Source organism: Nycticebus coucang, chromosome 7 (assembly GCF_027406575.1).
Source record: "Nycticebus coucang isolate mNycCou1 chromosome 7, mNycCou1.pri, whole genome shotgun sequence".
Classification (NCBI taxonomy): Eukaryota; Metazoa; Chordata; class Mammalia; order Primates; family Lorisidae; genus Nycticebus; species Nycticebus coucang.
This window is the reverse complement of record NC_069786.1, coordinates 127,363,539-127,599,682: the sequence shown is the minus strand read 5'-3', so window position 1 is coordinate 127,599,682 and position 236,144 is coordinate 127,363,539. Positions and strand designations below refer to the sequence as shown.

The 236,144-nt window shown below is 41.6% G+C and overlaps 2 protein-coding genes, 1 long non-coding RNA gene, 1 other non-coding gene and 3 pseudogenes across 4 annotated transcripts; 2 read left to right on the top strand and 5 right to left on the bottom strand.

The window, feature by feature from the left end:
* The first annotated feature begins 28,637 nt into the window (after nt 1-28,637).
* On the top strand, nt 28,638-33,553 carry LOC128590591 (uncharacterized). The gene is made up of 3 exons (XR_008381298.1): nt 28,638-28,949; nt 29,112-29,247; nt 33,421-33,553. It is a non-coding gene; the product is annotated as an uncharacterized LOC128590591 (long non-coding RNA).
* Nucleotides 33,554-40,325: 6,772 nt separating this feature from the next.
* Nucleotides 40,326-40,432, bottom strand: LOC128590965 (U6 spliceosomal RNA). The gene has a single exon (XR_008381423.1). It is a non-coding gene; the product is annotated as a U6 spliceosomal RNA (small nuclear RNA).
* A 44,745-nt stretch (nt 40,433-85,177) lies between these two features.
* LOC128590352 (nuclear body protein SP140-like protein) lies at nt 85,178-219,659 on the bottom strand. Its single transcript, XM_053597691.1, has 26 exons — nt 219,405-219,659; nt 184,783-184,945; nt 183,005-183,173; nt 180,691-180,774; nt 178,508-178,570; nt 177,948-178,097; nt 171,769-171,915; nt 170,858-170,926; nt 169,139-169,222; nt 150,338-150,442; nt 149,721-149,863; nt 148,481-148,519; nt 139,277-139,381; nt 136,694-136,732; nt 135,014-135,121; nt 132,019-132,057; nt 128,949-129,056; nt 125,916-125,954; nt 122,845-122,952; nt 119,830-119,868; nt 116,765-116,866; nt 93,856-93,971; nt 92,513-92,633; nt 92,145-92,216; nt 88,761-88,904; nt 85,178-85,922 (listed from the first exon to the last, which is right to left on the bottom strand). The coding sequence occupies exons 1-26, from the start codon at nt 219,434-219,436 to the stop codon at nt 85,821-85,823; spliced, it is 2,490 nt and encodes an 829-aa protein (XP_053453666.1). The 5' UTR covers nt 219,437-219,659; the 3' UTR covers nt 85,178-85,820.
* Nucleotides 119,377-119,495, bottom strand: LOC128591102 (uncharacterized; annotated as a pseudogene).
* On the bottom strand, nt 125,463-125,581 carry LOC128591000 (uncharacterized; annotated as a pseudogene).
* On the bottom strand, nt 131,566-131,684 carry LOC128590891 (uncharacterized; annotated as a pseudogene).
* On the top strand, nt 206,110-206,854 carry LOC128590353 (60S ribosomal protein L7-like). Its single transcript, XM_053597693.1, has one exon. The coding sequence runs from the start codon at nt 206,123-206,125 to the stop codon at nt 206,837-206,839; it is 717 nt and encodes a 238-aa protein (XP_053453668.1). The 5' UTR covers nt 206,110-206,122; the 3' UTR covers nt 206,840-206,854.
* Nucleotides 219,660-236,144: the final 16,485 nt, after the last annotated feature.

Below are 236,144 nucleotides of genomic sequence, written 5' to 3'. Positions count from 1 at the left end.
CCTGATGGGAGTGGTGTCTAGAAAGAATGAAGCCTAGAAAAATCTCTAGAAACAATGGAGCTCTAGAGAGAAAGATCGTTAGTGCAGACAACATTTTCATTGAAGTTTTGTTTCTAACCAAGTAGCAGAGAAATGATATGGTAGCTGGGAGAGAATATGGGGGTCCAAGCACATTTTTTGTTTCATTTCATTTTGTTTGTAGGATGGGAGCATTTGCAGCAGCTGTTTAAAGCTTACGGGAATGATTCAGGAGGAAAAAATTGATTGGGGAGGAGTGTTTTCTGGAGAGCAGTCCTTGAGTAAACAAGATGGGAAGGATGTATCCAAGTGCGGGGTCTGGCCTTGGATAGAGACAAGGAGATGTATTCACATGGTACCAAGAGGGAAGGTAGGTAGATGAGGTACCAGGAACTTTCGGGTGGTCCCTTCTGAGGACTCCTGTTTTCTCAGGAAAACAGGAAGAGTTGTCATTCATTTGCTTAGAGAACAGAGGTGAGGAGGCATTGGGAGTTTGAGGGGAAAGTAGAAAGAAGGTATAAAGGGCCACTTGCAGGGGTATTCTGTGGTTTTCAGCAGCTCCATTTTGCTGGGAAGCTCCATTTTCCAGGGTTATTTTTGCTAGATAATTCCATGGAAAGAGAGATGGAGAAAAGGAAGGTGAAGGTATTTATAAGGAAGTCGTGTTAAGGATGGAATGTTGAATCCAACAAGAGAGAGTGAGGAAGGGGTGGAGCAGAGGAAGGACAAAGAAGTTATAGGAAAGTGGGAAATTAGATTCTACCAGGGTTATGTTTGCTAGATAATTTCATGGAGCCAATCAGGGAGCTCGGCCATTTTGAGATTTTTAAATTTGCTGTAGCTCCGCCAGCTGAATCAAGCTTTTTTCCTCTTAAATACAATGTTTGGGTGTTAGTTCTCTCCATTGGGCCTCGTCTTCCAATAACAGTGCCAGTTGGACAGCCAGGTTGATTGACACTGAGGTTGTGGAAAGAATGGTTTTCAGGACTGATAAGGCCTGGGGCAGCTTCTTAAAGTGTCTGATGCATGTGCATTTCCCAGGGATCTTGTTGAAATGGAGGTATTGGTTCCAGGAGACTGTAGTAGGGCCCACCATAATTCTGCTAGGGGTCGGGGAGGGGGCTACCTACCCTATAGAGAGAGACATAGTCTCTCTCCCTCTCTTTTTTTGTATTTTGGAGACTGTGTTGCTATGTTGCCCAGGCTGAGGTGCAGTGCAATCATAGCTCACGGTAGCTTGGAACTCTTGGGCTCAAGCAGTCCTCTTGCCTCAGCCTCCTGAGTAGCTGGGACTGTAAGCCACAATGCCCTACATTATTCTTACTATTGGCATGATACCAAAACCCCAATAAATGCTACACAAAAAAGGAAGACGGCTCATGAGTATAGCTATATAAACAGAAGATATAACTAAAAAATATGAACTATAAGAAAAATATCGGGCGGCGCCTGTGGCTCAGTGAGCAGGGCGCCGGCCCCATATGCCGAGGGTGGCGGGTTCAAACCCAGCCCCGGCCAAACTGCAACAAAAAAATAGCCGGGCATTGTAGCGGGCGCCTGTAGTCCCAGCTGCTTGGGAGGCTGAGGCAAGAGAATCGCGTAAGCCCAAGAGTTAGAGGTTGCTGTGAGCCGTGTGACACCACGGCACTCTACCCGAGGACGGTACAGTGAGACTCTGTCTCTACCAAAAAAAAAAAAAAAAGAAAAATATCAGCATATTAGCTGGGTATGGTGGCTCATGCCTGTAATTCTAGCACTCTGAGAGGCCGAGGTGGATGGATTGCCTGAGCTCACAGGTTTGAGACCGGCCTGAGCAAGTGGGAGACTCTGTCTCTAAAAATAGCTGGGCGCCTGTGGTCCCAGCTACTTGTGAGGCTGAGGCAAGAGAATTGCTTAAGCCCAAGAGTTTGAGGTTGCTGTGAGGCCATGGCACTCTACCAAGGGAGGAAAAAAAAAATCATGTTAACAGTCAAGTTGATACCAACTGGGCACAATTTATCTCCAGTGTCTAGAAAGCTATTAGAAAAACCAGTCAGTCTCACTGAGGCATATTAGGCCTTGTGGGGCTCCTAGGCTTGGAGAGAAGTCAGCTAACAAACAGTCCTGCACAGCCCTGGACTGCATTTGGGGTGGTGCAGGTTTGCCCCTGTTCCTCCGTTCCTCTGGTCCTCCCTGCTTACTAGGAAAGGCAGAAGGGTGGTGCCCAGCCCTCACAAGTGAGACCCATGAGGGACTGAAAGCTTTATCTCATTTTGAAAATTTATTCATTGGGCGGCGCCTGTGGCTCAGCGGGTACGGGCGCCGGTCCCATATACCGGAGGTGGCGGGTTCAAACCCAGCCCCGGCCAAATTAAAAAAGAAAAAAAAAAGAAAATTTATTCATTAAGAACTTTACCCATGCAGCTGTTTTGTTTTGTTTTGTTTTGAATGAGAGTTCTTTTCAACTATATTCCCAAAGAGAAGGTTTTACTGTGCAGACATTCTGCAAAAACAAGTCCAGGCCCAATTTCCCACAGAATAAAAGAATGTATAGGGGTGGATTATCCCACATGCAGGGCCTCAGATTCTTTGCTTTAAGGGTCAAAGTAGGATTCCCGATTAATCTTTTAACTGGGATAAACCTACTAGAGCTGACAATTGTAACAGCAAGGCAATAGAAATTTCTGGAGCAGGGGTTTGTAACACATTTTGAAACCAAACTGGGAGGAACCCTGTCATCTGACCACTTGAATTTACACTGGGAGACACCTTCTAAACCCTTCTTTTGAGCTCTCTGGAAAGCCCTTTTTATTAAAATATTTCTTTGTAGGTACTACCACTTTGTGGAGAATTCCCCCACCTCTTCATCTTGAAACCCTCTCAAAACAGAGGCCCTTCATCCCCCCATGCTGTGCCCACAGATCTCAGGTCCCTAGGCAGGGTTCATCTTTCTCCGTACATCAGTGGTGGTCCTCTGAAAGTCTCCCATCACTCTCATTTCCTTTCTGCTCACCCTTTGAGGCTAGACCACAAGATCAAGGCACCTTCGTGCCTTAATCAGACCATCTATGAAAGGACTTTGGAACCTGACTCATGGCTTCTATCCCCACCCAACGCCGACTTCTCCTGGGCAATATGAGTGCTGCTCATCTGTTCTATTGGATCACAGTTCCCTTGTATTCTTTGTACCAATGACCTTCACTTCCACCTTCCTTCAACAGCCACTGGTGCGGCCCCTCCCTGGACACTGCTATCACCAGAACTACTTACTCTGCTTGAGCTCTAAGGCTTTCCTGCTCCTCCCATCAACCCACCCTCCCTACACCCTCAGACTCACCAAACCTGTTCTCCAGTTCATTGAAACTTTGTTTATTCAACAAATGCTAATTGACAGCAAATAATTACTGAGTACAAAAGGTGGGAATGAGACCTTGAACAATACATGGTTCCTTGCTCTCAGGGAGCTTTTAGTCCAGGAAAGATTGCACAAGCAGGCAGTTACAGAAGAGTGAGGCCTGAAGCATAAATAAGGTTGTTGAAAATGTGGGTAAAAGTTCAAGGAAAATCATGCAAATAGCACCCAAAGCATGGTGAATTTGCATGTGAGTAGTTCATTGTATAGGGCTTAGACTTTGAGAGGGGAACTGGCATCAGATAAGGTTGGAGAGAGAAGAAAAGGTCCAATCTTGAAGAGGCACGTCATCCATGGTAAGGAGACTGAGTTCCAACCTGAGAGGGCAGCGAGGGGGGTGGGGGTAGGGGTGAGGGGGGTGGGGGGTAGGTAGGTGAGCACTAAAACTTTGAGTTATTGAGTGGTACTCTCAGCTGTGTACTTTGGACTAGAAACACCACTCTGATCCTGGTGTGTGCTATGGATGAGACGGTCAGATTAGAGACAGTAAGACTAGTAGGTGGCTTTTCTTATTCTTGGTGGGAAGGGAGAATGGAGGCTTGAGCTACGGTTGTACATTGGACATAGGGAGAAGTGAATCAGTTAGGAAAAAAATATATATTTAAAAGACCGTACTTGGTGATTTGATGGATGTAGCCCATAAGGGACAATGAAGCCAGGCTTTTTTTTTTTTTTTTTTTTTTTTTTTTTTTTTTTTTTTTTGTAGAGACAGAGTCTCACTTTATGGCCCTCGGTAGAGTGCCGTGGCCTCACACAGCTCACAGCAACCTCCAGCTCCTGGGCTTAAGCGATTCTCTTGCCTCAGCCTCCCGAGTAGCTGGGACTACAGGCGCCCGCCACAACGCCCAGCTATTTTTTGGTTGCAGTTTGGCCGGGGCCGGGTTTGAACCCGCCACCCTCGGTATATGGGGCCGGCGCCTTACCGACTGAGCCACAGGCGCCGCCCGAAGCCAGGCTTTTGACGTGGGCCACTGGTTGGGTGGTAGGACTATTCATATAGATGAACACCATTGAGAGCATTGGGTCCCAGAGGCAAATTTCAAGAGAAAGAATAATCAGCCCAATGCTGCAGCAGGGTTACCTGAGCAAGCAGCAACAGGAGGCCTTTGTGACAGTGGAGAGAGCTGTATCTGTGGCGGGATGGGTGATGAGCAGCCAGGGGCAGGGTGGGCAGCAAGTCTAAGGTGTGAATGGTCGGTATGGAAATGGAAATAATGGGGGTGGATAGCACTCGCAAGGCTGGAAAGTAGCCGGGGTGGGGGTGGGGGTGGGGGTGGGGTTCTAGTCAGGGACCTTCCTACCTATATCTTCCAGTGTAAAGCTGAAGGGAAGGAACTATTAAAGGAGTTGGAGATACAGGAAGGAAAAGGGATCACAGATCCCTAGAGGTGCTTAAGGAGGGAGGGGGTGGCTGAGTGAAACAGGAGAACTTCCTGGGAGTTGAAGTTCAGGATGTGTTTTGCTAAGGGAACAAACAGGGTCGTTTTGTCCTAAGGTAAAAGGACTAGTTATTCTAGAATGAGGAGGGAGGTGGAGGCACATCCTGAATGGACATAGAAAACCACAGAAAGTTCTAGAAAAGGGTGTTTTGTCATCGTCGGATCTGGCTAAGGCTCGATGGATTTATTTATATGATTTTTAGAAAGAGCTTTAGTGTATTGAATATGTGATGCAAAGCTAGAATTTGGTTTTCTCTCTGTTAAAGTGAGAAGGTTATGGGTCTGTCCTTATTGAACAGATTGTGGTAGACTGAACAATACCCCTCCTTCATCCTCAGATGTCCACATCCTCATGTCTGGGACCTGTGAATATATTACCTTACACAGGGAAGCTGTATGTTGAAAATCTTAAAGTGAGATTGTCCTCAATCAGCTGATGGACTCAGTTTAATCATAAAGGTGCTTATAAGAGGGAGGCAGGAGAGTGGGAATGAGAAAAAGGTGATATGAAGACGGAAGAGAGGGAAAGAGACTAGAGACGCTTTGCTGCTGGTTTCGAGATGGAGCAGGGACCATGAACCAGGAAAGAAAGGGACCTTAGAAGCTAAAAAGCCAGATGAGCTAATATAATATAATTAGCTAATATAATGTGTGTGTGTGTGGGGGGGTGAGTAGGGGAATGAGCAAGTGGGGAAAGGGACGGAGGGGTTGGGGGTCACAGTGTATGGCACACCTATCATAAGAGGGACTTCATCTAACAAATGCAATCAGTGCAATCTCATTCTTTGTACCCTCAATGAATCCCCAACAATTAAAAAAAAAATTAAAAAACAAAGAAGCTAAAAAGGCAAGGAAATGGATTGCCTCCTAAAGCCTCTAAATTTTAGAGTTTAGAAAGAACTAGTTTTGCTGACATGTTATCTTTAGTCCAGCGAAACTGATTTTGGATTTCTGATCTCCAGAACTGTAAAGTAATAAATGTACGTTATTGTAACCACTTAAATCAGCGGTTCTCAACCTATGGTTGTGACCCCTTTCAGGATGGAACCACCCTTTCCCCTTTCACAGGGGTCGCCTAAGACCATCGGAAAACACATTATTTCCGATGGGCTTAGGAACCAAGACACCACTCCTCATGTGTGGGGGGGTCACCCCAACATGAGGAACTGTATTGAAGGGCCGCGGCATTAGGAAGGTTGAGATCCACTGCCTTAAATGTATAGTTACTTCTTGGAGCAGCGAGAGAAAATGAATACAAGACTGGGAGGGGGTATTCTTTACCTTCTGTGTAGGTTGCCTACGGAGCAATGATTCTCTTTTTCACCAGAATAATCTTCTCTGGTTTAGGCTGACTTTATGATGTCTTTTTTTTTTTTTTTGAGACAATAGTTTTGCTCTGTTACCTGGCTAAGTGCAGTGGTGTTATCATAGCTCACTGCAACTTCAAACTCCTGGGCTCAAGTAGTCATCCTACCTCAGCCTCCAGAGTAGCTGGGGTTTACAGGGACCCACCACCATGCCCAGCTATTTTTTTCTAATTTTTAGTAGAGAAAGGGTCTTGCTCATGCTCAAACTGGTCTTGAATTCCTGGCTTCATATGATCCTCCTGCCTTGAGCTTCCAGAGTGCTAGGATTACAGGTGTGAGCCTCTGTACCTCATCTGATGTCCTTGATTATTTAAGAGAACAAGTTTTCTCACTTAGGCAGATATAGATGAGCTGAGTCAGGGCAGGCGTGGATGAGGGTGGAAGAGAGCAGGGATCTCTATGGTAACCATAGAATTTTGATTGTTCCAAGTATTATAAGAGTTTGTCACTTGACTGTAGATACTTTGCCAAATCAACCGCAAGTATTTTGAATATATGGGTGGGGGGGTGTGCTGGCCCACAGGAATCATAAAGACAAGGCCTGGGAAATAACCTCAGGTTGGGACACCAATCAAGCATGACTTTATCCCAGCTCAGGAGCATCATACCTGAGCTGTCAGAACACACATAGATGACACAGGCCTCAGAGTATCCTCAGATTCCTGACTGGTCAAAGCATGTTCATAAGGCTTTCTTTGCTGACCCACATGCCCACCCTGGTGCTGTTTGCCCCTAGGAAGTTGACCTTTATTAATGAATGGCTCCTCTGAGTTGGCTCCATGGGTTCAAAATGATCAGAAGTGAGTGATCATGGTCTCTTGTGATGAGATCTAGGCCCTACTGAGAAAATATGGGGGCAGAGGGTTAGTGGCTTAAAGTATTCACAGGAGGATTGAATAAATATGCAACCTAGGCAGATCTTTACAAAGGACTTCTATTGTTCTGGGGCCCCTAACCTGACTCTGGGCAGTCCTATTTTAGCTGTAGTTCCCAGTGTTCCTTTACAAAGACATGTGTCCCAGGTGGATGTGATCAACCATAAGCAAACTCCTCAATGGTAGGTTTCTTACAGGTTGTCCTGGAAGACCTGAACTTCAAACTAGCTGATGCTTTTGGTATTATCTGGAGAGAGGACACTTGCCTTGAATAGTGTTGGTTGCAAGAAGTTAGATGAAGTTAGATGAAACTCCATGTGCAAGTGTCTAAGTGAGGGTGAAATCAAGGGCTTCCAGTTGGGTGGGCTGAGAGCAGTGGAGTGTCCAAAAGGGGTTATTGGTGGGTATGCTTTTGGCAGCAGTAGGGTACCCCACAAACAGGGACTCATCTGTGCTGTCTGTTCATAGTGGTGTGGCCCAGAGTTCAGAAGTCTCCCTGACATCCTGTAATCTGTTGTGACAAAAATCATAGTTACCTGCATCTCCACAGGTAGCCAGACCCTTCTGCCCTGGGTCTTAGGGCAGAGGGTTGTGTTTTGATTCCTGGACATCATTCTTTGAGGTTGAGAGAAGATAGTAAGCAGAGCAATGTGCCATGGTCGCCAAGGGTGATTTGCCCATTTGTCTGGTGAGGGTATGTGTGTGTGTGGTACATCGAGGTGAATCAGTGTGCGTGAGACTGAGCAGGATGGGTAGACATGTAACGGAGGCACAGTGAGAGGTGGTCCAGACAATTTACATAGAAAGCCCTTTGGCCACCCCAGCAGTGCCCACTGGGCTGGTAAGGAAGTCAAGAAGAGGTAGAACTCTGTTAACCTGGCATCTTCTGCCCAGTTGTTTCCCTACAAATAAATAAATAAATAAATGAGTTGAGTCTGCCAGGTGGGACAAGCCCCCTGAAGGGTGACCCCCGCCAGCAGGAACACTGGCTTGCCTTCTAGAAGCAGCAGCATCCAGGGGTCCCAGCCAGGCAGGGCATGGGAGGAAGGCACCACCAGGCCTACACAGTCAAGCAGCAACTGTGGCTGGAATCCAGCCTTCTCAAGCTTCTGTTACAGTGAGAGAGAGCCTGGAAAGCTGCCAGCCAGTGTGGTTTTGGTTCCATTGCTTCCGGGAGGGATTGTTCAGACTCTCCTGGAATGGTGTGGAAGGTGGGCTCTTTTTAGTCCAGGCATGGTCTGGGTGACACATGCCCAGACTAGGGCGGCTAGGACTGATGGGCTTGCCAGCTGGCCTCCACCTGCCAGCAGGGCCCCCAAGAAGGATCTGCAATATCTTCAGCTGTTTTAGGACTGATGCAGAAAGAAATTTTATTGCTGCAGTGTCTGAGGAACAGTACATAACAGCACATAAGGTACATAAAGTGTGGCAGAGATGGCTCAGATCAAATCGATCAAACTGAAACTTGATTTCTTCCAGGCTGAGGATTGACGTGTACGGTCACAGTCTCACTGTAGCTTCTGCAAACCCCAGCACGTCTGGCCATTCTAATTCCACATCCACAGCACATTCTACTGGCTAGCCACAGGATCATTAAAATAAATTTCCAGCCATTTCTGGAACAAGCCCAACGATAGGGACTATGTAATTACAGATTTAAAAAGATAAAAAAACACTTTCACAATGTATAAATTACCAACAATGTAACATCTTTTTTTTTTTTTTTTTTTTTTTTGTTTTTTGTAGAGACAGAGTCTCACCCTATGGCCCTCGGTAGAGTGCCGTGGCCTCACACAGCTCACAGCAACCTCCAGCTTCTGGGCTTAAGCGATTCTCTTGCCTCAGCCTCCCGAGTAGAACAATGTAACATCTTATTAAATGTGTCTGATTTGAGTTGATCACTGAAATTCAGTGGCTCAAGCCTATTTTATGGTGATTATACCACAAACCACCCCAGATCACAAGTCTAGGTTATGGGTAGATGAGATACACCAAAAAACCAGAAAGTCCCGTGAATCCACCAATAATCATAGCATGCCCCCTGGTTAAAATTATGAAACAAATTAATCTTAACACCATGGAATGTTTTTAATTAAATTATACTAAGCACAATTTCTTTTTTTTTTAATTTTCTCTATACATATATATATGTTCATTTGGTTTACACTTTTTGCCTTCACAAAATTAAAAAGGCTTAAAATTTACATTTTTTTTATTGATGGAGAGTCATTGAGGGTACAAGAAACCAGGTTACACTGATTGCATTTGTTTTTTTTTTTTTTTTTTTGTAGAGACAGAGTCTCACTTTATGGCCCTTGGTAGAGTGCCATGGCCTCACACAGCTCACAGCAATCTCCAACTCCTGGGCTTAAGCGATTATCTTGCCTCAGCCTCCCGAGTAGCTGGGACTACAGGCACCCGCCACAACGCCCGGCCATTTTTTGGTTGCAGTTTAGCCGGGGCCGGGTTTGAACCCGCCACCCTCGGTATATGGGGCCGGCGCCCTACCGACTGAGCCACAGGCGCTGCCCCTGATTGCATTTGTTAAGTAAAGTTCCTCTTACAATCGTGTCTTCCCCCCAAAAGGTGTGGCACACACCCTAAGACCCCACTCCTCTCCTCCCCTCTCTCTGCTCTTCCTTTCCCCCCAGAAGGCTTAACATTTAATAACAATGTTTAAGATAAGGACTAGAAACAAAAGCCCCGTAAAGAACAACGAAGATAAACACATTCAGAAAAATGAGAGGATCACTGCAACAAAATATTGAGCAATAATAATAATAATGCAAAAAAAGTAACATTCACATTGTCAGACAAGAGTACATCTATCGGGCAGCGCCTGTGGCTCAGTGAGTAGGGTGCCGGCCCCGTATGCCGAGGGTGGCGGGTTCAAACCCAGCCCCGGCCAAACTGCAACAACAAAAAAAAATAGCCGGGCGTTGTGGCGGGCGCCTGTAGTCCCAGCTGCTCGGGAGGCTGAGGCAAGAGAATCGCATAAGCCCAAGAGTAGAGGTTGCTGTGAGCCGTGTGACGCCACGGCACTCTACTGAGGGCCATAAAGTGAGACTCTGTCTCTACAAAAAAAAAAAAAAAAGTGTATGTCTATCATAGAATGCTTTGACTCGGAGGTTCAGTATGGAGTCATCAGTTAACTTCTTATTTTTTTCCAAAGTCTCAAAAAATAGACAACTAATATTTATAAATCTAAGCACAATTTCTTTTCTTTGTAAAAAAATTTTTATTTACCTTTTTTTTTTTTTTTTTGTAGAGAGAGAGTCTCACTTTATGGCCCTTGGTAGAGTGCTGTGGCCTCACACAGCTCACAGCAACCTCCAACTCCTGGGCTTAGGCGATTCTCTTGCCTCAGCCTACCTTTTTTTTTTTTTTTAAAGCTAGTCAAGTGAAGCTGTGGGAGAAGGAACAAAGGGATCTGTAACTGATTGTGATTGATTAGTTACAAACACCACTGCACTCTGACCAGCCCAGGACAGGACAATTTGTAACTCAGCATTTCAAGCTCAGTTCCATCATAGACTACTTTAACAAAAATTATCTAAAGACATCTTGATTAAAGGACAAATTATGCCATAGAAAATATTTATGAACATGCGACTATTTGCTAATCTATCTTAGGATCAAAAAATTAGATTTGTATTTTTGTGTTATCTTTTTTTCTGAATATAAATCTGTCATATGACTTTATACTTTGATTTAGAATTGGCTAAACTTATACTATCCTATGCTGAATTATATATAAAATTGAGCATTTTCACATTTGATCTTTTCTGTCATAAATATAACATAAACTTGGCAATTCTACTCCTAAAGCAATTCATTAATACTTTCCTTCCCCTAAAATTATGAATGCCCCGAGTCGCTACTTAAACAATTTCTGTGTAAGCTTATTTATCTTGACAGTTTTGATGCTTTTCCTGATTCTCGTAATTTGGACCTGCATAACCTGAAACGTGATATCCTGCAGAAGTTCTCCAGATCAATACAGATCAGACCTTGATTTTACTTTAAATATTACCCCCACTCCATTAAGTAATGAAATGCTTACATAAAAAGCATTTCAAAAAGCAAATCAGATCTTCAAATATTAAACTCCAGTACACATACCCAGATATTCACACACAAACAAAATTTTAAGAAAATTGGTGCAATTCAAATTGAATAAATCTCTGCTGGTGTTGGTGGTGGTAGCAGTAAGCTGGAAGGGGCTGAGTTCTAAGCCCCAAGATAAATTCAGGCATCCTTTCCAGATCGCCCACATAGTCACAGGAGTAGTCCTTCCTTTCTTTAAAAATCAGTAGGGAGTTTGGCGCAGAACAACAGTCTCTTGTCTTTTTAATTAAAAAGAAAAGTTTTACATTAACAACTTCCAACTTTAGAATAATGAACATCAGGGTTCATGATGTATCAGTTATTTCAGATCTCTGGTTCTCTGAGGCTAAGGAATATTTCTTCTCCTGGATGTTCTTCCTTGCCCTTGGCTGAGTCATCCATGAGGCTGGATCACTTCATTTGAGCTCCTTTGCCCTTTCCATGGGCTTGGAACCAGCATCACTCACATTTCAGTGACTGCTATGAAAGCTCCAACAAGGTGATAAATTAATATTTTACTTTTAATTTGTCCTTCTGCTAATCTCTCTAGTTTCTCTCTCCTCTCCAGACCCCTGTCTCTTTCTCTCCTCAGTCTTTTATCTCAGTCTTACCTCCCAAGTCAGTGTACTTTGCCCCGGTCTTTTTTTTTGTTTTGTTTTGTGGAGACTGAGTCTCACTTTATTGCCCTCGGTAGAGTGCCGTGGCCTCACACAGCTCACAGCAACCTCCAACTCCTGGGCTTAAGCGATTCTCTTGCCTCAGCCTCCCGAGTAGCTGGGACTACAGGCGCCCGCCACAACGCCCGGCTATTTTTTGGTTGCAGTTCAGCCGGGGCCGGGTTTGAACCCGCCACCCTCGGTATATGGGGCCAGCACCCTACCGACTGAGCCACAGGCGCCGCCCACTTTGCCCCAGTCTTAAAAGGGCACCTCCTGTGCCTGTAATGGCAATTCGACAGAGTCTGAGGGTAGAAACCAAAGAACTCACAAATATGTTTTTTTTAAAAAACTTTATTGTGTGTATTTGAGATTTACAAAACACAATGTTACAGGAGACATAGTATAAAGTGGTTACTGTAGTGAAACAGGTAAACATAGTGATCCTTTCACATAGTTCTCGTTTGTGGTGACAAGAGCAGCTAAAATCTACTGGTTTAACAAAAATCTCTAATATAACTTTATCAGTTTTAGTCCTCATGTTGTATATAAAGGCTGAAAACTTGTTCAACTTACCTATCCTACTAAGACGTGGAGATTGTTTTTTATAGCTTGTTTTTTTTTTTTAGTCATAGGGTTAAAATAGTGATTTTTGGGGTGGTGCCTGTGGCTCAAAGGAGTAGGGCACCGGCTCCATATGCTGGAGGTTGTGGGTTCAAACCCAGCTCCAGCCAAAAACTGCAAAAAAAAAAAAAATAGTGATTTTTTTTTTTTTTTTTTTGAGAATCTACAATGTACAGATTCTGTGTTAGGCACTTCACCTATATTATTTCTGAAGATTCACTACCATTTTATGTTGCATTAAAGAAAAAAGCCCTACCATCTATATTGTCACATGCCATTGATTGCTAATTGCATCCTAATTTCAGTGAGTTTAAAATATAGTGGAGAAGAAAGTCCATCTTAGCGTTGATGATGAGAAATTTTACAGAGGAGGAGCAGAAGCTCAGAGAAGCTGGGTAACGTGGCCAGAACCATGGAGCTGAGAAGAGGCAGAGCGGTGTAGCTTGGCCCGCTGCCCGCTGCCTCTCTGCAGGTTTGGAGGCCTTTTTTTCCCCGCAGAGGGGTTTCTTCTTCCTTTCTTGTCCTCAGGAACCAGTGTCAAGCCATCTGCACTGGGAAACTTGGTCCTCCCTATCGAGCACCCAGATGGCTACCAGAGCTGAAATAACAGCTCTTTTGAGACCGGTTCACCTAATTATAGAGACTGCCCATTCTGCTGCTGCTATATTACTTTTGGCTGTGAGGGGTCACAGGGGAAGCAGTGGGTGTTGGTGATGGCTGTGAAACTTCCCTCTTCTCCTCGATAGTAGTTCAAGTCTCTGCTGCTTGCCCCTGAGCACCCCAGGTGGGTGGGTGGGAACAGAACTGGCAAGTGGTTTAATAAAAGCTGATTTAGGGCACTGGGAAAATCTCCCTGCGGTCTTCCCTTATAGATCTCCCTGCTCTTCTCTGCTCCTCTGATCCCCAGTTCAGTTTTCTCCCCTTAGACTTTCTTTTTTTTTGTAGAGACAGAGTCTCACTGTACCGCCCTCGGGTAGAGTGCCGTGGCCTCACACGGCTCACAGCAACCTCCAACTCCTGGGCTTAAGCGATTCTCTTGCCTCAGCCTCCCAAGTAGCTGGGACTACAGGCGCCTGCCACAACGCCCAGCTATTTTTTGGTTGTAGTTTGGCCGGGCCGGGTTTGAACCCGCCACCCTCGGTATATGGGGCCAGCGCCCTACCGACTGAACCACAGGCGCCACCCCTCTCCCCTTAGACTTTCAAGTTCTGTTCCTCTCAGAAATCATGGTCTTTGTCCCCTGAAATGAACTCCTAACAGTTTATCTAGTTCATTCATTCATTTGGTGATTTAATCAACACTTCCAGTCCCCCTAGGACAACAGGTAGACTGCTAGGCCCTGGGGGGTGGGGGAGAGCCGTGGGTCCAGGACCCATTCCTGTCCTCATGGAGTTCACAGCCCAGTGAGAGAGACAGATATCATCATTTCACATTCATAAATGCATGTCAAATGACAGCCATAAGAGGCTATAAGGAAAAGCAGTGGCAGAGACAGGCAGCGCACCCTAAATATTTTGTGTACCCCCTATATTTCCCAGCCCTCTTTCCAGTTTAGCCATGTGATAAACTCTGGCTAAGGACCTGGAGTGGGCAGGATTTGTGTCATGTTCAGGAAAGGCTTTAGGAACTGCTGTGCCTCCGTCAACCTTCTCCTGCTGCATGGATGACCTTGGGCTCTGTGTGTTCCAGGTTGGGTGGCCATAGGATGAGGAAGGCTGCCCCGCCCACAGGGACCTGTAACGTAAGGAATAAGCCTGGCAGGCCTGCCCACTGGGATCTCAGCTTTGACTCAGTAACTGGTGGTAATTACCTTCACTCCCACAGAGTCACATGTTCCTAGGAGAGAAAATAGGGAAAGAACTAATGAGGCAGAGAGCCAAGAAGCAATCTTTACAAAGATTGTAAAGAAACATTACAGGGGAGCAATGTTTAAGCTGAGGCCCAAAGGACAAAAGGGGGTCAACTTGGAGAGTGGCGTGGAGGGGCACGGCAGGCAGCGGGAGCATGGGCAAGGCCCCCTGTCTGAGGATGCAGGGCCCACCCAAGGGGATAGGTGAAGGGCAGAGAGACAAGATGCAGCATGAGGAGCTCATCTTCCCCCTGGCTGATCTGAGCAAAGCCTGAAGTCCAGGCCACACACTGGGATGTCACTGCTGCTGGGTGGGTCACCAGGCATGGCATGGGAGTCAGCCTTGCCCTCCTCCTCCTCAGCCCCTCACAACCAGCCACCAGCCACCAGGGCCCTGTCTAGCCCCTTGTCTGCCCCCCTGTCGCCCTGTCTGGTTCTGTTCTTAGGACCAGAGTGCCCTGAGGGTGGGGGAGGGGTGAGTCCTGGAACATTCTTGCCCAGTACTGCTGGGGATGGAATCAGAGGAGAAGACAGAGCCAGAGGACAACTGGGTAGGAGGACTGGCATGAAAGAAGGACCATTGTAAGGGCCACAGGGCACAAGAAAGGGACCTGGGATAGCTGTGGAGGGCCAGTCTGACCTGAATCCCCTTAGCATGGGTGCCACAGGGCCATGCCTTGCTCTTGTAGTCTGGATTGTTCGGTTCATATTTATGGGGTATCTAGAGGCCTAAAAGGGATGCCAGAGGCTTAGAGAGGGTGCTGTCTCCCAAAGTGCTGCTGTGCTCCTCATCTGCACCTTTAGTCTGGCCCAGGCTGCCTCTCCCGTCCCCCACTGACAGCTCTGCCTGTCTCCCAGGCCTGTGGAGAGGCTGGGTGTGGTGGCTCACACCTGTGATCCTAGCAGTCTGAGAGTTGAGGTGAGTGGATTGCTTGGGCCCAGGAGTTAGAGACCAGACTGAGCAAGAGGGGGACCCTGTCTCTACTAAGAATAGAAACATTAGCTAGGCATGGTAATAGACATTCTAGTTCCAGCTACTTGAGAGGCTGAGACAGGGGATTGCTTGAGCCCAGGAGTTTGAGGTTGCTGTGAGGTAGGCTGACTACCCACGGTGACAGAGTGAGATTCTGTCACAGGGATTTAAAAAAAAAAGACACCGTGGAGAGCTCCCTGCTGAGCACAGGGGGTTGTGTCCAGGCTAGTGGTCGCTTGGGGCTGGCGTCCAAGGACTCCTCAGCTCTGTCCTCTGACTACTTTTCATTTGTCCTCTTCCTAGTCCTATTCTCAGTTGGACCCAGCAACTACTCCACTCCTCACCGGCCTGAGTCTCAGTCCTCTGGGGCAGGACAGGATTTCATTCACCACCTGGAGGACACATAGCAGCAGATCTCATGATCTGTTTGCCTAACCAATGTCCAGTCTCCACTTCTGTCTTCATGCTAGGACCCTGATTTAGTTCCCTGAAGCAGTGTGCCCAGTCGCCGGTGCCACTTAATACTGCAATACTGTTTCCTAGTCTACCAGTTCTCTTGCAGCCAAGGAAAGGCAAATGACTCAATTGTGTCAAGGAGACCCAGTGGGAATCTGCTAGGAGAGGGGGAGTGCTTTTGCTTTCCTGATAACAGGGACATAAACACAGCTAGTAGCACCTTTCCTCTTTCTTTCTTCCGTGACTGCAGATGTGATGGTTGGAGCAGAGGAAACCGTCTTTCAACCATGAGGAGACGGATAACAGAGGCCACCCTGTCATCAAAAGGCTATTGAACCATCACCCAACATCTACTTCTGATCTTCCTGTTATGTATATAGGTTACTCATTTAAGCCTCTGTAGCCATGCTTCTGTAGCTAAATGCATTCTCATCTGATACACATACAGAAACTAGCCTCACATTTCTCCTCAATCCCAGTGACCCTTACCTCTGCTCTATTTCAGCACCATACCACATCCAAGTCCTGAACCTTGTTATTCTGACCCAAACTCTGATCTTTCTTTATTCCTAGAGTGACTGGGATAAGAGTGCTATCCACTGGGAATGGGGAAGGTAGTCTGGACTCCCGTTGAAAAGGTTCAGGATTTGCAGAAAGCGCTTATTAATGTTTCTTTTTTTTTTTTTTGTAGAGACAGAGTCTCACTGTATTGCCCTCGGGTAGAGTGCCGTGGCGTCACACGGCTCACAGCAACCTCTTAACTCTTGGGCTTACGCGATTCTCTTGCCTCAGCCTCCCGAGCAGCTGGGACTACAGGCGCCCGCCACAACGCCCGGCTATTTTTTGGTTGCAGTTTGGCCGGGGCTGGGTTTGAACCCGCCACCCTCGGCATATGGGGCTGGCGCCCTACTCACTGAGCCACAGGCGCCGCCCTTATTAATGTTTCTTTACAATCTTTGTCCTGGATTGAACACTGATACAGCTCCTGCCATCCTGCTTTTCCTGTGTGAAACATATACCTGCCCACCTGCCTTGTCTCTGAGAATGGGGGGCGTCCTTATAGTCAAGGCCACCCCTGCACACGTGCACTCGGTTTCGTCCTCTGGCACCTCCACCCCGCTCCATCCCCTCCTCCCTCCCTCTGACATCTTCAGCCTCCCACCCCTTAACCTCTACTACAAACATGCCCTGCTTCCCCTACACACCTTCCTTTGATTCTGAACTCCCCCCCCCACCACTTCTCTCCTTTCCCTTTCCCCTGAGCTTATTAAAAGAATTTGGGTGATACTTTCTGTCCCCGCTGCTGCATCCTGGGTCTGTGCTTACCACTCCACGACAGCTACTGACCGAAGTCTCCAGCGACTATTCTCAAGCCCACTGGTTAGATTTCGGTCCTTATCTTTCTGGACCTCTTTGTTGCATTTAGTATGATGATCAGGCTCTCTTTCTCAACGGTTCCTGCTTCCTTGGCTTCTAAGACAGCCTCCTGCCTGGTACTCTTCCTCCTCGTCAACCTCCTCCTCACTTGGTAGAGTCTCAGGATCTTGAAACCTGAGTCTTGCCCTGGGCTTTTGTGTTCAGCTTGGTGCCCCTCTCTTTTTTGCACTCTGCCTGCCATATCTCAGAATTCCTATTACTTCATTGCTGCCAACTCTAATGTATGTATCAAGAATCTTTTTTTGTGTGTGAGACAGTCTCACTATGTTGCCCTCTGTGGAGTGCTGTGGCGTCACAGCTCATAGCAACCCCTCAACTCTTGGGCTTAAGCGATTCTCTTGCCTCAGCCTCCCGAGTAGCTGGGACTACAGGTGCCCGCCACAACACCCGGCTATTTTTTTGTTGCAGTTGCCATTGGTGTTTAGCTGGCCCAGGCCAGGTTTGAACCCACCAGCCTCCGTGTACGTGGCCGACGCTGTGACCACTGTGCACGGGCGCCGAGCCTGTATTAAGAGTCTTAATCTAAGGCTTTTATCTAGGGCTCAAAAAATTATCCTGCAACCTGTAGATTATGTCTCGTGATGCCCCATCTGCCATGTGACAGACCTATAAGTCTGAGTTCCTCAGGAAGACATATGTGCCCTCGGGTCTTGGCTCTGCTCCTTCTTCAGTCTCAGTCCTGGTCCAGTCATTCTGGACTCATAGGACTTCCCATTACATGCCATGATGCCTCATCCCTCTGAGTTTGATACGTGCCGCCTGAAACTCCCTTCCGTTCCTTTCTTCTCTGCTCCATTCTTACTCATGCTGAGTGCCCGCCTTGGGCATTACCTCTGCCAGGAAGCTTTACCTGCCAGCTGTTCTCAGGCTGAGCCATGTGCTCCTCTTCTGGGTGCGCCTCCATCACAGCATGTTTTCTCAAAGACATCTGTTCATGTTTCTCTTGCCTCCGAGACTGTCCTTGAGCACAGGGACCATGTTTGGGTATCTCAAACTCCTAGTGTAGTGTCTGGGGCACAGGAGACATGAGCTACCCTGCTCTGACTCCCCATTACGATGATACCAGGTAGCTCCTCCTTTAGCCAGGTATGTTGCATTTTCTCTTGCTTACAACCAAATGGATTCTAACCAATGCATTTAATAAATGTGTTTGGACAAAACTGAGCTCCTCATAATGTTAAGCTATTTGAAGACAGCTTCCTGCCCTTCTGCGTTTATATTCCTCCTGTTGACATTCACATCCATCCCCACTTTCAATGTGTTTTCAGGGACTGCTGAGGACCTTCTGCTGCAGGATCATCTGGGTGCTATTGCAAGTGCAGATTCCCAAGCCTATCCCAGAATCACTGGGTCAGAATTTATAGGAGCCAGGCCCAGTACTCTGCATTTTTCAAAGAATCCCAGGAGATTCTACTGAACACATGAGTTTGAGAACCATCTGTGGAAGTATGAAAGGAGGAGCTCTGGGGCCAATGTTAACTTCAGTTTTCTGGTCCTCATCTCCCAAATGATGAAAACACCAGAAAATTTCACCCATGAGGTTCACGTGGGATAACACGAAGGCACTCGACAAAGTACACACAGATCTCCACGCATCATCTATTGTTATTGCATTAATGTTTCCTCTGCTTATTTTGGCCCACTTTTGTCCCCTGATGTACTTTTTTTTTTTTAAATTAAATCATAGCTGTGTACATTAATGCAATCATGGGGCACCATACACTGGTTTTATAGACCATTTGACATATTTTCATCACACTGGTTAATGTAGCCTGCCTGGCATTTTCTTAGTTATTGTGTTAAGACATTTATATTCTACATTTAGTAAGTTTCACATGTACCCTTATAAGATGCACCATAGGTGTGGTCCCACCAATTGCCCTCCCTCTGCCCATCCTGTCCCCTTCCCCCAACCCCCTTTTCCCTTTCCCCATATTCTTAGCCCTGATGTACTTCTAAGAGCCCACAGCAGTTCCTAGGACATAGTAGGTTGACAAATAACAATAAATATTTGTTCAATGAATTCATTCCTCATGGTGTATTCCCAGCACTTAGAATAGCGCCAGGTACCTTATAGATGCTTAAAAATATGTGTTGAATGCAAACTCTTGAGGCCAACATATCTGGTTATAATTGCCTTCACACTTTAAATTGACGGCTGATACTTTGCCAAGCACAGCATGGACTGAACTCTTCCTCTTGCAGTTTAAGTTTCAGGTTAAGTAGAGGTTGTGTCTGTATAAGAAATGGTAGCCTTTAGTGTGTGTAATGTGAAGAAATCTGTTTCCTCCCCAGCTCCCCCTCCCGCCTGCCTCCCTCTTCTTTATGCACCAGCCCCTTTTGTCTCTCCCACTGTCTCTATCTACTCTTGGTGTGTGTTTCTTTCTTTTCAGGCTGTCCTGGGATTTTTTGCTGTTGGAATTACAGGGAAATAGCAAGGGACATACCAACATAAACTTCAAGCATCTTCCTGGAAACGTTGGCAAGGCTAGTCTCTCATCTTCATTGGGCCTTTCCTAAATGTCTTTCCAAGGTGACCTTGTGGTTTCTTAGTTCAGGGATGTGGGAGGCAGCTTCTGACATGGCCCCTAATGATCTTCACTTCTTGGCATTCCTGTCCTTATGAAATCCTCTCCCCTTGTGTGTGAACTAGCCCTAGTGAATTGCTTTTAATTAACAGAATACAGCAAAGGTGATGGGATAGCAATTCCAAAATTAAGCTCTTCTCATACACTTGCTTTGATGAAGTGAGCAGTAGAGACCCACATGATAAGGAACAAAGGGCAGTCTCTGGTTAATAGCTACCAAGGAACTTAGGGCAGCTCTCAGCCCAACAGCCCTGATAACTAACCACATGACTGAGCCTGGGGGTGGCTCCTTTCCCAACTGAGCCTTCAGATGAGACCACAACCACAGCTGACTCCATACTTCCAGCCTCATGAGATATCTTGAAGGAAAGGACCAGCAAAACCATGTGTGGTCTTCTGACCTACGTAAACTATAAGATTAAAAAAAATGTGTGTTCAGTTGCTAAGTTTGGGGGTGATTTGCTATGTAGCGAGAGATTACCAACTCTCTCAGATACTAACAATTTGCAAAGATAGGAGTCTCAGAGTGATTTTTTTACTGAGTGGCCCCTCTGACAGAAATGCTTCAAGCAGTATCTTTTAAAGCACAGAAAGCTATTTTTTGCATCCATTTGGAACATAGTGGCCTTTATTTTTTGGTTACAGGAAAAAGAAAGAGGAAGTGTCTGTGCACCACTGAGGGAATGTGAAAGGAAAGATGAGAGGGCCTGGATTTTGAGCCTCCCTAGGGAGAGGATTCTTGGGTGTAAGCTGAATAAAGGGGCTATTTTCTTGAGAGATTTTGTGGGGATGAAGATTACTTGGCAACATCATGGGGGATTTTGCAACTCTGGTATGTGCTAGGAGGCAGCACTGTTCTAGGCAAGGCTCTGTGTGCAAAGAAAAGAAATCTACAAAATGAGCTCAAGTTACAAGGAGGGAGGGTTACTGTAAGGAACGGGAACCTTTGAGACGGCCACAAACAAGACACTAACTGGCCCATCCCGGCCTTTCTTTCTGTTTCCTGTCTATCTTCAGTCTTTCTCTGTCCCGTGCTCTGTCTCTTGCTCACCCTGTAGCACTGCAGCTTCTCCCTAACTGCACTTGCTCTGCTCATCTCTTGGTAGCTGGGGAGCTTTGACCTGCATGTTGTCCTGACTACTTCATACCACCTTCCAGTGCCTTTGAGCCAGCTTCCAATCAGCAGTGCCTCTGGGACTCTGGAACTCACTTCCACATGCCTAGAAATAAGTGACTGGGGCGGCACCTGTGGCTCAGTCGGTAAGGCGCCGGCCCCATATACCGAGGGTGGCGGGTTTAAACCCGGCCCCAGCCAAACTGCAACAAAAAAATAGCTGGGCGTTGTGGCTTGCACCTAAGTCCCAGCTACTTGGGAGGCTGAGGCAAGAGAATCGCTTAAGCCCAGGAGTTGGAGGTTGCTGTGAGCTGTGTGATGCCACGGCACTCTACCGAGGGCCATAAAGTGAGACTCTGTCTCGACAAAAAAAAAAAAAAAGAAAGAAATAAGTGACTGGCCCATCTTAGGTCAGGGATGTCCAAGGGGCAGATAAGGGGTGGGCAAAGGAGAGAGATCTCCTTGTACCCCAGGCTGCATGTCTGAGCTGAGCAAGGAAGGACATGATACCCAGCTCCACTAAAACTGATTTAAAAATAAACCAGGATGGATTGCTTGACCTCTGAAGTTCGAGGCCAGCCTGGGCAAAAGCAAGACCCCATCTTTACTAAAAATAGAAAAACTAGTCTGTGTTGTGGTGGGCACCTGTTGTCCTAGCTTGGGAGGCTGAGACAAGGGGATCACTGGAGGCTGTGAGCTAGGATGCCATGGTACTTTACTCAGGGCACAGAGTAAGACTCTATCTCAGAAACACAAACAAACAAACAACAATCCCAGGAAATTAAACTTCTAGAAAGGAGCACTAAAGCTGACCCCCCTTCCCCATGCCCAGAGCCAGCCTCTCTGAGTGGTTTATGGTTCCTCTGAAACTATCATGGGAAGGTTGTCTTCTGATGCATCTGTCATTAACACCACCTTCCAAGTCATACATTTGCTGAAAATCAGAATGTTGCATTGGTTGATTATCATCTGAAGTGCTCCCCTTAAGGCTCGTGGCTCTGCACATGGTACTGGTTGACCCCAGAATTAGTTTCAAGAAGGCTGGAGCTGGTAAGGGTTGCTGACTCAGTCCTGGGAGCCAGTCCAAGCTCTGCCTTGACTTTCTTGGACCTTCACTTCTTGGTCACTGGCTGAGAGGAATGGGTGCAGACACCTAAGCGGACCTCTGAGCTCTAAAGGGAAAGTTATCCTGCACGTGGCGGCATCAGTGAAGAGGACTCCTCAGGAGGGCACTCAGCTTGGCCTGGGGTCCCAAAGAGAAATGCCATGCTTTCCTCAGGAGCACACAGACCTGTGAGAGAGACGCACACATAGACTGTCTCATCGCCATCCCACACTCCTCATCCAAAGGCTTTTCTGCTTTATTTGTCTTTATAGGACGTTGAATCGGATGTCCTGTTTAGTTTACTTACTAATTTTTTATCAGTCTCCCTCCCACACACTCTGTAATGTAAATTCCAGAAGGGTAGGGATCTTTTTTGTTTGTTTCTTTTGTTCACTGCAGCATCCCTAGTACCTAGGGCATGTGCATAGCAGGTACTTTATTTGTTGAATGAATGAATAAATGAAATACTAAGAGCAGGATCTGTTCTGTGCAGAGTGCTAGAGAAGCTTAACCCAAACAAGGGATTCAGAGACAGCTTTCGGCAGACAGGATGCCCAAGCTACGTCTCTGAGCCTCAGCCAGGTGATCCAGGCAGGCAGCACACACGAAGGACTGGAAGGAGGGGCCAGCCTGCTGGGTGTGTGTCTGGTCCTGGCTGGCTGCCCTCAGCACTAAAAGGCTTCATGATGTGGATGCAGCTGCAATTCATTGGGGCCAGGGGCCAGGTGGGTAGATGTTAACCGGGGGGAAGGTCCCCCCCTCCTTGTGTGGATAAGTTTGGGTGACACATGGGCCCTCACCCCTGTGTTGGGCATTAGCATGGGACCAGGAGGTGGGCCATGTGTGTGTTGCCCTCTTCCTGTAAAAGGACAGTTAAGCCCCTCTTTAGGCAGTCACACTGGACCACAGAACCCAAGTAGCATTTGGCATAGGACCTTGGTTAGCAGAGGGACAGTTCAGGCTAGGGCCTGGCAACAGGCACTTTGGATGGACCAGCATTCCAAATGCCAGGGAGACAGTGAATAGATGGAGACTTCAGTCCAACTCCTTGCTCTGGCTGCCTTTGCTCCTACCCTGGCCACATGGAAGGGTCTTTGCTGGAAAGAGTCTTGCGTGGAAGAAGGGTTTCTTGTTCTCTGTTGAAACGGTGCCCCGGCCACTCTGCTTTTAGCACACACAGTGAAGGAGCCCCTCCCTTAGTTTCCCAAGGTATGAAGCTCAGTTACGTTCTGTGTTCAGCTTTGGTCTTTGAGGGCCACTCCCTGGGGAAGCTGGGTCTGTCCACAGGCTGAGTTCCACATTCTAAGCCCTAGCGCTAGGCCCCAGCCCTCAGTCCTGTCTCACAGGGAGATTTCCCTGAGGCCTTTCCTACCAGCAGTCCTCAGCTAGAACAGTCTTAGTTCATCAGAGATGTGCTTATGATGCTGATAGTCAAAGGTCTGAGGCCAGGGTCTTGCTTGCTTTTGTTCTGGGAGGCTCCTTGGCCCCTATGCCAAAGTGCCACCTTTTCCTTAGGGCCAGGTCTTCAGAGGTGATGTTGAACTCCGTGGTATTTGCACCATTGGAGTCCATGTTGCATGCCTGAAAATGCTTCAGCAGGGTCACACCATGGCTCATCCCATCCCAGCTTCCACGGGGGCTGAAGACCCCACTGAGGTCTGCCTGGAGCCTGTACTTGGTTCCAATCTCAGCAGTTCACTTAAACCTCAACTCATAAGCTACAAAGTCCCCCCCAAGGAAGCTCCCCATCTAGACTTGCAGCTCCTTCAAAGTCTGGCTCATGCCATGAGGGTCTGAGGGTGGCTCCATGGAGCTCAGCTGTGGGCAGCCCCAGGGCTGACCAAGACACAAGTAGTTGCCCGCCAGGCAGGCACAGACAGCCTGTCCTACAGGCCTGAGTAGGAAGTGGGGCGGGAGCGGGGTGTGAGGAGAGAGCCGCCTCCACCCTCCTCCTTGCCTGTGTCCTGTCCAGCTCCCTGATGGGGACGTGCATGGCATTGCTTTGCTTTCCTGCACTCTCTTTGCCTCTGCTATTCACTTGCTATTTCCTGAACTGGAGGGTCCAGCTTTTCTCTTGCTCCCAAACAGAACGGGGAGAGAACATCTTGTGGAAAAACTAACTTGGGGGGGAGGGGCGGGGCGGGGAAGCTGTTGTAGATAAACTAATCTAGAATACCATCTTTTCAAGGTACTAGCCTAGCTCACAAGGCTATTTTTTTTTTTCCTCTATAGAAGCTGAATACCATCTAGATTTTTTTCCTTAATTTAACTTCTGCAACAAGTCCTAAAACCTTCCCAGGCAGATGAAGCACAGAGTAAGGTGAAGTGCAAGATTTCACTAATATTTTTCAAACCCATCACATATTTTCCTTCTCATCCATTCTTCATGAGTACAAAGTAAAAGTACAAATTTTTTGCTCAAAGAAACAAAACAAAATAAAAAAAGGTTTGCTTTGGCTGTTTGAAGAAAGGCACTGAGATCTCTTGTTTTCTTCTTCCTGATTCCCAGATAATGAATGTGTCAAACAGGGCAGGGATTTGTCACCGGTAGCCCCTTTGTTTCTTCTCTGTCTTCATGTCCACCATTGTCACCTCATTTCTGGCTTCCTCTGTCACCCATACAGCTGTCCTACGCATTATGGAAGAATGTGGGGTAGCTTCCTCTGGTCATCTGCTGTGGAAAAAATATTCCCCTGAAAGACCATGGCAGGATTTCAGCACAACCTGAGCAGGTGAAAGCACATTTTGTGCAGTTGTTCCTGGGTTGGCAGCAGAAAGGTCAATAGGACACGAATGGGTGGGTGGTGGTATTTCCCCTGGACTCTGCCATCTAGACCTTTGCTCAGGGCAGGGATAAAGGAGAAATAAATTACATTTCTTCATACCTGCCTGGATTCACTGACTATTTATGGAGCACCTGTTGTGTGAAATCCAAGAAGAAAGATAGAAGGGAAAATGGAATCCTTTGCTCTGTGGGACTCTCTAGGCAGATACAAAGCTTGAGCGTGAAGAGAATGCTGGCCGTGCCGACCGGTGGCTTCGTGCTTCCCTGCTCCCCACTCCCCCACCCAATCTGGGGAACCCACACAGACCCCTTTGACATATAGCCCACCCCCAGAACCCTAGTAGTGAAAGTCTGGGATTTGGCTTCTGAGTGATCAGTTCAGGTCACCACTGAACATCTCTGCCATTTATTAGTGTTTTGTTTTTTTTTAACTGAGACAGAGTTTCACTACGTTGCCCTTGGTAGAGTGCCGTGGCGTCACAGCTCACATCAACCTCAAACTCTTGGGCTCAAGCGATTCTCTTGCCTCAGCCTCCCAAGTAGCTGGGATTATAGGTGCTCGTCACAACGCCCGACTATATTTTTTGTTGCAGTTGTCAATGTTGTTTAGCAGGCCCGGGTTGGGTGTGAACTTGCCAGCCCTGGTGTATGTGGCTGGTGCTATAACCACTGTGCAATGGACACCAAGCCTGCCACTTACTAGTGTGAGACCTCTGTTAACCTCTCTGAACCTCACTTTCCTTGCCTATAAATTAGGGACTAAGCTAGTATTCACATCAAGGGGTTTTGTGAGGATTAAATGAGATTGTGTTTGGAAGGTCCTCAGCTCAGTAGCTAACTCACCTGCAATTGGCATTCTGTAGCAGTTTGGGTCCTGAGCAGGTTGGAGTTGACTGACAAACCCTGGCTGTGAACTCCATAGCACAGTGGAAAGAGGAGGACAGTCTTACACCAAAGCTGGGGAAATAACAACTAACCCATGGGGACAAATTTAGAGCTAAATTGCTATATTCGCCACAAACGAATTAGGGATTTATTTAAGAAGGAAAGTTGCGGCTCGGCACCTGTGGCTCAAGCGGCTAAGGCATCAGCCACATACACCTGAGCTGGTGGGTTCAAATCCAGCCTGGGCCTGCCAAACAACAATGACGGCTGCAACCAAGGAATAGCCCGGTGTTGTGGCGGGTGCCTGTGGTCCCAGCTACTTGGGAGGCAGAGGCAGGAGAATCCCTTGAGCCCAGGAGTTGGAGGTTGCTGTGAGCTGTGATGCCATGGCACTTTACCAGGGCAATAGTTTGAGGCTCTGTCTCAAAAAAAATAAAAACTGAAAAATAAATAAAAAGAAGGAAAGTTGGGGGCGGTGCCTTTGGCTCAGTGAGTAGGGTGCCGGCCCCATATGCCGAGGGTGGCGGGTTCAAACCCAGCCCCGGCCAAACTGCAACAAAAAAATAGCCGGGCACTGTGGCGGGCGCCTGTAGTCCCAGCTACTCGGGAGGCTGAGGCAAGAGAATCACGTAAGCCCAAGAGTTAGAGGTTGCTGTGAGCCGTGTGACGCCACGGCACTCTACCCGAGAGTGGTACAGTGAGACTGTCTCTACAAAAAAAAAAAAAAAAGAAGAAGGAAAGTTGGGATAACATGGGTGGCTGAGGAGGTCTTCTCAGAGCTGCTAGGGCTGGTGTCCGCTGGGACCAGAGGGGTCATCTTGTGGTTAGGTGACGGCAGAATCAGGCTGATTCAGGCTTAGCCAGCTCTGTGCAGGTCCAGATGGTGGGCTTTGAAGACTTTCTACTACCCCAAAGGCAAAGTTTGTGTTTGTGTTTATTAAGAATCTACTATGTAATAAGCATACATTTATAGAACAACTCCAATGTCACAGAACATCATTTTGGGAAGTATAAATATATGACTTGGAGACTTGCTGTTAAATATGCATCTAGAGGCTTCCTGGGTAGACGTTTGGCAGGCCTAAAAGCTCACTTGTTTTTTTGTGAGGAGAACCTAATTTAGAAGTTTTTCAGAACGAATCTAGACTTGGTTTCGTATAATTTTTCTCTGTAATCCCTGACCCTCCCTTATTTTTCTAGTCATGCAAAACTTCCTTATTTAGAAAAAAAATCACAAGTTTTTTACAAAACTGAAATGCTCATTGTTCACGTAGGGGCATGGACAATTTTGAGGAGATGCAGCTACATTTTTAAGAGTGATGTGTCGTGATTTCTAGGAGGCTCTCAGAGGTGTCTGACTTAGGTAGAGGCAGAACAAGGACAAATATTAGCAGTTGAATATAGCTGGAGGGGTCGTGAGTAGTTGTTGTTTTCTTTCCACATTTACTATATGGAAATTGTCAAATAAAAAGGCAGGGAAAATGCATTGAACTATAGGGGAAAACAGGGGGCAAGAGGAACAGGCTTCCCCTCCTGGCTGTACTTTCTAGGGTCTGGCATTGGGCACCTCTCTTTTTAAGCCTGGAGCTGGAGAGTTTCCTCCCTTTTTCTTGTTGTAGGCATACTTCAGGGTTCTTCCAAACCTGGGCATTCCAGCTATTCACCAAAGGCCTCCAATTTCTGCTCTTGGCCTGGGTGTTCCCTGACTCATCCTCAGCCTGCTGGACTTTTTGAGCGTCCAGCAGACCCTGTCCTGGCTGCCATGGTAAATGGGCTGCAGCCCCTGGAGAGGATGGAGAGCCTCTTACATTTTGCCTGAGCTTAGGAGTTGAGACCAGCCTGAGCAAGAGTGAGATCCCATCCTAAAAATAGCCGGGCGTTGTGGAGGTTGCCTGTAGTGCCAGCTACTTGGGAGGCTGAGGCGAGAGGATCATTTGAGCCCAAGAGTTTGAGGTTGCTGTGAGCTATGACATCATAGTACTCTATTGAAGGTGACAAAGTGACGCTCTGTCTCAAAAAGGAAAAAAAAAAAAGATTTCTCGATGTGGATTCTCTCTGAGGCTTGTTGCTTAAACCTTGAGAATTCCTGAGCAGACACCTGTCAGTCCCAAGTCTTCTACTGAGGGCAGGAGAGTTGGGTCAGAGAACCAATGGCCTCTCCCCAGACCCGGGGCGGGGGGAGGGGGCAGGGTCTTGTGGAGGAAATGTAGTCATACTGGGCTTATCAAGAGACTTAATGTTAATTCCAACACGCTGTCTTCCTGATGGAGTTTCCAGGGTGATTTAAACTCTGAGCGTTTTGACCTCATTTACTAACTTTAGCCCTAACCTCTGCACAGCATGCACTGTCATGGGTAATAAAGTGCCCATTCTTTCATTCATTCCACCCATACTTACTGAGTGCTTATTTTGGACCAGCACTGTGCCAGGGCTGGAGACACAGGACTGCACTGTGGCTTCCAACCACAGTTGCCCCAGGCACTGGGGAAGGGAGAGCTCTCTTTGTAAGGTGGTGGTCAGGGCAGGTTTCCTGGGATGGGCAGAACTGGGGCAGGTAAAAGAGAGATTGAAATTGGACAGAGGGAGGTGTTTTCTTGGGGTTTGGGGTAGGGGCATCACGAATGAAGGCATCCTCTGATCCCTGTGCATTCTCTGGGATAATGGAGATTAGTGGGCCTCAGTCAGGCTGGGAAAAACCTAAAATTAGCCTGACCAGCTGGGCCTGGGCTGTGCAGGACTTCCTTTGACCCCCCTTGCCTCCTCATGTTTCAGAAAGCACGAGTGTGTGCAGGAACAGTGTGCTCTGCCCAGGTCAGGGCAGTCAGACTAGGGCATCCCGGGCCAGGCTGAGCAGGGTTGCAGCTCCCAGCAGAGGCAAGGTCTCGCATATGGGAAGCTCCCCAGTTCCGCAGGGTCTGGCAAGAGGGAAGTGGGAGCTCTGCTCTCCCCCTGTCCTTCTTAACACTACTTCCTCTCCAGCTTGCTTCTTCCCCTTCAGATCTGGAGGGCACTAAGTTTGGCTGTGCCCAGGCTAGCAAACCAGAGATAGCAGTGGGGCACGCCCAGCCGTGGGGCAGAGGCCTAGATGGGCAACTTCCTGGGGCACTGGGGGGGGAGCAACCAGAAAACCTCACCTTTACTCACTTCACCCTGTGCCAGCCTCCTCTCTGACCTTGTTTGAAATTCTCTCCATTAGTCACCACTGACAAAACCACGCAGTGGGTGTTGTTATCATGCCTTAGAAGTTGGAACCGGTCTGAGTGGATGAGGAGCAGTGCGGGTATGCCTGGTGGTGCTGGCAGTGGTTGGGGCTGGGCAGCGGGGCGGACTTGCCCATGCAGTGCGTGTCCTATCGCTACATCAGACACCCGTGACTTGGTTCTTCTCCCCGGAACGCCTCTTTGCCTTCTTACCTTCCACCGTCTAAGGTCTTTTCTCCTAGGTCACCAACTTCAAGACAATTCGCAAATGCCACATCTAGTTATGAAGTCTCCTTATGTGCAATACTGCTGGAAGTTTCTGGAGCATGAAGCATTGATGAGCGTTGGCAGCAGGGGCCTAGGAAGTCTTCCTAAGAGGTAGGACTAATGCAGGACCCTGTAACAAACTGTTCAGCTTGAGCTCAGGCCACAGTCAGTGTTATCTGCTGTGTCCCATGACTTACCATCTGTCCTGCACCAGCCATGCTGGGCATCACATGAGCCTGGCAGCCTTATCACTGGAAAGCTAGTTTGGGTTTCCTCTCCCAACATGACTTACCCCATTCCCAGTGCAACACCACATTTTGTCCACCCTGGCCCTGGGAATGGGGTGGAGCCTGGAATGGCCTAGATTGGGTGAATCTTTAGTGAAGAACAAACTGGCTGCTTGTGGACTAGGCACATTTAGGGGCCCACACAGGATTTTAAAATTCATTGCCCATTTAACAACTGGGAAATGTCGCATAAAATCAGGATTGTGACCTCTTTCAAAACATTAGAAGATGGGGCTCCCACTTGGGGTGACCAGCCATCCCAGTTTCCTGGGGTTCTTCCTATTTAGGCACTGAAAGTTCCTTGTCCCAGGAAGCTCTGGACAGGCTCCCAGAGTTCTGGAGGACAGCAGTGGGCTGGAGCAGATGGGGCTGCCCTCATGACAGTTCACTCTCACTCTCCAGGGCTCATCGGCCCTGTTAAGAGCAGGATTGTGCACCCTCTAAATTTGTGTGCTGAAGTCCTAGCCCCCAGTTCCTCAGAATATGACCTTATTTGGAAATGGGGTCATTGCAGGTGTAATTAGTTGAGGTCACACTGGAGTAGGCGGGGCTCCCAAACCAACTTCCATTCTTGAAAAGGGGGAAACGTAGACACAGACATACACAGGGAGTGTTCCATGTGGAGGTGAAGGCAGAGACGGGGTGATGTTTCTACAAGCCAAGGAACACCGAAGATTGCCAGCAAAGCACCAGAGCCAGTGGAGAGGCCTGGAATAGATCCTCCCCTGTGCCCTTGGTGGGAGTGTGGCCCTGCCAGCTGCTTGATTTCAGACTTCTGGCCTCCAGACCCATGACACATACATTTCTGTTGTTCCAGGCCACCCAATCTGTGTGCACTTTGTTATGGCAGCCCTAAAATACCTAGCGTGCGTTTCCACTGTTCCCTGTGGTTAGGTAGTCATGAGTTCACCCAGCTCGCCTGGCCCCAGAGGCATTGTGTTCTCACCTGCAGTATATCCCTGATGAGTTAAGCCAGGTATTGATGAGGTCCTTCCAGGTGTCCTGTGAGAGGAGGGGAGAGATTGGTGTGGAGAGCTTAGACCCCAGCTGTCAGGGAAGAGAACATTGGCATCCCCAGTAGCAAGGCCTCCAGTATCCCACAGCACCTAAGAGGTAACCACAGACCCCTGAAGCTGGGGGTGTCAGGTGCCTTGGCAGAGATCTCCTAAATTGTGGGGGCATCAGGGAGTCACACCCAGTGAGCCTGGGCAGCCAAGAAGCTGGGGTGACCTTGACCAGGGGCCATCTGCACGTTCAAGGTGTCAATGCCTCCTGGGTTCTGATGGGAGGAGGGGGAGATACCAAAGTTGATGGAAACGGAAACTAGGTCAGCCCTTTCACATTGGCTAATTCAAGAGCAATCAAGAAAGTGAGTTATTTGTTCCCATTATGTAGATAAGGAACCTAAAGCACTAGGAAGCGCCAGAGTCAAAGCTCCTACACCTTTAGGTCCCTGGAACTGCTAGTTTCAACAAGATCACCTACCCGGTCCCCAGCAGCATCTCCCCATGGGCCTCATGGGGTCTCCCTGCCAGCACCCATGCCTCTGGGTACTGCTTCTGTTCCACTCTCTCCATGTTTCCCTGGGTGGTTTTCAGAAGGTATGTCTGAGGGACATGCCAAGTCACTGCGGCCTCATTGGGGTCACATAATGCCTCACGGTGGAGCCAGCAGGAGGGTAGCTTGTCAGAGAAGGGAGAAAATAATCCACCACAGGACTTTCTGCACCAGGCAGGCTCCCAGCACAGCTCTGCCCCTCTCAGTGCTGGTCTGCCCTCCCAGTCCTGGGGCTTCTGCTACTGATGAGAGTGGGCCTGATGCTCCAACCCTCCTCACTGCACTTGAGCTGGCTGCAAGCACCTGCTGGGCACTTACCCAAGGCCCAACTTTCCCCTCTTCCTTACTAACAGCACCCTGCTTTGGGGGGTGGCACTGCACCCAGCTAGAACACTTCCTGGTATCCTTTGTAGCCAGTGGTGTCTGTCGTGTTGACCCAGTTCTGCCCAATGGAATGAGAGGAGAGTCAGTGTGTAGACATTTAAAAAGAATCTCACTCAACTGGTGTGCTCAGCAGCCCTTTGCCTGTGACTCCAGCTTCTCTCTTGCACTTCTACCTTCCTGGAAGATAGTCTGGATGCCTGGAGGTACTGAGCCATATTCAACCATGAGGTGAAACCCAGCCGTGGTGGAGGAGGAACCAAGACTCCAGATCCTTGCTCACACCTCTAAGCAGTGGCACCAGCTCTAACAACTCTGAACTTACCTTTCTGCACTAGACAAACAAAACAAAACAAAAAAACCAAAACCAAACCAAAATACCTTTATTTATTTAAGTCCCTGTTACTGTAGTTTTCAGTTACTTGCAGCTGAACACAGTCTTAACTGAAGAACAGCTCATCCCATGAAAAATCTGGTAGCTTCTTGTGGGATCCCAGAACCCACCCCAGCTACCTGGGGGCAGCTCAGCTCACAGATGGCCATCTTTGGGCCATGCCTCTAGCTGACCGCACCTCACAGTGGCAATGGCCCAGAGTGCAGGGTGCAGGGTGTAGGCTCAAAGAGGTAAAGTTAATTGCCCAGCACAAGATGGCTAATAAAGAGCAGGGTCAAATGTTAAAGTCAGACCTTGTGTCTCAGGGAGGACAGTATTTTCCCTGATAACAGAGTGAGTGGGGCAGAGAGGTGGGGGTTCAAGCCCAGATTCTGCTGTGATTCTCTAGGAATGATAATAGACAGCAGAGGCCCTCCTTGAAGGCTTTGTCAAATGTTGCCTCACAATGTTTTACTACCCTACCAAAATTTTGACCACTGGGCCAGCATGGTGGCTCATACCTGTAATCCTAGCAATCTGGGCAGTGGGGGTGAGCGGATCTCCTCAGCTCAGGAATTTGAGACCAGTCTGAGCAAGAGTGGGACCTTGTTTCTACTAAAAATACAAAAAAACCAGGTTGTGGTGGGCACCTGTAGTCCCAGCTACTTGGGAGGCTGAGGCAGGAGGATCATTTCAGCCCAAGAGTTTGAGGCTGCTATGAGCTATGATGATGCCAGGTCATTCTGCCCAGGGTGACAGATTGAGACTCTGTCTAAAATAAAATAAAATAAATTAAATTAAAAACAAAAATTTGACTCCATCTCCCAATCCCCTTTACTGTGCTGTATTTTTCCCTGTAGAACAGATCACCTTCTAACACATGATATAATTTACTTTTTAGCATGTCTGTCATAGGGTGCCTGGCACCCCTCTCCTGCTTCTAGAACGTAAACTTCACAAGGACAAGAATTTGGGTTGCTGTGGTCATATGATTCAAGGGCTTAGATCAGGCGTCCTCAAACTTTTTAAACAGGGGGGGCAATTCACTGTCCCTCAGACCGTTGGAGGGCTGGACTGTAGTTTAAAAAAAAGAAACAACTATGAACAAACTCCTATGCACACTGCACATATCTTATTTTGAAGTAAAAAAACAAAACAGGAACAAATACAATCATACCGCCTCATGTGGCCCGCGGGCTGCAGTTTGAGGACCCCTGGCTTAGATGCACATTAGCAGGAAGAAGGTGGCTGTTGAACTGAATTAAACAGCAAAGTTTCCTAAACGCCAATGACTATGGGCTGAATTGTGTCCCCTGCAATTCCTGTGTTGAAGTCCTAACCCTCATTATCTCAGAATGTGGCTATATTTGGAGATAGGTCTGGCAGTATTTTTCAGCTTTTTTTTATCTCATGGCACACAGTTACCTATAGTTAAACTTCCGTGTAACACTTAAATTATGTTGATCAAAAGGACAATATACTTACTGTGCATTGAACATCTTTCGAAAGTAATTTAATTAATGTTCTTTAAAAATTTTCACAGCATACCTAAGACCCTCTTATGACATGGCACACTGGTTAAAAATGACTGGTCTTTGAGAGATAATTAAGTTAAAAGGAGGACTGGGGAGAGATAATTAAGTTAAAAGGAGGACTGATCCAATATGACTGGTGTTCTCATAAGAGACAAGGACACAGACACACAGAGGGCAGACCCCGTGAAACACAGGGAGAAGACAGCTGTCTCCAAGCCGAGGCCCTCCTGGATCTCAGACTTCAGCCTCCAGAATCATGAAAATAAGTTTCTGTTGTTTAAGGCTCCAAGTCTGTGTTACTGGGCATGGCAGCTGGAGCACACTAATACTCAACCTACGTGTGGCTCTGTTCAAAGGGCTTGGCATGGGTTGTCTCATGTGAGCTGAACCACAACCTGAGAGAGAGGGATTGTGCTTACCTCTCGGGTGCAGGACCTGAGCCCAAGGAAGTGAGAGGCCTGGGGTTGTGAGAGGTCTGAGGAAAGGCTGGATCTAGGCGTGCTGGGCCTTATGGGACCAGGGAAAGGAGCTCTGGTTGCCTGACCTGCCAGGGTCCCCTTTCTATCTGGAGCTTCGTGGCTAATCAAGCCTGTCCCTCTACCTACACCCTTCATAATTCCACCCCTCAGCCAGCCTGCACTGGACCCCTGCAAACCCCAGGTCCCGGGCAGGGCACCCGCGTCTCCGTGCACAGCCATGGTGGGAAGCATTTCCTATGTCCCTCAAAGCATTCAGTCCTCATGTGCTGACTTGCAGGCCACCTGGAGAGGCGTGCTCTCCAAGGTGAGGGTGCATGGAGCCTGTTGGTTCTTCTGCCACCATTCCCAGTCAAGATGACTGCGGTGGCTGAGGCCCTGCTCTGTGGCAAGTCTTGTCCGTCTTAAGTACATTCTATAGTTTCTCATTTAATCTTCTTAGCAGCCCTGGAAGATGGTCACTAAAGCTATCACCATTTTACAGATGAGGAAACTGATGCTCAGATAGTGCAAATGTGGGGCTGTACCTCTGCTGTAGGGCTCCATTGCTGGTTGTCTTAGCTGTTAACTGACACCAGCTGTATACCCCGCCTGTGCCGCCTCAGGCCATAACTCGTTCCCCAAACCCCTCGCGCTGGACAGAATCAGGAAGGAAGCTGAGGGGTAAGAGGATGGAAACTGCCAAACAGTGTGACAGAGATCTCAACTCTGTACACATGGTCTGTAACCTCCTGTCCACTTTCCTTCCACTACACGTTGTCTGCCCAGGCGCTGAGATCATCCCTCTCTGTTAGAGTTTCCGCCTTTGCTGGCCTCCCAGTGTTCACTGTACCCAGTTTCACAGGGATGCTGAGACTAGGGCACGGAAGGTGCTACTGCCACAGTTCCTTGTCACTGGTAGCTGGCTGTGAAATGCTCTGGCTGCTCTGCACCAGAGGAGCAAGGGGAATTCCCCTAGGGCTAGAATTACCCAGGCCTTCCTGGAAGAAAAAGGACAGCCAGAGACAGACCTGAAGCCAGGGCCTGTGGGGCAGGGTTGGGCAAGGCCTGCCTCAGAATCCTTTTGAGGAGAAGGCTGGTACAGGGTCTTGTCCTTTCCTCCTCAGGGACAGTGGGAGGCCACCTAAGCTCTGCTTCCAGTCTATCTGGAAGCCCCTCCTTCCCTGCTGATTCCCATTCCTGAAGACCTTGCCGGTCAGATTCTGGGTGAGGTGAGCCCTCGGGGTGGCGCAGGCCCTTATCCACACCCTCCGCGGCTAAGTAAGGGGACTGGTGGGAGTCTGGCTGAGTCTGGCAGGGGCGCTGTCCTCTGCATTCGCTGTGCCCTCTGCATGTGCAGGCTGGGGATACTTGTGCCCAGGAGTACAAGCCATGTCTGTTAGGAGCCTGGTCCTGTCACTGGTCCCTGTAAGCAGACTGGAAGGTACTTGGCACACAGGACAGCAGTGGTGTCAGCAGGCTGGGACGCAGAGACAGGTGGACTGGGTGGCCTTGGTGGGAAGCCAGAGGGCATGACCAGGGCACAAGGCCACACCTCTTGGCCTGGGTCTGAGGATGCTACAAGGCCCCACATCCCCGTGCCTGTCAGCCACCACAGCCTGGCTGAGGCCTCTGGCTGTGCCCCCAGGGCCTATCATGCTCTTGGCACAGACAGGTGGAGGCCACAGAGTGGAGGCCTTCCTGTGCACCCTGCAGGTTTCTTACCTCCTAACCACAGCTCATCCTACTCAGGGGCTGGTTTCTGGGCTCCTTAGAAAAATTAGCATAACTGCTGCCTTCCTTTCCACTCACCCCCATAACCCACAATCCTCCAAGCCTTTATCTTCTCTTATCAGACACCCTACACCCTGTTTCTCATTTTCTGGATGACTCCACAGTTCTAGAAATTAGACCCTGCTGTGTTCTGAGAAGGTGCTTTCTGTTTCCCCAGTGCATACCTCGAGACTCCACTGAATCAGAGGCCCAGGCCTAAGCTAGACCCCCAGCCGGCTGGGCTAGGGAGAGAGCCCTTTCTTTGGGTCCTTGGTGAAAAGCTTCGCAGGCAGGTGACTGGGGTCTGGGTGGGGGCCTTGCTGTACTCCTGAGGGGGTGGAGCGGTGGCGGAAGAGGGACGGGAAACCAGGGAGCACGTGGGCAGAGCAGAGTCCAGGAGGGCAGTAGACGCTTAGCGGGACCTGGATCGTGAGGCAGGCTATCAAAGCAGGAACTGTTCAAGGGATGTGGTCACCAGGTGTGTGATCGAGGGTCCTGGGGCCTAGCTGAGACCACCCGGGCTCAGGCAGAATTGCTCCTTGTCGAGACTGTCCCATGGATCATGGGAGGCCTGGCAGGAAGCAGGTGGCTTGTGTACAGGTCAGGGTGGGACTGGAGACAGGAGCACTGGGCGTTTTTGTTTTGGCTGAAGAGGGCACTACTGATGTGGAGGCTTCCCGAGGCTGTGATGAATGCTGTAGCCGAAGCGGGCTGGGGACTGGAGGAGGAAGCATGCCCAGGAAAGGGTCTTTGAGGACACTAAGCCATCTGGTTGCCACATGGCTGTGTTGGAGACCTGTGGTCACTGAAGAGATCTTCGCCCCAGTTTAGGGAACAGAGGCTACTGCTCCTCCAGAGAGCAGGGGGCCCCAAAGGAGAGTCCCATGCAGCTGGGGGGCTGGATTTATCCCCTCCATGAAACAGTTCCTCCCTGATACATGCATTGCACCTCAGGAGAGAAAGACATTTCCTCGTGTTGTTCCAACACAGAGCAGAAAAATGCACACTCCCCAGAGAAGCAAGGACTCAGAATGGGGACACCCAGAGGAGGGGCCATCATGGCAGTCTGGGGACGCGGAGCTAGGCCTTGAACTAGGCTCACAGGGCCACAGACTTGGAGGTGGGTGTCATGGGAGGAGGGCAGGGGATGACCTGGGCAGAGCCATGGTAGAAATGACAAAGCTAACAGTAACTAGAGGTTGAGTAGTAATAGTAACTAGGGGGCTCCTTCACTATGAGCATAAAATGAGATGCCCAGAAATGCTGGCCCAAGGCCAGGCAAGAGCACCCTTCTGTGTCTGGTAGCAGTTCTCATCATGCTGAGGGGCCTCAGCACACTGACAGCGTGGAGTGGCAGCCTATTTTGGAGTCAACTGGTCCCCCATAGCCTGGTCCTTCAGCTGGAACCCTATGTGACAGTGTGACAGCCCTACTCTTTGGGTAGCTCTGTCCTCAATTCCACCAGACTGCACAGAGGTTCAAGAAGCCCTGCTCTTTCACCTGGCTGTTTCTACCAGGGGACCATTCCTGAGTTTATTATTTATTTATTTATTTTTGCAGTTTTTGGCTGGGGTGGGGGTTTGAACCTGCCACCTCCGGTATATGGGGCCGGCACCCTACTCCTTGAGACACAGGCGCTGCCCCATTCATGAGTTTAGAAGTGATACCAGGAGGGGGTCCGGGGACCACAGGCTCCCTCCTAAAATGGGGGCTCTGATGAGACCGTTGGAGAGAGGCTTTCACTGGCCAGGAGGGGAGACCTGTGTGCACCTGCGTGTTCTTTCAGTCACTTTGGGGCAGCCTCCAGGCACTTTGGAGAGTGCTCCACAAACACGATGAGGAAACTTCACCCCAACCTCAACCCAGGGAAGCCAGAGGCATGATTCAAACGACCTCTGTGCCTCCAAACCTGTTTCTTATCTGGCGACTGCCCCCTCACCTACTCAGTCATTAATTTTCTCCTCACCCCCACACACATCCCCTTCCTCCCTAGCCCTCACCTTCTCAATGGCAGGCTCCAGTCCCTAATGCCCCCTCTAGGGCATTCTCTGGGAGCTATAACAGCAAACCTCACTCTTCCCCTAAGCGGCCTGAGGTGATCTGTGAAAATGGTTAGCTATTCACTTGACCCAGAAAACCCCACAAAGTCATGCAAATCAAGAGGCTCAAATCTTCGTGTTCACTTTAAGAACACATGTGAAACTGCCCAGGCCATCAAGGGTATGCATACCAAGTATCTGAAGGATGTCACCTTAAAGAAACAATGTGTACCATTCCGACGCTACAATGGTGGAGTTGGTAGGTGTGCCCAGGCCAAACAGTGGGGCTGGACACAGGGTCAGTGGCCCAAAAAGAGTGCTGAATTTTTGCTGCATATGCTTAAAAATGCAGAGAGTAATGCTGAACTTAAGGATTTAGATGTAGATTCTCTGGTCATTGAGCATATCCAAGTGAACAAAGCACCCAAGATGCGTTGCCCAACTTACAGAGCTCATTAACCCATACATGAGCTCCCCCTGCCACACGGAGATGATCCTTACTGAAAAGGAACAGATTGTTCCCAAACCAGAAGACGAGGTAGCACAGAAGAAAAAGATACCCCAGAAGAAACTGAAGAAATAAAAACTTATGGCACGGGAATAGATGCAACATAAAATAAATGCAAATAACAGTAAAAAAAAAAGAAATGCAAACCTCCATGGGCAGATCTCTCCTAGATGACCTTCAGCATGAAACCCTACTTCTCCCACCTGGCCCTCTTCTCCTGTCAGATCTGGGCCCACCCCCACCTCCAAGTCTGCCCTGATGCCCCACCCCCAACCCTACCTTTAGGCCTGCTCTTGGGCATGGAGCACCTTCCCACCCCAGACCTTTTTTCTCCCTAACTATTATTCCTCCTGAATTTTATTTACAATGTTTATGCCACTCCCTTTTCTCTGATAGAGATATCTCCTGTATTTGCTGGCATATAGGAAGAATGCCTGACTGCAGCTCCAGCTTGGGACCACAGCCTCTGGATGCCTCCCTGGCTCCCTTGCTCTAGGTGCCCTCAGAGGGGCGCCGGGTGGCACAGATGTAATTGTCTGCACTGGGCTGTCTCCCACATGGGCCTTGCACTCCTCAGAGCACATTTTCCAAGATTTATCCTCAATACCCAGCACAGTTCCTGAGTTATTCTACTCCACCTCTCTCTCTATCTTAGCCCCATTTTTGAGTCATGATGGCACAATGGACTACCTTAGCCAATTCCAGGTCCTAAAATTTTTGTTTTCTTTTTACAATACTAACAATCTGTAAAATAAAAACTGTCCCCAAACATTTTTCTGTATGACAAATAAATAAATAAATAAAAATTTAAAAAATGTTGTGGGAGGCCACGTGCAGTGGCTCACACTTGTAATCCTAGCACCCTGGGTGGCCAAGGTGGGTGTACTGCTTGAGCTCAGGAGTTGGAGACCAGCCTGAGCAAGAGTGAGAACATATCTCTATTAAAAAATAGAAAAACTAACCAGGTGTTGTGGCAGGTGCCTGTAGTCCTAGTTACTTGGGAAACTGAGGCTAGAGGATCATGAGCCCAAGAGTTTGAGGTTGCTGTGAGCTATGATGCCACGGCAGTATACCGGAGTGACAAAGTGAGACTGTGTCAAAAAAACAAAAACACACGTGTCTTGCCCTCTGCATTTCCTGTTAACTGTGTCTGATCCGGCTCTGAAGCCTTGTGCAGCGCACGGCTCTTTCCTGATAACATCTCTCTGACTCTCCTCACTGTGGCCTCCCACCCAATCTCTACCATTCAGCCACCACTGCAGCATTTTCAGGAAGCCAAGACCACAGGAACTGCTGTTCCCTCCAAGGCCCTTGGCAACCTCTCCCCACCCCCAGCACAGGCAGCATGTCTGTCTCTCTGCTGATTATGAGCTAGCTCATGGCTGTTAGATCTGCTTGAATAAGTCCTCTTGTCCCAGAGAATTTTCCCATGTCAAACATTTAGTCTGCTGTGTTATGGGTCAGTGGGCAAGGAGATAAGTCTGAATTCTTAAACAACCTTGTAAACATGGGACATCTGCCTGAAAAGAAATCAAACAGCATGTATCACACTGTCCTCAAATTTCAAGACCCTTTTAAAAAATACAGGCCATTATTTTATGTTTTAAGTCCTAAAGAAATAGATTTTCTTTTTATTTTTATTTTTTTTTTATTTTTGGCCGCAGCTGGGCTTGAACCCGCCACCTCCGGCATATGGGACCGGCGCCCTACCCGTTGAGCCACAGGCGCCGCCCAAGATTTTCTTGTAATAATTCAAATATTTCAGAAACATATCCTTTGGAAGATGAAAGTCCGTCAGAAATCTCCCAATTGGATATCTGCTCCTAGTACTAATTAACTATTGGTAATCATTTGGTGTATGTTGCTTAGATTTTTTTTTTCTACACCAACTAACACAGATAGTATTGGTATCATAATCATCATTCTTATTATCATGTTACCATAGATACTGTTTTGCAACTTGACAATATATTCTGAACTTTTTTCAGTATTTAGATCTCTCTCTTTTTTTTTTTTTTTTTGCGACAGAGCCTCAAGCCATCGCCCTGGGTAGAGTGCTGTGGCTTCACAGCTCACAGCAACCTCCAACTCCTGGGCTCAAGGGATTCTCCTGCCTGGGGTCAAGTGATTCTCCTGCCTCAGCCTCCCAGGTAGCTGAGACAACAGGCGCTTGCTGCAACACCCGGCTATTTTTTGGTTGCAGCCGTCTTTGTTGTTTGGCAGGCCCGGGCTGGATTCGAACCTTCCAGCTCAGGTGTATGTGGCTGGCGCCGAGCCTAGTATTAAGATCTCAATCGTCACGAATTTGTGTGTCATCCTTGCGCAGGGGCCATGATAATCTTCTCTGTATCATTCCAATTTTAGTATATGTGCTGCCGAAGCAAGCACAAGATCTCATTCTTTTAGTGGTTATAATATGTGCCATTGTGTCCATGAATAAACATTTATTGAGTAAGTTCCCTATTGGTAGGTATTTGAAATAATATATCCCCTCTCCCTGTATTTCCTTTATGTAAGCAATACTGCCATGGATATCCTTGAATGTACATTTGTATACTTGCAAGAGTGTTTCTATGAGTATAGAATACATTTCTGGAAGCATAAATGTTGGGTTACAGGTATAAATATTTAGATTTCAGTAAGCATCACCAAACCAATAAGGCAAACATTGCTATGGTTCAGTTTGTGGATTCCTTGAAGATGGAAAATGCCACTGGGCACCTAGTGATGGTAGCCTGTACCAGCAATGAGAAGTCACGGTGGTTCATGTTGGCTACACCTGATGGTGTTTCCACAGCTGCCTGCAAGACTTGGCTTGTGAGGACCAACCCAGTAAAGGACAGAGACATGAACCAGAGGTCTTGGAAGGACAGAAGGCATCAGATGATCAAATTCTGGAATAGCGGGCCTGAACAGCATGGATATCTATAAGACTGTCTTGTATACATCTGTCTTTTGGAAACAGCACATCTTTTTCGAGAGACTATCTTTGGGAGACTTCTCCCATCCCCAACTCTAACCGTGGGGGCCTAGTGGGAGCTGCTTATTCTACTGCTCACCAGACTAGCTATGGCGCTGGAGAGGTCTTGTTCAGGCAAAGGGACTGGAAATACGTATGTCCAGAGTTTGCCAGAGGCCCTGAGTTCTGCACTGCAGAAAAAGACATTTAGAGAGACTGAAAGAGGTAAAGAAAGATCCAGAGCCCAGGTGGAAATTAAGTTCCTGATTCTTGTCATTTTCAAGGCCAAAGGCTTTCGTTCCTTGCCATAATTTTTACATGGGTAGAAAAACTAGTTTTGCCTGTTTTTGACTTTCATGTAATGGAATCATACACTTTGTGCTTATTTGTCCTTGCTTCTTTTACTCAGCAATAGGTGAATTAGGTTTATCCACATTGTTGCACATACTAGTAGGGTTTTCATTTTAATTGCTTCATAGTATTCCAATTATCTTGAGTATATGCATATGAGTAGAAGTTGTTGGGTCACATGGAAACTCTATGTGAACATTTTCAGGAACTGCCAAACTATTTTCCAAAGTAGTTGCAAGATTGTAAGGGTTTCAGTTCTTCCATTTTGATGCCAATCCTGGTTACTGTCTGCCTTTGAGTACTGTGCAGTCATCCTACTGGGTGTGGCTTTGATTTGCATTTCCCTAACGAGTAATGATGTGGAGCACCTCTCACATGCTTGTTGGCCATTTGTTTGTCTTCTTTGGAGTGGTGTCTACTCAAGTCCTTTGCTTATTTTAAAATTGAGCTATTGGTCTTTTTTTAAATTGATGAGCTGTAATAGTTCTTTAAATATTCTAAAACCTTATCACATGTTATTTGCAGATATTTTCTCCTGTTCTGAGGCTAACTTGGGTTTTTAAGAGGTCACTGTGGATACTGCTTTGCCAGTAGATTGTGTGGAAGGAGCAGAGCTGGAAGCTGGGGGAATAGAAAGGGGAGGATGCATCATTTGGACAAGAGACTATGGTGGTCTGAGCTGCCAAGGTGTAAGGCAGAGTCCTGGGTTCTGGCCCCAACACTGCCTTTGACCTTGGCTTCTCCATCCTTCTTGGCTCTGACCTGTTTTTCTACCTACAGTTTTGCTCATCCCTCCTGATTCCAGTCTATGTTCATGTCCCCATTTTCCCTTCAATTTCCTAATACAGGGTGGCCATAAAGTCCACGAATTTTATGGCCACTTTGTATATTAATTTCATCTTGCCAAATTATAGGCAGTTTTGTGAGTCACCTCACATGCCCTTAGAAATGAGCACCAAGCATGAGAAAATAAGGGTAGGCAGGGTGCCAGGGTGCCAGGGCTGGACTCATGGACATCCAAAGGTTGGGCTGCTCCACCTCTTGTGCTTGCCCTGCCCTGGGCTAGTCTGGCTCTTACTTAAAGTTTCATTTCCTAAATTGGCCAGGTATTAGCATTAGCCTTTGGTCTTAGCTACTCAGGAGACTAAGGTAGGAGGACTGCTTGAGCCTAGGAGTTCAAGGTTGCAATGAGCTATGATCATGCTACGGCACTCCAGCCTGGGTTATAGAGTGAGACCCTGTCTCAAAACAAACAAACAGACAAACAAACAAACAAAACCCAGTTCCCTTTCCTGGATTCCCAGTTGTCTGTGATGCACTGGGAGCCTGGTTGGTGACCCAGATGTGGAGGGATGCAATATAAGTTTCTGGAGAAAGCCCACAGATGCCTGAAAACCCAGACGCTCCATTCTTTTTCCATATGGGATGCCACTTTCCTGAGCCAAGCCAGGGATGTTCCGCTCTTTACTCTGGGAATTAAGAGTCAGGGCTACAAACCTTGCTGGATACAAAGTCTATATGTGAGAATCCACCGAATTTTTACACGCCAGAAAAAAAAAAAATAAAATGAAGTATCATGCAGAGCATCCAGGGACGAGGATGAGGCTAGAGACAAGGCATCTAGGTCACAAAATATGGGGAGGCATCCACTCGTCCGCTCTCCCCTCACCCTAGTCCTGGCCTTGAGAAAGCATCAGAAAATACCACATAGCCAGGAATAAATATAATGCAAGAAGATGGAGATTTCTGCAATGAAAACACTAAACAGTACTGACAGAATTTAAAGGAAACCAAAATAAGTGAAAGTTTATACATCTCTACCTTAACACGAGTGAAAGACTAAATGTTGATAAAAGTCAGTTTATCCTACATTAACCTATAGATTCAGGGCAATCCCAGTAAAAGTACTAGCTGGTTACTTCATGATAAATTGAGAAGATAATTCTGAAATTTATATGGAAATTCAAATGATTTAGAATAGCCAGGCCAGGTGCAGTGGCTCACTCCTGTAATCCTAGCACTTTTGGAGGCCAAGACAGAGGATTGCTTGAGGCCAGACTGAGCAAGAATGTGACCCCAGGCTCTACGAAAAATAGAAAAATTAGCTGGGCATGGTGGGGCATACCTGTAGTCCCAGCTAGTTGGGAGGCAGAGGCAGGAGGGTCACTTGAGCCCAGGAGTTGGAGATTGTTGATGATTTCACTGGACTCTAGCCCAGATGACAGACAGAGATCTTGTCTCAAAGAAAAAAAAAAAAAAAAAAGAATAGCCAGGCAATCTTGAATAAAAACAAACTGCAAGTCTTATATTACCTGGTTTCAGCACTTACTATAAAGCTATAGTAATTATGACAGTCTGGTAGCAGTGTGAAAATAGACAAATAGCTGGATGGAGCAAAAAGGATCATCAGGAAGCTGTTCTCACATATATGGTCACCTGGATTTATGGCAAAAGCTTCACGGTAAATTAGTGAAGAAAGGTTGTTTTTTTAAAATAAATGATGCTGGGTTAATTGAACATCCATATGAAAAAGTTAATCTTGAGTCATACCTCACACAATTTATAATAATTAATTTGAGATGGATCATAGTCCTACATGTGAAAGGTAAAGCCATAAAATCATGATGAAATTGTAGGAGAGAAAATATTTCTTTTCCTCACCCATTACAAGATTTATGGCTCCTATAAGACAGATTAACAAGAGAAAAGCATAATAAAGTTTGTTTAACTAAAGTTTTACTCGATGTGGGAAGCTTTAGGAATGAATACCGGAACACCAAGGGAAAATTGTATTTTTATGCTTACATTTGATGAAGAATGCAGTCATATAGATGTATGACTACTGGGGGATGTCCCAGTGGTAATAAACTGGGAGGAATTGAGCAAGGCCTCGTTGTGCAGATTCTTCTTGGCTTCAGGGTAAGAAACCTGTAACTTGAAAGTCTTATGACCTACTTTCAGGGGTAGGGATAGAGAATTTCCCTACGACCATGTTTTGGGAGAAAGGCAGGAGAAGGTGACCTTCTTGGTTCAGCAATTTTCTCAATTTCAAGACCAGCCTGAGCAAGAGTGAGGACCTCCCCCGCCCCCCATTTCTACTAAAAATAGAAAAAACTAGCCAGGGCAGAGCATGGCTCACACCTATAATCCTAGCACTCTGGGAGGCTGAGTTGGGTAGATTGCTCAAGCTCAGGAGTTGAAGACCAGCCTGAGTAAAATCAAGACTCTGTCTCTACTAAAAATAGAAAAACTAGCCAGGCGTTGTGGCAGGCACCTGTAGTTCCAGCTACTTGGGAAGCTGAGGCAAGAGGATCACTTGTGCCCAAGAGTTTGACATTGCTGTGAGCTGTGATTCACAGCACTCTACCCAGGGTGACAGAGTGAGACTGTCTCAAACACAAACAAACAAAAAACCCAACAAGAAAACCCAGTATGCTTCGGTGCCATATTTCGGGGCAGCCATTCCTGCACCGCATCAGAATTATATCTTAATCAGACCTCTATCAGCTGGTTAAAAGTTTGTCTACTTAGTGACAATTCATCCAGGTATATATTTATGTTTTATGCTCTCTATGAAACTAGCTACCCTGACACAGATCAGCCCCAGCTTCAGCCTTATGAACTTGCATCTTGCGTGCTCCAGCCCCTCATACGCAATTTGCCCCATTCTTAGGGCATCAGAGGAGGAAATGGAATGTTCTGAGAGGAAGGAAGAAGTCAGCAGAGTTGTGTGATGAGTGTCTGATTCTCTTTAGCTTCAAGCTTCAAGATGTGGTGAACATGGCTTGACGCCCATGGCTCAGTGAGTAGGGTGTCGGTCACATGCACCAAAGGTGGCGGGTTCAAGCCCCACTGGTGCATGCTAAACAACAACTGCAACAAAAAATAGCCAGGTGTTGTGGCAGGTGCCTGTAGTCCCAGGTTCTTGGGAGGCTGAGGCAAAAGAATTGCTTAAGCCCAAGAGTTTGAGGTTGCTGTGAGCTGTGACACCACGGCACCGAGGCGTAACATAGTGAGACTCTGTCTCAAAAAAAAAAAAAATGTGCTGAATATGCAGAAGGGGGTAGAAAAACCTGTTGTTTCCTGTCCTCAAGTTTGAGGCAAGAAACTTAAGAGTCAAACTAGACCTGTAGGGTGACCCTGAGACTTAAATTTGAGTGCAAATAGTGAGGAAGTGAGATAGGAAAGGGAATGAAGCAATGAAGAATGAATTATCAGGCCATAGATCACAGAGTTATCCCTATGCGGGGCCAGGAAGCTGTGATACTTATCCAACCACTTCTTGCCCCTCATTGATAGAGGACAGCTTCCAGGCACTGGAACTTTCCAGCACTTCCAGTTTGCCTGGCTTCAGGGTTGAGCACCCCTCTTCACCAGAAAAAAGCTCTTAGGCAGAGTCAAGGGTATTGGCAATAGGTGGCCTTCCTCCTTAGAGTGAGTGCCCAGGGATATGGGCATGACAGGGCCCACTGGACCTGATTAAAGGCCGGGAGGGCAGCAGTTTTCCTAGGCCCTTTTACTCATAGGAGAAGACTCCCATTAATAATTGAAAAAGCCTCAGATGTGCTAATATTTTATCTTATTAACACACTCTACCCTGCTGAGATCTGTCTTAGGCTGGGGAGTGGTCTGATTCTTTCTGACTCCACCTCTTGCCTCCTTCATCATTTGTTCTTTTTGAACTCTGCAGAACTGGAGTGGGCAGGGAAGAGAGAGAGGGGAAGGGAAGGCTTTGCTTTACCTGCTCCATTGTAATTTTTATTTATTTATTTATTTTTTGAGACAGAGTCTCACTAGTCTCACTGTGTTGCCTTTGGTAGAGGGCTGTGGTGTCATAGCTCATAGCAACTCTAACTCCTGGGCTCAAGTGATTTCTTGCCTCAACCTCCTGAGTAGCTGGGACTATCGGTGGTTATCACAATGCTCAGCTAGTTTTAAGAGGAGTCTTGCTCTTGCTCAAGCTGGTCTTGAACTCCTGACTTTCAGCAATCTACCCATCTCGGCTTCCTAGAGTGCTAGGATTACAGCAGTGAACCACTGTGCCCAGCCCTGCTCCACTGTAATTTGGCCCTTCACTGCCCTCATCGGCCCCACTGCAGTGTCTTTTCCTCAGGGAGCATTTCCCCAGGCTCTTCAGGGAGTCTAGTGTACCGTTGCTGGGTATCTTCCACTCAAGCAGTACTCTTGAAGTGGGAGATGCCTCTGCCTGCTAGCTAAGTTGATTACCAACACAAGGCTGCTCCTTTTGCTCTCTGGATCCTTTTCCTGCTGTACTTCACACCATTCTCTTGGGCAGAGAGAATCTTTCTAAGGTAGAACTGGCCCACTTCCTTTTTACAAGCCTACCCCTGGCCTCTGGGAGATGGACCTCCACCCATTCCCTTCACAGTCATGTCTCTTCCTGTAGCTGCCAGGCAGGGTGAGCTCTGGCCACAGTGTCCGGGCTTTAGATCTCCAAGTGTGGTTCCAGCCCTGTGTCCTTCATGTCTAGCTCTCCAAGGGGTTCTCTTTAAAGCCTCTCTTGTTTGACTTAAGATGGTGCATAATGCCTGGTGATGCCAGCTTTTCAGGCTAGCAAGCTTTGGGTTGCAAGGAATGCAAAATCCCAGTCAAACTGGCTTATCCCATAAAGCCTTTAACTGTAAGGCATTAAGTGCTTCAGGGAAAACTGGCCTAGTGGTTGAAGACATCTCCAAGGAGCCGGGATCTTTGAGTCTCCCTGTTCTATTGCACACCCTGTTGCCTGAAGATAGCCATTGCCAGGTGCAATGCAGGATTCATGCTTTCTGGTTCACATCCAGTGTGTCACATTCTCTGTTCACATCTAGTGTGTCACACCCCACTGTCTCACCACGCTGAGCGACAGTCCTGAGAGTCACTCCCATAGCCCAGTTCTAAGGCAAGCATCCCTGAACCAATGACTTATGGGTGAGGGAATTAAAGATGCTGATTAGCTAAGCTGGTCAGGATCCATCCTGGCATCATGCACAAGGGATAAATACATAAATGAAAATTTGGGTACTATTAAGAAGAGGAGATGGGTACTGAGTAGACAACCTTTTTAGTTTCCTAGGGCTGCCTTATATAGCAAAGTACAGTCATGTATTGCCTAATAGCAGGGATATATCGTGATAAGTGCATTTTAGGCAATTCCATCATTGTACAAACATCATAGAGTGTATTTACACCACCCTAGATGGCACAGCCTGCTACACAACTAAGCTATGTGGTCTAGCAGCCTATGCTCCTAGGCTACCAACCTGTACAGCATGTACGGTACTAATTACTGCAGGCAATTATAACACAATGGTAAATAGTTGTATATCTTAACACATCTAAACATAGAAAAGGGACAGTAAAAATATGGTATAAAAAATAAAAAACGTACACCTGTATAGGGCACTTATCTACCATAAATGGATCTTGGAGGACTGTAAGTTGCTCTGGGTGAGTCAGTGAGTGAGTGGTGAGTGAATGTTAAGTTGTAGGACATTACTATATATTTTACACTTCATAAACGCTGTATACTTAGGCCATATTACATTTATAAAACAATAAAGTAACTGCCCTACAATGTTACAATGGCTAGGTCACCAGGCAATAGGAATTGTTCAGCTCCATCCTAATCTTATGGGACCACCATTGTAAACGCAATCCATTGTTGACCTAAATGTCGTCATTTGGCACATGACTAAACCAAAGACTGAGTGGCTTAAAACAACAGAAATTCATCTGGAAGCTAGAAGTCTAGAATCAAGATGTCAGCAGAGTGGTTCAGAACAGAAAGATGTACAAGACGGCCAGAATAACCATGGGGAGGCAGAGCAGTCAAGAAGCAGTTGAGACCACTCCTCTGAGATTTTTTTTTTCTGATCTTTTTCTAGGTTCTTCTAAAAGGGGAGTAAGGTGAGTGACTATTTCCCAGCTCATCAGAAGATGCTCTCCCAGATGAATGAGTGCCCACAGACTGTCCTTGGGAGGCTTTGCCTATATTCTAGTGATGCTGCCAAGATAAAAATATTTTTGATGCTCTTCTCTGGAATTCCATTTCAGAGTAGATAATATGTACTTTTGACACACACTTTTTCTCCCTAGGGGAGACTCCTTGCTTGCTCTTCCGGCTCCTGGTGTTGTTGGCAGCCCTGGACATTTCCCGTCTTGCAGCCCCGGCTCTCTGGTTTCACCGGGTCTTCCCCATGTCTGTCGCTGCATTAGTTCCTCCCTGTGCACATGTGTGTAGGGACTCTCCCTACTTGAACATGACCTCATCTTAACTAATCTGCAATGACTCTGTTTCCAAATAAGGTTGTATTTTGAGGTGGTGGGGATTAGGGCTTTAACATATCTTTTTTGGGAGGGGCGCAATTTAACTCAAGACACCAGCAAACAAATACTACCTTGAAATTATTCTCACTGCTTATTTTGCACAATATTGTTTAATTTGGTCATGTAGCTTATTCATCATGCTTGAACCCAGAATTAAATCTATTTCTTTCTTTCTTTTTTTTTTTTTTTAAGAGACGGAATCTCACTTTGTTGCCCTCAGTAGAGTGCTGTGGTATCACAGCTCACAGCAACCTCCAGCTCTTGGGCTTAGGCGATTCTCTTGCCTCAGCCTCCCGAGTAGCTGGGACTACAGGCGCCTGCCACAACGCCCAGCTATTTTTATTGTTGTTGCAGCTTGGCTGGGGGTGGTTGGAACCCGCCACCCTTGGTATATGGGGCCGGCGCCCTACCCACTGAGCCACCAGGTGCCACCCTAAATCTGTCTATTCCTTATAAGCAGTTTCACTTAAAAGAAAAAAAAAAAAAAAGAAATATTAACCCTCTCTGAAGTGATTTAAAAGTGTATTTATTTATTCTGAAGAGAAATTTCAAAGAGGAGCATCAAAAACGATTTTATTTTGGCAGCATCATTAGAATATGGGCAAAGCCTCCCAAGGATAGTATGTGGGTACTCACTCATCTGGGTGAGCATCTTCTGATGAGTTGGGGATAGTCACTCATCTTACTCTGCTTTCGGAAGAACCTAGAAAAAGGTCAGAAAAAAATCTTAGCGGAGTGGTCTCAACTGCTTCTTGACCGCTTTTTCTGCCCATGGTTACTCTGCATGTCTTGTCTGTCTTACACTCCATCCCTATTAGTCTGTCTGTCTGTCTGTCTGTCTACCATCTACCTATCATCATTTGTCTATCGTCTGTTATCTATCAGCATTTATCTATCATCTGTCTATCATTAATCTATCATTATCATTATCTATCAATCATCATTTACCTATCAACCATATGTATTTCTTTTTTTTTTTTTTTTTTTTGTGCTTTTTGGCCGGGGCTGGGTTTGAACCTGCCACCTCCGGCGTATGGGACCGGTGCCCTACTCCTTGAGCCACAGGCGCCACCCAACCATATGTATTTCTATCCGATTTCTACACATTTAACTTTTTTGTTACATAATTAATTCATGTTTACTATACATCTGTGGTTGGACGAATGCAGTTTTGCACCCCAGAAGCAACCTTTGGCAATGTCTGGAAAGTTTGCTTGTTGCAGTTGAGGGGGTGCTACTGACATCTAGTGGGCAAAGGCCAGAGCTGCTGCTAAACACCGTGCAAAAACACAGGACAGCCCCACAGCAAAGAATTATCTGACCACAAACGTCAATCATGCTGAGGGCGGAAAACCCTGCTGTAGAACAATACAAAGGTAAAGGAAGCAAACAGAAAAATGAAATTACTGCTGGGGATTTCCACAATTAACAATATCACTAAACATTTCCAGTTTTCTATGTACAAAAATATATGGAAATCGTTACATATGTATAAAGGAATGTGATTATCATATACATGCTGTTTTGTAGCCTAACTTTTTCACTTCATATTATCATATTGTTCCATGTCAGTAATTTTATATTACGTCTTTTTTTTATCATTAAACCAAAAATGGCCTTTTCATTTTTGGTTTTTTTTTTTTTTTGTGATTTTTTTGGCTGGGGCTGGGTTTGAACCCGTCACCTCCGGCATATGGGACCGGCGCCCTACTCCTTGAATCACAGGCGCCGCCCCCTTTTCATGTTTTTTAATAATTCATGTGGTTAAAAAAGTAAGACTTGTAAAAGTGGGTAAAATAGGAAATGCTTCTTTATAAGTGGTTATGTGTATTTCAGTGCATGTGAATTCTTAATCCCCCAATTAGAGTAGGCTATACCATTGCTGCCTGTTTTGCTTTTATTATTTAAAGATGGATCTCTGGATACTCTCCTTAGCCACAATATAGATACATTTGCTTTAATTTTGCTATCACAGTGATTGTAGTCATTTCCACAAAAATCTGCAGACTTAGGTGAGTATAATTTAAAGAATTGGACTTGGTGAAGTAAAGAATATGTACTTACATTTTGGTAGCTGTTGCAAAATGACTCTCTAAAGAGGTTGCCTTGTTTACAACTCTCACTGCCTCATCAATCCAATACTTAAATTTTGCTAATCTGATTTAGTAATTGATTTTAGAAATTAGGTCTTGATATGTTGTCAAGGCTGGTCTGGAACTTCAGGCTCAAGTGATGCTCCTGCTGCAGCCTTCCCAGTAGCTGGGATGACAGGCACACTACTGTGTCCAGCTTTAATCTGATTTAGTAACAAATGGTATCTACTTGTTTTCATTTTAATATTTATTTTTCTTTCTTTTAAAAAATTGATACATGGGCGGCGCCTGTGGCTCAAGGGATAGGGCGCCGGTCCCATATGCCGGAGGTGGCGGGTTCAAACCCAGCCCCGGCCAAAAACCAAAAAAAAAAAAAAAAAAAAAAAAAAAAATTGATACATGATAATTGTACAGATTTATGGGGTATATATGATATTTCGATACATGCATACAACGTGTAACAATTAAATCAGGGTAATCAGCATATCCATCACCTCAAACTTTCATCATTTCTTGTATTGGGAACATTCCAAATCTTCTAGCTATTTTGAAATATGCAATAAATTATTATTAACTATAGTTGTCTGAATTTTAAAAATTATTAGTAAAGTTGTAAATTTGGTTATTTTAATATTTTCTTATAAACTGTTCATTTCCTTTTTTTCTTTCTTTTTTTTTTTTTTTGTAGAGACAGAGTCTCACTTTATGGCCCTCGGGTAGAGTGCCATTGCATCACACAGCTCACAGCAACTTCCAACTCCTGGGCTTAGGCGATTCTCTTGCCTCAGCCTCCCGAGTAGCTGGGACTACAGGCAACCACCAGAATGCCCAGCTATTTTTTGTTGCAGTTTGGGCGGGCCAGGTTTGAACCCGCCACCCTTGGTATATGGGGCTGGCGCCCTACTCACTGAGCCACAGGCACCGCCCTCCTATACCCATTATTTTTCTATTGAGTTTTATTTTATTTTATTTTTTGACAGAGTCTTACTATGTTGCCCTTGGTAGAGTGCAGTGGCGTCACAGCTCACAGCAACCTCAAACTCTTGGGCTCAAGCGATTCTCTTGCTTCAGCCTCTCAAGTAGCTGGGACTACAGGTGCCCGCCATAACTCCAGTTATTTTTTGGTTGCAGTTGTCGTTGTTTAGCAGGCCCTGGCTAGGCCCAAACTCACCAGCCTAGATATATGTGGCTGGCTACGGGCTCTGAGCCTTATTTTATTTTATTTTTTGAGACAGAATCTCACTCTGTTGCCCTGAGTAGAGTGCCATGACATTATCATAGCTCACTGCAACCTCAAACTCCTGAGGAGATCCTCCCGCTCAGTAGTTGGGACTACAGGCACTCGCAGCAATGCTCAGCTATTTTGATTAGAGACAGGGTCTTGCTCTTGTTCAGGTTGGTCTCAAACTCCTGAGCTCAAGTGAGATCCACCTACCTTTGCCTCCCAGAGTGCTAGGATTACAGGTGTGAGCCTCTGTGCTCAACCTTGGGTTATCTTTTATATTGTTGGCTATTAAGACTTTATTGGGTTTAAGGAAAATAGCCATATATCTATAAATACTTTCTCCTACTTTGTCTTTTTTTCTTGAAGAAGTTTAAAGTTTTTATTTTTGGGAAAAAATCTTTTTTCTTTTAAGATGTTTGTATATATTAATATTGTACTACCCAGGCCTTCCCTATGCCAAGAACACACATATAACTAAGTTTACATGCTTTATTTTTATAATTTAACTTTTGCATTACATTAAAAAATCTATTTTAACTTTATGGGGGGGGGTAAGGACAAAAGGTGGCTGGTGTCCCTGAGACCATTTTTTCCAAATTTTTTTTTTTTTTTTTTAGAGACAGAGTCTCACTTTGTTGCCCTTGGTAGAGTACTATGGCGTCACAACTCACAGCAACCTCTAGCTCCTGGGCTAAGGTGATTCTCTTGCCTCAGCCTCCCGAGTAGCTGGGACTACAGACACCCACCACAACGCCCAGCTGTTTTTTCTTGCAGTTTGGCCGGGCCGGGTTTGAACCCACCACCCTTGGTATATGGGGCTGGTGCCATGCTCACTGAACCACAGGCACTGCCCCCTCAGACCATTTTTGAATTATCTATCCCATATTACTAATCTGAAATGATATATGCACCATATTCCTCTTTTTTTGAGACAGAGTCTCACTTCGACACCCTTGGTAGAGTGCTGTAGCATCATAGCTCACAGCAACCTCAAATTATTGGGCTGAAGCAATCCTCTTTCCTCAGTTTTTCATTTTTAGTAGAGACGGGGGTCTCACTCTTGCTCAAGCTGGTCTTGAGCTTGCGAGCTCCAGGTATCCATCCTCCTCGGCCTCCCAGAGGGCTAGGATTACAGGCATGTGCCACCACGCCTGGCCTCACCATATTCTTTTTTTGCAGTTTTTGGCCTGGGTTAGATTTGAACCTGCCACCTCTGGCATATGGGGCCAGCGCCCTACTCCTGTGAGCCACAGGCACCACCCACCATATTCTTTTTTTTTTTTTTTTTTGAGACAGAGTCTCACTCTGTTGCCCTTGGTAGAGTGCTATGGCCTCACAGCTCACAGCAACCTCCAGCTCTTGGGCTTAGGCGATCCTCTTGCCTCAGCCTCCCAAGTAGCTGGGACTATAGGCGCCCACCACAGTGCCCGGCTAATATTCTTTATCCTCTATGCATTTGAGGGCTACTGTGGACTTTCTGTTCTGTTTCATGCTTTGGTCTATTCTTGCACTGAGGACAACATTTCAATTACTGATGCTTTGTAATGAGCTATATTATACACAGTCTAATTTCTGCATTACTCTTCCTTTTCAAAAATTTTCTGGATAATTTATATATTTTAAAAACAATGATGCAATAACTGAAATATATAAAAAGTATGAAGAAAAATATAATGAATACCCAGTGTAAAAAAAATACAAATTATTAGTTACTCAGCTTTCTGCTCCCTAAGCCAACAGTATTTGTCTTCAATGTGAAATTTAACTGTAAAAACTACTCGTAATGTCAAGAGATTACAGAAACATATTGTTAATAAAATGGACCTGGGTCTAAAAAAAATAAATAAATAAAAATTACGAATACAGTTGAAGCTCCCTAGACCACATCTCCTTTCCTCTCTTCCAATGGTAACAACAATTATGCATCTAGTGGTTAGCATTCCCATGAATTTTTATAATTTTAACCCCACTCTATATTTATCCCTAAAACTATGTATAGTTTTGTTGTATATGTTTTAAATGAGTGTGCATTATTTTTGATGAAAACACTCACATTCCTAAAAAAAAGCAACCCATGATCTATATATTTAGGTGTAATGGTTAATTTTATGTATCAGCTTGGGTGGGCCATGGCATCCAAATATTTGATCAAACATTATGCCAGATGTTTCTGTGTGGCTCTTCCTTGGTCTCTAGGCTGTCAGCCTACCCTGCAGATGTTGGACTTGCCAGGTTCCATAATTAAATGAGGAATTCCTTGAAATAAGTCTCAGTCTGCACATACACATCTTATTGGTTCTATGTCCCTGGAGATCCCTAACTACTACATGAGGCCTCTGGCATCACCAAGAGCTGGTGGAAAGTTTAAGTTGCATTTCCTCCCACATTATCATATTCTAAGAAAGGACCCTCTCCTCACCATGGAAGCAGAAATATATATTGGTCAAGCCTCCAAGAATAACTGGGGTGGGAAAGCATTTTCCTCTTGACCAAATAGTACTTTCACACAGGGACCCAGTCTAGAGTCAGCAAAGAAAGGCCTTTTCTGAAGGAACATTTCCACAGAGGTGTGGCTCTTCATACACTTTCAGTGAAACTTTTCATGATCACAGTCAGCTCGATAGGGTCACAGATTCACAAATATCTCTTCTTTATAGTTGTCTAATTAGAGAAACTCTTAGTCTATTGCTGCTGTGACAAATGACCACAATTTAGCAGGTTTGAACACCTATATGTTATCACACGGCTCTGTTGGTCAGAGGTTCTGGCTGGGCTCAGCTAGGTCCTTTGCTAAAGGGTTTCACAAGGCCAAAATCAAGGTGTTGGCCAGCTGGGTTCTTATTGAAAGGCTCTGAGATCTTGCTTCCCAGGATTCAGGGTGTTGGCAGAATCCAGTTCCTTGTGGTGTGAGACTGAGGTTCTTGTTTCCTCGTTGGCTATCAGCTGGAGGTGGTAAGAAGCTATGAAGCTTCCAGATGTTACCTATGATCCTTGACTTGTGGCCCTTCCATCTTCAAAGCCAATGATGATGTAGGCTTTTGAAGCAGGATGCCCTGCTTTTAAGGGCTCATGTGACTACATTGGGTGCACCCAGACAATTCAGGATAATCTCCCTATTTTAAGGTCCTCTGATTAGTACCCTTAACTACATCGTAAGGTACTTTTTGCCATGTAAGGTAACATAAATGCAGGCATGACTCCAGTGGGTGCAGATTTGCTTATTTTCTCTCCCTTCCCACTTTGAATGAGGCTCTGTGATTTTTATTTGTTTGTATTTTTTTGGCGCTACAACCCAGTGCCTGGGATGTGCCTGTCATTTTGCACAGAATAGAGGAAGCTTCTTTAATATTTGTTGCAATGATGAATAAACTGCCTTTTCTGTAAGGCATTGTTTTCATTTATTTATTACTTGTTTATTTTTTTGAGATAGAGTCTCACTTTGTCGCCCTTGGTAGAGTGCCCTGGTATCACAGCTCACAGCAACCTCAAACTCTTGGGCTTAAGTGATTCTCTTGCCTCAGCCTCCTGAGTAGCAGGGACTATAGGCACCCCCCACATCACCTGGCTATTTTTAGATATCAGGTCTCATTCTGGCTCAGGCTGGTCTCAAACATGATTTATGGTTCCACAAGACTACAAGGAGAGGAAGCAGAAACAGAGGGAATGAAAAAGCCTAGAATCAGACGAGGTTAGAGCTGTTACGTCTGCCATGTTGGCTAACTCATTCTCTCTCTCTCTCTCTCTCTCTCACACATGTACATACAGCCTCTGAGTACCCAAATGAAAGTGTTTCTGAGGGCAATTGTCAGCTTTACCTAACTTATTTGTTCAACACACATTTATTGAGCATCTAGTTTCACAGGCACAGTTGTAGGAGCTGAGCGTAAAGCTGGGGCAGAGCCAGCCAAACATGTACCAATTGGATGGGGATTTGAAGACCTCTGGGAAGGGGCTGGGGCAGGTATAGACCTACCACCAAGTCGTCACAGCAGGAGCTCACATAAGAAAAAAATAACTCGGACAAAGAGCTGGAAGTGGTGGTGACCTCAGGACAGCTGTACTGGAAGACCTTCAGGGAGGAGCTGCAGAGGGGCCTGACTTGAAGGCAGCAGGGGAAGGGAACAATATATAAGGAATATTGTTCTTAAAACTTTAAGTCATAACTCGAATGTTACCTCTTTAAAGAGGTTTTCCCAACCCTGACAGCCTATCAAGTCAGCTTTTCTTATTTCCTTCATATCCCTATTCACCATTTGAAAACAGCTCATTAATCATTGATCAATGATTCAATCAATCGATTCTTTAATCATCCCTTCTTAGAACATATGCTCCTCCAGCATTATGACCTATATGTTTTGCTCACTACTGTATTCCCAGTATTAGAAATAGCGGCTGGCCAGAGGTATAGTGGTAAACCAACTCCCAAAAGGAAAAAAACAAAACAAAACAAAAACATTTGCCAGTTACTGTCTTGTAAATACTCCTTCTGTGTCTGATTTCAAACCACCAATGTGACATCGCTGAACATGGACTTGGGAAGAGACACACACACTTGGCTTTCACGAATCGTATGTGCTGGCTGCACTGTACTTGCACATAGGTGACATTTAGCACAATTGGTTGAACGAAAGGATGAATGAACAAGCATCAGCCCTCAGATATTCTCAGAAGGTTTCTATTTTACCTGTTACTTTTTAATTTTCTGGGTCCCTTTTTCTCCCTGGGCATTCTATAGTCTCCCACACTGCCTTGTGGAAAACTGCCCCCCATGCTGCATGTACCAAACTTTTACTGAAGACTTGAGGCAGTGGAGGGGAGTTAGGTTAGACCCTGAACCTCGGAGCATCTTTCTAGTTGTCTTTCTCTCCAGAGCTCCAGTTTGCAGGATATGGCTGGGCTTTTCCCTTTTTTTCTCTACCCACTGCCTCTTTAGAGATGAAACGTGTTCCTCTAACTCATCTCTTTTCAGGCCCACCAAACAAGGCTTGCACACCTGTCCTTCCATAACCAAAATCTCTTCAGTGTGGCCCCTCTACTTCAAAGCACACCTCTCTACTCAATGTCTCCTAGCACATGGTGACTAGGAAAAGAAACCCCGTAATTTTTCTTTTTGTTTTGGGCAGAGCTTGTTGGCAAGGTTGCTCCCTTCATTCTCCTTTCCTTCTCCTTCCTGACAACGTCACACAGCTTAGAAGGCAAAAAAGTTTCAGGGACGTATTTTTTTTCTTCACTGTAAAAAAGTCTTATGAGTGTAAATGGGTTGAGAAAGATGACTGCAAAAACAGACCCTCGGTATCATATTGAGATTGTCAACTAAAAATAAGATCCTGAGCCCCCAACCAACTGAATAAACCTCCTCTTGGCCAAGGGGACCCTATGAAAAGCTTAAAACTGAGTTTCAGCCCATGACCGAAAGGGAAGTCAGAAATGCCTCATTATATCCCCTTCCTTTTGGAGTTTATTTATTTATTTTTTCCATTTTTTTTTTTATGGTTAAATCATAGCTGTGTACATTAGTGCAATCAAGGGATACAATGTGCTGGTTTCATATACATTCTGAAATAGTTTCGTCAAACTGTTCAATGTAGTGTTCATGGCATTTTCTTTTTTTTTTTCTTTTTTTTGTGGTTTTTGGCCGGGGCGAGGTTTGAACCTGCCACCTCCAGCATATGGGACCGGTGCCCTACTCCTTGAGCCACAGGCGCCGCCCATGGCATTTTCTTAGTTACTGTATGTAGACATTTGTATTCTGCCTTTAGTAAGTTTCTCCTGTACCCATTCTAAGGTGCACCGTAGGTATGACCCCACCCATTACCCTCCCTCCACCCTAACCTTCCCCATCCCTTCCCCTTCCTTGGCCCTTTCCTCATAGTCTTGTGCTATAGTTGGGTTATAGTCTTCATGTGAAAGCTATAATTTAGCTTCATAGTAGGGCTGAATACATTGGATACTTTTTCTTCCATTCCTGAGATACTTTGCTAAGAAGAATATGTTCCAGCTCCATCCATGTAAACATGAAAGAGGTAAAGTCTCCATATTTCTTTAAGGCTGCATAATATTCCATGGTATACATGTACCACAATTTGCTAGTCCATTCGTGGGTCGATGGGCACTTGGGCTTCTTCCATGACTTAGCAATTATGAATTGGGCTGCAATAAACATTCTGGTACAGATGTCTTTGTTATATTGTGATTTTTGGTCTTCTGGGTATAAACCTAGTAAAGGAATTATAGGATCGAATGGCAAGTCTATTTTTAGGTCTCTAAGTATTCTCTAAACATCCTTCCAGAAGGAACGTACTAGTGTGCATTCCCACCAGCAGTGTAGAAGTGTGCCCTTTTCTCCACATCCACGCCAACATCTCTGGTTTTGGGATTTTTGTTATGTGGGCTGCTCTTACTGGGGTTAGGTGATATCTCAAAGTAGTTTTGATTTGCATTTCTCTGATGTTTAAGGATGATGAGCTTTTTTTCATGTGTTTGTAGATTGTGCGTCTGTCTTCTTTAGAGAAGTTTCTCTTCAAGTCCCTTACCCACCCTGAGACGGGATCACATGTTCTTTTCTTGCTTATACGTTTGAGTTCTCTGTGGATTCTGGTTATTAGACCTTTATTGGAGGTATAACCTGCAAATATTTTCTCCCATTCTGAGGGCTGTCTGCTTGCTTTACTTACTATTGTTCTTGGCTGTGCAGAAGCTTTTTAGTTTAATCAGGTCCCAGTAATGTATTTTTGATACTGCTTCAATTGCTTGGGGAGTCTTCCTCATAAAATATTCACCCAGGCCGATTCCTTCAAGTTTTCTCTGCACTTTTTTCAAGTATTTTTATAGTTTCATGTCTTAAGTTTAAATCTTTTATCCAGTGAGAGTCTATCTTAGTTAATGGTGAAAGGTGTGGGTCCAGTTTCAATCTTCTACAGGTTGCCAGCCAGTTCACCCAGCACCATTTGTTAAATAGGGAGTCTTTTCCCCACTGAATGTTTTTAATTGGCTTGCCAAAGATCAAATAACGGTAAGTAGCTTGATTCATCTCTTGGTTCTCTATTCTGTTCCAGACATCTTCTCTGTTTTTGTGCCAATACCATGTTGTTTTGATCACTATCGATTTATAGTACAGTCTCAGGTCTGGTAGTGTGATTCCTCCTGCTGTGTTTTTATTGCTGAGTAATGTTTTGGCTATTCGAGGTTTTTTTTTTATCAGAAAAAAACCTCGTTTTCCATATAAACAATGTATTATTTTTTCAAGATCTTTAAAACATGGCAATGGAGCTTTAATAGGAATTGCATTAAAATTATATATTGCTTTGGGTAGTATAGACATTTTAACAATGTTGATTCTTCCCAGCCACAAGCATGGTATGTTTTTCCATTTTTTTTTTTTTTTGTAGAGACAGAGTCTCACTGTACTGCCCTCGGTAGAGTGCCGTGGCGTCACACAGCTCACAGCAACCGCCAGCTCTTGGGCTTACGTGATTCTCTTGCCTCAGCCTCCCAAGCAGCTGGGACTACAGGTGCCCGCCACAACGCCCCGCTATTTTTTTGTTGCAGTTTGGCCGGGGCTGGGCTTGAACCCACCACCCTCGGCATATGGGGCCGGCACCCTACTCACAGAGCCACAGGCGCCGCCTATTTTTCCATTTGTTAACATCTTCAGCTATTTCTCTTTCTAAAGTTTCATAGTTCTCTTTGTAGAGATCTTTCACGTCCTTTGTTAGGTATATTCCCAAATATTTCATCTTCTTTGGCACTACTGTGAAAGGAATAGAGTCCTTGACTGTTTTTCCAGGTTGGTTATTGTTGGTATATACAAAGGCTACAGATTTCTGGGTGTTGATTTTGTAGCCTGAGACATTACTATATTCCTTGATCACTTCTTTTTTTTTTTTTTTTTATTATTGGGGATTCATTGAGGGTACAATAAGCCAGGTTACACTGATTGCAATTGTTAGGTAAAGTCCCTCTTGCAATCATGTCTTGCCCCCACAAAGTGTGACACACACCAAGGCCCCACCCCCCTCCCTCCTTCCCTCTTTCTGTTCCCCCCCATAACCATAATTGTCATTAATTGTCCTCATATCAAAATTGAGTACATAGGATTCATGCTTCTCCATTCTTGTGATGCTTTACTAAGAATAATGTCTTCCACGTCTATCCAGGTTAATACGAAGGATGTAAAGTCTCCATTTTTTTTAATGGCTGAATAGTATTCCATGGTATACATATACCACAGCTTGTTAATCCATTCCTGGGTTGGTGGGCATTTAGGCTGTTTCCACATTTTGGCGATTGTAAATTGAGCTGCAATAAACAGTCTAGTACAAGTGTCCTTATGATAAAAGGATTTCTTTCCTTCTGGGTAGATGCCCAGTGATGGGATTGCAGGATCAAATGGGAGGTCTAGCTTGAGTGCTTTGAGGTTTCTCCATAGTTCCTTCCAGAAAGGTTGTACTAGTTTGCAGTCCCACCAGCAGTGTAAAAGTGTTCCCTTCTCTCCACATCCACGCCAGCATCTGCAGTTTTGAGATTTTGTGATGTGGGCCATTCTCACTGGGGTTAGATGATATCTCAGGGTTGTTTTGATTTGCATTTCTCTAATATATAGAGATGATGAACATTTTTTCATGTGTTTGTTAGCCATTTGTCTGTCGTCTTTAGAGAAAGTTCTATTCATGTCTCTTGCCCATTGATATATGGGATTGTTGGCTTTTTTCATGTGGATTAATTTGAGTTCTCCATAGATCCTAGTTATCAAGCTTTTGTCTGATTGAAAATATGCAAATATCCTTTCCCATTGTGTAGGTTGTCTCTTTGCTTTGGTTATTGTCTCCTTAGCTGTACAGAAACTTTTCAGTTTAATGAAGTCCCATTTGTTTATTTTTGTTGTTGTTGCAATTGCCATGGCAGTCTTCTTCATGAAGTGTTTCCCCAGGCCAATATCTTCCAGTGTTTTTCCTATGCTTTCTTGGAGGATTTTTATTGTTTCATGCCTTAAGTTTAAGTCCTTTATCCATCTTGAATCAATTTTTGTGAGTGGGGAAAGGTGTGGGTCCAGTTTCAGTCTTTTACATGTAGACATCCAGTTCTCCCAACACCATTTATTGAATAGGGAGTCTTTCCCCCAAGGTATGTTCTTGTTTGGTTTATCAAAGATTAGGTGGTTGTAAGATGTTAGTTTCACTTCTTGGTTTTCAATTCGGTTCCAAGTGTCTATGTCTCTGTTTTTGTGCCAGTACCATGCTGTCTTGAGCACTATGGCTTTGTAGTACAGACTAAAATCTGGTATGCTGATGCCCCCAGCTTTATTTTTGTTACAGAGAACTGCCTTAGCTATACAGGGTTATTTCCGGTTCCATACAAAATGCAGAATCATTTTTTCCAAATCTTGAAAGTACGATGTTGGTATTTTGATAGGAATGGCATTGAATAGGTAGATTGCTTTGGGAAGTATAGACATTTTAACAATGTTGATTCTTCCCATCCATGAGCATTGTATGTTCTTCCATTTGTTAATATCCTCTGCTATTTCCTTTCTGAGGATTTCATAGTTTTCTTTATAGAGGTCCTTCACCTCCTTCATTAGGTATATTCCTAGGTATTTCATTTTCTTTGAGACTATGGTGAAGGGAGTTGTGTCCTTAATTAGCTTCTCATCTTGACTGTTATTGGTGTACACAAAGGCTACTGACTTGTGGACATTGATTTTATATCCTGAAACATTACTGTATATTTTGATGACTTCTAGGAGTCTTGTGGTTGAGTCTTTGGGGTTCTCTAAGTATAAGATCATGTCGTCAGCAAAGAGGGAGAGTTTGACCTCCTCTGCTCCCATTTGGATTCCCTTTATTTCCTTGTCTTGCCTAATTGTATTGGCTAGAACTTCCAGCACTACGTTGAATAGTAAAGGTGACAGAGGACAACCTTGTCTGGTTCCAGTTCTAAGAGGAAAAGCTTTCAGTTTTACTCCATTCAGTAAAATATTGGCTGTGGGTTTGTCATAGATAGCTTCAATCAGTTTTAGAAATGTGCCACCTATGCCTATACTCTTCAGTGTTCTAATTAGAAAAGGATGCTGGATTTTATCAAATGCTTTTTCTGCATCTATTGAGAGGATCATGTGATCTTTATTTTTGCCTCTGTTAATATGGTGGATAACGTTTATAGACTTGCATATGTTAAACCAGCCTTGCATCCCTGGGATGAAGCCTACTTGGTCATGATGAATGACTTTTTTGATGATAAGCTGTAATCTATTGGTTAGGATTTTGTTGAGAATTTTTGCCTCTATGTTCATGAGTGAGATTGGTCTGAAATTCTCCTTTTTGTTTGGGTCTTTTCCTGGTTTTGGTATCAGGGTGATGTTTGCTTCATAGAATGTGTTGGGGAAGATTCCTTCTTCCTCAATTTTTTGGAATAATTTCTGCAGTACAGGAATAAGCTCTTCCTTGAAAGTTTGATAGAATTCTGGAGTGAAGCCATCTGGACCAGGGCATTTTTTGGTTGGAAGCTTTTTTATTGTTTCTTTGATCTCAGTGCTTGAAATTGGTCTGTTCAGGAGGTCTATTTCTTCCTGGCTGAGTCTAGGGAGAGGGTGTGATTCCAAATATTGATCCATTTCCTTCACATTGTCAAATTTCTGGGCATAGAGTTTCTGGTAGTATTCAGAGATGATCTCTTGTATCTCTGTGGGATCAGTTGTTATTTCCCCTTTATCATTTCTGATTGAGGTTACTGGAGATTTTACTTTTCTATTCCTCATTAGTCTGGCCAATGGTTTATCTATTTTATTTATTTTTTCAAAAAACCAACTCCTTGTTTCATTCATTTTCTGAATGATTCTTTTGTTTTCAATTTCATTGATCTCTGATTTGATTTTGGATATTTCTTTTCTTCTACTGAGTTTAGGCTTAGATTGTTCTTCTTTTTCCAATTCCATAAGATCTCTTGTGAGATTGTTGATGTGCTCTCTTTCTGTTTTTCGAATGTAGGCATCTAAAGCGATGAATTTTCCTCTCAAAACTGCTTTTGCAGTATCCCACAGGTTTTGGTAGCTTGTGTCTTCATTGTTGTTATGCTCAAGGAAGTTAATGATTTCCTGTTTTATTTCTTCCTTCACCCATCTGTTATTCAACAGAAGATTGTTTAGTTTCCATGCCTTTGGGTGGGGTTGAGCATTTTTGTTAGAGTTGAGTTCCACCTTTAGTGCCTTATGGTCTGAGAAGATACAAGGTAAAATTTCAATTGTTTTGATTCTGTTGATATTTGTTTTGTGTCCCAGGATATGATCAATTTTGGAGAATGTTCCATGGGGTGATGAGAAGAATGTATACTCTTTATCTTTGGGATGGAGTGTTCTATATGCGTCTATCAAGCACAGTTGTTCTAGGGTCTCATTTAAGTCTCTTATATCCTTGTTTAATTTCTGTTTACAGGATCTGTCCAGCTCTGTAAGAGGAGTGTTAAGGTCCCCTGTTATTATGGTATTATCAGATATCATATTGCTCAGACTGAGTAAGGTCTGTTTCAAGAATCTGGGAGCATTTAAATTGGGTGCATAGATATTTAGAATTGAAATGTCTTCTTGTTGTATTTTTCCCTTGACCAATATAAAGTGACCATCTTTGTCTTTTTTGACTTTAGTTGCTTTAAATCCACATGTATCTGAAAATAAGATTGCAACTCCTCTTTTCTTCTGAATTCCATTTGCCTGAAAAATTGTCTTCCAACCCTTGACTCAGAGCTTTAATTTGTCTTTTGAAGCCAGGTGTGTTTCTTGCAGATAGCAAATGGATGGCTTGTGTTTTTTAATCCAGTCAACCAATCTATGTCTCTTCAGTGGGGAATTCAAGCCATTAACATTTATTGAGATAATTGATAAGTTTGGTAGTATTCTATTTGTCTTATTTTGTGAGAGTCCATTGCTTAGTTTTATCTTTTGCATCGGTGTGGAGGTTAGGTTCTGTCCTTTAATTTCTGAGTTCTTACTTTGCTGCTGATCCATTGTGGTGGTCAGTGTGCAGAACAGGTTGAAGTATTTCCTGTAGAGCTGGTCTTGTTGTGGCGAATTTCCTCAATGTTTGTATATCCGTAAATGATTTGATTTCTCCGTCAATTTTGAAGCTTAGCTTAGCAGGGTACAGCATTCTGGGGTGGAAATTGTTCTGTTTAAGTAGATTAAAGGTAGATGACCATTGTCTTCTTGCTTGAAAAGTTTCATTAGAGAAGTCTGAGGTCAATCTGATCGATTTGCCCCTGTAGGTCAACTGGCGCTTACTCCTGGCAGCTTGCAGAATCTTTTCTTTTGTCTTGACTTTGGAGAAGTCACAATGTGTCTTGGAGAAGCTCGGTTAAAGTTGAGGCGACCTGAGGTCCGATAACCCTGTGAAAGCAGTGTGTCAGAATCTTTGGTGATATTTGGGAAATTTTCTTTTATAATATTCTCTAGTATGGCTTCCATTCCTCTGGGGCATTCTTCTTCCCCTTCTGGAATTCCTATAACTCGTATGTTGGAATGCTTCATAAAATCCCATAATTCTGACAGTGAACGTTCTGCTTTCTCTCTCTTCTTTTCTGCCTCTTTTACTATCTGAGTTATCTCAAAAACTTTGTCTTCTACCTCTGAAATTCTTTCTTCTGCATGGTCTAACCTGTTGCTGATACTTTCCTTTGCATCTTTAAGTTCCCTGATTGACTGTTTCATTTCCTTCAGCTCTGCTATATCCTTTTTATATTCTTCATATCGTTGATCTCTGATTTGATTCTGTTTTTGGGTTTCCTTTTGGTTATTTTCCACTTTATTTCTGATTGATGAAATTAGAGATTTTAATCTTTTTTTCCTGGTTAGGTTGGCCAAAGTTTTATCTATTTTATTGATTTTTTCAAAAAACCAACTTTTGGATTTATTGATCTGTTGTATAATTCTTTTGTTTTCAATTTCATTTAATTCTGCACTGATTTTGGTTATTTCTTTTCTTCTGCTGGGTTTGGGGTTGGCATGTTCTTCCTTCTCCAGTTGCTTGAGATGTCCTTCATTGTTTCCATCATTTCTTTCATTGTTTTCAACATGTGTATTCTAAATTCCCTTTCTGTCATTCCTAACATTTCTGTATAGGTGGAATCCTCTGCAGTAGCTACCTCATGGTCCCTTGGCGGGGTTGTTCTGGACTGGTTCTTCATGTTGCCTGGAGTTTTCTGCTGATTCTTCCTCATGGGTGATTTCTTTTATCTGTTTCCTTGCCCTAATTTTCCTTTCACTTCCTCTTGCTCTTTAAGTTCTCATGCCTGTGGAAGTTGCGGGCGGGTTTAGACGGATTGAACACACACGACCACTTGCCGGTTTTCCACTGTTTTAGTCCTCCTCTTGGGGTCCAGAAGTCTCTCGCTGACTCCCTGTATCCTCTCAGGGGTGATGATAGGCAGATCCCACCAGCCAGAGATGCCTGGAGTCCTATATCCCCAGGCTCACGGTGCCCAGATGCAAGGAAGCTGTTACTTGGCTGCCATCTTGCTCCGCCTCCTCCTCCTTGATCACTTCTAAAAGTTTTGTAGTAGAATCCCTAGTGTTTTCCAGATATACGATCATATCATCTGCAAAGAGTGAAAGTTTGATCTCTTCTGATCCTATGTGGATACCTTTGATTGCCTTTTCTTCCCTAATTGCAATGGCTAAAACTTCCATTACAATGTGAAAGAGCAATGGAGACAATGGGCAACCTTGCCTGGTTCCTGGTCTAAGTGGAAATTATTTCAATTTAACTCCATTCAATACGATATTGGCTGTGGGTTTATTGTAAATGGCCTCTACTAGTTTAAGAAATGTCTCTTCTATACCAATTTTCTTAAGTGTTATGATCATGAAGGGATGTTGGATATTATCAAAAGCTTTTTCTGCATCAATTGAAAAAATCATATGGTCCTTATTTTTTAGTTTGTTTATGTGCTGAATTACATTTATAGATTTACGTATATTGAATCAGCCTTGAGACCCTGGGATAAATCCCACTTGATCGTGGTGTATAGTTTTTTTGATGTGTTGTTGGATTCTGTTTGTTAGGATCTTATTGAGTATTTTAGCATCAATTTTCATTAGTGATATTGGTCTATAATTTTCTTTTCTTGTTGGGTCTTTCCCTGGTTTGGGGATCAAGGTGATGTTTGCTTCATAGAATGTGTTGGTTAATATTCCTTCTTTTTCTATATTTTGGAAGAGGTTTAGTAATATAGATACTAGTTCTTCTTTAAAGATTTGGTAGAATTCTGATGTAAAGCCATCTGGTCCTGGGCTTTTCTTTTTGGGGAGATTTTGTATAGTTGATGCTATTTCAGAACTTGATATAGGCCTGTTCAACATTTCCACTTCATTCTAGCTAAGACTTGGTAGATGGTGTACTTTCAGGTATTAGTTGATTTCTTTCAGATTTTCATATTTCTGAGAGTAGAGTTTCTTGTAGTATTTGTTAAGGATTTTTTTAGTTTCTGAGGGGTCTGTTGTTATTTCATCATTACCATTTTTGATTGATGAAATGAGAGATTTTAATCTTTTTTTCCTGGTTAGGTTGGCCAAAGTTTTATCTATTTTATTGATTTTTTCAAAAAACCAACTTTTGGATTTATTGATCTGTTGTATAATTCTTTTGTTTTCAATTTCATTTAATTCTGCACTGATTTTGGTTATTTCTTTTCTTCTGCTGGGTTTGGGGTTGGCATGTTCTTCCTTCTCCAGTTGCTTGAGATGTCCCATTAAGTTATTAACTTCCTCTCTTTCCGTTTTCTTGAGGAAGACTTGCAGTGCTATAAATTTTCCTCTTAGGACTGCCTTTGCAGTATCCCAGAGGTTCTGGTGATTCGTGTCTTGATTGTTGTTTTGTTCCAAAAATTTGGTGATTTCCTTCTTAATCTCATCTATAACCCATCTATCCTTCAGCATAAGGTTGTTTAGTTTCCATGTTTTTGTATGGGTATGCAGGTTCCTGTTGTTATTGAGTTCAACTTTTATTCCATGATGGTCTGAGGAGATGCAAGGAATAATTTCTATTTTTTAAAATTTACTGAGGTTAGATTTGTGGCCTAGGATGTGGTCGATTTTGCAGTATGTTCCATGGGCTGATGAGAAGAATGTGTATTCAGTTTTGTTGGGATGAAATGTCCTGTAGATGTCTGTTAAGTCCAGATGTTGAATGGTTAAGTTTAAATCTAAAATTTCTTTGCTTAGCTTTTGGAGGATCTATCCAGCAAATCTATCCAGATTTTTGTTAAAATCTCCAACTACTATGGAACTGGAGGAAATCAAGTTGCTCATGTCTGTTAGAGTTTCTCTTATAAATTGAGGTGCGTTCTGGTTGGGTGCATAAATATTAATAATTGAAATCTCATCATATTGTGTATTACCTTTAACAAATATGAAGTGTCCATCCTTATCCTTCGTTATTTTGGTTGGTTTAAAGCCTATTGTGTCTGCGAATAGGATTGCAATGCCTGCTTTTTTCTGCTTTCCATTTGCCTGGAGTATAGATGACCATCCCTTCACCTTGAGTCTATATTTGTTTTTTACTTTTTTTTTTTTTGTAGAGACAGAGTCTCACTTTATTGCCCTTGGTAGAGTGTCATGGCATCACAGCTCTCAGCAACCTCCAGCTCCTGGGCTTAGGTGATTCTCTTGCCTCAGCGTCCCCAGTAACTGGGACTACAGGCGCCTGCCACAATGCCCGGCTATATATTTGTTTTTTAATGTGAGATGCGATTCTTGTATGCAGTAGATATCTGGCTTGAGTTTTTGTATCCAGTCTGCCAACCTGTGCCTCTTTAGAGGATCATTTAAACCATTCACATTAATTGAGAATGTTGATAAGCCTTTCGAGAGTCCGGTGGACATTTTTAATCCTTTTGCAACTGTGGAAGTTGGAATTTGATCAAAATTTTCAGGGTGGGTTTACTTTTGTGGTGGAGGATTACTCTGGTCTTTATGGAGGATAGGTCTGAGAATATCTTGGAGAGCTGGTTTAGTTATCGCAAATTTCTTCAACATGTGAATGTCATTGAGGTATTTAATTTCTCCATCATAAATGAAGCTCAGTTTAGCTGGGTACAGGATCCTGGGTTGAAAGTTATTTTGTTTTAGGAGATTAAAAGTTGATGACCATCCTCTTCTAGCTTGAAAGGTTTAAGCAGAGAGATCTGCAGTTATTCTAATATTTTTGCCCTTGTAGGTGATGGTTTTCTTTCGTCTGGCTGCTTTCAGAATTTTCTCCTTCATATTAACTTTAGTGAAGTTGATTATGATGTGTTTGGGGGATGTCTTATTTGGGTTTGGGTTGAGTCATGCTGGGGTTCTGAAACTGTCTGCTATCTGCATTTCAGAATCTCTTGGCATGTCTGGACAGTTCTCCTTCATAATCTCCTTTAGAAGAGTCTCTGTGCCTTGTGAAGCCACTTCATCACTTTCGGGGATCCCTATAATACGAATATTGATTTTCTTCAAATTATCCCAGAGCTCTCTGAGAGAATGATCTGTTTTTGCCCTCCATTTCTCTTCCTCTTTGAGAGTTTGGGAGTGTTCAAATGCTTTGTCTTCAATGTCAGAAATCCTTTCTTCTGCTTGCTCCATTCCATTACTGAGGGATTCTACTGTGTTTCTCAGATCTTTGAGGGCTGCAACTTCTTGTCTCAATGTGTCAAAATCTTTTGTCATTTGGTCTTTGAATCTGTTGAATTCTTGAGATATCTTTTGGGTTACTGCTTGGAATTCTAATTCGATCTTATTTGCTATCCAGATTCTGAATTTGATTTTTGACATCTCAGCTATTTGTTTGTGCGTAGGATCTTGTGCTGTGTCTGCCCCATTCATCCTTGGGGGAGTTGATCTACTCTGATTATTCATATTGCCGGAGTTTTTCTGTTGATTTCACCTCATGATTGTTTTTCACCGTTGCCTCTGGCCATCCTCAGAGTTGGGGAGGTGTGTCTCCAAGATTAGACCCCAGCAGGATCACTCTATTGTTGCTGGATATTTGTAGGGAGGGGCCCTGTGAGGTTCCTCTGGGGCTGCCCCAGCCAGGGAGTTCTGGTTGTGGAAGCAGCTCCAGATCATGACACACCCGGATCCAGCAATAGGGCAGGAGGTGGTGCGCATGGTTCTGGGAGTGCCTGGCACCCAGTGTCTTTGGCACAGAGAGCTCAAGGCTCCAGCAGTCTCTGGGCAGGAGACAGGCTCTGTGCAGGGGCAGTGAGGGCTCTGGAGGGCACGCAGCTACCAGAGTCCCTGGGCAGATGAGTGGGCCGGTGTGGAGGCAGGGAGGGTACAGGAGGGAGGACACGGGGTTGTGCGGCTCCTGCAGTTCCTCGTCAGGGCATGAGGAGGCCCGGTGTGCGTGGGTCGTGGGTTGGGCATTGCGGCGCAGCTCTTATGGAGGTCTGGGTGGTGCCCAGCCTGGGAGTTTGAGGTTGCTATGAGCTGTGACACCATGGCACTCTACCCAGGGCAACAGCCCAAGGCTCCAGTGTGCCAAAACCGGTCTCACTCTGCCCCTGAGGGTTAAGGTTGTAAGGCAGCTCAGTCCCTGCCTTTAGGCTGCTCAGTCACTAGGTTACTAGTCCCCGCCCGATCCTTGCTCTGAAGCCCTGAGGACTGAGCTTGCTGGGGCAGTTCTCTCACAATGGCTTCCTGTGGCCCACAGCCGAACACTATTAGCTCCGCCCACTCAGCGGCTCAGTCTGGGGCCCTAGACAATGCCCAAAGTTCTTCACGCTCCTGCTCAAGCTCTCCCCAAAGGCAGTGCCAAGTCCAAAAACACTGAAGCAGTTCACAGGTAAGGCCTTTCCTGTTTGCAGTCTCACTGCTGCTTGTACTTATGGCTGCTGGCGGGATTAGGTCAATCAGACACAGGCAACCACTTGCCAGTTTTCCACTCTTTTTGTCCTCCTCTTGGGGTCCAGAAGTCCCTTGCTGATTCCCTGTATCCTCAAAGGGATGATTATAGGCAGATCCCACCAGCCAGAGATGCCTGGGGTCTTATCTCCCCAGACTCACCGTGCCCTGTTGCAGGGAGGCTGTTACTCGGCTGCCATCTTGGATTGTCTCTCCTTTTGGAGTTTAGACATAACAATTGATCATCATTAATGTTAAAATAGAGAACCTAAGACTGACAGAACAGTCTCTTTCTAGCAATAAGATGCCAACTTATAAACAAGACCTACAGCTATGTGCAAGACATAAGTCTTGGCTTACAATCCATAAAATCTAGTTGAATAGTTGTTTTTTTTTTTGCTGGCATGGTATCACATGACAGGTAACAGACTCACTGTCTTAAACATTTCTTCCTACTGAACCCAAGACAAGGCTTAACACTTGGTAATTAGAAATCCTTTTACCTATCTATGACTTATAGTGGCCCCTGCTTGAAGATGTCTCGCCTTTATGGGCCAAACCAATGTTTACCTTCCATATACTGATTAGTGATTTTATCTGCAATTCCCTATTCCTGTCTTCCTGAAATGTATAAAACTGAACTGTAATTAGAGTGCCTCAGGCCTACTTATTCAGGCTTTTTGGGTTTGTGATTCCCTGGGCCACGGTAACTTACATTCAACTCAGAATAAACCTCTTTAAATTAGTTTTTAGGGTATGTTTTTTTCTGTTAACAAAATGATTTCATAGATTTGGACTGCAAGTGTCCAGTGGTGTCTGCAGTCAATAGGGGCGTTTTAGCCATTACCTAGAAAGTTCTCTGACTCAAAACTTCAGAAAGATAACAAAATAATTAATTAATGAACTAATTAATAAGTGAATTAATTGAGGTGAATTTCAGATTCCTTTTCTTGAGTCAAAATTCACCTAAGCAGAGCTCTGGAATAGTCACTCTCTGGTTCCACCTGCATTTCTCTTTCATTCTGTTCCAGTTCAGCCTATTCTGCTCCTCATGTCCTTTGGAGATCTTACCCTGCCTTTTCTGCCCTGGGTGGCTGGAGACTCCGTGACTCAACGTTCAAGGCAGGAACATTCAGTCTCTGTATCTGCAGCTGCTCCAAGTGACATCAAACTGTTTTTCCGGTAGGGCCTAGACTAGGGCCCTGCTGTGGTGGGTGATGTGGACTCCCATGCCCGTTTTGAGTGGAGGGCGGCCCTGGTTGCCTGAGCCTGGGGTACTCCAGAAGCTGTAACTACTACCCCAACCTCCTACATCTGGGCTGGGGCAATCGAGGGCAGAAAATTCTGTCCTTGCATATCAGGAGCTGGAGTCGAAGTCAAAGAACTCAATGTTGTGTTCCCATATTTCTTTTTTAGTTTGAGCTTATTTCTTGACTTCATAGCCAAAATGTCAGAATCTTGGACTTTACTTAGAAGATATTTTTATTCCTCTGGAGGGTACAAGGAGCTATGTTTCCTGGTTACACACAGCTTATAATTAAAGGCCCTTTTCTCAAAACCTGACCATGTTCTAGATATACTTTCTTTGGGAACTTGATAGAAATGGAAATTTGTTGGCCCTAACCCAGATGTAGTGAATCTGTGTTTTATGCAGGCCCCCAAGCCCTCACGTGGCTCCTCCTGACCACTTACTCTCCTCTCCCAAGACTTCAGTGACTTCCAAATCTGATCTGCAGTCCAGACTGGTTCAGAGCTCTGGATTCAATATAAATGCCTATCCAAATGATATCTCTACTGGATATATCACAGGGACCTCAAACCCAGCATCTTTTTCTTCTTCTTTTTTTTTTTTTTTGAGACTCTCACTCTGTTGCCCTGTGAGACAACAGAGACATGACTCTGTGTCATCATTGCAGTTCACAGAAACCTCAAACTCTTGGGCTCAAGTGACTGTGGGTGCCTGCCACAATGCCCCAGCTAGTTTTTTTCTTTTTCCTCCTACTTTTAGTAGAGATTTTGTCTCAATCTTGCACAGGCTGATCTTGAACTCCTGAACTCAAGCAATTCACCTGCCTCAGCAGGTGGTCAACCACTGTGGCCAAAAAACCCAACATCTAAAGTAATTTCAGTTTAACTGGTGCTTTTTCTTTTTTTCTTTTTTTTTTTTTTGTGGTTTTTGGCCGGGGCTGGGTTTGAATCCGCCACCTCCGGCATATGGGACCGGCGCCCTACTCACTGAGCCACAGGCGCCGCCCAACTGGTGCTTTTTCATTTGCCTCATCTGCCATCTCTGCCATTACACTTTCTTAAAATTTCTTGTTTAAACTGTGTCTTCTCTGCCGTACCAGCCGTTTGGTGAGGGTGGGGATGTGGTCTGTTTAGGAATAACTCATGAAAGAACACAGTTAATATATGTTGAGTAAATAAATAAAAGCTGCTGCATTCTTTATATCAGGGGTTGACAAACTATGGCCTACGTGCCAAATCCACCCACTGCCTGTGTTGCATATAAAGTCTTATTGGAACACAGCCGCCATGCCCATTTGTTTATTTGTTGTCTAAGGTTGCTTTTGTGCTACAATGGCAGAGTCAAATAGTCGCTACAAAGATATTATGGCCTGCAAAGTATAAAATATTTACCATCTGGACCTTTTTATAGAAAAAGTTTGCTCCAGGGTCACCCTGAAGTGTGTCCAGAAAGGCCAGACCCAGGTGCCCTTCTGCGCTATGATTATGCTGAACTCTCTAGGATGCCAGCCTGGCTCACTGGCACAAATGCCCTCGGCAGAAACCAGTGTTATGTGGGAAAACAACCCGTGGGCTCAAAGCTTCTAAATGAGCTTTGGCATCTGTATGAACCACATTTCCAGACTGGAGAAGGCTGGAGATCATTATGCCCAAGGCTCCTAACACATCCAATTTACAAACTTTATTTTATACATTGTTAGGAAAAGTTAAGGGATTCCCTGGGATTCCTCCAGCACAGAGCTTGCTATGGAACTGTTATTAACTCTTTAGTGCCCCGCACACTGGGTCTATGTCTGTCATCCAGACATTTCACAGAGAGAGCTCCTGTTGGTAAGCAGGGCCCTGGTTGAGTCCCCTCTACTTTGAACCCACTTTGGCACATGTCACCTCTAGAGCAATGGTCAGATGCTGTGTAGTAATCCCATGCTGCAGGGATGAATCTCCTGGCCATGACAGCATCCATTTAGAAATTCCCACTTCTCCTCTGCCCTGGCAAGACAGCTGTCTGCTGTAGTTAAGCTCGCCTCATATGCCCAGTGTTTTCTTCTCTGCTTGAGCCACCGTGGAGACCCTACATGACATGCCCAGGTAAGTGGACAGGCTCTGTGCTCTGGTGGAGACTGTCCTGGTGGGTGTCCCAGTGCCACCTCACTTCTCTGCAACTTCAGTATTCCCCTCTCACTGCTGTGTGCCCTGGGGACCTGAGTCCCTCTGTGGGACTTTCCCGGCCTTCAGAGCATTTCAGCCCAGGGGGGGAGTTCAGAGTGGGCAGGGGTACATTATCCTTAAGATCCTGGGCCCAGTGCAGCCACCAGGGACCTAGGAAGCTGGAAATCTCATAAAGGGGCTGGGTAAGAGTCAGATACAGCGGCTTCCCTACAACTTGAGCTAAGATCTCTCTGCTCAGGCCATAAACTCATCTACGGGTGCATGAACGGGCAAATGTGAAAACCACCAATACCCCCCTTCTTTATGTTATTCCACCTTTATTTACGAGGACTAGTGGCACTTGTAACTTCGATTTTGTGATGTTTGGTTAGAAAGTAGACAACTAACTTCTATTTTTTTCCCCACGAGGGAGAACAGGATGAACCGTGAGATGGAAAATTACAGGCGGCTTCCCCGGGGGACTGTGCAACGGTAACATTTTTGCCACCAGAGGGCAGGGCAGACTTTCTGGAGAATCTTGGGTGAGCAAAATGATTCTGAAATTCTGGGCGAGGAGAAATGGCAGTAAAATGCGAATGAAGTTTTACTTGCTAACATGTGTATAAAAACCGAACCCTAGCACGAGGGTCCTGCCTTTCACCGTGCGCTGTGTGCCCCTGCTGATCATTCTACCCTCCGAGGGTTCGATAATTGAGTCTATGAAAGAAACCAACAGCAGGCAAGTTAACAGGAGGAAAGGTGTACTAATTTCTTACGTGCTCAGGGGGAAAGAAAAGTGAGTACCCCAAACCGGTGAGAGTCAGGAGCTCAGACACCCTCCTCATAGCGCAAAGGGACTGGGGGTGCAGGCACCGCAGGCGAGAGTAAAGTATTTTGGGGAAAGAGGAGTGGGCCCCCAGAAGATATGACAGTTTGTGACAAAGCCCGCCCGCCCGTGGTGCCTTCTAGCCTCCTCTCCTGGTCGATCAAACTCCCTGGACTGAGGGGTCTTCAGGCGGATGACCAGAAGGCTTTCCCAGAAAGCCTCTCCGCAGCTGCTGCTTTTCACGCGTCTTCCGCTCAAAGTCATCAGTACAGCAAAGCGGCCTGTTCTGGGGTGACATTTCCTGAACTCCTTCAAGGGACTCAAGGGCAGTGGCCATTTACCAACTGGGCCAAAAGCGTATTGATACTTCAGGGACGCGCAGCATCCTGGCGGACGTCTGTCTGTCTCCCCACCTTGCAGGGCTGGGGGCGTTGCGCGAAAGTGACCGGGCTCCCGGGGGCGGCAGCTGGGCGGGCAGCCGCCTTCCAGTAAGCGAGCTGTTGCCGCGGGAGCCGGCCCAGGGCCTCCGCCTGCTTCCCGCCGGGTCAGCTGCGGAGGCGCAGGGGCAGGCGGACCCTTGACCTTGGCCTGGCTTCTTGGCTATTCGGGGAAAGGCGCTGGGAATTCCTTTCTTTGGAGGACAAGGGAGGAGTCAGGGCCAGCGTCTCCTCCCCCTCCTCCGTAATTGCTTCACTTCTGTTTCGTTTTCTGTAAAACAGTTAAGTTTCGCAGCCACGCCTGGCCGGCACCCGGTGTGGCCGAATCTAGGGGGGTGGGGGACCCCGGAAGCCTCGCTCAGGCGACGGCCTGTGGTTCTGCTGCTGCCGCTTTGCAGACCCTGGAAGCAGCAGACGCCCAGCTGTGGCTCTTTGAAATTTTGTTCAAACGTTTGTCAGGACATTCGTTCTCTACAGAATCCCGCCTCCACTAAGCCGAGAACACTCCCCCATTTACTTCTCTGTCCCCAGTTCTCTCCGCGCTGTCGTGTGTCCTGGCTCTCCTGAAAGTGCCGCGTGATAGCCTGGTTGGAATAATTAACACAAAGCTCCAAATTCCAACAGCACGAGCCCTCTCTCATTATTATTGTTAGTACTAATCGTGGTAAATATACATAGCATAATAGTTATCATTTTGTCATTATCAATTTATCGTGTAACCATTGTAAACGTACAATTCCACGGCATTCAATGATTCACAATGTTGTGTCACCATCAGCACTATTTATTTCCAAAACTTCCCGTCCTTGCCAACATAAACTCTCTACCCATTGCAGAAACGACGCCCCATTTCTGCCTCCTCCCTCATCACCTCTGTTCTACCGCGCGGGTCTGTCAATTTGCCTGTTCCAGGTACTTCATGTAAGTGGAGTCAGACATTCGTCCTTCTATGTCTGGCTCATTTTACTTAGACTAATGTTTTCAAAGTCCACCCATGTTGTTGCATATATTACAGTTTTATTACCTTCTATGGCTGAATAACATGGCTTGTGTATGCCCACTGAATGCTATTAACATTCATGTACAAATACCTGTTTGAGACCTTGGTTTCAGTTTTTGTTTTTTTTTATATACTGTACATCTAGGAGTGGAATTGCTTGGTCATATGGTAGTTTTATGTTAGGTTTCTGAGGATCTGCCAATCTGTTTTTCATAGAAGCTGTACCATTTTACATCCTCACCAGTAACAGACCAGGGTTTACATTATTTCTATAACCACAGTAATATTTGTTAGTTTGTTTTTGCTTTTTTTTTTTGAGATAGAGTCTCATTTTGTTGCTCTTGGTAGAGTGCTGTGGCATCATAGCTCAGAGCAACCTCAAACTCTTAGGCTCAAGTGATTCTCTTGCCTCAGCCTACCAACAAGCTGGGACTACAGGCACCCACCACGATGCTCGGCTAGTTTTTAGAGATGGGGTCTTGTTCTTACTCAGGCTGATCTAGAACCCCTGAGCTCAGGCAATCCACCTGCTTCAGCCTCCTAGAGTGCTAGGATTACAGGCGTGAACCACCATGCTGAGCCTCACACCTGGCAATTTTTGGATTGGATTATTTATTTTCTTTTTTTTTTATTATTATTTTTTTTTTTATTGTTGGGGATTCATTGAGGGTACAATAAGCCAGTTACACTGATTGCAATTGTTAGGTAAAGTCCCTCTTGCAATCATGTCTTGCCCCCATAAAATGTGACACACACTAAGGCCTCACCCTCCTCCCTCCATCCCTCTTTCTGCTTCCCACCCCATAACCTTAATTGTCATTAATTGTCCTCATATCAAGATTGAGTACATAGGATTCATGCTTCTCCATTTTTGTGATGCTTTACTAAGAATAATGTCTTCCACTTCCATCCAGGTTAATACGAAGGATGTAAAGTCTCCATTTTTTTTAATGGCTGAATAGTATTCCATGGTATACATATACCACAGCTTGTTAATCCATTCCTGGGTTGGTGGGCATTTAGGCTGTTTCCACATTTTGGCAATGGTAAATTGAGCTGCAATAAACAGTCTAGTACAAGTGTCCTTATGATAAAAGGATTTTTTTCCTTCTGGGTAGATGCCCAGTAATGGGATTGCAGGATCAAATGGGAGGTCTAGGTTGAGTGCTTTGAGGTTTCTCCATAGTTCCTTCCAGAAAGGTTGTACTAGTTTGCAGTCCCACCAGCAGTGTAAAAGTGTTCCCTTCTCTCCACATCCACGCCAGCATCTGCAGTTTTGAGATTTTGTGATGTGGGCCATTCTCACTGGGGTTAGATGATATCTCAGGGTTGTTTTGATTTGCATTTCTCTAATATATAGAGATGATGAACATTTTTTCATGTGTTTGTTAGCCATTCGTCTGTCGTCTTTAGAGAAAGTTCTATTCATGTCTCTTGCCCATTGATATAAGGGATTGTTGGCTTTTTTCATGTGGATTAATTTGAGTTCTCTATAGATCCTGGTTATCAAGCTTTTGTCTGATTGAAAATATGCAAATATCCTTTCCCATTGTGTAGGTTGTCTCTTTGCTTTGGTTATTGTCTCCTTAGCTGTACAGAAGCTTTTCAGTTTAATGAAGTCCCATTTGTTTATTTTTGTTGTTGTTGCCATTGCCATGGCAGTCTTCTTCATGAAGTCTTCCCCCAGGCCAACATCTTCCAGTGTTTTTCCTATGCTTTCTTTGAGGATTTTTATTGTTTCATGCCTTAAATTTAAGTCCTTTATCCATCTTGAATCAATTTTTGTGAGTGGGGAAAGGTGTGGGTCCAGTTTCAGTCTTTTACATGTAGACATCCAGTTCTCCCAACACCATTTATTGAATAGGGAGTCTTTCCCCCAAGGTAAGTTCTTGTTTGGTTTATCAAAGATTAGGTGGTTGTAAGATGTTAGTTTCATTTCTTGGTGTTCAATTCGATTCCAAGTGTCTATGTCTCTGTTTTTGTGCCAGTACCATGCTGTCTTGAGCACTATGGCTTTGTAGTACAGACTAAAATCTGGTATGCTGATGCCCCCAGCTTTATTTTTGTTACTAAGAACTGCCTTAGCTATACGGGGTTTTTTCCGGTTCCATACAAAACGCAGAATCATTTTTTCCAAATCTTGAAAGTACGATGTAGGTACTTTGATAGGAATGGCATTGAATAGGTAGATTGCTTTGGGAAGTATAGACATTTTAACAATGTTGATTCTTCCCATCCATGAGCATGGTATGTTCTTCCATTTGTTAATATCCTCTGCTATTTCCTTTCTGAGGATTTCATAGTTTTCTTTATAGAGGTCCTTCACCTCCTTCGTTAGGTATATTCCTAGGTATTTCATTTTCTTTGAAACTATGGTGAAGGGAGTTGTGTCCTTAATTAGCTTCTCATCTTGACTGTTATTGGTGTATACAAAGGCTACTGACTTGTGGACATTGATTTTATATCCTGAAACATTACTGTATTTTTTGATGACTTCTAGGAGTCTTGTGGTTGACTCTTTGGGGTTCTCTAAGTATAAGATCATGTCGTCAGCAAAGAGGGAGAGTTTGACCTCCTCTGCTCCCATTTGGATTCCCTTTATTTCCTTGTCTTGCCTAATTGTATTGGCTAGAACTTCCAGCACTATGTTGAATAGTAAAGGTGACAGAGGACAACCTTGTCTGGTTCCAGTTCTAAGAGGAAAAGCTTTCAGTTTTACTCCATTCAGTAAAATATTGGCTGTGGGTTTGTCATAGATAGCTTCAATCAGTTTTAGAAATGTGTCACCTATGCCTATACTCTTCAGTGTTCTAATTAGAAAAGGATGTTGGATTTTATCAAATGCTTTTTCTGCATCTATTGAGAGGATCATGTGATCTTTATTTTTGCCTCTGTTAATATGGTGGATAACGTTTATGGACTTGCGTATGTTAAACCAGCCTTGCATCCCTGGGATGAAGCCTACTTGATCATGATGAATGACTTTTTTGATGATAAGCTGTAATCTATTGGCTAGGATTTTGTTGAGAATTTTTCCATCTATATTCATGAGTGAGATTGGTCTGAAATTCTCCTTTTTGCTTGGGTCTTTTCCTGGTTTTTGTATCAGGGTGATGTTTGCTTCATAGAATGTGTTGGGGAAGATTCCTTCTTCCTCAATTTTTTGGAATAATTTCTGCAGTACAGGAATAAGCTCTTCCTTGAAGGTTTGATAGAATTCTGGAGTGAAGCCATCTGGACCAGGGCATTTTTTAGTTGGAAGCTTTTTTATTGTTTCTTTGATCTCAGTGCTTGAAATTGGTCTGTTCAGGAGGTCTATTTCTTCCTGGCTAAGTCTAGGGAGAGGGTGTGATTCCAAATATTGATCCATTTCCTTCACATTGTCAAATTTCTGGGCATAGAGTTTCTGGTAGTATTCAGAGATGATCTCTTGTATCTCTGTGGGATCAGTTGTTATTTCCCCTTTATCGTTTCTGATTGAGGTTATTAGAGATTTTACTTTTCTATTTCTAGTTAGTCTGGCCAATGGTTTATCTATTTTATTTATTTTTTCAAAAAACCAACTCCTTGTTTCATTAATTTTCTGAATGATTCTTTTGTTTTCAATTTCATTGATCTCTGATTTGATTTTGGATATTTCTTTTCTTCTACTGGGTTTAGGCTTAGATTGTTCTTCTTTTTCCAATTCCATAAGATCTCTTGTGAGATTGTTGATGTGCTCTCTTTCTGTTTTTTGAATGTAGGCATCTAAAGCGATGAATTTTCCTCTCAAAACTGCTTTTGCAGTATCCCACAGGTTTTGGTAGCTTGTGTCTTCATTGTTGTTATGCTCAAGGAAGTTAATGATTTCCTGTTTTATTTCTTCCTTCACCCATCTGTTATTCAACAGAAGATTGTTTAATTTCCATGCCTTTGGGTGGGGTTGAGCATTTTTGTTAGAGTTGAGTTCCATCTTTAGTGCCTTATGGTCTGAAAAGATACAAGGTAAAATTTCAATTCTTTTGATTCTGTTGATATTTGTTTTGTGTCCCAGGATATGATCAATTTTGGAGAATGTTCCATGGGGTGATGAGAAGAATGTATATTCTTTATCTTTGGAGTGGAGTGTTCTATATACGTCTATCAAGCATAGTTGGTCTAGGGTCTCATTTAAATCTCTTACATCTTTGTTTAATTTCTGTTTAGAGGATCTGTCCAGCTCTGTAAGAGGTGTGTTAAAGTCCCCTGTTATGATGGTATTATCAGATATCATATTGCTCAGACTGAGTAAGGTCTGCTTCAAGAATCTGGGAGCATTTAAATTGGGTGCATAAATATTTAGAATGGAAATGTCTTCTTGTTGTATTTTTCCCTTGACCAATATAAAGTGACCATCTTTGTCTTTTTTGACTTTAGTTGCTTTAAATCCACATGTATCTGAAAATAAGATTGCAACTCCTCTTTTCTTCTGAATTCCATTTGCCTGAAAAATTGTCTTCCAACCCTTGACTCGGAGCTTTAATTTGTCTTTTGAAGCCAGGTGTGTTTCTTGCAGACAGCAAATGGATGGCTTGTGTTTTTTAATCCAGTCAGCCAATCTATGTCTCTTCAGTGGGGAATTCAAGCCATTAACATTTATTGAGATAATGGATAAGTGTGGTAGTATTCTATTCGTCTTATTTGGTGAGAGTCCATTGCTTAGTTTTATCTTTTGCATCAGTGTGGAGGTTAGGTTCTGTCCTTTGATTTCTGAGTTCTTACTTTGCTGCTGATCCATTGTGGTGGTCAGTGTGCAGAACAGGTTGAAGTATTTCCTGTAGAGCTGGTCTTGTTGTGGCGAATTTCCTCAATGTTTGTATATCCGTAAATGATTTGATTTCTCCGTCAATTTTGAAGCTTAGCTTAGCAGGGTACAGAATTCTGGGGTGGAAATTGTTCTGTTTAAGTAGATTAAAGGTAGATGACCATTGTCTTCTTGCTTGGAAAGTTTCATTAGAGAAGTCTGTGGTAACTCTGATGGATTTGCCCCTGTAGGTCAACTGGCGCTTACTCCTGGCAGCTTGCAGAATCTTTTCTTTTGTCTTGACTTTGGACAGGTTCATCACAATGTGTCTTGGAGAAGCTCGGTTAGAGTTGAGGCGACCCGGGGTCTGATATCCCTCTGAAAGCAGTGTGTCAGAATCTTTGGTGATGTTTGGGAAATTTTCTTTTATAATATTCTGTAGTATGGCTTCCATTCCTCTGGGGCATTCTTCTTCCCCTTCTGGAATTCCTATAACTCGTATGTTGGAATGCTTCATAAAGTCCCATAATTCTGACAGTGAACGTTCTGCTTTCTCTCTCTTCTTTTCTGCCTCTTTTACTGTCTGAGTTATCTCAAGAACTTTGTCTTCTACCTCTGAAATTCTTTCTTCTGCATGGTCTAACCTGTTGCTGATACTTTCCATTGCATCTTTAAGTTCCCTAATTGACTGTTTCAGTTCCTTCAGGTCTGCTATATCCTTTTTATATTCTTCATATCGTTCATCTCTTATTTGATTCTGTTTTTGGATTTCCTTTTGGTTATTTTCCACTTTATTAGCAATTTCCTTCATTGTTTCCATCATTTCTTTCATTGTTTTCAACATGTGTATTCTAAATTCCCTTTCTGTCATTCCTAACATTTCTATACTGGTGGAATCATCTGCAGTAGCTACCTCATGGTCCCTTGGTGGGGTTGTTCTAGACTGGTTCTTCATGTTGCCTGGAGTTTTCTGCTGATTCTTCCTCATGAGTGATTTCTTTTATCTGTTTGCTTGCCCTAATTTTCCTTTCACTTCCTCTTGCTCTTTAAGTTCTTGTGCCTGTGGACTAAAGGTTACAGGACCAGAAGGGTGAGAAGGTTGAAGAGCAAAAAAAAAAGGGGATGAAAGAAAGGAGGACCGAGTGATAAGAAAAAAAGAAAGATAGAGAAAGGAGAGGGGGTGGGTATAAGGAATATTGACAAAAAGAAGAGAGGCACAGAAAGAGGGAGACAGGGCAATATAGGTGTACAGTAGGGTACTTTGACACAACCTTAAAAAACCCCACCTTCTGGGGGTGCACAGTTGCGTGGTTCCCTTGAGGTCAGCAGCTCTTTGCTAACCTGATCAGACACAGTACCCCACCTCCACCAAGTAGAGAGGAAAGACAAAAATGCTATAAATCAAACCAAAAGAAGCAAACAGAAAACTTTACAGGGATAAAATTGGGTGAAAAACCAAATTATATCGGTAGAAACACTAGCAAAAATGAAGTTGAAGTTATTAAAAAAAGCAGCAATGGGAAATTATAATTAAACTAGGAAAATTGAGAAAGAAAAAGGGATCTGTGTGGAAAAGATTGAAATTAAAAAAACAAAAGAATATCAGCAACGTCAAAATAAACAAACAAAAAAAAACAACCAAGCAAAAAAAGAAAGAAAAAAATACACAACCAAAAACAAAGCAGTTTGTATATGTTATTGAATATTGTCTGGGCAACACGTGGTCTTCTGGGGTATGAGATGTTAGTCACAGTTCAGATACGACTGGAGGCTGCTGATTACTCAAACCCCAGCAGGTAGACACCCTGAATCTCTCTTCAGCCTACTTAAAAGGCACTTCGAACTTGTAAACTTGTTGAGCAGAAGCTTTCCCAGCTTTCTTGCTGGAATTGCTGCTGAAGTGGCTATCCACTTACTCAGTGTGCCAAAACCGGTCTCACTCTGCCCCTGAGGGTTAGGGCTGCAAGGCGGCTCAGACCCCACCCTTAGGCTACTTGGTTGCTGGGTTACCAGCTCCCACCCGTTTCTAGCTCTGCGACCCTGAGGGCGGAGCTTGCCGGGGTAGATCGCTGACAATGGATCCGTGTGACCCACCGCCAAACACTATTAGCTCCGTCTGGCTCAGTGGCTCAGACTGGGGCCCTAGACAACGGCCAAAGTTCTCGCACTCCCGCTCGGGCCTTCCCCAAGGCAGTTCAACTCAGTGCCAAGTCCAAGGACATCAAAACAGTTCACAGGTAAGGCCTTTCTGGTTTGCAGTCTCGCTGCTACTGAACTTACAGTTGTGGGCGGGTTTAGACGGATTGAACACACGCGACCACTTGCCGGTTTTCCACGGATTTAGTCCTCCTCTTGGGGTCCAGAAGTCTCTCGCTGACTCCCTGTATCCTCATAGGAGTGATGATAGGCAGTTCTCACCAGCCAGAGACGCCTGGAGTCCTAGCTCCCCAGACTCACGGTGCCCAGATGCAAGGAAGCTGTTACTCGGCTGCCATCTTGCTCCGCCTCCCTTCTGCAATATTTAAATTCCAGTCTGGCTGGGTCAGTGTGAACGCAGCCTGAATTAGTACTGGGTTCGTGGTAGGCTGTCTATTGTCGTCTAGGATGGACTTCCGTGCCTCTATCAAGATTCGGTCCCTCTCTTCGGTAGTGAAGAGGACCTGTAGCAACTGCTGGCAGTCGTCCCAAGTGGGCGGCCCTCCCGGTGGAGTCTCTCAGGGTCTTGGGGATACCCGGCCAATGCCTATTTATTTTCTTGTTGAATTGTAACAAGTTCTTTATATGTTCTAGATATTGATCCTTCATCAGATGCATAATTTGCAAATATTTTCTCCCATTTTGTAGTTTGTGTTTTTGCTTTCTCGATAGTATATTTTTAAAGAAATTTTTAAAAGTTATTTTATTTATTTAATTTTTAATTTTTTTTTTTGAGGTAGAGTCTCACTTTGTTGGCCTCTGTAGAGTGCCTTGGCATCTTAGCTCACAGCTAAGACGAACCTCAAACTCTTGGGTTCAAGCGATTCTCTTGCCTCAGCCTCCCGAGTAGCTGGGACTACAGGTGCCAGCCTATATGATATATATATATGATGCCCAGCTATTTTTAGAGATCAGGTCTCTCTCTGGTTCTGGCTGGTCTTGAACTCATAAGCTCAGGCAATACACCCACTTCCGCCTCCCAGAGTGCTAGGATTACATGTATGAGGCACTGTGCCCAGCCTTATTTATTTTTAGAGATAGGGTGTCATTCTGTCACCCCACCTGGAGTGCAGTGGCCCAATCATACCTCACTGTAACCACAAACTCCTATGCTTAAGGGACCCTCCTTCTTCAGCCTCTTGAGTTGCTAAGATTCTAAGTGTAAGCCTCTAAACCTAACCTTTCGATGCACAAAAATTCTTAATTTTGATGAAGTCTAATTATTTATTTCTTTTGTTTTTGGTGTCCTATCCATGAAATTGTTGATAAATCCAGTGTTATGAAGACTTTTCCCATTGAAGGGTACTATAAATACTGGTGTATCTGTGTGAGGCATTGATTTCACTGTTTTTGGATATATTATCTAGCCAGGAGTGACATTGCTAGTCATAATGGCAGCTCTGTGTTTAACTCTTTGAGGAGCTTTTGAGTTATTTGGTCCTTATTTTGGTCCTTAAGTTTAGGTCTTTGATCTATTTTGAGTTAATTTGTGTATAAGGTAATGGTCAACTTCATTTTCTTGCATACAAATATCCAGTTTTCTGACCATCATTTGTTGAAAAGACTGTTCCTTTCATAATGAATGGTTTTGGTATCCTTGTTGAAAACCAGTTAAATATATATATGAAAATTTATTTCTGGGCTCTTTATTATATTGCTTTGCTCCATGTTTAGTCCTCTGTCAGTACCATACTGTTACTATATCTTTTCAAAGTCAAGAAGTGTGAGTCTTCCAACTTTATTCTTCTTTTTCAAAATTGTTTTCACTATTCAGGAACCCTTGCAATTCTATATGAATTTTAGGATTGACTTTTCCATTTCTGTGCAAAAGGGTATTGGACTCTTGATAGGAATTGTGTTGAATCTGTAGATCGATCACTTTGGATAGTTCTGACATCTGAACAATGTTAATTAAGTCTTCCTATCCATGAACATGGGCTGTCTCTCCATTTATTTAAGCCATCTTGGATTTCTTTTAACAGTTTTTTTGCATAAGTCTTTCACCTCCTTGGTTAGATTTACTTTTTAGATGTTGTTGTAGATTAAATTGTTTTCATAATTTTCTTTTTTCTTCCCTACTTCCCTTCCTTGTTTTCTTCTTACCTTCCTCCCTCCCTCTCTGCCTTTCTCTCCTTCCCTTTTTCTTCTTTCATGTTTAAAGATGTTTTTGTGTTGAGATCAGCCTGGGAAGAAAGTTTGAGGTCTCTTAGGTCTTTTCTGAGACTGCATCTTTCCCTGGCCATGGTGGTGGCTTTCTTTTTGCTTTCTTTCTTTCATTAATTCTTTCTCCTCTTCCAACTTTATTGAGATGTAATTGACAAAAATTATATATATTTAAGGTATACAATGTGATGTTTTGATATATATATATATATTGTGAAACCACTTCTCCCTATATTCTTAAGTCTTTGGGCCCTCTGTCCCAGGAAGAGGAGGATGACACTGAATCACAAGAGACCGTCATCAATGGAGAAGACAGTTTAAATCTGTATCACAAGCCGTATACTTCTTTACCACACTTTCCTGGTCACCCTCTTAACTGGCCTTTGCACACCCTTTTTTTTCTTAGCCGGAGATGGTATTTTAAGTCTGAATTCTGAGTCCCCTTTGGGAGAGTTACTCATTTCCCTGACTATCTCCAAGTGGGCATGTGTGCATGTATGTGTGTGTATATATTAATAAACATCTCTTTGTTTTTATCTTGTTATTCTATCTTTGTTATAGGTGCTCCAGATAAGAAGATAACATACAAGTACATCAGGACGCTCTGGCAGAGCCATTCCCCACTAGAACCAAGAACTGTCAGAGGTATGCCAGGCAAGGAATACCTCCATCAGCTGCACCAATCACAGTTCCATGAATTTGAAGTTGTAGATGCTACACGCCCACCACAGGCTTCCTGATACCACAGGGTCAAAAGCCAAAAATAAAAAAAAATACTATCTGGTATTGGTTAAGTAATCAGTGACTAAAAATATACAAATAACAGTAGTCTTCTACAACAGGCAATAATCAGCAGTACAGTTTAATAGGAAAAGGATCATTTTCACAGTGATAACCACAAGTTTTGAAAAGTAAAAAAAACCCAAAAACACAGAAACAAGATCCTACGTGGGAAGGGGAAGAGTAAACATTACTGAAGAACCTAATACAAGGTTTGAATAAATGGAAGGATATAATATCATCCTTTACAGAAAGACTTTGTAACTTTCTCTCCAAACTATTCAAAAAGAGAATTTGCAGAGTGATAATGATGTTTGCAGAGGAATATGCAGGGATTAGTGGGACACATTATGTCCTTGGCTGCTGCAAGATCCAAAGGGAGGAAGTGAAAATAGGCTCAAATCAAGAATTATTCTTGCTTGTTTCCTGAATTGAGAAAGTGTTTTTGAAATTCCTCTCGAAGTTGTTCTCTATTTGAAATCCAAGTCTGATGAAATTATTTTTCTGAAAAAGTAAAGGCACAAACAATTATAATCATTGTTCAGTGAGCTTAGACTCTTAATGTCTCAGATAATCTGGGGCTTCATTTTAAGCTATCTCAAATGTAAAGTGAGAATTAATCCAGATAAGAGTGAAACCACCCTTACAAAGTGATGAAGGGGTACAAGGCCAGAACCAGGGTAAGGGTCCCAAAATCCTGAGATGGAGCAGGCTCAGTTAAAATAATGATAATAATCATTCACTGTCCCTTCCTTTACTTGATAATAGTCACTGTCCCCTTGTTTGCTTCTCTATAATTGTCACTCTAGAGGACACAGCTGGTAGCCATAAAGATTCTTAACTTTCTCCATATAGTGTATCACCTCTTTGGAACCTAAGGGTAGTTTTTGAGATATCTTTCAGGTTCTGCATTCCAGTAACTGACCCATCCAGACCAAGGAACTAATTCAACTGGTCTTGGACCCCTCTCATCCCATCCACCCAAAGAACTGTATTCCAGTGGATGGGCTGACACTCTTAGACAGTGGCTCACACCAAAGGACCTTGAAGCCAGATAATAGGCAGACCCTGATTGTCTAATGCTATGCCCACCAAACAGACTTAAAAAACCCTGTCTCCCCAATTCTTGGAGAGGCAGATTTCAGTCATTCCTCCCATCTCCCCACTTAGTGCTATGCATAACGAATTCTCTGCTGTAAACCCTGCTGCGTCTGGATATTGGCTTTCTCTTGAGCAGTGGGCAGATGAATCTGGCTGGGTGCCAACAAAAGGAGCATATATTCCTGATACTTTGGTTATTTCTCTTTATCTGGAGGATGGAGAAGCAAAAGCAGCACATATTGCAATTTATTTATTTTATCTTTTTATTTATTATTATTATTATTATTTTGCTGTTTGTGGCCAGGGCCGGGTTTGAACCTGCCACCTCTGGTATATGGGGCTGGCGCTCTACTCCTTGAGCCACAGGCGCCACCAATATATTGAAATTTAATTCCTAATCAGAAACTTATTGATTGATTTAATTTTTAAAAATTTTAGTTATGTGATTTTTTTTTTTTTTTTTGAGATAGAATCTCACTATGGTACCCTTGGTAGAGTGCCGTGGCATCACAGCTCACAGCAATCTCAAACTCTTGGGCTTAAGCGATTCTCTTGCCTCAGCCTCTCAAGTAGCTAGGACTATAGGCTCCTGCCACAACGCCCAACTATTTTTTATGTTATAGTTGTCATTGTTTAGCTGGCCTGGGATGGGTGCATGTGGCTGGCGCTGTAACCACTGTTCTACTGGCACTGCCCAGTTATGTGATTTTTTTTTTTTTTACCAGTTTTTAAAATACGTGTATTTAAATTTTTTTTTTTATTGTTGGGGATTCATTGAGGGTACAATAAGCCAGGTTACATTGATTGCAATTGTTAGGCAAAGTCCCTCTTGCAATCATGTCTTGCCCCCATAAAGTGTGACACACACCAAGGCCCCACCCCCCAAGTTATGTGATTTTTAAATGTAGCACTTTTTTGTGACAGTAAGACAGTTTGGAAATGTTGAGGGCAAATTAATGGTATCTTCCTTCTTCCTTCAGTCTCACCCCTTGAGGTAATACTGTCAACTTTTGACATAGCACTAGGAAATTCAGATGTAAAGAAATCCAAGATCTTCTCTTCTATTAGAGAAGAGAAATATTAGTTGAAAAAGTGCCTTTATTTTCTGTGGAAATGAGTAAGTCTGCAGCCTACTGTTCTCCATGGGCAGAAATTAAATATCTAGAAATGAATTCACTCTGAAGTCCCATGGTCATGTTTGCAATGACACTGTGAAAATGAATAATTCAAAATCTAAGCTGTCTGAAATTTGAAATATTTTGAGCATTAAGGGAATGTAATTTTGGGACCTTGGTCACATGCACAGGCAGCTGTAACCTTTGTTTCCCTGACTATGGGGTAGCCTTCTTTCTTATTTACTTTGTTTTGTAAAATGTTGCAAATGACTAAGGGCACCAGGGAAGATCCCTTCCCTATTCGTTATTGATCTTCATCATAGATGAACTTCCCTCATACATTTTTTACACAAAGATTTCATGACTACTATATTGTCTAAGATAGAATGTTAATTATACTCTTAGATTAGAAAAGAAATGAAAACAAAGTATATGGAAAAGGAATTGTATCTAATTAAATTGCTGCAAACCAGCCTTATGTAGAAAATGTTATAATTCTACTAAATTTCTTTGTTTTCTTCCTATATAGGGAAGCTTGAACTTTTTTTTTTTTTTTTTTTTGAGACAGAGTCTTACTTTGTTATCCTGGGTAGAGTGCTGTGGCATCAAAGCTCATAGCAACCTCAAACTCCTGGGCTCAAGCGATTCTCTTTCCTCAGTCTCCTAAGTAGCTGAGACTACAGGTGCCCCCCACAAAGCCTGGCTACTTTTAGCGACAGGGTCTTGCTCTTGCTTAGGCTGGTCTTGAACCTGTGAGCTCAGGCCACCCACCTGCCTTGGCCTCCCAGAGTGCTAGGATTACAGGCGTGAACCACCACACCCAGCCCAAGACCTAAACTTTTAATGTCAAGCATTGATTTTCTTTGGAGTCCATGTTTTCCAGATGGCTGTTCCCAGCTTTAGGTTCTGTAGTTAATCAAATTTTCAGAATCTTGTTATTTAAGGCTGATGACACCTTCTGGTTTGCTGTTATTTTCCTCATGTGCACCATAGGGTTTTAGAGGACTTCAGAATTTGTGTTTGTGTGGCTTGCCACGTGATGAGGGCAATTGATAAAAGATGAAAGATAAAGTGACTTTAACGTGATTTAATTGAAAGACAATGGGAAGCAGGAAAAGTCACTTACCTCATAAAGTTCCTTGTGGTTCTGAAAGATGAGGCGCATGTCCTCCACAAACCCTTTCACTTGGGGGTACATCTTCTTGTTCAGGCTTTCCTTGACTTTGTTTAACCACATGGGTTTTTCTGGACCCTGAGACCCATATCTGCTCTGTTGAGAAAACGGACAAAGAGGAGGCTGTCAGCCTGGTTTTGGGTCTGCCTTGTATGGACTCCATTTACTAGGGAGTGAAGGTTTGTACCCCTGTTTTTTTTTTTTTTTATTAAATCATAGCTGTGTACATCATTGATATGATCATGGGGCATCATTCACTAGCTTTACAGACCGTTTACCAAGTTTCACATATACCCTTGTAAGATGCACCACCCCTGTTCTTCTGTTGAAATTTTAATTCTCAATGTAATGGTATTAGGAGGTGAGAGGTTTGGGAGGTACGTAGGTCCCAAGGGTGGAGCCCTCATGAATAGGATTCACAAAAGAGGGCCCTCACAAAGGAGACTCCAGAGAGCATGTGTGCTCTCTCTCTCTCTCTCTTTCTCTCTCTCTCTCTTTCTCTCATCAGCCACATGAAAACACAGTGAGAAGATAGCCCTCTCCAACCCGGATAACAGTCCTTTTCAGAATCTGACTGTGTTAACAACCTAATATCTTAGATGTCTATTGTCTACAAATATGAGAAATAAATTTCTGTTCTTTAAGCAACCCAGTCTGTAATTCCTTATAGTAGCCCAAAGTAAAAACCCATCAACAGGGCATATATAAAGCTGAGAACCAAATTAAAGAGTCAACACAGTTCATAACAGAAAGAAAATGAAATACCTAGGAATATATTTAACTAAGGAGGTGAAAGACCTCTACAGGGAGAGTTACAGAACACTGAAGGGAGAAATAGCAGATGATATAAACACATGGAAAAACATATCATGTTCATGGATTAGCAGAACCAATATTGCTAAAATGTATATACTACCCAAAGTGATGTACAGATTCAATGCAATTCCTATTAAAATACCAACATCATTTTTCTTTTCTTTCTTTCTTTCTTTTTTTTTTTTTTTGAGACAGAATCTGAAGCTGTCACCCTGGGTAGAATGCTGTGGCGTCAGAGCTCACAGCAACTTCTAACTTGGGCTCAAGTGATCCTCTTGCTTCAGTTTTTCTATTTTTAGTAGAGAAAGGGTCTCGCTTTTTCTCAGGCTGGTCTTGAACTTGTGAGCTCAAGCAATCTACACGCCTTGGCCTCCCAGAGTGCTAGGATTACAGGCGTGAGTCACCGTGCCCAGCCTCCAACATCATTTTTCAAAGATCTAGAAAAAAAATTCTACACATTGTATGGAACCAGAAAAGAATCCAAATAGCCAAAGAAACTTTAAGGAAAAGAACAAATTGGGAGGTATCACTTCACCAGACAGACTTAACGCTATACCACAAGGCTATAGTAACCAAAATAGCACAGTACTGACACAACAACAGAGATACAGACCTATAGATCTAACAGAAAACCCAGACATAAAATCATTCTTATATTGCCCTCTGATATTTGACAAGCAAGGAAAAACATACACCAGGGAAAAGAATCCCTGTTCAATAAATTGCTGGGAAAATTAGATAGCCACGTTCAGAAGACTGAAACAGGATCCACACCTCTCACCACTCTTGAAAATTATTAACTCACGGTGGATAACAGACCTAAACTTAAGTCAGGAAACCACAGGCATTCTTGAAGAAGTTGGAAAACACTTATACACATTGGCCTAGGGAATGAATTTAGGAAGACCCAAAAGCAATCACGACAACAACAAAAAATGAATAAATGGGACTTAATCAAATTAAAAGGCTTCTGTACAATCAAGGAAACAATCATAACCCTACAAAATGGGAGAGAATTTTTGCATGGCATACAACTGATAAAGGGCTGATAACCAGTATCTATAAAGAACTTAGGCAAATCAGTAAGAAAAAAACCTTATTAGAAAGTGAGCAAAACACATGAACAGAAGCTTTTCAAGAGAAGATAGACTAATGACCCCCAAACATATCAAAAAATGCGTAACATCTATAATCAAATCATAATGAGATATCACCTAATTCCAGGGAGGAGGCTTTTATCCATAAGTCCCAAAACAACAAATGCTAGAATGGATGTGGAAAGACAGGAACACTCCACACTGTTGATGGGACTGCAAACTAGTACCACCTCTACGTGAGAGCACCAGCAGTGAGAATAAGATGGAGTCAGTCAGGCTAGGGCTGAGATGACACAGCTGGTCCAGCCGGTTTAGGTCCTACCTGACATTTACCTCATGTCTTCCATCCTTGTTGTTTTGTAAATTTAGCTTGAGTAGTTTAGGGTGATTGATTTAGGAGATTAGCCTTTGTATTGGAATGTTGTTATATGGGTCATGGGTTATGTCAATTATGGTTTATTACAGGTCATGGGTTATGGCGATTACTATTGTTTAAGATAAGTGTTACTATTGTTTAAGATAAGAGTTAGTACCATTCTTGCTTTCACTTTTATGTATAAAACTGATTGTGGAAATGGAATATCAGAACAGTCTTGGAGAGACTACTCTGACTGTTCTCCAGAAATGCTGGCCTTCTGACAAATAAAATTTGTTGGACTTTTCCCTGTCTCTTCATATTGGGTAACAGTGACAGGCAGCAGGAACCTCTTAGTCCGGTAACATGGAAAGTAGTATGAAGATTTCTCAAAGAACTAAAAAACAGACCTTCTGTTTGATACAGTAATCCCACTACTGGATATTTACCTAAAGGGAAAAAAGACATTTTATAGGAAAGACATTTATAGGAAAGACCTGTACTTGAATGTTTACAGCAGCACAATTCACAATCACAAAGATGCGGAAACAAATCAAGTGCCCATGGATACATCAGTGGGTTAACAAAATGTGGTATATGTATACCATGGAGTACTACTGAACCATAAAAAATGGTGAACTAATACCTTTTGTAACAACGTGGATGGAACTGGAGACCATTCTTCTAAGTGAAGTATCATAAGAATGGAAAAACAAACACTATGCTCTCAGTATTAAATTGGAACCAATCTATTAACACTTAAGTGCACATATGGAAATAAAATCATCAAAATCAAGATGGTAGAGGAGGAGGGGATGGGTCAATCCACACCTGATGGGTACAATGCATACTTTATGAGTGATGGACACACTTACAACTTCAACGCAAATGGTACAAAAGCAATTTATGTAACCAAAATATTTCTACCCCCATAGTATTCTGAAATAACAACCTCACTGTCAACAACAACAAACAGGACAAATATAATGGCAACTTGGACCACGGGATTCAGATCACAGATCTGACAAATGTCAATTCGAAGTTTGTTTTCTTTTCGTTTTTACTTACATAATATGGTTTCCCCGCAAAAAAGGAGCTTTTTGGATCACAGTAGACCTTCAAGAGGACAAACTCACATTTCTGCAAAAGATGGAGGAGATTTTAAGTGAAAAGCAGCTTGGAGAGTAAGCACTCAGACATAGGCCCAGACAGAACATGGGGCTCCCCAAACCTGTGGACTCTTGGAAACAAATGTGGAGAAAGGGTATTCTTTGGATTGGGAATTTTCCTTGGCTACAGATTATAGCATTAGGTCATGGATGTGCACCATGGGCCAGCAGTCTGCCTCTGGGGTCCATTTCTCAAGCCCTCTGCACAGTTGTGCCTCTCTCAGCTGAACAGAAAGGAGGAGGTTTCAGGTTCATGTTTCGACTCACCAACTGTTCCTCAGGCAGCATCTGTTTCACCAGGACCTCAGATTCCTGATGACATGGTGGGCTTTCCCGGCATCTTTCTTGGATAGCCTGTATCTCACAGAAGATGCAACTCCATGGATTCCTGAGAGGTTGGGTATAATGTGAGCATGGAAAGGTTTAGTGACTCAGCCCCCATTCTTATGTTGCTAAAGTTCTCTGTTAAAGAATGACTCCTGGCTTCCACCTTTGTATCCAACTTCTCTCCTGGAGGCCTCTGCATGAGAGCCCCATTTGTGTTTGATAGCCAAAGGCACATCCTCCCCTCAATAGTGGTGGCAGGGGTGACAGTATGTTGAGTAATATGCCCCAGGGAGTGACGGACTTTGATTCACCTCAAAACTTGGTGTTCCCATCTGAGCCGTTGCAAGCTTAACAGTGAGTCCTGCTTGTCACAGTCAAATTTGGAAATTAATGCCTCAAGCACTGGAGTCTTACTGAGTCACTCAGACCACAGTAAAAATCGGGAGACCAGCTCTGGCCCCTTAACTTTGCTGAGTATTTACAGAGCACAATCTATAGGCACCATCTCCTCTGCAACTGCCTTCTATACACATAGATTCTGTGCTGCAGAAACCTGAAGAGGAAATCTACCAACAGGGTGTCAGATATCTTCCATTTGCCCCAAGATGCTTTTCCAACCTTCTCTCCTGGGGTGTCTGTGCTGGGAGGCTCTTGATAATCAGGTGAACCCAATGGCCCATCCTAGTGGTGTCAGTGTCTTCACATCTTAGCTCACGGAGCCCTTGTAAAATGCTCACGGTTCAGAGATGGGGGCTACACAAGAGCTGAATTAAAAAGTCGATTTATGTTCTGTCTCAACAGATTGCCCAACTGGCTAGAAGCAGAGGTTTATGCTGATCGGTCCAATAACACCCTGGGAGCCGGTGTATCACATTAGCCTCTGAAGTTATGGAAGGACAATGCTGTGCTTTCAGAGGGACAGACATAGTCTGGTAGAGATCATCCTTCTGGCCACAGCAATTCTGCCCACAATACCACACACGGGCCTTTTTGATCTTCATGGTGTCCCACACACATCACCTCTAGCAAACACACATTTTACAGCACAGAAAGTGCAACAGTCACTGACACCCTCAGAATTCACATTCACATTTTTATCATGTTCCCTCTGTTCCCAGAGCAGGTGGCATATGCTTTAAACTATCACCCAGCATATGATGGCCTCACCTATCAGAGTGCAGAAGTCTGGGAACCAAGTAGAAGAGGGAAGGATGACACTTCTTACCTAAGAATCCTTCAAGGCTTTTAACTTGCAGCAAGGGCTGAGGTTGGGTGTGTCTTACCTCTCACATTCCACTGGTGGGATGTGGCAGTTCTCATGAAAGGATCTTGGACAGGTGTCACAGCAGAACAGGTCTCCCCATTTTCTGCATACCTCACATATGTTGGAGTTTTTCGGCTAGAAGGGGAGATGATGTCGATATCACTGGGGTCAGTGAAATGCTGGGACTCTAGAACTATAGATATGGCCTTTTCATATACCAAGGTGACATAAATTTTTCTCCTCAAAATATTGAGGAACATGGGCCCTGGCCACATACACAGAGGGTGGTGGATTCGAACCCAGCCTGGACCAGCTAAAACAACAACGACAACTGCAACAAGAAAACAGCCGGGTGTTCTGGCAGGCACCCATAGTCCTAGCTACTTGGGAGGCTGAGGCAAGAGAATCACTTAAGCCTAGGAATTTGAGGTTGCTGTGAGCTGTGATGCCATAGCACTCTACCCAGGGTGACAGCTTGAGACACGGCCTCAAAAAAAAAAATAATAATAATGAGGAACAACTTTGACTAGACTGGTGGTTCTCAACCTTCCTAATGCTGTGAGCCTTTAATATAGTTCCTCATGTTGTGGTGACCCCCAAACATAAAATTATTCTCTTCATAACTGTAATTTTGCTACTGTTATGAATTATATTGTAAATGATATGCAGGATGTATTTTCACTGTTACAAATTGAACATAATTAAAGCATAATGATTAATCACAAAACAATATGTAATTATATATTGTGAAATATTTATTTCTAATTACAAATAAATGATATTTTGTCTTGAAGCATGGTGTAGTATGGGTAACGGTCTTAATATAACAACAGTAAACTACATTGCTATATTTTGTGACAGTATGCATAAAAAGCCAATGTCAGTGCGAAGGTTGAGATTGCTTCTTTTTCACCAGATCAGAAATTCTTGGGTCAGTCTTTCAAGAGCACAACAAAGATCATCTTCCACAACAAGTCTACTTCTGTATTTAGACTTGATAACCAGCAAGCTGGAAAACCCTGTTTCACAAAGATATGTTGTTGGAAATGGAAAAAGGCCCAACACAGACTCAGACAGAACAGGATATGACTGAAAACACTTGATTCAGAATTTTGTAACTGGCATTGTGGAGAAATCAAATCTTGCTGAATTGCTGTTAATAAGATCAATGAACTTCTCTTGTGCTGTCTCAGGAACAGCTTCAATTTTGACTGTGAATGGGCTTCTGGCAAGTGCAAATGGGGTGTCAGAGTTGGAAAGTACAATGAAATTTCGTCTGCAAGCATGTGAAAGTGTTCTTTCACAGAAATTATCATTGTAATCTTTTTATCTGGTTTAATGTTATGCTCCTCAAAGAAAGAAGATAAGATAGGCAACATGTAAATTTTATTTTCATCCAATTTTGTTTGCCAAAGCTGAAGTTTCATTTGGAATGATCAGATGTTTCAGACAAATCAAGGCATGTTGCATTTGGTCCTTGCAAATGCAGTGATAAATTTAACTCATTCAAGATGGCAAAGATGTCAACCAAGTAAGCTATTTTCTGCAGTTTGCTTTTATTACTGAAAAGTGCTTCAAACTGTGGTCTTGCTTTCTGATTAAAAAACATTTTGAGTTCATCACAAAGCTCCAAAACACATTTTAAAACTTTTCCTTTCGGGCGGCGCCTGTGGCTCAGTTGGTAGGGCGCCAGCCCCATATACCGAGGATGGCGGGTTCAAACCCGGCCCTGGCTGAACTGCAAACCAAAAAATAGCTGGGCGTTGTGGCGGGCTCCTGTAGTCCCAGCTACTCGGGAGGCTGAGGCAAGAGAATTGCTTAAGCCCAGGAGTTGGAGATTGCTGTGAGCCGTGTGATGCCATGGCACTCTACTGAGGGTGATAAAGTGAAACTCTGTCTCTACAAAAAAAACAAAACAAAACAAAACAAAAAAAACTTTTCCTCTCAACAACCATCTCACTTCAGTGTGAAATAGCAGAGCATTGTTCAGCGCATCTAACTCTTTGCACAGTTGTGAAGACAGTGGACTGTTTAAAGTGCTTGCCTTTACAAAATTGACAGAACTTATGATGCTTTTTATTACTTCTTGTAACTCTTGTGGCAGCATCTTCATTGCTAATATTTGCCATTGAATCATACAGTGAGTTCCAATGACTTTTGGTGACTCATTCAATACCAAACGTTAAAATCCAGATTGACATCCTAGTGTAGCTGGAGCACCATCTGTGCAAACACCATAAACCTTTTCCCAAGAGATCTGTAGGATAATATGTAGAAATAAACATATCCTACATCAAGCACACAAAGTGAACTCAGTGTGAGTTTAAAATGACTTGCTATTCTTCCAGAGGCTTAAGGGACCTGGGCCCCCCTGGGACACACGCAGAGTTGGCTTGCCTGGAGTTAAAAATTCCACAAGCCCATTCTCTGAAGCTGTGCACCCCGTGAAGCCTGAGATCAAAGGACATGTCGCCCTTCCTCAGAGATACGGGCCAAAGGGTTGACGTATGTTTACAAGATATTGTCAGAGGTCTATAGGTGCTCTGCCCTGAGGAAAAGACACAGTCATTACTCCATACTGAATAAACTGACTGAATAAACTGAGTGAATGCTTGAAGATATTCTTCCATTAACTCTGTTCCCCTGTGGCTACTTTCTTCTTTATGATTTTGTTTAGACACCTGCCCAGAGATTAGTCAGTGTCTAGAAGAAGATGTTTACTGCAAAAGTGATTATGTTGATGTGGTAACAGGATATTTCCTTTCAAGTTGATTTCAGATAGGTAAATTGAGGTAATGGTGAAACTAACAGATAATAGATTAAGTGTGTACGTGACTAGAAATGTATAAAATCAAACCCCTAAATAAAGAACTTTGCTACGCACCATCCTATCCCGTGTAGTCTGTTTCTTGACTTAATAATTACAGGAGGAGAGGGAAGGAGGGAGGGGGTGGGGCCTTGGTGTGTGTCACACCTTCTGGGGGCAAGACATGATTGCAAGAGGGACTTTACCTAACAAATGCAATCAGTGTAACCTGGCTTATTGTACCCTCAATGAATCCCCAACAATAATAAAAAAAAAAAAACAACAGGAAAAAAATAATTACAGGAGTGAGTTTACACCCATAGCAAAGCTGCTGTTCATTTGCGTCTCCGGTCATGCAACAAGAGCTTCTGCTCTTTCAGAAATGAACCAACTGTGTCAAATACATCATGTGCAGTAGTTGTCGTTTCAAGAAGTTTGCAAAAAAGAAACTCATCTCTAAAGTCGCCATCATTAATATACCTCACGTAAACCAGTAACTGTGAACAGTCTGCAACGTCTGTAGTTCATCAAGCTGGATACTAAATAGTGGAAGTGGAGCAGATCTAATTTCCTGGATTACCTGATCCGGAATATCAGCAGACATGTCGTCTATTCTTCTGCGGACAGTGTCATTAGGTAAGGAAATTGCACTCGATTCATCTCTGATCATAACTCGAACAATGACTTTGGCCGCTGGCAACAGTAAATCCTCAGCAGTGGTGTGAGGTTTCACAGCTCTGGCGATTCTGAGTGCCACCAAATATGAAGCTTCAACGGCTGCTACGTTTTGTTTGTGCTACTTGCCACCAGTGTCAAGTCTGGCTTTCTTGAGTCCATCAGCTTTGCTTCTAAAATAGTTGGTATCCTTGTCGGCAATGCTCGGATGCTTGCTATCAAAATGGTGTTTTAGTTTGTTCGGTTTCATAGATTTGGCTGATAGAACTTGACGACAAATAACACATTGTAGTTTCTCAATTCCTACTGTAATTATTGAGGTAAAACCCTACCGTAAAAAATTCTCACTATATTTTCTTTTCTTAACATTCTTCTCTACATGATCCATTGTCATGGGATGGTTTGCTACTGAAAATAATACATAAAAATAGCTTTAAAAATACAAAAGATGATCCATGGCATAGTTCAGTCAATATAGTTCATTAAAGTTTCCTATGATTTACCATTTTTTGTGTGTGTTTTTTTTTTTACATATCTGTTACTATCATAAGGGGGCAGTATTCACATCAACCACAGCTGAATATAAAAAGACGGATCAGCATCCAGATTAAGTTCCCATGGTACATATATATATATATATCTGTATTTGCAGTAGTTGAACACAGTACATGATTTTATATTTACCCAGTAATTAGAATTCATGAAGTGTCATTTACCTCTAATACTGCTGCTTTCAACACAGTAGCTGCTTTTAACAGAGTAGCTGTTTTCAAGACAGCAGCTGCTTTGGACACACAGTAGCTGCTTTCTACACATGTGTGATAGGTCTGCATAAGTACATTATGGTGTCAACCTTGTCACATACACCTATATTTGTACCAGGTGTATGTGCTGGGGTTGGTGCCATGATGTCATCACACCGGGTACTCGGATGTGGGCATATCTGCATGTGGGGGGGGACCCGCCTGGAGACAGATGGAGGAGCAGGGTCTTGGTTCCTGAGACTATGAGAAATATGTGTTTTACGATGGTCTTAGGCGACCTCTGTGAAAGGGTCATTCAACCCCCAAAGGTATCGCTACCCACAGGTTTAGAACCGCTGGACTAGAGATTTCAGAAGAAGATATTCTGGTCTATAGCAAAGTTCAGGAGATAGTGGCTGTGTGTTAGACCAGAAAGGTTTTCTTTGTGAAAGGAGAGACTTTGAAAAAAAAAAAAATGGCTAGCAGCACAAAAGATGAATGAAATATAATTTGAGAAATGTATTATTTGGCTGGCAGAACTTTACCCTGGATTATAGTGTTTAAATTGACTCACAAAGAGTGATTTACTGAGAAGTTAATGTGATGAAATAAACCCTGAACTATCACAGAATCCTATATTCTTGCCATTAGCTTCCTATGAGTTGAAGAAAGAGCCTGGGGAGGGGTTCCTGGACTGTGTGTTCTGTGCCTGGAGGGCTCTGTACCATGGTAGTGTTTCAGGGTGGAAGTACCATGGGTGCAGATGACCAGGTGGGTAGCAGGGAGGACAGAGCTCTTTAGTTCTGAGATCTTGGGGGAGGGTCCCATGTGCCTTAGCTAACCTGGCATGAAAGGCCTGGGGGCACCAAATCTAATGGCCAAGGAGAAGATGGAGACTCTATTCTCTTTTTCTGGGCCTATGAAAGAGCTGGTAACCATGTTCTACGTAAGGAAGATGGATGGGCCTAGAAAATTGACTGGTAATGGATTTCTCACCAGTCTCTCTATGCGTGACCTTTATCCAGATTTAATTTCATAGGGTGAAGTTATAATTTTGACAATACAGGGTGTTCCCTGAGTCAACGTACACAGGGGAAAGGGTCAAATGTAGCTAAATGTATCTTTTTTTCTTTTTAACAAAATCTTCATTACAAAATTTTATAAAATATTCTGTAGGTGTTGGCCACCTCTTTCCACACACACATGAAGTCTTCTCTTCCATTCATGGTGAACATGTCTCAGGATATCTGTATTTGCATGTAAGTATTGTGAAGTATCTCGCTGTGTCAAAGCAATAAGATTTTCAGGCCCAAATAAGTTGGTCAAGGAAAGAGCCCACCAGTGGGCAAGGCAAGTCACATTCCTTCTTTTTGGTGATAATTTGTTGCTATAACACGTGGGCCCTCACACTACAATTTCTATGTATTAGGGCCATGTGTCTGTGCTGATGAAATGTCTGTGGCTCCTGTCCTGGTACCACCTGAACAGAGGAGAGGGGTTCCAGGGGAGCTGTATGGTGGAGAAACTTTCTGTTTGACTGGCAGCAGCTCTACACCTAGATGAACTGTTGCATCTACATCATGGGCTGGAAGGAGGTGTTGGCATCCTCCCAGGAAAATCTAAGTACCAGTGATGCATGAACCTGGGTCTGGCCGTGGGATGGCTGATTGGGAACCTGGTGGGTAATGATGTGGGAGGGAAGTGACAGGGACCATCATTTCCCAGGCCCCCCTCCTGCCTTCCAGGAATGTTCCTCATGATCCATGACACCCCACCCTCTTGGATTTCCTCTTAACACCCTGCCGTGTTCTTTTCAGTTCCCTCACTTAGAATGTGGGGATTCCTCGAGGCTCTGTCTTCCATCCTCTGCTCATTTATCTCTCCTGAATGACCACAGCCACTCCCATGACCATGCTTACTATGTATGCCCATAGACTTTGAGACTAGACTCTCTGGTCTTTATTCCAGCCCCAAACATCCAAATCCTACTTTTTGTCATGTCTTTCACCATGTCTAAAGCCCCTCATGGCCCAAATCATGTTCTTTATCATCCCATCTTGAATTTTCTCCTTTATTTTGCCCTCCTCTCCCCAGCCACCCACCACACACATAGAATGACAGATGAGACATGAGCAGAAAGTCATGTAATAATCACAGTTCTCTTGTTCTTGGTGGATTTTGTAGTTACAGGCAGTACTGGCATTACAAATACCCAACTTACATACAACTCACACTCATTAATGGGGGTGATTACAAGAAGTTCCCATGTTACAAACATCTGACTGATATTCAACTTATAAGTGCAATTGGGGCATATTACCAGTAACAGATAAATGTATCTGTTACAGTTTATATACAATTTCAACTTAAGAAAAACCTGCATTGGGACAGATTAAGATGGTGGACCAGAAGGATAATTCAGCTGAACTTTCCTAGAATGACTGGGGCAAAAGAGAGAACCCAGCAATGCCTGGCACAGGGACCCTACCCAGAGTCATGGCTCAGGGAGCACAATGAGGAGGTGGTGAGCTGGATATAGCATATGACTCAGAGTGGTGGAAATCTTATGAATAAGGCAAATGATTGCAACAGGCTGAGATCAGCTGCCCCCACACAGAGGTCCAGGATGGGAGGAAGCCTTTCCAGAGCTTTCAGTTGTTGGGGGAAGCTGTGCATTGAGTGGAAAGCTTGGAAGAGTGGGCAGACTTGAACACTATACAGCAAGTAGATTTGAATGATGGTTGGAGTGAATTTGCCATCAGTTTGGTGCCTGGCAAGGTAGCCGCACTGAGAAGGTCTCAGGGGTTAGGGGGCTGCCATTGTGGGAAGGTCTTAGCTACCATTGTCATGAGAAAGTCTTAGCAGGGGCCTAAAGCATGACCATCTTAAGTCTGCCTGTCAGGATCAGAACTCCACTCTTGGAACAGGCTGAGGGACTCCTACATTCCACAGGAACTGGAGCCAGGGGGCGCAGTGAGATCTGCCCCTGAAGGATTCTTGGGAGCTTTAAGCTCCCAAACCAGCAGGGTCTAAATGCTGTGGAAACAATCAGATGATCACCAAAGGCAACTAAGTTTGGAATAAGGACTACAGAGCATTGCTGGCTATGCTCTTTGTTTCCAAAACAACCCCACAGGGCCACCTGGTGTCCTGGCAACATATTGCAACATACTGTCATCAAGAGCAAGGACTCATGTTTGAAATATAGGAGGCAGCGAGAAGGTAAAAGGAGAACAAGCAGGTGAACAAGAAGAATGATTACATGAGCCAACAGAAAAATTCAGACAACATGAGAAACCCAAACAGGAATTCACCCAAGGTAGAATGAGGCAGGTACTGCAGAAAACTCCACCCATTAAGAATTAATGGACTTGACAGAAAGGGAATTTAAAATATAAATGACAAAGACAATAAAGAAATGGATGAGAAAATGTAAAGACAGAATCTTGTTGAAATATTGTGCCGGGAGCCAAAACACTTCACAAAAATGCTCCTTGCTAGCTTGCTTGATTTGCAAACTATTCTAGCAAACTATTCTCAGGAATTCAACCATAACAGCAACAGTACTTTCCGCTTGCGTAACTCCTCAGAAATGCACCCCCCGCCTTAGGGACCTTCTCCTAGTAATTTTCCAGAAACTAGCCCTCCCCCGCCCTGCTAGGAATAGCCCTTAGATACTTCCTCGTTTGAATGCTTATAAGTCCAGCTGAAAAATAAACTCGTTGGAGCTTGAGCAGACTCTTGACTTGCTCTCATTCTTTCGTGTCTCTTGTCCCCTCATTCAACTGACCCCTTTTGTTCCCCAGGTCCCCGTTGAATTCCCCATGGGTCGGGGCAATTGGCGCCCAAACGTAGGGCAAGGGTATGGGGGTCTCATCGAACGTTGCTGCCAGTAAGGGTACCCTTATCATTGGATTGCTGCAACCTGAAGGTTGTGAGTGAAAATCTGCACTGTGATCGCCGTGCCACAAGAAGGACGTGAGTGAAAATCCGCACTGCGATCGCTGCAGAATTGCCCACCTGCGAGTCTGATCCGTCAAGGTAAGAGAAAGCAACGAATTTATGGGACAAATGTTAAGTAAACATGACTTGTTTATTCAGGGACTCAAGGAATCCCTCAAGACACGAGGAACTCGGGTAAAGAAAAAAGATCTCTATAATTTTTTTGTTTTTATTGGTGATATCTGTCCTTGATTCCCCCAAGAAGGCACTATTGATGTTCTGAGATGGACTAGAGTCGGTGATTGCCTAAAAGATTATTATAGAACATTCGGCCCTGAAAAAATCCCCATTCAGGCATTTTCCTACTGGAATTTGATCTATGATATTTTAAAAACTTACAACCAATGGCCTGATATCCAAGAGGTTGTTAAAGAAGGGGAGAAGGCGCCTAAAGAACACTCTAGACCACTCTCAGCCTGCCCTTCTGTTTCTGTTCCTATGCCTGAGCCTGACACTCCCCCCAATCCTGAACCTCCCAAACCTCCTGTTAACTCCCTATACCCCTCCCTCGAGGAGCCCCCTCCCGACTCCCTCTCCCCTGAAGAAACGACCACCCGGGAAGAGGAGGCCACTAAGTATCACAATTCTGACTGGCCTCCCTTCCCCTCTGTCCGAAATCATCCCCCTCCCTATGCTTCTGCCCCTCCATTTTGTGCTCCGATTTTAGGCGTAGACACTCCAATTGAAAATGTCAAATGCAAATTATGTCAAGAGGTCTCCTCCCTTAAGGACTTACTCCAAACAAGAAAGGAATATTTAAAACTCATCCAAGAGTTACATGCTTTAGAATTAGAACTAAAAAACCACCCCCCTCACCCCAACGTTCCATAAACATAGCTTAAAAGAAAAACCTTTAAAGGCGCTGCACGCCTTTCCTGTAACTAAAATTAAAGGGGACCCCCCTTCCAAATCAGGACCAAAACCTCCCTCCGACAGGGACGACCACCCCTCGGCAGATGATGCCTCGGAAAATGACCACGAGGCCTCCGACTCAGATGCTGAAAAAACTGAAACTGCTGATAAGCAGTATCGCCGCTTCAATTTCAAGCATGTTAAAGAATTAAAAACTGCTGTGTCCCTCTATGGCCCCACAGCCCCTTTCACTATATCTATAGTTGAATCTCTGAGTGAGCGGTGGCTCACCCCAAATGACTGGTTCTTTATAACCCGTGCCACCCTGCCTGAAGGCGATTATGTCCTCTGGAGAACCGAATATGCTGATAACTGCAAAGAAACAGCAGCCTGTAATCTTGAAAATAAGACCTCCAAGAAATGGACTAGGGATAAACTCATGGGACGTAGTCCCTATGATACTAACATTATACAAGCTAAATTTTCCCCCGGTCTCCTGGCCCAAATACAGAATGCTGCCCTCAAAGCATGGAGAAAACTCCCTCCCAAGGGATTGGCAACTACCTCCTTGGCCAACATTCGACAGGGCCCTAACGAGCCTTATAGTAATTTCATCAGCCACCTTACCGATGCGGCTGAGAGACTTGTCGGCCAGCACGAAAATGAAAGCGAGTTCATTAAACATCTCACATTTGAAAATGCAAACCCTGCATGTCAAGCCGCCATACAGCCTCACCGCAGCAGCAAGACCATTTCTGATTATATTAAACTTTGTGCAGGTATCGGCACCGCTCACTCCATGGGACTCGCTATTGGGGCCGCCCTTAAAGAATTCGCTCAGGGAAACAACCCCAAAACTTGTTTTAATTGTAAACAACCAGGACACTTTTCTAGAGACTGCATGGCCCCTAGGGCTGAACGACCCATACCCCCCTCACTTTGTCCACGATGCAAGCGAGGCAAACACTGGGCGTCCGAATGCCATTTGAAAACAGATGTCCAAGGCAATCCCTTACCTCAGAAGCAGGGAAACTTCCTACGGGGCCAGCCCCTGGCCCCCAAATGGGAACAAACCCCTGGGGCTATCAGGTTTGTCCCCCAAAACCCGCCCCCTCAAGTCCAAGCCTCCTCTCCCTCTCCCGAGCAACTGCCGGCAGCGCAGGACTGGACCTCTGTTCCTCTACCAGCGCAATACTAACACCTGAAATGGGCATCCAAATCCTCCCTACTCGGGTTTATGGCCCCTTGCCCCCCAACACTTTCGGACTTCTTCTTGGCCGTGCCAGTACCACCCTACAAGGCCTTACTATTCCCCCCGGCATCATTGATAATGATTACGCTGGAGAAATTAAAATACTTGCTTCCGCCTCCCTTGGCCCTATAACCATTCACCCAGGCCAAAGAATAGCTCAGCTAATATTACTTCCCCTCTTACCCTCCAACCATCCTTATTCTCTAAAAACCCTGGGTACTCATAACCTTGGTTCCTCTGACACCTATTGGGTCAGACAAATCACACAAGAAAAACCCCTCCTTAAGCTACAATTAAACGGCAGAACTTTTGAAGGATTACTTGACACAGGAGCAGACGCCACAGTAATCACCAGTAAATACTGGCCCCCTTCCTGGCCCCTCACTACTTCCCTAACCCATCTCTGGGGTATTGGCCAAACCTCCAACCCCCAACAGAGTGCTGAAATCCTCAAATGGACAGACGAGGAAGGCAACACTGGTACTGTCCAACCTTATGTTGTGCCTGGCCTCCCAGTCAATCTCTGGGGCAGAGACATCCTTGCCCAGCTAAGACTAATTATGTGCAGTCTGAAAGAAACCATCACCCACCAAATGTTAAAACAAGGGTTTCGCGCTGGTCAGGTATTAGGGAAATATTCCCAAGGAATAAAAGAGCCCATTCAAATAACCACAAATCTTATCCGCGCTGGACTAGGCATAGAAAATTTACCTTGACGGCTATTGACCTTCCTGTACCCCATGCTGATAAGATTACTTGGAAATCCAATGAACGGGTGTGGGTCGATCAATGCCGTTAACTACAGAAAAATTAACTGCGGCAGCAATGTTAGTACAGGAACAGCTTGCTGCCGGCCATATTGAACCTACTACTTCCCCTTGGAATACTCCTATTTTTGTCATAAAAAAGAAATCCGGCAAATGGAGACTACTGCAAGATTTAAGAGAAATAAATAAAACAATGCTTTCCATGGGGGCTTTATAACCAGGTCTGCCTACTCCCGTGGCTATCCCCGCTGGATTTTATAAGATTATAATTGACCTCAAAGATTGCTTCTTTACCATTCCCTTACATCCCGAAGACAAGGCACGCTTTGCATTTAGCTTACCAGTAACTAATTTCAAAGGACCCATGCCTCGCTTCCATTGGAAAGTTCTACCTCAAGGCATGGCTAACAGCCCAACACTGTGCCAAAAGTTTATAGCCCAAATTATTGACCCTTTTTGAACATTATGGCCTACTATCTATATAATTCACTACATGGAAGACATCCTTTTAGCAGGAGCAGATGCTTCCCAAGTACTCCTATGTAGTCAGCAACTCTCTCAGAAATTAATAGACCGAGGGCTCCAAATTGCCCCAGATAAAATTCAATTAAAAGACCCCTATTTTTATTTAGGATTTGAGCTCCACCATCAAAAAATCACCACACAAAAACTCCAATTAAGAACCAGCCATTTAAAAACCTTAAATGATTTTCAAAAACTTTTAGGCGATATTAATTGGATTAGAACCTATCTCAAACTTACCGCTGGAGACCTCAAGCCCCTCTTCGACATTCTTAAAGGTGATCCTGACCCCTACTTCCCCCGCTCCTTAACCCCTGCAGCGATAACGGCCCTAAAAACTGTCGAGGTGGCCATCCAGAACCAAGGAGTCACTTTTATCTCTTATGACAAACCCTTCTCATTCATTATCTGTGCTACACCTCATACCCCTACTGGAGTATTTTGGCAACATGGTCCTCTCTTATGGACCCACCTTCTTGCTTCCCCTTCCATGGTTCTCGTCCCTTATGCTACCTTAGTTGCCAGCCTTGTCTGTTTAGGACGTGAACAAAGTCATCAGTTCTTTGGCAAGGATCCTGACAGGTTAATATTACCCTATACAAAAGACCAGCTAAACTGGCTCTTACAAACCACAGATGAGTGGCCAATTACCTGTTTATCTTTTTCCAGTGCAATTGACAATCATTACCCTGCCGACAAATTACTCCAATTCAGCAAAATTCGCCCTTTCATTTTTCCAATAATAACTTCCCCTGAACCACTTCCTGAGGCATGCCTCATATTTACCGACGGCTCCTCTAACGGTCTTGCTGCTTACGCCATAGACGGACAAACCACCACTGTCCAATCTCCTTTTTAATCAGCACAACTTGTAGAACTTTATGCAGTAATTCAAGTCTTCTTAACCTTAACTAATCATCCTTTTAATTTATATACTGATAGCGCTTACATTGCTCATTCAGTTCCTCTCCTTGAGACAATTCCCTATATTAAACCCTCCACCAACGCCATCCCCCTTTTTATTCACCTCCAAAAATTAATCAACTGCAGAAATTACCCCTTTTATCTTGAACAGCTTCGCACCCATTCTGATCTCCCCGGACCTCTCACCAAAGGAAACGTTTGTGCTGATGCGGCCACACGCCTCACCTTCCCTATTTCTGTAGACCCTATTGCAGAAGCCCAGCGATGCCATGCCCTACATCATTTAAACGCCCAAACCCTACGGCTAGCTTTTAAAATTACCTGGGAACAAGCACGACAAATAGTTAAACAATGCCCAGCCTGTGTCACCCTACTACCTTCCCCTCATATAGGTATTAATCCCAGAGGTCTAATTCCTAATGATATATGGCAAATGGATATTACACACATCCCTGAATTTGGCAATCTCAAGTACTTGTATGTAACTATAGACACCTTCAGTGGATTTATATTTGCTACCCTCCATACTGGAGAAGCCTCCAAAAACGTTATCACCCATGTCCTTAATTGTCTCTCGGTCATGGGCAAACCTAAAATCATCAAAACTGACAACGGCCCTGGATATACCAGAAAAACTTTCAAGAGTTTTGCCACCAAATGCAAATTAAACATATTACTGGCATACCTTATAACTCTCAGGGACAGGGCATCGTTGAATGTGCTCATCAAACCTTTAGAAATACCTTTCACAAATTAAAAAAGGGAGAATTATACCCCACGAAGGGATCCCCAAGAAACATTCTTCATCATGCCCTATTTGTCCTTAATTTTTTAAATATGGATGCCCAGGGCAAGTCTGCCGCTGACCGCCTTTGGCACCCAGAAACAAATAACAATTATGCCACAGTCCTATGGAAGGATCCACTCACCTCGAAATGGAATGGCCCAGACCCAGTTCTTATCTGGGGCCGAGGATCCATATGCCTATTTGATACCAAAGAAAATGCAGCCAGATGGCTGCCTGAAAGATTAGTAAAACAAATTGATAACAAATCTAAAATCCAGGAAGAAGAACCTCCCTGAGATTATCTTTCTCCTTTCCCTTCCAGAACCACGGATTTCCATCCATGATGCTGCCTTATCTCCTGATCTTCTACCTCCCGGCACTGGGCCAACCTGTTCCAGCGGTCACCAAGCCCTTCACTTGGCCCTTCTATTTAACCAAAAACATGACTGATGAAAAAGGTTTCGGCCACCTCCTAGCCACTGCCGACTGCCCGCCTTCTGGATGCAGTTCTACCATTTTTCTTAATTTTACTGACTTTAAAATCCAAGCATGGCATCCCCGCCCACATCTATGTTTTTTGTATGATCAAACCGATTGCAATTGTAAAGATTACTGGTACATGCAAAATGTAGGCTGTCCCTATTACTACTGCAATATTCACCCAACCCAATATCCTGATTCAAGTTATTCCCTTAGTTCACTTCCTTACAATAGCCCCCATAAGCTTTTTTACTTCCAAGACCACTACACCCTTATCATTCAAGATCCATGGGACAATAGATGGACATCCCCTGTCAAAGGTGCCATGTACCCTACCTCATACAGCTCCTGGCCTTCCAGCAAGCTATTCATATGGCGCTCCCTCATACAAATCCAAACCACCCTTCATACCCAGATTCAAAACCAAGAAAACGCCTTGCTTAGACAACTTGCACCCCCTTCCCCAAGTAACCCTACAAAATAGACGAGCCTTAGACCTCCTCACCACCAAAAAAGGAGGAACATGTCTATTTATACAAGAGGAATGTTGTTATTTTGTTAATGAATCAGGCATAGTAGAAACACAGATTAACAAACTCCATAAGCTTAGCTTAGATTTACAAAAAGAAAAATTTTCTTCTGAGGCAAATGAGTGGTGGGAATCCTCCATGTACTCCTTACTCATGCCCCTTGCAGGTCCCCTTATTAGCTTGCTATTAATAATCACCCTTGGACCCATTATTCTTAACAAAATCATGAATTTTATCAAATCACAGATTGACTCCCTCGCATCAAAACCCATTCAAGTTCATTATCATAGACTCGACCTTGCAGACCGGGGCCTTGCTGAACCTAACAATGAAGATATTCCTCCGGGAACCGCGTAAGCACTCAGAGCTATGCATGTTGACTCACCATCCTATGTGAGTACAACCTGGGTACCTTTTTACGGGGTGCAATAAAGACACTGCAAAGGGAAGGCATAAACAGCCTCTCTGAGTCCCTTGGAAGCATACCTGATTTGCATAGAGGTTAGCATTGTAAAAATTTCTCCTCTCCTCCCCAAAAGACACTCAAACTTATCATGCGGTCATTATGCCCGCCGGAGGAATCAGGTCAATACTACCCCCCAAAAGGTTAATGCCCTCTCCTCCACGCCGACAACTGACAGACCCCAACAAATTTAAAAACTAAAAGGGAGGAGATGCCGGGAGCCAAAACACTTCACAAAAATGCCCCATGCTAGCTTGCTTGATTTGCGGTTTTACGAGCAAACTATTCTCAGGAATTTAACCATAACAGCAACGATACTTTCCACTTGTGTAACTCCTCAGAAATGCACCCCCCGCCTTAGGGACCTTCTCCTAGTAATTTTCCAGAAACTAGCCCTCCCCTGCCCTGCTAGGAATAGCCCTTAGTTACTTCCTCATTTGAATGCTTATAAGTCCAGCTGAAAAATAAACTCGTCGGAGCTTGATCAGACTCTTGACTTGCTCTCATTCTTTCATGTCTCTTGTCCCCTCATTCGACTGACTCCTTTTGTTCCCCAGGTCCCCACTGTATTCCCCGCAGGTCAGGGCAATATTGGACAAGAGATATGTAGCATATAGAAAGGATATGGTGTAGCCTAAGGAAATGAAGGAGACAATCAGGGAATGTAAAGATGCAGTAGAAAGTATAAAAAATAGGTTAGAGACCATGGAGAAGAAAGAACCTCAGAGCTAGAGGATAAAGTTTTGAGTTAACAGGCAGAACGGGTGCTTAGAGAACTATGTGACTGTATGATGCATTCTTAGGTATGAACAATAGGCATTCCTGAAGGGGAAAAAGATGATCCCAAAGGAATGGAAACACTACTGGAGAATATCATAAATGAAAACAACCCAAGTTTTACTAAAGACCCTGACACACTCCTCCCAGATGGATATTGAACCCAATGTCATCTCATCTCAAACAGAGCCTTTCCAAGACACATTGTAATGAACCTGTCCAAAGTTAAGATGACAGAAAAAATTCTTCAAGCAGCCAGGAGTAAGCACCAACTGACTTACAGAGGCAGAGCTATTAGGATGATAGCCGACTGTTCAACTGAAAGCCTCCAAGTCAGAAGAGCATGGTCATTCACCTTAAACCTTCTTAAACAAAAAAATTTTCAGCCCAGAATTCTGTATCTTGCTAAACTAAGCTTAAAATTGATGGAGAAATAAAATCTTTTGTGGATATCCAAGCACTGAGGAAATTCACTAGCAAAGTAAATACCCCAAAACTAAAGGTCAAAACTTAACTTCCACAATGGCACAAAGGATAAAACTACACAACGTACTTTCACAAAATAAGTCGAAAAGAACTCCACCACACTTATCAATTCTCTCAATAAATGTCAATGACTGAATTCCCCACCAAACAGGCACAGGCTAGCTCATTGGATAAAAAAGTGTAAGCTATCCATATGCTGTCTTGAGGAGGCAAAACTAGCCTTGAAGGACAAATTAAGAGTCAAGGTTAAGGGATGGAAAACAGTATTTCAAGCAAATAGAAATCAGAAGAAAGGAGGGGTTGCAATCTTATTTTCAGATGTAAGTGGATTTAAGACAACAAAAGAAAGGTGAAGATGGACACTTTATACTGGTCAAATGAACAATACAACAAGAAGACACCTCAGTTTTAAATATTTATGCACCTGACTTAAATGCTCCTAGATTTATGACACAGACCTTGATGGGTCTGAGTAATATGATATCCCATAACACCATAACAGTCAGGGACTTTAACACTCCTCTGACAGAACTGCACAGATCCTCTAAACAGAAACTAAACAAAGATACAAAGAACTTAAATGTGACCCTAGAATAAAAAGTATTAATAGACATTTACAGAACACACCTTTCCAAAGCTAAAGAATATATATTTTTCTCATCAGCCTATGATACATACTCCAAAATCGACCACGTCCTAGGATACAAATCAAACCTCAGCAAAATTTAAAGAATAGAAATTATACTTTGTATCTTTTCAGACCACTAGGTAATAAAGGTGGGAATAAACTCCAAAAACCATTCATCCCCACACAAAGACTTGGAAATTATACAACCTTATTACAAATGATACTTGGGTTCAGGAAGAGATAAAAGAGGAAATCGTTAAATTCTTCAAACATAACAACAATGAAGACACAAGTTATCCAAACCTGTGGGATACAGCAAAAGCAGTCGTAAGAGGGAAATTTATCACATTAGATGCCTACATTCAAAAAACAGAGAGCTCATCAACAAACTCATGAACCATCTTATGGAACTGAAGAAAGAAGGACAATCTACTCTCAAACCCAGCAGAAGAAAAAAAATAACCAAAATTAAATCAGACATCAATGAAATTGAAAACAAAAGAATCATTCAGAAAATTGATAAAATAAAATATTAGTTTTTCGAAAAAAGAAATAAAATTGATAAACCTTTGGTCAGACTAAGTAGAAAAAGGAAAGTAAAATCTCCAATAACCTCAATCAGAAATGATAAAGGGGAAATAACAACAGATACCACAGAGATACAATAGATCATCTCTGAGTAGTAAAACAAACTCTATGCCCAGAAATTTGACAATGTGGAGGAAATGGATCAATATCTGGAATCACATCTTTTCCCTAGAGTTAATCAAGAAGAAATAGATCTCTTGAACAGACCAATTTCAAGAACTGAGATAGAAGAAACAATTAAAAATCTTGCAACGAAAAAAATGCCCTGGTCCAGATGGCTTCACACCAGGAGTCTATCAAACCTTCAAAGAAGAGCTTATACTCATACTGGAGAAATTATTCCAAAAAATTGAGAAAGAAGGAATCTTCCACAACACATTCTATGAAGCAAACATCACCCCAATACCAAAACTAGGAAAAGAACCAACTAAAAAGAGAATTTCAGACCATTTCACTAATGAATATACATGCAAAAATTTAAAATCCTAGCCAATAGACTACAGCTACACATAAAAAAAAAAAATCATTCATCACAATCAAGTAGGTTTCATCCCAGGGATGCAAGGCTGGTTTAACATATTCAAGTCCATAAATGTAATTCACCATATCAACAGAAGCAAAAACAAAGACCATATGTTCCTCTCAATAGATGCAGAAAAAGCATTTGATGAAATTCAGCATATATATATATATATATATATATATATTTTTTTTTTTTTTGTTGTTTTGAGAGAGTCTCACTTTGTCACCCTCAGTAGAGTGCTGTGGTGTCAGCGCTCATAGCAACCTCAAACTCTTGGGTTTAAGTGATTCTCTTGCCTCAGCCTCCCAAGTATCTGGGACTACAGGTGCCCACCACAATGCCTGATTTTTTTTTTTTTTAGTTGTCGTTGTTGTAGGCCTGGGCCAGGCTTGAATCCACCAGCCCTGGTGCATGTGGCCATTGCCCTAACCACTGAGAAAAGGGCACTGAGCCACAGCATCCTTTCATAATTAGAACACTTAAGAATATAGGCATAGGTGGCACATTTCTGAATCTGAATGAAGCCATCTACAAAAAACCCATAGCTAATATCATATTGACTGGAGTAAAACTGAAAGGTTTTCCACTTAGAACTGGAACCAGACAAGGTTGTCCTCACTACTACTATTCAACATAGTGCTGGGGGTTCTAGCCAATACAATCAGGCAAGAGAAGGAAATAAAGGGCATCCAAATGGGGGCAGAGGATGTCAAATTCTCTTTCTTTGCTGATGATATGATCTTATATTTAGAGAACCCCCAAGACTTCTTGAAGTGTTCAAAAAATACTGCAATGTCTCAGGATATAAAATCAATGTCAGTAGCCTCTGTATATGCCAATAACAGACAAGATGAGAAGCTAATCAGGGACACAATTCCCTTCACAGTAGATTGAAAAAAACCTGAAACACCTAGGAATATACCTAACAAAAGAGATGAAGGACCTCTACAAAGACAATTATGAACCCTAAAAAAAGAGATAGCTGAAGATATTAACAAATGGAAGAACATACCATGCTCATGGCTGGGAAGAATCAATATTGTCAAAATGTCTATACTACCCAAAGTAATCTGCAGATTCAGTGCAACCCCTATTAAAATACCATCATCATACTTTCAAGATTTGGAAAAAATAATTCTTCATTTTGTTTGGAATCAGAAGAAACCCCTTATACCCAAGGCAATTCTTAGTAATAAAAACAAAGCAAGGGGTATCACTCTGCCAGACTTTTGGGTATTCTACAAGGCCATAGTGATCAAAACAGCATGCTATTGGCACAAAAATAGACACATTGACATTTGAAACTGAATAGAAAACCACAAGATGAAGCTAACACTTTACAGCCACCTGATCTTTGATAAACCAAACAAGAAAACACATTGGGGAAAAGAATCCCTATTCAATAAATGGTGCTGGGAGAACTGGATAACTACATGTAAAAGACTGTAACTGAACCCGCACCTCTCACTACTTACAAAAACTGATTCTAAATGGATGAAATATTTAAATCCAAGGCATGAAACAATAAAAATCCTTGAAGATATCAGCCTGGGGAAAGACTTTATGAAAAAGACTTTCACAGCAATTGCAACAACAACAAAAATAAACAAATGGGACTTAATTAAACTGAAAAGCTTCTGTACAGCTAAGGAGACAACAACCAAAGTAAACAGACAACCATCAGAATGGGAGAAGGTATTTGCATATTATGAATTGGACAAAAGCTTGATAACTAGGATCTATAGGGAACTCAAATTAATCAATAAAACAAGATCCAACAATCCCAAATATCACTGGAAAAGAGAGATGAATAGAACTTTCTCTAAAGAAGACAGACGAATGGCTAGCAAACATAAAAAAATGCTCATTGTCCTTAATCATCAGAGAAATGCAAATCAAAAGTACCCTCAGATATCATCTAACCCTAGCGAGAATAGCCCACATCACAAAATCTCAAAGCTGCAGATGCTGGCATGGATGTGGAGAGAAGGGAACACTTTTACATTGCTGGTGGGACAGAAAACTATTCCAATCTTTTAGGAAGGAAGTGTGGAGAATCATCAAAGAGCTCAAACTAGATCTCCCATTTGATTCTGCAATCCCATTATGAGGCAAAAACCCAGAAGAAAAAAAAATCCTTTTATCATAAGGACATTTGGATTTGACTGTTTATTGCAGCTCAATTTACAATTGCCAAAATGTGGAAGCAGCCTAAATGCCCAAAAACCCAAGAATAGATTAACAAGCTGTGGTATATGTATACCATGGAATACAATTCAGCCACTAAAAAAGATGGAGACTTTACATCTTTGGTATCAATCTGGATGGAGGAGGATCACATTCGTCTTAGTAAAGTATCACAAGAATGGAGAAGCAAGAATCCAATGCAGTCAATTCCAATATGAAGGCAATAGATGAGCTAATACAAGGGTTGGGTGAGGTAGGGGAATCAGCAAGTGGGGAGAGGGGAGGCAAAAGGGGAATAGGGGACACCATGTGTGGTACACCTCATGAGTGTGGGACACAATTATAAGAGGGAATTTATCAAACAAATGCAATCAGTATAAACTAATTCTTTGTACACTCAGTGAATCCCAAACAATAAAAAAAAATAAAATTCTTAACATGTGTCAGGCATGTAGTAAAAACAACAACAACAGCAAAAAAAAAAAAAAGGAAAACCATACATCACCTTAATTTGTAACCTGGGGACTACCTGAAAGAGAAAAGAGATTAATAGTGGGATGGATCCTTGTGTTTATTTTGTGGGCTCGATATTTCTGACTGCCTTCCAGATATTTCTACCTGGATGTCCCATTGTCAACTCATATGCAAGGGATCTTGATGGAAATTATTTTCCATGATTCCCCAGTCATTAAAGCAAGCATTTAGACTCTTTCCTCTGGCCTCAGGATGTGTATAATCAATTCAGTGGAAGCATCAATCTCATTACACACAACTTACTGACAATCTGTGGAATATATTTTATGTCATCCTTTCTTATGTGTGGAGCAGGCCCTATTGTACATTTTTTGCTCATCAGAGCCACTGACTTTTAAAACCCAGCTCATTGCCAGCTATTCCAAGAGACTGTTCTCATCCTGAAAGTCAGAAATGACCTTTCTTCCTACTGCATCTTTTCCTACCAGGATCTCCCTTTAGCATTCACACTGTACAGGCCCATAGCTGCTAAAGCACAGCCCTCTTCCTGGGTAGGGGCTCACACCTTGTACCCTCTCATGGCTTTAGATGTAGCAGCTGATTCTGGGTTTCAGCAGCTGATGTCATTCTTTGCTGTCAGATGAATAGCCTCTTGGGAGGCATGGGACTTGACCTTGAAGCAGTAGCTTCCACATTTTTTCCACTGTGCTGGGAGGGAGTGGATTAAGTGGAGATTCCTCTGTGATTCCTTCCTTCCTTCCTTCAAGTGCTTCTCCCCTCATGAGAAGCAGGATCTTGGGCACTACAGGCCACAACCTGGGACAATGTCCCTGAGACTCCAGAGCTGTCCCAGAACCCCAGAACCACACCTGAGTCTCCACCACTGGCACAGGGCCAGTGCAACTGCTTCCAGGGCTAATGCCCCACAAGGAAATCCCCAACCTAAAGCTGCCATTACACTGGGACCTGGTTGAAGCAAATGCCCACATCCTAAGATGGTGTAGATAGCCTCATTCAGGTGTCACTGTCCCTTGTGTGGGGAGATCCAGTCAGAGAAATCCCCATGATGAAAATAGCCGGGTGTTGTGGTGGGCGCCTGTAGTCCCAGCTGCTCGGGAGGCTGAGGCAAGAGAATCATGTAAGCCCAAGAGCAGGAAGTTGCTGTGAGCCGTGTGATGCCATGGCACTCTACTGAGGGTGGTACAATGAGACTCTGTCTCTACAAAAAAAAAAAAAAAAAAAAAGAAATCCCCATGATGAAGGACTCTGTGGAGATCCCACCCAGTTCCCAACTTGAGATTTCCACAACAGTCTGGGACACAACCCTACCCCAAGTTCTAAGTTCATCCAGAACAGGCTTAAACAGTGACAATCACAGGTGGACAGGACATCAGAAGAGGTGCATTACAGGCTGAACATTCCAGAGTAGGAAAAAACATGCCATCTAGAGACCTGCTTTTATTTTTATTAAGGAGGAGAGTTCCTAGCAAAGAGCAGGTGCCTTGAAAACCTGTTAACCTTGAGTTGAGCAAAGAGGTTTCAAATGAGAAGAAACCAGCAAAAGAACCCTGGCAACAAGGAAAACAAAACAGTTGGACACTGCAAGGGATCATAATGGAGCAACAGTACTGAAATCAAACCCCAGGAATTTGTGAAATGGTAGAAATGGAATTCAGAAAGAAAGATAGTCTCACGGGCAAAAAAACACTTAAAAAAATACTCAACATCTGTAATCATCAGGGAAATGAAAATCAAATCCACAATGACATATCACCTAATCACAGTGAGAATGTGTCTTGCCAAATTAGTCCCAGAACTAGTAGTGCTGGCATGGATGTGGAAAGAAAGGAACACTTACACACTGTTAGAGAGACTGCAAAGTAGTACAACATCTATGGAAAGCAGAATGGTGATACTTCAAAGAACTAAAGGAGATCTACCACTGGATTCAGGAATCCCACTATTAGATATTGTCACAAAGTCAAAAAGGAGATTTTATTAAAGAGATTCTTGCACTCCAATGTTTATAACAACACAATTCACAATCACAAAGATGTGGAAACAATCCAAGTGTCCACCAGTACACAAGTGGATTAATAATGTGTGGTATATACCATGAGAAATGGTGATGTAGTATCTTTTGTGTCAACCTGGGTAGAACTATATATTCTTCTTCTTAGGGAAGCATCACCAGAATGGAAAAACATACCCTACATGTACTGAATGCAAAATTGGAGCTAGTCAATTAACAGTCAAGTGTACGTAGGGAATTAGAAGAAGTAAGGCACAAAGCAATTTGCTTTTGTATCCTTCTTAGACATCACTTTTTGAATTATGAAAAATGAATGAAAAGTAATGACTGATATAATCTCTGAATCACATAGATGCGCTTCACATTTCTCTTCCAGTCCACCTCTCAGGCATTCAGGTGCATTGGTTTTCTGATCATCTCTGTCACTCACCTCTGCATCATCATTTGGAAACTCATCTTCAAAGGTGTTTCTATCATCCTCATCCTGTTTGGGCTCTTCCTCACTACTTTCTTCATCTTCTATAATAGGACCTTAAGGAGGATAATATTCCCTTTTGCTACATACATATAAAATATGTGAGAAGTGACACTTACAAATCATCTGGCAGGTTTTGTAATAATTGCTTATTGGTGTTGCATCACAACATCCATCTAATAACACCACAAGGTTTTAAATATCTGGCACCAAGAAATTTAATACCTTCAGGACCTGATCCCACAAGTAATTGAATACACAAGATAATAAACACTAAAAAAGTGGAGATATAGATCAACAGAACAGAATGGAGAACCTAGATATAAAACCATCTACCTATAGCCAACTGGTCTTTGACACAGCAGATATCAATATACACTAAAGAAAAGAGGCCCTACTCCTAAAACAGTGCTGGGAAAATTGGAGAACCCCATGCAGGAAAATAAAACAGAATCCTTATCTCTCTCCAGTCTCAGGAATCAATTCAAGATGGATAAAATACTTGATTGAAAGGCATGAAATCATAAGAATTCTACAAGGGCATGTAGGGAAAACTTCTAGATATTGGCCCAAGCAAAGAATTTTTGAGTGAAACCTAAATAGTAATCATGGCAACAACAAAAATAAGTAAATGGGACTTGCTGAAATTCAAAGTTTCTGTACAGCTAAGGGAATAATGAACTGAGAAAATAGACAACCTACGGAATGGAAGAAAATATTCACAAGCTATACACCCAATAAAGAGCTAATATTCAGAATCTGCAATGAACTTGAAGAAATCCACACACAAAACCCCAGAGCCTCAATAAAAAGTGGGCAAAACAATGAACAGAATGATTTGCAAAGAAGATAGATGAATGGCCAATGAACATAGGAAAAAATGCTCAGTGTCACTAATCATCAGGGAATTGCACATGAAAACCACAATGGCAGTACCATGCTGTTTTGATCACTATAGATTTATAGTATAGTCGAAATCTGGTAGCATGATACCTCCTGATTTGTTTTTATTTCTGAGTAATGTCTTGGCTATTCAAGCTTTTTCTGTTTCCATATAAAATGAAGTACTAATTTTTCCAGATCTTTAAAGTATGACAGAGGTACTTTAATAGGGATTGCATTAAATCTGTAGATTGCTTTGGGAAGTATAGACATTTTAACAATGTTGATTCTTCCCAGCCATGAGCATGGTATATGTTTGGTATATACATATACATGGTATATGTTTCCATTTGTTAACATCTTCAGCTATTTCTTTTTTCAGAGTTTCATAGTTCTCTTTATAGAAGTCTTCCACATCACAAAATCCCCAAACTACAGATGTTAGTGGGAATGTGGAGAAAAGGGAACCCTTCTGCACTGCTAGTGGGAATGCAAGCTAGTATGTTCCTTTTGGAAAAAAGTTTGGAGAACACTCAGAGCTCTAAATGTAGACTTGCCATTTGATCCTGCAATTCCTCTACTAGGTGCATATCTAAAAGACCAAAAATCACTTAGCAACGAAGATATTTACACTAGATTGTTCATTGCAACTCAATCCACAATGGCCAAGTCTTGGAAGAAGCCCAAGTGCCTATGACCTAGGAATGGATTAATAAATTATGGCTTATGTATACCATGGAATACTATGCAGCACTAGAAGAAGATGGAGACTTTACCTCTTTTATGTTTACATGGATGGAAGTGGAAAATATTCTTTTTAGTAAAGTATCTCAGGAATGGAAAAAAAATCCAATGTACTCAGTACGACTATAAAACCAATTTATAATCACTCACACTTTCACATGAGAGATGAATCACAACTATAGCCCAGGATGAAGGAGGAAAGAGGAGGAAGATGGGAAGGGAGGCAGGTGGTTCGATAGAGGGAGGGTTAATGTTGGGGCCACACCTTTGGAGCATATTGCAGGGATACAAATCAAATCTACCAAGTATTGAACACAAATGTCTTAACACTGTGATTAAGTAAATGAGGTGAAGATTATGTTAATTATTAGGATGTAAGCACTCCAATTTGTACAAATAATCAACACATTGAATCCCACAAAGGCATAAATGTATTCATGATCTTCGTATATATGACTTAGTAAAGAAAAAAAAAAAAAGAAAATCACAATGGGATATCACTGTATTCCCATCAGAGTGGCTTTTATTGTAAAGTCCCCAAGCAATAGATGCTGATGTGGATGCCGAGTGAAAGGAACATTTACACAATGTTGGTGGGAGTGCGAACTTGTACAACAGTATGCAGATCTCTCAAAGAACTTAAAGTAGACTTACCCCTCAATCCAGCGATCCCTGTACTGAGTATCTACCCAAAGGCAAAGAATTCGTTTTATCAAAAGGGCACCCTACTAGAATGTTTATTACAGCACAATTCACAAATGCAAAGATCTGGAATCAACCCAAGTGCCCATCATTAATTCACGATTGCATTAAGAGAACATGGTATGTGTATACCATGGAGTACTTACTCAGGCATAAGAAAAGATGAATTAATGCCTTTTGCAGCATGTTGGAAGGAATTTGAGACCATTTTCCTCTTTTTCTTTTTTTCTTTAAAGAAAAGACTACAGCACCTGGTATTCCCAGGAGGTCTCCCTTCCAAATACTAACCAGGCCCAACCCTGCTTAGCTTCTTAGATCAGATGAGATTGGAAGCATTCAGGGTGATATGGCTACAGACTAGGGACCATTTTCCTAAGCAAAGTATCTCCATGATGGAAAAAGAAACCCCCACATGTACTCTGTATTAAATTGGAAATAACTGATGTGCACACAAGTACACACAGAAGGATGTAAAAAGTCACTGGAGATTAAGCAGGGGGTGGTGGAAGGAGGGAGGGATAAAAACCTACCTAATGGATACAATGTACACTATTCGGGTGATGGGCACGCTTGCAGCCCTGACTAAAGCATTACAAAAGTGCAAACATTTGTACTTCCATAATATTTTGAAACAAAACAAAACAAGAGAATATGACAGATGAGACATTGTCAGAATGTCACCTGATAATCACCTTTCTTTTTGTTTTTCGTCGGTTTGGTAGGACTTCCACCTGAAAGAGAAAAGAGATTAATAGTGTGATGGTCCTTGTGTTTATTTTGTGGGCTTGATGTTTCTGACTGCCTTCCAGATATTTCTAACTGGATGTCCCACTGTCAACTCATATTCAAGGGATCTTGATGGAAATTATTTTCCATGATTCCCCAGTGTTTTTTTTTTTTTTTTTTGCAGTTTGGTTGGGGCCAGGCTTGAACCCACCACCCGGCGCCCTACTCCTTGAGTGACAGGCGCCACCCTGATTCCTCAGTCATTAAAGCAAGCATTTAGACTCTTTCCTCTGGCTTCAGGATGTGTATTATCAATCGGTGAAAGCATCAGCCTCATTACCCACGACTTACTGATGATCTGTGGAACATGTTTCAGGCCATCTTTTCTTATGTATGCAGAAGGCCCTGTTGTACATTTTTGCTCATCAGATCTACAGACTTTTAAGATCCACCAATTGCCAACTGTTCCAAGAGACTGTTCTCATCCTCAAAGCCAGAAATGACCTTCCTTCCTATTGCATCTCTTCCTGCCAGGGTCTCCCTTTAGAGCAGTGGTTCTCAACCTACCTAATGCCATGACCCTTTAATACAGTTCCTCATATTGTGGTGACACCCAACTATAAAATTATTTTCATTGCTACTTCATAACTGTAATTTTGCTGTTATGAATTTTAATGTAAATATCAGATATGCAGGATGTATTTTCATTGTTACAAAGGGGTCATGACCTATAGGTTGAGAACCACTGCTTTAGAACATTCGCACTGTGCAGGCCCATGCTGCTAAAGCATAGCCCTCTTCCAGGCAGGGGCTCACACCTTGTGCCTTCTCATGGCTTTAGTTGTAGCAGCTGATGCCATTCCTTGCTTTCAGATGCAAGGGCTCAGGGAGGCACAGGGCTCGACCTTGAAGCAGTTGACTGCACATTGCCTTCACTGGGCTGGGAGGGAGTGGATTAAGTGGTGATTACCCTGTGAATTCTTTCCTTCCTTCTTTCCCTCCCTCCCTCCCTCCCTCCCTCCCTCCCTCCCTCCCTCCCTCCCTCCCTCCCTTCCTTCCTTCCTTCCTTCCTTCCTTCCTTCCTTCCTTCCTTCCAGTGGTCCTCCCCTCAGGAGAAGCAGGATATTGGCAGGATGTGGCTTATGGCACTATAGGCTGCAACCTGGGAACCTTTGGGTGACAGCTTCAGCAGGTCCTGGGGCAGTGGCTGGGAGGACTCTGTAGGCCATGGGTCACTGGACATGACCCCTGCCCATGTGACTTGGCATCTGCAGTTCCCAAACATGTGAAACAGCCTGTTGTCCTGCACCTCCCACAGCCCTGGTTCTGGCTCAGAGACCCTACTCAGAAGCCCTGCTCTGGCTCCTTCCCAGTCATGTGTTGGAGGCTCTCTGTGGGAGCTATAGTCTCCACTTCTGTCATTCCAGAACTTGTATATTGTGTGGGACAAGGTCCCTGAGATGCCAGAGCTGTCCCTGGACCCCAGGACCACACATGAGTCTCCACCACTGGCACAGGGACAGTGCAACTGCTTTTAGGTCTAATGGCCCACAAGGGAATCCTCAAAATTCTATGGAAATAGAAGAAATAAGGCACAACCCATTACACTGGGACCTGGTTCAAGCAAATGCCCACATCCTAGGAGCCCATGACCACGGCATAGATAGCCTCATCCAGACACCACTGTCCCCTGTGTGGGGAGAGCCCTACAGTCAGAGAAATCCCCATAATGACAGACTCTGTGGAGAATATATCTCACCCAGATCCCAACTTGAGATTGCCACAAAAATATGGGTCACGACCCCATCCCCAGTTCTAGGTTCATCCAGAACAGACTTGAGCAGTCATATTCACAAGTGGACTGGACATCAGAAGAGGTACATTACAGGCCGAACATTCCAGAGTAGGAAAAAACATACCATCTAGGGACCTCCTTTTATTTTCATTAAGGAGGAGAGTTCCGAGCAAAGAACAGGTGCCTTGAAAACCTGTTAATCTTGAGTTGAGCAAAGAGGTTTCAAATGAGAAGAAACCAGAAAAAGAACCGTAGCAACAAGGAAAACAAACAGCTGGACACTACAAGGGATCACAAGGGAACAACAGTAGTGAAATCGAACTGCAAGGAAATTGTGAAATGATAGAAATGGAATTCAGAAAGAAAGATAGTCTCATGGGCAAAGAAAACCACTTCCACTTCAAAAAAATGCTCAACATCTCTAATCATCAGGGAAATGGAAATCAAATCCACAATGACATATCACCTAACTGCAGTGAGAATGTGTCTTGCCAAAAGTCGCAAAACAAGTAGTGCTGGCATGGATGTGGAAAGAAAGGAACACTTACACACTGTTGGAGAGATTGCAAGCTAGTATAATAACTATGCAACCAGCATAGGGTTGTACTAGCTGGGTGCATAGTAGATACTTCAAAGAACTAAAAGAAGATCTACCACTGGATCCAGGAATCCCACTATGAGGCATTTTCACAAAGCAAACAAATAGATTTTATTTACACATTATAAATATTATTAAAAAGATGCTTGCATTCTGATGTTTATAGCAACACAATCACAAAAACATGGTAAGCAACCCAGGTCCCCTTCAGTTCATATTTGGATTAATAAAGTGTGGTATGTACTATGGGAAAGGGTGATGTAGTATGTCTTGTAACAATGTGGGTAGAACTATAGACCCTTCTTCTTAGGGAAGTATTGCCAGACTTGAAAAACAAACCCCTGATGTAAAGAATGCAAACTTGGAGCCAGTGTATCAACACTTAAATGTACATATGGAAATGGAATTAAGGCACAAAGCAATTTGCTTTTGTATCCTTCTCAGATGTCGCTGAATTATGAAAAATGAAGGGAAAATATATAATTTAGATATAATCTCTGAATCACACAAATGTGCTTCACATTTCTCTTTCAGTTCACCTCTTAGGCATTCAGGTGCATTGATTTTCTGATCATTTCCATCACTCACCTCTACACCTCTTTGCCCAGAAAGCTCATCTTCAAGGGTCTTGTCTCTATCATTCTCATCCTCTTTGGGCTCTTCCTCACTACTTTCTTCATCTTCTATGATAGGACCCTAAGGAGGAAAATACTCCCTTTTAATATACACATAAAATATGGGAGAAGTGACCCTAACAAATCATCTGGAAGGTTTTGTAATATTTGCCTCTTGGTGTTGCATCACGACATTCATCTAATAACAATACAAGGTTTTAAATATCTGGCACCATGAAATTTAATACCTTTGGGACTCTGATCCCATAGGTAAATAAAATAGACAAAATAATAAACACTAAAAAAGGGAAGGTAGAGATGAAAAAAACAGAATGAAGAACCTAGATTTAAAACCATCTACGTATAGACAACTGGTCTTTGACACAGCAGATATCAACATATACTGAGGAAAATAGGCTCAATTCATGAAATAGTGCTGGGAAAATTGGAGAACCCCATGCAGGAAAATAAAACAGAATCCTTATCTCTCTCCAGTCTCAGGAATCAATTCAAGATGGATAAAATACTTGATTGAAAGGCATGAAATCATAAGAATTCTACAAGGGCATGTAGGGAAAACTTCTAGATATTGGCCCAAGCAAAGAATTTTTGAGTGAAACCTAAATAGTAATCATGGCAACAACAAAAATAAGTAAATGGGACTTGCTGAAATTCAAAGTTTCTGTACAGCTAAGGGAATAATGAACTGAGAAAATAGACAACCTACGGAATGGAAGAAAATATTCACAAGCTATACACCCAATAAAGAGCTAATATTCAGAATCTGCAATGAACTTGAAGAAATCCACACACAAAACCCCAGAGCCTCAATAAAAAGTGGGCAAAACAATGAACAGAATGATTTGCAAAGAAGATAGATGAATGGCCAATGAACATAGGAAAAAATGCTCAGTGTCACTAATCATCAGGGAATTGCACATGAAAACCACAATGGCAGTACCATGCTGTTTTGATCACTATAGATTTATAGTATAGTCGAAATCTGGTAGCATGATACCTCCTGATTTGTTTTTATTTCTGAGTAATGTCTTGGCTATTCAAGCTTTTTCTGTTTCCATATAAAATGAAGTACTAATTTTTCCAGATCTTTAAAGTATGACAGAGGTACTTTAATAGGGATTGCATTAAATCTGTAGATTGCTTTGGGAAGTATAGACATTTTAACAATGTTGATTCTTCCCAGCCATGAGCATGGTATATGTTTGGTATATACATATACATGGTATATGTTTCCATTTGTTAACATCTTCAGCTATTTCTTTTTTCAGAGTTTCATAGTTCTCTTTATAGAAGTCTTCCACATCACAAAATCCCCAAACTACAGATGTTAGTGGGAATGTGGAGAAAAGGGAACCCTTCTGCACTGCTAGTGGGAATGCAAGCTAGTATGTTCCTTTTGGAAAAAAGTTTGGAGAACACTCAGAGCTCTAAATGTAGACTTGCCATTTGATCCTGCAATTCCTCTACTAGGTGCATATCTAAAAGACCAAAAATCACTTAGCAACGAAGATATTTACACTAGATTGTTCATTGCAACTCAATCCACAATGGCCAAGTCTTGGAAGAAGCCCAAGTGCCTATGACCTAGGAATGGATTAATAAATTATGGCTTATGTATACCATGGAATACTATGCAGCACTAGAAGAAGATGGAGACTTTACCTCTTTTATGTTTACATGGATGGAAGTGGAAAATATTCTTTTTAGTAAAGTATCTCAGGAATGGAAAAAAAATCCAATGTACTCAGTACGACTATAAAACCAATTTATAATCACTCACACTTTCACATGAGAGATGAATCACAACTATAGCCCAGGATGAAGGAGGAAAGAGGAGGAAGATGGGAAGGGAGGCAGGTGGTTCGATAGAGGGAGGGTTAATGTTGGGGCCACACCTTTGGAGCATATTGCAGGGATACAAATCAAATCTACCAAGTATTGAACACAAATGTCTTAACACTGTGATTAAGTAAATGAGGTGAAGATTATGTTAATTATTAGGATGTAAGCACTCCAATTTGTACAAATAATCAACACATTGAATCCCACAAAGGCATAAATGTATTCATGATCTTCGTATATATGACTTAGTAAAGAAAAAAAAAAAAAGAAAATCACAATGGGATATCACTGTATTCCCATCAGAGTGGCTTTTATTGTAAAGTCCCCAAGCAATAGATGCTGATGTGGATGCCGAGTGAAAGGAACATTTACACAATGTTGGTGGGAGTGCGAACTTGTACAACAGTATGCAGATCTCTCAAAGAACTTAAAGTAGACTTACCCCTCAATCCAGCGATCCCTGTACTGAGTATCTACCCAAAGGCAAAGAATTCGTTTTATCAAAAGGGCACCCTACTAGAATGTTTATTACAGCACAATTCACAAATGCAAAGATCTGGAATCAACCCAAGTGCCCATCAATTAATTCACGATTGCATTAAGAGAACATGGTATGTGTATACCATGGAGTACTACTCAGGCATAAGAAAAGATGAATTAATGCCTTTTGCAGCATGTTGGAAGGAATTTGAGACCATTTTCCTCTTTTTCTTTTTTTCTTTAAAGAAAAGACTACAGCACCTGGTATTCCCAGGAGGTCTCCCTTCCAAATACTAACCAGGCCCAACCCTGCTTAGCTTCTTAGATCAGATGAGATTGGAAGCATTCAGGGTGATATGGCTACAGACTAGGGACCATTTTCCTAAGCAAAGTATCTCCATGATGGAAAAAGAAACCCCCACATGTACTCTGTATTAAATTGGAAATAACTGATGTGCACACAAGTACACACAGAAGGATGTAAAAAGTCACTGGAGATTAAGCAGGGGGTGGTGGAAGGAGGGAGGGATAAAAACCTACCTAATGGATACAATGTACACTATTCGGGTGATGGGCACGCTTGCAGCCCTGACTAAAGCATTACAAAAGTGCAAACATTTGTACTTCCATAATATTTTGAAACAAAACAAAACAAGAGAATATGACAGATGAGACATTGTCAGAATGTCACCTGATAATCACCTTTCTTTTTGTTTTTCGTCGGTTTGGTAGGACTTCCACCTGAAAGAGAAAAGAGATTAATAGTGTGATGGTCCTTGTGTTTATTTTGTGGGCTTGATGTTTCTGACTGCCTTCCAGATATTTCTAACTGGATGTCCCACTGTCAACTCATATTCAAGGGATCTTGATGGAAATTATTTTCCATGATTCCCCAGTGTTTTTTTTTTTTTTTTTTTTGCAGTTTGGTTGGGGCCAGGCTTGAACCCACCACCCGGCGCCCTACTCCTTGAGTGACAGGCGCCGCCCTGATTCCTCAGTCATTAAAGCAAGCATTTAGACTCTTTCCTCTGGCTTCAGGATGTGTATTATCAATTGGTGAAAGCATCAGCCTCATTACCCACGACTTACTGATGATCTGTGGAACATGTTTCAGGCCATCTTTTCTTATGTATGCAGAAGGCCCTGTTGTACATTTTTGCTCATCAGATCTACAGACTTTTAAGATCCACCAATTGCCAACTGTTCCAAGAGACTGTTCTCATCCTCAAAGCCAGAAATGACCTTCCTTCCTATTGCATCTCTTCCTGCCAGGGTCTCCCTTTAGAGCAGTGGTTCTCAACCTACCTAATGCCATGACCCTTTAATACAGTTCCTCATATTGTGGTGACACCCAACTATAAAATTATTTTCATTGCTACTTCATAACTGTAATTTTGCTGTTATGAATTTTAATGTAAATATCAGATATGCAGGATGTATTTTCATTGTTACAAAGGGGTCATGACCTATAGGTTGAGAACCACTGCTTTAGAACATTCGCACTGTGCAGGCCCATGCTGCTAAAGCATAGCCCTCTTCCAGGCAGGGGCTCACACCTTGTGCCTTCTCATGGCTTTAGATGTAGCAGCTGATGCCATTCCTTGCTTTCAGATGCAAGGGCTCAGGGAGGCACAGGGCTCGACCTTGAAGCAGTTGACTGCACATTGCCTTCACTGGGCTGGGAGGGAGTGGATTAAGTGGAGATTACCCTGTGAATTCTTTCCTTCCTTCTTTCCCTCCCTCCCTTCCTTCCTTCCTTCCTTCCTTCCTTAATTCCTTCCTTCCTTCCTTCCTTCCTTCCTTCCTTCCTTCCTTCCTTCCTTCCTTCCTTCCTTCCTTCCTTCCTTCCAGTGGTCCTCCCCTCAGGAGAAGCAGGATATTGGCAGGATGTGGCTTATGGCACTATAGGCTGCAACCTGGGAACCTTTGGGTGACAGCTTCAGCAGGTCCTGGGGCAGTGGCTGGGAGGACTCTGTAGGCCATGGGTCACTGGACATGACCCCTGCCCATGTGACTTGGCATCTGCAGTTCCCAAACATGTGAAACAGCCTGTTGTCCTGCACCTCCCACAGCCCTGGTTCTGGCTCAGAGACCCTACTCAGAAGCCCTGCTCTGGCTCCTTCCCAGTCATGTGTTGGAGGCTCTCTGTGGGAGCTATAGTCTCCACTTCTGTCATTCCAGAACTTGTATATTGTGTGGGACAAGGTCCCTGAGATGCCAGAGCTGTCCCTGGACCCCAGGACCACACATGAGTCTCCACCACTGGCACAGGGACAGTGCAACTGCTTTTAGGTCTAATGGCCCACAAGGGAATCCTCAAAATTCTATGGAAATAGAAGAAATAAGGCACAACCCATTACACTGGGACCTGGTTCAAGCAAATGCCCACATCCTAGGAGCCCATGACCACGGCATAGATAGCCTCATCCAGACACCACTGTCCCCTGTGTGGGGAGAGCCCTACAGTCAGAGAAATCCCCATAATGACAGACTCTGTGGAGAATATATCTCACCCAGATCCCAACTTGAGATTGCCACAAAAATATGGGTCACGACCCCATCCCCAGTTCTAGGTTCATCCAGAACAGACTTGAGCAGTCATATTCACAAGTGGACTGGACATCAGAAGAGGTACATTACAGGCCGAACATTCCAGAGTAGGAAAAAACATACCATCTAGGGACCTCCTTTTATTTTCATTAAGGAGGAGAGTTCCGAGCAAAGAACAGGTGCCTTGAAAACCTGTTAATCTTGAGTTGAGCAAAGAGGTTTCAAATGAGAAGAAACCAGAAAAAGAACCGTAGCAACAAGGAAAACAAACAGCTGGACACTACAAGGGATCACAAGGGAACAACAGTAGTGAAATCGAACTGCAAGGAAATTGTGAAATGATAGAAATGGAATTCAGAAAGAAAGATAGTCTCATGGGCAAAGAAAACCACTTCCACTTCAAAAAAATGCTCAACATCTCTAATCATCAGGGAAATGGAAATCAAATCCACAATGACATATCACCTAACTGCAGTGAGAATGTGTCTTGCCAAAAGTCGCAAAACAAGTAGTGCTGGCATGGATGTGGAAAGAAAGGAACACTTACACACTGTTGGAGAGATTGCAAGCTAGTATAATAACTATGCAACCAGCATAGGGTTGTACTAGCTGGGTGCATAGTAGATACTTCAAAGAACTAAAAGAAGATCTACCACTGGATCCAGGAATCCCACTATGAGGCATTTTCACAAAGCAAACAAATAGATTTTATTTACACATTATAAATATTATTAAAAAGATGCTTGCATTCTGATGTTTATAGCAACACAATCACAAAAACATGGTAAGCAACCCAGGTCCCCTTCAGTTCATATTTGGATTAATAAAGTGTGGTATGTACTATGGGAAAGGGTGATGTAGTATGTCTTGTAACAATGTGGGTAGAACTATAGACCCTTCTTCTTAGGGAAGTATTGCCAGACTTGAAAAACAAACCCCTGATGTAAAGAATGCAAACTTGGAGCCAGTGTATCAACACTTAAATGTACATATGGAAATGGAATTAAGGCACAAAGCAATTTGCTTTTGTATCCTTCTCAGATGTCGCTGAATTATGAAAAATGAAGGGAAAATATATAATTTAGATATAATCTCTGAATCACACAAATGTGCTTCACATTTCTCTTTCAGTTCACCTCTTAGGCATTCAGGTGCATTGATTTTCTGATCATTTCCATCACTCACCTCTACACCTCTTTGCCCAGAAAGCTCATCTTCAAGGGTCTTGTCTCTATCATTCTCATCCTCTTTGGGCTCTTCCTCACTACTTTCTTCATCTTCTATGATAGGACCCTAAGGAGGAAAATACTCCCTTTTAATATACACATAAAATATGGGAGAAGTGACCCTAACAAATCATCTGGAAGGTTTTGTAATATTTGCCTCTTGGTGTTGCATCACGACATTCATCTAATAACAATACAAGGTTTTAAATATCTGGCACCATGAAATTTAATACCTTTGGGACTCTGATCCCATAGGTAAATAAAATAGACAAAATAATAAACACTAAAAAAGGGAAGGTAGAGATGAAAAAAACAGAATGAAGAACCTAGATTTAAAACCATCTACGTATAGACAACTGGTCTTTGACACAGCAGATATCAACATATACTGAGGAAAATAGGCTCAATTCATGAAATAGTGCTGGGAAAATTGGAGAACCCCATGCAGGAAAATAAAACAGAATCCTTATCTCTCTCCAGTCTCAGGAATCAATTCAAGATGGATAAAATACTTGATTGAAAGGCATGAAATCATAAGAATTCTACAAGGGCATGTAGGGAAAACTTCTAGATATTGGCCCAAGCAAAGAATTTTTGAGTGAAACCTAAATAGTAATCATGGCAACAACAAAAATAAGTAAATGGGACTTGCTGAAATTCAAAGTTTCTGTACAGCTAAGGGAATAATGAACTGAGAAAATAGACAACCTACGGAATGGAAGAAAATATTCACAAGCTATACACCCAATAAAGAGCTAATATTCAGAATCTGCAATGAACTTGAAGAAATCCACACACAAAACCCCAGAGCCTCAATAAAAAGTGGGCAAAACAATGAACAGAATGATTTGCAAAGAAGATAGATGAATGGCCAATGAACATAGGAAAAAATGCTCAGTGTCACTAATCATCAGGGAATTGCACATGAAAACCACAATGGCAGTACCATGCTGTTTTGATCACTATAGATTTATAGTATAGTCGAAATCTGGTAGCATGATACCTCCTGATTTGTTTTTATTTCTGAGTAATGTCTTGGCTATTCAAGCTTTTTCTGTTTCCATATAAAATGAAGTACTAATTTTTCCAGATCTTTAAAGTATGACAGAGGTACTTTAATAGGGATTGCATTAAATCTGTAGATTGCTTTGGGAAGTATAGACATTTTAACAATGTTGATTCTTCCCAGCCATGAGCATGGTATATGTTTGGTATATACATATACATGGTATATGTTTCCATTTGTTAACATCTTCAGCTATTTCTTTTTTCAGAGTTTCATAGTTCTCTTTATAGAAGTCTTCCACATCACAAAATCCCCAAACTACAGATGTTAGTGGGAATGTGGAGAAAAGGGAACCCTTCTGCACTGCTAGTGGGAATGCAAGCTAGTATGTTCCTTTTGGAAAAAAGTTTGGAGAACACTCAGAGCTCTAAATGTAGACTTGCCATTTGATCCTGCAATTCCTCTACTAGGTGCATATCTAAAAGACCAAAAATCACTTAGCAACGAAGATATTTACACTAGATTGTTCATTGCAACTCAATCCACAATGGCCAAGTCTTGGAAGAAGCCCAAGTGCCTATGACCTAGGAATGGATTAATAAATTATGGCTTATGTATACCATGGAATACTATGCAGCACTAGAAGAAGATGGAGACTTTACCTCTTTTATGTTTACATGGATGGAAGTGGAAAATATTCTTTTTAGTAAAGTATCTCAGGAATGGAAAAAAAATCCAATGTACTCAGTACGACTATAAAACCAATTTATAATCACTCACACTTTCACATGAGAGATGAATCACAACTATAGCCCAGGATGAAGGAGGAAAGAGGAGGAAGATGGGAAGGGAGGCAGGTGGTTCGATAGAGGGAGGGTTAATGTTGGGGCCACACCTTTGGAGCATATTGCAGGGATACAAATCAAATCTACCAAGTATTGAACACAAATGTCTTAACACTGTGATTAAGTAAATGAGGTGAAGATTATGTTAATTATTAGGATGTAAGCACTCCAATTTGTACAAATAATCAACACATTGAATCCCACAAAGGCATAAATGTATTCATGATCTTCGTATATATGACTTAGTAAAGAAAAAAAAAAAAGAAAATCACAATGGGATATCACTGTATTCCCATCAGAGTGGCTTTTATTGTAAAGTCCCCAAGCAATAGATGCTGATGTGGATGCCGAGTGAAAGGAACATTTACACAATGTTGGTGGGAGTGCGAACTTGTACAACAGTATGCAGATCTCTCAAAGAACTTAAAGTAGACTTACCCCTCAATCCAGCGATCCCTGTACTGAGTATCTACCCAAAGGCAAAGAATTCGTTTTATCAAAAGGGCACCCTACTAGAATGTTTATTACAGCACAATTCACAAATGCAAAGATCTGGAATCAACCCAAGTGCCCATCAATTAATTCACGATTGCATTAAGAGAACATGGTATGTGTATACCATGGAGTACTACTCAGGCATAAGAAAAGATGAATTAATGCCTTTTGCAGCATGTTGGAAGGAATTTGAGACCATTTTCCTCTTTTTCTTTTTTTCTTTAAAGAAAAGACTACAGCACCTGGTATTCCCAGGAGGTCTCCCTTCCAAATACTAACCAGGCCCAACCCTGCTTAGCTTCTTAGATCAGATGAGATTGGAAGCATTCAGGGTGATATGGCTACAGACTAGGGACCATTTTCCTAAGCAAAGTATCTCCATGATGGAAAAAGAAACCCCCACATGTACTCTGTATTAAATTGGAAATAACTGATGTGCACACAAGTACACACAGAAGGATGTAAAAAGTCACTGGAGATTAAGCAGGGGGTGGTGGAAGGAGGGAGGGATAAAAACCTACCTAATGGATACAATGTACACTATTCGGGTGATGGGCACGCTTGCAGCCCTGACTAAAGCATTACAAAAGTGCAAACATTTGTACTTCCATAATATTTTGAAACAAAACAAAACAAGAGAATATGACAGATGAGACATTGTCAGAATGTCACCTGATAATCACCTTTCTTTTTGTTTTTCGTCGGTTTGGTAGGACTTCCACCTGAAAGAGAAAAGAGATTAATAGTGTGATGGTCCTTGTGTTTATTTTGTGGGCTTGATGTTTCTGACTGCCTTCCAGATATTTCTAACTGGATGTCCCACTGTCAACTCATATTCAAGGGATCTTGATGGAAATTATTTTCCATGATTCCCCAGTGTTTTTTTTTTTTTTTTTTGCAGTTTGGTTGGGGCCAGGCTTGAACCCACCACCCGGCGCCCTACTCCTTGAGTGACAGGCGCCACCCTGATTCCTCAGTCATTAAAGCAAGCATTTAGACTCTTTCCTCTGGCTTCAGGATGTGTATTATCAATCGGTGAAAGCATCAGCCTCATTACCCACGACTTACTGATGATCTGTGGAACATGTTTCAGGCCATCTTTTCTTATGTATGCAGAAGGCCCTGTTGTACATTTTTGCTCATCAGATCTACAGACTTTTAAGATCCACCAATTGCCAACTGTTCCAAGAGACTGTTCTCATCCTCAAAGCCAGAAATGACCTTCCTTCCTATTGCATCTCTTCCTGCCAGGGTCTCCCTTTAGAGCAGTGGTTCTCAACCTACCTAATGCCATGACCCTTTAATACAGTTCCTCATATTGTGGTGACACCCAACTATAAAATTATTTTCATTGCTACTTCATAACTGTAATTTTGCTGTTATGAATTTTAATGTAAATATCAGATATGCAGGATGTATTTTCATTGTTACAAAGGGGTCATGACCTATAGGTTGAGAACCACTGCTTTAGAACATTCGCACTGTGCAGGCCCATGCTGCTAAAGTATAGCCCTCTTCCAGGCAGGGGCTCACACCTTGTGCCTTCTCATGGCTTTAGATGTAGCAGCTGATGCCATTCCTTGCTTTCAGATGCAAGGGCTCAGGGAGGCACAGGGCTCGACCTTGAAGCAGTTGACTGCACATTGCCTTCACTGGGCTGGGAGGGAGTGGATTAAGTGGTGATTACCCTGTGAATTCTTTCCTTCCTTCTTTCCCTCCCTTTCTTCCTTCCTTCCTTCCTTCCTTCCTTCCTTCCTTCCTTCCTTCCTTCCTTCCTTACTTCCTTCCTTCCAGTGGTCCTCCCCTCAGGAGAAGCAGGATATTGGCAGGATGTGGCTTATGGCACTATAGGCTGCAACCTGGGAACCTTTGGGTGACAGCTTCAGCAGGTCCTGGGGCAGTGGCTGGGAGGACTCTGTAGGCCATGGGTCACTGGACATGACCCCTGCCCATGTGACTTGGCATCTGCAGTTCCCAAACATGTGAAACAGCCTGTTGTCCTGCACCTCCCACAGCCCTGGTTCTGGCTCAGAGACCCTACTCAGAAGCCCTGCTCTGGCTCCTTCCCAGTCATGTGTTGGAGGCTCTCTGTGGGAGCTATAGTCTCCACTTCTGTCATTCCAGAACTTGTATATTGTGTGGGACAAGGTCCCTGAGATGCCAGAGCTGTCCCTGGACCCCAGGACCACACATGAGTCTCCACCACTGGCACAGGGACAGTGCAACTGCTTTTAGGTCTAATGGCCCACAAGGGAATCCTCAAAATTCTATGGAAATAGAAGAAATAAGGCACAACCCATTACGCTGGGACCTGGTTCAAGCAAATGCCCACATCCTAGGAGCCCATGACCACGGCATAGATAGCCTCATCCAGACACCACTGTCCCCTGTGTGGGGAGAGCCCTACAGTCAGAAAAATCCCCATAATGACAGACTCTGTGGAGAATATATCTCACCCAGATCCCAACTTGAGATTGCCACAAAAATATGGGTCACGACCCCATCCCCAGTTCTAGGTTCATCCAGAACAGACTTGAGCAGTCATATTCACAAGTGGACTGGACATCAGAAGAGGTACATTACAGGCCGAACATTCCAGAGTAGGAAAAAACATACCATCTAGGGACCTCCTTTTATTTTCATTAAGGAGGAGAGTTCCGAGCAAAGAACAGGTGCCTTGAAAACCTGTTAATCTTGAGTTGAGCAAAGAGGTTTCAAATGAGAAGAAACCAGAAAAAGAACTGTAGCAACAAGGAAAACAAACAGCTGGACACTACAAGGGATCACAAGGGAACAACAGTAGTGAAATCGAACTGCAAGGAAATTGTGAAATGATAGAAATGGAATTCAGAAAGAAAGATAGTCTCATGGGCAAAGAAAACCACTTCCACTTCAAAAAAATGCTCAACATCTCTAATCATCAGGGAAATGGAAATCAAATCCACAATGACATATCACCTAACTGCAGTGAGAATGTGTCTTGCCAAAAGTCGCAAAACAAGTAGTGCTGGCATGGATGTGGAAAGAAAGGAACACTTACACACTGTTGGAGAGATTGCAAGCTAGTATAATAACTATGCAACCAGCATAGGGTTGTACTAGCTGGGTGCATAGTAGATACTTCAAAGAACTAAAAGAAGATCTACCACTGGATCCAGGAATCCCACTATGAGGCATTTTCACAAAGCAAACAAATAGATTTTATTTACACATTATAAATATTATTAAAAAGATGCTTGCATTCTGATGTTTATAGCAACACAATCACAAAAACATGGTAAGCAACCCAGGTCCCCTTCAGTTCATATTTGGATTAATAAAGTGTGGTATGTACTGTGGGAAAGGGTGATGTAGTATGTCTTGTAACAATGTGGGTAGAACTATAGACCCTTCTTCTTAGGGAAGTATTGCCAGACTTGAAAAACAAACCCCTGATGTAAAGAATGCAAACTTGGAGCCAGTGTATCAACACTTAAATGTACATATGGAAATGGAATTAAGGCACAAAGCAATTTGCTTTTGTATCCTTCTCAGATGTCGCTGAATTATGAAAAATGAAGGGAAAATATATAATTTAGATATAATCTCTGAATCACACAAATGTGCTTCACATTTCTCTTTCAGTTCACCTCTTAGGCATTCAGGTGCATTGATTTTCTGATCATTTCCATCACTCACCTCTACACCTCTTTGCCCAGAAAGCTCATCTTCAAGGGTCTTGTCTCTATCATTCTCATCCTCTTTGGGCTCTTCCTCACTACTTTCTTCATCTTCTATGATAGGACCCTAAGGAGGAAAATACTCCCTTTTAATATACACATAAAATATGGGAGAAGTGACCCTAACAAATCATCTGGAAGGTTTTGTAATATTTGCCTCTTGGTGTTGCATCACGACATTCATCTAATAACAATACAAGGTTTTAAATATCTGGCACCATGAAATTTAATACCTTTGGGACTCTGATCCCATAGGTAAATAAAATAGACAAAATAATAAACACTAAAAAAGGGAAGATAGAGATGAAAAAAACAGAATGAAGAACCTAGATTTAAAACCATCTACGTATAGACAACTGGTCTTTGACACAGCAGATATCAACATATACTGAAGAAAATAGGCTCAATTCATGAAATAGTGCTGGGAAAATTGGAGAACCCCATGCAGGAAAATAAAACAGAATCCTTATCTCTCTCCAGTCTCAGGAATCAATTCAAGATGGATAAAAGACTTGATTGAAAGGCATGTAGGGAAAACTCTTCTAGATATTGGCCCAAGTAAAGACTTTTTCAGTGAAATCTCAATAGTAATCATGGCAACAACAAAAATAATTAAATGGGACTTGCTGAAATTCAAAGTTTCTTCACAGCTAAGGGAATAATGAACTGAGAAAATAGACAACCTACAGAATGGAAGAAAATATTCACAATCTATACACCCAATAAAGGGCTAATATTTGTAACCTGCAATAAACTTGAAGAAATCCACACACAAAACCCCAGAGCCTCAATAAAAAGTGGGCAAATCAATGAACAGAATGATTTCCAAAGAAGATAGATGAATGGCCAATGAACATAGGAAAAAATGCTCAATATCACTAATTATCAGGGAAATGCACATGAAAACCACAATGGGATATCACTGTACTCCCATTAGAATGGCATTTATTGAAAAGTCCCCAAGCAATAGATGCTGGTGCGGATGCAGAGACAAAGGAACATTTACACAATGTTGGTGGGACTTGAAAGTAGTACAAGAGTATGGAGACCTCTCAAAGAACTCAAAGTAGACTTACCCCTCAATCCAGTGATCCCAGTACTGGGTGTCTACCCAAAGGCAAAGAATTCATTTTATCAAAAAGACATCGCTACTTGAACTTTTACTGGAGCATAATTCATAATTGCAAAAATCTGGAATCAACCCCAGTGTCTGTCAATTAATTCATGATGACATTAAGAGAAAGTGGTGTATGTATACCATGGAGTACTACTCAGGCATAATAAGGATGAATTAATGCCTTTTGCAGCAATTTGGAGGGAATTGGAGACCATTACCTCCCAATGATGGAAAAACAAAGCCACATGTACTCCGTAATATATTGAAAATAAATGATACATATACAAGCACACACAGAAGGATGTAAAAAAAATCACTGGTGATTAAGGAGGGGATTGTGGAAGGAGGGGAGGGTTAAAAACCTATCTAATGGGTACAATGTACACTATTTGGGTGATGGGCACATTTGCAGCCCTGATTCAAGCATTACAAAAGTACAAACATTTGTACTCCCTAATATTTTGAAACAAAATAAGAGAATATGACAGATGAGACATCCGCAGAATGTCACCTGATAATCACCTTTCTTCTTCTTCTTCGTTGTTTTAGCAGGACTCCCACCTGAAAAAGAAAAGAGATTAATAGTGTGATGGTCCTTGTGTTTATTTTGTGGGCTTGATATTTCTGACTGCCTTCCAGATATTTCTACCTGGATGTACTGTGGCAACCCATATTCAAGGCATCTTGATGGAAATTATTTATCATAATTCCCCAGTCATAAAAGCAAGCATTTACACTCTTTTCTCTGGCTTCAGGATGTGTATTATCAAAACAGTGAAAGCGTCACCCTCATTACCCATGACTTACTGACAATCTGTGGAACATACTTCAGGCTATGCTTTCTTATGTATGCAGAAGGCCCTATTGTACATTTTTGCTTGTCATATCTACAGACTTTTAGGATCCATCTCATTTCCAACTGTTCCAAGAGACTGTTCTCATCCTCAAAGCCAGAAATGACCTACCTTCCTATTGCATCTCTTCCTGCCAAGGTCTCCCTTTAGAACGTTCACACTGTGCAGGCCCATAGCTGCTAAAGCACAGTCCTCTTCCTGGGTGCTGCTGGATGCAGCAGGTAATCCTGGGTTTCTGCAGCTGTTGTCATTCTTTGTAATCAGGTGCAAGGCCTCAGGGTGGCACAGAACTAGACTTTGAAGCAGTAGACTTCACATTGCCTCCACTAGCCTGGGAGGGAGTGGATTAAGCAGAGGTTCCTCTATGATACCTTCCTTCCTTCCTTCCTTCCAGTTGTCCTCCCCTCAGGAGAAGCAGGATATTGGCAGGGATGTGGCTTGGGGCACTACAGGCTGCAACCTGGGAACCTTTGGGTGACAGCTTCAGCTTGTCCTGGGGCAGTGGCTGGGAGGACTCTGTAGGCCATGGGTCACTGGACATGACCCCTGACCATGTGACTTGGCATCTTCAGTTACCAAACATGTGAGACAGCCTATTGCCCCTCTCCCCTTCCTCCCTCCACCCCCCCCAAGTCCTGCTACTGGCTCAGAGGCCCTACTGAGAAACCTTGCTCTGGCTCCACCTCAGTCTTGCATTGGAGGCTCTCTGTGGGAATCATAGTCTCCACTCCTGTCATTTCAGAACTCACATAATGCCTGAGACAATGTCCCTGAGACTCCAGAGCTGTCCCTGGATCCCAGGGCCACACCTGAGTCTCCACCACTGGTACAAGGCCAGGGCAACTGCTCCAGATCTATTGGCCCAGAAGAGAATCCCCAACCTAAAGCCACCATTACACTAGGACCTGGTTCAAGCAAATGCCCACATCCTAGGAGCCCATGACCATGGTCTAGATACCCTCATCCAGATGCCACTATCACCTGTGTGGGGAGAGCCAGAGGTAAAAATCCCCATGATGGAGGACTCTGTGGAAAAGATCTCATCCACTTCCCAACTTGAGATTTCCACAACAATATGGGACACAACCCCATTCCCAGTTCTAGGATCATTCAGAACAGGCTTGAATAGTGATAATCACAGGTGGACTGGACATCAGAAGAGGTACATTACATGCTGAACATTCTAGAGTAGGAAAAAACATGCCATCTAGGGACCTCCCTTTATTTTCATTAAGGGGGAGAGTTCCTAGCAAAGAACAGGTGCCTTGAAAACCTGTTAATCTTGAGTCGAGCAAAGAGGTTTCAAATGAGAAGAAACCAGAAAAAGAACCCTAGCAACAAGGAAAACAAACAGTTAGACACTGCAAGGGAACACAAGAGAGCAACTCCAAGAAATTTGTGAAATGATAGAAATGGAATTCAGAAAGAAAGATAGTCTCATGGACAAAGAAAACCACTTCCACTTCAAAAAAATGCTCAACATCTCTAATCATCAGGGAAATGGAAATCAAATCCACAATGACATATCACCTAACTGCAGTGAGAATGTGTCTTGCCAAAAGTCGCAAAACAAGTAGTGCTGGCATGGATGTGGAAAGAAAGGAACACTTACACACTGTTGGAGAGACTGCAAGCTAGTACAATACCTATGGAAAGCAGAATGGAGATACCTCAAAGAACTAAAAGAAGATCTACCACTGGATCCAGGAATCCCACTATGAGGCATTTTCACAAAGCAAACAAATAGATTTTATTTACACATTATAAATATTATTAAAAAGATGCTTGCATTCTGATGTTTAAAGCAACACAACCACAAAAACATGGTAAGCAACCCAGGTCCCCTTCAGTTCACATTTGGATTAATTAAGTGTGGTATATACTATGGAAAATGGTGATGTAGTACGTCTTGTAACAATGTGGGTAGAACTATAAACCCTTCTTTTTAGGGAAGTATCACCAGCCTTGAAAAACAACCCCCTGATATACTAAAAGCAGACTTGGAGCTAGTGTATCAACCCTTAAGTGTATGTATGGAAGTAGCATTAAGGCACAAAGGAATTTGCTTTTGTATCCTTCTCAGATGTCACTTTTTTTTTCTTTCAGATGTCACTTTTTGAGTTATGAAAAGTGAAGAAAAAATAATGACCGATATAATCTCTGAATCACACAAATGTGCTTCACATTTCTCTTCCAGGTTACCTCTTAGGCATTCAAGTGCATTGATTTTCTAATCATCTTTGTCACTCACCTCTACATCATCATTTGAAAACTCATCTTCAAGGGTCTTGTCTCTATCATTCTCATCCTCTTTGGGCTCTTCCTCACTACTTTCTTTATCTTCTGTGAAAGGACCCTAAGGTGGAAAATACTCCCTTTTAGTACATACACATAAAACATGGGATAAACAACACTGAGAAATCATCTGGAAGATTTCATAATAATTGCTTATTGGTGTTGCCTTGCAGCATTCATCTAGTAACACCAGCAGGTTTTTAATATCTGGCAGCATGAAATTTAATATCTTCAAGACTCTGACATTATCTCATATGAAATTAAATAGACAAGATAATAAACACTAAAAAAGTGGAGATATAGGTGAACAGAACAGAATGGAGAACCTAGATTTAAAACCATCTATGTATAGCCAACTGGTCTTTGAAACAGCAGATATTAACATATACTGAGGAAAAGAGGCTCTATTCATGAAATGGTACTGAGAAAATTGGAGAACCCCATGCAGGAAAATGAAACAGGATACTTGTCTCCAGTCTCAGGAATCAATTCAAAATGGATAAAAGACTTGATTGAAAGGCATGCAATGTAAGAATTCTACAAGGGCATGTAAGGAAAAATCTTCTAGATATTGGCCCAAGCAAAGAATTTTTGAGTTAAACCTCAATAGTAATCATGGCAATAACAAAAATAATTAAATGAGACTTGATGAAATTCAGTTTTTGCACAGCTAAGAGAATAATGAACTGAGAAAATGAACAACCTACAGAATGGAAGAAAATATTCACAAGCTATACACCCAATAAAGGGTTAACATTTGGAACCTGCAATGAACTTGAACAAATCCACACACAAAACCTCAGAGCTTCAATAAAAAGTGGGCAAAACAATGAACAGAATGATTTCCAAAGAAGATAGACAAATGAACATAGGAAAAAATGCTCAATGTCACTAATCATCAGGGAAATGCACATGAAAACCACAATGGGATATCACTGTACTCCCATTAGAATGGCATTTACTGAAAAGTCCCCAAGCAATAGATGCTGGTGTGGATGCAGAGAGAAAGGAACATTTACACAATGTTGGTGGGACTGCAAAGTAGTACAAGAGTATGAGAAGACCTCTCAAAGAACTCAAAGTAGGCTTACCTCTCAATCCAGTGATCCCAGTACTGGGTATCTACCCAAAGACAAATAACTCCTTTTATTAAAAGGACACCCCTACCAGAATGTTTATTGCAGCACAATTTACAATTACAAAGATCTGGAATCAATTCAAGCGTCTGTCAATTAATTCATGATTGCATTAAAAGAAAGGGTATATGTATACCATGGAGTACTACTCAGGCATAAGAAAGGATGAATTAATGCCCTTTGCAGCAATTTGGAAGAAATTGGAGACCATTATCCTAAGCAAAGTATCTCGATGATGGAAAAATAAACCCCACATACACTCTGTAATAAATTGAAAATAACCAATATGTATACAAGTACACACAGAAGAATGTAAAAAGTCATTGGTGATTAAGGAGGGGATTGTGGAAGTAAGGGAGGGTTAAAAACCTACCTAACAGGGGGTGGAGGCAAGATGGCAGACTGGAGCCAGCTTTCTACAGAGGCTCCCATCTAGAAGGAGAGTTAAAGGACAGAAGTTTAGCAAGTAAGCTGATGGTTGGACCTGAGCGAAGGGAGAAGGTTGAAGAATGCACATAAACCCTGCTGAGGTGAGCTGCAACCCCAAGGATTCAAACAATAGGTACAAAATTCATCACCAAACAGCCGGGAGTCCCCTCTCCCATGAGAACAGCTCACAGTATACTTTCTACAAACAAGCGAGCAGAGTTCAAACATCCTCCCATTTTATCCCATAGGAGAGACCTTCAAAAAACTGGACCTCTTTCCCTTACTAGGGTGCCATGGCACTCTCCTGCCAGGCATAAAACTGTATAAAACTGTAAATATTCTCTACCTGCAATTCTAAACTCCCAACACTCCCCTTGACTCTCACCCTGAGGTCTGGAAGCCTGTCCTCAGTGGAGTCCAGATTCTTGGGCATTTTCCCAAGAAGTATGGACAGGGCATGGGCTGTTGCAGGTCTGTGTTGATTCTGTGGCACAGGGGTAAGGAGAAAATGGTGGACTGAAGGAATCATACAGGGAAAGGGAGAGGCAGTGCACCCGGCACAGAGCAGCAGTGGCAGCAGTGGGAACAATAGGGCTTACACCCTGGGGATATTTTGGAAGGACACTCCCTGTCTCCCTGGGTAACCAGAGGAAGCTGGGCATCTTCTCTAGTGGCAGACACTGGCAGAATAGATCTGGGATGGAAACACAGGTCCTGTGAGCAAAGGGTATGCCTGAGGTGGTACTGGCCTGGGCAGAGTGGGGTGGGACGGATAATTGAAGATGCCTGTGCAGAGATGGCAGATTCCCAGGATGGGGTCATGCCAGAACTTCTTTAGTGAGCCTAAGAAACACCCAGCCCTCAGGGGATCATAGCTGAGACAAAGGCAGCTGGGCCCAGGCTGGAACTCCTAGCTGAGTGTGAGTTCTAACCACATGCACCCCAACAAAGACTGCAGGGGAGATAGAAACTCCAGCTCTGGGCATCAGCACAGACTGGGGCTGAGTCACAGTTTCTGTGACCTCAAACAGTGCCTGGTCCACAAGGGAATAGAGCCAGGACAGAAACACAAATTCTGTGCAAATATAAGTGTCAGCAACATCAATTAGGGGTGGGGCTGGAAGCGAGTGAACTGCTCCGACTTCCATTAACCACTTGAGGTTGTCAGGCCTCAGCTTCCCCTGCTGGATGGTGGCAGACTGCACAGGCTTGGCCAAGGAGACATAAGATCTCTCTGTGACACAGGTAGGCTCAAACCCCTGTAGCATCTGCTCATTGAAGGGAACTGGGTCATAGCCTTGCAGGGTTACCAGTGACTGGGTATGACAAAGATGTGAGGTGGGGAAGGAGGCATCAACTTTCTCAGACTAACTCATTTGCTGGGGGTGGGGCGGTGTCCTTCTGATTCCACAGAGCACCAGAATGAATCACACTCGAGCTGCCAGCAGACCCCTGCTGTTTAGTTGCTGGAGACCTTTTGAACTCCCTCACTTGTGACTGGGTGCTGACTGGGACAGGTGATTTGGATTTCTCAGACTGGACCAATCACCCCAGGACTATCCAAAGTGGTACCTTGGGTGCGTGGTTGTGGGAAGGTTTGATTTTCCTTTTCTAGTTGTTGCCCTTAGAGGGTGGGGTGACTTAACTGCTGGTATTTCTCCACAGCTGAGACTTCAACCCGGAGTAACTAATTTACTAGGGTAGGACAGAGACCAGCTGAAAACAAGACAGAGCCACTTAAGCCACACACCAAGTAAGTCCCCAGTGTCTCAGGCTGTAGCACTGTATGGGTTCTTTGCAAAGCTCTAGGGGAAAAGGTACAGACACCAGTCACAGCTCTTGGGTAAAGGGCTGGTTAATCACTACTCCAGGAGACCCCCAACCCAACTTTAACTTATCTGCTCATCTAGCCAAATGGTGTAAAATCATCATGGGGTGAAACCAGCAGAAAACCTCTGGTAACATGAATAACCAGAGTAGATCAACTCCTCCAAGGAATGATATGGCAAACACAACTGAAGATCCCATTCATAGACAAATGGATGAGAGGTCAGAAATCGAATTCAGTTTGGATTGCAAATGAGATTAATGGAATGGAGGTAAAGTTGGAATTAGAAATTCAAGGAGCAATTCGAAAGTTGTCTCAAGAATTCAATGAATTCAAAGACAAAAATCACCAAAGATTTTGACACATTTAGACAAGAATTTGCAGCCCTCAAAGATCTGAGAAATATAGTAGAATCCCTCAGTAACAGAATGGAGCAAGCAGAAAAAAGGATTTCTGACACTGAAGACAAAGCTTTTGAATACTTCCAAGAGCTCAAAGAGGAAGAGAAATGGAGAGCAAAAATGTAACATTCTCTCAGAGAGCTCAGGGATAATTCAAAGAAAACTAATATTTGCCTTACAGGGATTCCTGAAGGGGACGAAGTTGCTTTGCAAAGCACAGAGGCCCTTCTTCATGAGATTATGAAGGAGAACTTTCCAGACATGCCAAGAGATTCTGAAATTCAGATAGCAGTTTCAGAATCCTAGCAGGACTCAACCCAAATAAGACATCCCCCAGGCACATCATAATTACCTTCACTAAAGTTAATATGAAGGAGAAAATTCTGAAAGCAGCCAGATGTAAGAAAACCATAACCTGCAAGGGGAAGAATATAAGAATGACTGCAGATATCTCTGCTGAAACTTTTCAAGCTAGAAGAGGGTGGTCATCGACTTTTAATCTCTTAAAACAAAATAACTTTCAACTCAGGATCCTGTATCCAGCGAAACTGAGTTTCATTTATGATGGAGAAATCAAATACTTTAATGACATTCACATGTTGATGAAATTAACTGAATCAGTTCTCCAGGATATTCTCAGACCTATCCTCCATAATGACCAGCCCAATCCTCCACTACGAAAGTAAACTCACTCAGAAATTTTTGATCATATTCCAACTTCCACAGTGGCAAAAGGATTAAAAATGTCCACTGGACTTTTGAAAAACTTGATACCCAAAATTCTACCAGGCTTATCAATATTCTCAATTAATGTGAATGGCTTAAATTGTCCTCTAAAGAGGCACAGGTTGGCTGTCTGGATACAAAAACTCAGGACAGATATTTGCTGGATACAAGTATCTCATCTTAACCTTAAATGATAAATATAGACTCAGGGTGAAAGGATGGTTGTCCATATTTCAGGCAAAAGGTAATCAGAAAAAAGCAGGTGTTGCAATTTTATTTGCAGATACAATAGGCTTTAAACCAACAAAAGTAAGGAAAGATAAGAATGCTCACTTCATATTTGTTAAGGGTAATACTCAATATGATGAGATTTCAATTATTAACATTTATGCACCCAACCAGAATGCGCCTCAATTTTTGAGAGAAACTTTAACAGACACGAGCAACTTTATTGCCTCCAGATCCATAATAGTTGGAGATTTTAACACTCCTTTGGCAGTGTTGGATAGATCCTCCAATAAGAAGCTAAGCAAAGAAATTTTAGATTTAAACTTAACCATTCAACATTTGGATTTAGCAGACGTCTACAGAACATTTCATCCTAACAAAACTGAATACACATTCTTCTCATCAGCCAACGGGACATACTCCAAAATTGATCACATCTTAGGTCACAAGTCTAACCTCAGCAATTTTAAAGTAATAGAAATTATTCCTTGCATCTTTTTGGACCATCATGGAATAAAAGTTGAACTCAGTGGGGCAGCGCCTGTGGCTCAGCGGGTAGGGTGCCGGCCCCATATGCCAAGGGTGGTGGGTTCAAACCTGGCCCTAGCCAAACTGCAACAACAAAAAAAAATAGCTGGGTGTTGTGGTGGGCGCCTGTAGTCCCAGTTGCTCGGGAGGCTGAGGCAAGCGAATCGCCTAAGCCCAGGAGTTGGAGGTTGCTGTGAGCTGTGTGACGCCACGGCACTCTACCAAGGGTGATAAAGTGAGACTCTGTCTCTACAAAAAAAAAAAAAAGTTGAACTCAGTAACAACAGGAATCTGTATACTCATACAAAAACATGGAAGCTAACTAGCCTTATGATGAATGATAGCTGGGTCAGAGATGAGATTACAAAGGAAATTACCAAATTTTTGGAACAAAATGATAATGAAGACATAAATTATCAGCACCTCTGGGATACCGCAAAGGCAGTCCTAAGAGAGAAATTTATAGCACTGCAAGCCTTCCTCAAGAGAACGGAAAGAGAGGAAGCTAACAACTTAATGGGACATCTCAAGCAACTGGAAAAGGAAGAAAATTCCAATCCCAAACCCAGTAGAAGAAAAGAAATAACCCAAATTAGAGCAGAATTAAATGAAATTGAAAACAAAAGAATTATACAACACATCAATAAGTCAAAAAGTTGGTTTTTTGAAAAGGTCAATAAAATAGGTAAACCTTTGGCCAACCTAATCAGGAAAAAAAGAGTAAAATCTCTAATCTCATCAATCAGAAATGACAAACACAAAATAATAACAGACTCCTCAGAAATTCAAAAAATCCTTAATGAATATTACAAGAAACTTTATTTTCAGAAACATGAAAATCTGAAGGAAATTGACCAATACTTGGAAGCACCTTCCAAGACTCAGCTAAAATCAAGTGGAAATGTTGAACAGGCCTATATCAAGTTCTGAAATAGCATCAACCATCCAAAATCTCCCTAAAAAGAAAAGCCTGGCACCAGGTGGCTTCGCATCAGAATTCTACCAAACCTTTAAAAAGGAACTAGTACCTGTATTGCTCAACCTTTTCCAAAATATAGAAAAAGAAGGAATACTACCCAACACATTCTGTGAAGCAAACATCACTTTGATCCCCAAACCAGAAAAAGTCCCGCAAGAAAAGAATATTATAGACCAATATTACTAATGAATATTGATGTGAAAATATTCAATAAGATCCTATGAAACAATCCAGCAACACATCAAACAAATTATACACCATGACCAAGTGGGTTTTATCCCAGGGTCTGAAGGCTGGTTCAATATATGTAAATCTATAAATATCATTCATCACATAAAAAAATGAAAACACAAAGATCATATCATTCTCTCAATTGATGCAGAAAAAGCTTTTGATAATATCCAGCATCCATTCATGATCAGGACACTTAAGAAAAGGGGTATAGAAGGGACATTTCTTAAACTGACACAGGCCATCTACAGCAAACCCACAGCCAATATCGTATTGAATGGAGTTAAATTGAAATAATTTCCACTCAGATCAGGAACCAGGCAAGGTTGCCCATTGTCTCCACTGCTCTTTAACATTGTAATGGAAGTTTTAGCTATCACAATCAGGTAAGAAAAGGCAATCAAAGGTATCCATATAGGGTCAGAAGAGGTCAAACTTTCACTCTTCACAGATAATATGATTGTATATCTGGAAAACACCAGGGATTCTGCTACAAAACACTTAGAAGGGATGAATGAATACAGCAGTGTCTCAGGTTACAAAATCAGTATTCATAAATTGGTAGCCTTTATATATACCAACAATAGTCAAGCTGAAAAAATAGTCAAGAACTCTATTCCATTCACAGTAGTGCCAAAAGAGATGAAATATTTGGGAGTATACCTAACAAAAGACCTGAAAGATCTCTATAAAGAGAACGATGACTGTCTAAGAAAAGAAATAGCTGAAGATGTTAACAAATGGAAAAACATACCATGCTTATAGCTGGGAAGAATCAACATTGTTAAAATGTCCATACTACCCAAAGCAATATACAATTTTAATGCAATCCCTATTAAAGCTCCTGTCATACTTTAAATATCTTGAAAAAATACTTCATTTTCTATGGAATCAGAAAAAACCTCAAATAGCCAAGATGTTACTCAGAAATAAAAACAAAGCAGGAGGAATTATGCTACCAGACCTCATGCTATACTATAAATCGATAGTGATCAAAACAGCATGGGACTGGCACAAAAACAGAGAGGTAGATGTAAGAAACAGAATAGAGAACCAAGAGATGAATCCAGCTACTTACTGTTATTTGATCTTTGACAAGCCAATTAAAAACATTCAGTGGGGAAAAGATTCCCTATTCCCAAATGGTGCTAGGTGAACTGACTGGCGACCTGTAGAAGAGTGAAACTTGATCCACACCTCTCACCATTAACTAAGATAGACTCTCACTAGATTAAAGATTTAAACTTAAGACATGAAACTATAAAAATACTAGAAGAAAGTGCAGGGACAGCTTTTGAAGAAATCGGTCTGGGCGAATATTTTATGAGGAGGACCCCCCTACCCCCGGGCAATTGAAGCAACATCAAAAATACACCACTGGGACCTGATTAAACTAAAAAGCTTCTGTACAGCCAAGAACATAGTAAGTAAAGCAAGCATAAAGCCCTCAGAATGGGAGAAGATATTTGCAGGTTCTGTCTCTGACAAAGGTTTAATAGCCAGAATCCATGGAGAACTCAAACATATTAGCAAGAAAAGAACAAGTGATCCCATCTCAGGGTGGGCAAGGGACTTGAAAAGAGACTTCTCTGAAGAAGATAGGTACACAGCCTACAGACACATGAACAAATAGTCATCACCCTTAATCATCAGAGAAATGCAAATCAAAACTACTTTGAGATATCATCTAACTCCAGTAAGATTAGCCCATATCACAAAATCCCAAGACCAGAGATGTTGGCGTGGATGTGGAGAAAAGGGAACATTTCTACATTGCTGGTGGGAATGCAAACTAATATGTTCCCTTTGGAAAGATGTTTAAAGAACACTTAGAGTTCTAAAAACAGACCTGTCATTCAATCCTACAATTCCTCTACTAGGTATATACCCAGAAGACCAAAAATCACATTGTAACAAAGATATTTGTACCAGAATGTTTATTGCAGCCCAATTCATAATTGCAAAGTCATGGAAGAAGCCCAAGTGCCCATCAACCCATGCATGGATCAATAAATTGTGGTATATGTACACCATAGAATGTTGTGCAGCCTTAAAGAAAGATGGAGACTTTACCTCTTACATGTTTAGATGGATAGAGCCGGAACATATTCTTCTCAGCAAAGAATCTCAAGAGTGGAAGAAAAAGTATCGAATGTACTCAGTCTTACTATGAAACTGATTTTTAGCTTTCTTATGAAAGTCATAACCCAATTATAGCCTAAAAAGGAGGGAAAGGAAAGATGGAGGGGAGGGGGAAAATGGGTGGAGGGAGAGTAATTGGTGGGACCACACCTACAGCGCATCTTACAAGGGTACGTGTGAAATTTACTAGGTATAGAATATAAATGTCTTAACACAGTAACTAAGAAAATGCCGTGAAGGCTATGTTAACCAGTTTGATGAAAACAGTTCAAATTGTATATAAAACCAGCACATTTTAACCCATGATTTCATTAATGTACACAGCTATGATTTAATTTAAAAAATGAAAATAGAAAACAAAAAAAACAAAGAAATCTCTACCTAATAGGTACAGTGCACACTATTCGGATGATGGGCACATTTGCAGCTCTGACTCAAGCATTACAAATTGCAAACATTGGTACTCCCTTAATATTTTGAAACAAGAGAATATGACAGATGAGACATTAGCAGAATGTCACCTGATAATCACCTTTCTTTTTGTTTTTGGTGGGTTTGGTAGGACTCCCCTCTGAAAGAGAAAACAGATGAATAGTGTGATGGTTATTTGTGTTTATTTTGTGGGCTAGATACTTCTGACTGCCTTCCAGATATTTCTACCTGGATGTCCCATTGTCAAGATCCCAATATTCAAGGGATCTTGATAGAAAGTATTTACCATGATTCCCCAGTCATTAAAGCAAGCATTTAGACTCTTTCCTCTGGCTTCATGATGTCTACAGTGAGTCCAGTGAATGTATCAGCCTCATTACCCACCACTTACTACTGTTTTGTGGAGCAGATTTTCTTGGTATTTTTTCCTAGTTATGCAGAATGCCTTGTTCTATATTTTGCTTGTTTGAACTCTTGTGGTTTTATATCCTGGCTCATTTCAAATTGTTCTAAGAAACTGTCCTCAACTTCAAATGCAGAAATGACATTCCTTCCTACTATATCTCTTGCTGTGTTGTTTCTCTTTAGATCATCTGCACAATGCAGGCCTATGTTTCTTAAAGTACAGCCCTCTTCCTGATGTAGAGGCTCACACCTTGTGCTCTCTCATGGCTTTAGATGTAGCTCAAAACATATTTGCTGAACAAAGACCTTTTCTGTATTGCTAGAGTGGCATAGTGAAGGGCTATCTGTACTGTGCAACAGTATGATCTCTGTATCCAGAGTTAAATGACACAGGTTCATCTGCAGCAGAGACCCTGTCCCTGCATTTCCACATTAGGGGATTGATGAGAGAAATGAATATTCAGTTTAAAATGCAATTTACTTGTATTCTCCTTTTAGAACATATTTGAGGTGGTTTATGAAAAGAAGTATTGTTGAAATAGTGTATAATCTGAGAACTACACATCCTGATATATTATTTTCAGATATATAATTATTCTGTTACTTTTAATAGTTGTCTGCAAACTGAAGACTCCTCTCCCTGAAATTTAAATTACTTTCATACGACCAAATTGCCCAGTTTATTTGTGGCAGAGTTATAGCCACATTTTACCATCCTATCTCCAAAAGGATAAGAGTTAATGGGCTTCAAGGATTAAGCTGTAAAGAAACCATCTATGGTCACCACTGAAGTGAGTGTTCGCAACACCACATACATTGGGACCTGGGCAAGGGGAATAATGATGGTTTTCTGGACACCTGAGAAATTCTGCTAACACTTGGTGCTGGTGAATTGTGACTGACACCTTGATTTAAGCTGTTTGGCACTAGGTTACCTTTATCAGTTCTTGCAAAGTATGTCCACCACAGCGTATACTTTGCTTCCATTTCTTGGATGCTTCGTAGCCTCCTTTAATTTCAAATTCCCTGGGGGTGAGCCACTTTCCATCCTCAGTCTGAATACTTTTTTGGGAGCTTCCTGTAAAGCCATCACAAACTTATCTCCCTGATTGTGAAATACATGAGTTGGCCTCCCACCACACTGGATCTGGAGCCACCCACTTTGGGTTCAGGATCAGTAGCAGAAAGGTCTGGATTCTCCTCTCAGACTCAGGGGCCACACACCCAGGATAAAAGGTGAGGGAAGAAGCAGACTTCCTGCCATGTGTGTATATTTCTCTGGCCTTCATGGAGAGAGTCCTGTGTGACTCCACCAGAGAGGACTCTGGCAGCTTGCCCCTGGTTCCCTCTGAACTCTGTCCCCCTAGCCCCTACCTTTCCCCTTTGCTGACTTTGCTTTGAGTGTGAGTGTGACCAAGATCTAGGAGAGCTCCCAGCAAATCAGACTTGGAGCTGGTCTTGGAGGCCTCCAATATAGATATCTGCTCCTCAACTGTGTGCTACTTGCATGGGTATTACCCAGTTGAAAATCCTAGAAGACCAAGAGACTGACCTTGTTTCAATTTCTCCTTATGTAGAGTCCCCTTCAGCTTACCACAAGTCACAGGAAGTTCAGGAAGTTGAAAATTCATATTTTCATCTCTGGGAAATCTTGAAACTGCAAGGAAGGATTTTTTTCATTTTATCTTCCTCTACAACTGGGCACCATCTTTCTCACCCACCTTCAGATCTTCTTTTACAATTTAAAGTGATTTGTGGGTTTTTCCCCCAGGAATCAGTTACTCTTCAAGGTCTTTCTTTTATGCAGACTAGATACCTGTTGATGATATCACCCTTTGCTCCACTCTCTAAAATCCCACCCAGCAGCCTGGAGCAGCAGGATCTGAGTTCTCAAGCTTGTTAGCCACAACTCCTGGTCACACAATGATTTTCCTCCTGATGATCTGAAGGGACATTTCTGATTATATTATTGCTTTGAAGTTATGCAGATAAAGGTAAAAACCTTGAGTTTTAGTTTTGTCTCCCCATTCAAGGGATCACCTGGGCGAACAGAGAGCAGGAGGGTAGCAGGGCACCAAATGGGGCACCTGAAGGGGCAGTCTGTCACCCTCTTTTGACATCTGCTTTTCTTCACTTCTGAGCTTTCTCTATGGCTGAAAAGGAACTCAGAGCGGGTGATTCTAGAAGAACTATGTAGTGCAGGAGTGTAAATGAAGAGAGATTGGTTAAAAGAGCATTCATAATGGGATATCAGGAAGAGCCTCTAGCCAAATCAGCACCCCCATGCCAGGCACTGGCATATAGTGATGGGCGCAGACCTTTAGGAAGAAAGAGCATCACTTAGTGTCCCTGATGTCAACCTTCAGATTCATTTGAATAATGCAGACATAAACATGCACCCAGAATGACTCACTCATTTGTTGAACACATCCAATCAACATATAAATCAGATACTACATTCTTCTGAGATATTTTTTAAGTCAAGCCTTTGTGCTATCTTTAACTCTATGACTCTTAGACCTTGGTCTTAAAATGAACTTGATCAAGAGCTGCTGTTGCTAATCTTCTATTCAGGGAATCTTTCTTGTTTTTTATTATAACATAACTGTGTACATTACTGCATTTATGGGGTACAATGTGCTGACTCTATATATAATCTAGAATGTTCACATCAAACTGGTCAACATATCATTCACCTCACTTATTCAATTGTTGTGTTTAGATATTTATACTCTACTGTCAATATATTTGACATGTACGCTTGCAATATACCTAGTATGTGATTTCACCCCTTTTATGTTCACATACATGGAGCTGGAGCATGTTATTCTTAGTAAAGTATTTCAAGAATGGAAAAAAAACACCCAATGTACTCAATACTATTATGAAATCAATATATAACCACCCACACTTTCATATGAAAGATGAAGCACAATTATAGCCCAGAAAGAAAGAGAGAGGAGGAGGATGAAGGGAGGGGTGAAGGGAGATGTGTGGAGGGAGGGTAATTGGTGGGACCTCACTTACTGTCTGGGAATCTCTTAAAGACACTCCACTTTCACAGCACAGGGGAGGGAGCTGTCCATGGTCTTTGCCAAGTCCGGTGTGGGAGTCACAGAATGTGAAGCCATGTAGGAAGCTGGCATGGGCTTAAAAGGGCAGTCAGTCTAACTCACTTAATTTCACTTTACAGATAAGTAAATTGAGGTAGAAGATGTAAAGTGGCAGACACAAGTACACACAATTACCACGTGTGTAAGAGGAGGGGACAGCTACATCACGTGCGAGTTACACTGGTTTTTAATGCTGACAACTAACTGCAGCCTCAAAAGTTATCTGTCAGCAGAGACAGCACTGCAGTGAGCCCTGGGGACTGGTTGCGGATTGATCATCACCTTACTTGTTTGTGGTGTTATCATTTTTGTTAAATGACACATTTTGGAAATTGACTAAACTGGATATATTTCTCAACAATAAGTACTAGTACATAATGAAATTAGGGGAACACATTTGCTACTAAAACCATAGAAAAAATCATGAGAATTTAAGATGCTTATTTATTTAAAATGTATTTGTTCTTTTTTTTTTTTTTTTTTTTTCCTGTTTTTTGGTGTCTTTTCTCTGGGCCTCTGTCACTCAGAGGAATGTTGATTCTAGGTCTACCTCTTTTTCTCCTGAGGAAATAGTAAAATGTTGAAAAAAAAAAAAAAGGCAGTCAGAGACTTTTATTGGAAAAAATAGGCATTTTTCAAAAATTCCTTTTAACTGTAACTTTTCAAGAGCCTAATGCACAATGAAAAATACATAACACATAGCTTTGCAATTACCAAGAGTTTCATGGTTAACCTTGGTTTATCCTAGATTTTATTTTCTTTATCCTGACATTAACACCAAAATAATTTATCTCTACATTAATAAAAATGGATTTAACATAGAGTTCCATTTATATTCCAAGAACCACTATGAAAATAATAATAATGGGAGCTAACACTTAATTGCTTATTATGTGCTAGACATTAATACAAGACCTTCACATCTACTAATTTATTTATAACATAGAACTTCTACTATCCCCATTAACCATGAAGAGGCTGAAGCACTCAGAGATAACACAATTAAGTGATTTATTGCAGATTTATTTTGGTTGGGAGGCAGAAATCAATGGCAGCAATGCAAGAATTTGGGCTGTCTAGGGAGACATGATGGCGAGTTACCCAGATGAGACACTGGCCATCATCTTAGCCCTGGATGAAAACTTTTGGGCTGTAAATATAGTCAAAATCCTTATCCACATGGGTTTTGACATGAAGAGTGTATGCGAATAACCAAGAGAATATTCGTACAAGTATATCTGTAGAAATAGAGGATCAATTCTGTAAAGTTTTAGGGTTAGAGATGGCAAAGAAGGGGTAACTGAAACCCTACCTCACATTCAGCAGGTGATGGGTGTGGGTGGAACGGTAGTGATGTACCTTCAGGTACATCTCATGAATGTCATGTTTAAAGCTACTCTAAGGCAGGGCCATGAAGTTCAAACCCACATGCCCTTCCTCTCTCTGTCTCTGTATCTCTCTTTCCCCTACCCCTTTCACTCCCTTCTCTTTCTTACTATGTCCTGGCCACAATTTGCACTTGTTCAACCATAAATATCTTAGGTAAATAGACTTTTTTTCTGTCCAACTCTGTCTTTCTCTGGTATTGTTGGATTCACTTTTCATCAAAGCCTGTTGAAATCAAACAAATTAAAAGTATTTAATTTAGCTTACTGACATTTACCTTACTAGGAGATTTGGGGCTTATGACCTGATAATAACATTATCTTGTTCAAATATTGCACAGGAAGTAAGGGATTTCCTGTTCAAATTATCAGTTGACCACATAGTATAAAATTGAGCAAAGTGCTGCCCCCTCCGCCAGGCAAGTGAGAAAACTTCAGCTTCAAGTTAAATGATATGAATTTCCAGGAATTTGAGGGAGGCAGAGACATCTGCAGACTCCACTGGAATGTGTAGGGGCCAACTGTGTTGGGAGCAGGCAAAAGACAGGCCACTGACAAGTAGGACTGTGAAGAGGCATCACTTCTCCCCACAGGCCTCCCTAGGGACGGGAGGGGCTTAATTAGCTCTTCTTGTGAGATATTCACAAGTGAGTTTAAGAGAATCATGCAGGTGGATGAGCTGAACCTGCAGGGGTGTGGAGGTCGTAGGTGTTGGGAGCCTAAAAGGGAAGTGGTAACAGCCAATTCCTGCATTGAGGAAGCTTCATTTGATTGGTTTTCCCTAAAATGGTGTCTCTGAAGAACTCATAAATCAGTGTGGCTTGTGCATCCACCACATCTAGGAGACAATGAGGATTGATCCCAAGAGGGCTGTTCCTGCTCCTCACCACTTCCTTCTTTCCCTCCTCCCCAGACCCAGATCAGCTGAAAGCAACAGGTGCTAAGTGGGGTTAGGGAGGGATCGCAGATGGGAGAAGATGCCAGACTCACCCAGGTTCTTTATAATTAATCAGCTCAGGTTTTTAAATATTGATTGAAATACCACCATTAATAGAAATGACTAGCACAGCTCTGGGGCTTATCTGAGACCTCATCAATGGGCAGGAACAGAGCTATTGAGAGAGCAGACTTGAAAAGGAAATAGGAGGATGAATAAATACGATTTCTTCTTAGACTTATCAAATCCAATTATTTTAGTAAAACAGGAAAGGTTGAGATGTTTCCACAAAAACTGGCAAACATTCAAAGGAAGATTTTTTTTTTTGGTAGGGAAGGGGCCTCCTTATTGTCCACACTGGTTTCAAACTCCTGGCCTCAACTGACTTCCTACCTTGGCCTCCCAAGGTGCAGAGCTTATAGGTGTGAACCACTGCACCAGACAAGATGTAAAAAAAAAAAAAAGAATAATACAAATACAGTATGCCAAAGAAACATAAAGTAGAATAGGAGAGGGAGAAGCAAAAAGAGGAGAGACAAACAAGCAGAAGGAAAGGAGGGATGCAACAGAAATAAAATTCTGCAGAACTGGATGCAGAGAGTCGAACTTCACATCTTTTTCACTCTCTAGTGCACATGGCATAGCATATGCTCTGGTTAAGTTTGGTTTAATAATTGTGTGTTTCCTAAGCTTAGATGGTCACTGCACCCAACCTCTATTTTTTTTAAAGCTCATGTGAGATCCGCAAACAAAATACAAAAGATTGGAAGACCCAAATGATGCATTTAACATGGGTAATGTGATTAACATATGTTGAACTCCATAACCAGAAAATAGAGTATATGCATTTCTTGCCCCTCTTCTAACTCTTGAGTCAAAGAGGAAACACATGTCTAAATTATAAAGATATCTGGCAAATAACAATAATAAAAACACCACCTATGAGAACCAATAGGAGACTGCTAATACATTGCCCACAGATAAACTAATATCCTTACACAGTGAGTCAATAAAATGAAAACAAAATGACTTAAACTGTATCCAGCTAAACTGAGTTTCATTTATGATAGAGAAAGTAAATACTTCAATGACATTCATATGTTGAAGAAATTTGCCATAACCAAACTAGCTCTTCAGGATATTCTCAGACCTATCCTCCATAATGACCAGCCCAATCCTCTACCACAAAAGTAAACTCACTCAGAACCTTTTGATCAAACTCCAACTTCCACAGTGGCGAAAGGATTAAAAATGTCCACTGGACTTTTGAAAAACTCGATACCCAAAATTTTACCAGACTTATCAATGTTCTCCATTAATGTGAATGGCTTAAACTTTCCTCTAAAGAGGGACAGGTTAGCTGACTGGATACAAAAACTCAGGCCAGATATTTGCTGCATAAAAGAGTCACATCTTACCTTAAAAGATAAATATAGACTCAGGGTGAAAGGATGGTCATCCATATTTCAGGCAAATGGTAATCAGAAAAAAGTAGATGTTGCGATTCTATTTGCAGATACAATAGGCTTTAAACCAACAAAAAAGGAAGGATAAGAATGGTCACTTCATATTTGTTAAGGTTAATACTTAATATGATGATATTTCAATTATTAATATCTATGCACCCAACCAGAATGCACCTCAATTTATAAGAGAAATTCTAATAGACATAATAGTTGGAGATTTTAACACTCCTTTGGCAGTGTTGGATCAATCCTCCTATAAGAAGCTGAACAAAGAAATTTTAGATTTAAACCTAACCATCCAACATTTGGATTTAGCAGACATCTATAGAACGTTTCATCCTAACAAAACTGAATACACATACTTCTCATCAACCCACGGAACACACTCCAAAATCGACTACCCAACACGTTCTATGAAGCAAACATTACCCTGATACCCAAACTAGGAAACGACCCAAAAAGAAAAGAAAATTATAGACCAATATCACTAATGAATATAGATGCAAAAATATTCAACAAGATCCTAACAAACAGAATCCAGCAACACATCAAACAAATTATACATTATGACCAAGTCGGTTTTATCCCAGGGTCTCAAGGCTGGTTAAATATACGTAAATCTATAAGTATAATTCAACACATAAACAAATTAAAAAACAAAGACCATATGATATTCTCAATCGATGCAGAAAAAGCTTTTGATAATATCCAGCAACCATTCATGATCGGAACACTTAAGAAAATTGGTATAGAAGGGACATTTCTTAAACTGATAGAGGCCATCTACAGGAAACCCACAGCCAATATCGTATTGAATGGAGTTAAATTGAAATCATTTCCAGTCAGATAAGGAACCAGACAAGGCTGCCTATTGTCTCTCTGCTCTTTAACATTGTAATGGAAGTTTTAGCCATTGCAATTAGGGAAGAAAGGCGATCAGGGTATCCATATAGGATCAGAAGGGATCAAACTTTCACTCTTCACAGATGATATGATTGTATATCTGGAAAACACTAGGGATTCTACTACAAAACTCTTAGAAGTGATCAAGGAATACCGTAGCATCTCAGGTTACAAAATCAACATTCATAAATCGGTAGCCTTTATATATACCAACAATAGTCAAGCTGAAAAAACAGTTAAAGACTCTATTGCATTCACAGTAGTGCCAAAGAAGATGAAATATTTGGGAGTTTATCTAACAAAGGACGTGAAAGATCTCTATAAAGAGAACTATGAAACTCTAAGAAAAGAAATAGCTGAAAATGTTAACAAATGGAAAAACATACCATGCTCATGGCTGAGAAGAATTAACATTGTTAAAATGTCCATACTACCCAAAGCAATATACAATTTTAATGCAATCCCTATTAAAGCTCCACTGTCACACTTTAAAGATCTTGAAAAAATAATATTTCATTTTATATGGAATCAGAAAAAACCTCAAGTAGCTAAGACATTACTCAGAAATAAAAACAAAGCAGGAGGAATCACACTACCAGACCTCAGACTGTACTATAAATCAATAGTGATCAAAACAGCATGGTACTGGCACAAAAACAGAGAAGTAGATGTCTGGAACAGAATAGAGAACCAAGAGATGAATCAGCTACTTACTGTTATTTGATCTTTGACAAGCCAATTAAAAACATTCAGTGGGGAAAGGATTCCCTATTTAACAAATGGTGCTGGGTGAACTGGCTGGCAACTTGTAGAAGACTGAAACTGGACCCACACCTTTCACCATTAACTAAGATAGACTCTCACTGGATTAAAGATTTCAACTTAAGACATGAAACCATAAAAATACTAGAAGAGAGTGCAGGGAAAACTCTTGAAGAAATCGGTCTGGGTGAGTATTTTATGAGGAGAACCCCTCAGGCAATTGAAGCAGCTTCAAAAATACACTACTGGGACCTGATCAAACTAAAAAGCTCTGCACAGCCAAGAACATAGGAAGTAAAGTAAGCAAACAGCTCTCAGAATGGGAGAAGACATTTGTAGGTTATGTCTCCGACAAAGGTTTAATAACCAGAATCCACAGAGAACTCAAACATATAAGCAAGAAAAGAACAAGTGATCCTATTGCAGGTTGGGCAAGGGACTTGAAGAGAAACTTCTCTGAAGAAGACAGGCATGCGGCCTACAGACATATGAAAAAATGCTCATCATCCTTAATCATCAGAGAAACGCAAATCAAAACTACTTTGACGTATCATCTAACTCCAGTAAGATTAGCCTATGTCACAAAATCCCAAGACCAGAGATGTTGGCGTGGATGTGGAGAAAAGGGAACACTTCTACACTGCTGATGGGAATGCAAATTAATACATTCCTTTTGGAAAGATGTTTGGAGAACACTTAGAGATCTAAAACTAGACCTGCCATTCAATTCTATAATTCCTCTACTAGGCATATACCCAGAAGACCAAAAATCACATCGCAACAAAGATATTTGTACCAGAATGTTTATTGCAGCCCAATTCATAATTGCTAAGTCATGGAAAGAGCCCAAGTGCCCATCGATCCACGAATGGATTAATAAATTGTGGTATATGTACACCATGGAATACTATGCAGCCTTAAAGAAAGATGGAGACTTTACCTCTTTCATGTTTACAGGGATGGAGCTGGAACATATTCTTCTTAGTAAAGTATCTGAAGAATGGAAGAAAAAGTATACAATGTACTCAGCCCTACCATGAAACTAATTAATGGCTTTCACATGAAAGCTATAACCCAGTTATAACCTAAGAATAGGGGGAAAGGGGAAAGGGAGGGGAGGGAGCGGGGAGGTATGCAGAGGGAGGGTGATTGGTGGGATTACACCTTGGTGCATCTTACAAGGGTATATGTGAAACTTAGTAAATGTAGAATGTAAATGTCTTAACACAGTAACTAAGAAAATGCCAGGAAGGCTATGTTAACCAGTGTGATGAAAATGTGTCAAATGGTCTATAAAACCAGTGTATGGTGCCCCATGATAGCATTAATGTACACAGCTATGATTTAATAATAAAAAAAGAAACAAAAAAAGAGTCGTGCAAGGAAAAACACTAGTGGAAGAACATTAATCAGATGTGAACAAAAGGGCAAAAGTGTCTGTTCTCCTTAAATTTTTTTTTTTTATTGGGGATTAATTGAGGGTACAATAAGCCAGGTTACATTGATTGCAATTGTTAGGCAAAGTCCCTTCTGCAATCATGTCTTGCCCCCATAAAGTGTGACACACACCAAGGCCCCACCCCCCTCCCTTTTTTGTTCTCCTTAAATTAATCGGCAAGTTCAGTGAATTTCAAACAGAGGAGCCAATAGACTCAGGAAAAAGGAGGGGAGAGATGATCTTGAGTTCATTCTAATATTCATCCCATGTGAATCATCCAGATGGTTCTATGTCTGAGCTCTCCTCTCTCTTCTGTAGCCCCTTTGGTTACAATAGAAAATGGAATATAGAGAGGTAAACACACCATGTGATCCAAGTGTGATTCAACTTGTGATACAATAGTGTAGAGAGTATTTTTTAAATTCCCATGTCATAGACACAAAGAGGCAAATCCCATGGGGATTATACAGGGAAATATTAAAGCTAATCAGATACTTAAACATTCTAGAATCCAATATAGAACAATATTTTTTAAATCTTGAGGTTGTTGTAAATATAATACAAAATCCAGGAATCACTGTGAAGGGGCTGATAAATTTAACTGCCTGAAAATTTAAAACTTCTCTAGGATAAAAGATTCCCTTAACAAATCTAAGAGAAAAACAACAAATGGGACAAAATATAAACAACATATATGACCAAGATTTAATATATATAACATGGAAGTATTTCTTCTTTTCTCCTTTTTCTCTTTTTAGAGGTAGTATCTTTTTCTCTGTTGCCTCTGTTGTCCAGGTTGGAGTGCCACGGTCTAATCTTACCTCACTGCAACCTCAAACTTCACAGTTCAAGCGATGCCCTTGCCTCAGCCTTTCAAGTAGCTAGGACTACTCCTGTGTGGCAGCATGCCCAGGTAATTAAAAAAAATTTTTTTAGGGACAGAGCCTCACTATTTTGACCAGGCTGGTCTTGATCTGTTGGCCTCAAAGTGATCCTCTCGTCTTGGCCTTCCAAAGTGCTGGCATTACTCGTGTGAACCTCCATGCCTGCCCCATATATGTATTTTGATGTTCATTCAACTTTGCTAGAAAATAACAAACACTACAATAGAAAACATTGATCAAATTCTACAAGAAAGAGTCCTTGAAGAAGAAAAACAAATAACTAATAACAAACAAAAAATTCCTGGCCACACTAAAAATAAAAACAATGTGTGTTACAGCAGCACTGAAGTAAGTCTTTTTATATTTCAATTAAAAATGCTAATTTTTTATTGTGTAGGTATGATATATTAGTTTAAAAGGCAAGAGTAGGAAAAATAAGTATAAATTTAGTTCAGTTAAATAAATGAAATTATATTCCAAAAGTATATTAACACATGTACAGAAAAATTCTGGAAAGATATGTAGCAATGGTTATAAGAAATATGTCTTGAAATCACAATAAAAAGCCACAAAGAGATAGGAGCATCTTGAAAAAATAGTCTTTGTATCATGTTTCATTTGGCATTATTTTTATCTCATGGAAGGTATAGAAAATGATAATAAATGTTAGAATTAAAAAATGGTTCATTTGTAAGATAAAAATGAAATAAATTGCATTTGATCTTACTTCTTTTCTGGTGTCTGTTCGAAGCAGAATTATTTCTTTCATCCATGGAATCTAGAAAGTGACAGGTGGTGGTCAGGGAACTGTGATTTATAAGTAGAAGTTACAAATCTTCTGACAATTTACACTGTGTGAAATGCCTGAGTTTATATTGATGCTCTAGTGTAATTTCACTGTCTTCTTTCTAACAAACAGGTAATGAATTGGTATCTAAAGTTTTCCTCTAGTTCTCTAAGACTTTGAAAAAAGCTGTTAATTACTTACACTCAGTAATTTCCTCATTTATGAAACAGGGATAACAATAGTTACCCTATTCAGGTTTTAAATATTTTGTGAAAATTAAATAAGTTAATAGGAAATCACCACATAAATCAATAATGTTCTGGAGGATGTCCTTTAGAACTACTCAATGTTAGAACACAGCAGGAAGCTACCATCTATTAACCAGAGAGCGGCCGTCCAGACACTGACTCTGCCCACCAGAGTCTGCCAAGACTCTGCCTTGGTCTTGGACTTCCCAGCCTCCAGGAGTGTGAGATATTTAAACAGTCAAGTAAAATCAAACTTGGTAATCATGGTGGAAGATGGATTCAATCCTTGTGAGTTTGTTCTCATCCTTGTTTGTTCTTCCTTGTTTGTTCTCATCAACATGTGATGAAAAGGCTGATCAATTTGTTGGGCCAGGCCCAGTCCCATTGCACAGACACAGAATGTCTTCAGAAATTACCAGGACCCTCTGGCGATAATGATATCAGTGTCCCTATGGTCTTGATGGCCTGGATGGTTACTACAGTTATCATATTCTTACTGAGACCTCTTAATCTAAGAGCATCCAACAACTTATTTGGAAGCCAACTGGTGCTAATACTGGGCAAGACCCACCAGCTCCTCCTGTGGACTAACTTTGTCATACTGAAAGTGAAAATAGTTAACACCTTGCAAGACCAAACAAACGAAGATGACCAGAGTACTCTTAACCCCATTAGCACTGTTTTTCCTTTTGCATCGGCAATATGGAATGGTATTGTTTTCATGAGCTTCTAGCAATTTCACTTGCAAGCTTAATTTTGCTTCCTGTGTTATAACTATTCCTATTAACAGTGTGTTTCAGTAAAATGATGATATTAAAGTGACATGGGGCTTTTTTTATTGTCTTAAACATTCTACCCATTCTGTTTGTAATTGTGATCATAATTTTTTTGATGATTTCTGGCCCTATTGAAAGAAATTTGAGAGTTCTGCATTTAAATATTTAAAATAGTTTAGATAGGTTTTTAAATTGCTTTTTAAAATAAGGTGGCTGAGCATGGTGGGCTCACGCCAGTAATTCTTGCACTGTGGGGAGGTTGAGGCGGATCAATTGCTTGAGCTTAGGAGTTTGAGACCAGCCTGAGCAAGAATGAGACCCCACTCTGAAAATAGCTGGGCATTGTGGCGGGGACCTGTAGTCCCAGCTCCTTGGGAGACTGAGCCTAAGAATTTGAGGTTGCCGTGAGCTACAACGCCATGATGCTCTAGGAGGGATGACAAAGTGAGATTCTGTCTAAAAAAAATAATGAATAAAAATGGGGTTGTCTGAGATTGTATGAAAGATAATTAAAATCACACTGTATTTACATTTAGTTTAGTAGTTTATTTGTGGATACAGTTTTCTCTGGTTCTTGGGACTGTGGCAGCTCATGCAATATTTTACTAATCATGGTTGAAGTCTGTATCATCTATTACAACTGGTCCATGGTGGCTAGAATAGAAGGAGAGAAGAAATTAAATGGTATTTTACTAATTTTTCTACTCCTATAAAAATGTCTAGTGCAGGGCGGCGCCTGTGGCTCAAGGAGTAGGGCACCGGTCCCATATGCCGGAGGTGGCAGGTTCGAACCCAGCCCCGGCCAAAAATCACACACAAAAAAAAAAAAAATGTCTAGTGCAACGAAACCTTTAAGTAAACATGATTGATCAATATGTTGGATGATTTACAGTCTATTATCTGACATTCATAAGCTATTGTGCCTTACAAGGTTTATGAGAGGAGAAAAAAATTAATTCTTTCTGCCTTTGCCCAGTATATTCTTATATGGTAATAATTTAAGCTCTCATTTATTTCTAAAATGAGTGCCTCTTGAGAAGTTTCTTTTTTGTTCTAACACTTCTCTGTTTAAAGCTGCATCAGGCCTATTAGGAGACTGACATTCGAATGCCTATTACTTCATTCTTTTTGTTTGAAGAAAAAATTTGAGGCTTTTTTTATGCTTTAGACTTATGAAAAATTTTAGTGAATTCTTAGTTTATTCCAGGGAAAATTGGAAACAATCAAGACCTTTTCTCACCCCTTATCGCATTCCTATTTGGTAACGGGATGGATTGCCGAGGGAGTGGGGGGAAGGAACATTAAAATACATGAAGTTTTCAAATGTAGAAAAAAGTAAAAGTTTGCATTGTTTTGCTCATTTTTTCCTACCAAGTGATTTCAGATGATTTTTGGGAACTAGTAGATAATTTGCTAGCAATGTGAGGATCTGTTTTCCTCTTAGGCCAGGCTAGCTTTTCACTCTATAGATCTGATAAATTACTTGTATGAATTAAATAAACTTCTTTGTATCATTGTACTGTTTAATAGTCTCTGATTCAGGTGTGTGACACTCACAGGCTATATTTTCCCTTTATTATGATTACATTGCAGGCTAGAAACGTTAAGTCACCATTTCATTATATAATCCAATATTGACTGCTTCAATTTCTCCTCGGCTTTGAGCTCAACTTCTTGAAATAATATAAACAATTCTTAATGACTTGTGCTAATAGAAGGGTGACATACACAGATAAGTTAAATCCTGGGTAAACAAATGCCACGGAGTAGAGGTTTTCTTTTGTTCTGGTCTACTGAAAGGCTTCCTGGCTCTATAGCTGGTAAGCAGAAAGGGTCTGAATGCCAGAAGATGGAGCTAAATCCCTATAGCATTCCTTTTTCTGCCCTTGCCCATTGAACTTTGAAGGCTTGCCAATGTAGCCGAACAATCTCTTGTTTTTTGAGCTGCTAGAAAGCCAATCCCTGCAGAGATACTGATGTAGTCACTGAACTTATGGGCCACAAATTATTGAGAATAGCTTTGGTTAAAGAAGTGGCCAAAACACATATACAGAATGTCTAGTATTAGACACTTGAGAATCTGGATTCTTTTTCCTAGTTCTTTCTGTCACATGCACTTAATTGACATATATAAGGCTTTTCACATATGGATCATCTTTTTAGTTAGCAACAAATGTTCTTAGTAAAGTATTTAGTCTTGGGTTTTTTGCTTGTAAAATCTCTCTGCATTCCTGAGACAGTGTACTCTACCTAAAATATTTTTGTTATCCTAACTAGTAATTTGCATTTAATTTTTAAAGCTTCTACATGTGGCTCTTTTTATTGTGTACAATCATAAATCATTACTTGGGTTATAAATATCCACAAGAACTATGGCTACAACTTAAAAAAAATAATCTGGAGAAAATAAAAATACAGCTTACATTTTCAATATTTTTGTCTCTTGAAAATTCCACAAATGTCATGAAGAGTTTAACTTGTTTTAGAGTCATATAATGTTCTTTTATGCAAAATAATGATGGAATGATGGGGTTTTTTTTTTTGGTATGTTTTTTGATTTTGCTTTCCATATGGAAAAGGTTAACATTGGAATTGTTTAGTAAAGGATTTTATCATGTTATCTGTCAATGTACTATCCCATACTCAGCATGTCATACTTTATAACTTACAGAGATGTTCTGATTAACTGTTGAATACAGCTATTTCATGGTTACTTTTAGTGTCTTTATGGTATGTGATATAGTAGTGTTTATGGAATTACTAATATTGTAAGTTTTCAAAGGTACCTTGGAAGACTGTCTAAATGAAAATCTATCCCTCAAAATGATTATGTGCTAAATTTTTTTTTTTCTTTGGCCGGGGCTGGTTTTGAACCCACCACCTCTGGTATATGGGGCTGGATCCCTACTCCTTTGAGCCACAGGTGCCACCCAATATTTAACAAGCTCTGTTTTGGACACAGAATGGGAACCTGAAGAAGGAAAAATGAAGAAAGTTTATAACTAATGGGTTAAATTTTTGTTGTTACAATAGTAAATTTAGTCTTATATCAGAATGATAATCATTATGTATTTGTTACCATATCCGATGATTACTTTGTTAAAAGCAAAAGTGGTCATGTGATATACTAAATGAAAACTGCTGTTTTTAAACTCATGCCAAACAAATCATGTCTGTGCCATCCAGGGTTTATTGCTAATCTTTTACTGAGTACTTGGATTGGGATAAAGGGCTTGTACTATGCACTTTTAAATTAATGAATAAATAGAAAACATTAACAACAACAACAATAAAAACAGAAAACTATACATTTTTAGTTCAAGAGTCATTAGCTGAGGCTTTTTGCTGACGGGTGATGGAACCATTTGTCTTTTAGGCTTTTCCAAGCTTGTGGCAAGGTAACACTATTATCTACCAGTGGAAGAACATGGCTTTCATTGTTCTGCAAACAAGGGTGAAGGTCGCTATATGAATCTGACACTTTACTACTCATGTGCTAATAATACAGTAAATGAGATACCCTTTTTTACCAGTGTATTTCTTTTTTTTAGAGACTCCCAGAGTCTTTTTTTTTTTTTTTTGTAGAGGCAGAGTCTCACTTTACGGCCCTCGGTAGAGTGCCGTGGCCTCACACAGCTCACAGCAACCTCCTGGGCTTAAGCGATTCTCTTGCCTCAGCCTCCCGAGTAGCTGGGACTACAGGCACCCGCCACAACGCCCAGCTATTTTTTGGTTGCAGTTTGGCCGGGGCCGGGTTTGAACCCGCCACCCTCGGTATATGGGGCTGGCACCTTACTGACTGAGCCACAGGGGCCGCCCTTACCAGTGTATTTCTACACCATTTGTACATAAACAAGAGAGTCCATCCTGTTAAACCCGACTTTAGAATGATCTCCTGCCTCCATGCAGTTCCCAAAAGGATCAGGCCAAGCAAATGCAGAGGACAGGATTCTGGCCCGGACTCAGCCTGCTGCTTGTGACACTGTGTGCACAGTCAAGTAGACAGGAAGTGGGAGCTCTGATTTAGATTTTTGAACTTCTGACACTCCGGTCTGTGGGCCCACTTCCCTTGGGTGAGTCAGAGGCTGCTTCGTGTTCTCCTTGAACTCTGATCACCTGTCACAGCCCTACCTAGTGTCTGTGGTGTCCACTCAGCCATTTCTATCCCGAGACCCGCGGGTGGCCTTACCCATCATGTCAGGTCTTTGTCTACTTTCTATGATTACTTTTTGACTTTAGGTGCACATTTTGAAAAACACATGACACAGAAACACTTTTAATTTGTAGGTCTTTGTACTTCTGCTTCTAAATTGTGATTTGTGCCCTCTCCTCTCCGAACACTGGTGACTTACCCACTGCTACCTGAAAGCATAGCTCTATCTCTTTTGTTTCCCCTAAGTGTATTTGTCCTTTTCTTTTATAGATGAGCCTGAGAATTTCATACCCAAGAAAGGGTTGATTGTGTGTTTTAGTGAGGGGAAGGAGAGAAGGTTTTAGAGGGAAAGATGATGTGTTCAGTTTTGGTAGTGTTGAGATTGAAGTTTGAAGGTCTTGAGAGACATCCAAGTGGAGAAGGCTGGGACCTTCTGGACCTTCAAGACCAAGCTTGGACAGAGTCTTCCCACCCCTTGGGGTGAATGAGTTTAGAAGTTGAGAAGACTGGGCTGAGTACAAATGTCTTACCACAACAAATAAGTAAGAGAGGAGATGGTTATATTAATCAGTTATGTGAAAGTATTCCACATTGTATATCAAATCAACACATTGTACCCTATAAATGCATTAATATACACAGTTTATATAAAGAAGAAAAAGGAAAATAAAGACTGGGCTGGCTGTAGATACCTGTTTAGGAACCATTATGTTGTGGGGGTGACTGATAGGTGTGCATGGAATGCCTGGGTGAGGTCTTTTGTAATCTGTGTGAGTTACAGGGTCCACTTTGATGCCTGGGAACAATGTACTCTGAAAACTCACTTCTGCTGTGAACCACGCCTTATGGCAAAGCTGCTTTTTTCTCATGCAATTCCTCCATCTCTCTCCTCTCTTCCTTTTACACTGTCCCTTCTCTCTTCCTTTTTTCTCTCATCTTTTAATTCGTTGTCTACATGGTTCTCGTCATGCCCCATCATTCACACGTCTCCATTCATTACCTCTCTCACATATCTCCTCCCTCCCAGGTTTCTGCTTATATCTCTGCATCTACTTTTATTACTGAGGTGATCCTCTTTCTGCCATCACTTCCCTTTTTGTTTTCTCTTCCACCTCTGTTTCTTTGTCAGTATTATCTGGATTGTTTGTCTGTTTTTTGCTCTGGGTTTATAATGTCAATCTTTGTTTTCATGTGTCCTTAATTTTGTTATCTACTCTCTTATTTTCTTTTATTTTTTCCTCTTTCTCTTTTTTGAGACAGAGTCTCCAGGCTGGAGTGCAGTGGCGTGATTATAGCTCACTCCTGGCTCAAACTCCTGTATTCCAGCAATCCTTGTGCCTTAGCCTCCCAAGTGGCTGGGATTACAGGTTTGGAAACAATGTCTGTGTAATTAAAATAAATTATTTTTGGGTAGAGACAGGATTTCACCATGTCTCCCAGGGTGACGTCCATATTTTGTTCACCTGTGTTCAGCTTCGCTCACAGATTACTTTCATCATCGCCAAACACCTACTCTTTTGACACCGACCACATACCCAGCTCTGTTACCTGTGCCAGTTCCTCATGAGCTTTCTACATTGCAAGCCTGTGATCAGTCATTATTTTCATGTTTCTGGCTCAAATTCCGAGTGATATCTTGAAAATCATTGCTTTTCCTCCACAAAATTCCTTGACTATGGTATAGTTAGATCCTATTTCATATACAAGTACTTGAAGCTTACTCTGACATCTCTTCCTTGATATCGGCCTGATTTTTTCCATTCTTCCTCCTTATATTATCCATTCAGTGTCTCCTCCATTCATTCAGAAGCCCAATTCTTCTTTCTGTTTGGCTGGCTCAACCCTGCTGAAAGCAGTCAGCATCGGTGTGTGTGGTGTCTGTGTATATTTGCGTCTGTAAATATTTCCGTACAAGGTAAGGAAGAGAAAGAATTTTTGCTCCATGCATATGGGAAAACAGACATAATTAATATCCTGCTTGTCTTCTCCACCACAGGCCAACAGGCTGCATCTCTTCTGACTCTCTCTGTATTCATTTGAAGGGCTTGGGATTCACAAGATGTTGGAGACAATCAGGAAGTGACAAACTATTGACAGTGACTAGGGAACCAGAGAACACACCTCAGTGTGGTCATGCCGAAATGTTTTTTAGGGCTCAGATAAGCTGAGAAAAATACACCTTCTCCGATGACTACGCCTCAGATCCAACCGAGATGCGCTTGCTTTTCCCGTCTGGCCACTCCTCGTTCTCCTCCTTCTTTCTCATTTTCTGCTCATCGTTCTGCCTTTAGGCATGTCTATCTACATCTCTGTGATTGCGTGAGCTTCTCTCTCCCTGAATGTTCTTGTCTCTGTGTTGCTTTTTCTCTTTTCATCACGATGCTCCTAATCTCTGTTCCCCTTTATTTCTATGTTCATCCCCTTTGGCTCCATCTTTCTAGGTATTTTATATCCCACATAGCTGGCTTCATTCCTATTCTCTCTGTCTTTTTGAATTTTTTATATTTTCCTCTCCATCAATACTACACATGATCTTAGCCAAAAGGCCGAGAAGTGATCCCTCCTCTCCATCAATAAACAAATATGGTTGAGATATCTTCATGAATATTTCGGCCAATACACACACATATACCTGTATATGTAGGTATATGCTGTTGTTAAACAAGCTTTCTTGTGTCAGGTATCATCCCCTATGAATTCTCTGGGTTCCACATGTCACTTCTTTGGACTTTGATTCCCATGTCACAGCTCTAACCATTCTGTCTGTTAGGTACAACAGTTACCCACCAAGAGACTGGGTTGCTAGTCCTTCTTGTTACCTTTGTTTTCTAACTCTCCTACATTCGCATATCAGTTTTCTCGCCCCCAAACAGGAATTGCAAGACTTAGCCTACCTAAACTTAAGGATTTTGTGATGACAAAATGTGATCTTATTTGTCAAAGTACATTGAAATAACACGTTTCTGGCAAAACTATAACAAATTCAAATATTTTAACCTGATTTTTTGTACCCTCACATTAACCTATAAAAAAAAAAGACTATACTAAAGTTTGAGAGCGGTTGATCTGAAGTTTTTATTTCTATTTGTAAGCACATAGCAGGAGCAGTTTTCTTTTGAGGCTTGAACAATTAGAAAAGATGTTAATGTCAACCCATATGTTGCTATAAAAATGTAAGATCTTAATATTAGTAGGCATGACAGTATGTGTTAAAATATACCATTGTTTTGCTATTTATTTCTTCTGCAACTGCAACATATATTTAGTCCCTGACATGCATCCTGTTAAATATGAGTTCACAATAATTTCTGCCTTGTTTCATTTTCTAAAATGCTGAAAAGGAATTCCCAAGATTAACTGGATACAAGATAGTCAAGTTACTCAGAATAAAATGCATGTGGAATCAGTAGATTTCAATTTAAATTCCTAATATTCTGCAGGCCAAGGCTTGACATCCGAGTCCTCTCCTGTAGTCCAGGGGTTTCAACTCTAATATCATACCTGGTGCAGTCTGGGATCGTGAGCAAGTGGCTTCTTGGATGTCCTCTCCCTCGCTTGATTCTGCAGAGTCATAGTTACTGATCACTGCACAACGGAATAGGATTCTTAGAGGTCTCAGGTCGTGATCAAAGAAATTCCCCACTAAGAAACCTTGGAAAACCCTTTAAATTCCATGAAAGTCCAGGGCTACACCCAGGCCAACCTGGTTTCTCTTCTAAGTTACCTACCTTGTAGGTTAGTGATGCTCCATGCTTGTCCCCACAAACAATTCCCTGCCAAGAGGCAACTTTGCTCTCCTGCACTGCTCTCTGTCACTTCCTACCCCTTCTCCTTGACATTCCACATATCCCTCATCTCAGCCCCTCTTTTCCCTGGAGAGAGACCTTGAAGATCTTGTGTCGAAGGTGGTGAGCTTCCTCTACCCCCACATCCCTGGTGCCTCCCCGAACTGTTTACAAGGCTGAGAAATCATCTTTTTTGTGTGTTTCAGCAGAGACACATGCGAAGACTACTTTTTAGAGCAGTGTCTTTACACTAAGATAAAAGTTAGAGCATGTAACTGTCTACAAAATGAATCAAGTTTACATTTTACTTTGAAAGCTACAGTGAGCAATTACAGTGAATGTATGACACATTGTTCTTAATGACATCAAGATGAGACAACATTTTTATTTGTTCTTAAGTCTTTTCCTGGTGTGTTTTCCCTAAAGTGGCATGTTTCTAATTATTCTCTGGATCTAGAAAGTAAAAAGGGAAAAAAATCACCAATTTGTACACTAATTTTCAACTCATGCTGCAAATGGGATTGTGATAATACACCATTTTAATAATTGTTTCTATCTCTCATTTTACAAAGGAAAAAACTCAGAATCCAGAACCTAAGTTTAGTCTTGTCTTTTCTTTAATTTCACATGAGTCTTTATAGATGGTCTTAAACATTTATGTGATTTTTTTTTTTTTATCTAGGCAAGAAGGGCCACAATGTCTATCCCACTTACCCTTTAAGGTTATTGTAAAGAAAAAGATACTATTTACAAAGGTCTTTTGAAAAATCATTCTATATGCCATGACTTGCTGAAGAACTCTGTCAAAAAGAACACTTCAGGTTTAAGAATACTTTATCTCAAGTCTTTATTTCTGCTAACATTGGATAGCTGGGTGAATTGTCTTTTGACACTGTTCACAGCTTATGCTCTGATGACAGGATGATCTTCCAATAAAGAATATTAGCTTTCTGTTCTCTAGAAAAATCATTGTATAAATTTAACATTTTATAGGCACAGCAACTAGCACATTTTAAAAATGAACTCATTGGGCAGTGCCTGTGGCTCAAAGGAGTAGGGCGTTGGCCCCATATGCCGGAGATGGCAGGTTCAAGCCCAGCCCCGGACAAAAACTGCAAAAAAAAAAAAAAAAAAAAAAAAAAGAACTCATCACTTCGTTACCCAGCTTCTACTATACAGTATAATCAATATATGGTATATATATTCATTAATAAAATCTGTCAATTAATAAACCTATACCCCAAATAAATTTATAACAGTTTTTTTGTGTCCTTGAATTTCCCATTAGGGTCCAGTTAAATAAATGCAGAAAATGAGATTCTTGGATAAACTGGATCTATGGTACCAAATGGGCTCAGAATAAGACGCATCAGGAAATAGTAACTCCTAGTTCATATTCCCATAACCCAAGCCTTGCTCTCCCAACCTTCCTTACCAGGTTTATTTTCCATTGCTGAGTGCTTGTCCTCATCATTGGATTCTTCAGAGTCCTCACTGCTGATTTCTGTGCAAAGTAGCAAAACCCATTAAAAGTCTCAGGGTGTGACAAAGTTGTCCACACAGCAGGAAATCCCACAATAAGAGCACTAGAGGCTGGGCATAGTGGCTCATGTCTGGGCCTGTTTGGGAGGCCCAGCCAGGAAGATTCCTTGAGGCCAGAAGTGGGTCAGCCTGGGCAAATTAGGGCATCTGTGTCTCTACAAAAATTTAAAAACGTAGGCAAGCATGGCAACTAAGGCCTTAGTCCCAGCTATTCCAGAGGGTGAGGTGGGAGAATGGTCTGAGCCCAGTAGTTTGAGGTTACAGTGAGCTACAATCAAGGCCCTGAATTCTAGAACAAGACCTTTCCTTGAACAATAAAACAAACAAACAAACCAATAGCACTAGGAAGACCTGGGAACCCGAGTAACTCAATGTCCAGGTTTAGTTCCTGAATGAATGATCTTCCCATATCCCCTGCTTCTGTCTCTGCTTCTACTAGTGGTATTTCTTTATACCACTCCTTGTCTTAACAGGTTTCTTTCTCCATCTCCTCTTGTGAATGTCTTGGACCCAGAGTTTTTGTTTTTGCTTTTCTTTTACTTGTTCCCTATGCCTTCTTCTCTTCCTTAAGAAATAGTCTTTCTGCCATCAATACTTACCACCTCCATTTCTGTCTTTTTTCCCTCCAATTCCTAAGGACTCCCTCTGTGAATCTGAGGGCTCACTGTTTGAGGTGTTGGCTCCCTTCTCTTCCTGCTTCCATCCCAGGCCACCTGGATTCCCTCAGTGGGCCTTGATGAAGAGCCCAGCTCCTTAGCTGGTAACCTGAGATTCATAACCACAAATTCATCCAGTCAGACTTACCTATTATGTCAGACTCTTGTTTATGGTTAGTTCTTGCTTGGGCTTGTTGCTCAACATGTGAGTTAAAAAATCTGTTTTCCTTCTTTATATCCACCAGATTCACGACACAGGGCTTAATTTGGATTTCTTGGCTGGATAGCTCTGCTCCTGGGCCAAATTGTGAGAAACAAGGCATTTTATTTATCTCTGCAGTGGACCCTTCACTGCCATCCATAACTCCCTCCCTCAGTCTCACTGCTGGGGAGAAACTTTCACACATGCTCCGAATTTTTTTTTTTTTCTGTTGCTTGACTGTATATTTCCTTTGTGCATCTCATGAGTCTGTTTTCTTTTTTTTTCTTTTATTTTATTAAATCATAGCTGTGTACATTAATGCAATCATGGGGCACCATACAGTGGTTTTATAGACCATTTGACATTTTCATCACACTGGTTAACATAGCCTTCCTGGCATTTTCTTAGTTATTGTGTTAAGACATTTATATTCTACAGGAGTTAGAGACCAGCCTGAACAAGAGTGAGACCCTATCTCTAAAAATGGCTGGGCCTTGTGGTGGGCACCTATAGTCTACCTATATTCTACAAAGAATTAAAAGTAAACAACCATTTAATACAGAAATCCCAATACTAGGTGTTTACCTAGAGGAAAAGAATACATTGAATCTAAAAGACACCAGCACTGCAATGTTTACGGCAGCACAGTTCACAATTGCAAAGATGTGGAAACAACCCAAGTGCCCATCAATACATGACTGGATTAATAAAATGTGGTATATGTGTACCATGGAGTGCTACTCAGCCATAAACAATGCATCATCTAGTATCTTGTGTAACAACCTAAATGGAATTAGAGACCATTATTCTAAGTCAGAGTGGTTTTCAACCTTCCTAATGCTGTGACTCTTTAATACAGTTCCTGTGGGTTGCAATCCATAGGTTGAGAACCACTGTTCTAAGTGAAGTAGTATAAGAATGGAAAAACAAACACCAGATGTACTCAATATTAAATTGGAAATAGTTCATCAGTACTTGTGTCCACACATGCAGGTAAAAAACAACCATTTCCATTTTCAATAGGTCCATTCAGAAGAAGTACAGAGAACAGACTTGAGGGGAGCAAGATGGAAGGACAAGGTAACTTTTCTTCTAGTTTTAGTGAGAGTGATAGGGATCTGGATTAGGGTGATCATGGTGTGGATGGAGAGAAATAACAGGCTGGAGATATTTTAAAGTTGGAATTAATAGACAACAAATAAAGTGATGATTGTTTTTATCCAATTAAATTTTGAGATGGTTTGTTACATGACACAGCAATAGATAACTGACATGGCCCCCAAAGAGAGATGTCCTTCTGATCTTTGAATAAAAGTTGCCAGGCACTTGGAGAAATCAGCCTAGAGGACACATATAAGCTGAAGAATTTCATTCATTGTTCATTTGTTCATTTTTCTCTAACTCATTCTCTGTACAGTCCTCTTTGAGCCATCCCCATTTTCCTTATTTCTTGGCATTCATTTCCCTCTGAGTATTTTTCTACTCAGACTCTTTTCTCCTACATTTTTTTTTTTTTTAAATTTCTGACGAAACTCATGGTCATAACTAGGGTGAGGTAAAGGTGGTGTCTTGAAAAGCCCTATAATTTCAGGACATGCTCAGCCTCAGGTGCTGAGCATTAGATGCTTCCTGCATGCTGTGCCCTGGGGCCCTTCATGCCTCATCTACTGTCAGCCTTCTTGTTCCCTACCTGAGGTTTCAGCTGTTTTAACCCTGTTATGTTTCCTACCTGCTGCTAGTCTTTGTTTCTTAATATTTTTTGAGACAAGGTCTTACTCTGTTTTCCAGGGTAGAGTGCAGTGGCATCATCATAGCTCATTGCAACCTCAAACTCCTGGACTCAAATGATCCTCCTGCCTCAGGCTCCCAAATCACTGGTGCATGCTACTGCACCATGCTAGTTTTTCGTAAAGATGGAATTTTGCTCTTGTTCAGTGTGGTCTCAAACTCTTCGCCTCAAACAATCCTCCTTGGCCTTGGTCTACCAGAGTGCTAGGATTATAGGCATGAGCCACAACACCCAGCCTGCTTCTTAATTATTAATGTGACTTGTGCATGTATCTCCTATATCACTTTTTCTGTCTTTATTTTACTCATCTCAGACATTTTAGTTATTACTAAAGATCTCCCTCAGGGCCATAATCTATGACATCAGGATCATTCACTTTGCATTTCCTTCCATAAGGCCCTTCACTGAGGCTTCCTTCCTTGAAAACTGAAATTAAGTGGCATCATGTATATTTTCACGATTTTACTGTACTATAACTTTTGAAAAGTAACTTGAGGGTGAGGCTTGTGGCTCAGTGAGTAGGGCATTGGCCCCATATACCAAGGGTGGTGGGTTCAAACCCAGCCCTGGCCAAACTGCAACAAAAAAATTGCCGGGTGTTGTGGCGGGCATCTGTAGTCCCAGCTACTCTGGAGGCTGAGGCAAGAGAATTGCGTAAGCCCAAGACCTGGAGGTTGCTGTGAGCTGTGATGCCATGGCACTGTACCAAGGGTGACAAAGTGAGACTCTACCTCTAAAAAAAAAAAAAAAGAAAAAAAAAGTAACCTGAAATTTATGTGTATTCACCAACCTGTCAACATGGCAATGTTTAGATCCCACATCAATTTCTTTAATACTACAGATCTGTCTCATTTATGTACAGTTGACCTTCGATCAACAGGTTTGAATTTTGCAACACGGTTTGAATGACACAACATGAGTCTGAGCTAGACAGGTCCACTTATGCAGATTTATTTTCTTTCATCTCTGCTACCCCTGAGAAATAAGACCAAGCCTTGCCCTTCCTCCTCCTCCTCAGCCTTTACGACATGAAGATGAGGATGTTGATTTACTTTCTCTTGGTGAATATTTTCTCTTCCTTATGGTTTTCTTAATAACATTTTTTTAAATAGAGAGCTTACTTTATTGTAAGGAAAGAGTACATGATAGCATAATAAATGACATATGTGTTAATTGAATATTTATAGTATCAGTAAGCCTTCTAGTCAACAGTAGTTGACTTAGAATAGTTTAAGTTTTAGGGGAGCTAAAAGTTGTGTGAAAAGTTTGGACTAGACAGGGGCTGGTACTTCTAGCCTGCACATAGTACTAGGGTCAACTATACTTTGTTATTTAGTGTTCTCTAGTTGACGTTTCTTTGTGTTCTCTCTTCTTCCATGCCCTACACAGGCACCCCCAATTAAAAAAAAAAACAGCTCTCTTTCTTTCGTGCACATCTCACACCTGTGAAAAGCAGCCAGACGCTTTGCACAAGGGCTATGTGCCTTGGGTGGGGATAGACAGTTTGTGTGAGAATGTAAAAGGAAGTTTTTACTCTTGTAGGAAAACCAAGATAAAATTAGAAAACTGGGGAGAAGCAGAGCTAGATGGGAAGACACTTCAGCACTTGTCTGCAGAAACAGTAATGTAAGCAACTTTCATACGTGAAAATAACTTCACAAGAACTGATGAAATCAGGTCACCTATTATAGTCTGTATGTATAGCACATGAAAAACAAATAACATCATGAAAAGTATAGGAGGTACAGTTTTACATTATCTTTGTTAACTCTCCCCTGTGCTTAGGCAGCACAGGGTGGAGAGAGATACCATATGCTTGGAGAAAGGAGAAGGAAGTGAGCACCAGACTTTCCCTTGGTCCCAAATGCCAGGCTCTCCTTCAGTAAAACCCAGTGCCAGGAAGTACCCCAAGACCTCAAACCTCAGGGCAATCTGAAACTCCAAGCCCAACCTGAATCTTGAAGCTCCAAGTCAGACCTGCAGATTTAGTCTTCAGCCTGCCCAGCATCAGTCTGGCCTCAGTGGTCCAGGCACTACACTGGATTCAGTGCCAGGGAAGACCTCATAACATTGGGCTTCAGACTCATCCCCGAATCAGGCTGGCCCCAGCAGAGCTGGGCTTTAAGTTCACTTTCGTGTCTACAGAGAACTAGGCTTCAAGTTTATTCCAGTGCCTAAAGAGCCTGCACCAGTTCTGCAGAGCCTGCAGACTCTGGTTCAGGTCTCACCTCAGCAAAGGCCTACCCATTTGTTATCCTAGACACCAGTCTATCCTATCTGAGGACTCCTGTAGGAAGTCTGCTCTTGGACCATGCTAGATATAGCCTTCCCCAAATCTCTACATAAAGTGAAAGGCTTTTCCAGATAAAGTTATTCTGCAAGGACTGAAATTAGTCACTACATCCTCAAATGCAGAGACATAAATATTAGAAACAAGAAACATGAAAAACCAAAGAGATGTAATACCATCAAAATAACACAATAATCTCTTGGTAGTTGACCCCAAAGCAGTGAAAATAAAAAACTGTCTCACAAAGAATTCAAAGTAACTGTTTTAAGGAATCTCAGCAAACATCAAGAAATTATGAAGAAATAATTCACTGAAATCAGGATGAAAATAAATGACCAAAATTAGAAATTTAATGGAGAAGTTGAAATTATAAAAATGGCTTTGGTTTTGGCTTTATTGGTCTTACTTTAGAGTCAAAATACAGAGTACTCTAATAGTAATTGGGCTGTATAAATAGCTTTTATCTCAGGTATAAAGGAGATAAAAATAATAAAAGCCATAATAATTTGTTAAGGGATACATGATGCAAAAAGATGTAAATTGGAACACCAGAAATTTAAAATGAGGGGGTAAAATAAAAGTTCCGAATGTTGTATGTGATTAAGTTGTTGCCAGCTTTAAATAGCCTTTTATAACTATAAAATGTCTTTTATAAGCTTCTTGCTAGCCACAAACATATCTATAGTAAATATATAAAAGATAAAAAGAAATCAATGCTTAACACTGAAGAAAAATCACCTAATTATGAAAGAAGACAGAAGGAGAGGGAGAAAGGAATAAAGGATCTACAAAACAACCAGGAAACAAAAAATTAGAGGAACCACCACATCTTAACTTAGTCAATAATGCATTTCATACCTTGATAAACCCATCATAAAGTTGAAAATCATAAATTGAACTATCCTAAGTCAGAGACTCTCTGCAGATGGAGGAGATGCATGCAGCCCTATGTTCATTGCAGTGTTATTCACAATAGCCAATACTTGGAATCAACTTTAGCATCTGTCAATTGAGGAATTGACAAAGGAATGTGATACATATATGCACTTGAAATACATTCAGCCTTAAAAAACAAGGAAATCCTGTCATTGGTAACAACATGGATAAACCTGGAAGACATTGTGTTAAGTGAATAAGCCAAACACAGAGAGACAAACACTGCACATCTCAGTCGCACACAGCGCGTAAAGAAGTTGAATTCACAGAAGTAGAGAGTACATGGTGGTAAGGGTGGGAAGAGGTGGCGGTTTGGTGGAGAAGGGGGTGAGGGGGAATGTTTGTCCAAGGACACAAAAAGTTTCAGCCAAACAGGAAGAATAAGTGCAAGAGATCTCTGTTCTACAACATGGTGAGAAGAGTTAATGACTCACTGTATTCTTGAAAATTACTAAGAGAGTAGGCTGTTTTCTCACCACAACAATGACGAGTATGTGATGTAATGTATTTGTTCATTAGCTCAATTTAGACTTTTCACAATGTATACATATTTAAAAACAACATCATTCATGATAAATACATAACAATTTTTGTCAATATAAGTAACGGTTAATATGGTAAAAAATAAAGAAACAACAAAAAATAGAGAGCCTTTGGAAAAAAAGAAAATGTGTAAGGTAAGTACTGATGACTTTGTTCATCACAGAGCACTGGTCTGGGTGTCTCCTTTTCTGCATCTCCATTATTCACTAGTGGCTCCCAGGACTCTGAGGATAACAGCGAACACAGCTGAGAGCCAGCAGCGGCGCCTCGCTCTGTCCTGCGTCCGCTTTGTTATGCCTCCCCCGCCTCTTCCCTTCTCAAGTTTCTGCTTACTGGCCTGCTGCACATGCTGCTGCCTCCGCCCTGTGACCGTGTCTCTGCCTCCTGGAGCAGAGACAGAGACCGTGTCTCTGCCTCTCTCTAACCACTCCTTATGCTTTTTGTTTCTATTTCTCGTCCCATCTTTGATAAATATTTTCCTGCATCATGCATTAGTCCATTCCTCTGTCCTCAGCCGGGGACTCCTGGCCCCTCCACACTGATGCAAACCCCGTCAGTCAGACTTACCTGCTGGCTCAGGCTCTTGGGCGCGTTGCTGATTTGCTTCTTGGCATCCTAATGCATCATTTTTGTCTCTGGTTTCATCTTTTCTTCTCCTTTTTACCTGCTCTGTTTCCCAGAATTGCTCTGAGAGTCCATTTTCAGGTGGGGTTGTACCTAAACCATGTTTTGATTCATAGATATTTTATTTGCCCTCTGCTGCTCATCACTCCCCGTCTCTTCCAACTACCACAGCCTGGGCCACCACTGGATGGAGGTCAAAGCACTGAGGCAGTAGCCACATTCAAGCAGGCACAGGCAGAAAACTGAAGCAGACACATGAGTAAAAGATCCAGGCCCAGGGCCACAAGAACTGGCGGCAAGTGTGTCTGAGGGAACAGGAAGAAGAAACCCTCCCAAGAAACCCAGAGGATAACGACCTGTTATTTCAATCCCGCAGGTGAAAACGTGCAGATACAGAGAGTGAAAATGCCGGGCAATCAGTAACACACAGAGACAGCTCCCACAGCACATTCCAGAATAAGATGAGGCAACAAAGGTCCACAGAGCAGCCAATAGGAACAAACCAGTGGAAACGGAGGCATCTGAGGGTGGCTGAGGCAGGCTTGGAATAGAGTTTTCACCAGTTCCTGAGGGAAGAAATTAGAAATTTATTTCAGAAATTGAAGTATGGGTTTTGTCATTTCCCCTAATCCCTTTTTAGGTTTTAGAGCGCAGGCATTAAAACCCCCCTGAAAGAAGCAACGCAGAGCCTTGGGAACTGGCAGATGGAGGGGATCAGGTGACCTTGCTGAGAAGCCTTGGTCAGGTCACCGCATACTCTAGTAACTAAACATGGCTTGTCTCAACATTCTTGGCCAAAGTAGACCTGGGTGTGTCCCAGAGCGGCTGTGCCCTAGGCCTTCCCTCAGTGCCTGGAAGTCCTGGCTGCCTGGGCCACACCATGTTTTACATCCCCACCCCCACCATCTGAGAATTCAGTGTCTGACTCCTCCATTTTCTCCAGCTCCTGCTAATCTTTTCTCTGTATTTTCCTCTCTGCCTTTATTCCCAATTTTATTTTTTGTTTCTGCCTTTTCCTTTAGCACAGGGCTGAGAACATAGGCTTTGGGGTCAGAACACCTGGGTTTAGCCTTGTTCATCTGACCCAATGGTAGTTGACCCCAAAGCGGTGAAAATAAACAACTGTCTCACAAAGAATTCAAAGTAACTGTTTTAAGGAATCTCAGCAAACATCAAGAAATCCACACGTGGCCACCCTGCAGGATGGGCACATCAGTGCCACTCATCTCCAGTGGCAGCTGTGAGCTCTGAACCACATCTCCCACAGAGGAGGTGTTCACTCAGAGTGAGCTGCCACTGTTAAATATGGCTCTCTCTCTGTCTTTCCTTCCCCTTCCTTCTCCTCCTCTCTCCCGCCCTCTCTCTGTCTCCCAGAACCCACGTCCTGTTCTCCACATTGGTACCACTTCATCCGTGTCTCTCTAGGTGACTTCTTTTCTAAATATTTCTGTTCTTAAGCAACACCTCCCACATTCCAATCATCCTTCTGCCATCACCTGGTATGATATCGTGATACCTTAAGAAATGTATGTTTGGTCTTCCCTGCTTCTGGTCAGAAAAAATCCTTGTAATATTCTAAATGTTAATGGTGAAAAAAGCATTATTTGTCATTCATTATAAGCCCCTTCCAAACATATTGCAACTTGTGTTAATGTGGTGACTTTTGGAAAACCCTGAAGATTGGGGGGCTGGTTAAGGGAGAGAACAGATCACATGACTAGAGGACTAGGGCTTCCAGCCCTTTCCCTTGGCTCCCAGGGAGGGGAGAGGTGATGGAGATTGACTTTATCACCTTCAGCCAACTATTTGACCAATCATGACTGTACATATAATGGAATTTCTATAACAACCCTAAACAACTGGAGTGCTTCCGGATTGGTAACAAATGGAAGTCCAGGGAGGATATGGAAGCTGATGCCCCTTCCCTATGCTTTACCCTGTGAATCTCTTTAATTTTGCTGTTGTTCAGTTGCAGTTTTCATAATAAATTGGCAAACATAAGTAAATGTTTCCCTGACTTCTAGGAGCTGTACTAGTGAGGTCTCAAACCCAAAGAGGAAGTCATGGGAATATTGGTTTCATAGAGAGAAGGAAAGGAGCACAAATCATAACCTGAGACCTGTGGGTGGGATCTGAAGTGAGAGAGTTCTGTGAGGTTGAGCCTTTAACATGTAGAATCTGAGCTAACTCTGGTAGAACTGAATTAAAAGCATAGGACATTTGAAATCTACAGAGAATTTGAGAGCTGGTTGGTATGGGGAATATCCCAACATAGGCTCTTCCAGAAGTGTCATGAATATGAGGCACAGATAACTAAGACAGGTGTTTTTTTTTCACCAAGAGTCTTCTCTTTAATATTGACCATGGGCCATAGTTCTCAGACCTTCACAGCTTCAGTCATTTTCTCCTGCAAGGATCCTTCTAATTACAATTTCTTTCATGTAGTTAGTGTCTTTAAATCTGGCCCTACTGACACCCTGAACTCTAGTCCCTCCATCACAATTGTTGGTCTAACAGTATCTTTTTATGGCTGCTCCTCTAGGATCCCACACCTGGGTAGCAGCTCAGCTACACTCCTCTCCCTGCATTCCTCATCTTCACCCGTCTCTAACTCACAGTCTCCACTCAGTGCCTCAGGCCCCTTTTCCTCTTAGCAGATGAGAAAGTTCTCTCCTATTGTTATTACCTTGTTCAAGGCTTAGTTGGCCACTGGGCCCCTCCAGTCTCTCTTCTTCATCACTTTCTCGTAAATATGATTGATCTGGGATCACTGAAGAGCCAGAGAGAGAGAGTCATTGGGAGAGAGAAGGGAGTTAGATATCTCCATCACAGACAAGGAACAATACCTTGAAATTTTACTTTTAGGAATTTCCAGCCCTTGGGTCACTCATAGCTCCCATGACTTAAAGTTCTCCTGTCATCTCCTGGGAAAAGAATGGAGAAGACGTCATCAAGGAAGACTTTGTTTCCCAACAGAATAGAGACACTCAATTTTTTTTTTTTTTTTGCCGGGGCTGGGTTTGAACCCACCACCTCCAGTATATGGGGCCAGCGCCCTACTCCTTGAGCCACAGGAGCTGCCAGAGACACTCAAGTTTTAAAGCTAACAGCAAATTGAAAACATTTTGAGCAATTTCACTCACCTACAAAAATTTTCAGGTGGCAGAAAAAGCATATGCAGAACAAATAACAAGAGTGAAGTGTGTTTTCTAAACTGTTCAAACTAAGGAAAACACAGAGATTTCTTGGGGAGGTCTCAGGTCCTGGACAGAGCTGATAATATATAAATGAGAATACTCCAATGGCTTTGGAAATAGAAAAGAGGATTTACTTTATGGCTTAATTGGGTCAGGGAGGATGAATGATTCACCATAACAGAGGACGGGGGACAGCTCACATGGACTTCAGGGACCAGGAGGGGGCAGTGTCTCCCTGAGGGCAAGGGAATGACCTTGCTGCCCCGGGAGGTGGACAGTGGCCTAGGCAGCAGCTGAGCCTTGGTGGCCATCACCTAAGCTTAGGGAGACACTCGGGGGCTGGGGTGGAGAGTCCCTATAGTCCATGGAGATGATCAGAGCCCCTGAGAAGTGAGCAGTAAAGGTAACACCATTCCCTTAGAGTGCACAGTCTGGGGACATCTTCGTCACAGATACAGTATTGACTCGAAATTTGTGCCCTGGTATTTGATTTTCTTCAATTTCCTCTTCTGATTTGAATGACTTCCTGTAGAAATTATTTTATTCTTAATTGGATAAGGTTATTATTGATGCAAATCAACAAGCCATATATACCTGCTTGAATTTTTTTACGCTTGCTGATAAACCTATAGTACCTCTTAACTGCCTCTTAAATAAACTTCAAATTCCTTAGCTTTAAATGCCAGACCCTTCACAATCCTTCTCCAACTTGTCTCTCTTGAATTGGCTCCTACACTGCTCTGCACTTTTCTTGTGGCCAAATCTAATTTATTCTGTTTGCAGATGTGCTCTCACTCTTTATTGCTATTCTGGTAGCATCCGCCCTCCTGGGGGCATGTGCCCACTTTTCTTGTGATGTCTCTAGATCTTATATGGAGAACTGGGTTGAGATCAAACTGTGTTGAAATAAAGTGTTTTCTAGGCAAGTGGGGAAAATAAAGATGGCATCCTCCTTACTGTGTCCTAGGAAAAGAGGAAATCTGGCTTCTCAGGAAAGTCCAGAATCAAGCTGTTAGTTTTGTATAGCACCAAAAATAGTTGCCAGCCCAGCAATCAGTTTTGTGATTATTTGGATGATGTTTGTTTCACCCCTTGTGGATAAAGGGGAAATTTTTTTCTTCTTTTTCTTCTTTGTTACAAGCAAATTTCACCCAGAGTTAACTTTCTTTTTGTTACTCTGGAAATGATGGCCTTTATGCTGTGTTACTACTAGGCAGACACAGGACTTAGGAAAACCATGATTGGCAGACTAGGAGGGACTAAGCATGAACTCCAAGTGCCTTGGGGGAAACCACGACTTTGGGAACTCTTGTAACTTAGCTTATCCCTTGTGTGGTCCCTGAAAGTTATGACTATAAAATTCTTTAAGAACTATAAGATACACCCTAATCTTGTGACTAGACTAAGTTGGATCCTGCAACCATGGGTAAACTGTCACTCAAGGCAGATGGTAGTCAACTGAGGAACTGCTGTGTAGACCTCTGCAAGGGCTCCCACTGAAGAGAGGCAACTGATGTTGCCCTGTTGAGATTCTGTGTTTCTTATACTATGTTCTTCTAAGTAAGTTTGGGTCGGCGTGGCCCTGATTGTCTTGTGAGTCTAAATGTCCGGATTAGCAGACATCAAAGTGATTGTCATACCATAGTTGTTACACCATAAGCTTCAAGAAAACTCAGCATATACCTGTTCTGTTAATTGCTGCATCCCTACTGCTCAGCACAGTGTGGCAGAAGCTCAATATATGCTTGCTGAAAAAAAAAAACTGGCCCTGAACCTCAGAAAGTAGGCAATAAACCTAATTACCATTTCTGAAGCTTTCATAGATGAGAATTAAACCAGGGTATTCCTTCTTGTTGATGTTGCTGAACAATACATTCAAGACTTTTACGTTAAATGTCTTCTCCAGCTCATTGAGAACATTGTACACCACTCTTTGTACAGGGACCAGGTTTTTAAGAGAATCTTGAGAATCCTTAAAAATATCAAATTGAAAAAATATAAATACAGATTTCAAAGAGCCCTGGAAAGTAATCTAACGTTAAAGTTCCATTTATTTATTTAGTTTGATAGAGTCTCTATGTTGCCTCATACTAGAGTGCCATCATAGCTCACAGAAATCTCAAACTCCTAGGCTCAAGTGATCCTCCTGCCTCAGCCTCCCAAGTAGCTGGGACTACAGGTGCCCACCATGACGTCTGCCTAAATTTTTCTATTTTTTTTTTTAGTAGAGACAAAATCTCACTCTTGCTCAGGTTGGTTTTGAACTTCTTAGCTCAAGCAATCCTCCTGCTTTGGCTTCCTAGAGCAGACAAGAGCCACTGCACCTGTCTGCACGTAAAGTTTTATGATTTTTATATGTTCACATAGCTTCTAAATGAAGCAAGTAAATCCTTCCTCCTCATAAAAATCCATTGGATAAGGCTGATCTCTTTATTCTCATTTATATTAAATGTAGTCCTTTTTTTTTTTTTTTTTTGTAGAGACAGAGTCTCACTTTATGGCCCTAGGTAGAGTGCCGTGGCCTCACACAGCTCACAGCAACCTCCAGCTCTTGGGCTTAAGCGATTCTCTTGCCTCAGCCTCCCAAGTAGCCAGGACTACAGGCGCCCGCCACAACGCCCGGCTATTTTTTTGTTGCAGTTTGGCCGGGGCTGGGTTTGAACCCGCCACCCTCAGTATATGGGGCCGGCGCCTTACCGACTGAGCCACAGGCGCCGCCCTATATTAAATGTAGAAAGGCGGAAGTTTGAAGAATAAAAGTGGGTTAAAGTTAAATGATGTATAACTCTTTAAGAGCAGGGTCAAGATGTTTTCAGAATAGACTTAGCAGATGACAGTGGCTGTTCTGTTGACCGAACAACCCCTGACCCAGGACTGACTTAGCCTGAAGAGCTCAGGGACACCAGGTGACTGTTATCCCTGGCTGTGAACTTGGTCACAGAGGAGCCGTGCTCTTAGGCAAAGAGAAGATTTATTCTTCTGTATTTCCAATAGGATATATTGGTGAAACTACCCAAATTAAAAAAATTGAAAGAGGAAAGAAAAAGAAACTCAAAAAATTTTGAAGAAAGAGCAAATATATACTCCCAATTTTGCCTAACCAGATACTAATTTACTATGGGTTTTAATGTTCTTAGATCTAGATCTATTTAAATTTATGTTAACCAAAATAAAATGCCATGTCAATTACCATTTCAGTAAATCAATTCTAAAATTATTCATCGATTCATTAAAATTATTTTTAATTTTTAGTTTATGTTATATTGTATGAATTCCTACAAGACATTGTACATTTATGGAGTTTATTTCTGATCCAGCTTATTTCCAGAACCATTCACCCTGACGTCAGAGAGTGACATGGAACATCATTCCTTGTGTTAGAAGCAGGATCATCCTTGGTGATTTCCATTTCTCTTCTCTCTTTTACCTTACAGAGGCACTCACAGAATACTTGGAAAGGTACCCACTCATAGAAGACCCCTCAGTCAACTACTTATCCACAAAGTTTGGGTTTAGCATGCCAAAGGTCAAGTTAATCTGGGGCTGGTTTACAAGATTGTGACATAATAAACTTAACTTACTTCATAGAGTTTGTGTGTGATGAGTCCATGGTCACGGAGGCGCTCAAGAAATGGAAATGTCCTTGTTATTGCATATGAAATGTCCACCTTTAGTTTTTTGAAGTGACTGAATACACAGTTACTGATATGCCTGTCCTCTATGTCCTGGTCTTCTGTGGACATCCTAGGGGTAGAGAACACCATTTAAAAATAGTCATCAAGATGTTGAGATGTTTGTGGATCTATAGAGGCTATAAGATTTTATATATGAAACATAGGCTATCCAGAATGAACATATAGAAAATAGGAGGTCCTTAGTAGAGGCCAGAGTAAATGGAATCGAAGCAACAAATAAACACGTAATAGAAGGAAGCATGGAAGTTATGAAAGACCACTACGTAGGACTGAAAAATCCTTGGCCATCCTAGTCAAAGCCATTGTAAAGGTATCTTGGTGTAAACATAACTGGAACATTTTTGAATTTAAAAAGTCTGAATTCCTACAAAATCAACATGGAGTAATCAGATCATCCATGGAGAAATGAAAATCAGTCATACAAAAATACAACCCAACCTTGAAAATGCATCTTTTTTTTTGCAGTTTTTGGCTGGGGCTGGGTTTGAACCCACCACCTCCAGCATATGGGGCCGGCGCCCTACTCCTTTGAGACACAGGTGCCACCCTTGAAAATGCATCTTAATTAACAACTAAAAGAATAAAAGTCTCAGAAAGATAAAAACAAGTTGTTAAAGGAGAAATGTGATCCTACAGCATAAAATTCATTTGTAAATAATAATATGTGGTTTAATAATGATAATGATATGATAATCTATAAATTGAGAATTTCAAAAAGAAGATATCAATGACATCTCCTAGAACATCTGGTTCTGTTTTGTGTTAATATAAATTTGTGTGTGCTATTGTTGTATATAGTGAATTGTTTTAGACATCTGAATTTCAGAAAGTGCTGCTGCTTCCTGTGAAAGTAATTGGGTTTTAGTTGAACACTTTATTGCTATGATAATGTTTTAATTAACATGTCTGTATTCCTCAATGCTATGAAAACTCATAAGCTAACTTTGTCAAATGAGAATGAAATTTTTGGCACTTCCCAGTACCCTAAATACAGAAGGGAATAAAAATGCCACATTATTGTTTATTTAAAAAAAATTCTTTTTATTAAATCATAACTGTGAACATTAATGCATTTATGGGGTATAAAGTGCTAATTTGATATACAATGTGGAAAGCTTACATTAAACTTGTTAACATAACCATCACCTCAATTACTTATTTGTTGTGGTAAGACATTTATACTCTACTCTTAATAGTTTTAAAATGTATCATTGCCTTATGCACAACGGCTGAGGTCCTAAATACCGTCCCTCCCCCACTTCCCCTTCCCTTCCCCCTCCCTCTTCTTCCCTCTTTCTTTCTGGACTATAGTTTTGTTTTATCATTTGTATGAAAGAGTAGGTGATTATATATTGGTTTTATAATAGTATTGAATATATTGGATACTTTTTTCTGTATCTTTCACAGAAGTATCCTTCTTGAGATACTTTACTAAGAAGTATATGTTCCAGCTCCATTCAGGTAAAAATAAAAGATGTGATGTCTCGATCTTTTTTATGGCTGAATTGTATTCCATGGTATACATATACCACAATTTGTTAATCCATGCATGGGTGGATGGGCACTTAGGCTGCTCCCGTGATTTGGCAATTATGAATTGAGCTGCAACGAACATTCTGGTGCAAATGTCTTTGTTGTAAAATGATTTTTGATCATCTGGGTATACAAGCTAGTGGAGGACTTGCAGGATTAAATGGCAGGTCTACTTTTAGTTCCTTGTGTTTTCTCTAAACTTCTTTACAAAAAGGACATATTTGCTTAAATTCCCACCAGCAGTGTAGAACTGTTTCCTTCTCTCTACGTCCATGCCAACATCTGAAGTTTTGGGATTTTGTTACGTGGGCTAATCTTACTGCAGTTAGATGTTATCTCAAAGTAGTTTTGATTTGCATTTCTCTGATCATTAAAGATGATGAGTATTTTTTATGTGTTTGTAGGCCATGCATCTGTCTTCTTCAGAGAAGCTTCTGTTCAAGTGTCTTGCCCACCAGGAACTGGGGTTATTTGTTCTTTTCTTATTGATTAGTTTGAGTTCTCTGTGTATTCTAGTTATCAGACCCTTGTTGGAAACATAACTTGCAAATATCTTCTCCCACTCTAAAGGCTGTCTGCTTGCTTTACTTACTGTGCTCTGGCTGTGCAGAAACTTTTTAGTTTGATCAGATCCCAGTAATGTATTTTTGGTGTTGCTTGAATTGCCAGGGGGAGGTTCTCCTCATGAAAAATTCTCCCAGGCCAATTTATTCAAAGGTATTCCCTGCACTCTCTTCTAGTATTTTTATAGTTTCCTTTCTTAAGTTTAAATCTTTTATCCATTGAGAATCAATTTTTGTTAATGGTGAAAGATGAGGGTCCAGTTTAAGTCTTCTATAGGTTGCTAACCAGTCCACCAGCAGCATTTGTTAAATAGGGAATTTTCCCCCAAATTAATGCTTTTGATAGGCTTATCAAAGATCAAATGATGATAAATGGCTGGGTTCATCTCTTGGTTCTCTATTCTGTTCCAAATATCTACCTCTCTATTTTTGTGCCAGTTTCAGGCTGTTTTGATCACTATAGACTTATAGTATAGCCTGGAATCTAGTAACGTGATGCTTCCTAATTTGTTTTTATTTCTGAGTAATGTATTGGCTATTTGAGTTTTTTTCTTTCTTTTTTATTTTTTTGAGTTTTTTTCTGATTCCATATAAAGTGAAGTACTATTTTTTCAAGATCTTTAAAGTCTGACAATAGTGTTTTAATAAGGATTGCATTAAATCTGTAGATTGCTTTGGGTAGTATGGACACTTTAACAATGTTAATTCTTCCCAGCCACAAGCATGGTATGTTTTTCCATTTGTTAACATTTTCTGCTATTTCCTTTATCAGAGTTTCATAATTCTCTTTATAAAGATCTTTCACATCTTTTGTTAGGTAAATTCCCAGATATTTTATCTTCTTTGGTGCTACTGTAAAAGGAATAGAGTTCTTGACTATATCTTCAGCTTGCCTATTGTTGGTATATATAACAGCTACTAATTTGTAAGTATTGATTTTGTTTCCTGAGATGCTTCTGTGTTCCTTGATCACTTCTATGAGTTTTGTAGTAGAGTCCCTGGGGTTTTTCAGGTAAAAGATTATGTCACCTGTGAAGAGTGACAGTTTGATTTCCTCTGACCTCTTCTGGTTACCCTTCATTGCTTTGCCTGATTGCGATGGCTAAGACTTCCATTATCATGTTGAATAGCAGTGGAGACACAGGGAATATTTGTCTAGTTCTAGATCTGAGTGTAAATGTTTTCAGTTTTACTCCATTCAATATGATAATTGGCTGTGGGTTTGCTATAGAAGGCCTCTATCAGTTTAAGAAATGTCCCATATAAGCCTATTTTCTTAAGTGTTTTGACCATGAAAGGATGTTGGATATTATCAAAAGCTTTTTCTGCATCAATTGATTGGATCATATGTTCTTTGTTTTTTATTTTATTTATGTGTATTATATTTATAGAATTGAGTATGTTGAACCAACCTTGTAACCCTGGGATAAAACCAACTTGATCATGGTATATAATTTTTTTGATATGTTGTTGAATTCTGTTTGCTAGGATCTTATTGAGTATTTTTGCATCAGTATTCATTAATGATATTGGTCTATAGTTTTCTTTCTTTCTTAAGTCCTTTCCTGGTTTGGGGATCAGGGTTTTATTTGCTTCATAGAATGTGTTGGGAAGTATTCCTTCTTTTTCTATGTTTTGGAAAAAGTTATGTAATATAGGTACCAATTTCTCTTTAAAGGTTTGGTAGAATTCTGATGTGAAGCCATCTGGTCCCAGACTTTTCTTTTTTGGGAGATTTCTTATAGTTGATGCTATTTCAGTGCTTGATATAAGTCTATTCAAAATTTCTAAATCATTCTGGCTGATTCTATGAAGGTAGTGTACTTCCAGGTATTGGTCTATTTCCTTCAGATTTTCATATTTCTGAGAATAGAATTTTTCTAGTAATCATTGAGGAGTTTTTGAATTTCTGAGGTGTCTGTTGTTATTTCTCCTTCATTGTTTCTGATTGATGATATTAGAGATTTTACTTTTCTGTTTCTGGTTTGGTTAGCCAAAAGTTTATCAATTTTGTTAATCTTTTCAAAAAACCAACTTTTTGTTTTGCTGATTTTCTGAATGATTCTTTTCATTTAATTCTGCCCTAATTTTATTTATTTCTTTTCTTCTGCTGGGTTTGAGATTGGAATGTTCTTCCTTTTCCAGTTGCTTGAGATGATCCATTGAGTTGTTGGCTTCCTCTCTTTCTGTGTTTTTGATGAAGGCTTCCAATATTATAAATTTCCCTCTTAGGACTGCCTTTGGAGTATATCACAGGTTTTGATAATTTATATCTTTGTTGTCATTTTGTTCTAAAAATTTGGTGATTTCCTTTTTAATCTCATCTTTGATCATCTTTGATCAGTCATTCAGCATAAGATTGTTTAGTTTCCATAGCTTACTTTGAGTATGAAGATTCCTGTTGCTGTTGAGTTCAACTTTTATTCCATGCTTGTCCAAGAATATACAAGGAATTATTTTTATTCTTTTAAATTTTCTGAGGTTGTCTGAGAAGATACAAGTAATGATTTCTTTTCTTTTAAATTTATAGAGGTCTGTTAAGTCCATTTGTTCTAGGGGCAAGTTTAAGTCCATTATTTATTTGTTTAGTTTCTTCTTGGAGGATTTATCCAGAACTGCCAAAGTGGTGTTAAAATCTTCAATTATTATAGTGCTGGATGATATCAAATTGCTCATATCTGTTAGGGTTTGCACATATCTTTTCATGTTGAGTGTTTCCCTTGACAAATATATAGTTTTTATCTTTCTTTATCTTTGTTATTTAATGCCCGTTGTATCTGCAAATAAAATTGCAACCCCTGCTTTTTTCTGATTCCTTCCTTCCTTTATAGACGTTCATCTTTCCATACTGAGTTCTTTTTTATCTCTTAAGGTAAAATGAGACTCTTGTATGCAACAGATATCTGGCCTGAGTTTTGGTATCCAGTCAGCCAATCTGTGCCTTTTTAGAGGACAATTTAAGCCATTGACATTAATTGAGAGAATTGATAGACATGGTAATGTTTTAGGTGTCATGATTTTCAAAGGTCCAGTGGACATTTTTAATCCTTTCACCCATTGTGGGAGTTGGGTTTTGTTCAATAATTTCTGGGTGAGTTTACTTTGGTGGTAGACCATTGTGTTGTTCATTATGGAAAATAGGTCTGAGATATCCTGGAGAACTGGTTTAGTTATGGCAAATTTCCTCAACTTGTGTATGTCAGTGAAGTATTTTATTTCTCCATCACAAATGAAACTCAGTTTAGCTGGATACAGAATCCTGAGCTGAAAATTGTTTTGTTTTAGGAGATTGATGGTTGATGACCATCCTCTTCTGGCTTGAAAGGTTTCAGTTGAGAGATCTGCAGTCATTCTAATATTTCTCCCTTTATAGGTAATGCTTTTCTTACATATGGCTGCTTGCAGAATTTTCTCCTTCATCTTAACTTTGGTGAAGTTAATCACAATGTGTCTAGGAGATGCTTATTTGTATTGAGTCTTCTGAAAGTGTCTACTATCTGAATTTCTGTATCTCTTGCCATGCTTGGGAAATTCTCCTCCATTATGTCTTGGAGAGGAGCATCTGGGCCTTTAGGAACATCTTCTTCTTCGGAATTCCTATAAGATGAAAGTTTGCTCTTTTGGAGTGATCCTATAACTCTCTCAGAGAATGATCCATTTTTTTCTCTCCACTTCTCTGCCGCTTTGAGAATTTGGGAGTGTTCAAAAGCTTTGTCTTCAACTTCAGAGATTTTTTCTTCTGACTGCTCAACTCTATTACTGAGGGATTCTACTGTATTATGAAGCTCCTTGAATAACTTTCTCATTTCCTTGAGCTCTGCTATGTCTTTTCTCATTATGTCCATATCCTTGGAGATTTTGAATTCACTGATTTCTTGAGACAACTTTTGAACTACTCTTTGAATTTCTATTTCTAACTTTTCTTCCATTCTATTCACCTTACTTGCCATCCACATTTTGAATTCTATTTCTGACATTTCAGCCTTTTGTCTATGAATGGTATCTTCAGTTTTATCTCCTTTGTCATTCCATGAGGCAGTTGATCTACTCTGATTATTCATGTTGCCAGAGTTCTTCCTCTGGTTCTTCCCCATGAGTATTTTCCATAATTTGGCTATTAAAAATGGTAGGGTAAGATTGGATTTAGGGCCCCAGGAAGTAGAGTAATCCACCCTTAACCAAGGGAGCTGGGACTTGTGACTGTGGGTTTTCCCTATAGCCTTACAAAGGTCTCTTTTAGAGCTGTAGCCTAAGACTCTGATGACCTGCTTAGTAAAAGAGTGCAAGATGCTCTGACCTGAGTTCAGCCACCTCTACACAATCCTAAGGAGTTGAGTTATCAGGCTGGAATCTCATCTGGGGAGAGATACAAGCATCTGTGGTGCCCTGCCCCCTGCCAGAGATAGCTGGTGAAGGAGATTCAGGCCTTTCTCACTTTAAAACAACTGCCACCCAACCTTGGAGGGACCCTGAGTGGACAGCACAAGTCTAGAGTTCTAAACAGATTGACCCAGACAGTACAATCACTGCTCAGTAGGGAACTTTCAAAGGGTCTCCAATTTCCTGATAGTGCAAATGCAGAGACAGTTCCAGCCAGCATACACAAAAGGATGGAGCCTGGTCCCTTCTGGTGGACCACCAATTCAGAAAAGATCACTAGCCACAGTCAGGACAAAGGCATCAGCACTTCCACTTTTTTAAGTCCAATCTGGGCATCAGTTCACCCACCCTTAAAAGTCCAAACCTGGCATCAGTGGTCCAAATCAGACACCAACAGCTCCACCCTTGAAAGTCTAAACTGGGTGCAGCAGCTCTGCCCTTTAAAGTCCAAACAAGGCGTCAGTGCCCAGACCTTGAAAGTCCCAACCAGGCATCAGTGGCTCCATTCTTGAAAGTCCCTATTGGGTGCCAGCATCTCCACCCTTTAAAGTCAAAACCAGGCATCAGTGGCTCTGCCCTTTAATGTCCAAATTGGGAATCAGTGGCTCCACCCTTGAATATTCTAATGGGGATGAGCTCGCCTGCCTATGGTAGTCCTAAACTGGGTCAGGGGCTCCACCTCCACCTTACACTGTGAAGTCTCTCTTTTATTTGTTTATTTATTTATTTATTTTATTGTTAAATCATAGCTGTGTACATTTGTGCAATCAAGGGGTACAATGTGCTGGTTTCATATAGAATCTGAAATATTCATATCAAACTGTTCAACGTAGCCTTCATGGCATTTTCTTAGTTATTGTATGTAGCCATTTGTATTCTGTATTTAGTAGGTTTTGCCTATACCCATTGTAAGATGCATTGTAGGTGTGGCCCCACCCTTTGCCCTCCCTCCACCCTGACTTCCCCCCTCCCTTCCTCTCCCTTGGCCCTTTCCCCATATTCTTGTGCTATAGTTGGGTTTTAGCCTTCATATGAAAGCTATAAACTAGCTTCATAGTAGGGCTGAGTATATTGGATACTTTTTCTTCCATTCTTGAGCTACTTTGCTAAGAAGAATATGTTCCAGCTCCATCCATGTAAGCATGAAAGAGGTAAAGTCTCCGTCTTTCTTTAAGGCTGCATAATATTCCATGGTATACATGTACCACAATTTGCTAGTCCATTTGTGGGTCGATGGGCACTTGGGCTTCTTCCATGACTTAGCAATTATGAATTGGGCTGCAATAAATATTCTGGTACAGATGTCTTTGTTATATTGTGATTTTTGGTCTTCTGGGTATAAACCTAGTAAAGGAATTATAGGATCGAATGGCAAGTCTATATTTAGGTCTCTAAGTATTCTCCAAACATCCTTCCAGAAGGAACGTATTAGTGTGCATTCCCACCAGCAGTGTAGAAGTGTGCCCTTTTCTCCACTTCCACGCCAACATCTCTGGCTTTAGGATTTTGTTATGTGGGCTGCTCTTACTGGGGTTAGGTGATATCTCAAAGTAGTTTTTATTTGCATTTCTCTGATGATTAAGGATGATGAGCTTTTGCAGCAAGAACCAAAACTTGTACAAGAACATTCTGTAGTTGATCTTGTAGAGAGGACAATGGAACATAAATCTACTAACATTTCATTTACCAATATGGTTTCAGTAAATGAGAGACTTATATCCAAACCACATCCTCAGGACCCAGAAAAAACTGTTTTGACTCAAGAAGCCATAATCACTGTAAAAGAAGTCAGCCTTACTGGTTACCTTGAAGAACTGATGGCAAGTACCATGTCTTCAAATGCTAGTAAAGGCCAAGAAGCAATGGAATGGGTAATACATATATTAAATGCTGAGATTGAAGAACTAACAGGTTCAGCAAGAGGAAGCATAAGGACTCTAATGGCAGCAGCAGCATTTGTAGAAAAATGATCATGAAAGTTTGTAGACAACAACATTGGGTCCCCCAGGGCTCTACAAGCTGGCAATATATTTAATTGTTATCTAAAGAATACAACTATATAATAGGTATAATTTTTTAAAATAAGCCAATGGAAAACTATGTGACTCTTGATCAAAACATAGAGGTGTAGGGCTTCTTAATAAACGTGATCACCTAAAATTAGTGTTGTTTGAAATAACTGTCTAATTTTGAAGGTTCTGATATTTATGTGAAAATTTAACATTTTTTTTAAGTTCTTGGAAATTGGTATTGATATCAAATCTCTTAAGGTAGAATTCTAAGGCTTTTCATGCATGGGAGCACTATCTGGCTTTGAACCAATCCCCGAACAAAGCAGAGCCACTCCTTACATACACATGATCACCCTGCTGCTGGAAACTTTAGTAGCTTGCATGAGGGAACTCACCTTACAAGGAGAAATTATGTACTTTTAAAATACATTAATTTTTATAAAATAACTTGCTCTGCTATAAATCACCATTAAAAACTGTAGTGTTTTAGTTTTGTACTTAAATATTTTTGGAGTGAAAATTATCTCTTAAGTAAAATATGGCTTCAACAAAAACATGCTTTTATTGTATTAAAGATAACTGTATTGAATTGCCAGAGCTCTCTGACTTAGCGAAAGTGCTGTGTTACCCTCCTTGGATTTGTGCTTTGTGATTTAATATACTGTGCTGTGGGTGGTTATGTTAACTGAAAAAAATAAAGTCATTATCTGAGTTTTGCAGCACTCTAAACTTAAACAGCAGAACATCTATTTACATCTTTTAGTAATTAACATTTGCATAACTTAGAAATGACCGTGTGTCAAAATCATGGTTTTGCAATTTCAAAGGCATGATATATCAGGTAATTTGAATATAATTACTTTTTGAAGTAATTGTGACCACAAAGCATCTTTTTTATATTATTTGAAATTACTCTAAGGATGTCTTGATCTGCAGCATAAACCCTAGACACTTAATGTTTTTAATAATATGGTGCCACTGTGAGAGGTGGGAGCAGTGAGAAAGAACAAAAAATAGTTGCGGGTGGAGAGAGCATTGACCAAAACTAACCACTAAGTGAATTGCATTGTGACTTTTATTTATGGGAAATCCTTATTTTGGATGGCAGAGGGCAGCTGCAAACCGAAAAACAATACATCAAATGTACTTTGCTTTATCTTTTCTAGTAGACAATGATCAACCACTAAAGATCTTTGATATGTGAGTTTGTAGTATACAGAGTATTTTTATTAAAAGGTGATTGATTAGCTCTTGCCTTTATTTTACAGTGCTTAATGGAATCAACTAGTCACATTTCCTATAAAAGAGACCAGTTAATACATGTACACAACCTACAGAAATAATACAACAAACTATTTTAAAATTATTGTTTTTCCACTTAAAATATTGTTCCACTTAGGACTTCTTAGCACTTTTGTCAAAGCTGGTTAAATCTGAAAAAGTTTCTAATTTTCATTCTGTAACCAGAGATGTTTATTACAACTGAAACAACATTTCAGCAAACATAATATTTGATAAAAAGTTGCCTTGTATGATTACTGTAAATCAGTGGTTCTCAACCTGTGGGTTGTGACCCCTTTGTAATAATGAAAATACATCATGGCATTAGGAAGGTCGAAAACCACGGCTATAAATTATACTTGTTCTGAAAAAGGTGTAATGCCATAATGATAAAAGAATTTTAAACAAACAAAAAAGTGAGCAAAAGACATGTTCAGAAACTTCTTAAAAGAACATAGACAATTGGCCAATAAACATGAAAAAATCCTTAACATCACTAATCAGGAAAATGCAAGTTAAAATCACACAGAAATATCAACTTGTCACAGTGAGAATGGCTTTCAGTAAGAAGTCCTAAATCAGTAGATGCTGGTCTGGATGCAGAGAGAAAGAAACTCTTGCACACCGCTGGTGGGACTGAAAATTAGAACAACCTCCATGAAAAACAGTATGGAGATTCCCCAAAGGACTAAAATGAAACTCACTATTCGATCTAGCAATCACACTATTGGGTATTTACCCAAAGGAAAAGAAGACTTCTTATCAAAAAGACAGCTGTAGTTGAAATAATAGAACTTCTCATCAAAAAGACAGCTGTTTATTGCATGAGCAATAGATCACTCTCCGATGAAAGAAAAACTCAGAAACAGATAGCTTCACTGGTAAATTCTACCAAACATTTAAAGACGAAACTAATATTAATGCTTCTAAAACTTCAAAAAAAAAAAAAATGAAGAGATTCAGTGAGAGCAAGATGGCAGCTGAGTAACAGCTTCCCTGCAACTGGGCACCCTGAGTCTGGGGAGATAAGACTCCAGGCATCCCTGGCTGGTGGGATCTGCCCATAATCATCCCTTTGAGGACACAGGGAGTCAATGAGAGACTTCTGGACCCAAGAGAAGGACAAAAACAGTGGCAAGTGGTTGTGTGTGTTTGATCGGTCTAATCCCACCAGCAGCTGTAAGTACAGCAGCAGTGGGACTGCAAATGGGAAAGGCCTTACCTGTGAACTGCTTTGGTGTTTTTGGACTTGGCACTCAGTTGAACTGCCTTGGGGAGAGCTTGGGCAGGAGTGCACAGAACTTTGGGAGTTGTCTAGGGCCCAGACTGAGCCGCTGAGCCAGACGGAGCTAATAGTGTTCAGCTGTGGGCTGCAGGGAGCCATTGTGAGAGAACTGCCATGGCAAGCTCCGCCCTCAGGGTTGCAGAGCAAGGACCAGGTAGGAGCTAGTAATCTAGTGACTGAGCAGCCTAAAAGGTGGAGACTGAGCCACCTTCCAGCCTTAACCCTCAGGGGCAGAGTGAGACAGGTTTGGGCACACTGGGTAAGTGGTTAGCCACTTCAGCAGTGATCCCAGCGACAAGCACTTTCCTGGGAAATCTGCTTAGCCAAGTTTAGAAGTTAAAAGTGCCTTTTAAGAGGGCTGAAGAGAGATTTAGGGTCTCCACCCTGTGAGGTTTGAGAAATCAGTGGAGGCCTCGAGTCGTATCAGCATTGTGATTAACATCTCATACCCCAGAAGACCACCTATTGCCCAGACAATATTCAACAAGATATATATACTGCTTTGTTTTTTTTTTGTTTGTTTATTTTGTTGTTGTTGTTTTGTTTTGTTTTTTAATTTCAACCTTTTCACTACAGATTTTTTCTTTTCTTTTTTTTTTATTTTCTTTCTCCATTTTTCTAGTTTAAATACAATTTCCCATTGCTGCCTTTTTCAATAATTAGAACTTCATTTTTGCTAGTGTTTCTACCCCTATTATTTGGTTTTTCACCCAATTTCATCCCGTAAAGTTTTCTGTTTGCTTGTTTTGGTTTGATTTACAGCATTTTTGTCTTCCCTCTCTACTTGGTGGAGATGGGGTACTGTGTCAGATCAGGTTAGCAAAGAGCTGCTGACCTCAAGGGAACCACCCAACCAGGCACCCCCAGAGGTTGGGGGTTTTTTAAGGTTGTGTCAAAGTACCCTACTGTACACCTATATTGCTCTGTCTCCCTCTCACTGTACCTCTCTTCCTTTTGTCAATATTCCCTTTTACTCACCCCCTCTCCTTTCTCTATTTTCTTGTTCTTTCTTTTATCCCTTCTTGCTCTTCAACCTTCTCATCCTTCTGATCCTGTACCAAAAGGACTCATTGAAACCCTAGTCCACAGGCATGGGAACTTAAAGAGCAAGAGGAAGTGAAAGGAAAATTAGGGCAAAGAAACAGATAAAATAAATCACTCATGAGGAAGAATTGGCAAAAAACTCCTGGCAACATGAAGAACCGGTCCAGAGCAACCCCTCCAAGGGACCATGAGGTAGCTATTGCAGAGGATTCCACCTATAAAGAAATGTTAGGAATGACAGAAAGGGAATACACATGATGAAAACAATGAAGGAAATGATGGAAACAATGAGGGAAACTGCTAATAAAGTAGAAAATAACCAAAAGGAAATCCAAAAAAGAATCAAGTAACAGATGAATGATATGAAGTATATAGAAGGGATATAGCAGAGCTGAAGGAACCAAAGCCATCAATTAGGGAACTTAAAGATGCAATAGAAAGTATCCGCAACAGGTTAGACCATGCAGAAGAAAAAATTTCAGAAGTAGAGGACAAAGTTCTTGAGATAACTCAGATAGTTAAAGAGGCAGAAAAGAAGAGAGAGAAAGCAGAATGTTCACTGACAGAATTATGGGACTTTATGAAGCATTCCAACATACGAGTTATAGGAATCCCAAAAGGGGAAGAAGAATGCCCCAGAGCAATGGAAGCCATACTAGAGAAAATTATAAATGAAAAATTTCCAAATATCACCAAAGATTCTGACAAACTCCTTTCAGAGGGATATCGGACCGCAGGTCACCTCAACTCTAACCGAGCTTCTCCAAGACACATTGTGATGAACCTGTCCAAGTTTAAGACAAAAGAAAAGATTCTGCAAGCTTCCAAGAGTAAGCGCCAGCTGACCTACAAGGGCAAATCCATCAGAGTGACCGCAGACTTCTCTAATGAAACTTTCCAAGCAAGAAACAATGGTCATCTACCTTTGATATACTTAAACAGAACAATTTCCAGCCCAGAATTCTATATCCTGGTAAGCTAAGCTTTAAAATTGATGGAGAAATCAAATCATTTATGGATATGCAAATGTTGAGGAAATTTGCCACAACAAGACCAGCTCTACAGGAAATACTTCAACCTGTTCTGCACACTGACCATCAGAATGGATCAGCAGCAAAGTAAGAACTCAGAAATTAAAGGACAGAACCTAACCTCCACACTGATGCAAAAGATAAAACTAAGCAATGGACTCTCACCAAATAAATGAATAGAATACTACCACACTTATCAATTATCTCAATAAATGTTAATGGCTTGAATTCCCCACTGAAGAGACATAGATTGGCTGACTAAATTAAAAAACACAAGCCATCCATATGCTGCCTGCAGGAAACACACCTGGCTTCAAAAGACAAATTAAAGCTCCGAGTCAAGGGTTGGAAGACAATTTTTCAGGCAAATGGAATTCAAAAGAAAAGACTTGCAACCTTATTTTCAGATACATGTGGATTTAAAGCAACTAAAGTCAAAAAGACAAAGATGGGTAACTTTATATTGGTCAAGGGAAAAATACAACAAGAAGACATTTCAATTCTAAATATTTATGCACCCAATTTCAATGCTCCCAGATTCTTGAAGCAGACCTTACTCAGACTGAGCAATATGATATCTGATAATACCATAATAACAGGGGAGTTTAACACTTCTCTTACAGAGCTGGACAGATCCTCTAAACAGAAATTAAACAAAGATATAAGAGATTTAAATGAGACCCTAGAACAACTCTGCTTGATAGATGCATGTAGAACACTCCATCCCAAAGATAAAGAATATACATTCTTCTCATCACCCCATGAAACATTCTCCAAAATTAATCATATCCTGGGACACAAAACAAATATCAACAGAATCAAAAGAATTGAAGTTTTACCTTGTATTTTCTCAGACCATAAGGCTCTAAAGGCGGAACTCAACTGTAACAAAAATGTTCAACCCCCCACAAAGGCATGGAAATTAAACAACATTCTGTTGAATGACAGATGGGTGCAGGAAGAAATAAAACAGGAAATTATTAACTTCCTTGAGCATAACAACAATGAAGACACAAGCTACCCAAACCTGTGGGATACTGCAAAAGCAGTCCTGAGAGGAAAATTTATCGCTTTAGATGCATACATTCGAAAAACAGAAAGAGAGTGCATCAACAAACTCACCATCTTATCGAATTGGAAAAAGAAGAACAATCTAAGCCTAAACCCAGTAGAAGAAAAGAAATATCCAAAATCAAATCAGAGATCAATGAAATTGAAAACAAAAGAATCATTCAGAAAATTAATGAAACAAGGAGTTGGTTTTTTGAAAAAATAAACGAAATAGATAAACCTTTGGCCAGACTAACGAGGAATAGAAAAGTAAAATCTCTAGTAACCTCAATCAGAAATGATAAAGGGGAAATAACAACTGATCCCACAGAGATACAAGAGATCATCTCTGAATACTACCAGAAACTCTATGCCCATAAATTTGACAACGTGAAGGAAATGGATCAATATTTGGAATCACACCCTCTCCCTAGACTTAGCCAGGAAGAAATAGAGCTCCTGAACAGACCAATGTCAAGCACTGAGATTAAAGAAACAATAAAAAATCTTCCAACCAAAAAATGCCCTGGTCCAGATGGCTTCACTCCAGAATTCTATCAAACCTTCAAGGAAGAGCTTATTCCTGTACTGCAGAAATTATTCCAAAAAATTGAGGAAGAAGGAATCTTCCCCAACACGTTTTATGAAGCAAACATCACCCCGATGTCAAAACCAGGAAAAGACCCAATTAAAAAGAACTTCAGACCAATTTGACTCATGAATATAGATGCAAAAATTCTCAACAAAATCCTAGCCAATAGATTACAGCCTATCCTCAAAAAAAGTCATACATCATGATGAAGTAGGTTTTGTCCCAGGGATGCAAGGCTGGTTTAACATACACAAGTCCATAAACATTATCCACCATATTAACAGAGGCAAAAATAAAGACCATATGATCCTCTTAATAGATGCAGAAAAAGCATTCGATAAAATCCACCATCCTTTTCTAATTAGAACACTGAAGAGTAAAGGCATAGGAGGCACATTTCTGAACCTAATTGAAGCTATCGATAACAAACCCACAGCTAATATTTTACTGAATGGAGTAAAACTGAAAGCTTTTCCTTTTAGAACTGGAACCAGAAAAGGTTGTCCTCTGCCACCTTTACTATTCAACATAGTGCTGGAAGTTCTAGCCAATACTATTAGGCAAGACAAGGAAATAAAGGGAATCCAAATGGGAGCAGAGGAGGTCAAACTCTTCCTGTTTGCTGATGACATGATCTTATACTTAGAGAACCCCAAAGACTCAACCACAAGACTCCTGGAAGTCATCAAAAAATACAGTAATGTCTCAGGATATAAAATCAATGTCCACAAGTCAGTAGCCTTTGTATACGTCAATTAACAGTCAAGATGAGAAGCTAATTAAGGACACAACTCCCTTCACCATAGTTTTAAAGAAAATGAAATACCTAGGAATATACCTAATGAAGGAGGTGAAGGACCTCTATAAAGAAAATTATGAAATCCTCAGAAAGGAAATAGCAGAGGATATTAACAAATGGAAGAACATACCACGCTCATGGATGGGAAGAATCAACATTGTTAAAATGTCTATACTTCCCAAAGCAATCTACCTATTCAATGCCATTCCTATCAAAATACCAACATCGTACTTTCAAGATTTGGAAAAAATGATTCTGCATTTTGTATGGAACCAGAAAAAACCCCGTATAGCTAAGGCAGTTCTTAGTTATAAAAATCAAGCTTGGGGCATCACCATACCAGATTTTACACTGTACTACAAAGTCATAGTGGTCAAGACAGCATGGTACTGGCACAAAAATAGAGACATAGACACTTGGAATCGAATAGAAAACCAGGAAATGAAACTAACATCTTAAAACCACCCAAACTTTGATATACCAAACAAGAACATAACTTGGGGGAAAGACTCTCTATTCAATAAATGGTGTTGGGAGAACTGGATATCCATATGTAAAAGACTGAAACAGGACCCACACCTTTCCACACTCACAAAAATTGATTTGAGATGGATAAAGGACTTAAATTTAAGGCACAAAACAATGCAAATCCTCAAGGAAAGCATAGGAAAACCACTGGAAGATATTGGCCTGGGGAAAGACTTCATGAAGAAGACTGCCATGGCAATTGCAACAACAACAAAAATAAACAAATGGGACTTCATTAAACTGAAAAGCTTCTGTACAGCTAAGGAGACAACAACCAAAGCAAATAGACAACCTACACCATAGGAAAGGATATTTGCATATTTTGAATCAGACAAAAGCTTGATAACTAGGATGTATAGAGAACTCAAATTAATCCACATGAAAAAAAGCCAACAATCCCATATATCAATGGGCAAGAGACATGAATAGAACCTTCTCTAAAGAAGATAGACGAATAGCTAACAAACATATGAAAAAATGTTCATCATCCCTATCTATTAGAGAAATGCAAATCAAAACCACCCTGATATACCATCTAACCCCAGCGAGAATGGCCCACATCAAAAAATCTCAAAACTGCAGATTCTGGCGTGGATGTGGAGAGAAGGGAACACTTTTACACTGCTGGTGGGACTGCAAACTAGTATAACCTTTCTGGAAGGAAGTATGGAGAAACCTCAAAGCACTCAATCTAGACCTCCCATTGATCCTACAATCCCATTACTGGGCATCTACCCAGAAGGAAAGGAAAAAATCCTTTTATCATAAGGACACTTGCATTAGACTGTTTATTGAAGCTCAATTTACAATCACCAAAATGTGGAAACAGCCTAAATGCCCACCAACCGAGGAACGGATTAATAAGCTGTAGTATATGTACATGACGGAATAATATTCAGATATTTAAAAAACATGGAGACTTTACATCCTTCATATTAACCTGGATGGAAGTGGAAGACATTATTCTTAGTAAAGCATCATAAGAATGGAAAAGTATGAATCCTATGTACTCAATTTTGATATGAGGACAATTAATGACAATTAAGGTCACGGTGGGGGTGGGGCAAGGGGAGAGCAGAGAGAGGGAAGGAGAGATTGGGGTGGTGCCTTGGTTTGTGCCACACCTTTTGGGGGCAAGACAGGATTGCAAGAGGGACTTTATCTAACAAATGCAATTAGTGTAACCTGGCTTATTATACCCTCAATGAATCCCCAACAGTTAAAAAAAAAAAATAAAAGAAGAACAAGGATCACTTCCAAAGATATGGAATCAATCCAAGGGCCCATCAATTCATGAGTGCATTAATAATATTAGGTAGATGCATACCATGGACTACTACCTGCTCATAAAAAAAGATGAATTAATACCTGCTGCCACACTCTGAATAGAAATGGAGACCATTCTAAGTGAAGCTTGTAAAGAATGGAAAACGAAACAACATATGTACTTACTATTAAATTGTAACTAACCAATGAGGACTCATGTGCACAGAGGGAAGGGAAACTCAGTGGAAATCAAGCAGGAGTGGAAGAGGGGACAAAAATAACCAAACATAATGGATATTTTAAACAATATTTGGGTAATGGGTACTCTTATAGCTGGGAATCAAGCATTATAAAAACACTTCTATGAAGAATGATACATAGAATGAATTGTATAACTTTGATGATGGATAAATTCCTAGACACATACAACATACTAAAATTAAATTATGAAGAAATGCATAGTCTCAATATACCAATAATGAGTAAGAATATTGAATCAGTAATCAAAAATCTCCCATGAAAGAAAAACTCAGAACCAGATAGCTTCCTTGGTAAATTCTACCAAACATTTAAAGAAGAAACTAATATTAATAGTTCTGAAACTTAAAAAAAAGTGAAGAGCAGGGAATACTTGCAAACTAATTTTTTTCATTGTACATTTTAATTAATTTATTTTTTAAATTTTATTTTGTTTTACTTTATTATGAAATATTTCAGCAAGCCAAAGAAAGTAAAGAGACAATAGGACAAATGCCTATCTACCACCAAGATTAAGAAATAAAATATTACAAGTACATTTGGAGTGTTTTATATACTCCTCCCTGTTAGGAAAGTTCACCTCTGTGGATTGCAAACTCATTTTTATGAGGGCAGAGTTACCTTGATACCTAAGTTAGCTTAGGATACTATACTACAAGAAAAGAAAACTACAGATCAATATCCCTGATGAATGTAGATGCAAAATTTCTCAACAAAATACTAACAAGCCAGAGCAAGATGGTGACTGAGTAACAGCTCTTTGCAACCGTGCGTGGTGAGACTGGGGAAAGAAGATTCCAGCCATCTCTGGCTTGTGGGCTCTGCCCAGAAACATCCCTTTGGGGGTGCAGGGAGACAGTGAGAGACTTCTGGAGCCCAGGAGGAGGACAAAAGCAGTGGAGAAGTGGCAAGTGGTTGCATTCATTTGGTCTGAGGCCATGGCTGCTATGGCTGTAACTACAACAGCAGTGAGATTGCAAACAGGGAAGGCCTTCCCTGTGGGTTGCTTTGTTTTTTTGAACTTCGGCACTTGGTTGAACCACCTTGGGAGAACTATGGTGAGAGTGTGGACGACTTTAGCATTGTCTAGGGCCCTCGACTAAGCCCCTGAGCCTGAACAGAATGAATATTGTTTGGCTGTGGGCCAGGAGTGCAGCCATTGTGGGAGAACTGCCCCTGCAGGCTCTGCCCTCAGGGTCTCAGAGAGAGGCTTTGGCTGAGAGACCTTAGGCAAGTGATCTCATGACTGAGCAGTGCCAAAGACCGGGACTGAAATGCTGGGGAAGAGCCGAGATTTCAGTGTTTGGCAGTAGGAGAGCTGCCTTCCAACCATGGCCCTCAGGGGCATAGAGTGAGACTAGTTTTGGTGCACTGCATAAGCAGGCAGCCACTTCAGAAGAGATCCCAGCAACAAGTGCTTTCCTGGGAAAGCTTCTGCTTAGCCAAGGTTAATGGTTTAAAGTGTCTTTTAAGCAGGTGAAGGAGAGATTAAGAATCTCAACCCTATGGGGTTTGAGAAAAAAGCAGAGGCTTCCAGTCTCCATCTCATACAGCTGTATCAGCATTGTGATTAACATCTCATACCCCAAAGATCACCTGTTGCCCAGACAATATTCAGCAAGGTATATATACTGCTTTGGTTTTGGTTTCTTTCTTCTTTCTTTCTTTTTAGAGAGTGTTACTTTATTGCCCTTGGTAGAGTGCCATGGCATCACAGCTCACAGCAGCCTCCAGCTCTATGGGCTTAGGCGATTCTCTTGCCTCAGCCTCCCAAGTAGCTGGGAGTACAGGTGCCCACCACAATGCCCGACTTTTTTTTTGTTGCAGTTAGGCTGGGGCCAGGTTCAAATCTGCCACCCTTAGTATATGAGGCTGGTGTCCTACTCACTGAGCCACAGGCAACACCCTCTTTTTTTTAGTTTCAATATTTTTCCTCTAGATTTTTCTTTTCTTTCTTTATTTTTCTAGTTTAAATATAATTTTCCATTGTTGCCCTTTTTTAATAATAAGAACTTCATTTTTCCTAGTATTATTTCCTAGTATTATTATTATTGCCCCTATTATTTGGTTACCCCCCCAATTTTATCCCATAAGGTTTTCTATTTGTTTGTTTTGGTTCAATTTATAGTATTTTTGTCTTTCCTCTTTATTTAGTGGAGGTGAAATACTGTGTCTACCCAGGCTGACAAAGAGCTGCTGACCTTAAGGGAACCACCCAACCCAGTACCCCCAGATGTTGGGTTTTTTTAAGGTTGGATCAAAGTACCCTACTGTACACCTTTATTACTCCTGTCACCCTTGTTCTGCGCCTCTCTTCTTTTTGTCAATATTCCCTTTTACCAACCCCCTCTCTTTTCTCTTTTTCTTTTTTAAAAATCTTTTTTCCCTTCTTGCTCTTCAATCTTCTCATCCTTTTGGTCCTATACCAAAAGGACTCATTAAAACCTTAGGCCAGAAGCACAGGAACTTAAAGAGCAAGAGGAAATGAAAGGAAAATAGGGCAAGGAAACAGATAAAAGAAAACACTCATGAGGAAGAATCAGCAGAAAAATCCTGGCAACATGAAAAACCAGGCCAGAGCAACCCACCCAAGGGACCATGAGGTGGCTACTGTAGAGGATTCCACCTATAAAAAAAATGTTAGAAATGACAGAAGGGGAATTTAAAAGACAGATGGTGAAAATAATAATGGAAATTGCTGAAGAAGTGGAAAAAAATCCTTTTAACATAAGGACAGTTGCACTAGACTGTTTATCGCTCAATTTACAATAGCCAAAATGTGGAGACAGCCTAAATGCCTACCAATCCAGGAATGGGTTAACAAGCTGTGGTATATGTACACCATGGAATACTATTCAGCCATTAAAAAGATGAAGACTTTACATCCTTAGTATTAACCTGGATGGAAGTGGAAGACATTATTCTTAGTAAAGCATCACAAGAATAGAGAAGCATGAATCCTATGTAATCAGTTTTGATATGAGGACAATTAATGATGTAGTACATGGTGGGGGTTGGGGCATGGGGAAAGCAGAGAGACAGAGAAGTAGGGAGGGGAGTCAGGGAATGAAAGAGCAGAGAGTGGGAATGAGGGACGTGGGTGGGAGAAGGAAGAGCAGAGACAAAATACTAACAAGCCAAATTCAACATACACTAAAAGGATCATTCATGATATCAAGTGGGATTTACTGATGGGATACCAGGATGATTCAATATATGTAAATCAGTAAATGTAACATACAAAAGAATGTACCTCAACACAATAAAGGCTGCACCTGACAATACCATAGGTGATATCATGCTGAACAATAAGAAGTTGAAATCCTTTCCTCTAAGACCAGGAATAAAAAGGTATGCTCACTCTCAATACTTCTACTCAATATGGCACTGAAAGTCTGAGCCAGATCGTTCAGACAAGAAAAAGAAATAAAAGACATCCAAACCAGAAAGAAAGAAGTAAAACCATCTCTACTTCCAGATTACATGATCTTATATATAGAAATTCTTAAAGACTGCATAAAAATTATATCAAATAAATGAGTTCAGTAAAATTGCAGGATACAAAATCAACATCAAAAAATCAGCTCTTTTTCCGGCTGGAACCATGGCGGCTGTTGAAGAGAAGAAAAAGAAGGTTCCTGCTGTGCCAGAAACCCTTAAGAAAAAGCGAAAGAATTTCGCAGAGCTGAAGATCAAGCGTCTGAGAAAGAAGTGTGCCCAAAAGATGCTTCGAAAGGCAAGGAGGAAGCTTATCTATGAAAAAGCTAAGCATTATCATAAAGAATATAGGCAGATGTACAGAACTGAGATTCGGATGGCTAGGATGGCAAGAAAAGCTGGCAACTTCTATGTACCTGCAGAACCAAAATTGGCATTTGTCATCAGGATCAGAGGTATCAATGGTGTGAGTCCAAAGGTCCGAAAAGTGTTGCAGCTTCTTCGCCTTCGCCAGATCTTCAATGGAACTTTTGTTAAGCTCAACAAGGCTTCCATTAACATGCTGAGGATTGTAGAACCGTATATTGCATGGGGGTACCCAAATCTGAAGTCAGTAAATGAGCTAATCTACAAGCGTGGTTATGGCAAAATCAATAAGAAACGAATTGCGTTGACTGATAACAGTTTGATTGCACGATCTCTTGGTAAATATGGCATCATCGGCATGGAGGATCTGATTCATGAGATCTATACTGTTGGAAAACGCCTCAAAGAAGCAAATAACTTCTTGTGGCCCTTTAAGTTATCATCTCCACGGGGAGGGATGAAGAAAAAAACAACCCACTTTGTAGAAGGTGGAGATGCTTGTAATAGGGAAGATTAAATCAATAGGCTTATTAGAAGAATGAACTAAGGTATCTGCCCTGATTGTTTTTGTAATCTGGTCAGTTAATAAACAGTGACTGCTTTCAAATTGAAAAAAAAAAAAAAAATCAGTTGGTTTTTTGTATGCTAATAATCAACTGTCTGTAGAAAAATTAAACAATTGTAGTTATAGTAACATCAAAAAGAATAAAATTCTTTTTTTTTTTTTAATTCTTAAGGATAAATTTAACCACGAAAGTGAAGAAGAGGGGGCAGAGCAAGATGGCAGCTGAGTAACAGCTTCTTTGCACCTGGGCATGGTGAGATTGGGGAAAGAAGACTTCAGGCACCTATGATTTGAGACCTCTTCCTTGAAACATTGCTGTGGGGATACAAGGAGGCAGTGGTAGACTTCTGGACTCCAGGAGGAGGACGAAAGCAGTGGAGAAGTGGCAAGTGGTTGCATTTCATCTGAGGCTATGGCAGCTTTCACCGCTAAAGCTACTGCAGCAGTGAGATTGCAGATAGAGAAGGCCTTCCCTGTGAGTTGCTTTGGTTTATTGGAATTGAGCACTAAGTCGAGTTACCTTAGGAGACCTGAGGTGAGTGAACAAGTGACTTTGAGCAGTGCCCAGAGTCCAAGACTGAGCCACTGAGCTGGAACAGAGCTTTCATTGTTCAACTGAAGGCTGCACACAGCCATTGTGGGAGAGCTGCCCTGCAGGCTTGGTCCTCAGGGTCCCAGAGTGAAGCCCATGCTGGGAGACCTGGGGTGAGTGATCAAGTGACTCTGAACAGAGAGGTCAGGACTGAGACACTGGGAAAGAGCGGAGATTTTATCATTGAGGCAGTAAGAGAGCTGCCTTGCAGCCTTGGCCCCTGAGAGCATAGAGTGAGGCTGGTTTTGGCATGCCTGACAAGTGGATAGATACTTCAGGAGACATCCCAGTGACCCAGGCCTTCTGGGAAAGCCTCTGTTTAGCCAAGGGTCACAGTTTGGAAAGGTCGAGGAGTGTCCTTTAAGCAGGCTAAGAAGAGAGTCAGACTCTCAAGCCTGTGGGGTTTGAAGGCCAAGAAGTCAGCAGAGGCCTCCAGTTTCCATCTTATACAGCTGCATCAACATTGTGATTAGCATTTGATACCCCAGAAGTTCAGCTGTTGCCCAGGAAATATATATATATAATTTACTTTTTTTCCTTTCAACTTTTCCCCCCAGATATGTCTTTTTCTTTTTTCTTTCATTTTTCTTGTGTAAATATAATTTTTCATTACTGCCTTCTTTAATAATAAGAACTTAATTTTTGCTGTTTTTTTCTGCCTCTGTTATTTATCACCCCCCCTCCCAGTTTTATCCTGTAAGGTTTTTTGTTTGTTTGTTTTGGTTTGATTTGTAGCATTTTTTATTTTCTTCTCTATTTGGTGGAGTTGGGGTACTGCATCTGCTTAGGCTGGCAAAGAGCTGGAGGCATCAAGGGAACCACCCAACCCCCACCCCAAAGGTTACAGGTTTTTAAGGTGTAGGTCAAAGTACCCTGCTATACAGCTGTATTACTCCTGTCTTCCTCTTTCTGTGCCTCTCTTCTTTTTGTCAATCTTCCCTTTTACTCACTCACTTTCTTTCTCTTTTTACTTTTCTTTTTTTTAAATCTTTCCCCCCTTCTTACTCTTTAATCATCTCATCCTTTTAGTCCTGTACCAAAAGGACACATCAACATCTTTGGTCAGAGGCACAATAACTTAAAGAGCAAGAGGAAGTGAAACTTAGTAAATGTGGAACGTAAATGTCTTAGCACAATAACTAAGAAAATGCCAGGAAGGCTATGATAACCAGTGTGATGAAAATGTGTCAAACGGTCTATGAAACCAGTGTATGGTGCCCCATGATCACATTAATGTACACAGCTATGATTTAATAAAAAAAAAAAAAAGAAAGAAAAAAGTAGGGCAAGAAAACAGACAAAAAGAAAACATTCATGAGGAAGAAACAGCAGAAAAATCCTGGCAACATGAAAAACCAGACCAGAACAACCCCTGCAAGGGACCATGAGGTAGCTATTGCAGAGGATTCCACCCATAAAGAAACATTAGAAATGACAGAAGGGGAATTTAAAAGACAGATGGTGAAAACAATGAGGGAAATTGCTGAGAAAGTGGAAAATAATCAAAAGGAAATAAAAAAACAGCATTAAATTAGAAATGAATGATATGAAGAATATAGAAAGAATATAGCAGAGCTTAAGGAATTGAAACAGTCAATTAGGAACTTAAAGATGCAGCAGAAAGTATCAATAACAGATTAGACCATGAAGAAGAAAGAATCTCAGAGGTAGAGGACAAAGATCTTGAGCTAACTCAAATAGTTAGAATCAGAAAAGAAGAGAGAGAAAGCAGAACATTCACTGACAGAATTATGGGTCTTCATGAAGCATTAAAAAAATATGAGTTATAGGTATCCCAGAAGGGGAAGAAGAATGACCCAGAGGAATGGAAGCCATACTAGAGAATATTATAAATGAAAATTCCCCAAATATCACCAAAAATTCTGACACACTCCTTTCAGAGGGATATCAGACCCAAGTTCATCTCAACTCCAATAGAGCTTCTCCAAGACACATTGTTATGAACCTGTCCAAAGTCAGGACAAAAGAAAAGATTCTATAAGCTGCAAGAAATAAGTGCCAATTGACCTACTGGGGCAAATCAGGGTGACTGCAGACTTCTCAAATGAAACATTTTTAAGCCAGAAGACAATGGTCATCTATCTTTAATCTACTTAAACGAAACAATTTCTATCCCAGAATTCTATATCCTGCTAAGATAAGCTTTAAAATTGATGGAGAAATCAAATCTTTTACTGATATTCAAACATTGAGGAAATTTACCACAACAAGACCAGCTATACAGGAAGTACTTTAACCCATTCTACACACTGATCATCACAATGGACCACCAGCAAAGTAAGCACTCAGAAACTAAAGGACAAAACCTAGCTTCCACAATGATGCAAAAGATAAAACTGAGGAATGGACTTTCACACAATAAGATGAATAGAACACCACCACACTTATCAATTATCTCAATAAATGTTAATGGTTTGATTCCCCACTGAAGAGGCATAGACTGATTGGATAAAAAACCCACAAGCCATTTATTTTGCATCTGCAGGAAACACACCTAGCCTCAAAGGACAAATTAAAAATCAGAGTTAAGGGATGAAAACAATTTTTCAGGAAAACAGAATTCAGAACAAAAGAGGGATTTCAATCTTATTTTTAGATAAAGTGTATTGAAAGCAACTAAAGTAAAAAAAGATAAAGACAAACACTTCAATTAGTCAAGGGAAAAATATAAGAAGACATTTCAATTCTAAATATTTATGCACCCTACATAAATGCTCCCAGATTCCTGAAACAGAATTAGTCTGAACAATATGATATCCCATACACTGTAATTGCAGGAGACTTTAGCACTCCTCTTACAGAGCTGGACAGATCCTTTACACAGAAACAAAGATACAAGGGATTTAATTGTGACACTAGAACAACTATACTTGACAGACCAACATAGAATTCTCCATCCCAAAGCTAACGAAAATACATTTTTCTCATTGGCCCATGGAATGTTCTCCAAAATAGTTCATAATGTAGGACAGAAAACAAACCTCAAGAGGATCAAAAGAATTGAAACTTTACTCAGACCACAAATCTTTAAAGGTAGAACTCAACTTCAACAAAAATGTTCAACACCACATAAAGGCATGAAAATTAAAAAACCTTATGCTGAATGATGCTGGGTGCAGGAAGAGATAAAAGAGGAAATCATTAACTTCCTTGAGCATAACAAAAATGAAGACACAAGCTACCAAAACCCGTGGGATACAGCAAAAGCAGTCCTGAGAGGAAAAATTATCGCTTTAGATGCTTACATCGAAAAAAACCAACCAATCAAACAAACAAACAAAAAAAAACCAGAAAGAAAGCACATCAACAAACTCACAAACCATGTTATGGAATTGGAAAAAGAAGAACAATCCAATTCTAAACCCAGCAGAAGAAAACAAATATCCAAAATTAAATCAGAGATTAATGAAATTGAAAACAAAAGAATCATTCAGAAAATTAAGGAAACAAAAAGTTGGTTTTTGAAAAAATAAATACAACAGATAAACCTTTGGCCAGACTAACTAGAAATAGAAAAGTAAAATCTCTAGTAACTTCAATCAGAAATGATAAAAGGGGAAATAACAACAGATGTTACCGAGATATAAGAGATTATTTCTGAATACTACAAGAAACTCTATGCCCATAAATTTGACAATGTGAAGGAAATGGATCAATATTTGGAATCACACCCTCTCCTTAGCCTTAACCAAGAAGAAATAGATCTCCTGAATAGACCAATTTCAAGCACTGAGATCAAAGAAACAATACAATAATCTCCCAACAAAAAATACCCTGGTCTGGATGGCGTCACACCAGAATTCTATTAAACCTTCGAAGAAGAGCTTATTCCAATACTGCAGAAATTATTCTAAAAAATTGAGGAGGAAGGGATCTTCCCCAGCATATTCTATGAAGCAAACATCACCCTGATAACAAAACCAGGAAAAGACCCAACTAAAAAGGAGAACTTCAGACCATATTCACTAATTACTATAGATGCAAAAATTCTCAACAAACTCCTAGCCAATAGATTGCAGCTTATCATCAAAAAAGTCATACATCACGATCAAGTAGGTTTCATCCCAGGGATGCAAGGCTGGTTTAATATACACAAGTGCATAAATGTTATTCACCACATCAACAGAAGCAAAAACAGAGACCATATGATTCTCTTAATGGATACAGAAAAAGCATTCAATGAAATCCAGCATCCTTTTCTAATTAGAAGACTGAAAATTATAGGCATAGGTGGCACATTTCTTACACTGATTGAAGCAGCCATCTATGAAAGACCCACAGCTACTATTTTACTGAATAGAGTAAAACTGAAAGATTTCCCATTTAGAACTGGAACCAGACAAGGTTGTCCTCTGTTGCCACTAGTATTCAATATAGTGCTAAAAGTTCTAGCCAATATAATCAGGCAAGAGAAGAAAATAAAGGGCATCCAAATGGGAGCAGAGGAGATCAAATTGTCTCTCTTTGCTGATGATATTATTTTACACTTAGAAAACCTCCAAGACTCAATCACAAGACTCCTGGAAGTCATCAAAAAATATAGTAATGTCTCAGGATATAAAATCAATGTCCACGAGTCAGTAGCCTTTGTATATGCCAATAAAAGCCAAGTTGAGAGGCTAATTAAGGACACAACTCCCTTCACCATAGCTGCCAATAAAATGAAATACCTAGGAATATACCTAACAAAAGAGGTGAAGGACCTCTATAAAGAACTCTATTATGAAACCCTAAGAAAATAGAAGGACCTCTATAAAGAACTCTATTATGAAACCCTAAGAAAATAAATACCAGAAGATATTAACAAATGGAAGAACATACCATGCTCGTTGTTGGGAAGAATCAACATTGTTAAAAGGTCTATACTTCCAAAAGCAATCTACAGATTCAATGCCTTCCCTATTAAAATACCAGCATCATTCTTTCAAGACTTAGAAAAAATAATTATTCATTTTGTATGGAACCAGAAAAGAGCCCCAGAACCAGAAAAGGCAATTATTAGCAATAAAAACGAAGTTAGGGGCATCAACCTACCAGACTTTACCAAGGCTATAGTGGTCAGAACAACATGGTACTGGCACAAAAATGGAGATGTAGACATCTGGAACCAAATAAAAAAAACAGTAAATGAAACTAACATCTTATAGCACCCTGATCTTTGATAAACCAAAAAAAGAACATACACTGGGGGAAAGAATCTCTATTCAATAAATGGTGCTTAGAGAACTGGATATCCACATGTAAAAGACTGAAACTGGACCTGCACCTTTGTCTATTAATAAAAATTGATTCGAAGGTGTGAAATAAATCTAAGGTGTGAAACAACTAAAATCTTCAAAGAAAGTGCGGGGAAAACACTTGAAGATATCAGCCCGGGGAGACTTTATGAAGAATACTTCTGTGGCAATTGCAACAACAATAAAAATAACAAGTGGCACTTAATTAAACCCAATGGCTTCTGTACAGTTAGGGAAACAACAACCAAAGCAAATAGACAACCTACACAATGGGAAAGGATATTGGCATATTATGAATTGGACAAAAGCTTGATAATTAGGATCTACAGGGAACTCAAATTAATCAACATAAAAAGAGCCAACAATCCCTTATATCCCTGGGCAAGAGAAATGAATAAAACCTTCTCTAAAGAAGATAGACGAATGGCTAACTAGCATATGAAAAAATGCTCATCGTCCCTAATCATCAGAGAAATGCAAATCAAAACCACCCTGAGATATTACCTAACCCCAGTGAGAATGTCCCACATCACAAAATCTCAAAACCACAGATGCCGGCATGGATGTGGCTAGAAGGGAACACTTCTACATTGCTGGTGGAACTGCAAACTAATACAACCTTTTTGGAAGGAAGTATGGAGAATCCTCAAGGAACTCAAACTAGATCTCCCATTTGATCCTGCAATCCTCTTATTGGGCATCTACCCAGAAGACAAAAAATCCTTTTATCATAAGGAGATTTGCACTAGACTGTTTATTGCAACTCAATTTACAATAGCCAAAATGTGGAAATGGCCAAAATGCCCACCAACCCAGGAATGAATTAACAAGCTGTGGCATATTTATATCATGAATTATTTATTATTCAGCCATTAAAAAAGATGGAGAATTTACATCTTTTGTATTAAACTGGATGGAAGTGGAACACATTATTCTTAGTAAAGCATCACAATTGGAGAAGCAAGAATCCTATGAGGAAAATTGATGACCTAGTACACGTTGGGGGTTGGGGAAGGGAGGTGCAGGGAGAGGGAAGAAAGGAGGGGATGGGGGGTCACAGGATCTGACACACCTCTTGGGAATGGGTCACTATTATAAGAGGGACTTAACCTAACAAATGTAATCAGTGTAAACTGGTTCTTTGTACCCTTAATAAATCCCCAACAATATAAAAAAAAGAAAAGAAAATGAAGAACTTGGATGCCAAAAACTGTAAGACTCTGATGAAAGAAATTTCAGACTACACAAATAAAGGGGAAGATATCCTGTGTTCATGGGTCAGAAGAACTAGTATTGTTAAAATGTCCATACTACCCAAAGTGATCTATAGATTCAATACAATCTCTATTAAAATTCCAGTGACATTGGAATACAAACAATACTAAAATTTGTAGAGAATCAATAAATTCTTCAAATAGCCAGAGTAATCCTTATTTATTTTTCATTTTATATAATTAATAAAATTTTAAAAAGTTTTTGAGATTTGGTCTTACTCTGTTGCCTGGGCTAGAGAGCAGTGGCATCATAATAGTTGTTCACTGGCACCTCCAATCCTCATGCTTATGCCATCTTCCTACCTCAGCCTCCTAAGCAGCCAGGACTACAGGCACCACCATGCCCACATAATTTTTCTATATTTTCTATAGACAAGGTCTCACTGTGTTGCTCAGGATGGTCTTGAACTCCAGGGCTCAAGCAATCATCCTGCCTTGTCCTCCCAAAGTGCTAGGATTACAAGTGTGAACCACCACATGTGGCCCAAACCAATCTTTAGAAAGAAGAACAAACCTAAAGGCATCTCAGATATCAAACTACATTATAAAGCTATAGTAACATAAATAATATGTTGCTGGCATAAAAAGAGACACATAAACCAATGGAACAGAACTGAGAGCCCAGAAATGAATCAGCACACATACCAATATTTGATAATGATGCCAAGAACACACTATGCGGAAAGGGTAGTTTCTTCGATAAATGGTGTTGGGAAAACTGAATATCCATATACATAACAATAAAATTAGACCCCTTTCTTTTAACAGTAAAAAAATTTAACTTGAAGTGTGTTGAAGAAATACATGTAAAACCCAAACACATAAAACTCTTAGGAGCAAATATAGGGAAAAAGGTTTTTGACATTTGTTTTGGCAGTGATTTTTTGGATACAACACAAAAAACCACAAGGAAAAAAAGCAAAAATACACAAATGGGACTATACCAAACTAAAAATCTTCTGCACAGCAAAGAACAATAAACAAGATTACAAACATCCTATAGAATGGGAGAAAATATAGTATGTGCAAACCACCTACATGACTCATATGTTCAAAATATATAGCTAACATATATAACATATAACTATGTCTAATAGTTATATATATATAATATATATCAATTGTCAATTCATCGATTTATATATATATAAATTTATATATTATATATATAAAACTATGTTTAATGGTTATATATATAATTATATATAACTATGTCTAGTAATATATATATAACTATATATGTAACTATGTCTAATAGTTATATATCACATATAACTATGTCTAGCAACTGAAACATCTCAGTATTGAAACCAATAAAAATAGAACAATTTATCAGAACAGGGGTCACCTATACAGATCCACATATGGGAGGATATAGTGCAAGAGTCCCTATGATGTCGATGTGGCCTTGAGACAGGAACTGGCAGGCATTACTTTTGGTATTGCTGTAGCACTGCTTGAGGCAGGAAGTCTCAACAAGTCTCAAATTACTCTGAACAAAACAGGATGGAGGCAGGGGAAGTTCTAACAAATTAGGACCACAGTGGTAAACTACCTCCACCCCTATGAACATTTGTCCCCCTGTTTAGCCTATAACTCAGCTGCTGCTTAAATAGAAAGGCAACAGGAACCCGGTGGCTGGTTCTCTTCTGCAGGGAGAATTAGCCTTTGCTCTGTCTATGGAGTGGATTTTCTACAGTTTCTGAATAAATCTCGCTTTCACTTTATACTTTCAGTAGCTCCTGAATTCTTCCTTTTGTGAAGCCAAGGACTGATCTACTGGGACTGCCTGTGCCTCCCAGTGTTGGAGTCCCTTCCTGTGTCATTCTCACTCTCTCAGAATAACTTATATTTCTGTTGATCTTAGGCAACCTCAGTATACAATTTTCTTTTTTTCCTTTTTGCTTAAAACTTTCATCTTTTCATTTAAGGGAAGCAATTTACAGCTTCTCTGTAACCTATCAGAGTTGCCAGCATCACCACTTTTCAACATTAAGGCCACTACTAAGTAAAACAAAGGTTCCTTGGACAAAGGTACTGTGATACCAACAAGGGTTGATCTGATAACCAAGGCAGCTTCTAAGTGAGTAATGAGTGGTCACATGGCATCTATAGAATAGAGGTGCTAGACAAAGGTAGGAGTCATGTCCAAGGAGGGACTGAGAGGGGCTGCGTGAGATTTCATCACACTATTTAGAATGGCAGCCAATTTATAACTTATAAATTGTTTGTGGAATTTTTATCGAATATTTTCAGAACGTGCTTCACCATTGACAACTGAAACCATAGAAAATAAATTGTACGTATGGGAGAAATATTGTAGTTTATAATAGTATAAAGATACCAAATATCTATGAAGATGTCTAGAAGTACAAAACCTTCAGACAGAAAAATAGAAATTTTATAAAGAAAAGTTTTAAAATTAGTAATTTACACATACCATATACACGAGATGGAAGACATAACATTTTAAAGATGTCAGTGCTCTTCAGATGGATCCATAGACTCAATGCACTCCACGCAAAATCCCAATAAAATTTTGACAGCTGATTTGGGCACACAAAGACCCAAGATACTTTGGAGGAAGAGGAGAAGAGTTACTCTCCTATATATCAGAAGTCACTGGGAAGCTATCCCCATATGACAGTGCTGGGCTGGCATCAGCAGAGCCAAACATGGGCCAATGGCAGAGAAAAGAAAACATAGAAAGAATGTGGCCATTTAGTTAATGAAAAGGGTAGCACTGCAAATCAGCAGAGAAAAGGATGGTTTAACCAATAAGTTGTGTCTTCAGAAAAACTGTTAAAAATCAAAACAGAACCTTTAAATGGTAGTTCACATGGGAAACAGTTTGGTCTCAGGTAAGGCAGGAAATATGAAGAAACCATTTCACTCAGATTCTGTCACAGTAAGCGGGAGGTTTGGGGTGAAGCAGAGTGAGAGGTGCTGTAAATTAGGGCAGGCACAGGAAAAAACAAAGGAACATAGAATATAATCTGAAGAAGATAAGGAGAATATCCCCTTTGTGCTCAATACCACACAAAAACCTAAATAAAAATGAAAGAATGTGAAAACAGGATGATAAGTTGACAAAATATGGGTTAAATTGGAGATTGCAGGAATGCAGAAACAAATTAAGATCCCTCTCAAATAGAAACATGATCAATATTTTAGAAATTAGAAATAACAATAAATAAAAACTTAACTAAAAATTAAATAATTGTTAAGGAGGAAAAGTTCAAGGCAACCATTTTGAACACAAAGTAAAAAACTGAAAAGAAGAAAGTGCTAAGCAGCAGATAAGGGCTGTGAAGGCTAAAGTTGCACCAATATGAGAATAGTTTGGCCTAAAAGTGGAAAAAGAAGAAATTTTCAGAGATATTGGAGGATTAGCTTTTTGTGAGATAAAGGAAGAACAAATTTGTCACCTTGAAGAACATAAGAAGTAACTTAAAACTGGAAGTGCTCCAGAAATTTGTCAGCAATTTTGTTTATTACAATGAAGGTGCATCTGTCTTATGGAGTCAATACCATGATAGGTCTGTACATGAAATTTTGTGCCATAACAAGATAAAAGTTGCTACTCACAAAGTTCAAAGACAATAAAATATATTTATACTTACTGGACTATTTTGTGAACTTTCTTATGTCATGAAAGAAAGAACAAACACTAACTGATTAACACTGGTGAAACATAATTTATTGACAGAACAGGGACTTGAAATGGCTGATAAATATGAAAAACTGCAACTTCACACAAAATCAGGAAATACAAAGTAAAACAGGATGAAAATCTTTATTCATCAGCTTTGCAAAGTTTGGCTGTATGTGGGGAGATGGCTTGTCTGTCTCGTTTGCTATTGGTAGGAAAATACACTGACTCAGCCACTTGGACGTGTAATTTGGCAGAATCTATAAACAAGGATCCCTCCTGCTCAAATAATTCTACTTTTTATGTTTTTTTTTCACAAGTTAAATACCTGTATACATGCAAAAGAAATATATAATCATTGTTATTACAGCTTGTTGGACAAAGGGAACAAGTGGAAATAATCTAAATGATTTCCAATTGGGAAAGGGTTAAAAAATTGTGGTATGTCAATTCTATGGAATAGCATGTAGCCATTAAAAATAATGAGGTAGGTTTACATGTATTAAGGTGAAAAGATCTTTAAGATTTCCGCTATTAAGTGAAAATGCAGAACAGCATGTGAAATATAATCCCATTTATTACAAGATGGGAACAGAAAGTTTATATTTATGAAGACTCATTGTATATAGGTAAATGCATAGGCAAAGATGTAGAAGGCTAAACTCAGACTCCCCACCAGCCAGAAAAGGAAGCTACTGGTCAGGGGTGAGTGGTAAAGAGGGTCTTTTCCTCTCTATACTTCTACATTGTTTGAAGCTTTATGAACAAGCATGTATAATATATTTATTTTGTGTTAATTTTTTTAATTAAAGAAATTAAGCAGTGTTATTTCTGAACCAATTCCTAGAGGAAGGTAGTATTTCTTTTTTTTTTTTTTATTGTTGGGGATTCATTGAGGGTACAATAAGCCAGGTTACACTGATTGCATTTGTTAGGTAAAGTCCCTCTTGCAATCATGTCTTACCCCCAGAAGGTGTGGCACACACCAAGGCCCCACCCCTCTCCCTCCTTCCCTCTCTCTGCTTTTCCTCCCCCTCCCATGACCTTAATTGTCATTAATTGTCCTCATATCAAAATTGAGTACATAGGATTCACTATCTCTTATCTTTTTAAAGATATCCCACCTCTTAGAAAAGAAAATTCAAGTAAAAAAAAACAAAACCTATTTAGCTTGCACTAGTCTTTTGCCATCCTAGACTTTTTCTTTCTTTCCCCTCTTTTGATCAAAATCAGGGGAGGGAGAACTCAGACCCTGAACTGGTTATGGGAATAGCCCAGGAGTCACAGGAACCACTGGTACCAAGACTGGTGAGACCACAGCATCCAATGTTTAAAGTAAACCAGGTGTTTACCTGGAGCATCTATGTTCTAAACTACATTCTTTGACATGACCTATGTGAAAGTAGAAGAAAGCAGAGGGACACGAGAGGGTTCCAAGTCTATGGGGAAGTGTGAAATCCCTGCCTTCCTGAAAGGACTCCTGTGTTCAGAGAGCCCTGGCTAGCAGAGCAGCAGCCGCAAAATCAGGAAATTACATATATCATGGGAAGCAGGACTCACACCAACAGTTAAAAAAAAAACAATTTCCTTATTACCTACTCTTTCTTCTCATTTAATACCTGTGTCCTTGCAAAGCAGGACTGGACTCAGGTAAAGCTTCAGACATGCTTCAGACATGAACTGGACTAGAGGCATGATGGCAGCAATATTGCCAGACACGAGGAGGGAGATAAAGACTCACCTGATGCTCAGGTCACGGCTGCCACTTGCCATCCTCAGATCCTGGTTTCTGATCCCTTCAGTCTGCCTGGCCTGGGTCCAGGGTGTCTGCCCAGGCTCTGAGTAGAAAGTCTGCTGACAGTTCGATTTATCCAGAGAAGGCTCCGCCCCAATGAGGAAAAGAGAAGTGAAAGTATTTATTGAAGTTCACATGCTGTGGACACCATGTCTCCCCTCCTTCACTCCAGGGGCTTCCCAGCTTTCCTGAAATGTGACTGAGAGAGGGGGAGAAGCTCTGAGCAAGGCCTCATGGACAAGGGAAGGAGGACCTCAGGATGAGCAGGGCCTGCTCCCAGAAGCCCATATGTTTATGCAAAAAACAGCAAAAAAATCCTAAGCAGGAGGCTGGAGTCAAGTTGGTGAGAGTGATTAACATTTCAGGGGCTAGCAAAAATAGAGATAGAGAGCTCTTGAAAAGATCAGAGAACCTAGAGATGAACCCAGCCACATATGGCCATCTGATCTTTGATAAGCTTAACAAAAGCATGCCCTGGGAAAAAGAATCCCTATTTAAGATATGGTGCCAGAGGAACTTGTTCGTCACATGTAGAAGACTGACATTGGACTTTCACCTCTCACCACTGACAAAAATTGACTCTTGCTGGATAAAAGATTTAAATTTAAGATATAAAACAAAAATTTTAGCAAGGAAGTGTGGGAAAATTCTTGACAAAATTGGCCTGGGAAATGACTTTATGCACAAGACACCCTTGACAATTGCAGCAATACCAAATATAAATAAATAGGACATGATCAAACTAAAAAGGCTTCTGCACAGCTAAGGTACTACAACAAATGCAAACAGATAGCCTTCAGAATGGGAGGAGATATTTGCATGCCCTGAATCTGACAGAGGGCTGATAACTAGAATCCACAGAGGGCTTAAATTAATCAACAAGAAAAGAAGAAACAACCCTATTAATATGTGGGCAAGAGACTTGAACAGAAACTTCTCTGAAGATGACAGACAAATGGCCAAAAAACACATGAAAAAATGCTTATTGTCCGGAATCATCAGAGAAATGAAAATCAAAACCACTTTGAGATATCACCTAACTCCAGTGAGATTAGCTCACATCACAAAATCTCAAATCTGCAGATGTTGGCATGGATGTGCGGAGAACATCTGGTGCTGCTGGTGAGATTGCAAACTAATACATCTCTGTGGAAAGAAGTATGGAGAATTCTCAAAGAATTAAAAGCTGACCTTCCATTTCATCCCACAATCCCATTACTAGGTTTCTACCCAGAAGAACAAAAATCACTTTAACAAAGGGATTTGCACCAGAATGTTTATTACAGTTCAATTCACAATTGCCAAGATGTGGAATCAACCCAAGTGCTCAACAACCCATGAATAGATTAACAAACTGTGGTGTATGTATACCATGGAGCACTACTATTAAGCCACAAGGAAAGATGGAGACTTTACAACTTTTGTATTTATCTGGATGGAGTTGAAACACATTCTTCTTCATAAAGTATTGCAAGAATGGAAAAAAAGTACCCAAGGTTCTCAATACTAATACGAAACCAATATATAAATAACTACATGCCTACACACAAAAAACCCTACAAGTATAGTCTTGCAAGGGGAAGGGCATAGGAAGGGAGAGGGGCAAAGGGAAGAGGAAGTGTGATTGGTGGGATCTCACCTAATGTGCACAAGGTGGGGATGTTCAGCACAGCCCCGGATGAAGGGCTCAACTACAATTTGAACTTTACCTTAGAAATGAAAACAGGAGGGAGGCAAGATGGCCAACTGAAGCCAGCTTTTAGCAAAGGATCCTGTCCAGAGGGAGAAACAATGCCTAGAAATAACCCAACAAAGTGGAAGATTGGGAGCTGAGCTGAGAGAGAGGAGCAATAGGTTCACATCACCCCTGCTATGACAAGCGGGGACTCCAAGGAATTTCAGGTACAAAACCCATCCCAAAGAGGATGAGAATCCTTCCCCACCCCCACCCCCCATCCCCAGGAGAGCATCTTGAGGCAAATAGAGAACATAGGACATTTTGTTTCACCAAAAGGGAGAGAACAACTGAGGGCCAGGACTCCCTCCACGGAGAGTTAATGCTGCAAGCCTAGGCAATCTCTTGTCTGGGCCAAAAGTTGATCTAATATTCTCCTTACCTTCCTGAACTCCAAATCCATCCCTCCCCCTCTCCTGGTGGTCTGGAAGACTACCACCTGCAAAATCAGGAACATTTGGCAGATTTTTGCTAGGGTGAGGCACCTCATGAACTGTGGGACAGTTGCACTGAAACTATAATTTTAATAGAGGTGGGGCATCACAAGGGGAGAGAGAGACTTGCCCCATGTTGAAAAGAGCATACCTTGAGTCCCGAGCTACCAACCACTGGGGATGGCCCACTGGTTCCCCTACTTGGCAGCCCATGGTGGGCAGCTCTGCTCCCTGCTGGGCTCTTGTGACCAGCAGCTGTAGCAGTGACTCCTACCTGGTTCCTGCGACTTGTGGCCCATGGCCGGTGACTCCCACCTGGCTCCTGTGACCTGTGCGGCCCATGGCCAGTGACTCTCGCCTGCCCTTTGTGACCTGTGGCCCACGGCCAGTGACTCCTGCTCAACCCCTGCCACCCACGGCCTGCAGCCAGTGACTCCTGCCCATCTTCTGTGACACACGGCCCATGGCCAGTGACTCCTGCCCAGCTCCTGTGACCTGAGGCCCATGGCCAGCAACTCCTGCCCAGCTTCTGAGACCCATGGCCCACTGCTGGTGACTCCCACCTGGCTCCTGCGACCTGTGCAGCCCACTGCTAGAGACTCCACTCTATGGCTCCCAGCCTGCCTCCTGAGACCCGTGGCCCAGGGCCAGTGACTTCTGCCTGGCTCCTGCAACCAAAAAGGCCCATGGCCAGTAACTCTACTCTCTGGGTCCCCATCTGGCTCCTGTGACCCATGGCCCATGACCAGCAACTCCTGCTGGGCTCCTGTGACCTGAGGCCAGGGGCCAGTGACTCTGTCCCTTGGCTTCCCACCAGGGTCCTGAGACCCATGAGGGGGACTGGTGACTTTGCTCTTCAACTCCCCACCTGACTCCTGTGGCCTGAGGTCGGTGGTCAGCAGCTCCACCCTCCAGTTCCCTGCCCAGCTTCTGTGACCCTTGCAGCTGGTGGCAATGCCCTTCAGCTCCCCATAGGCTCCTGTGACCTGCACATAGTAATACCCCAGACCAGCAGCACCACCCCTGACAGTGGCAGTGTTGTCCCTGACAGAGTGGTGGCAGCTCCACTGTCCCTCCCACTGGGGTCAAATTGAGCTGCCAGTGGACCCTCACTGCCCAGATGCTGAAGACCTTTTTAACTGTCCCACCTCTCGGTGTTTGTGTTGACCAGGACAATTGGTTTGGAATTCTTTACCTGGGCCGATCACCTGGGGACCCACCAAGTTTGTACCCTGGTGTGTTGTTGTGGGAGTGTGGGATTCTCTCTAGTTGTCACCTGTCGGGGGTGGTGGGGTATCTTAGTTGCTTATATATCTCCACAGCTGAGATTTCAGCCCAAAGCCACTGATTCACTAGGATTGGACAGAGACTAGCTGAATACTAATCAGCTCCATCTAGTCCCACCACACCAAGCAGGTGCCCAGAGTTTTAGGCAGTAGTTCTGAATGGGACCTTTGTAAAGCTCTAAGGGAAAAGCCACCATCACTAGTCTCAGTTCTTTGGTAAAGGGCTGGTTAATTATAACTCCAGGAGCCCTCAATTCAATTTCATCTTGCGAGCTTCTCTAGCCAAATGGTGAAAAATAATCAGAGAAGTTAAATACTTTAATGACATACACACATTGAAGAAATTTGCCATGACCAAACCAGTTCTTCAGAATATCCTCAGATCCATCCTCCATAATAACCAGCACAATGCTCTACCACTCTGAAATTCTTGACCAAAACCCAATTTCCATAGTGGTGAAAAGATTCAAAATGTCCACTGGACTTTCAAAAAAATTGACACCCAAAATACTGTCAGACTTATCAATACTCTCAATTAATGTGAAAGGCTTAAACTGTCCTCTTAAGAAGCACAGTTTGGCTGACTGGATACAAAAACTCAGGCCAGATATCTGATGCATATAAGAATCTCATCTTACCTTAAAGGATAAATACAGACTCAGGGTGAAGGGATGGGCATCTGTGATACAGGCAAATGGAAATCAGAAAAAAGCAGGGGTGGCAATTTTATTTGCACATACATCAGGCTTTAAACCAACAAAAGTAAGGGAAGACTAGGATGGTCACTTCATATTTGTTAAGGGCAACACTGAACATGATGAGATGTCAATTATTAACATTTATGCGCCCAACCAGAATGCTCCTCAATTTATAAGGGAGACCCTAACAGACATGAGCAATTTAATATCTTCCAGCACCATAATAGTTGGAGATTTTAACACCCTTTTGGCAGTGTTGTATAGATCCTCCAATAAGAAACTAAGCAAAGAAATTTTGGACTTAAACTTAACCACACAAAAATTGAATTTAACAGACATCTATAGAACATTTCATCCTAACAAAACTGAATACACATTCTTCTCAGTAAGCCCATGGAACATCCTCCAAAATTGATCACATCTTAGGTCACATGTATAACCTCAGCAAATTTAAAAGAATAGAAATTATTCCTTGTATTTTCTCAGATTATTACACAATAAAAGTTGAACTCACCAATAATAGGTATCTGCATATTCATACAAAGACGTGGAAACTAAATAACCTTATGCTGAATGATAGCTGGGCCACAGGTGAGATTTAGAAGGAAATTGCCAAATTTTTGGAACAAAACAATAATGAAGACATGAATTATCAGAACCTGTGGGATACTGCAAAGGCAGTGCTAAGAGGGAAATTTATAGCATTGCAAGCCTTCCTCAAGAGAATGGAAAGAGAAGAAGTCAATAACTTAATGGGACATCTTTAGCAACTGGAAAACGAAGAGCATTCCAACCCCAAACCCAGCAGAAGAAAAGAAATAACTAAAATTAGAGCAGAATTAAATGAAATCAAAAACAAAAGAAGTATTCAAAAGATCAATGAATCAAAAAGTTGTTTTTTTGAAAAATTCAATAAAATTAATAAACCTTTGGCCAACCTAACCAAAAATAGAAAATTAAAGTCCATACTGTCATCAATCAGAAATGACAAAGGTGAAATAATAACAGACACCTCAGAAATTCAAAAAATTCTTAATGAGTACTACAAAAAACTTTATTCTCAGAAATATGAAAATCTGAAAGAAATTGACCAATACTTGGAAGCACACCAACATCCTAGACTCAATCAGAAAGAATTGGAAATGCTGAACAGATCTATATTAAGTATGAAATTGAATCAACTATACAAAATCACCTGAAAAGGAAGAGTCCAGTACTAGATGGCTTCACATCAGAATTCTTTCAAACCTTTAAAGAGGAACTAGTACCAATATTACTTAACCTTTCCCAAAACATCATAAAAGAAGAAATACTTCTCAACACATTCTATGAGGCAAATATTACCCTGATCCCCAAACCAGGAAAAGACCCAACAAGAAAAGAAAACTATAGACCAGTGTCTTTAATGAACATAGATGCAAAAATATTCAATAGGATCCTAGCAAACAGGATCCAGCAACACATCAAATGAATTATACACAATAACCAAGTGGGTTTTATCCCAGGGTCTCAAGACTGGTTAAATATATGTAAATCTATAAATATGGTAATACATCACATAGACAAACTAAAAAACAAAGACCATATGATTCTCTCAATAGATGCAGAAAAATCTTTTGACAACATCCAGCATCCTTTTATGATCAGAACACTTAAGGAAATAGGTATAGAAGGGACTTTTCTTAAACTGATAGAGGCCATCTACAGCAAACCCACAGCCAATATCATATTGAATGGAGTAAAATTGAAAACATTTCCACTCAGATCAGGAACCAGGCAAGGTTACTCATTATCTCCACTGCTTTTTAACATTGTAATGGAAGTCTCAACCATCACAATCAGGCAAAAGAAGGTAATCAAGGGTATACAGATGGGGCTGGATGAGATCACACTTTCACTCTTCACAGATGATATCATTTTATACCTGGAAAACCTCAGGGACTTAACTAAAAAACTCTCAGAAGTGATCAAGGAATACAGTAGTGTCTCAGGATACAAAATCAATACTCACAAATCAGTAGGTTTTATATATACCAATAATGGTCAAGCCAAAAAAAAAAAAAAAACAGTTAAGAACTCTATTCCCTTTATTTGTTGTGACAAAGAAGATGAAATATTTGGGAATTTACCTAACAAAGGATGTGAAAGATTTATATAAAGAAAATTATGAAACTCGAAGAAAAGAAATAGCTGAAGGTGTTAACAAATGGAAAAACATACCATGATCATGGCTAGGAAGAATCAACATTGTTAAAATGTCCATATTACCCAAAGCAATTTACAAATTTAATACAATCCCTATTAAAGCATCACCGTCATACTTTAAAGATCTGGAAAAAATAGTACTTCATTTTATAGGGAACCACAAAAAACCTCGAATAGCCAAGACATTACTCAGAAATAAAAATAATCAGGAGGAATCACACTACCAGACTTCAAAGTATACTGTAAATCTATAGTGATCAAAACAGCATGGTATTGGCACAAAAATAGAGAGGTAGATGTATGGAACAGAATTGAAAACCAAGATTTGAATCCAGACACTTATTGTCATTTGATCTTTGGTAAGCCTATCAAAAGTATAAATTGTTTGAGGCTTGGCACCTGTAGCTCAAGCAGCTAAGGTGCCAGCCACATACATCAGAGCTGGCAGATTTGAACCCATTGTGGGTCTGCCAAACAACAATGACAACTACAACCAAAAAAACCAATAGCCAGGTGTTGTGGCAGGTGCCTATAGTCCCAGCCTTCTTGGGAGGATGAGGCAAGAGAATCACTTAATCTCAGGAGCTGGAGGTTGCCGTGAGCTGTGATGCCACAGTACTCTACCCAGGGCGACAGCTTGAGGCTCTGTTTCAAAATAAATAAATAAATGAATAATATATATATATATATGAATTGGTTGAAAGATTCCCTATTTAACAAATGGTGTTGGGAGAATTGCCTGGCGACTTGTAGAAGACTGAAATTGGACCCACATGTTTCACCATTAACAAAAATTGACTCTCACTGGATAAAAGATTTAAACTTAAGAGATGAAACTATAAAGATTCTTGGAAAGAGTGCATGAGAAACACTTGAAGAAATTGGCCTGGGAGAATACTTTATGAAGAGGAGCCCCTGGGCAATTAAAGCAACACCAAAAATACATTACTGGGATCTGATCAAACTAAAAACTTCTGCACAGTCAAGAACACAGTAAGTAAAGCAAGCAGAATCCCTCAGAATTGGAGAGGATATTTGCAGGTTGTGCTTCTGACAAAGGTTTGATAACCACAATCCACAGAGAACTCAAACTTATTAAGAAAAGAGCAAGTAATCCCATTTCATTGTGGGCAAGGGACTTGAACAGAAGCTTCTCTGAAGATGATGTGTCCCTACAGACACATGAAAAAATGCTCATCATCTTTAATCACCAAAGAAATGCAAATCAAAATCACTTTGTGATATCATCTAACTCCAGTAAGAGTGGCTCACATAACAAAATCCCAAAACTACAGATGTTGGCAGGGATGTGGAGAAAAGGGAAGACTTCTGCACTGCTGGTGGGAGTGCAAGCTAATACGTCCCTTTTGGAAAGAAGTATGGAGAACACTCAGGGATCTAAAAGTAGACCTGCTGTTTGATCCTGCAATTCCTCTACTGGGTGTATATGCAAAAGACCACAAATCATTTTATAACAAAGATATTTGCACCAGATTGTTCATTGCAGCTCAATTCATGATAGCCAAGTCATGGAAGAAGTCCAAGTGCCCATCGACCCATGAATGGATTAATAAATTGTGGTATATGTATACCATGGATTATTAAGTAGCTTTAAAAAAAGATGGAGACTACCTCTTTTATGTTTACATGGATGGAGCTGGAACATATCCTACTTAGTAAAGTATCTCAAGAATGGAAGAAAAAATATTCAATGTACTCAGTACTATTATGAAACCAATTTATAATCACTCACATTTTCATATGAAGAATAGATCACAACTATGGCCTAAGATGAAGGAGGGAGGAGGGGGGAGGTCAGATTGAGGGAGGGTGAATGGTGGGATCACACCTATAGTGCATAATGCAAGGGTACATGTTGGATCTCTTGGTATAGAGTATAAATGTCTTAACACAATAATTGAGTAAACAAGATGAGGTATATATTTACCAGTGTGATGGAAGCATTCCTAATTCTATATGAAATCAGCACATTGTACCCCATAAATGCATTAATGTATACATGATCTATGTGTTTATGATTTAATAAAAAAAGAAATGAAATGAAAACAATGTAACCTAAACATTTGTACCTCATATAAATCTGAAATAAAAAAACAAAAACAAAAAAGACCATTTTAGGTGCAAGGTATCTAGACTATGGGGATGCTTTACAAAAGCCAGGGGTGAAGAAGAGATGTCCGAGATTCATTGCAACCTGGATAAGCTGGTAATGGTCCCAATGTTTCTGCCCTTTAAGTAAGTTCCTCAGTGTGCAACCCAAGACCCTTAATTCTACCCATTTGGGGAAGATTTTTAACCTCTCAGCCCTGCAGTTAGGATGTTCATGGCCTATGTGGGTGGATGTCACTTTTGGAACTGGGGGAAGGGGGATTCCTCCCCTTTTGACTGAGAAGAGTTCGGTTCTCTTTTGTGTGGTTCCCATTTGTTTGGTAGGCCTTGGCATTGAGATCAAGATTGTTTGCATTTGGAATTCCCTATACTGTCTACTTGTCAACTTGTGTATGTTGTTGTTGTTTGTGAGTTTTGTTTCAAAATGGGAGGCTCCATTTCTACTCCATCAGGAAATCTCTTGGGAATAGTTTAAATATGACCCAAGAATCACAACAAAAGTTTAGTGAAGATCTCTCGGAATTATTTTTGGAGTGGGTCTATATCAGGCGTATTGGAAACGTGCATATGCAGATCCAGAGGCTACTGAAAATATGGGCATGGTTTATGTGACTCGTACAGGGCAGCATGCTCTAGATATGAGGAGGAAACTACAGTATGTAGACAGGGCAATTGGTGTGATTCCCTCGCAACTTGTTATCACCTTTAAAGTATATAATGCTGGAGAAAATAGAAACTGAGAACTATGTGTGTTGTGTTAGCTGTGCCAATTAAAGGTCCTTTCAGATAGTCACAAGGAAAGAGGAAAAAAGTCCACCCTAGGTTGGAGTACATGTACAATCAGTGTGCTTTTGGAAGGACATTGGAAAGAACACTGCCCAAATGACTAAGTGCTCCATGTAACAAGAAACCCCAGGAGAGCTAATGGTTTCAAGCCCAAGACTCAGATGACAAATGAGGGGCCTGGCACTCCCTGCCTCACTAGTAGCTCTGATCCAAATATCCTCACAGGAGCTTGGGTACAAGTGACAGTGGGGCCTCGATTAGTGGACTTTCTAATTGGCACAAAGTTGCCTTTTTCTGTTCTAAACTCCAAACTAACCTCCTTTAGTGAAGACACAGTACCAGTGGTTGGGGAAAGTGGTCAGATGCAAGGACAATGCATGCTCCAACCTCCTGAATGCCAACTGGGAGAATAAAAGCTGAGGCACAGTTGCCAGACTGTCCAACACCTCTCCCAGGCTACACTAATCACCCTTCTGTGAAAAGAAGGAGGCTCATGCCCTAATAAAAAATAATATTATTTTAAAAAGGAAATATTGAAAGGTATTCTTTCTTTATTGTACAGATTTCTAAAGCACAGGCTAATATGTCCCTTATGATACACTAATTTCAGCTGTCAAGAAGCCCCCATGCCAATGAGTACAAATGTGTGCAGGGTCTGCATGTCAGTCATGGTATTGTACATTGTCAATCCCATATTCTCTTTTGCCACCAGTGCCAGGTGATTATGGATGTTATTCAGTACTGGGTTTAAATGATGTTTTCTTTTGCATTTCTCTGGAAAAGGAGACCAAATTCTTTCTTACATGTGAATCCATGATCCAAGACTAGGATGACCTCACAGTACTTCTGGGCTGTGTTGCCTCAGAGTTTGAAACACTCTCCTACCCTGTCTAGTAAGAGCTTAGCAAGAGGCTTGCAGGACCTGCAATGGACCAAGGGATTAAGTTGTGATATGTGGATGATTTACTTATAGTCAGCCCTGATTATCATCACTGTCTCACAAATAGGGTGGCTCTGCTAAATCATCTGGCTTTGGGCGGCTATAAATTGTCACCCCAAAAGGCACAAATTTGATTCCAACTTAGGAAGGGAACCCCCCAGCCTAATGTCAGACTGAAAGTAAATCATCTTGAAACCGATGGTGCCAAAAAATAAAAGACAATTGTGTGGGTTGGTAGAAATGGAAGTGTTCTGCCATATCTGGATTCCAAGCTTTGGAATAATAGCAAAGAACTTATACGAATGAGTTCCTTATACATATCACCTTAAAGGAACAGATATGGAGCCCCTGATCTGGACCACAGACTGTCAAAATGCCTTTGAAAAACAAAGCAGAGTCTCATGACTGCCCCCACTTTGGGGTTACCTAATTTGTAGAAAGAATTTAGATTATACATTCCTGAAAAGCAAGGAATGAGTCTTGATGTCTTGGTACAGATGCTGGGAAGCATCTCACGCCGGCCAGTATCATAACTTGTTAGAGCAACTGGACAATACCATGAGGATGGCCTCCTTGCCTCCAGGCAGCAGCAGCTACTCTTGACTTCTTATAAGAGGCTGAAAAGTTTTCCTTTGGACAAGCTTTTGTAGTATGTGCTCCCCCACCCCACCAGGTTCTAACTTTATTAGAACAAAGGGACTTATTGGCTGACCACAGGAAGCCTAGTAAAATATTAAGACATCCCTTTGGATAATGCAAATATTTAAGACAGGGCCCACTCTCCATTTTGCCATCCTGTTACTGCCTGAAGAGAATAAGCCTCTGTGGCATGACTCTAGAGACTGTGGCAGCTGTCTATTCTAGCAGGATGGACCTGTGAGATCAGCCAATGCCAGAGCCGTGTTGGGATCTTTTCACCCACAGGAACAACTTTATGGACCACGGACAAGGAAGGGTTGGATGTGGGGTGGTCACAGAATGACAGATACTGGAAGCACTGGTCCTGCTGCCTGGGACACCAGCCTAGAAAGCTGGGCTGATTGCATTAAGTAGAGCTCTTCAGTTATCCCGAGGGAAAAAGTTGTACATTTATACAGACAATAGATATGCTTTTATGGTCATGCATGCATCTGGTGCTACCTGGGAGGAAAGGGGCCCCTGACAGCAGGAAACAGGATATAAAATATGTGACAGAAACAATGGCCCCGATACAGGATGTGGCTGATTGCCAGTGGGTGGCTATCATACACTTTCCCAGTCACCAAAAAGGAGACACTTACATTGCAAAAAGAACTCGGGCCAATAACAAGCCTTTAGCTGCCAAGAAGGCCACTAAAGTTTACCTGTTCCTCTGGGCCTTGATGCCCCAGCTAGATTTACAGCAATATAAACCCCACCACACTGGGGAAGATGGAAACACAGAGAAAGGCTGGGGCTCATGGCACTGGAAAGTGGACACAGAATTCTCACCGACTCAGTTTTCTACCTGAAGCCTTGGTTCAGCACCTTGAGAGCACCTGCATGAGTGCACACATTGTGAGAGTGACGCCTTAATGGATTCGGTGGGATCCTATTTAGGAGGACCCCATTTGCAACAAACTCTCCAACAGTTTGTGTGCTTCAAACAATCCAAAAATGGAAAATTAACCTGGTGCACTGGGGACCCACCCTTTTGTTGACTGAAAAATTGATTTCAATCAGATACCTACAATGACTGGAAACTTCAAATCCTTGCTTGCATTAGAACATACCTTTTTATGCCAGGTAGAAGCTTATCCTACATGAACAGAGAGGGTCTGAAGTTACCCAAATTTCCTTCTGAAGGCACTCATTTCAAGGTATGGACTCCCTCCCTCCACACAGAGTGATGAGGGATCCTCCTTTATATTAGAGACAACTCACAAGCAAGCAAAGCTCTGCATATAGAATGGAAAAGGCACACATCCTTAGGACCTCAGTGTACAAGAAAAATACAGAAAAGGAATCACACTTTAAAGAACATTGGTCTCCCGAATTACCTGCAAGTTGCAACTAATAGCTCCATACTCAGAGGTCCCGGGTTTCTTTTCCAACCCTGTATCAGACTCTGTGTACAAGGCAATAGTAAGGGCCCACAGTCCTGCAGGGACACGTTCTACTGGCTTACCAGTTCCTAATTGGACCACTTATTCTAAGAATGCAGCTGTTAAATGCTTTTCAGCCCCACCTTCTCTAGATTTCCTTGTTAGTAAGTGCTTAACTCCTTAGATAAGGACCAAGAAGTTCCCATTTGTACTGTACTATGCCATGAAAAAATTTCTATCTGAATCTTAGGAGATTTAATAGTCAGCTCTGGGAAGGACAAGATCCATCTTCCTTACACAGACCCTTGGCTTAAGAATTTAACCTTAGTGCTACCCAAGAATGGTTCTGTAACCTCCGAATAGGACCTGGTAGTATCTGTGCACCCCATGGATACATTTTTGCCTGCGCAGGTGAAGTAGGACCTCCTTGGGCTTAGAAATTGCTTACATAGCTGGACAGTGGGGGCACTTGTTTATTGGCATCCCTCACCACTCTGTTCCTGGCCTGTAACAGATCTGATACTGCTTATTGCACTAGGTCCAGAAAATAATTTTTGTGAATAACCACGGAAATTTCAGACAGGGATTCCATCTGGGGAACCCCAAAACAGTATCTCCTGGGGAGAATCCCAGTTGGAGATGAGCACTTCTTTGGGTATAGTCCCCTCTCCCTTTGGGGATGGCAGCTCATTCATCACCATGTGGTTTGCAATCCATTTGTGACCTTGAGGATTATTGCCATTGAAATAGCATTGGTGATAGCTGCTCAACAAAACTTTAGACACAAGTAGTTCTGGATAATATTTTTGCAGAGCAGGGAGGCGTTTGTGTTTAGCTAATTTTTCATGTTGTGCTTATATAGATTACTCTGCAGAGATGGAAGTACATGTTTAGAATATTAGGCAGCAAGCTACCTGGTGACAGCAAATTGCAGAAAATGGAGATTTGGGGGCAGGGTTAGGTAATTGGTTTTCTAATTTTCTTTCTTGGTTCCCAAACAGAATGAAATCCTTCTTATTAGGGTTCCTCTATTTCCCCTTGTCCTTCCTCACAGTCGTAGTTGTTGTTTACACCCTCCATTGCCTGGTAACCTGTTGCATAGTTTATTTCTATCAATCTGGTGCTGGAGTTTTGGCAAACCAAAAAGAGCAATGCCACAAACAAGTGCAAACTTTCCATCAAAAATGTCGCCCCAATTCAGCAGGAAGTAGCTTGATGACTACGTCGCCCCTTCTCACATAGATGTGGAGGTTAAAGTTGACAGTGGGGAATGTGCAACAGAGGCAAAGGTGGGAAAAGGAAATGGAATGTTTCATGAGTTGCTGTCTATAACACCCACCTTTTTGTTAATTAAAACTTGTATTTCGACTTGAGCAAGATGGCAGCTGAGTAACAGCTTCCTTGCATCTGGGCACCGTGAGTCTGGGGAGATAGGACTCCAGGCATCTCTGGCTGGTGGGATCTGCCTATCATCACCCCTGAGAGGATACAGGGAGTCAGCGAGAGACTTCTGGACCCCAAGAGGAGGACTAAAACAGTGGAAAACCGGCAAGTGGTCGCGTGTGTTCAATCCGTCTAAACCCGCCCGCAACTGTAAGTTCAGTAGCAGCGAGACTGCAAACCAGAAAGGCCTTACCTATGAACTGTTTTGGTGTCTTTGGACTTGGCACTCAGCTGAACTGCCTTGGGGAGAGCCTGAGCGGGAGTGAGGAGAACTTTGGCCTTTGTCTAGGGCCCCAGTCTGAGCCGCTGAGCCAGACGGAGCTAATAGTGTTTGGCTGTGGGTCACAGGCAGCCGTTGTGAGCAATCTGCCCCGGCAAGCTCCGCCCTCAGGGTCGCAGAGCTGGAATTGGGTGGGAGCTGGTAACCCAGCGACCAAGTAGCCTAAGGGCGGGGTCAGAGCCGCCTTGCAGCCCTAACCCTCAGGGGCAGAGGGGGACCAGTTTTGGCACACAGGGTAAGTGGATAGCCACTTCAGCAGTGATTCCAGCGACAAGCACTTCCCTGGGAAAGCTTCTGCTCAGCAAATGAACAAGTTCAAAGTGCCTTTTAAGTGGGCTGAAGAGAGATTTAGGGTGTCTACCTGCTGGGGTTTGAGAAACTAGCAGCCTCCAGTCGTATCAGAACTATGATTAACATCTCATACTCCAGAAGACCACGTGTTGCCCAGACAATATTCAATAACATATACATACTGCTTTGTTTTTGGTTGTGTGTTTTTTTTTTTTTTTTGGTTTAGTTGTCTTTTTGTTTATTTTGATGTTGTTGATTGTTGCTTTGTTTTTTAAGTTCAACCTTTTCCAAACAGATCCTTTTTCTTTCTCAATTTTTCTAGTTTAATTATAATTTCCCATTGCTGCCTATTTCAATAATTAGAACTTCATTTTTGTTAGTGTTTCTACCGCTATTATTTGGTTTTTCCAGCCAATTTTATCCCGTAAAGTTTTCTGTTTGCTTGTTTTGGTTTGATTTATAGCATTTTTGTCTTTCCTCTCTACTTGGTGGAGGTGGGGTACTGTGTCTGATCAGGTTAGCAAAGAGCTGCTGACCTGAAGGGAACCACCCAACTGGGCACACCCAGAAGGTGGTTTTTTTTTTTTAAGGTTGTATCAAAGTACCCTACTGTACACCTATATTGCTCTGTCTCCCTCTTTCTGTGCCTCTCTTCTTTTTGTCAGTATTCCTTTTAACCACCCCCTCTCCTTTCTCTATTTTTCTTTTTTTTTTTCTTATCACTCGGTCCTCCTTTCTTTCATCCCTTTTTTGCTCTTCAACCTTCTCACCCTTCTGGTCCTGTAACCCTTAGTCCACAGGCACGAGAACTTAAAGAGCAAGAGGAAGTGAAAGGAAAATTAGGGTGAGGAAACAGATAAAAGAAATCACTCATGAGGAAGAATCAGCAGAAAACTCCAGGCAACATGAAGAACCAGTCCAGAACAACCCCGCCAAGGGACCATGAGGTAGCTACTGCAGAGGATTCCACCTATACAGAAATGTTAGGAATGACAGAAAGGGAATTTAGAATACACATGTTGAAAACAATGAAAGAAATGATGGAAACAATGAAGGAAACTGCTAATAAAGTGGAAAATAACCAAAAGGAAATCCAAAAACAGAATCAAATAAGAGATGAAAGATATGAAGAATATAAAAAGGATATAGCAGAGCTGAAGGAAATGAAACAGTCAATCAGGGAACTTAAAGATGCAATGGAAAGTATCAGCAACAGGTTAGACCATGCAGAAGAAAGAATTTCAGAGGTAGAAGACAAAGTTTTTGAGATAACTCAGATAGTAAAAGAGGCAGAAAAGAAGAGAGAGAAAGCAGAATGTTCACTGTCAGAATTATGGGACTTTATGAAGCGTTCCAACATACGAGTTATAGGAATTCCAGAAGGGGAAGAAGAATGCCCCAGAGGAATGGAAGCCATACTACAGAATATTATAAAAGAAAATTTCCCAAATATCACCAAAGATTCTGACACACTGCTTTCAGAGGGCTATCGAACCCCAGGTTGCCTCAACTCTAACCGAGCTTCTCTAAGACATACTGTGATGAACCTGTCCAAAGTCAAGACAAAAGAAAGGATTCTGCAAGCTGCCAAGAGTAAGCGCCAGTTGACCTACAGGGGCAAATCCTTCAGAGTGACCGCAGACTTCTCTAATGAAACTTTCCAAGCAAGAAGAAAATGGTCATCTACCTTTAATCTACTTAAACAGAACCATTTACAGCCCAGAATTCTGTACCCTGCTAAGCTAAGCTTCAAAATTGACGGAGAAATCAACTCATTTACGGATATACAAACATTGAGGAAATTCGCCACAACAAGACCAGCTCTACAGGAAATACTTCAACCTGTTCTGCACACTGACCACCACAATGGATCAGCAGCAAAGTAAGAACTCAGAAATTAAAGGACAGAACCTAACCTCCACACTGATGCAAAAGATAAAACTAAGCAATGGACTCTCACCAAATAAGACGAATAGAATACTACCACACTTATCAATTATCTCAATAAATGTTAATGGCTTGAATTCCCCACTGAAGAGACATAGATTGGTTGACCGGATAAAAAACACAAGCCATCCATTTGCTGTCTGCAAGAAACACACCTGGCTTCAAAAGACAAATTAAAGCTCCGAGTCAAGGGTTGGAAGACAATTTTTCAGGCAAATGGAATTCAGAAGAAAAGAGGAGTTGCAATCTTATTTTCAGATACATGTGGATTTAAAGCAACTAAAGTCAAAAAAGACAAAGATGGTCACTTTATATTGGTCAAGGGAAAAATACAACAAGAAGTCATTTCAATTCTAAATATCTATGCACCCAATTGAAATGCTCCCAGATTCTTGAAACATACCTTACTCAGTCTGAGCAATATGATATCTGATAATACCATAATACC

What these genes read in the sequence shown, in the direction of transcription:
- LOC128590352 (XM_053597691.1), bottom strand. Translation starts at nt 219,436, where the DNA reads ATGGCAAGTGGCAGCCGTGACCTGAGCATCAG. An exon ending in AGCCGTGACCTGAGCATCAG is followed by an intron (nt 184,946 to 219,404) that starts GTGAGTCTTTAT and finishes CTCTACCCCTAG; the next exon opens with GATGTCCACAGAAGACCAGG. An exon ending in CACCAAAAACAAAAAGAAAG is followed by an intron (nt 139,382 to 148,480) that starts GTGATTATCAGG and finishes TTTCCACCTTAG; the next exon opens with GGTCCTTTCACAGAAGATAA.
- LOC128590353 (XM_053597693.1), top strand. Translation starts at nt 206,123, where the DNA reads ATGGCGGCTGTTGAAGAGAAGAAAAAGAAGGTTCCTGCTGTGCCAGAA.